The sequence below is a fragment of the Rhopilema esculentum genome, chromosome 20 (assembly GCF_057945365.1).
Source record: "Rhopilema esculentum isolate cy_ngs chromosome 20, ASM5794536v1, whole genome shotgun sequence".
Lineage (NCBI taxonomy): Eukaryota > Metazoa > Cnidaria > Scyphozoa > Rhizostomeae > Rhizostomatidae > Rhopilema > Rhopilema esculentum.
In genome coordinates this window covers 2,051,202-2,339,559 of record NC_142834.1, presented here as the reverse complement: position 1 = coordinate 2,339,559, position 288,358 = coordinate 2,051,202, and the positions used below count along the sequence as shown (strand labels likewise).

Below are 288,358 nucleotides of genomic sequence, written 5' to 3'. Positions count from 1 at the left end.
GTGATACTTCTTGCTCTTTAAATTGCATGCATTTGTTTATCTTTTACATTCGATGCCAAAATGTCAATACCTCGGATGATGTGGGCAGCACCCTTTTGTGGTACTTCTTGCTCTTTAAATTGCATGCATTTGTTTATCTTTTACATTCGATGCCAAAATGTTAATACCTCGGATGATGTGGGCAGCACCCTTTTGTGGTACTTCTTGCTCTTTAAATTGCATGCATTTGTTTATCTTTTACATTCGATGCCAAAATGTTAATACCTCGGATGATGTGGGCAGCACCCTTTTGTGATACTTCTTGCTCTTTAAATTGCATGCATTTGTTTATCTTTTACATTCGATACCAAAATGTTAATACCTCGGATGATGTGGGCAGCACCCTTTTGTGATACTTCTTGCTCTTTAAATTGCATGCATTTGTTTATCTTTTACATTCGATACCAAAATGTCAATACCTCGGATGATGTGGGCAGCACCCTTTTGTGATACTTCTTGCTCTTTAAATTGCATGCATTTGTTTATCTTTTACATTCGATGCCAAAATGTTAATACCTCGGATGATGTGGGCAGCACCCTTTTGTGGTATTTCTTGCTCTTTAAATTGCATGCATTTGTTTATCTTTTACATTCGATGCCAAAATGTTAATACCTCGGATGATGTGGGCAGCACCCTTTTGTGATACTTCTTGCTCTTTAAATTGCATGCATTTGTTTATCTTTTACATTCGATGCCAAAATGTTAATACCTCGGATGATGTGGGCAGCACCCTTTTGTGATACTTCTTGCTCTTTAAATTGCATGCATTTGTTTATCTTTTACATTCGATGCCAAAATGTTAATACCTCGGATGATGTGGGCAGCACCCTTTTGTGGTATTTCTTGCTCTTTAAATTGCATGCATTTGTTTATCTTTTACATTCGATACCAAAATGTTAATACCTCGGATGATGTGGGCAGCACCCTTTTGTGATACTTCTTGCTCTTTAAATTGCATGCATTTGTTTATCTTTTACATTCGATGCCAAAATGTTAATACCTCGGATGATGTGGGCAGCACCCTTTTGTGGTATTTCTTGCTCTTTAAATTGCATGCATTTGTTTATCTTTTACATTCGATACCAAAATGTTAATACCTCGGATGATGTGGGCAGCACCCTTTTGTGATACTTCTTGCTCTTTAAATTGCATGCATTTGTTTATCTTTTACATTCGATGCCAAAATGTTAATACCTCGGATGATGTGGGCAGCACCCTTTTGTGGTATTTCTTGCTCTTTAAATTGCATGCATTTGTTTATCTTTTACATTCGATGCCAAAATGTTAATACCTCGGATGATGTGGGCAGCACCCTTTTGTGATACTTCTTGCTCTTTAAATTGCATGCATTTGTTTATCTTTTACATTCGATACCAAAATGTTAATACCTCGGATGATGTGGGCAGCACCCTTTTGTGATACTTCTTGCTCTTTAAATTGCATGCATTTGTTTATCTTTTACATTCGATACCAAAATGTCAATACCTCGGATGATGTGGGCAGCACCCTTTTGTGATACTTCTTGCTCTTTAAATTGCATGCATTTGTTTATCTTTTACATTCGATGCCAAAATGTTAATACCTCGGATGATGTGGGCAGCACCCTTTTGTGGTATTTCTTGCTCTTTAAATTGCATGCATTTGTTTATCTTTTACATTCGATGCCAAAATGTTAATACCTCGGATGATGTGGGCAGCACCCTTTTGTGATACTTCTTGCTCTTTAAATTGCATGCATTTGTTTATCTTTTACATTCGATGCCAAAATGTTAATACCTCGGATGATGTGGGCAGCACCCTTTTGTGGTACTTCTTGCTCTTTAAATTGCATGCATTTGTTTATCTTTTACATTCGATGCCAAAATGTTAATACCTCGGATGATGTGGGCAGCACCCTTTTGTGATACTTCTTGCTCTTTAAATTGCATGCATTTGTTTATCTTTTACATTCGATGCCAAAATGTTAATACCTCGGATGATGTGGGCAGCACCCTTTTGTGGTATTTCTTGCTCTTTAAATTGCATGCATTTGTTTATCTTTTACATTCGATGCCAAAATGTTAATACCTCGGATGATGTGGGCAGCACCCTTTTGTGATACTTCTTGCTCTTTAAATTGCATGCATTTGTTTATCTTTTACATTCGATACCAAAATGTTAATACCTCGGATGATGTGGGCAGCACCCTTTTGTGATACTTCTTGCTCTTTAAATTGCATGCATTTGTTTATCTTTTACATTCGATACCAAAATGTTAATACCTCGGATGATGTGGGCAGCACCCTTTTGTGATACTTCTTGCTCTTTAAATTGCATGCATTTGTTTATCTTTTACATTCGATGCCAAAATGTTAATACCTCGGATGATGTGGGCAGCACCCTTTTGTGATACTTCTTGCTCTTTAAATTGCATGCATTTGTTTATCTTTTACATTCGATACCAAAATGTTAATACCTCGGATGATGTGGGCAGCACCCTTTTGTGATACTTCTTGCTCTTTAAATTGCATGCATTTGTTTATCTTTTACATTCGATACCAAAATGTTAATACCTCGGATGATGTGGGCAGCACCCTTTTGTGATACTTCTTGCTCTTTAAATTGCATGCATTTGTTTATCTTTTACATTCGATGCCAAAATGTTAATACCTCGGATGATGTGGGCAGCACCCTTTTGTGGTACTTCTTGCTCTTTAAATTGCATGCATTTGTTTATCTTTTACATTCGATGCCAAAATGTTAATACCTCGGATGATGTGGGCAGCACCCTTTTGTGATACTTCTTGCTCTTTAAATTGCATGCATTTGTTTATCTTTTACATTCGATACCAAAATGTTAATACCTCGGATGATGTGGGCAGCACCCTTTTGTGATACTTCTTGCTCTTTAAATTGCATGCATTTGTTTATCTTTTACATTCGATGCCAAAATGTTAATACCTCGGATGATGTGGGCAGCACCCTTTTGTGATACTTCTTGCTCTTTAAATTGCATGCATTTGTTTATCTTTTACATTCGATGCCAAAATGTTAATACCTCGGATGATGTGGGCAGCACCCTTTTGTGATACTTCTTGCTCTTTAAATTGCATGCATTTGTTTATCTTTTACATTCGATGCCAAAATGTTAATACCTCGGATGATGTGGGCAGCACCCTTTTGTGGTACTTCTTGCTCTTTAAATTGCATGCATTTGTTTATCTTTTACATTCGATGCCAAAATGTTAATACCTCGGATGATGTGGGCAGCACCCTTTTGTGATACTTCTTGCTCTTTAAATTGCATGCATTTGTTTATCTTTTACATTCGATACCAAAATGTTAATACCTCGGATGATGTGGGCAGCACCCTTTTGTGATACTTCTTGCTCTTTAAATTGCATGCATTTGTTTATCTTTTACATTCGATGCCAAAATGTTAATACCTCGGATGATGTGGGCAGCACCCTTTTGTGATACTTCTTGCTCTTTAAATTGCATGCATTTGTTTATCTTTTACATTCGATGCCAAAATGTTAATACCTCGGATGATGTGGGCAGCACCCTTTTGTGATACTTCTTGCTCTTTAAATTGCATGCATTTGTTTATCTTTTACATTCGATGCCAAAATGTTAATACCTCGGATGATGTGGGCAGCACCCTTTTGTGATACTTCTTGCTCTTTAAATTGCATGCATTTGTTTATCTTTTACATTCGATGCCAAAATGTTAATACCTCGGATGATGTGGGCAGCACCCTTTTGTGGTACTTCTTGCTCTTTAAATTGCATGCATTTGTTTATCTTTGACATTCGATACCAAAATGTTAATACCTCGGATGATGTGGGCAGCACCCTTTTGTGATACTTCTTGCTCTTTAAATTGCATGCATTTGTTTATCTTTTACATTCGATACCAAAATGTTAATACCTCGGATGATGTGGGCAGCACCCTTTTGTGATACTTCTTGCTCTTTAAATTGCATGCATTTGTTTATCTTTTACATTCGATGCCAAAATGTCAATACCTCGGATGATGTGGGCAGCACCCTTTTGTGATACTTCTTGCTCTTTAAATTGCATGCATTTGTTTATCTTTTACATTCGATGCCAAAATGTCAATACCTCGGATGATGTGGGCAGCACCCTTTTGTGATACTTCTTGCTCTTTAAATTGCATGCATTTGTTTATCTTTTACATTCGATACCAAAATGTTAATACCTCGGATGATGTGGGCAGCACCCTTTTGTGATACTTCTTGCTCTTTAAATTGCATGCATTTGTTTATCTTTTACATTCGATGCCAAAATGTCAATACCTCGGATGATGTGGGCAGCACCCTTTTGTGATACTTCTTGCTCTTTAAATTGCATGCATTTGTTTATCTTTTACATTCGATGCCAAAATGTTAATACCTCGGATGATGTGGGCAGCACCCTTTTGTGATACTTCTTGCTCTTTAAATTGCATGCATTTGTTTATCTTTTACATTCGATACCAAAATGTTAATACCTCGGATGATGTGGGCAGCACCCTTTTGTGATACTTCTTGCTCTTTAAATTGCATGCATTTGTTTATCTTTTACATTCGATGCCAAAATGTCAATACCTCGGATGATGTGGGCAGCACCCTTTTGTGATACTTCTTGCTCTTTAAATTGCATGCATTTGTTTATCTTTTACATTCGATACCAAAATGTTAATACCTCGGATGATGTGGGCAGCACCCTTTTGTGATACTTCTTGCTCTTTAAATTGCATGCATTTGTTTATCTTTTACATTCGATGCCAAAATGTTAATACCTCGGATGATGTGGGTAGCACCCTTTTGTGGTACTTCTTGCTCTTTAAATTGCATGCATTTGTTTATCTTTTACATTCGATGCCAAAATGTTAATACCTCGGATGATGTGGGCAGCACCCTTTTGTGGTACTTCTTGCTCTTTAAATTGCATGCATTTGTTTATCTTTTACATTCGATGCCAAAATGTCAATACCTCGGATGATGTGGGCAGCACCCTTTTGTGGTATTTCTTGCTCTTTAAATTGCATGCATTTGTTTATCTTTTACATTCGATGCCAAAATGTTAATACCTCGGATGATGTGGGCAGCACCCTTTTGTGGTATTTCTTGCTCTTTAAATTGCATGCATTTGTTTATCTTTTACATTCGATACCAAAATGTTAATACCTCGGATGATGTGGGCAGCACCCTTTTGTGATACTTCTTGCTCTTTAAATTGCATGCATTTGTTTATCTTTTACATTCGATGCCAAAATGTTAATACCTCGGATGATGTGGGCAGCACCCTTTTGTGGTATTTCTTGCTCTTTAAATTGCATGCATTTGTTTATCTTTTACATTCGATACCAAAATGTTAATACCTCGGATGATGTGGGCAGCACCCTTTTGTGATACTTCTTGCTCTTTAAATTGCATGCATTTGTTTATCTTTTACATTCGATGCCAAAATGTCAATACCTCGGATGATGTGGGCAGCACCCTTTTGTGGTATTTCTTGCTCTTTAAATTGCATGCATTTGTTTATCTTTTACATTCGATGCCAAAATGTTAATACCTCGGATGATGTGGGCAGCACCCTTTTGTGGTATTTCTTGCTCTTTAAATTGCATGCATTTGTTTATCTTTTACATTCGATGCCAAAATGTTAATACCTCGGATGATGTGGGCAGCACCCTTTTGTGATACTTCTTGCTCTTTAAATTGCATGCATTTGTTTATCTTTTACATTCGATGCCAAAATGTTAATACCTCGGATGATGTGGGCAGCACCCTTTTGTGGTACTTCTTGCTCTTTAAATTGCATGCATTTGTTTATCTTTTACATTCGATACCAAAATGTTAATACCTCGGATGATGTGGGTAGCACCCTTTTGTGGTACTTCTTGCTCTTTAAATTGCATGCATTTGTTTATCTTTTACATTCGATGCCAAAATGTTAATACCTCGGATGATGTGGGCAGCACCCTTTTGTGGTACTTCTTGCTCTTTAAATTGCATGCATTTGTTTATCTTTTACATTCGATGCCAAAATGTTAATACCTCGGATGATGTGGGCAGCACCCTTTTGTGGTACTTCTTGCTCTTTAAATTGCATGCATTTGTTTATCTTTTACATTCGATGCCAAAATGTTAATACCTCGGATGATGTGGGCAGCACCCTTTTGTGATACTTCTTGCTCTTTAAATTGCATGCATTTGTTTATCTTTTACATTCGATACCAAAATGTTAATACCTCGGATGATGTGGGCAGCACCCTTTTGTGGTACTTCTTGCTCTTTAAATTGCATGCATTTGTTTATCTTTTACATTCGATACCAAAATGTTAATACCTCGGATGATGTGGGCAGCACCCTTTTGTGGTACTTCTTGCTCTTTAAATTGCATGCATTTGTTTATCTTTTACATTCGATGCCAAAATGTTAATACCTCGGATGATGTGGGCAGCACCCTTTTGTGGTACTTCTTGCTCTTTAAATTGCATGCATTTGTTTATCTTTTACATTCGATGCCAAAATGTTAATACCTCGGATGATGTGGGCAGCACCCTTTTGTGGTACTTCTTGCTCTTTAAATTGCATGCATTTGTTTATCTTTTACATTCGATGCCAAAATGTTAATACCTCGGATGATGTGGGCAGCACCCTTTTGTGGTACTTCTTGCTCTTTAAATTGCATGCATTTGTTTATCTTTTACATTCGATGCCAAAATGTTAATACCTCGGATGATGTGGGCAGCACCCTTTTGTGGTACTTCTTGCTCTTTAAATTGCATGCATTTGTTTATCTTTTACATTCGATGCCAAAATGTTAATACCTCGGATGATGTGGGCAGCACCCTTTTGTGGTACTTCTTGCTCTTTAAATTGCATGCATTTGTTTATCTTTTACATTCGATGCCAAAATGTTAATACCTCGGATGATGTGGGCAGCACCCTTTTGTGGTATTTCTTGCTCTTTAAATTGCATGCATTTGTTTATCTTTTACATTCGATACCAAAATGTTAATACCTCGGATGATGTGGGCAGCACCCTTTTGTGATACTTCTTGCTCTTTAAATTGCATGCATTTGTTTATCTTTTACATTCGATACCAAAATGTTAATACCTCGGATGATGTGGGCAGCACCCTTTTGTGGTACTTCTTGCTCTTTAAATTGCATGCATTTGTTTATCTTTTACATTCGATACCAAAATGTTAATACCTCGGATGATGTGGGCAGCACCCTTTTGTGGTACTTCTTGCTCTTTAAATTGCATGCATTTGTTTATCTTTTACATTCGATGCCAAAATGTCAATACCTCGGATGATGTGGGCAGCACCCTTTTGTGGTATTTCTTGCTCTTTAAATTGCATGCATTTGTTTATCTTTTACATTCGATGCCAAAATGTTAATACCTCGGATGATGTGGGCAGCACCCTTTTGTGGTACTTCTTGCTCTTTAAATTGCATGCATTTGTTTATCTTTAACATTCGATGCCAAAATGTTAATACCTCGGATGATGTGGGCAGCACCCTTTTGTGGTACTTCTTGCTCTTTAAATTGCATGCATTTGTTTATCTTTTACATTCGATGCCAAAATGTTAATACCTCGGATGATGTGGGCAGCACCCTTTTGTGGTACTTCTTGCTCTTTAAATTGCATGCATTTGTTTATCTTTTACATTCGATGCCAAAATGTTAATACCTCGGATGATGTGGGCAGCACCCTTTTGTGGTATTTCTTGCTCTTTAAATTGCATGCATTTGTTTATCTTTTACATTCGATACCAAAATGTTAATACCTCGGATGATGTGGGCAGCACCCTTTTGTGGTACTTCTTGCTCTTTAAATTGCATGCATTTGTTTATCTTTAACATTCGATGCCAAAATGTTAATACCTCGGATGATGTGGGCAGCACCCTTTTGTGGTACTTCTTGCTCTTTAAATTGCATGCATTTGTTTATCTTTTACATTCGATGCCAAAATGTTAATACCTCGGATGATGTGGGCAGCACCCTTTTGTGGTACTTCTTGCTCTTTAAATTGCATGCATTTGTTTATCTTTTACATTCGATGCCAAAATGTTAATACCTCGGATGATGTGGGCAGCACCCTTTTGTGGTACTTCTTGCTCTTTAAATTGCATGCATTTGTTTATCTTTTACATTCGATGCCAAAATGTTAATACCTCGGATGATGTGGGCAGCACCCTTTTGTGGTACTTCTTGCTCTTTAAATTGCATGCATTTGTTTATCTTTTACATTCGATGCCAAAATGTTAATACCTCGGATGATGTGGGCAGCACCCTTTTGTGGTACTTCTTGCTCTTTAAATTGCATGCATTTGTTTATCTTTTACATTCGATGCCAAAATGTTAATACCTCGGATGATGTGGGCAGCACCCTTTTGTGGTACTTCTTGCTCTTTAAATTGCATGCATTTGTTTATCTTTTACATTCGATGCCAAAATGTTAATACCTCGGATGATGTGGGCAGCACCCTTTTGTGGTACTTCTTGCTCTTTAAATTGCATGCATTTGTTTATCTTTTACATTCGATGCCAAAATGTCAATACCTCGGATGATGTGGGCAGCACCCTTTTGTGGTACCTCTTGCTCTTTAAATTGCATGCATTTGTTTATCTTTTACATTCGATGCCAAAATGTCAATACCTCGGATGATGTGGGCAGCACCCTTTTGTGGTACCTCTTGCTCTTTAAATTGCATGCATTTGTTTATCTTTTACATTCGATGCCAAAATGTCAATACCTCGGATGATGTGGGCAGCACCCTTTTGTGGTACCTCTTGCTCTTTAAATTGCATGCATTTGTTTATCTTTTACATTCGATGCCAAAATGTCAATACCTCGGATGATGTGGGCAGCACCCTTTTGTGGTACCTCTTGCTCTTTAAATTGCATGCATTTGTTTATCTTTTACATTCGATGCCAAAATGTTAATACCTCGGATGATGTGGGCAGCACCCTTTTGTGATACTTCTTGCTCTTTAAATTGCATGCATTTGTTTATCTTTTACATTCGATGCCAAAATGTTAATACCTCGGATGATGTGGGCAGCACCCTTTTGTGATACTTCTTGCTCTTTAAATTGCATGCATTTGTTTATCTTTTACATTCGATGCCAAAATGTCAATACCTCGGATGATGTGGGCAGCACCCTTTTGTGATACTTCTTGCTCTTTAAATTGCATGCATTTGTTTATCTTTTACATTCGATGCCAAAATGTCAATACCTCGGATGATGTGGGCAGCACCCTTTTGTGGTACTTCTTGCTCTTTAAATTGCATGCATTTGTTTATCTTTAACATTCGATGCCAAAATGTAATGCTTTTTAATTGTTGCCTTATGAATTGGTTGTTTAAACTTTTCTCAAGACGGCTGTGGACATGAGCCCTAAGGACAGTGGCAGATTGTCTGCAAGATAGGATAAGATTTGCACACGTTGTCTAGGCCATTTCCTCGTTTCCTTGTTATTTTATTTGTCAAAGAAACACATCGTTCTATTCCTCAAATATCGGCGAGCATCTTCGTAACAATTGTTTATTGTTTTGACCATGTTTGCTGTGTCTATGGCCCTTCGGAAAGCTGGCAATTTCGGACCCTCTATTGGCAGATCCCAGCGCAAAGTGACGATTCTGAATGCGCAGATGGACGCACATTTTTATTTTGGGCGCAAGTTCCTGGATGCTCCTTCGGCGTGCATACGGTCATTCAATAGTTTCTTATTCAATCTTGCTGTCTGTTAAGCACTTGTGGCGCTAACTGGCAGCTTCGTTTATATCTCAGTTTCACACAATAACTTCTGATTTCAACTCTTTTATAGCTGTTTTGAATTCATGTAAAAGCATGGGGGTGTCAAAATAATCCCCCAAGCTGGAACTAGAAATGACCGTGATGTTGGTTTCATCTGCCCCTCACTCTATTAATTTTGGTCAAAATTTACTTGGGTACCCTTGTACATGCCAGTAAATTTTGCACATCAACTTTTTTCGTGTTAAAGGTGCACTGTCCCTCAGTTTATTGGTCTACCAAAACAATAGTATACAGTTCTCAAGTATGACATCACAAAAAACTGTTTTCAGAATTTTAGTGTTTTAACCACATAACCTACAATAAAACCAAAAAATACTTCTTAATATGCAAATTAGTTAAATTTATCGAAAATTGGGTGATATGTGGCCAATGAAAGATTTGAAGTTTGCTAATGGGTTGCTGTTGTCAAGGCTCTGTCCATTATGAACAGGGTTCAAATTTCAAGAGGTTTGATGGTGATGACAAAGAGCCTGTGGTCATGTGACCATATCTCAGCCAATCTGTCGCACATTCAACTGATTTTGCCTATCTAGGTTTTGGTATTATATGATGCTCTTTCAGGTTATGAGATAAAAATTCAAAAATTATAAAATAGATTTTGTGACGTCATCACTTTATAACTCTATTGGTCAAATGCGGAACGCTTCCTGCACATCAATGACCAATGAGGATCGCGACAGTATGCCTTTAAGATTTGTTTAATTGTATCGCAATAAATAGTCGTAATGTTGAAAAATAACTGTTTGGCACAATTGTTAACCCAACATAACCTTCATGTTTTTTTCGGGACAAAAAATCAGTTTGGCTGTTAACCATAATCTGTGTTTTAAAGGTTGTTTTTTAGTGAAACATTTCCTTCACCGATGGCAAAGGTGTTTGAATTTAGGTGAGTGAATTTACTGGAGAATAAAAGACCTTTTGTCATCCTTTTTTGGAATGAATTTTGGCCCACTTGCATAGATATCTGCTACTTTGTTGTTTTCTGTGAAAGAAATTTATCAAAAAGATACTGGAGGACTTGTAAAGTTGAATCTTCATTTCTCTGATTTTTTTTCTCTTTAGCAAGAAGTAACAAACCTTTTTCTCTCCGTAGTGTTTTCGCTTTTGGGCTTTTTGATATATTGATTCTTGTTAATTGAGGAGTGAGGCCGTCCTATGTGTTTGTATTTCTGGTTTTCATTGACGTTTGACTGATCAAGGAAGAAAAACAGGATTTAAATTTACTCAAGTCGTAATGATTATTTACCTTGGTATATATCAGAAAATGATAAAGAAAACCTGGTGCTTTGGATTTTGGTTTATATCTTTAATATCTGCATACCGAGCTGGTCATAATTTCAATCCACTGAGGAGTGTCTCTCTTGCATAGACAACTTACGCATGCATTTTAGCCCAGCTTAATATCATAACCTTAGGAACAAAATTATTATCAACAAAAATTTGTCTTCAATGGCAGAAATTACTAGAATTTGCAAATTTAAGCTTACACCTTGTATTTTAAGTCCATATGAAATTGCGAAGCATTCAATCGCTACCCCCATGTTGCCCCACGTATCCCCATCTCCTCAGGACCTGTTGTCATCACTTGAATCACCTTCCCTTCATGGATACGTTTTCTGTAGCTGCAATTGTTCTTGCTGCCCTTTTTATAATCATTTGTAAACATATTTGATACATTAGTATCAAACATCATACGGATATAGTGAGTGGTAATTAATCAATATCTTGTTTTCATTTTCAAGTCGTTTGTCCCGCCGTGAATGATAACATTTTTAAAGAATGCTTCGATGAAATTTTTCCGCTCTCAGTATCACCCTATTTTGTCAAGGAGAAGAAAAATTTTGTACAAAGAGATTTGGCAAAAGGTGTCTGCTTCATATGAAAAGAGCAGGAATGTAGTGCTTGGGGTTCAGAGGGCTAAGTCCCCCTTGTTGATGCCGAAATTTGGCAAATGTCTTTTTTTGCTATTGTTTTTGCAACACTTTGTGCAAAAGCCCCCCTTGAATTCTGCGGGGCATTACGCAGGAGTAATTAGAGAAGAAGACAAACAAGAGGCTTTCACCTTCATTCTGTTGTGTCTTGTAATACGATGCTTTTCTCAATATCTATGTAGACAATGCCTGCCAAAAATCCTTGAAACAACCGGCGATCGAGTCGATTGTCATGTCTTTGCCAATACAATGGCATTGCAGTTCCTTCTCCAAAAAGGTGCTTTAAAAGTTGAGAGAATTCGTTATAAGCCAAATATGAAATAATCTTTCTTAACATTTTCTCTCCTTTATAGAAAACCTTGCGACTTACGGGGATAGAACGGAATAATCAAACTTATTATTAGCAGATGACGTAAGCGTTCAATACGTCTGGAACAGTGGTCTGGCACAGCAAATGTTTCAACAATAACAGCCATACCTATCTTAGTGGTTTCCTGGTGCAGTGCAGGTCGGAAGCTGTTAGTTATTGACCAACACAGCAGAATATCAAGCGAAGAGGAAGAGAAATTTCGATTTTTACTTTCCAGGGAACGTCCACCAGAGTCATTTTACAAGGAAGTGAGTTTTGGTTTTTTCCTTGCGAATCAAGAAATTTGCAAGCGATGCGCACAACAGGCTGAGAATTCACTGAGAAGCTTCCAAGTGTTTTCATTCTCCGAAAAGTGTATCTTGTACAAGAAAAGTGACAAAGGTAACAAAACCTACCTGTCTTAGATAATATAGCTCGATTGATTCATACTCCTGATTGGGGTTCACCCAACCTCGAGGTTCTTATTTTCTTGATAATTCGACTGTTCAGAATGTTGTTCTCATTTTAGTATTGACATTTCTATAATTACATGTGCCATAAGTCGTTTCTAAGACCATTAAATAACAGTTTTGTATGACACTTAGTTGCAAAGCTGATCAAAAATATGTTTTGTTTGTCAACACGAGAAAAAATTTCGAAAACGAATTTCCATTTCCACTATATTTTGATCTGAGGCTGGATACGTTCTCAAGGTGTTCTTATTTTTCTGGAAAAACCGAGACTTCATTGAAAAAGAGAAAAAGTTGTATACAACAAATTTAATTGGGACCGCCATGAGATAGATATGCACCAGATATTCCGTCTTTAGGAGCAGGGGCGAAGCCAAAAAAAAATTTTTGAGGGTTAAAGGAGTAATTTTTGCCGATAAATGGGCGTGTCTCACTCTTCAAGGGTGTGGTTAAAAGGTAAATACCATGCTGCTTTTATGCGTCTCTGTTTCAAAGTTCATACTTTAGTGCCATACTTTTAAAGTTCAGCTACTACAGAAATGTTGATACGATACAATTGTTGCAAAATAGTTCCAGGGTGAGTACAAAAGTCGCTTTTTTTGCCCGGCAAAAATCCAAAATATGCCGACGGACAAAGTGTTTGGGAGGGGGGATGCCGCACCCCTTGTACTCCCCCTTTGGCGATGTCACTGTGTACGAATGTATGACCATTTCTTGCATGGGAATCAGGTTACAATTGTTGTAAAATAGTTCCAGGGTGAATACAAAAGTCGCTTTTGCCCGGCAAAAATCCAAAATATGCCGACGGACAAAGTGTTGGGGAGGGGGGATGCCGTACCCCTTGTACTCCCCCTTTGGCGACGTCCCTGTATACGAGTGTATGACCATTTCTTGCATGGGAATCAGGGTATCTAAAAGGATGTTATACAGTTAAACTAATACAATAACGATATGCAATTAGATTGATACTTCTATGCTTCTCTTTGTTCCTTTGATTTGAGCTTTCTATCACAGAAAAGTCTAAGAGCATACGCCCTTTTCTTATGTATCTTACACCCTCCCTCCTATGCAATCGTACGTCGTCGTGTAACCAAACCACCCTACCCCCTCCATTTCTTAATGTACCTCATTTATTGACGCCTTTTTACCATAGTTTTCATAGTAACTAACAAAAGTTTACAGGACCCATTGCGGAAATGCCAGGGGGAATGTTGGGCAAGACAGCATAGAGGTGACGTGGCTTAACAGTTGTTTTGACAACTTTTAGTGCTTTGCTTCACTGCAAGATTCTGTCTGAAAACATGGGTGGTGCTCTCCCCCGCCCTTTCATAATGGCGCATTTCGTTGCTTTTTAAGGTGAATTCACCTTTGCTTTTTGCGATTGGTTCTTTTCAAAATGTCTAAAGCCATGAAAATTCAGAACTAGTAGTGCGTGTTAACAAACCCCTTTTTTATCTAGTCTTTCACCCGATCAGCAAAATCTTTTGTGATTTTCAACAGTCTTGAGTAACCCCATACCCCTATCCAAGTTTCAGAAATGCTCTGCTGTCTCGAAACATGAAGTTATCGACATGAAGATCCATTCCATGTCTTAGTGGTGATACATCACCCCGTTTTTCACTAAGTCACTTCTAGGTTTAAACTGTCAGTGAAAATGTATTAGATTTTTTCTAACATAGCCTACGGAATTTAAGAGAGGAGGTGGAGGGGGGATGGGCGAAAAGTCTTTTCTTCCATTTTCTTTGATATGCTTGCTTGCCTTGTTCTAGTAGCCAGATTGTTTATGACAATGATAAGGACAAACGAAGAATTGAACTCAATGCGAACTCCATTGTTGCACGATGATGCATTGGCAAGTGAAGGTTAGTACCATTGATTACACGTTGTAACGACACGCATACGCAAATACACGCATAATCGGGAACACGCGCACGGATCGATACATTTACACACGAGAAAGCACGCGTACACTTAAATACACGCATACAGGTAAATGAATATACGCAAGAGAGTAACCAAATACGCAGGCAAGAATGCACACGTAAATGCATGCGATTGCGCAGATCAATATGGACACGGAGCCACATGCAACAAAAGATGCACATTTTTATAGGAATGCACGTTGACGCCAAGGAACGAATGCATGCACATTGAAACACACGCAAATACCAGCCGATCATATTCATATGATACAGTGTACAAGCAAATGAGAAGACAGATATACTCGGGCATTAACGCAAGGAGACCCAAGGAAAACCTTGTGAATTAAGACCCAGCTTTATTCAGGGCCCTACAGAATACATCATTGTCAATGTTGAAACCAATACTTTTCACTAATTACTTAAAAGAAAAAATACACTTTTCATATCTCTTAGATTTCTTCCACTTAAGCAAAAGGCACCTCTGTTACTTGTGTGCCATTATAAGTAAAAAGCCATGCTTTAATATCCTTATCTTCTACAGATGATCGCACCAATTAATTCGATTTATCTTATTTCATCCGAATCAGAACAGTCACTTGACCCAGTATATGATGCAGCTTTGGACGTGGAGACATTTACGATGCACTACATACAGTTCAAGAGGAACGTATTAAAATCACAAGTAGGTACCATTAGGCTATCGTACAAGAAAAAGTATTCATGTTAGGCTGTTGTTGTAAACAACAAAGGGATTGCTGGGAAGATTAGCGACCGAAAATCTTTAAATGAGTGAGGCAACCCCCGTCCTGAAGTCATAGAGCATGCGTAATGATAACTTCGTTCCGTACGCATGCTCTGTCACTCCATAAGGGGGAGTTGCCTCATTCATTATTAGACTCTCTCTTGCCCGTTTCCCAAAATGGGAAGATCGGAACACTTGAGTATTTATCCAGGTTTTCAAATCTGCCAAATTTATGTTGATGCTTGAACACAAATAAAGTTAGCATGGGTATTAGAAAGGGACTTTTTGATTTTCGGAATTTCAAAAGGGGTTTAGAGATTTCGAGATGATTTAACATAGGATGGGACTAGTATGACAGAACTTTGAGGGGTTCGGCACATGGGGCTCGGACTGGGTTGTGGGCTGATAAGAGATTGAATTGAAGACAATAAATTCGAAGCCAGAACGAAACATTGTTTGTTTTTTTCTGCAACCTTACTCTGTGCTTTCCCTTCCCTTTTATTTGACATTGCATCGTGGTGGTCTTGGGCATTGTTCATCTCTTTTCGTTGCTTTTTTCCTAAACTTTTCGAATACCCTCCTGCAGGAGCGATTTAGGGGGTGCGGAGCCCGGGGTCGAAACATCAGCGGATGCCCTTTTTCTTAACAACTTTTCATCTTTTTTCTTACGTTCCGGGCAAACTTCAGGCTACCATGGGCGTGGGGTCTGGAGCTATGGCCCTCTGGACCCCCCTAAAAAAGCGATTGTTCTCCTGAAGACAAAACAGGTGGGGTCTAGGCGTGGTTTTTTGGTTCATTTGGTTTAATTTGATTTAGAATATTCAAGGAGGGTTGCCTTTCAGCGTTGCTGTTTGTCAAGGGGCCCTCCAAAACAATTTGTGTTTTTCATTAGATTTCCTCAGTATCTTAAGGCCGACCTCTACCTCCAACTTTTTGTACGCACCCACGTGACCTTGCGTATGTATGCGTATTTTGATATCACGTTGGCCGCAGAGAATAAAGTTCGCCCCCCCCCTTCCCCCCGGTAGTAGGCTTTGATCCTACACCTAAAGTTTCATTAGCGTGAACAAGCTACGAGGAGGCAATCAGATCAGGAGATTCGCGCGTGCAATAGACGGAACTGGACGTCTGCTCTCATTTTTTCTGGGCTCTATCGATATGTTTCATAAGCATCTCTTGTGGGCGTTGTATCTCGTTCTTACTGATTCTATTTTTCTATTGAATATGATTCTGTTCAAATAATCCAATCAGAATCTTCTAATTCTACCCTCTTTTATCAAGCAAAGGGCGGATGGCCAATCAATGCAGAGAATTCGGAAGCAGGACTCCACAGTCGTTATAGAAATAGCAATGCTTACACTGTCACAGGTTGCTGACATAAAAGTGTATGTAAAACGAATCAAAGAGATAGTAAACCCGCCAATTGGTTCTGTTGAGCTTGAAGTTGAGAAGAAGCACCCGACATGCGACAAGGTACTGAACTTCTATCTTTTGAGGTGTTTATGAACTGAAATTTTATTCTTTTTTTAACATTCAATATTTTTAACATGTTAAGCAAATACATTAAATAATTGAAAATTTTCAAACTAGCTAGGTGTAGGATTAACCTAGCAAATGAATTACAGCAAAAGCCGAAAGCATTTACCATTTTCTTGTAGTTTTTATTAACCAACTCACAAATTTTGCTAATCATGAGGATTTGAGTTTATTTTCCACATTTTATCTTTCTTCGTTGTTCTTCAGATCCCTAACTTAAACGTTTAAGGGTCTGGAATACAGGCTAACCTGCCCTTGCTAGCCAGGTGATAAGATCACATTTTCTCGACAATTTTTTGCATTGAATATTTTAGCATGAGTATCTCAAATAAAAAGTAAATTTCACGCTACGTGTGTATGTGACACAAGTTCTGAGTCCAATATGTGCTCATAAAAGGGGGGCTGGTCCCTAAAATGTCTTCGAGAATTTGAAAGGAAGCTATGCCCTCCCTGAGTTTTCCTGGAATGGCACCCTGGGTAGATTGAGGTTTAATAAGAAATCTAATGTTTTGCAGTATGAGCTGACAATCAATTTGGACTCAGTATTCTCGAAGGACGGTCGGCCGGTGTATGCTTTAGCAAAGAGCAACACTGAGGAACGGAATCTGTTTTTTCTGCGGGTTGAAGTTATCTTCATCGATGGCTCAAAAAGTTCACAGAATACAGAGCCATTTAAAATCGTTGGGAAAATGAAAGAAGTGTCATGTCAAAAGGAACCAGACGAAGGAGATCATCTCGAGCAAGTTGCTTACCAACCTCTAGCTATTTCAAACGCCGATGGTAATATAACGTTTGTTTATGGCTTAACTGATTAAAATGCAATGGCTTGACCGGATGTTAAGTAGTAAGACAGTTTCTTTAAAAGCCGTACACATGTTATGTTCTGTAAACTTTTCAAGAGGTGAATGCTTATGGATTTGTAAAGGACGCTGAAATGATTTTGAAAGCAAGCTAGCTATGGTTTTCAAGAGTTGCAGGCTTATTTTGGTGATTCTATCATTTTGCAAATGACTTGTGTATATTATTTCTGTGCAAGGTATGCCGCTGGCACTATTAAGACACAATCTATACTGGCAAAAGTGCTTGCAACTTGTCTTGTCATACTAGTTGATGGAACGCTCTTTATTTTGTGCCAGTTGAGATGGCAATGATAGTATATGAATTATTTCATGGCTCTGCATTTTAGGCCATGGTAAAAAGAGAAAATCAAATTCAATTGAAACTGTGCCACATGCAGGTTAGCTTATCGAAATTCAATTGTGGTAGACGCCTTTTTCATATCATATCAGATTTTAAATAAAGATAAGAAAATATTAAGTCTGAAAATGAAAGTTTTCTTTAGAATATTGAGGCTGGAAAAATTTAAGGTATTTTTGTTAAAAAAGTGTTTTGGTTGCAGTTATATATGCAGAATAGGACTGAGGCGATGTTTCATCAGTTTTTGCCGCGAAGGCAAGGAGCGGAACGGTATTCATGAAATGATTTTCTGCTAACGTTCATACAACTTAAAAATCCAACATTTGTTTAGCCTTGGCCAAACGCTCTCGACATTTCAAACACCCGTTCGGTATAAATAGTTATTTGTTTAATCAGCAACCAATTCAGCAAACTCCAATGTTTTGTGATGATATGCAAACCCTCTTGTATCTTTAGGGCTGTAACAATGTACCTTATTATGATGATGATGACAAACTTTGATACACATTACAAAGGTATTGGTTGTGCTATTCGAATCTGTATTCATAATCCCCTATGTTAACTTTCATCTTTGTTAATCAAAGTGGTTTTTATGCATTAGATTCACTGGAAAGAATTCTACAGTTCCTTAAAGAAGGCGAACCTTTGTCTGCTGGGCCGAGGACTTCCCTTTGTAGAGGTAACAGATGCTGGCATTTTCCAGTTTGATGCTCTTAATTTTGTTTTCAATGGTATTATATATTGTAAGATATTCGTATAAAACGGTGAATGACAGTTTTTCATAGCCTGTTTTGAGTGGCTTGAACTTCAAACATTTTTTGTTTAGGAAAGAAGATCAGTGCCTTTTCGTAAACAAAGAAATACTCTGCAGTGGGAGCAGGTCAAGGGGTCAGGAGGCCAAGGGGTCAGGAGGCCAAGGGGTTAGGAGGCCAAGGGATCAGGAGGCCAAGGGGTCAGGAGGCCAAGGGGTTAGGATCGTTCAGCCAAACGTTCGACAATCGTTCGTACAGGACATTGATTCAGCCATTCTTTTGTCCATTTTTTTCGTTTTCGCCTCTTATTTCTTCGTTTTTTTAATACCAGTGCAATATCTCTGGCAGCTGAAGCAACCAACTCCATTTCATAAACAGAATTGAGGCATTTGAATCTTATCTTATTCGACAAAGTCTGATCGTGTAAAAAGGGGCATTCGATTCGACAAATCTGAAGCAAAACTAGATTCGACATAATCGAATTCGACAAAAACTGACCGTGTAAGAGCGGCTTTAGTCTCAGGCCATAGATCAATAAGTCATTTTTCCTTTATTTTTGCAGAGAAACTCATCGAAGCTTCAAAAATTGTCAGTGAAGAAATCAGATCAAAGACAGCGTTTATCGAACAGCTGTATGGAGTGCAACAAATAAATACCCCACGAGGGGACATAGCGTATCATTTTGTTATCAGAAATCCTAGCGATTGCCCTTTTTTTAAGGAAGGTGAAATTGTTGGCATTTTCGAAGGGATAAATAAGGAAGCAGTGTTGGACAAACTGTCCAGCAGAAATGCACAAAAGTCGATCACACGAGGTGTGATAACACGGTCGCACTATATTGCAGCAAAGACCAAAGCCAGTGGTAAGATATGTAGTGGAATCCCGATATAACGAACTCTGAAGGGAACATGAAAATAGTTTGTTACATCGGGAGTTCGCTAAACCGAGAGAAAACGGTTTTTAGGTCTTTTCGCAGTACAAACCTAAAAAACCTTGGGGGGGGGGCATGTTTAGCCCCAGCATCTGTGTACATTGAACTCCAAAAAACCAAGCTGTTAAGACACGCTTTTGTCGGCATATTTGCTTGTTTTTGTGGTCATTGCGCTCCCAGCTGAAGAACGAATTTCCGCCACTGCTTTGCAGCATAGTTTCCTTCAAGTGCTTCGAGTAAACGACCTTTTTACAGCTGGGGTATTAAACTGGACTTTTAGGACCTATGCCTAGTTAGAGGGGTAGGGATCGCAGAAGCGGTGTGGCTGAGAAGGCTTTAGACTCCCCCAGTATTTCCAAAATATAATTTAAACCTAACAAAAATTACCTTGCTCTATGTTTTAAGCATATTTAGCCCTCTCAATCTGTAATCTGCTATACGGTCTTTGGAGAGGGGTGCCTAACTTCTCTGCTTGCGAATTGGCTCAGATCGATTTAATGTTTGATTTGCCTGTAAAACTGATTAGCTGGCGACCCAGTTTATCAAGAGATGCTTCTAACAATAGCTAATATTTAAAAAGATTGCCTTGTTCGTCTGTATCGAAATGGAGAAGAGAATGAGTTTTAATTGCTACTCCGCCTCCCCCAAGCCACTCCCCCAAGCCACTCCCCCAAGCCACTCCCCCAAGCCACTCCCCCAAGCCACTCCCCCAAGCCACTCCCCCAAGCCACTCCCCCAAGCCCCTCCCCCAAGCCACTCTTCCCAAGCCACTCCCCTCCTCCCCCCCCCATTTGGCCACACACAGCTCTGTTGGTAACAGAAAAGGTTGGTGACTTTGTGAAGCTGTCGATGTACTTTCATCTTTGCAATTAGATCTGAAAGTAAGTTTTGAAAAGGTTGGCTTTAAGATGTAGCTATGGTCCTTCTGGTCAACTTGTCTTCTTTCGACCCTGCATTGAAGCCACAAGTTGCAGCTAGTTTTCATTTCCAGTTGATTCCTCCCCCTCCCCTCTAAACCCAACAAATTACCTGTCGGCCCTGTAAAGTTATATTTTTTTCCAATCGTATTACTCAATGTATATCAAATGTTACATTGTTTGCAGGCATTACAGAAACAATTTGCATGTTTGGGGTGGTTCCCGTGCGTGTTAAAGGTTCTGTTGCGAGCGGAGAAGCTCTTTATTGCTCCGAAATTGAACCTGGCGTGGCTGTTAGTGGCAGGCAGCTGAAAAATTCACAAACCATACCCAATGCATTGATTGGAATTGCGCTGGAAACCTCTGGAGGCTTTTACGATGAGGTTTCCTTACATTTCGACATTTTGATCACAAACTTGGAAATCTCACTATATTAGCAAATTTAGTAAAGGTTTTTCGGATTTTCGACTTTTCAAGATAGAATCTGCAAATGTGTTATAACACAGAGAAAAGCACAGATAAATAAGTTTTATTTTAGTTCGAAATCACGTTTGGCGACAGAAGATAATAACCATTTCAAGATTGTTCGAGTATTTTATTTTATCTTTTATCACAGCAAAATATCAAATTTTCACTTCATATTAACCAATACGAATGCGAATAGAAACCTAGGTGCAGGTATCAGTTATCATTGCAGTATCAAAGTTGCATGTACTTTCTCACTATAGATTCATTTGGTTGAGAGTTTGGTTTCATTAACCATGGAAGTTTTTGGAAACTTAATGGACAGGAACATGAAACAAATAAACCGAAATATTGACAGCAAAGTGGACAGCATTAAGAAGTCAAGAAAAAGGCTACATAAAAGTAAGTAACAACAGATGTCTCCTTAATATCATGCATGGCACCTTAAGGTCTTCTAACCATGATTTCTTGTACCTGACACTGAGGAGAGACGAGTTTCTTTAATGAGACGCATTTATTCTGAAGAGAGACGCCGGAAAGAAGACACGGAAAGTAAACACCCCCCTCACATTTTGATAGAGAAGCAAAGGGGGCCATTGTGTCCTTTACATGCCCCTGAAACTGTCATTCTGTATTTGTTAAATTATCGTGACTGTGCATGTTCTTTTCAATAGAGTATCAATCATATTTTCTAAATTGCGACGTTAGATTCGAGTAAGCATGTCAATTTGCCAGTAGTTAGCCCAGATCCTTAATGCCCGCAGCAGATCGAAAGAAAATAGCTGATAAGAAAGAATTAGTAGAAGTTTGAAATAATTCTTCATATATCTTTTCCCTCAAGACATTGCCTTTTTCCATAGGTAGTTTCGGCATATTTTTTCTAATGAATAGAGGAAAAAAGGAATTGAACGAGAATGTAAACGCCGATGTTATTTTATTGATACCTACCTATTTCTATTGACAGGATTGCGTCTTTGCTTTGGCATTTCTTTCGTCTTCTGTTCTTTGCTTGCGATTCTTTTTTGGCAGCTTTTCGTGCCATGCTCTGCTTTCAAGTACTGGCAATGCAGACAGGGGATGATTGCTAAGCAACAAGCCTCGTTTTCGTACAGAGAATTGAGCACAGCATACAAGGTAATAGCACAGCATACATGGCCTGTGCATTAGGGGAGCCAGGGTGGCCATGTCCCACTCTTTTTGCTAAATAAAAGATTACCTCAAGTTTTCAGATGAATAAACCTGTAGGTAGATTATAGCAAAGAAGTCTGACCAAAGCTCATAAGCGAAACATCATCAAACATTTTTGCCATGAGGGAAGATACGGGGTAAGAGGGTTATTTCTTTCAATGGATCCCCCAGTTTAAAGTGGGTGGCACAAGCCCTGTTTTTCCCTACTGTTATGGCTCTGGCATTCAGAAATAATTAAAACAAGTTTTTTAATTGGAAACTCTCTTTTTAATGCCTAACAAAGTTATCACAGTGTCTTTTAGAAATTGAAGAAAAAAACTGAGTAATTTGGACAACCTTCTATTTCTTATTGCAAATTATTCAGAACAGGTATTTCTCAAGCTATGAGATATATAATTCATCATTTCTAGTCATCAGACATTTTTGTCTTCCAGTCATGAAATTTCTTCTTTGCACTTGTAGGAAACCAAAATTTCTGGAATCGAATTTACTTGGGAAAAGCTTATAAAGAAAACTGACCTTGGGGGCGCAAAGGCAATTAACAATACAGGTAAATCTAATTCTCAAGTTGAATGGAAGGGGGCAGATGTGCAGTCCAATGTGTACAGGGGTGCTGTCCTATGAAGTTAGGAGGGGGCTGTGATGTAGGCAAGGTCTAGAAGCCATACCGTTTACCACACTCATTATAACACCCATGAATACACCGAACATATTTGAATTAGTGTCAAAGATTCTTTCTGCACAGAAACCATTCAAACCATTCATCGACTAAGAAATTTCTCATTCACGGAAAAATCTATAGCATATTCGAAGGTTGCCAGACAGAATTCTTTCAACCAAAGACTTGCTTAAGGGGAACTGAGCTGAGCACAATCGAAACCCTTGGTTGTATAGCAAGCTGCCTGCACTCTGTTGCAGACTGACCCCGTTTTCTGCCAAACTTTCTTCTTCAATCCGCCACTGCCCTCGACCAATCACTTTTTCTGACACTGTTAAAGTCAGTTAGGATCTATGTACCTTATCTTCTTTAAAATTAAGCAATTTTTAAACAGTTTATTTCAAGAATATTCAAGACCCGTTATACATTGTAATTTGAAAGCTACAAAAACATGGTATGGCTTCCAGCCACCCACCATCTCACGCTCTACAACCAGCCACCCACCATCTTTAGGCTACCACTTTATGAGCCCCTTCATCCAGTGGCATAGTCTTAATGCGCAGGTCTGCAGTCAGTTGAGCAGAGGGGGCTACAGCCTCCCCTAAAGAGCCAAATTTGTCCAAACATTTTGGAAATTTGCCACTTAGTCAGAACGTTTAAATCATCAAAAAGAAAGATTTTCTGTCACAGGTGGAATGGATCACAATTATTGAATATCAGCAGTAGATTTGCTAATATAGGCCTAAGAAATGCCCCCAATCTTTGTATGGAAAGCTAATCTGAATAGAAAAGCATTATCAATTGTTTTAAAAGGCGGGGTCGTTAAGAATTCCCCACCTTTACTTCTATTTACATATTTCACCCCTCCAATGCTATGGACCTTGTTACTCCGTTGCCCGTATTTTGACAAATATGGCAATTTGTCCCCGTAAGGTACAACTTTGCTAGTAGTTTGAAATGATGACTTTGCTAACTTACAAAATATTACTAAATTTTCAGGATTCCACTACTATTTGAACCTCAAGGTTTGCGCTTGTGGTGACAAAGCTGCTGGGCCCAGCGCGTTTGCTGCCGATGTTTCCTGCACTCATCTGTACTTCTACTCAAGCTCCTGTATGAAGTGGTGCAGATACTATAGTGCTAAGAATATTATTTGTCACCCTTTTTACCCCTGGGGCTCGATGAGTACCCTATTAAAGGAAAAGCTGTGCTGGATCACAGCAACTCTCAAGTGGTATTGCCTTGTCTAATGTAATTAGTAAAAGTGCCACAGTGTAACATAGCCTATTCTGTGGCTAGTGATTGATATAAGCTTGAGTGTATCGTTTTTAAAAATGGTTGCACGTGTATATTTATTTATTTCTTTGTCTTAAAATGCAATTTTGTTTAAAATAATTCAATATATGGGATTCGAGACCAGCTTAGATACACTGAAATGATTTTTGGAATCACTAAGCTCTAGAAAATGTTTGCAATCAAAGAAAGGCCCCTAGAGAAAGAGTGGAACAAGCCCTTGTCACCATGAGTAGCAAATGTTTAAGATCGTTGCATTCAATCGACATTTTCTTCATCTTGAGACACTCTCAGTGAGCAAGTGGATCCTTCTGATGTCATACGATTTCTCAGCTGTAGTTAAACAGCAACGACTTATTTGATAATGACTCAATGACTAGTGACCCAAGGCCATTTATGCTGCAAGCAAATCTCAGCTGCGCAAAGATTAACGAAATAGGGGTGTCTTGGGGAGTCCCCTAGTTTTTGAAAAAGATGTACAAGGAAGGTGCAGAAAACTTGATGAAATCACTTTAAAGAAGAACTTTAGATTTAGCTTTAGATGCAACAAGTCTGTTTTGATTAAGGTCTTTCAAATTGTCCCTCCTCGAAAAATTCTTCGATAAATTTTGAATCCATCGATGACACAAACGCATTTCCAATGATATCCATATTTTATTCATGAATTCTCTTCTGTTACCATTTAGTACAAGGAAGATTTTGAGACGAGCTTAGCATGGACCAAACAAAATTTCACACGCTTTCTGCATAGCTAGCAATAGTTACGACGATCAAAATATTTTAAAACAGTTTCTCTAATTCCCTCACACTGGGAAAGAGCGAGAATACAAAATGCATCTTTTATAGCTATATATGTATATATGTATTTATATTCTCATAAAGTTTTAAAAAACAGACAAACTACAAGACGATGCCACAGGGAGCATGGAAATACATAGCAACCCTGTGACCATTACATTAAACAAATTTTTTTACATTAAACAATTTTACAGATTACTAATAATTAATAACAACTACAATTTTCAAGTTAAACAAAAAAATTCATTGATAAAAACAAAAAAAAATAATGAAAGACAAAGAAGATTTCTAAAACTACTTAACAAAACCTTTCAGAGTTCTGGATATATTTTAATGTTGCCTTTAATTACATCTTTTGTTCATCTGCTAGAAAAAAAATTGATGCTTGTGTCACAAGAATGTTTATTCGATCTAATGATGATAACATTTCTCTTATATCCTCCAATGTACAAACGATCCTTAAATTTTTATTATTTTGATACAGTGGTTGACAACAGCAGTAATTTATGGCAATTGACGAATGTGGATTGTTTTTTAGTGGAAATATTTAGCAGATGCTCTAGATGGGAAAAGAGAAGAAGGTGGCCAAGTTCAAAATAAAACTGTACTGTGTTTCCTTTAAAACAATGTACTGAATAGGAAACAATACAATAGATAACCCCCCACCCCCCCCCATATGAATTTCGTTCTGACGGCTCTGCTATTTAAATGCTGAAAAATACTCTTTTCACAGATTTAGCCTCCCCACCCTTACTGCTAAAAAGTATTTACCCCCCGAGGAGACTGTCATATATAGTAAACGATTTAAAAGGGATTGCACAGATTCGATCAAGCCCTGTTTAATCCAAAGACAGATTAAAACATTGGCCATTACAAGACTTAACATAAAACTCTTGGATTGAAGAAATAAAAGATTCTAAACCCTTGATAAAGAAAATGTGCAAGAGCTCAAGGCAACTCGAAGTAAAATTTTAGATGTATAATCATGTTAATCTCAGTTTTTAAATCAGACGGGGGCTAGCTATCCTCAACAGGGGTTTTTTAGCCTCCAAATATTGTGGATTAGGACGTGTTAAGCGTGCTCAATATGATAAGGAGTAAGGGGATAATAACTACACTTTTTAAAAGAACGAGCGATTTGAAGTTCAGGCTGACTGCTTTTAATTTTTTTAAAAATCTGAGGCTGGATTGTTCTTAACTTGCTCTTAAATTATGAACGTGTAAGCAGTGCAATAGCTCAAGGCAACTCGAAGTGAGTGAGCCAACAAAGTGAGTGAGACATCCTAATATTTGGCGACAAGGTTGAAAATTGGCTGGAGAAAACCCCTAGATGGCAAAAAAACTTCTCAAATTTTGAGATGAAACACTGCTCAAACTTCACATTACACTAGCTTAGCCTCAGCTTGCTCTTAATTCGTTCTCAACTTTAAACCATTTTTAGCTTTGGGTTTATATAGAAATTGCCTCTAAAGTAGTGCTAGCCGTACAATTTAGAATTTTTTGTGCTTTCCCCGAGTTTTTTAATGGTTAGATTAAATTAGAAATGACGATGACATAAGGAAAAATCAGGACATCCCAGATAAGAAAATTCGTGTTCCCTGATCCTAGTTCATCATTTTTGATGGATTTGCGTCTTATCGGTGATGCGAAAAAACTTGTGTCGGAGCGTGTAATTATGTATTTAGATACCCATTGGATAAAATGATGGAGTGCTAGGAATTAAATGCCTCCGAATCCAACATGATTCGGAAATTTTTTTTTGAAAATCAGTTTTTTGGCAAATGAAGTAGAAGAGAATCAGAATGGCTGACCAATCAAGAAGATTCACTTGCTCATTAAGAATTTTGTAGCAGGATGTTGACAAACAAAGAACATTTCAGGAAATTGTAGAACAGATTGTGAAAAAGGCAGTAGAATTTAGTCAAATGCAGAACACATTTTTGTGAGTAATTGAATCGAGTAATAACCATCTAAGTTAGAAACACGAATCAGCATATAGAATTACGTAATATTGGTACAAAAAGCAACCATAAATAGCTTATTTTCCGCAAATGGATATATTGTAAGCTGTTCATTCATTCGTCAGTCCAAGCACAAAAATTACATTCCATGGTTCTGCTTGGCAAGTCAAAATCCCATTTGGATCTACGAAGACAATATCCTCTTTCCCCCTCAAAGGGTGTCTTTTCTTCCATCGGGGATCGTATATATGAAACTAAGCATGCCGGCTCTTTTAATGCTTTATGCATTTAGATAAAAACTAGCAAAGATTTTATTTTGCTAATACTTCAGAGTCTACTGATCTTTAAGGGGTCACCCCATTCATTGGACTTTCTCGTTTACCTGGAATTGTTTCTATGGCCTTGCCTTATTTGGAAACCTTTAGATCACCATCTAATTTTGCCCCATTTTCGAATAGTTTATATCCGAACTATATATGACGCCCATTCTAATGTGGATAAAGATGAGACCAAGTCGTCTCCGAAGTTTTATGTAACTAAAATATTCTATAGCCAATTCCTTGTCAAAATATTGCTTAAAAATTTATCGTTGAAATGATAATTACTTCACTGAAATTGTCTATTGCAATGAATCTCGTTTTAATATTTATATTAGGATTTATATACCTTAACGTAGGTCTTGCTTTTGAGGCTTGCGTTGTTTTTCAACAGACGTGTTCAGTAAATATACCAGCGTATTTCTAAGTTATTACAAATAATATGTCAATTCTCTTTTGCCTGGTTTCGATATAGCCGTAAGAGACCGTAAGGTTGCCGCAGCCATTGCTGGAGACATTTTCCCCGGCATGCCGCAGCCATTTTCCCCGGAATGCCGCAGCCATTTTCCCCGGCATGCCGCAGCCATTTTCCCCGGCATGCCGCAGCCATTTTCCCCGGCATGCCGCAGCCATTTTCCCCGGCATACCGCAGCCATTTTCCCCGGCATGCCGCAGCCATTTTCCCCGGCATGCCGCAGCCATTTCCCCCAGCATGCCGCAGCCATTTTCCCCGGCATGCCGCAGCCATTTTCCCCGGCATGCCGCAGCCATTTTCCCCGGCATGCCGCAGCCATTTTCCCCGGCATGCCGCAGCCATTTTCCCCGGCATACCGCAGCCATTTTTCTCGGCATGCCGCAGCCATTTTCCCCGGCATACCGCAGCCATTTTCCCCGGCATGCCGCAGCCATTTTCCCCGGCATGCCGCAGCCATTCCCCCCAGCATGCCGCAGCCACCTCTCCCGGGACCGCCGGAAGCCGCAACCTTTACGGTTGCGGTACCGTAACGACTTGTAAAATGTTGGATCGTTTCAACTCTTCTGGAGACGACCGGTTCAGTAAGCGGTATCTTGCGACACTTCAGGCACGATTGTTGCGGCACAAGATTCAGATGTTTCCATTTGAATCGATGACTGCGATAGCGGGGCATGGCAGATAGAAAATAACAGAAAACTGGCCCCGGCATCCTTACGGCTTTATAGAAACCAGGCTTTATAGCTGCAATACAAGAAAAACTCTCCGAATAAGATCCTAGAATTATTGGTGTCACTCCAGCCTCACATTTACGTCCACTTCTTTTTCTTAGTCTTGAAATCATCAAATTCAACTAGAAAATATGCGAGTAACTAAAGATGCTGCTTCCAAATGTTCTAAGGGAATGCTCGAGTAAGAAAGGCGTTCGTGTTGTTTACATTCGATTCAACATTTGAGAAAAGTACATGTCATGTTGTTCCTTGGGTAGAGTATTTCCACTTTTAGAGGTTTTGTTTTTAATTGGTCGTCTCAGAAATAAAAAGATTTACGGCCTTTGTTGTTTTTCCTGAGAAGTGGCTGAGTCATACTGAGGTTTGGATCGAAAGCAAAATTAGAGGAAGAATGATGTATTTGATTGGTTCCTTGTTTTGACCAATCAGCGACTGCTGACCCCTCGCGTGGCTGAAGAGTCACTAAAGAAAGATGTTTTTCTTGAAAATGGACACAGATTAAAGGATAACCTTGCTGAAACAATGATTTTAAAGTAGTTTCAATTTCTTATTTTCTGGGAAAAGGTAATTTCCCGCGCCAACACTTTAGTCACTGTCATTTTCTAATTCCATCAAGAGAGAAACAGGCCATATTGCCTTGCGGATTCTTAATTGAAACTCTGGATTTGATCAACAGTTTGCTGGTTAATTAACAGGTTGGTTCAAGCAACGGAAAATTAGAAACAAGGTCAACAAAAGTGTATGAGGAACATTCGAACTTAAGGATGTCTGATGCGTGTAATCTGAGCTGATGAATGGAAAGCGAAACTTTTAAATCATTCTTGCGTTTGGATTTTGAAAATATCATTTGGCATAAATTCTCGACCAATACCAAAACGTAGTTGACGAACTGAACAACGTAAGTATTTTGTTACACTAATTATAATTTTTGTTAAGTTTGCTAATTTTTGTCTCCCATAGTTTACTGTGAATTGTCCTTATTCAAGAGCAATAAGCCAGTGTGCATTCCTTGTAGCAAATCCCGAAGATCTATTTGTGGAGTTGTGTTGTTTTGGCGTGGCGTCGGCGTGAGATAAGCATCTGCTGGCGTGAGGCGCACACTGAATTTTTGTGAAGTGGCGTAGCGGCGTGGCGCAAAGCTCTTTCAGTTTTTTGCCTATGAACTTTCACTGTCGTAGCAAAACCAAGTCATAGAAATATATAAATAATCAAAACAAATTAACTCATAAATGAACAGTGCCAACCACGTGAAGCTTACAGCACAGAAAACGTCGTTGGGAACCAAGAATTTTGAGACACTTTGAGAGCACACAGAAAACTGGCATGTTGCATGTAGAATGCAATTTGTGTCTTACCCTTGATAAAAGCAAGGGCTTGCCCCCAGCTTATTTCACTACGAAACAGCTACGTCAGTGAGTTCATTAGGGGTCCGATATACCGTGCCTTTTTTGCTCCGATATTCGTTGACTTTGGTATTTTTGACAATATCTATAAGGTGTAAGCGTCAAATTGCACTCGAATTTAATCTGGGTAATCGCTAAACTATAATGAACCCCAGTGCCGTCGGAACGAAATTCACATTGGGGAGGGGGGGCTGCCCATTGTTTTCCTTCTCATTCAGTACACTGTTATAAAGGAAACATACTACAGTCTGACAATTATTGGGGGGGGGGGGGGGGCTGAACCCGAAGTCGAGACTTATTTGACAGGGACTAAATTTTCTGGCACGAAGAGACAGGAAGGCCAGAAGAATGGTAAAGATTACGTCATTCGTGTCGATTGTCCATCATGTTGCGAACAAGGAAGTAGATAGCCAATACGAACCAACAATTACTTTGGATACGTATGTCAACAGGCAAAACCGCAGAGAGAAGCCCAAAAGAGATGCATGCAGTGAGCACAAGTGTGTGTAAGGAACCATTGAAGATGAAACTGCATCCTTCTGTTGGTCTTTAAACCTTTTTAATCGTTTAATCATTGTCATTACGTCATCGAGACATTTGAACAGTGTATTCTGTGGTACCACCGCGAAGGTGCAATACTGAGCTTCCAGTCTAGTTGGCCTCAAGACAAAGTTGAGAGAATTTTTTATGTATTGACTGCCAGCGAAGTGGAAAGGATATTCAACGTTTTTGTTAAGGTAGAACGTATACTTTTCTTCTATTTTTCGTATTTTTGTTGCTGTTTAGGTCAAACATGGAGGCTATGTCGTAATATTTTGCCCTGTCCGTACAATGGCCGGAATTTACTTCTCGAACTTCCTATTTCCTTGGCCAGTCAATAATACCTGTTACTTTTGCGACCTGTAGTATATTCCCATTAATATATTACTTTTTTGACAATGATTTATTCATTCTATGTGTGAACCAAATCTACTCAGTTTTGATTGTAAATAAACAGATTATGAAAATTGACGTTACAGAAAATTATGACGAATGTCATTTGTCAAATGGCACTTACTTGAACACTTATGATATCACGCATCTTTCTAAAGAAATAACTTAAAAGTTAACAAATAGCAGATATTTTATTTTGTCAGAGCCTTTGTCGTCAAATTGCAACTATAAACTGCGGATTGTGTCAAAATTTTACAAATTTTAGGGTCAAAATTGAAATAAATGGTTTAGAATTTAGTTAATGACACTAAAAATCCCCGTGTATACTTGGTAGTGTTATGATGCATATGGAATCATCCCTTCAATTGCAATAATTCTTTCTAGATGTGTATTTTTCTACTATTGGGTGACCCATTATTTACAAACAGTCATTTTAGAATGATGAGGATCAATTTACCTTTTTTAAGACAACTTTAAAATTAACCTTTCTAAGAATATTTTTCAGTTCAGTTCAGTCATCAATCTGGTTACAGTCAGTATCAAAACAGGTGAAAGTCTTGCCTATAGGCACAGAAACATTTCAAAAGTGGGAGGGTGGGGGTACATTAGGGCATAGCAGAGGTACCCCAAGAGCTGCAAATTAATAGACACTTAACTTCGGTTTATGAAAAGTTTGGAGGGCATTTACCCACTGTGCCCCCTGAATGAATATGAAAATTTGTTTTCATGCTCACTATTAAGGCATTATGGAAACAAAATGCCAATTAAAAGATTTCAAAATTTAAAGAGCTCTTTTGAATGCAAATAGATCAAACAATAATGAAAAATTGTGTTTTAACAAAGATACCTAACCACAAAAACAGTGTGGTTTTGTTTTACTAGATTAAATAGGTCTTCACTAGATTGAAAGCTCTACTTATATACTCCCAAGATGCAAGTAAAAAACTTTGCATACCTGCTTCAGCTCCATCACTATTTCAACTGTTATGTGTGCTGGTGACCCTTTTGAGTAATGCCCCCGCCCCCTCCCCCAGTGTGGAATCCATGTAGCTTACGCCAGAAATATCCGACGTAGACTACCGATTTCCCATTGTCTTTCTATTGTTTATTGGCGTATGTCCGGCGTGAGCTTCACATTGATTCCACCCTGACCCCTCCATATCTCTGTAAGACCAATTGGAATTTTGGCTGCCTATTTTGATATGATTTATGTTCGCAAGTGTTCAGTTACCATTGACTAATTTGCAATTTCGTTATAGATTTGGGGTAATGCTTGGCTTTGTTAAAAAGGAAGAAGTCTCATCCATGACAGAACCACTGATATCTACACACAATGGTAAGCTCCTCTTTCCCTGTAACTTTGAAGTTGCACAAGTTTTTTATTTGAACTGTGCCAAGAATAGTACAAGAGCTCCTTACATGCTTTGCTAGAATACTCGGTTTTTGGAACTACCAAGAGTAGAGTTTTTAGTGACACCTGGTGGGTAAAATTTAGAATTATTTGTTTTCTTTAGGTCCCTTCCTGTGATAATTAGTGAAGAAATTTTAAGAGCATAACTCAAAACTCTAAAATGTACCTGATAATATGATATTTAATTTTCATCTAAATAGGGAGTTGCATGGGTTATAAAATAAGGTTATTTTGAACTACAATAATTTAAGGATCAAGCCAAATTATTTCTTTAGTTCTAAATAAACAGCAAGATCCTTTAACTGTATCACAACTAGTTATGAGCTACCCATAAGCCCAGGCAGCTGCTGTTGAGGTTTTGCATCTACCTCATCCAGTTCAATCAGGATCTCTGCCAGGAATGCTGGAATGACAAAGGGGCAAGGGGGGGGGGGGGGTTTGAGTTAAAGCACATTTGAAAGATAACTCCCAGCTTCTACTAATTCTTTCCACGAACTGCCATTTTATTTCGATCTTCTGTAGATATCTTGAAAATTGGCTAACTTTTGGCATAAGAAATTATTGTACAAGTTTTAAGAAATGTCGTCATGATTCAAGCACTACAATTAGAATTTCATACAAATCTCTCTGATTATTACAATTGGCCGGCATCAAGGGCACTTTAATAAAAAGGGCACTCTGGCCCCTCTTGCCCCTCCTATCAAAAGGCAACAGGGGTGGTTGACCCCCCCACGCCCCCTTCTCTGGTGTCCCTGATCTCTGCACTATGAAAATGCAGATGCACTCAGTTTTGAACAGAATGGGCAGGGATAGATCTTGGACTTTGTAACACCATATCTGGCAACTGACTTGGCTAACTGTTTAAAAAATGTGCATCTTATACACACATACAAGACTTAACCATTGGTCAAGGACCTGTCACAAATGCCCTGATAAACAGGCCAACGCTGTGCCTTTAACAATAAACAGAAAAATTGTATTAATACAAAGATGCTGTGCTCCAAGTATAGTGGAAGAACAATCAATGTATCTGGCTCACATTCTGAACTTTATTTGTTTCACTGTCTCCCTTTGTTTGCTTATTTGCTTGCTTGCTAAAAGGGCTGGAAGACAGTTTGTTTCTCAAAAGCATAATAAACAAGGGAAACTTCCTCATGGTCAATTATTGGTAGTTTCTAAGATTCAAATGTTGAAGGAAACCTGAGGAGTTGGAGATATTCAATTTTGCAGAAAAATTTCTAGGTTCTACAGATTATTTTTAAATAACACAGCATTGAATGGTAAGTTAACTCCATATTGATCTAACTTTTGTCAACATCAATCTTGTTTAGAAACATTTCAAATATCCTTTCTTCATGCATATTCTGATACTTAGTAACCCTGATTAAATGGACCTTTCATGCTTACTCACAAAAAAGCATTGATGATTCTTTTTATTTCTCAAGGTGACATCAACATCTCTTACGAAGATGATGAGCTAGTGAAAGAGATCATCAGCTCCATCTCGGGGCCCTCACACAGCAGTACATGTACAGATTTTATAAGCAATGGTCTGTTTGGACAGCAGAATGGAAGCATTTACTTCAACAGCTCACAGGATGTCTACTGTAATGGAAATGTGCTTGGAGTTGAAAATGCTGATTTCATTGGCGATGAAGTAGACACATCAGCTATCAGCGAAAACAGGAATTTTGAAATCAACTACATCAAGTTTCCAAAGTCAATCATCAAATCCCAGGTACTGTTTTTCATCATCATTGCCATGTGAATGATTATTTTAAATGATTTTAAATGAGAAATATAACAACAATGCTTTTGCATCTTTAGATTTAGGGTAGAGCAACCGCATACAGAGTGGCTCATCGTGTGCTCGAGTCCTGCCGTGGCTGTGTCACTTCCTTTTCTCTTAATATATTGTCCTGAATCCAGTTATCCTATCGCATCTTTCTAGAATTGTATTGTATTATGTCTACGCTAACATACAACTCCTTCTATATGCAGAGAAGAAGCGGTGGAGTTTCACAACAGAGGCTTAGCATTGAGGATTCAAGGATCGTTTTAGGAATAACACTTCTTGGCGTTGCTCAGGTGCTCACAATCCGGTGTTTTGTGGCAAGAGTTGTTGATCCGTCTTTTCAAAGATCTGACGTGGTTAATGAACCAGTCGAGCTGGAAGTAAAAGCATTGCAAGGAAAAGTCGGAGAGGTATAATTCAGTTCTTCTTTCAGATGGAAAAGCATTAACATTTTTGCAAAAATAGCATCCTAAAATTCCCTTAAAGGCAAAAATAAAGCTGAACTAAAACTAAAGCTAAACGATTGCTCAGTTACTGAATCCAGTTATGCCACGTCCATTAACTTTTAGGACAACTGCTTACATGAAGTTGTATTTTCTCAAAAAATCGTACTCAATTTTTGTTTGCCTTCTGTAAGGAAGATTTGAAACGTGCCCGCTTTTAGAAATCTCTTCGAAAAATCCCTCTTGATGAAAACCCTTTCGATAAAAACCCTTTTCATGTTTTCGGTCACTGGCATTTTAGGCCAAGGATTTTAAGAAATCCCGTGTGTTGTATGACAAATTATACTTAGGCAACTCGGTTTTTATAAACCGTTATTAAAAAACACACACACGATCGCGAAAATTCTAAGAAAAAAAATTTCTGATCGTGTATGTGTGTTTTTTAATTATGGTTTATAAATGTACCTAGTTACCTAAGTATAAAATGTAATTTCTTTTTCGCTTTTGTGTTTTCCGTCCAACTGTGATGCGTCTGTTTACCTTATCAATTTTTCTCACATACTGCTCTTTTTAAATTACGTTTTAAGTCAATTGATCATTTTGAAATTGAAGAAGCTTTTTCGACATTTTTATTCGTCGAGAGCCTGTTTTGGTCGTGATAGCCGATTAGTACCTACAATGCCTGCCAAAAGTCTTGGAACACTGACATCAATTTCCAAGGTCAAAATCAATCACCCCCCTCTCCTCTACAGAACAATGTTGGTGTACTATCAAACGGGTTAGGATTTTAAGAAGGCACTTTCTTTTGCGCTTCTTTTATGATATTTCTCTAAATCATCAACATTGTTTTCGGGGGAAGGGGGCGGAAGTAGCAATTTTTTTCATGAAAGGAATGAAAGATATCAAATGCAGCGTAAATTGCTGGGTGTTCCAAGTACTTTTGGCAGGCATTGTACATCTGAGTGCATTCATTAACGAGGTAGCTACGACCAACCTCCAGCATAAATTTACACACGAGCGATACTGCCGCAGTGAAAGTCGGCTTTAATACGTAAAAAGTCACTTATTGTACGGGCAGTTGTCATTATGTAATAGACAATTTGACATTATTTTGAACAACGTTTCAGTATATACTCAATATCAACCTCGACTCAGTCTATGATGTGAATGGAAAATTGGTCTACGGCCTGGCCAAAAACAAAATCGAAGATTTAAACAAATTCTACTTAAAAATCCTGGTCACCTTTGTCGATCACTCATGGAATTTTGCTGATACAAAATGTTTTCAAGTCGTTGGCAGAGCCAAAGATGCGGACAAGAAAGAGCCAGTCACAGGTACCAAGCTTCAAGCTCTATCCCTCTGGTGAATTGTTTTTAGCCAGAATGCAAATTAGATCTTTAGAATGCTGAATGAGTTCTAATTAAGGAAAATTGTTTTGGAACCAGCCTTATGTCTTGTTGTCTTATTTTTGGTATTTCAGTCAAAAAAGATTACTGTAATTTCCTCTTGTTACCATAATTATGATGTGATGTATGAAGCCATGAGGATCTAGAGAAGGTTAACAAGGGCCATTACAGCTAGTGATTGTTCATAGGCCTACGTTCCTTAGCATAACCTTCTCGAGTCTTCGACACTTGTGTTGAAAGAGTGGGAATTTTTACATCTGAAGTTTAAAAGACTCTTAAAAACCTTTATCAAATTATTACGAGGGCATATTTTGTACCAAAAGCAATAAAATGCAACTTAGCCAAATAATGGCATGAGATTTCCACTTCTAAGCATCCGAGAAACTTGATTACACCAGTTGCAATACGATTTTATTGTGTTCTTTAATTAATAAATTGCAAAACAAGAGTTCTGATAAAATTCGAAGAAAAGCCAGCCTTAAGCTACTAATATTGATGCTAATTGCACACTTAAACCGGGTTCGCATATCCTCCTTTGGGGCTTGGTTTAAGAGATTTTTTTGGTTCCTGATTTGACTAGAAAATTGAACTTCTTGATTCTAGAAGCAAATCAACTGCCACCAGCCCCGAGACCGGGTGCTAAACGAGCAAGAACCGGCACCGACGAATCAACACAATCTAATGGTATTTGATTAATTGACTTTTCTGTTTGTTATCGGTTAATGTTTTTTAAAATATCACTCTCAATGCCATTTTATGTACTGTAGAACCTCAATTTGATGAACGCATGTAGGATTTGAGACACAGTTTTTAGGGAGCTGTTCAGCGTCTAGTAATTATTTCCAAGATACTTTGACAAAATAAAGGAATTATAGGCCGACATTTTCTTTGTTTGGGTCTGTCCGCGATATGGAGGTTTCTTTTTAAAGAAATCGCAGAGTATCAATACAAAGCTGTTGTCGATTCGATGTTCACCAGCACAATGTCGTGCTTTTAAAGACCGCAAAGGGATTTTAGAATCCTGTTCTCTCCCTGCTCAAGTTCTGGTATAAGATATCTTCTGCTTATCATGTTTACATTATGTAAAAGTTCAAATTTCTATGAACGAACCTATTAGATATTTTAGATTTTCTACAGGTTTTTGGTTTTATATTATATTGTCGTCTTATATTGCAAAAATTTGAAGTTAATACTCATAAGCTTTTGCGGCGACCTCTATTCTTCCCATGAAATGCTTTGAAATTTTGATTATGCCGCTGATGAAGTTGTTTTCTTTTGCATTCTGAAACCTTTGCCACTTATATCACGTCATTTTAATTTTTTTCTTGTGTTTTGAACTAAATCTGATTTTATGGACACGCTTGATCAAATGGATATGCAAATTTTTTAGGTTCGTTATCGATTGGTGATATGCCTAAAAGTAATGTAAGCACGAGCAGTGGATACAGCAGCGGCACGTCACATACAGGTTAGCATTTTTAGGCACTGTTCACCCCTCACCCGATTCATTACATATCGGTCCTGTTCACCCCTCGCCGGATTCACTACATATCAATACTGTTCACACCTCTCCGGACTCATTACATATCGGTCCTGTTCACTTCTCTCCGGACTCTTTACGTATCGGACCTGTTCTAATCTCACCGGATTCATTACATATCGGTACTGTTCACACCTCGCCGGATTCATTACATATCGGTCCTGTTCACTTCTCTCCGGACTCTTTACGTATCGGACCTGTTCTAATCTCACCGGATTCATTACATATCGGTACTGTTCACACCTCGCCGGATTCATTACATATCGGTCCTGTTCACTCCTTACCGAATTCATTACAGATCAGTCCTGTTCACTCCTCTCCGGACTCATTAAATTTCAGACTCGTCCACTCCTCACCCGATTCATTACATATCGGACCTGTTCTAATCTCACCGAATTCATTACAGATCAGTCCTGTTCACTCCTCTCCGGACTCCCTGGACTCATCAAATTTCAGACCTGTTCACTACTAACCGGACTCATTACATTACAGACTTGCTCTTACCTCACTGGATGCGTTACTAATCGGACCTATTCACTCCGCACCGGATTTATTACATATTAGACCTGCTTATATCTAACCGGAATCACTACATACACGATTTGTTTAGATCCGACATGTAATTTGATGACGTGAAGGCATGATTCAGTTTCAGCTCTGTTCACAAGACAGTGCCTCAGTTTTGAGGATAGTTAGCAGGACACATTCGTAAAAAAGACACCTGGCGTTCTTATGAATCCGATACCAGCTTCAGTGCTGTTTGTTTTCCCTTCACACATCAATCCAAAACCTTGTGAACCCGAACTTAAACTCTTGCGAACATCACTTTCAACTATTTCCATATGTTAGAGCCTTCGAGACATCGTTATCGTTTATGGCATAACGGATTTCTGGTGCCTTGATAAACAAGCCGGATTCCTATTTATCTATTCCTTTGGATATCGTTATTGCTATGGGGATACCGTAAATCCTCGAATTGCCTCCCACCTCGAAAAAAGCCCCCCCCCCCGAATAAGCCCTCACCCTAGAACTACAAATTGTTAATAAAATAAGCCCCCCCTCGAATAAGCCCCCACTGCTACCGTAAATTCCCGAATTGGATCCCTCCATTAGATTATTTTTGCCATCTGAGGTTGCCTTTGGCGTTTTATTGAATTGCCACAACAAATTTATACTTCTGGTATTATTTAATTAAATGCTCATAAAGAAATTCCTACTAAAATAAACGAGGTCTTTTAATAATGGCTTCTTAATGCCTACAATAATTTTATAAGTCCCCCCTCGTAAAAGCACCTCTCGAATAGGCCCCCATCCAAAAATATCAAAATTAAATAAGCCCCCAGGGGGCTAATTCGAGGATTTACGATATGCCAAAACTGATTTCGCTTCCCCTTTTTTCAAACATTTTTGTCTGCAATGCTATCATTGAAAACCCGTTGGGTTTGCAGATTGATGCTTAATTCTCTGGTAGGTGTTAGTTAGGAGACTTTCTCGATCATAATGTTAAAATAATAAATATATTTTGCAGATGGCATGCTGATAACAGCATCGAAAGTCGCAGCCGACTTCTTGGACGCAAAACGTGCCGAAATCGGATCCCTGGTTGTGGCAGAGCCGATCAAGACATCCCGAGGCGACATTGCCTATCATTTCACGTTGCAGAACCCAGACGCTCACCCTGCATTCTCAGAAGGTGAAATCGTTGGCCTGTTTGAACGCAAGGATGGCGAATGTGTGCTTGATAAGCTCACGCAAAAGAACTCAATAGACGCTGTATTGAAAGGTGTTATCAGCCGATCACAGTATTTGGAGGCCAAGGTGAAACCAGGAGGTATAAAATTTTTATTGCTTTCGAAAAGTTGCTAGTTTCCAACAAGGTTAAGCGCAATTGCTGTTATTTGAAGGAATCTTTCACATTAAGTAGGATAGAAATTAGGAGAGCCTCCTCGGCTTTGTTTTTGTAGCCCACGAATGGTCCCTGGAGACCCATCTACCCTAAGGATTGAGGGTAACTGGCCCCCTCTCAGTCAATTGCTACCCCTTTGTTATCCATAGTTACGCCCCTGTTGTGTTTAGTAGTCACCTCCATATCTGAATTGTTTTCTATTTTTTTTATATGCATCAGCAAACAGAGCCCCCGTATCGCGATTGGGGTTATTTCCGTCAACTATTTCTCCCCATCCAACCTCTCTCCTTGAGAGATCCCTTTTGTACCTTCAGCAAGTGCACAGGAGCTTTTATGTGATTGGAATTTCCTTTAATTTTGCAGTTCGAACTGAAACTGTATGTATGTTTGGCATCGTCCCCGTCAAAGTGAGAGGGCCAGTTACACGTGGCGATATTGTGTACGCATCGCCATCCCATCCCGGCGTCGCCGTTAGTTCCAGCACTCTTGGTAGCAAGCCACTGTTGATTAACGATTCGTCCGCCTTGGGAATGGCCTGGCAAACGATCTATGCAGACGAGGACGAGGTAAGATAGTTCAAGAAACAAGTACAATATTGTCACAACCGTAGCAGGCATTGTAACATTTTCAGGGATGACAGAGAGGGGCGAGAGAGAAAGGGGGGCAAATGTGCCTTTTTCGGAAAATTTTACTTGATATTGGCTTTGTAGCAAAATTTATTTTACATCCGTACCACATACCCTTTAGATAAATTTTCATGTTGGTTTGATGACAATTCTACTAAAAATTTCTTTACATATGCTGGAGTTAGGCCCATGTTAAAGATGCATAGCGGGTCAAAACGAAAATCCAAGTTACGAAAGAATAGAAATCATTATTTAAATCTTCTTGTCTTTAAGCATAGTGCCTTGTCTCTGGTTCTTCTCAGCGTCGCTGCATTTCTTTGTATTCAGTGATTTCTAACAGATCGGTAAAAATAAACAATTTTTTATGAAACTCAATCTCTCCTGCAGCTGAATCTTGTCTACTGCCTTGCATCCATTACCATGGAAATTTTCCAAGGAATGATTGAAAAGCGATTTCGCACACTGAAGAGACGAGTCAATGCTAGAATCGATGATATCCAGAAATCAAGGAAGCGCTCAAAGAGAAGTAAGGACTCTTTATATTCTGATTTTTCTTACCTTTAACCAGCCCCAGAGGGAAAGGGGGGGTTGGGGGTTTTGGGGGGGGGGGGGTTTGAGCTGCTTGACTTTGGTTATGTGGACTTCCCACACCACAAAATTTAGTCATGCCCATCGTTAATGATTTCTTTTTTTTTGCAGGAAACATTATTTGCGCTTCGATTCTGACGACATTTTTACTACTTCTCTCGATCTTGCTGTGGCAAATTTTCATGCCCGGGTCGGCCTTGCGTCGAATGGTATGCGAGAAAGGAAGCATTAAGAATCATTTTGCCAGCTTCAAATACAGGCCGTTGAAAGATATATTCACAGTAAGTAGAACTGTTTTGCAGTTATGCCAAAAGATTTTAGCGTTTCTGTTATTTATAAGCTTAGAAGGGGATGTGTAAAAGTTTTTCAACTTTTTCGATTCTTTCGTTTTTAGGATACAGAGGTATTTAGGCCAGTGATAATCTCGTTTTATCTTTATGTTGAAATGAGAAAACAAAGAACCGGATTTTGATTCACCGCCTTGAGAGAAGATACAGCCCCCTAGATAAAATCCTTTTTGTTGCGAAAGTCTCAAAAGGCCATATTTAAAGCCTTCTGAGAGTCTCAAAAGGTAATATTTAAAGCCTTTTGAGAGTCAAAAGGCCATATTTAAAGCCTTTTGAGAGTCAAAAGGCAATATTGAAAGCCTTCTGAGAGTCTCAAAAGGCCATATTTAAAGCCTTTTGAGACTTTCGCAACAAAATTTTATTAAAAGCAATAGCACACGGGTGGCTGGAAGCATCTTTGAAGATACACTCAAATTTGGCAAGTCATCGAACCAACTTTGGAAAGTTGCTATAAAAACATAATTTTTTAAAGAGCTTGAAAATCAAATTGTCTCCAGTTAACTTTTAAGGGTTTATCCATAAAATTTTCAAAAGAAATGTTTATTTAACAATTATGATGTTTACTCCAAAAATTGCTTCCATTCTGTGCTTGCCTGAATTTCTGCAGTTAGTCTTTCTTCTTTCTTCATGTTCCTTGATCGCTTTTTTGTTCTGCTCAAACCATGTTTTTTTTTGTCTTCCTATTTAAACCAGTAGCGGAAATTTAACCCTTTGAATTATTTTCTTGTTAAGACTCATTTGAGTAATAAACGGAAATTTTTCTTAGTGAAGTTGCATTGCGATAAGATGGTTGCCCATATAGCCAAATCATCCGCTAATTATTTGCTTCAACTTTATTTCTACATATCCTCTATATAAGCCACTTCCGCTTCAAAAGCCATTTTGTTTCATATTGCTTATCCATTTGTCCTTGCAGTTCTACAATGTGGATGGAAAAGAGTTTGATTTCGAAACATTGAAGAAGAAGTCGCAAGAACTAAGAGAACCGATTCCTGGTTCAGGTGAGCAGATTTTAATATAATTGGCTAGGCCTTAACATTGTCATCGACTTTGTTTAAACTACTTGGAGCACAGGGAGCCAGTGTTCAGATTAGTTTGGGTTACACGGTTGGCAACCGTTGGGAAACCAATTGAAGACGAAATTTGTTATGTCCAGACCACAACCAGTGGCGCCATATATTTTTTTGGGGAATGGGGGGGGGGGGGGTAGGCCTATTGTTTTGATAAGATGACGTCAAATTTGTCTATTTTTTTAGAACAAAAGACCATTGTCTTCCTTTTGTGCAACCTCCCTAATAGGGGGGAGGGGGCAACCTTCTCTCTTTGTTCTCCAGGTGTCTGTTTCCGCTAAAGAATAAAATTCGCTGTTTATGTTACTGTCAATAAGCTGATAGTTTGGAATGGTATGATAGAATTGCGAATATCGGAGGGCAGAGCAAATTTATGTTGTTAACGTGTCAGGTTTAACCAGATCATGTATTGAGCTCTCAAAGATGTAGATAAGTGATTCCTTCTTGAAATGAACTTCTCTTGCGAGTGTACGACATCTCTTGCGAGTGTACGACATCTCTTGCTGAGAAATACCAGTCTAGCGAAAACGCCGTTGTAAGCCAAGTTTCAGACGCGTGGAAAATTTGGCCTATGATCTGCTGGAAATTCAGATGCATACTTTTCTTAGTATCGTCTCTAATTTATAACGCACTGACAACTTTAAATTAAACTTTTGTTTTGATCAATTTAAAGCTAGGAATAAGAGGAGCGTATATTATAAGGTAAGCGCGGTTCAATAGAAGACATCGATGTTTTCCCATAACGAGGTTCCCAGCCTTGCCTCTAAAATCCGTACGAGGTCTCGCTGTGTTTTCATTTGATGACCTGTTGGCTACTTGGCGAATTTCTTCTAGCTATTGATGTGGCAATTTATGGTTGGTATGTAATTTACAGCCTACCGTTTGATAAAAGAGGTGTTTTGCTTATAGGGTTCCACTATTACTACAACATCCCTTTATGTGCTTACGGTGGTTCAGCAAAGTCAGAGGACACCTTGTTGAAAAGGAAACGAATTGGAGGACCCCGCGTTTTTGCGGTCGATGAGCAGTGCAAACACGCCTTTTATTATTATGGTGCGCTCAATAAATGGTGTAGATACAAGTCAGCCCTCGATTTGAAGTGCGTTCCGGCTTTTCATACCGATCACGGAAAGAAAACGAACCAGACGATGCCTGAGTTCTGTACTTGAATTACCACTGGTTTGTCAGTAATGCTAGTTTTGAATAGCTGTTCTTAGTAGCTGACGTGGAGCTCCGGGCTGCGTGGGACAGGAGCTGTGCGTGAGGTCTGTGGCACAAATGATTCCTTAACGATTCGTATTTGTTTAAGGTCTATTTGGGATAGCCCAGTACACACTGTTTCACTGCCAAGCCCTCCGATTTCGGGCCCTAATCTAAATTTTCTATCCGTATTTGACCTGGCAGCGTTTTTTCTTTTCCATCCTACTTCAACCCTTTTTCCAAGCCCTCCTTGGCATCACAAGAATACAAATTGCTTCAATACGAAATCTGCAAAGTGGGTTTTGTTTGGTTATTGTGAAATCTAGACGTAGGTTTGGAGTTTCTGCTAATAATTTGGAGTTTCAATATTTATGCCTTTTTGCTGGAAGATTAAACAAGCTTCAAGATCCGATCCCAATATCTGTCTCCATCCCGTTGTGACTAGCTTTTCTCCAAGTCATGATGTCCTTCAGTAAGTTTTTGCATCAACTAACTGTCAATTACACCTCTAGAAACACAAACGATTTCTCTGTATTTAATAAAGTCGGTAATGTACAGGAATATCAAGGCTATTTTTTAGGCTTCCATTCCAGAAAGGTTTTTGTACTATCATATTTGTAACACGTATAATCATTTATTGGCATATTTTAACCATCCGTTATCACCCGTTTCCTAGGAATATAGAATCATTTCTTTCGCGATGATTTTTATTTTTAGTGCTTTTAACTGCTTCAAGCGACATTTATTGTAAATATGTGTAGTTTATAGTAGCCTCTACGTTGTTTATGTCCAGTTGTACCTTCGTGTATTAGCTTTTTAATATCGTTTTTGTCAATTAATCAATATTTGTAGCATTTGGATGTGCATTCACAGATTTTTCTATCAAAACACGTGTAGCAGATAGATAGGCCTAGCCCTACTTTTGCATGATGCAGTAGAGAATTGGCAGCGTAGGGGCTGATGACGCGAAATTACCCCTTTGCAGCCCTGTACCCATAACCCCGAACAAATATTTAAATCTTAAGCCGAAAACTCACTCTGGAAAATGATCCGCGGATCGGATCAGATCGTGTTGTTCTGATCAGTTCCGTTTAATCAAATATTTAAATCTTAAGCCGAAAACCCACTTTGGAAAATGATCCGCAGATCGTTTCAAATTCGAATGCACGTTGACATTTATATCTCCACGGGATCCTTGCCTCATGATGCAAGTGCTCTATTCTTTAAAAAGTTCTAATTCGATTTTCATCAAAATAAAACTATTGTACCGTACCGGAACGGTTCAAAAAAAAGTTGAAATTATTTTAACTTTTTTCGATCCATTTCGATCCGTCGCGGATCAGTCATATGACCATTTTTGCATCCAAAGCGCTTGCGCAACACAAAATCTGAGCCGATCCGCGGATCATTTTCCGGAGTGGGTTTTCGGCTTTAGAGACATTTTTATATATTGAGTTATCATTTTTCTCTGACAGATTTATTTTATTGCATAAAGCAGCGTGTACTTAAAGCAATCTAAAGATACTGAAGTGACATTTATCAATAGGCTATTGGCCAATCAGCAACCGTCTGAGAGCTGCCACTTAAGTGCCTGTCGATTGGCTTTCAGCATTGTTTATCAAACGGGAACATTGAATGTTTTTATTTTTATTTTTTTCAAAATAACTTTATATTCGCTGTGCGAAGATTAAACTTTACTTAATAATTTTATGTTTGGGTAATCGTACATTGTTCTATATAAAATGTAGTGAGAACTTTGGCGTCTATTTTGCTAGCCAATTTTGCAGATATTTTTGATGGATTCTTTGTTTGGGAGTTTTTTATTTGGTGGTAAATTAGAAATAGGTTTGGAAATGCAAACATTTTACAACATACTAAAGCTTTTTGTCTGACATTCTTCAGTGTATCAAACATCAGAACATAGATCAAAAACTCTAAGCTAGGAAATAAATATACCCAGTTGTGGATCGAAATAGGCCAATCAGAAACGCAGGCACATGTCTGTTGAAGTTGCCCAATGTGTGCTGCTTTCTCATTAAAAGTTATTGAATCCAAGGATGAAAACGAACTTCTGGTCTACACAACCGTGGTTTCGGATGTTTCAGATCATTGGCAGAGCTTGCTCGTCGTTCCATCTAGCAGTTCTCGAATCAATCTTCAAAAAAATAAAAAAGCTTTTGCGTAGAAAAAAGGATGATTCTACCTATAATATAGTCATAAAAAATATGAAAATCTTCAAGCAACATTATAATCTGAACTAAGCTTGAATTGTAGTCTTTGTAGAACCTCATCCACCTGTACATAAATTCTGTGTGCGCTGTAAATCTTTCTTGACTTGAAACTTTCAACAACATCTTTTCCTCTCCGACTACAGAATCATTAGCTAAGATTCTACAAAAACTTCTCTAGATAAAGACTTTTGCCATACATATTTTACGTAAATGCTTTAGCATTGAACATGAAGTTCAGCAAGCAAAAGAATGTGTTACCATTCGCTTCATTTTTATTCTTTCATCATCTTTTGTTTCTTCTTCACTTTCAGCCTCTTCCACTTCTTTTCTTCGTCTTTTCATCTTTTTTCGTCTTCTAACTCTTCTTCTTCTTCCTCTTTTTCATTTTCCCCTCTTCTTCTTTTTCTTCTTCTTCCTCTTCTTCTGCTTCCTCTACTTCTTCTTTTTCCTCTGCCCCCTCCGCACCTTTGTCTTCTTTCTCTTTTATTCATCTTCTTCTTCCTTATCAATTTCTTCTACTTCTTTTTCTTCTTTTCCTTCATTTCTTCTTCCTGGTATTCTCTTTCTTTGTTTTCGTCTACTTCTCTTTCATCTTCATCTTCCTCTTCCTACTCTACTTCTATATTATCGTTTTATTCTCCCTCTTCTTCTTTTTTTTCTTCTGCTCCCTCTACATCTTTGTCGTCATCTTCTTTCTCTTTTCTTCATCTTCATCTTCCTCTTACTTCTATTCTATCGTTTTCTTCTTTCTCTTTCTTCATCCTCTACTTCCCGATCACTTTCTACCTTCTATTTCTTTTTTCTCTACTTCTCAAACTTCCTCTTTTTTCTCATTAAACTCTTCTTCTTTCTTATCTTTCCCTTCTTTCTAATCAGGTTTTTTTCTTCGACTTCTTCTACTTCTTTATGTCAATCCCTCAAGAATCAATGTTGATCAAATGAAATTTTATTAGAGTTAATTTCGCTAGGGATGTTCTAGAATTTTATTTCACAAAGGGTTTCTCATTTTACTTGAATTGTATTATTCACATTATTTTCTAATCAGGTATATTCTAGTTATTAAAATTTTCAAGTTTGCAAAAATGTGTGAAATTTGCCTACCATAACTAGAAATATTTTAACACTAATAACTTTAATCTTTCTATCACTACCGGAAGTGGCTATCACTGCACCATAAAATGACAACCTGGCACACTTCAATTCCAACATATTCATTTGAAGGCATAACTTAAGACAATTTCAAAATACATTAACTCTGATCTGACAGACTTTCAAGCGATAAAGATATTGGCCTATTCATTTAATTATATGGATTCTGGTCTTAATTTTAATTTAGTTTGACCATATTAGTTTTATTATTTAATCTTGGTTCAATGGAGATAGTAATTTTTTATAATCAAATATAAAATAATATTCTTTCAAAACTTTTGTGAGATGGCAATCAGGAAAACATAATATTTTAAAGATGATTTAAAGAGTCTTTTTAGGTCGGTCTGTAGGGCCGGTTATTGTTTTCCAATTGTCAGTTTCAAAAGTGTTCTCAATTACCGAAAAAGCCCTTTAAAGCCCCTGAGGGGGGGGGGGGGGGGGGGCTATTCATTTTTTTATGTGCTTGAGGGGCTGACTAGAAAGGAGACTTATTAATAATTCAATGTAAAAATTTTTATAAAAATGTCTTTATGCATTTTTGGTAATAGAAGTGTCATACAAATGTCCCCAAAAGCTTTGCTAGCAGATTTTTTTACTTAAATTAGCCGACTGTAATGTCCTTATCTTCATTAGAGTCAACAGGATTAATTGATATTCCCTTGGACATCTTCTAAACAAATTTTGACTGACACATCTATGGCGCACAAGTAGATCTTTACACAAATCTTATTGTATCAGCATATTTTATCATCATCACACCCGTCAAGTGGCCCACACAATGCTCATGTTTTCTGTGTTTGACCTCAGGGGCTTAAAGGGAGGGGGGCTTATTTTAAAATTTTGCTTAATAAGGGGGGCTTAATAGAGAGGGAGGCTTAAATGAGAGGGAAGGCTTCACGTTATATGTATCTACTGAATATATAGACTTGGATTTTGTTTTCCTATGACTCAATCACTAAGATCAGTGGGCTCAAACGAAACTACGCAGGAGCTCTTTACCCAGCATGCTTTGTCAGGAACCACGAGTTTAACAAGATGGCGTCTGGAAGTGGGAAAAACAAACTTGGCAGGACAAAACTAAATAAAATGTTTGTTTTCAGGGACTTTACCAAATAGTTTAAAGATCCATGAAGCAAAAGTAAATGCTAGAGGTACATTTTCCTAGTTTATTTTTTTCATGAAGTATTAACAAAAATGGTAGATTATCTAGATAACAATTTCAGAAGTTTGCGATGATTTGATTGAGTTCAATTGCAATAAGTTGAAAAGCTTGTTAAAAATATATTAAGGTTTTGATGTCATTTCTTTGATTTAAATAATGATTTAAATACACCTTACGACGTACAGCATTTTGAAAAATCTTCAAATTCTTTTGTACAAAATCTTTGACCTCAGATTCGGATTGGCACATTGAAATTTTGCTGTGCATACCTGAGATCTTGTTGGAAATTGCCATACTCTGCAGTCTTGGTTGATACCGATATAGATCATTAATTACTATGTTATAATAATTCATTTTGTTTCCAAAAAGAGGACACATGACCTTCATATTTATGTGAGTCCTTATCTAATAATGAATTTCAATTAGTATATATTTTAGAGCTAGAAATTGCAATTAATTTTTTAGTTGATAAAGAAAATTGACATTGTGAGAAGAAAATTGATCAACATAAAATGTAAAATTTCTTGATAAAATGTTCAATAATTTTTTTAAAAATATAATTTTATATTCTTTGGCCAAGTTTATATTAAATCCTAGCTCCCTGATAATTCATACAATGGTCTCTGCAGCACAATTAAATGGCTTGCTCTAGGCTTAGCATATTGAGCCCCCTGAAATTTGCTAATCCTGCATTTTGTTTTATGTCAATCTTTTTCTTTTACAAATCTTTTCTTATTTCTTCCTATTTTGTAAATGAGTTATACCATACTATGTTTGTTAGCTTAACTTTTGCTCCCTAGCCTACCAAATCTCTGCCATGCGGTGTAGTATTGACTTGGCTGTTTCCAAATCCTTGTCAAAGTTATGTTTTTCAAGCATTGAGGGGTCAAAGTACTTCAGTAGTCAATTTATGGTAATGCCCGGACTGAAGACATGTGGGAAAAGGAATACATTTATTCTTACAGTGTTCACAGGTGGCCAAGGGTTAATGGAAGATGTGAAGAAATAATTGTCTTGCAGAGTTTTGAACATAGTTCCATTATTTTAAGGGAAATTCTGACTGGGAACACAAAACCTTATAAAACCACATGACCTTCTTTCCAAAAAGGCTCTTAGAAGAAATTTGCAAAGAATGTATGAAACCACAGTCAAGTACTGTCTTGTGACCTGGACTTCTTTTCAATGCTGTTATTGTAAAACTGATCAAAGTCTTAAATAAATGTGCTGGTTCACTCTTAATAGATTGTACAGCAGGCCTGGACCTTTGAGGAGAGCCATAGGGCTTGCTCCCCTCTAGGCTCCCCTCAAATGCCAGAGGGGAGCTACAGATTGCTCTCCTAAATTGTTCTAAAAAGCAAATTTGCTTTCCTTGAAGTCAATTTTTGCTTTGTTTCTACTCTTAGAGCTCACCTGAAAACTACTATGGAGAGCTATTACTGCTCCTCTGGTAAAAGTTTTATGTCCAGGCCTGGGTAGCAGTGGCGGACACCTGGGGTGGCGAGGGGGGCGATCGCCCCCAATATGTTAGAGGACAATGGTCTTTTGTTCTGAAACAATGGGAAATGTGATGTCATCTTACTAAAATAATAGGTTTGCCCCCCCCCAATATTTGACCAAATGTCCGCCCCTGCTGGGAAGGCTTGGGTCATGAGGTGATATTTCAGTTTGAATTTTGTGGCTTCTGATCAACATGCCAATCTATCCCTTGGTATAAAAAAAAAATCAAACATTTTATAACATATGCCGAAAAGTATTTCGTCTGACATTCTTCAGAGCATAAAACGTCAGATTGAGGGTCCATAAGAACACAATGAAAAATATATACCCAGTTGTGGATCTAAACAGGCCAATCAGAAAAACGCAAGCACAAGACCAGTATAGTTGTCCAATCAGTGCCGTGAGCCTAAAGAAAAATACCGTTGGAGTCAAAGAGAGAAAACGAACCCCTTCTGTCTACACAACGGCTTTTTCGATTGTATGTAGATCGATTCTAAAACTGCTGGATGGAAGGACAACCGGGCTCTGTCAATTATTTTAAGCATGTCGTCAGATTGTGTCCTTTCGGACCCTCATTCTGACGTTTTATGCTCTGAGTGAGAAGTGTCAGATGAAAAAGCTTTTAGCCAATAAGTTATAAAATGTTTACTTTTTTTCAAAGCCATTTTCAAGTTCTGTACCGCCGAAAACTGTTCTTATAATCATAATTAACATTATATGATACATTCGTATGTTTATGAAAACAGTTTTTTGATAAGCTTATGAATATATTTTTATTTGAGGGTAAGTTGATATGTGCTTTTATGCGCACAATTCAATTGGAATTGTCAGATCTATAAGAAGCCATTCTAAAGACCAGACTGCTTTTCATGTTAAACAGTTTCGTGTTTTAGTTTTTTAAAAAAAATGGGGGGATACCTCTTCATGTAACTTGTTATGGTCACTTGTTTAAGAGAAATCTACCACAGACATATGAAGCATCCCTCCAGTAACCTGTTTTAGCCAGGAAATAACCCGGCGATAAAATCCGTTTTATCTTTCTGCTCCATTTTTCTTGGTGTTTTTGTTCTCCGACGACCTGAAGGACTACAGTGGCAAATAGAGGAGAAAAGTCTCGTTGTGTGTTGTAGAATACATTTCTACTAAAAAGCCCCAGTCCATATACCAGAGCCCTTTCAGTTAAATAGAAGTCTTAAAATGTTCATTTTGTTACAGGTCAAAAATTAACAGTCCTTACAGAAGAACCTCGACCTGATTCAAAAACATGAACTTGATTGGTTAAGGGACACAATAGGGAAATATGGCGCACAAAAGAAGCCCTTTGGTTTAACATCGGAATGGTGAGTGTTGTTTTGTTCTTTTCAAAAACTAAGTAGAAAAATCACAGGAATTGATGCCTACAAACATAAAATGGCTTTGCAAATATCTTAAGGTTCCTTTCAAGATTCTCTCGCATTATTTGTGAAACTTTAAATATTGAATTAATTTCGACGTGAACGGGGCAGCTCCTGGTTCCCCTTGCACACGTGGAAAATCCGACGATTTGATTTGCTGATAGCAAGCAATGCAATTCAACGCTAAAACCTACTTGCAATGCGCAGTATTGACACAGTTGTTGGTTGTCTGGAATTCTTTTGTTTCCAGATAAAGAATTTAGATTTTGGTGCCTCGACAATATCGAAATTTTTGCTAGGGGGCCCCATTACTTAAAGGTAGGATTCTTCAGGTACTTTATTATAGTTAAATACATTTATTTAAGTTTATTTTTGCTTTTGATAAAAAAGATTTTGCTTTTCCAAGCTTTCCCTCAAAGGTTTAAAGAAAAACATCTTGGATTTTTCCCCCTTCTCCTTCCTTTGAATAAATCCTTGATATATTCGCCATAAAATTCTACTTTTGATCGAAATAGATTTTGCTTTTCTATAAAGACCTTAGACCCAAAAAGATCTGAATATTGTGAACTGTTCCCTCTTTTCCTTGCTTTAATTTAACGTTTCATTTATTCCCCATGAACTTGTGCTATTTTTCTTGCTTCAGTTCTATCTATGATTTATTCGACATAAACATTTACTTTTTATTGAGATAGAATGTGCTTCTTTGAGGTGCCTCTCTGAAGTTTAACAGCAGAATCTTTTTTACCCTTCCCTTTTTTCTTGCTTCAATTCTATCCATGATTTATTCGACATAAACTTTTACTTTTTATTGAGATAGAATGTGCTTCTCTAAGGTGCCTTTCTTAAGTTTAACAGCAGAATCTTTTTTACCCTTTTCCTTTTTCTTCCTTCAATTTTATCTTTGATTTATTCGACATGAACTTTTATCTTTTATTGAGATAGAATGTGCTTCTTTAAGGTGCCTCTCTCAAGTTTAACAGCAGAATCTTTTTTACCCTTCCCTTTTTTCTTGCTTCAATTCTATCCATGATTTATTCGACATAAACATTTACTTTTTATTGAGATAGAATGTGCTTCTTTGAGGTGCCTCTCTGAAGTTAAACAGCAGAATCTTTTTTACCCTTCCCTTTTTTCTTGCTTCAATTCTATCCATGATTTATTCGACATAAACTTTTACTTTTTATTGAGATAGAATGTGCTTCTTTAAGGTGCCTCTCTGAAGTTTAACAGCAGAATCTTTTTTACCCTTCCCTTTTTTCTTGCTTCAATTCTATCCATGATTTATTCGACATAAACATTTACTTTTTATTGAGATAGAATGTGCTTCTTTAAGGTGCCTCTCTGAAGTTTAACAGCAGAATCTTTTTTACCCTTCCCTTTTTTCTTGCTTCAATTCTATCCATGATTTATTCGACATAAACTTTTACTTTTTATTGAGATAGAATGTGCTTCTTTAAGGTGCCTCTCTGAAGTTTAACAGCAGAATCTTTTTTACCCTTCCCTTTTTTCTTGCTTCAATTCTATCAATGATTTATTCGACATAAACATTTACTTTTTATTGAGATAGAATGTGCTTCTTTAAGGTGCCTCTCTGAAGTTTAACAGCAGAATCTTTTTTACCCTTCCCTTTTTCTTGCTTCAATTTTATCTTTGATTTATTCGCCTTGAACTTTTATCTTTTATTGAAATTCAATGTGCTTCTCTAAGGTCTCTTTCTGAAGTTTAACAGCAGAATCTTTTTACGCTTTCCCTTTTTCTTGGTTCAATTTTATCTTTGATTTATTCGACATGAACCTTTTCCTTTTATTTCTGTAGAATGTGCTTCTCTAAGGTGTCTCTCTGGAGTTTAACAGCAGAATCTATTTTACCCTTCCCTTTTTCTTGCTTCAATTTTATCTTTGATTTATTCGACTTGAACTTTTATCTTTTATTGAAATTTAATGTGCTTCTCTAAGGTGCCTTTCTTAAGTTTAACAGCAGAATCTTTTTCACCCTTCTCTTTTTCTTGCTTCAATTTTATCTTTGATTTATTCGACATGAACTTTTATCTTTTATTGAAATTCAATGTGCTTCTCTAAGGTGCCTTTCTTAAGTTGAACAGCAGAATCTTTTTTACCCTTCCCTTTTTTCTTGCTTCAATTCTATCCATGATTTATTCGACATAAACATTTACTTTTTATTGAGATAGAATGTGCTTCTTTAAGGTGCCTCTCTGAAGTTTAACAGCAGAATCTTTTTTACCCTTCCCTTTTTTCTTGCTTCAATTCTAACCATGATTTATTCGACATAAACTTCTACTTTTTATTGAGATAGAATGTGCTTCTCTAAGGTGCCTTTCTTAAGTTTAACAGCAGAATCTTTTTTACCCTTTTCCTTTTTCTTGCTTCAATTTTATCTTTGATTTATTCGACATGAACTTTTATCTTTTATTGAAATTCAATGTGCTTCTCTAAGGTGCCTTTCTGAAGTTTAACAGCAGAATCTTTTTTACCCTTCCCTTTTTCTTGTTTCAATTTTATCTTTGATTTATTCGACATGAACTTTTATCTTTTATTGAAATTCAATGTGCTTCTCTAAGGTGCCTTTCTTAAGTTTAACAGCAGAATCTTTTTTACCCTTCCCTTTTTTCTTGCTTCAATTCTATCCATGATTTATTCGACATAAACATTTACTTTTTATTGAGATAGAATGTGCTTCTTTAAGGTGCCTCTCTGAAGTTTAACAGCAGAATCTTTTTTACCCTTCCCTTTTTTCTTGCTTCAATTCTATCCATGATTTATTCGACATAAACATTTACTTTTTATTGAGATAGAATGTGCTTCTTTAAGGTGCCTCTCTGAAGTTTAACAGCAGAATCTTTTTTACCCTTCCCTTTTTTCTTGCTTCAATTCTATCCATGATTTATTCGACATAAACTTTTACTTTTTATTGAGATAGAATGTGCTTCTTTAAGGTGCCTCTCTGAAGTTTAACAGCAGAATCTTTTTTACCCTTCCCTTTTTTCTTGCTTCAATTCTATCAATGATTTATTCGACATAAACATTTACTTTTTATTGAGATAGAATGTGCTTCTTTAAGGTGCCTCTCTGAAGTTTAACAGCAGAATCTTTTTTACCCTTCCCTTTTTCTTGCTTCAATTTTATCTTTGATTTATTCGCCTTGAACTTTTATCTTTTATTGAAATTCAATGTGCTTCTCTAAGGTCTCTTTCTGAAGTTTAACAGCAGAATCTTTTTACGCTTTCCCTTTTTCTTGGTTCAATTTTATCTTTGATTTATTCGACATGAACCTTTTCCTTTTATTTCTGTAGAATGTGCTTCTCTAAGGTGTCTCTCTGGAGTTTAACAGCAGAATCTATTTTACCCTTCCCTTTTTCTTGCTTCAATTTTATCTTTGATTTATTCGACTTGAACTTTTATCTTTTATTGAAATTTAATGTGCTTCTCTAAGGTGCCTTTCTTAAGTTTAACAGCAGAATCTTTTTCACCCTTCTCTTTTTCTTGCTTCAATTTTATCTTTGATTTATTCGACATGAACTTTTATCTTTTATTGAAATTCAATGTGCTTCTCTAAGGTGCCTTTCTTAAGTTGAACAGCAGAATCTTTTTTACCCTTCCCTTTTTTCTTGCTTCAATTCTATCCATGATTTATTCGACATAAACATTTACTTTTTATTGAGATAGAATGTGCTTCTTTAAGGTGCCTCTCTGAAGTTTAACAGCAGAATCTTTTTTACCCTTCCCTTTTTTCTTGCTTCAATTCTAACCATGATTTATTCGACATAAACTTCTACTTTTTATTGAGATAGAATGTGCTTCTCTAAGGTGCCTTTCTTAAGTTTAACAGCAGAATCTTTTTTACCCTTTTCCTTTTTCTTGCTTCAATTTTATCTTTGATTTATTCGACATGAACTTTTATCTTTTATTGAAATTCAATGTGCTTCTCTAAGGTGCCTTTCTGAAGTTTAACAGCAGAATCTTTTTTACCCTTCCCTTTTTCTTGCTTCAATTTTATCTTTGATTTATTCGACATGAACTTTTATCTTTTATTGAAATTCAATGTGCTTCTCTAAGGTGCCTTTCTTAAGTTTAACAGCAGAATCTTTTTTACCCTTCCCTTTTTCTTGCTTCAATTTTATCTTTGATTTATTCGCCTTGAACTTTTATCTTTTATTGAAATTCAATGTGCTTCTCTAAGGTCTCTTTCTGAAGTTTAACAGCAGAATCTTTTTACGCTTTCCCTTTTTCTTGCTTCAATTTTATCTTTGATTTATTCGACATGAACCTTTTCCTTTTATTTCTGTAGAATGTGCTTCTCTAAGGTGTCTCTCTGGAGTTTAACAGCAGAATCTATTTTACCCTTCCCTTTTTCTTGCTTCAATTTTATCTTTGATTTATTCGAGTTGAACTTTTACCTTTTATTGAAATTCAATGTGCTTCTCTAAGGTGTCTCTCTGGAGTTTAACAGCAGAATCTTTTTTACCCTTCCCTTTTTCTTGCTTCAATTTTATCTTTGATTTATTCGACTTGAACTTTTATCTTTTATTGAAATCCAATGTGCTTCTCTAAGGTGCCTTTCTTAAGTTTAACAGCAGAATCTTTTTTACCCTTCCCTTTTTCTTGCTTCAATTTTATCTTTGATTTATTCGACATGAACTTTTATCTTTTATTGAAATTCAATGTGTTTCTCTAAGGTGCCTTTCTTAAGTTTAACAGCAGAATCTTTTTACCCTTTCCTTTTTTCTTGCTTCAATTTTATCTTTGATTTATTCGACTTGAACTTTTATCTTTTTTTGAAATTCAATGTGCTTCTCTAAGGTGCCTTTTTGAAGTTTAACAGCAGAATCTTTTTACCCTTCCCTTTTTCTTGCTTCAATTTTATCTTTGTTTATTCGACATGAACTTTTTCCTTCTATTGAAATTCAATGTGCTTCTCTAAGGTGCCTTTCTGAAGTTTAACTGCAGAATCTTTTTACCCTTTCCCTTTTTCTTGCTTCAATTTTATCTTTGTTTATTCGACTTGAACTTTTTCCTTTTATTGAAATTCAATGTGCTTCTCTAAGGTCTCTTTCTGAAGTTTAACAGCAGAATCTTTTTACCCTTTCCTTTTTTCTTGCTTCAATTTTATCTTTGATTTATTCGACTTGAAAATTTTCCTTTTATTGAAATTCAATGTGCTTCTCTAAGGTCTCTTTCTGAAGTTTAGCTACAGAATCTTTTTACCCTTTCCCTTTTTTCTTGCTTCAATTTTATCTTTGTTTATTCGACTTGAACTTTCATCTTTTTTTGAAATTCAATGTGCTTCTCTAAGGTGCCTTTTTGAAGTTTAACAGCAGAATCTTTTTTACCCTTCCCTTTTTCTTGCTTCAATTTTATCTTTGATTTATTCGACTTGAACTTTTATCTTTTATTGAAATTCAATGTGCTTCTCTAAGGTGCCTTTCTTAAGTTTAACAGCAGAATCTTTTTTACCCTTCCCTTTTTCTTGCTTCAATTTTATCTTTGATTTATTCGCCTTGAACTTTTATCTTTTATTGAAATTCAATGTGCTTCTCTAAGGTCTCTTTCTGAAGTTTAACAGCAGAATCTTTTTACCCTTTCCTTTTTTCTTGCTTCAATTTTATCTTTGATTTATTCGACTTGAACTTTTATCTTTTATTGAAATTTAATGTGCTTCTCTAAGGTGCCTTTCTTAAGTTTAACAGCAGAATCTTTTTTACCCTTTTCCTTTTTCTTCCTTCAATTTTATCTTTGATTTATTCGACATGAACTTTTATCTTTTATTGAGATAGAATGTGCTTCTTTAAGGTGCCTCTCTCAAGTTTAACAGCAGAATCTTTTTTACCCTTCCCTTTTTTCTTGCTTCAATTCTATCCATGATTTATTCGACATAAACATTTACTTTTTATTGAGATAGAATGTGCTTCTTTGAGGTGCCTCTCTGAAGTTAAACAGCAGAATCTTTTTTACCCTTCCCTTTTTTCTTGCTTCAATTCTATCCATGATTTATTCGACATAAACTTTTACTTTTTATTGAGATAGAATGTGCTTCTTTAAGGTGCCTCTCTGAAGTTTAACAGCAGAATCTTTTTTACCCTTCCCTTTTTTCTTGCTTCAATTCTATCCATGATTTATTCGACATAAACATTTACTTTTTATTGAGATAGAATGTGCTTCTTTAAGGTGCCTCTCTGAAGTTTAACAGCAGAATCTTTTTTACCCTTCCCTTTTTTCTTGCTTCAATTCTATCCATGATTTATTCGACATAAACTTTTACTTTTTATTGAGATAGAATGTGCTTCTTTAAGGTGCCTCTCTGAAGTTTAACAGCAGAATCTTTTTTACCCTTCCCTTTTTTCTTGCTTCAATTCTATCCATGATTTATTCGACATAAACATTTACTTTTTATTGAGATAGAATGTGCTTCTTTAAGGTGCCTCTCTGAAGTTTAACAGCAGAATCTTTTTTACCCTTCCCTTTTTCTTGCTTCAATTTTATCTTTGATTTATTCGCCTTGAACTTTTATCTTTTATTGAAATTCAATGTGCTTCTCTAAGGTCTCTTTCTGAAGTTTAACAGCAGAATCTTTTTACGCTTTCCCTTTTTCTTGGTTCAATTTTATCTTTGATTTATTCGACATGAACCTTTTCCTTTTATTTCTGTAGAATGTGCTTCTCTAAGGTGTCTCTCTGGAGTTTAACAGCAGAATCTATTTTACCCTTCCCTTTTTCTTGCTTCAATTTTATCTTTGATTTATTCGACTTGAACTTTTATCTTTTATTGAAATTTAATGTGCTTCTCTAAGGTGCCTTTCTTAAGTTTAACAGCAGAATCTTTTTCACCCTTCTCTTTTTCCTGCTTCAATTTTATCTTTGATTTATTCGACATGAACTTTTATCTTTTATTGAAATTCAATGTGCTTCTCTAAGGTGCCTTTCTTAAGTTGAACAGCAGAATCTTTTTTACCCTTCCCTTTTTTCTTGCTTCAATTCTATCCATGATTTATTCGACATAAACATTTACTTTTTATTGAGATAGAATGTGCTTCTTTAAGGTGCCTCTCTGAAGTTTAACAGCAGAATCTTTTTTACCCTTTCCCTTTTTTCTTGCTTCAATTTTATCTTTGATTTATTCGACTTGAACTTTTATCTTTTATTGAAATTCAATGTGCTTCTCTAAGGTCTCTTTCTGAAGTTTAACAGCAGAATCTTTTTACCCTTTCCTTTTTTCTTGCTTCAATTTTATCTTTGATTTATTCGACTTGAACATTTTCCTTTTATTGAAATTCAATGTGCTTCTCTAAGGTCTCTTTCTGAAGTTTAACTGCAGAATCTTTTTACCCTTTCTCTTTTTCCTTGCATCAATTTTATCTTTGTTTATTCGACATGAATTTTTATCTTTTATTGAAATTCAATGTGCTTCTCTAAGGTCTTTTTCTGAAGTTTAACAGCAGAATCTTTTTACCCTTTCCCTTTTTCTTGCTTCAATTTTATCTTTGATTTATTCGACATGAACTTTTTCCTTTTATTTAGGTAGAGTTTGCTTCTTTAAGGTGCCTTTCTTAAGTTTAACAGCAGAATCTTTTTACCCTTTCCTTTTTTCTTGCTTCAATTTTATCTTTGATTTATTCGACTTGAACTTTTATCTTTTATTGAAATTCAATGTGCTTCCCTAAGGTGCCTCTCTGAAGTTTAACAGCAGAATCTTTTTTAGCCTTCCCTTTTTCCTTGCTTCAATTCTATCTTTGATTTATTCGACATGAACTTTTTCCTTTTATTTAGGTAGAATTTGCTTCTTTAAGGTGCCTTTCTGAAGTTTAACAGTAGAATCTTTTTACCCTTTCCCTTTTTTCTTGCTTCAATTTTATCTTTGATTTATTCGACTTGAACTTTTATCTTTTATTGAAATTCAATGTGCTTCTCTAAGGTGCCTTTCTGAAGTTTAACAGCAGAATCTTTTTTACCCTTTCCCTTTTTCTTGCTTCAATTTTATCTTTGATTTATTCGACTTGAACTTTTATCTTTTTTTGAAATTCAATGTGCTTCTCTAAGGTGCCTTTTTGAAGTTTAACAGCAGAATCTTTTTTACCCTTCCCTTTTTCTTGCTTCAATTTTATCTTTGATTTATTCGACTTGAACTTTTATCTTTTATTGAAATTCAATGTGCTTCTCTAAGGTGCCTTTCTTAAGTTTAACAGCAGAATCTTTTTTACCCTTCCCTTTTTCTTGCTTCAATTTTATCTTTGATTTATTCGCCTTGAACTTTTATCTTTTATTGAAATTCAATGTGCTTCTCTAAGGTCTCTTTCTGAAGTTTAACAGCAGAATCTTTTTACGCTTTCCCTTTTTCTTGCTTCAATTTTATCTTTGATTTATTCGACATGAACCTTTTCCTTTTATTTCTGTAGAATGTGCTTCTCTAAGGTGTCTCTCTGGAGTTTAACAGCAGAATCTATTTTACCCTTCCCTTTTTCTTGCTTCAATTTTATCTTTGATTTATTCGAGTTGAACTTTTACCTTTTATTGAAATTCAATGTGCTTCTCTAAGGTGTCTCTCTGGAGTTTAACAGCAGAATCTTTTTTACCCTTCCCTTTTTCTTGCTTCAATTTTATCTTTGTTTATTCGACATGAACTTTTTCCTTCTATTGAAATTCAATGTGCTTCTCTAAGGTGCCTTTCTGAAGTTTAACTGCAGAATCTTTTTACCCTTTCCCTTTTTCTTGCTTCAATTTTATCTTTGTTTATTCGACTTGAACTTTTTCCTTTTATTGAAATTCAATGTGCTTCTCTAAGGTCTCTTTCTGAAGTTTAACAGCAGAATCTTTTTACCCTTTCCTTTTTTCTTGCTTCAATTTTATCTTTGATTTATTCGACTTGAACATTTTCCTTTTATTGAAATTCAATGTGCTTCTCTAAGGTCTCTTTCTGAAGTTTAGCTGCAGAATCTTTTTACCCTTTCCCTTTTTTCTTGCTTCAATTTTATCTTTGTTTATTCGACTTGAACTTTCATCTTTTTTTGAAATTCAATGTGCTTCTCTAAGGTGCCTTTTTGAAGTTTAACAGCAGAATCTTTTTTACCCTTCCCTTTTTCTTGCTTCAATTTTATCTTTGATTTATTCGACTTGAACTTTTATCTTTTATTGAAATTCAATGTGCTTCTCTAAGGTGCCTTTCTTAAGTTTAACAGCAGAATCTTTTTTACCCTTCCCTTTTTCTTGCTTCAATTTTATCTTTGATTTATTCGCCTTGAACTTTTATCTTTTATTGAAATTCAATGTGCTTCTCTAAGGTCTCTTTCTGAAGTTTAACAGCAGAACCTTTTTACCCTTTCCCTTTTTTCTTGCTTCAATTTTATCTTTGATTTATTCGACTTGAACTTTTTCCTTTTATTGAAATTCAATGTGCTTCTCTAAGGTCTCTTTCTGAAGTTTAGCTGCAGAATCTTTTTACCCTTTCCCTTTTTTCTTGCTTCAATTTTATCTTTGTTTATTCGACTTGAACTTTTACCTTTTATTGAAATTTAATGTGCTTCTCTAAGGTCTCTTTCTGTTGTTTAACTGCAGAATCTTTTTACCCTTTCCCTTTTTCCTTGCTTCAATTTTATCTTTGTTTATTCGACATGAATTTTTATCTTTTATTGAAATTCAATGTGCTTCTCTAAGATCTCTTTCTGAAGTTTAACAGCAGAATCTTTTTACCCTTTCCCTTTTTCTTGCTTCAATTTTATCTTTGATTTATTCGACATGAACTTTTTCCTTTTATTTAGGTAGAATTTGCTTCTTTAAGGTGCCTTTCTTAAGTTTAACAGCAGAATCTTTTTACCCTTTCCTTTTTTCTTGCTTCAATTTTATCTTTGATTTATTCGCCTTGAACTTTTATCTTTTTTTGAAATTCAATGTGCTTCTCTAAGGTGCCTTTTTGAAGTTTAACAGCAGAATCTTTTTTACCCTTCCCTTTTTCTTGCTTCAATTTTATCTTTGATTTATTCGACATGAACTTTTTCCTTTTATTTAGGTAGAATTTGCTTCTTTAAGGTGCCTTTTTGAAGTTTAACAGCAGAATCTTTTTTACCCTTCCCTTTTTCTTGCTTCAATTTTATCTTTGATTTATTCGCCTTGAACTTTTATCTTTTTTTGAAATTCAATGTGCTTCTCTAAGGTGCCTTTTTGAAGTTTAACAGCAGAATCTTTTTTACCCTTCCCTTTTTCTTGCTTCAATTTTATCTTTGATTTATTCGACATGAACTTTTTCCTTTTATTTAGGTAGAATTTGCTTCTTTAAGGTGCCTTTCTTAAGTTTAACAGCAGAATCTTTTTACCCTTTCCCTTTTTTCTTGCTTCAATTTTATCTTTGATTTATTCGACTTGAACTTTTATCTTTTATTGAAATTCAATGTGCTTCCCTAAGGTGCCTCTCTGAAGTTTAACAGCAGAATCTTTTTTAGCCTTCCCTTTTTCCTTGCTTCAATTCTATCTTTGATTTATTCGACATGAACTTTTTCCTTTTATTTAGGTAGAATTTGCTTCTTTAAGGTGCCTTTCTGAAGTTTAACAGTAGAATCTTTTTACCCTTTCCCTTTTTTCTTGCTTCAATTTTATCTTTGATTTATTCGATTTGAACTTTTATCTTTTATTGAAATTCAATGTGTTTCTCTAAGGTGCCTTTCTTAAGTTTAACAGCAGAATCTTTTTACCCTTTCCTTTTTTCTTGCTTCAATTTTATCTTTGATTTATTCGACTTGAACTTTTATCTTTTATTGAAATTCAATGTGCTTCCCTAAGGTGCCTCTCTGAAGTTTAACAGCAGAATCTTTTTTAGCCTTCCCTTTTTCCTTGCTTCAATTCTATCTTTGATTTATTCGACATGAACTTTTTCCTTTTATTTAGGTAGAATTTGCTTCTTTAAGGTGCCTTTCTGAAGTTTAACAGTAGAATCTTTTTACCCTTTCCCTTTTTTCTTGCTTCAATTTTATCTTTGATTTATTCGATTTGAACTTTTATCTTTTATTGAAATTCAATGTGTTTCTCTAAGGTGCCTTTCTGAAGTTTAACAGCAGAATCTTTTTTACCCTTCCCTTTTTCTTGCTTCAATTTTATCTTTGATTTATTCGACTTGAACTTTCATCTTTTTTTGAAATTCAATGTGCTTCTCTAAGGTGCCTTTTTGAAGTTTAACAGCAGAATCTTTTTTACCCTTCCCTTTTTCTTGCTTCAATTTTATCTTTGATTTATTCGACTTGAACTTTTATCTTTTATTGAAATTCAATGTGCTTCTCTAAGGTGCCTTTCTTAAGTTTAACAGCAGAATCTTTTTTACCCTTCCCTTTTTCTTGCTTCAATTTTATCTTTGATTTATTCGCCTTGAACTTTTATCTTTTATTGAAATTCAATGTGCTTCTCTAAGGTCTCTTTCTGAAGTTTAACAGCAGAATCTTTTTACCCTTTCCTTTTTTCTTGCTTCAATTTTATCTTTGATTTATTCGACTTGAACTTTTATCTTTTTTTGAAATTCAATGTGCTTCTCTAAGGTGCCTTTTTGAAGTTTAACAGCAGAATCTTTTTACCCTTCCCTTTTTCTTGCTTCAATTTTATCTTTGTTTATTCGACATGAACTTTTTCCTTCTATTGAAATTCAATGTGCTTCTCTAAGGTGCCTTTCTGAAGTTTAACTGCAGAATCTTTTTACCCTTTCCCTTTTTCTTGCTTCAATTTTATCTTTGTTTATTCGACTTGAACTTTTTCCTTTTATTGAAATTCAATGTGCTTCTCTAAGGTCTCTTTCTGAAGTTTAACAGCAGAATCTTTTTACCCTTTCCTTTTTTCTTGCTTCAATTTTATCTTTGATTTATTCGACTTGAACATTTTCCTTTTATTGAAATTCAATGTGCTTCTCTAAGGTCTCTTTCTGAAGTTTAGCTGCAGAATCTTTTTACCCTTTCCCTTTTTTCTTGCTTCAATTTTATCTTTGTTTATTCGACTTGAACTTTCATCTTTTTTTGAAATTCAATGTGCTTCTCTAAGGTGCCTTTTTGAAGTTTAACAGCAGAATCTTTTTTACCCTTCCCTTTTTCTTGCTTCAATTTTATCTTTGATTTATTCGACTTGAACTTTTATCTTTTATTGAAATTCAATGTGCTTCTCTAAGGTGCCTTTCTTAAGTTTAACAGCAGAATCTTTTTTACCCTTCCCTTTTTCTTGCTTCAATTTTATCTTTGATTTATTCGCCTTGAACTTTTATCTTTTATTGAAATTCAATGTGCTTCTCTAAGGTCTCTTTCTGAAGTTTAACAGCAGAATCTTTTTACCCTTTCCTTTTTTCTTGCTTCAATTTTATCTTTGATTTATTCGACTTGAACTTTTATCTTTTATTGAAATTTAATGTGCTTCTCTAAGGTGCCTTTCTTAAGTTTAACAGCAGAATCTTTTTTACCCTTTTCCTTTTTCTTCCTTCAATTTTATCTTTGATTTATTCGACATGAACTTTTATCTTTTATTGAGATAGAATGTGCTTCTTTAAGGTGCCTCTCTCAAGTTTAACAGCAGAATCTTTTTTACCCTTCCCTTTTTTCTTGCTTCAATTCTATCCATGATTTATTCGACATAAACATTTACTTTTTATTGAGATAGAATGTGCTTCTTTGAGGTGCCTCTCTGAAGTTAAACAGCAGAATCTTTTTTACCCTTCCCTTTTTTCTTGCTTCAATTCTATCCATGATTTATTCGACATAAACTTTTACTTTTTATTGAGATAGAATGTGCTTCTTTAAGGTGCCTCTCTGAAGTTTAACAGCAGAATCTTTTTTACCCTTCCCTTTTTTCTTGCTTCAATTCTATCCATGATTTATTCGACATAAACATTTACTTTTTATTGAGATAGAATGTGCTTCTTTAAGGTGCCTCTCTGAAGTTTAACAGCAGAATCTTTTTTACCCTTCCCTTTTTTCTTGCTTCAATTCTATCCATGATTTATTCGACATAAACTTTTACTTTTTATTGAGATAGAATGTGCTTCTTTAAGGTGCCTCTCTGAAGTTTAACAGCAGAATCTTTTTTACCCTTCCCTTTTTTCTTGCTTCAATTCTATCCATGATTTATTCGACATAAACATTTACTTTTTTTTGAGATAGAATGTGCTTCTTTAAGGTGCCTCTCTGAAGTTTAACAGCAGAATCTTTTTTACCCTTCCCTTTTTCTTGCTTCAATTTTATCTTTGATTTATTCGCCTTGAACTTTTATCTTTTATTGAAATTCAATGTGCTTCTCTAAGGTCTCTTTCTGAAGTTTAACAGCAGAATCTTTTTACGCTTTCCCTTTTTCTTGGTTCAATTTTATCTTTGATTTATTCGACATGAACCTTTTCCTTTTATTTCTGTAGAATGTGCTTCTCTAAGGTGTCTCTCTGGAGTTTAACAGCAGAATCTATTTTACCCTTCCCTTTTTCTTGCTTCAATTTTATCTTTGATTTATTCGACTTGAACTTTTATCTTTTATTGAAATTTAATGTGCTTCTCTAAGGTGCCTTTCTTAAGTTTAACAGCAGAATCTTTTTCACCCTTCTCTTTTTCTTGCTTCAATTTTATCTTTGATTTATTCGACATGAACTTTTATCTTTTATTGAAATTCAATGTGCTTCTCTAAGGTGCCTTTCTTAAGTTGAACAGCAGAATCTTTTTTACCCTTCCCTTTTTTCTTGCTTCAATTCTATCCATGATTTATTCGACATAAACATTTACTTTTTATTGAGATAGAATGTGCTTCTTTAAGGTGCCTCTCTGAAGTTTAACAGCAGAATCTTTTTTACCCTTCCCTTTTTTCTTGCTTCAATTCTAACCATGATTTATTCGACATAAACTTCTACTTTTTATTGAGATAGAATGTGCTTCTCTAAGGTGCCTTTCTTAAGTTTAACAGCAGAATCTTTTTTACCCTTTTCCTTTTTCTTGCTTCAATTTTATCTTTGATTTATTCGACATGAACTTTTATCTTTTATTGAAATTCAATGTGCTTCTCTAAGGTGCCTTTCTGAAGTTTAACAGCAGAATCTTTTTTACCCTTCCCTTTTTCTTGCTTCAATTTTATCTTTGATTTATTCGACATGAACTTTTATCTTTTATTGAAATTCAATGTGCTTCTCTAAGGTGCCTTTCTTAAGTTTAACAGCAGAATCTTTTTTACCCTTCCCTTTTTCTTGCTTCAATTTTATCTTTGATTTATTCGCCTTGAACTTTTATCTTTTATTGAAATTCAATGTGCTTCTCTAAGGTCTCTTTCTGAAGTTTAACAGCAGAATCTTTTTACGCTTTCCCTTTTTCTTGCTTCAATTTTATCTTTGATTTATTCGACATGAACCTTTTCCTTTTATTTCTGTAGAATGTGCTTCTCTAAGGTGTCTCTCTGGAGTTTAACAGCAGAATCTATTTTACCCTTCCCTTTTTCTTGCTTCAATTTTATCTTTGATTTATTCGAGTTGAACTTTTACCTTTTATTGAAATTCAATGTGCTTCTCTAAGGTGTCTCTCTGGAGTTTAACAGCAGAATCTTTTTTACCCTTCCCTTTTTCTTGCTTCAATTTTATCTTTGTTTATTCGACATGAACTTTTTCCTTCTATTGAAATTCAATGTGCTTCTCTAAGGTGCCTTTCTGAAGTTTAACTGCAGAATCTTTTTACCCTTTCCCTTTTTCTTGCTTCAATTTTATCTTTGTTTATTCGACTTGAACTTTTTCCTTTTATTGAAATTCAATGTGCTTCTCTAAGGTCTCTTTCTGAAGTTTAACAGCAGAATCTTTTTACCCTTTCCTTTTTTCTTGCTTCAATTTTATCTTTGATTTATTCGACTTGAACATTTTCCTTTTATTGAAATTCAATGTGCTTCTCTAAGGTCTCTTTCTGAAGTTTAGCTGCAGAATCTTTTTACCCTTTCCCTTTTTTCTTGCTTCAATTTTATCTTTGTTTATTCGACTTGAACTTTCATCTTTTTTTGAAATTCAATGTGCTTCTCTAAGGTGCCTTTTTGAAGTTTAACAGCAGAATCTTTTATACCCTTCCCTTTTTCTTGCTTCAATTTTATCTTTGATTTATTCGACTTGAACTTTTATCTTTTATTGTAATTCAATGTGCTTCTCTAAGGTGCCTTTCTTAAGTTTAACAGCAGAATCTTTTTTACCCTTCCCTTTTTCTTGCTTCAATTTTATCTTTGATTTATTCGCCTTGAACTTTTATCTTTTATTGAAATTCAATGTGCTTCTCTAAGGTCTCTTTCTGAAGTTTAACAGCAGAATCTTTTTACCCTTTCCCTTTTTTCTTGCTTCAATTTTATCTTTGATTTATTCGACTTGAACTTTTTCCTTTTATTGAAATTCAATGTGCTTCTCTAAGGTGCCTTTCTTAAGTTTAACAGCAGAATCTTTTTACCCTTCCCTTTTTCTTGCTTCAATTTTATCTTTGTTTATTCGACATGAACTTTTTCCTTCTATTGAAATTCAATGTGCTTCTCTAAGGTGCCTTTCTGAAGTTTAACTGCAGAATCTTTTTACCCTTTCCCTTTTTCTTGCTTCAATTTTATCTTTGTTTATTCGACTTGAACTTTTTCCTTTTATTGAAATTCAATGTGCTTCTCTAAGGTCTCTTTCTGAAGTTTAACAGCAGAATCTTTTTACCCTTTCCTTTTTTCTTGCTTCAATTTTATCTTTGATTTATTCGACTTGAACATTTTCCTTTTATTGAAATTCAATGTGCTTCTCTAAGGTCTCTTTCTGAAGTTTAGCTGCAGAATCTTTTTACCCTTTCCCTTTTTTCTTGCTTCAATTTTATCTTTGTTTATTCGACTTGAACTTTTACCTTTTATTGAAATTTAATGTGCTTCTCTAAGGTCTCTTTCTGTTGTTTAACTGCAGAATCTTTTTACCCTTTCCCTTTTTCCTTGCTTCAATTTTATCTTTGTTTATTCGACATGAATTTTTATCTTTTATTGAAATTCAATGTGCTTCTCTAAGATCTCTTTCTGAAGTTTAACAGCAGAATCTTTTTACCCTTTCCCTTTTTCTTGCTTCAATTTTATCTTTGATTTATTCGACATGAACTTTTTCCTTTTATTTAGGTAGAATTTGCTTCTTTAAGGTGCCTTTCTTAAGTTTAACAGCAGAATCTTTTTACCCTTTCCTTTTTTCTTGCTTCAATTTTATCTTTGATTTATTCGACTTGAACTTTTATCTTTTATTGAAATTCAATGTGCTTCCCTAAGGTGCCTCTCTGAAGTTTAACAGCAGAATCTTTTTTAGCCTTCCCTTTTTCCTTGCTTCAATTCTATCTTTGATTTATTCGACATGAACTTTTTCCTTTTATTTAGGTAGAATTTGCTTCTTTAAGGTGCCTTTCTGAAGTTTAACAGTAGAATCTTTTTACCCTTTCCCTTTTTTCTTGCTTCAATTTTATCTTTGATTTATTCGATTTGAACTTTTATCTTTTATTGAAATTCAATGTGTTTCTCTAAGGTGCCTTTCTTAAGTTTAACAGCAGAATCTTTTTACCCTTTCCTTTTTTCTTGCTTCAATTTTATCTTTGATTTATTCGACTTGAACTTTTATCTTTTATTGAAATTCAATGTGCTTCCCTAAGGTGCCTCTCTGAAGTTTAACAGCAGAATCTTTTTTAGCCTTCCCTTTTTCCTTGCTTCAATTCTATCTTTGATTTATTCGACATGAACTTTTTCCTTTTATTTAGGTAGAATTTGCTTCTTTAAGGTGCCTTTCTGAAGTTTAACAGTAGAATCTTTTTACCCTTTCCCTCTTTTCTTGCTTCAATTTTATCTTTGATTTATTCGATTTGAACTTTTATCTTTTATTGAAATTCAATGTGTTTCTCTAAGGTGCCTTTCTGAAGTTTAACAGCAGAATCTTTTTTACCCTTCCCTTTTTCTTGCTTCAATTTTATCTTTGATTTATTCGACTTGAACTTTCATCTTTTTTTGAAATTCAATGTGCTTCTCTAAGGTGCCTTTTTGAAGTTTAACAGCAGAATCTTTTTTACCCTTCCCTTTTTCTTGCTTCAATTTTATCTTTGATTTATTCGACTTGAACTTTTATCTTTTATTGAAATTCAATGTGCTTCTCTAAGGTGCCTTTCTTAAGTTTAACAGCAGAATCTTTTTTACCCTTCCCTTTTTCTTGCTTCAATTTTATCTTTGATTTATTCGCCTTGAACTTTTATCTTTTATTGAAATTCAATGTGCTTCTCTAAGGTCTCTTTCTGAAGTTTAACAGCAGAATCTTTTTACCCTTTCCCTTTTTCCTTGCTTCAATATTATCTTTGATTTATTCGACTTGAACTTTTTCCTTTTATTGAAATTCAATGTGCTTCTCTAAGGTGCCTTTCTTAAGTTTAACAGCAGAATCTTTTTACCCTTCCCTTTTTCTTGCTTCAATTTTATCTTTGTTTATTCGACATGAACTTTTTCCTTCTATTGAAATTCAATGTGCTTCTCTAAGGTGCCTTTCTGAAGTTTAACTGCAGAATCTTTTTACCCTTTCCCTTTTTCTTGCTTCAATTTTATCTTTGTTTATTCGACTTGAACTTTTTCCTTTTATTGAAATTCAATGTGCTTCTCTAAGGTCTCTTTCTGAAGTTTAACAGCAGAATCTTTTTACCCTTTCCTTTTTTCTTGCTTCAATTTTATCTTTGATTTATTCGACTTGAACTTTTATCTTTTATTGAAATTCAATGTGCTTCCCTAAGGTGCCTCTCTGAAGTTTAACAGCAGAATCTTTTTTAGCCTTCCCTTTTTCCTTGCTTCAATTCTATCTTTGATTTATTCGACATGAACTTTTTCCTTTTATTTAGGTAGAATTTGCTTCTTTAAGGTGCCTTTCTGAAGTTTAACAGTAGAATCTTTTTACCCTTTCCCTTTTTTCTTGCTTCAATTTTATCTTTGATTTATTCGACTTGAACTTTTATCTTTTATTGAAATTCAATGTGCTTCTCTAAGGTGCCTTTCTGAAGTTTAACAGCAGAATCTTTTTTACCCTTTCCCTTTTTCTTGCTTCAATTTTATCTTTGATTTATTCGACTTGAACTTTTATCTTTTTTTGAAATTCAATGTGCTTCTCTAAGGTGCCTTTTTGAAGTTTAACAGCAGAATCTTTTTTACCCTTCCCTTTTTCTTGCTTCAATTTTATCTTTGATTTATTCGACTTGAACTTTTATCTTTTTTTGAAATTCAATGTGCTTCTCTAAGGTGCCTTTTTGAAGTTTAACAGCAGAATCTTTTTTACCCTTCCCTTTTTTCTTGCTTCAATTTTATCTTTGATTTATTCGACTTGAACTTTTATCTTTTATTGAAATTCAATGTGCTTCTCTAAGGTGCCTTTTTGAAGTTTAACAGCAGAATCTTTTTTACCCTTCCCTTTTTCTTGCTTCAATTTTATCTTTGATTTATTCGACTTGAACTTTTATCTTTTTTTGAAATTCAATGTGCTTCTCTAAGGTGCCTTTTTGAAGTTTAACAGCAGAATCTTTTTTACCCTTCCCTTTTTTCTTGCTTCAATTTTATCTTTGATTTATTCGACTTGAACTTTTATCTTTTATTGAAATTCAATGTGCTTCTCTAAGGTGCCTTTTTGAAGTTTAACAGCAGAATCTTTTTTACCCTTCCCTTTTTCTTGCTTCAATTTTATCTTTGATTTATTCGACTTGAACTTTTATCTTTTTTTTAAATTCAATGTGCTTCTCTAAGGTGCCTTTTTGAAGTTTAACAGCAGAATCTTTTTTACCCTTCCCTTTTTCTTGCTTCAATTTTATCTTTGATTTATTCGACTTGAACTTTTATCTTTTATTGAAATTCAATGTGCTTCTCTAAGGTGCCTTTCTTAAGTTTAACAGCAGAATCTTTTTTACCCTTCCCTTTTTCTTGCTTCAATTTTATCTTTGATTTATTCGCCTTGAACTTTTATCTTTTATTGAAATTCAATGTGCTTCTCTAAGGTCTCTTTCTGAAGTTTAACAGCAGAATCTTTTTACGCTTTCCCTTTTTCTTGCTTCAATTTTATCTTTGATTTATTCGACATGAACCTTTTCCTTTTATTTCTGTAGAATGTGCTTCTCTAAGGTGTCTCTCTGGAGTTTAACAGCAGAATCTATTTTACCCTTCCCTTTTTCTTGCTTCAATTTTATCTTTGATTTATTCGACTTGAACTTTTACCTTTTATTGAAATTCAATGTGCTTCTCTAAGGTGTCTCTCTGGAGTTTAACAGCAGAATCTTTTTTACCCTTCCCTTTTTCTTGCTTCAATTTTATCTTTGATTTATTCGACTTGAACTTTTACCTTTTATTGAAATTCAATGTGCTTCTCTAAGGTGTCTCTCTGGAGTTTAACAGCAGAATCTTTTTTACCCTTCTCTTTTTCTTGCTTCAATTTTATCTTTGATTTATTCGACTTGAACTTTTATCTTTTATTGAAATTCAATGTGCGTCTCTAAGGTGCCTTTCTTAAGTTTAACAGCAGAATCTTTTTTACCCTTCCCTTTTTCTTGCTTCAATTTTATCTTTGATTTATTCGACATGAACTTTTATCTTTTATTGAAATTCAATGTGTTTCTCTAAGGTGCCTTTCTTAAGTTTAACAGCAGAATCTTTTTACCCTTTCCTTTTTTCTTGCTTCAATTTTATCTTTGATTTATTCGACTTGAACTTTTATCTTTTATTGAAATTCAATGTGCTTCCCTAAGGTGCCTCTCTGAAGTTTAACAGCAGAATCTTTTTTAGCCTTCCCTTTTTCCTTGCTTCAATTCTATCTTTGATTTATTCGACATGAACTTTTTCCTTTTATTTAGGTAGAATTTGCTTCTTTAAGGTGCCTTTCTGAAGTTTAACAGTAGAATCTTTTTACCCTTTCCCTTTTTTCTTGCTTCAATTTTATCTTTGATTTATTCGACTTGAACTTTTATCTTTTATTGAAATTCAATGTGCTTCTCTAAGGTCTCTTTCTGAAGTTTAACAGCAGAATCTTTTTACCCTTTCCTTTTTTCTTGCTTCAATTTTATCTTTGATTTATTCGACTTGAACATTTTCCTTTTATTGAAATTCAATGTGCTTCTCTAAGGTCTCTTTCTGAAGTTTAACTGCAGAATCTTTTTACCCTTTCCCTTTTTCCTTGCATCAATTTTATCTTTGTTTATTCGACATGAATTTTTATCTTTTATTGAAATTCAATGTGCTTCTCTAAGGTCTTTTTCTGAAGTTTAACAGCAGAATCTTTTTACCCTTTCCCTTTTACTTGCTTCAATTTTATCTTTGATTTATTCGACATGAAGTTTTTCCTTTTATTTAGGTAGAATTTGCTTCTTTAAGGTGCCTTTCTTAAGTTTAACAGCAGAATCTTTTTACCCTTTCCTTTTTTCTTGCTTCAATTTTATCTTTGATTTATTCGACTTGAACTTTTATCTTTTATTGAAATTCAATGTGCTTCCCTAAGGTGCCTCTCTGAAGTTTAACAGCAGAATCTTTTTTAGCCTTCCCTTTTTCCTTGCTTCAATTCTATCTTTGATTTATTCGACATGAACTTTTTCCTTTTATTTAGGTAGAATTTGCTTCTTTAAGGTGCCTTTCTGAAGTTTAACAGTAGAATCTTTTTACCCTTTCCCTTTTTTCTTGCTTCAATTTTATCTTTGATTTATTCGACTTGAACTTTTATCTTTTATTGAAATTCAATGTGCTTCTCTAAGGTGCCTTTCTGAAGTTTAACAGCAGAATCTTTTTTACCCTTTCCCTTTTTCTTGCTTCAATTTTATCTTTGATTTATTCGACTTGAACTTTTATCTTTTTTTGAAATTCAATGTGCTTCTCTAAGGTGCCTTTTTGAAGTTTAACAGCAGAATCTTTTTTACCCTTCCCTTTTTCTTGCTTCAATTTTATCTTTGATTTATTCGACTTGAACTTTTATCTTTTATTGAAATTCAATGTGCTTCTCTAAGGTGCCTTTCTTAAGTTTAACAGCAGAATCTTTTTTACCCTTCCCTTTTTCTTGCTTCAATTTTATCTTTGATTTATTCGCCTTGAACTTTTATCTTTTATTGAAATTCAATGTGCTTCTCTAAGGTCTCTTTCTGAAGTTTAACAGCAGAATCTTTTTACGCTTTCCCTTTTTCTTGCTTCAATTTTATCTTTGATTTATTCGACATGAACCTTTTCCTTTTATTTCTGTAGAATGTGCTTCTCTAAGGTGTCTCTCTGGAGTTTAACAGCAGAATCTATTTTACCCTTCCCTTTTTCTTGCTTCAATTTTATCTTTGATTTATTCGACTTGAACTTTTATCTTTTATTGAAATTCAATGTGCTTCTCTAAGGTCTCTTTCTGAAGTTTAACAGCAGAATCTTTTTTACCCTTTCCCTTTTTCTTGCTTCAATTTTATCTTTGATTTATTCGACTTGAACTTTCATCTTTTTTTGAAATTCAATGTGCTTCTCTAAGGTGCCTTTTTGAAGTTTAACAGCAGAATCTTTTTTACCCTTCCCTTTTTCTTGCTTCAATTTTATCTTTGATTTATTCGACTTGAACTTTTATCTTTTATTGAAATTCAATGTGCTTCTCTAAGGTGCCTTTCTTAAGTTTAACAGCAGAATCTTTTTTACCCTTCCCTTTTTCTTGCTTCAATTTTATCTTTGATTTATTCGCCTTGAACTTTTATCTTTTATTGAAATTCAATGTGCTTCTCTAAGGTCTCTTTCTGAAGTTTAACAGCAGAATCTTTTTACCCTTTCCCTTTTTCCTTGCTTCAATTTTATCTTTGATTTATTCGACTTGAACTTTTTCCTTTTATTGAAATTCAATGTGCTTCTCTAAGGTGCCTTTCTTAAGTTTAACAGCAGAATCTTTTTACCCTTCCCTTTTTCTTGCTTCAATTTTATCTTTGTTTATTCGACATGAACTTTTTCCTTCTATTGAAATTCAATGTGCTTCTCTAAGGTGCCTTTCTGAAGTTTAACTGCAGAATCTTTTTACCCTTTCCCTTTTTCTTGCTTCAATTTTATCTTTGTTTATTCGACTTGAACTTTTTCCTTTTATTGAAATTCAATGTGCTTCTCTAAGGTCTCTTTCTGAAGTTTAACAGCAGAATCTTTTTACCCTTTCCTTTTTTCTTGCTTCAATTTTATCTTTGATTTATTCGACTTGAACATTTTCCTTTTATTGAAATTCAATGTGTTTCTCTAAGGTCTCTTTCTGAAGTTTAGCTGCAGAATCTTTTTACCCTTTCCCTTTTTTCTTGCTTCAATTTTATCTTTGTTTATTCGACTTGAACTTTTACCTTTTATTGAAATTTAATGTGCTTCTCTAAGGTCTCTTTCTGAAGTTTAACTGCAGAATCTTTTTACCCTTTCCCTTTTTCCTTGCTTCAATTTTATCTTTGTTTATTCGACATGAATTTTTATCTTTTATTGAAATTCAATGTGCTTCTCTAAGGTCTCTTTCTGAAGTTTAACAGCAGAATCTTTTTACCCTTTCCCTTTTTCTTGCTTCAATTTTATCTTTGATTTATTCGACATGAACTTTTTCCTTTTATTTAGGTAGAATTTGCTTCTTTAAGGTGCCTTTCTTAAGTTTAACAGCAGAATCTTTTTACCCTTTCCTTTTTTCTTGCTTCAATTTTATCTTTGATTTATTCGACTTGAACTTTTATCTTTTATTGAAATTCAATGTGCTTCCCTAAGGTGCCTCTCTGAAGTTTAACAGCAGAATCTTTTTTAGCCTTCCCTTTTTCCTTGCTTCAATTCTATCTTTGATTTATTCGACATGAACTTTTTCCTTTTATTTAGGTAGAATTTGCTTCTTTAAGGTGCCTTTCTGAAGTTTAACAGTAGAATCTTTTTACCCTTTCCCTTTTTTCTTGCTTCAATTTTATCTTTGATTTATTCGACTTGAACTTTTATCTTTTATTGAAATTCAATGTGCTTCTCTAAGGTGCCTTTCTGAAGTTTAACAGCAGAATCTTTTTTACCCTTTCCCTTTTTCTTGCTTCAATTTTATCTTTGATTTATTCGACTTGAACTTTTATCTTTTTTTGAAATTCAATGTGCTTCTCTAAGGTGCCTTTCTGAAGTTTAACTGCAGAATCTTTTTACCCTTTCCCTTTTTCTTGCTTCAATTTTATCTTTGTTTATTCGACTTGAACTTTTTCCTTTTATTGAAATTCAATGTGCTTCTCTAAGGTCTCTTTCTGAAGTTTAACAGCAGAATCTTTTTACCCTTTCCTTTTTTCTTGCTTCAATTTTATCTTTGATTTATTCGACTTGAACATTTTCCATTTATTGAAATTCAATGTGTTTCTCTAAGGTCTCTTTCTGAAGTTTAGCTGCAGAATCTTTTTACCCTTTCCCTTTTTTCTTGCTTCAATTTTATCTTTGTTTATTCGACTTGAACTTTTACCTTTTATTGAAATTTAATGTGCTTCTCTAAGGTCTCTTTCTGAAGTTTAACTGCAGAATCTTTTTACCCTTTCCCTTTTTCCTTGCTTCAATTTTATCTTTGTTTATTCGACATGAATTTTTATCTTTTATTGAAATTCAATGTGCTTCTCTAAGGTCTCTTTCTGAAGTTTAACAGCAGAATCTTTTTACCCTTTCCCTTTTTCTTGCTTCAATTTTATCTTTGATTTATTCGACATGAACTTTTTCCTTTTATTTAGGTAGAATTTGCTTCTTTAAGGTGCCTTTCTTAAGTTTAACAGCAGAATCTTTTTACCCTTTCCTTTTTTCTTGCTTCAATTTTATCTTTGATTTATTCGACTTGAACTTTTATCTTTTATTGAAATTCAATGTGCTTCCCTAAGGTGCCTCTCTGAAGTTTAACAGCAGAATCTTTTTTAGCCTTCCCTTTTTCCTTGCTTCAATTCTATCTTTGATTTATTCGACATGAACTTTTTCCTTTTATTTAGGTAGAATTTGCTTCTTTAAGGTGCCTTTCTGAAGTTTAACAGTAGAATCTTTTTACCCTTTCCCTTTTTTCTTGCTTCAATTTTATCTTTGATTTATTCGACTTGAACTTTTATCTTTTATTGAAATTCAATGTGCTTCTCTAAGGTGCCTTTCTGAAGTTTAACAGCAGAATCTTTTTTACCCTTTCCCTTTTTCTTGCTTCAATTTTATCTTTGATTTATTCGACTTGAACTTTTATCTTTTTTTGAAATTCAATGTGCTTCTCTAAGGTGCCTTTTTGAAGTTTAACAGCAGAATCTTTTTTACCCTTTCCCTTTTTCTTGCTTCAATTTTATCTTTGATTTATTCGACTTGAACTTTTATCTTTTATTGAAATTCAATGTGCGTCTCTAAGGTGCCTTTCTTAAGTTTAACAGCAGAATCTTTTTTACCCTTCCCTTTTTCTTGCTTCAATTTTATCTTTGATTTATTCGACATGAACTTTTATCTTTTATTGAAATTCAATGTGTTTCTCTAAGGTGCCTTTCTTAAGTTTAACAGCAGAATCTTTTTACCCTTTCCTTTTTTCTTGCTTCAATTTTATCTTTGATTTATTCGACTTGAACTTTTATCTTTTATTGAAATTCAATGTGCTTCCCTAAGGTGCCTCTCTGAAGTTTAACAGCAGAATCTTTTTTAGCCTTCCCTTTTTCCTTGCTTCAATTCTATCTTTGATTTATTCGACATGAACTTTTTCCTTTTATTTAGGTAGAATTTGCTTCTTTAAGGTGCCTTTCTGAAGTTTAACAGTAGAATCTTTTTACCCTTTCCCTTTTTTCTTGCTTCAATTTTATCTTTGATTTATTCGACTTGAACTTTTATCTTTTATTGAAATTCAATGTGCTTCTCTAAGGTCTCTTTCTGAAGTTTAACAGCAGAATCTTTTTACCCTTTCCTTTTTTCTTGCTTCAATTTTATCTTTGATTTATTCGACTTGAACATTTTCCTTTTATTGAAATTCAATGTGCTTCTCTAAGGTCTCTTTCTGAAGTTTAACTGCAGAATCTTTTTACCCTTTCTCTTTTTCCTTGCATCAATTTTATCTTTGTTTATTCGACATGAATTTTTATCTTTTATTGAAATTCAATGTGCTTCTCTAAGGTCTTTTTCTGAAGTTTAACAGCAGAATCTTTTTACCCTTTCCCTTTTTCTTGCTTCAATTTTATCTTTGATTTATTCGACATGAACTTTTTCCTTTTATTTAGGTAGAGTTTGCTTCTTTAAGGTGCCTTTCTTAAGTTTAACAGCAGAATCTTTTTACCCTTTCCTTTTTTCTTGCTTCAATTTTATCTTTGATTTATTCGACTTGAACTTTTATCTTTTATTGAAATTCAATGTGCTTCCCTAAGGTGCCTCTCTGAAGTTTAACAGCAGAATCTTTTTTAGCCTTCCCTTTTTCCTTGCTTCAATTCTATCTTTGATTTATTCGACATGAACTTTTTCCTTTTATTTAGGTAGAATTTGCTTCTTTAAGGTGCCTTTCTGAAGTTTAACAGTAGAATCTTTTTACCCTTTCCCTTTTTTCTTGCTTCAATTTTATCTTTGATTTATTCGACTTGAACTTTTATCTTTTATTGAAATTCAATGTGCTTCTCTAAGGTGCCTTTCTGAAGTTTAACAGCAGAATCTTTTTTACCCTTTCCCTTTTTCTTGCTTCAATTTTATCTTTGATTTATTCGACTTGAACTTTTATCTTTTTTTGAAATTCAATGTGCTTCTCTAAGGTGCCTTTTTGAAGTTTAACAGCAGAATCTTTTTTACCCTTCCCTTTTTCTTGCTTCAATTTTATCTTTGATTTATTCGACTTGAACTTTTATCTTTTATTGAAATTCAATGTGCTTCTCTAAGGTGCCTTTCTTAAGTTTAACAGCAGAATCTTTTTTACCCTTCCCTTTTTCTTGCTTCAATTTTATCTTTGATTTATTCGCCTTGAACTTTTATCTTTTATTGAAATTCAATGTGCTTCTCTAAGGTCTCTTTCTGAAGTTTAACAGCAGAATCTTTTTACGCTTTCCCTTTTTCTTGCTTCAATTTTATCTTTGATTTATTCGACATGAACCTTTTCCTTTTATTTCTGTAGAATGTGCTTCTCTAAGGTGTCTCTCTGGAGTTTAACAGCAGAATCTATTTTACCCTTCCCTTTTTCTTGCTTCAATTTTATCTTTGATTTATTCGACTTGAACTTTTATCTTTTATTGAAATTCAATGTGCTTCTCTAAGGTCTCTTTCTGAAGTTTAACAGCAGAATCTTTTTTACCCTTTCCCTTTTTCTTGCTTCAATTTTATCTTTGATTTATTCGACTTGAACTTTCATCTTTTTTTGAAATTCAATGTGCTTCTCTAAGGTGCCTTTTTGAAGTTTAACAGCAGAATCTTTTTTACCCTTCCCTTTTTCTTGCTTCAATTTTATCTTTGATTTATTCGACTTGAACTTTTATGTTTTATTGAAATTCAATGTGCTTCTCTAAGGTGCCTTTCTTAAGTTTAACAGCAGAATCTTTTTTACCCTTCCCTTTTTCTTGCTTCAATTTTATCTTTGATTTATTCGCCTTGAACTTTTATCTTTTATTGAAATTCAATGTGCTTCTCTAAGGTCTCTTTCTGAAGTTTAACAGCAGAATCTTTTTACCCTTTCCCTTTTTCCTTGCTTCAATTTTATCTTTGATTTATTCGACTTGAACTTTTTCCTTTTATTGAAATTCAATGTGCTTCTCTAAGGTGCCTTTCTTAAGTTTAACAGCAGAATCTTTTTACCCTTCCCTTTTTCTTGCTTCAATTTTATCTTTGTTTATTCGACATGAACTTTTTCCTTCTATTGAAATTCAATGTGCTTCTCTAAGGTGCCTTTCTGAAGTTTAACTGCAGAATCTTTTTACCCTTTCCCTTTTTCTTGCTTCAATTTTATCTTTGTTTATTCGACTTGAACTTTTTCCTTTTATTGAAATTCAATGTGCTTCTCTAAGGTCTCTTTCTGAAGTTTAACAGCAGAATCTTTTTACCCTTTCCTTTTTTCTTGCTTCAATTTTATCTTTGATTTATTCGACTTGAACATTTTCCTTTTATTGAAATTCAATGTGTTTCTCTAAGGTCTCTTTCTGAAGTTTAGCTGCAGAATCTTTTTACCCTTTCCCTTTTTTCTTGCTTCAATTTTATCTTTGTTTATTCGACTTGAACTTTTACCTTTTATTGAAATTTAATGTGCTTCTCTAAGGTCTCTTTCTGAAGGTTAACTGCAGAATCTTTTTACCCTTTCCCTTTTTCCTTGCTTCAATTTTATCTTTGTTTATTCGACATGAATTTTTATCTTTTATTGAAATTCAATGTGCTTCTCTAAGGTCTCTTTCTGAAGTTTAACAGCAGAATCTTTTTACCCTTTCCCTTTTTCTTGCTTCAATTTTATCTTTGATTTATTCGACATGAACTTTTTCCTTTTATTTAGGTAGAATTTGCTTCTTTAAGGTGCCTTTCTTAAGTTTAACAGCAGAATCTTTTTACCCTTTCCTTTTTTCTTGCTTCAATTTTATCTTTGATTTATTCGACTTGAACTTTTATCTTTTATTGAAATTCAATGTTCTTCCCTAAGGTGCCTCTCTGAAGTTTAACAGCAGAATCTTTTTTAGCCTTCCCTTTTTCCTTGCTTCAATTCTATCTTTGATTTATTCGACATGAACTTTTTCCTTTTATTTAGGTAGAATTTGCTTCTTTAAGGTGCCTTTCTGAAGTTTAACAGTAGAATCTTTTTACCCTTTCCCTTTTTTCTTGCTTCAATTTTATCTTTGATTTATTCGACTTGAACTTTTATCTTTTATTGAAATTCAATGTGCTTCTCTAAGGTGCCTTTCTGAAGTTTAACAGCAGAATCTTTTTTACCCTTCCCTTTTTCTTGCTTCAATTTTATCTTTGATTTATTCGACTTGAACTTTTATCTTTTTTTGAAATTCAATGTGCTTCTCTAAGGTGCCTTTTTGAAGTTTAACAGCAGAATCTTTTTTACCCTTCCCTTTTTCCTTGCTTCAATTCTATCTTTGATTTATTCGACATGAACTTTTTCCTTTTATTTAGGTAGAATTTGCTTCTTTAAGGTGCCTTTCTGAAGTTTAACAGTAGAATCTTTTTACCCTTTCCCTTTTTTCTTGCTTCAATTTTATCTTTGATTTATTCGACTTGAACTTTTATCTTTTATTGAAATTCAATGTGCTTCTCTAAGGTGCCTTTCTGAAGTTTAACAGCAGAATCTTTTTTACCCTTCCCTTTTTCTTGCTTCAATTTTATCTTTGATTTATTCGACTTGAACTTTTATCTTTTTTTGAAATTCAATGTGCTTCTCTAAGGTGCCTTTTTGAAGTTTAACAGCAGAATCTTTTTTACCCTTCCCTTTTTCTTGCTTCAATTTTATCTTTGATTTATTCGACTTGAACTTTTATCTTTTATTGAAATTCAATGTGCTTCTCTAAGTTGCCTTTCTTAAGTTTAACAGCAGAATCTTTTTTACCCTTCCCTTTTTCTTGCTTCAATTTTATCTTTGATTTATTCGCCTTGAACTTTTATCTTTTATTGAAATTCAATGTGCTTCTCTAAGGTCTCTTTCTGAAGTTTAACAGCAGAATCTTTTTACCCTTTCCCTTTTTCCTTGCTTCAATTTTATCTTTGATTTATTCGACTTGAACTTTTTCCTTTTATTGAAATTCAATGTGCTTCTCTAAGCTGCCTTTCTTAAGTTTAACAGCAGAATCTTTTTACCCTTCCCTTTTTCTTGCTTCAATTTTATCTTTGTTTATTCGACATGAACTTTTTCCTTCTATTGAAATTCAATGTGCTTCTCTAAGGTGCCTTTCTGAAGTTTAACTGCAGAATCTTTTTACCCTTTCCCTTTTTCTTGCTTCAATTTTATCTTTGTTTATTCGACTTGAACTTTTTCCTTTTATTTAGGTAGAATTTGCTTCTTTAAGGTGCCTTTCTTAAGTTTAACAGCAGAATCTTTTTACCCTTTCCTTTTTTCTTGCTTCAATTTTATCTTTGATTTATTCGACTTGAACTTTTATCTTTTATTGAAATTCAATGTGCTTCCCTAAGGTGCCTCTCTGAAGTTTAACAGCAGAATCTTTTTTAGCCTTCCCTTTTTCCTTGCTTCAATTCTATCTTTGATTTATTCGACATGACCTTTTTCCTTTTATTTAGGTAGAATTTGCTTCTTTAAGGTGCCTTTCTGAAGTTTAACAGTAGAATCTTTTTACCCTTTCCCTTTTTTCTTGCTTCAATTTTATCTTTGATTTATTCGACTTGAACTTTTATCTTTTATTGAAATTCAATGTGCTTCTCTAAGGTGCCTTTCTGAAGTTTAACAGCAGAATCTTTTTTACCCTTTCCCTTTTTCTTGCTTCAATTTTATCTTTGATTTATTCGACTTGAACTTTTATCTTTTTTTGAAATTCAATGTGCTTATCTAAGGTGCCTTTTTGAAGTTTAACAGCAGAATCTTTTTTACCCTTTCCCTTTTTCTTGCTTCAATTTTATCTTTGATTTATTCGACTTGAACTTTTATCTTTTATTGAAATTCAATGTGCTTCTCTAAGGTGCCTTTCTTAAGTTTAACAGCAGAATCTTTTTTACCCTTCCCTTTTTCTTGCTTCAATTTTATCTTTGATTTATTCGCCTTGAACTTTTATCTTTTATTGAAATTCAATGTGCTTCTCTAAGGTCTCTTTCTGAAGTTTAACAGCAGAATCTTTTTACGCTTTCCCTTTTTCTTGCTTCAATTTTATCTTTGATTTATTCGACATGAACCTTTTCCTTTTATTTCTGTAGAATGTGCTTCTCTAAGGTGTCTCTCTGGAGTTTAACAGCAGAATCTATTTTACCCTTCCCTTTTTCTTGCTTCAATTTTATCTTTGATTTATTCGACTTGAACTTTTACCTTTTATTGAAATTCAATGTGCTTCTCTAAGGTGTCTCTCTGGAGTTTAACAGCAGAATCTTTTTTACCCTTCTCTTTTTCTTGCTTCAATTTTATCTTTGATTTATTCGACTTGAACTTTTATCTTTTATTGAAATTCAATGTGCGTCTCTAAGGTGCCTTTCTCAAGTTTAACAGCAGAATCTTTTTTACCCTTCCCTTTTTCTTGCTTCAATTTTATCTTTGATTTATTCGACATGAACTTTTATCTTTTATTGAAATTCAATGTGTTTCTCTAAGGTGCCTTTCTTAAGTTTAACAGCAGAATCTTTTTACCCTTTCCTTTTTTCTTGCTTCAATTTTATCTTTGATTTATTCGACTTGAACTTTTATCTTTTATTGAAATTCAATGTGCTTCCCTAAGGTGCCTCTCTGAAGTTTAACAGCAGAATCTTTTTTAGCCTTCCCTTTTTCCTTGCTTCAATTTTATCTTTCATTTATTCGACTTGAACATTTTCCTTTTATTGAAATTCAATGTGCTACTCTAAGGTCTCTTTCTGAAGTTTAGCTGCAGAATCTTTTTACCCTTTCCCTTTTTTCTTGCTTCAATTTTATCTTTGTTTATTCGACTTGAACTTTTACCTTTTATTGAAATTTAATGTGCTTCTCTAAGGTCTCTTTCTGAAGTTTAACTGCAGAATCTTTTTACCCTTTCCCTTTTTCCTTGCTTCAATTTTATCTTTGTTTATTCGACATGAATTTTTATCTTTTATTGAAATTCAATGTGCTTCTCTAAGGTCTCTTTCTGAAGTTTAACAGCAGAATCTTTTTATCCTTTCCCTTTTTCTTGCTTCAATTTTATCTTTGATTTATTCGACATGAACTTTTTCCTTTTATTTAGGTAGAATTTGCTTCTTTAAGGTGCCTTTCTTAAGTTTAACAGCAGAATCTTTTTACCCTTTCCTTTTTTCTTGCTTCAATTTTATCTTTGATTTATTCGACTTGAACTTTTATCTTTTATTGAAATTCAATGTGCTTCCCTAAGGTGCCTCTCTGAAGTTTAACAGCAGAATCTTTTTTAGCCTTCCCTTTTTCCTTGCTTCAATTCTATCTTTGATTTATTCGACATGAACTTTTTCCTTTTATTTAGGTAGAATTTGCTTCTTTAAGGTGCCTTTCTGAAGTTTAACAGTAGAATCTTTTTACCCTTTCCCTTTTTTCTTGCTTCAATTTTATCTTTGATTTATTCGACTTGAACTTTTATCTTTTATTGAAATTCAATGTGCTTCTCTAAGGTGCCTTTCTGAAGTTTAACAGCAGAATCTTTTTTACCCTTTCCCTTTTTCTTGCTTCAATTTTATCTTTGATTTATTCGACTTGAACTTTTATCTTTTTTTGAAATTCAATGTGCTTATCTAAGGTGCCTTTTTGAAGTTTAACAGCAGAATCTTTTTTACCCTTCCCTTTTTCTTGCTTCAATTTTATCTTTGATTTATTCGACATGAACTTTTATCTTTTATTGAAATTCAATGTGTTTCTCTAAGGTGCCTTTCTTAAGTTTAACAGCAGAATCTTTTTACCCTTTCCTTTTTTCTTGCTTCAATTTTATCTTTGATTTATTCGACTTGAACTTTTATCTTTTATTGAAATTCAATGTGCTTCCCTAAGGTGCCTCTCTGAAGTTTAACAGCAGAATCTTTTTTAGCCTTCCCTTTTTCCTTGCTTCAATTCTATCTTTGATTTATTCGACATGAACTTTTTCCTTTTATTTAGGTAGAATTTGCTTCTTTAAGGTGCCTTTCTGAAGTTTAACAGTAGAATCTTTTTACCCTTTCCCTTTTTTCTTGCTTCAATTTTATCTTTGATTTATTCGACTTGAACTTTTATCTTTTATTGAAATTCAATGTGCTTCTCTAAGGTCTCTTTCTGAAGTTTAACAGCAGAATCTTTTTACCCTTTCCTTTTTTCTTGCTTCAATTTTATCTTTGATTTATTCGACTTGAACATTTTCCTTTTATTGAAATTCAATGTGCTTCTCTAAGGTCTCTTTCTGAAGTTTAACTGCAGAATCTTTTTACCCTTTCTCTTTTTCCTTGCATCAATTTTATCTTTGTTTATTCGACATGAATTTTTATCTTTTATTGAAATTCAATGTGCTTCTCTAAGGTCTTTTTCTGAAGTTTAACAGCAGAATCTTTTTACCCTTTCCCTTTTTCTTGCTTCAATTTTATCTTTGATTTATTCGACATGAACTTTTTCCTTTTATTTAGGTAGAGTTTGCTTCTTTAAGGTGCCTTTCTTAAGTTTAACAGCAGAATCTTTTTACCCTTTCCTTTTTTCTTGCTTCAATTTTATCTTTGATTTATTCGACTTGAACTTTTATCTTTTATTGAAATTCAATGTGCTTCCCTAAGGTGCCTCTCTGAAGTTTAACAGCAGAATCTTTTTTAGCCTTCCCTTTTTCCTTGCTTCAATTCTATCTTTGATTTATTCGACATGAACTTTTTCCTTTTATTTAGGTAGAATTTGCTTCTTTAAGGTGCCTTTCTGAAGTTTAACAGTAGAATCTTTTTACCCTTTCCCTTTTTTCTTGCTTCAATTTTATCTTTGATTTATTCGACTTGAACTTTTATCTTTTATTGAAATTCAATGTGCTTCTCTAAGGTGCCTTTCTGAAGTTTAACAGCAGAATCTTTTTTACCCTTTCCCTTTTTCTTGCTTCAATTTTATCTTTGATTTATTCGACTTGAACTTTTATCTTTTTTTGAAATTCAATGTGCTTCTCTAAGGTGCCTTTTTGAAGTTTAACAGCAGAATCTTTTTTACCCTTCCCTTTTTCTTGCTTCAATTTTATCTTTGATTTATTCGACTTGAACTTTTATCTTTTATTGAAATTCAATGTGCTTCTCTAAGGTGCCTTTCTTAAGTTTAACAGCAGAATCTTTTTTACCCTTCCCTTTTTCTTGCTTCAATTTTATCTTTGATTTATTCGCCTTGAACTTTTATCTTTTATTGAAATTCAATGTGCTTCTCTAAGGTCTCTTTCTGAAGTTTAACAGCAGAATCTTTTTACGCTTTCCCTTTTTCTTGCTTCAATTTTATCTTTGATTTATTCGACATGAACCTTTTCCTTTTATTTCTGTAGAATGTGCTTCTCTAAGGTGTCTCTCTGGAGTTTAACAGCAGAATCTATTTTACCCTTTCCCTTTTTCTTGCTTCAATTTTATCTTTGATTTATTCGACTTGAACTTTTATCTTTTTTTGAAATTCAATGTGCTTCTCTAAGGTGCCTTTTTGAAGTTTAACAGCAGAATCTTTTTTACCCTTCCCTTTTTCTTGCTTCAATTTTATCTTTGATTTATTCGCCTTGAACTTTTATCTTTTATTGAAATTCAATGTGCTTCTCTAAGGTCTCTTTCTGAAGTTTAACAGCAGAATCTTTTTTACCCTTTCCCTTTTTCTTGCTTCAATTTTATCTTTGATTTATTCGACTTGAACTTTTATCTTTTTTTGAAATTCAATGTGCTTCTCTAAGGTGCCTTTTTGAAGTTTAACAGCAGAATCTTTTTTACCCTTCCCTTTTTCTTGCTTCAATTTTATCTTTGATTTATTCGCCTTGAACTTTTATCTTTTATTGAAATTCAATGTGCTTCTCTAAGGTCTCTTTCTGAAGTTTAACAGCAGAATCTTTTTACCCTTTCCCTTTTTCTTGCTTCAATTTTATCTTTGATTTATTCGACTTGAACTTTTATCTTTTATTGAAATTCAATGTGCTTCTCTAAGGTCTCTTTCTGAAGTTTAACAGCAGAATCTTTTTTACCCTTTCCCTTTTTCTTGCTTCAATTTTATCTTTGATTTATTCGACTTGAACTTTCATCTTTTTTTGAAATTCAATGTGCTTCTCTAAGGTGCCTTTTTGAAGTTTAACAGCAGAATCTTTTTTACCCTTCCCTTTTTCTTGCTTCAATTTTATCTTTGATTTATTCGACTTGAACTTTTATGTTTTATTGAAATTCAATGTGCTTCTCTAAGGTGCCTTTCTTAAGTTTAACAGCAGAATCTTTTTTACCCTTCCCTTTTTCTTGCTTCAATTTTATCTTTGATTTATTCGCCTTGAACTTTTATCTTTTATTGAAATTCAATGTGCTTCTCTAAGGTCTCTTTCTGAAGTTTAACAGCAGAATCTTTTTACCCTTTCCCTTTTTCCTTGCTTCAATTTTATCTTTGATTTATTCGACTTGAACTTTTTCCTTTTATTGAAATTCAATGTGCTTCTCTAAGGTGCCTTTCTTAAGTTTAACAGCAGAATCTTTTTACCCTTCCCTTTTTCTTGCTTCAATTTTATCTTTGTTTATTCGACATGAACTTTTTCCTTCTATTGAAATTCAATGTGCTTCTCTAAGGTGCCTTTCTGAAGTTTAACTGCAGAATCTTTTTACCCTTTCCCTTTTTCTTGCTTCAATTTTATCTTTGTTTATTCGACTTGAACTTTTTCCTTTTATTGAAATTCAATGTGCTTCTCTAAGGTCTCTTTCTGAAGTTTAACAGCAGAATCTTTTTACCCTTTCCTTTTTTCTTGCTTCAATTTTATCTTTGATTTATTCGACTTGAACATTTTCCTTTTATTGAAATTCAATGTGTTTCTCTAAGGTCTCTTTCTGAAGTTTAGCTGCAGAATCTTTTTACCCTTTCCCTTTTTTCTTGCTTCAATTTTATCTTTGTTTATTCGACTTGAACTTTTACCTTTTATTGAAATTTAATGTGCTTCTCTAAGGTCTCTTTCTGAAGGTTAACTGCAGAATCTTTTTACCCTTTCCCTTTTTCCTTGCTTCAATTTTATCTTTGTTTATTCGACATGAATTTTTATCTTTTATTGAAATTCAATGTGCTTCTCTAAGGTCTCTTTCTGAAGTTTAACAGCAGAATCTTTTTACCCTTTCCCTTTTTCTTGCTTCAATTTTATCTTTGATTTATTCGACATGAACTTTTTCCTTTTATTTAGGTAGAATTTGCTTCTTTAAGGTGCCTTTCTTAAGTTTAACAGCAGAATCTTTTTACCCTTTCCTTTTTTCTTGCTTCAATTTTATCTTTGATTTATTCGACTTGAACTTTTATCTTTTATTGAAATTCAATGTTCTTCCCTAAGGTGCCTCTCTGAAGTTTAACAGCAGAATCTTTTTTAGCCTTCCCTTTTTCCTTGCTTCAATTCTATCTTTGATTTATTCGACATGAACTTTTTCCTTTTATTTAGGTAGAATTTGCTTCTTTAAGGTGCCTTTCTGAAGTTTAACAGTAGAATCTTTTTACCCTTTCCCTTTTTTCTTGCTTCAATTTTATCTTTGATTTATTCGACTTGAACTTTTATCTTTTATTGAAATTCAATGTGCTTCTCTAAGGTGCCTTTCTGAAGTTTAACAGCAGAATCTTTTTTACCCTTTCCCTTTTTCTTGCTTCAATTTTATCTTTGATTTATTCGACTTGAACTTTTATCTTTTTTTGAAATTCAATGTGCTTCTCTAAGGTGCCTTTTTGAAGTTTAACAGCAGAATCTTTTTTACCCTTCCCTTTTTCTTGCTTCAATTTTATCTTTGATTTATTCGACTTGAACTTTTATCTTTTATTGAAATTCAATGTGCTTCTCTAAGTTGCCTTTCTTAAGTTTAACAGCAGAATCTTTTTTACCCTTCCCTTTTTCTTGCTTCAATTTTATCTTTGATTTATTCGCCTTGAACTTTTATCTTTTATTGAAATTCAATGTGCTTCTCTAAGGTCTCTTTCTGAAGTTTAACAGCAGAATCTTTTTACCCTTTCCCTTTTTCCTTGCTTCAATTTTATCTTTGATTTATTCGACTTGAACTTTTTCCTTTTATTGAAATTCAATGTGCTTCTCTAAGGTGCCTTTCTTAAGTTTAACAGCAGAATCTTTTTACCCTTCCCTTTTTCTTGCTTCAATTTTATCTTTGTTTATTCGACATGAACTTTTTCCTTCTATTGAAATTCAATGTGCTTCTCTAAGGTGCCTTTCTGAAGTTTAACTGCAGAATCTTTTTACCCTTTCCCTTTTTCTTGCTTCAATTTTATCTTTGTTTATTCGACTTGAACTTTTTCCTTTTATTTAGGTAGAATTTGCTTCTTTAAGGTGCCTTTCTTAAGTTTAACAGCAGAATCTTTTTACCCTTTCCTTTTTTCTTGCTTCAATTTTATCTTTGATTTATTCGACTTGAACTTTTATCTTTTATTGAAATTCAATGTGCTTCCCTAAGGTGCCTCTCTGAAGTTTAACAGCAGAATCTTTTTTAGCCTTCCCTTTTTCCTTGCTTCAATTCTATCTTTGATTTATTCGACATGACCTTTTTCCTTTTATTTAGGTAGAATTTGCTTCTTTAAGGTGCCTTTCTGAAGTTTAACAGTAGAATCTTTTTACCCTTTCCCTTTTTTCTTGCTTCAATTTTATCTTTGATTTATTCGACTTGAACTTTTATCTTTTATTGAAATTCAATGTGCTTCTCTAAGGTGCCTTTCTGAAGTTTAACAGCAGAATCTTTTTTACCCTTTCCCTTTTTCTTGCTTCAATTTTATCTTTGATTTATTCGACTTGAACTTTTATCTTTTTTTGAAATTCAATGTGCTTATCTAAGGTGCCTTTTTGAAGTTTAACAGCAGAATCTTTTTTACCCTTTCCCTTTTTCTTGCTTCAATTTTATCTTTGATTTATTCGACTTGAACTTTTATCTTTTATTGAAATTCAATGTGCTTCTCTAAGGTGCCTTTCTTAAGCTTAACAGCAGAATCTTTTTTACCCTTCCCTTTTTCTTGCTTCAATTTTATCTTTGATTTATTCGCCTTGAACTTTTATCTTTTATTGAAATTCAATGTGCTTCTCTAAGGTCTCTTTCTGAAGTTTAACAGCAGAATCTTTTTACGCTTTCCCTTTTTCTTGCTTCAATTTTATCTTTGATTTATTCGACATGAACCTTTTCCTTTTATTTCTGTAGAATGTGCTTCTCTAAGGTGTCTCTCTGGAGTTTAACAGCAGAATCTATTTTACCCTTCCCTTTTTCTTGCTTCAATTTTATCTTTGATTTATTCGACTTGAACTTTTACCTTTTATTGAAATTCAATGTGCTTCTCTAAGGTGTCTCTCTGGAGTTTAACAGCAGAATCTTTTTTACCCTTCTCTTTTTCTTGCTTCAATTTTATCTTTGATTTATTCGACTTGAACTTTTATCTTTTATTGAAATTCAATGTGCGTCTCTAAGGTGCCTTTCTTAAGTTTAACAGCAGAATCTTTTTTACCCTTCCCTTTTTCTTGCTTCAATTTTATCTTTGATTTATTCGACATGAACTTTTATCTTTTATTGAAATTCAATGTGTTTCTCTAAGGTGCCTTTCTTAAGTTTAACAGCAGAATCTTTTTACCCTTTCCTTTTTTCTTGCTTCAATTTTATCTTTGATTTATTCGACTTGAACTTTTATCTTTTATTGAAATTCAATGTGCTTCCCTAAGGTGCCTCTCTGAAGTTTAACAGCAGAATCTTTTTTAGCCTTCCCTTTTTCCTTGCTTCAATTTTATCTTTCATTTATTCGACTTGAACATTTTCCTTTTATTGAAATTCAATGTGCTACTCTAAGGTCTCTTTCTGAAGTTTAGCTGCAGAATCTTTTTACCCTTTCCCTTTTTTCTTGCTTCAATTTTATCTTTGTTTATTCGACTTGAACTTTTACCTTTTATTGAAATTTAATGTGCTTCTCTAAGGTCTCTTTCTGAAGTTTAACTGCAGAATCTTTTTACCCTTTCCCTTTTTCCTTGCTTCAATTTTATCTTTGTTTATTCGACATGAATTTTTATCTTTTATTGAAATTCAATGTGCTTCTCTAAGGTCTCTTTCTGAAGTTTAACAGCAGAATCTTTTTATCCTTTCCCTTTTTCTTGCTTCAATTTTATCTTTGATTTATTCGACATGAACTTTTTCCTTTTATTTAGGTAGAATTTGCTTCTTTAAGGTGCCTTTCTTAAGTTTAACAGCAGAATCTTTTTACCCTTTCCTTTTTTCTTGCTTCAATTTTATCTTTGATTTATTCGACTTGAACTTTTATCTTTTATTGAAATTCAATGTGCTTCCCTAAGGTGCCTCTCTGAAGTTTAACAGCAGAATCTTTTTTAGCCTTCCCTTTTTCCTTGCTTCAATTCTATCTTTGATTTATTCGACATGAACTTTTTCCTTTTATTTAGGTAGAATTTGCTTCTTTAAGGTGCCTTTCTGAAGTTTAACAGTAGAATCTTTTTACCCTTTCCCTTTTTTCTTGCTTCAATTTTATCTTTGATTTATTCGACTTGAACTTTTATCTTTTATTGAAATTCAATGTGCTTCTCTAAGGTGCCTTTCTGAAGTTTAACAGCAGAATCTTTTTTACCCTTTCCCTTTTTCTTGCTTCAATTTTATCTTTGATTTATTCGACTTGAACTTTTATCTTTTTTTGAAATTCAATGTGCTTATCTAAGGTGCCTTTTTGAAGTTTAACAGCAGAATCTTTTTTACCCTTTCCCTTTTTCTTGCTTCAATTTTATCTTTGATTTATTCGACTTGAACTTTTATCTTTTATTGAAATTCAATGTGCTTCTCTAAGGTGCCTTTTTGAAGTTTAACAGCAGAATCTTTTTACCCTTTCCCTTTTTCTTGCTTCAATTTTATCTTTGATTTATTCGACTTGAACTTTTATCTTTTTTTGAAATTCAATGTGCTTATCTAAGGTGCCTTTTTGAAGTTTAACAGCAGAATCTTTTTTACCCTTTCCCTTTTTCTTGCTTCAATTTTATCTTTGATTTATTCGACTTGAACTTTTATCTTTTATTGAAATTCAATGTGCTTCTCTAAGGTGCCTTTCTTAAGTTTAACAGCAGAATCTTTTTTACCCTTCCCTTTTTCTTGCTTCAATTTTATCTTTGATTTATTCGCCTTGAACTTTTATCTTTTATTGAAATTCAATGTGCTTCTCTAAGGTCTCTTTCTGAAGTTTAACAGCAGAATCTTTTTACGCTTTCCCTTTTTCTTGCTTCAATTTTATCTTTGATTTATTCGACATGAACCTTTTCCTTTTATTTCTGTAGAATGTGCTTCTCTATGGTGTCTCTCTGGAGTTTAACAGCAGAATCTATTTTACCCTTCCCTTTTTCTTGCTTCAATTTTATCTTTGATTTATTCGACTTGAACTTTTACCTTTTATTGAAATTCAATGTGCTTCTCTAAGGTGCCTTTCTGAAGTTTAACAGCAGAATCTTTTTACCCTTTCCCTTTTTCCTTGCTTCAATTTTATCTTTGATTTATTCGACTTGAACTTTTTTCTTTTATTGAAATTCAATGTGCTTCTCTAAGGTATCTTTCTGAAGTTTAACAGCAGAATCTTTTTACCCTTTCCCTTTTTCTTGCTTCAATTTTATCTTTGATTTATTCGACATGAACTTTTTCCTTTTATTTAGGTAGAATTTGCTTCTTTAAGGTGTCTCTCTGGAGTTTAACAGTAGAATCTTTTTTACCCTTTCCCTTTTTTCTTGCTTCAATTTTATCTTTGATTTATTCGACTTGAACTTTTATCTTTTATTGAAATTCAATGTGCTTCTCTAAGGTGCCTTTCTTAAGTTTAACAGCAGATTCTTTTTTACCCTTCCCTTTTTCTTGCTTCAACTTTATCTTTGATTTATTCGACATGAACTTTCATCTTTTTTTGAAATTCAATGTGCTTCTCTAAGGTGCCTTTCTTAAGTTTAACAGCAGAATCTTTTTACCCTTTCCTTTTTTCTTGCTTCAATTTTGTCTTTGATTTATTCGACTTGAACTTTTATCTTTTATTGAAATTCAATGTGCTTCCCTAAGGTGCCTCTCTGAAGTTTAGCAGCAGAATCTTTTTTAGCCTTCCCTTTTTCCTTGCTTCAATTCTATCTTTGATTTATTCGACATGAACTTTTTCCTTTTATTTAGGTAGAATTTGCTTCTTTAAGGTGCCTTTCTGAAGTTTAACAGTAGAATCTTTTTACCCTTTCCCTTTTTTCTTGCTTCAATTTTATCTTTGATTTATTCGACTTGAACTTTTATCTTTTATTGAAATTCAATGTGCTTCTCTAAGGTCTCTTTCTGAAGTTTAACAGCAGAATCTTTTTTACCCTTTCCCTTTTTCTTGCTTCAATTTTATCTTTGATTTATTCGACTTGAACTTTCATCTTTTTTTGAAATTCAATGTGCTTCTCTAAGGTGCCTTTTTGAAGTTTAACAGCAGAATCTTTTTTACCCTTCCCTTTTTCTTGCTTCAATTTTATCTTTGATTTATTCGACTTGAACTTTTATCTTTTATTGAAATTCAATGTGCTTCTCTAAGGTGCCTTTCTTAAGTTTAACAGCAGAATCTTTTTTACCCTTCCCTTTTTCTTGCTTCAATTTTATCTTTGATTTATTCGCCTTGAACTTTTATCTTTTATTGAAATTCAATGTGCTTCTCTAAGGTCTCTTTCTGAAGTTTAACAGCAGAATCTTTTTACCCTTTCCCTTTTTCCTTGCTTCAATTTTATCTTTGATTTATTCGACTTGAACTTTTTCCTTTTATTGAAATTCAATGTGCTTCTCCAAGGTGCCTTTCTCAAGTTTAACAGCAGAATCTTTTTACCCTTCCCTTTTTCTTGCTTCAATTTTATCTTTGTTTATTCGACATGAACTTTTTCCTTCTATTGAAATTCAATGTGCTTCTCTAAGGTGCCTTTCTGAAGTTTAACTGCAGAATCTTTTTACCCTTTCCCTTTTTCTTGCTTCAATTTTATCTATGTTTATTCGACTTGAACTTTTTCCTTTTATTGAAATTTAATGTGCTTCTCTAAGGTCTCTTTCTGAAGTTTAACAGCAGAATCTTTTTACCCTTTCCTTTTTTCTTGCTTCAATTTTATCTTTGATTTATTCGACTTGAACATTTGCCTTTTATTGAAATTCAATGTGCTTCTCTAAGGTCTCTTTCTGAAGTTTAACAGCAGAATCTTTTTTACCCTTCCCTTTTTCTTGCTTCAATTTTATCTTTGATTTATTCGACTTGAACATTTTCCTTTTATTGAAATTCAATGTGTTTCTCTAAGGTCTCTTTCTGAAGTTTAGCTGCAGAATCTTTTTACCCTTTCCCTTTTTTCTTGCTTCAATTTTATCTTTGTTTATTCGACTTGAACTTTTACCTTTTATTGAAATTTAATGTGCTTCTCTAAGGTCTCTTTCTGAAGTTTAACTGCAGAATCTTTTTACCCTTTCCCTTTTTCCTTGCTTCAATTTTATCTTTGTTTATTCGACATGAATTTTTATCTTTTATTGAAATTCAATGTGCTTCTCTAAGGTCTCTTTCTGAAGTTTAACAGCAGAATCTTTTTACCCTTTCCCTTTTTCTTGCTTCAATTTTATCTTTGATTTATTCGACATGAACTTTTTCCTTTTATTTAGGTAGAATTTGCTTCTTTAAGGTGCCTTTCTTAAGTTTAACAGCAGAATCTTTTTACCCTTTCCTTTTTTCTTGCTTCAATTTTATCTTTGATTTATTCGACTTGAACTTTTATCTTTTATTGAAATTCAATGTGCTTCCCTAAGGTGCCTCTCTGAAGTTTAACAGCAGAATCTTTTTTAGCCTTCCCTTTTTCCTTGCTTCAATTCTATCTTTGATTTATTCGACATGAACTTTTTCCTTTTATTTAGGTAGAATTTGCTTCTTTAAGGTGCCTTTCTGAAGTTTAACAGTAGAATCTTTTTACCCTTTCCCTTTTTTCTTGCTTCAATTTTATCTTTGATTTATTCGACTTGAACTTTTATCTTTTATTGAAATTCAATGTGCTTCTCTAAGGTGCCTTTCTGAAGTTTAACAGCAGAATCTTTTTTACCCTTCCCTTTTTCTTGCTTCAATTTTATCTTTGATTTATTCGCCTTGAACTTTTATCTTTTATTGAAATTCAATGTGCTTCTCTAAGGTCTCTTTCTGAAGTTTAACAGCAGAATCTTTTTACCCTTTCCCTTTTTCCTTGCTTCAATTTTATCTTTGATTTATTCGACTTGAACTTTTTCCTTTTATTGAAATTCAATGTGCTTCTCTAAGGTCTCTTTCTGAAGTTTAGCTGCAGAATCTTTTTACCCTTTCCCTTTTTTCTTGCTTCAATTTTATCTTTGTTTATTCGACTTGAACTTTTACCTTTTATTGAAATTTAATGTGCTTCTCTAAGGTCTCTTTCTGAAGTTTAACTGCAGAATCTTTTTACCCTTTCCCTTTTTCCTTGCTTCAATTTTATCTTTGTTTATTCGACATGAATTTTTATCTTTTATTGAAATTCAATGTGCTTCTCTAAGGTCTCTTTCTGAAGTTTAACAGCAGAATCTTTTTACCCTTTCCCTTTTTCTTGCTTCAATTTTATCTTTGATTTATTCGACATGAACTTTTTCCTTTTATTTAGGTAGAATTTGCTTCTTTAAGGTGCCTTTCTTAAGTTTAACAGCAGAATCTTTTTACCCTTTCCTTTTTTCTTGCTTCAATTTTATCTTTGATTTATTCGACTTGAACTTTTATCTTTTATTGAAATTCAATGTGCTTCCCTAAGGTGCCTCTCTGAAGTTTAACAGCAGAATCTTTTTTAGCCTTCCCTTTTTCCTTGCTTCAATTCTATCTTTGATTTATTCGACATGAACTTTTTCCTTTTATTTAGGTAGAATTTGCTTCTTTAAGGTGCCTTTCTGAAGTTTAACAGTAGAATCTTTTTACCCTTTCCCTTTTTTCTTGCTTCAATTTTATCTTTGATTTATTCGACTTGAACTTTTATCTTTTATTGAAATTCAATGTGCTTCTCTAAGGTGCCTTTCTGAAGTTTAACAGCAGAATCTTTTTTACCCTTCCCTTTTTCTTGCTTCAATTTTATCTTTGATTTATTCGCCTTGAACTTTTATCTTTTATTGAAATTCAATGTGCTTCTCTAAGGTCTCTTTCTGAAGTTTAACAGCAGAATCTTTTTACCCTTTCCCTTTTTCCTTGCTTCAATTTTATCTTTGATTTATTCGACTTGAACTTTTTCCTTTTATTGAAATTCAATGTGCTTCTCTAAGGTCTCTTTCTGAAGTTTAGCTGCAGAATCTTTTTACCCTTTCCCTTTTTTCTTGCTTCAATTTTATCTTTGTTTATTCGACTTGAACTTTTACCTTTTATTGAAATTTAATGTGCTTCTCTAAGGTCTCTTTCTGAAGTTTAACTGCAGAATCTTTTTACCCTTTCCCTTTTTCCTTGCTTCAATTTTATCTTTGTTTATTCGACATGAATTTTTATCTTTTATTGAAATTCAATGTGCTTCTCTAAGGTCTCTTTCTGAAGTTTAACAGCAGAATCTTTTTACCCTTTCCCTTTTTCTTGCTTCAATTTTATCTTTGATTTATTCGACATGAACTTTTTCCTTTTATTTAGGTAGAATTTGCTTCTTTAAGGTGCCTTTCTTAAGTTTAACAGCAGAATCTTTTTACCCTTTCCTTTTTTCTTGCTTCAATTTTATCTTTGATTTATTCGACTTGAACTTTTATCTTTTATTGAAATTCAATGTGCTTCCCTAAGGTGCCTCTCTGAAGTTTAACAGCAGAATCTTTTTTAGCCTTCCCTTTTTCCTTGCTTCAATTCTATCTTTGATTTATTCGACATGAACTTTTTCCTTTTATTTAGGTAGAATTTGCTTCTTTAAGGTGCCTTTCTGAAGTTTAACAGTAGAATCTTTTTACCCTTTCCCTTTTTTCTTGCTTCAATTTTATCTTTGATTTATTCGACTTGAACTTTTATCTTTTATTGAAATTCAATGTGCTTCTCTAAGGTGCCTTTCTGAAGTTTAACAGCAGAATCTTTTTTACCCTTTCCCTTTTTCTTGCTTCAATTTTATCTTTGATTTATTCGACTTGAACTTTTATCTTTTTTTGAAATTCAATGTGCTTCTCTAAGGTGCCTTTTTGAAGTTTAACAGCAGAATCTTTTTTACCCTTCCCTTTTTCTTGCTTCAATTTTATCTTTGATTTATTCGACTTGAACTTTTATCTTTTATTGAAATTCAATGTGCTTCTCTAAGGTGCCTTTCTTAAGTTTAACAGCAGAATCTTTTTTACCCTTCCCTTTTTCTTGCTTCAATTTTATCTTTGATTTATTCGCCTTGAACTTTTATCTTTTATTGAAATTCAATGTGCTTCTCTAAGGTCTCTTTCTGAAGTTTAACAGCAGAATCTTTTTACCCTTTCCCTTTTTCCTTGCTTCAATTTTATCTTTGATTTATTCGACTTGAACTTTTTCCTTTTATTGAAATTCAATGTGCTTCTCTTAGGTATCTTTCTGAAGTTTAACTGCAGAATCTTTTTACCCTTTCCCTTTTTCCTTGCTTCAATTTTATCTTTGTTTATTCGACATGAATTTTTATCTTTTATTGAAATTCAATGTGCTTCTCTAAGGTCTCTTTCTGAAGTTTAACAGTAGAATCTTTTTACCCTTTCCCTTTTTTCTTGCTTCAATTTTATCTTTGATTTATTCGACTTGAACTTTTATCTTTTATTGAAATTCAATGTGCTTCTCTAAGGTGCCTTTCTGAAGTTTAACAGCAGAATCTTTTTTACCCTTTCCCTTTTTCTTGCTTCAATTTTATCTTTGATTTATTCGACTTGAACTTTTATCTTTTTTTGAAATTCAATGTGCTTCTCTAAGGTGCCTTTTTGAAGTTTAACAGCAGAATCTTTTTTACCCTTCCCTTTTTCTTGCTTCAATTTTATCTTTGATTTATTCGACTTGAACTTTTATCTTTTATTGAAATTCAATGTGCTTCTCTAAGGTGCCTTTCTTAAGTTTAACAGCAGAATCTTTTTTACCCTTCCCTTTTTCTTGCTTCAATTTTATCTTTGATTTATTCGCCTTGAACTTTTATCTTTTATTGAAATTCAATGTGCTTCTCTAAGGTCTCTTTCTGAAGTTTAACAGCAGAATCTTTTTACCCTTTCCCTTTTTCCTTGCTTCAATTTTATCTTTGATTTATTCGACTTGAACTTTTTCCTTTTATTGAAATTCAATGTGCTTCTCTTAGGTATCTTTCTGAAGTTTAACTGCAGAATCTTTTTACCCTTTCCCTTTTTCCTTGCTTCAATTTTATCTTTGTTTATTCGACATGAATTTTTATCTTTTATTGAAATTCAATGTGCTTCTCTAAGGTCTCTTTCTGAAGTTTAACAGCAGAATCTTTTTACCCTTTCCCTTTTTCTTGCTTGAATTTTATCTTTGATTTATTCGACATGAACTTTTTCCTTTTATTTAGGTAGAATTTGCTTCTTTAAGGTGCCTTTCTGAAGTTTAACAGTGAATCTTTTTACCCTTTCCCTTTTTCTTTCTTCAATTTTATCTTTGATTTATTCGACTTGAACTTTTATCTTTTATTGAAATTCAATGTGCTTCTCTAAGGTGCCTTTCTGAAGTTTAACAGCAGAATCTTTTTTACCCTTTCCCTTTTTCTTGCTTCAATTTTATCTTTGATTTATTCGACTTGAACTTTTATCTTTTTTTGAAATTCAATGTGCTTCTCTAAGGTGCCTTTTTGAAGTTTAACAGCAGAATCTTTTTTACCCTTCCCTTTTTCTTGCTTCAATTTTATCTTTGATTTATTCGACATGAACTTTTTCCTTTTATTTAGGTAGAATTTGCTTCTTTAAGGTGCCTTTCTGAAGTTTAACAGTAGAATCTTTTTACCCTTTCCCTTTTTCTTGCTTCAATTTTATCTTTGATTTATTCGACTTGAACTTTTATCTTTTATTGAAATTCAATGTGCTTCTCTAAGGTGCCTTTCTGAAGTTTAACAGCAGAATCTTTTTTACCCTTTCCTTTTTTCTTGCTTCAATTTTATCTTTGATTTATTCGACTTCAACTTTTATCTTTTTTTGAAATTCAATGTGCTTCTCTAAGGTGCCTTTTTGAAGTTTAACAGTAGAATCTTTTTTACCCTTCCCTTTTTCTTGCTTCAATTTTATCTTTGATTTATTCGACTTGAACTTTTATCTTTTATTGAAATTCAATGTGCTTCTCTAAGGTGCCTTTCTTAAGTTTAACAGCAGAATCTTTTTTACCGTTCCCTTTTTCTTGCTTCAATTTTATCTTTGATTTATTCGCCTTGAACTTTTATCTTTTATTGAAATTCAATGTGCTTCTCTAAGGTCTCTTTCTGAAGTTTAACAGCAGAATCTTTTTACCCTTTCCCTTTTTCTTGCTTCAATTTTATCTTTGATTTATTCGACATGAACCTTTTCCTTTTATTTCTGTAGAATGTGCTTCTCTAAGGTGCCTCTCTGGAGTTTAACAGCAGAATCTTTTTTACCCTTCCCTTTTTCTTGCTTCAATTTTATCTTTGATTTATTCGACTTGAACTTTTACCTTTTATTGAAATTCAATGTGCTTCTCTAAGGTGCCTTTCTTAAGTTTAACAGCAGAATCTTTTTTACCCTTTTCCTTTTTCTTGCTTCAATTTTATCTTTGATTTATTCGACATGAACTTTTATCTTTTATTGAAATTCAATGTGCTTCTCTAAGGTGCCTTTCTGGAGTTTAACAGCAGAATCTTTTTTACCCTTCCCTTTTTCTTGCTTCAATTTTATCTTTGATTTATTCGACATGAACTTTTTGCTTTTATTGAAATTCAATGTGCTTCTCTAAGGTGCCTTTCTTAAGTTTAACAGCAGAATCTTTTTTACCCTTCCCTTTTTCTTGCTTCAATTTTATCTTTGATTTATTCGACTTGTACTTTTATCTTTTATTGAAATTCAATGTGCTTCTCTAAGGTGCCTTTCTTAAGTTTAACAGCAGAATCTTTTTTACCCTTTTCCTTTTTCTTGCTTCAATTTTATCTTTGATTTATTCGACTTGTACTTTTATCTTTTATTGAAATTCAATGTGCTTCTTTAAGGTGCCTTTCTTAAGTTTAACAGCAGAATCTTTTTTACCCTTTTCCTTTTTCTTGCTTCAATTTTATCTTTGATTTATTCGACATGAACTTTTATCTTTTATTGAAATTCAATGTGCTTCTCTAAGGTGCCTTTCTTAAGTTTAACAGCAGAATCTTTTTTACCCTTTTCCTTTTTCTTGCTTCAATTTTATCTTTGATTTATTCGACATGAACTTTTATCTTTTATTGAAATTCAATGTGCTTCTCTAAGGTGCCTTTCTTAAGTTTAACAGCAGAATCTTTTTTACCCTTTTCCTTTTTCTTGCTTCAATTTTATCTTTGATTTATTCGACTTGAATTTTTATCTTTTATTGAAATTCAATGTGCTTCCCTAAGGTGCCTCTCTGAAGTTTAACAGCAGAATCTTTTTTACCCTTCCCTTTTTCTTGCTTCAATTTTATCTTTGATTTATTCGACTTGAACTTTTATCTTTTATTGAAATTCAATGTGCTTCCCTAAGGTGCCTCTCTGAAGTTTAACAGCAGAATCTTTTTTAGCCTTCCCTTTTTCCTTGCTTCAATTCTATCTTTGATTTATTCGACATGAACTTTTTCCTTTTATTTAGGTAGAATTTGCTTCTTTAAGGTGCCTTTCTGAAGTTTAACAGTAGAATCTTTTTACCCTTTCCCTTTTTCTTGCTTCAATTTTATCTTTGATTTATTCGACTTGAACTTTTATCTTTTATTGAAATTTAATGTGCTTCTCTAAGGTGCCTTTCTTAAGTTTAACAGCAGAATCTTTTTTACCCTTCCCTTTTTCTTGCTTCAATTTTATCTTTGATTTATTCGACTTGAACTTTTATCTTTTATTGAAATTCAATGTCCTTCTCTAAAGTGCCTTTCTGGAGTTTAACAGCAGAATCTTTTTACGCTTTCCCTTTTTCTTGCTTCAATTTTATCTTTGATTTATTCGACTTGAACTTTTTCCTTTTATTGAAATTCAATGTGCTTCTCTAAGGTGCCTTTCTTAAGTTTAACTGCAGAATCTTTTTACCCTTTCCTTTTTTCTTGCTTCAATTTTATCTTTGATTTATTCGACTTGAACATTTTCCTTTTATTGAAATTCAATGTGCTTCTCTAAGGTGCCTTTCTTAAGTTTAACAGCAGAATCTTTTTACGCTTTCCCTTTTTCTTGCTTCAATTTTATCTTTGATTTATTCGACTTGAACTTTTTCCTTTTATTGAAATTCAATGTGTTTCTCTAAGGTCTCTTTCTGAAGTTTAGCTGCAGAATCTTTTTACCCTTTCCCTTTTTTCTTGCTTCAATTTTATCTTTGTTTATTCGACATGAACTTTTTCCTTCTATTGAAATTCAATGTGCTTCTCTAAGGTGCCTTTCTGAAGTTTAACTGCAGAATCTTTTTACCCTTTCCCTTTTTCTTGCTTCAATTTTATCTTTGATTTATTCGCCTTGAACTTTTATCTTTTATTGAAATTCAATGTGCTTCTCTAAGGTGCCTCTCTGGAGTTTAACAGCAGAATCTTTTTTACCCTTTTCCTTTTTCTTGCTTCAATTTTATCTTTGATTTATTCGACATGAACTTTTATCTTTTATTGAAATTCAATGTGCTTCTCTAAGGTGCCTTTCTTAAGTTTAACAGCAGAATCTTTTTTACCCTTTTCCTTTTTCTTGCTTCAATTTTATCTTTGATTTATTCGACTTGAATTTTTATCTTTTATTGAAATTCAATGTGCTTCCCTAAGGTGCCTCTCTGAAGTTTAACAGCAGAATCTTTTTTACCCTTCCCTTTTTCTTGCTTCAATTTTATCTTTGATTTATTCGACTTGAACTTTTATCTTTTATTGAAATTCAATGTGCTTCCCTAAGGTGCCTCTCTGAAGTTTAACAGCAGAATCTTTTTTAGCCTTCCCTTTTTCCTTGCTTCAATTCTATCTTTGATTTATTCGACATGAACTTTTTCCTTTTATTTAGGTAGAATTTGCTTCTTTAAGGTGCCTTTCTGAAGTTTAACAGTAGAATCTTTTTACCCTTTCCCTTTTTCTTGCTTCAATTTTATCTTTGATTTATTCGACTTGAACTTTTATCTTTTATTGAAATTTAATGTGCTTCTCTAAGGTGCCTTTCTTAAGTTTAACAGCAGAATCTTTTTTACCCTTCCCTTTTTCTTGCTTCAATTTTATCTTTGATTTATTCGACTTGAACTTTTATCTTTTATTGAAATTCAATGTCCTTCTCTAAAGTGCCTTTCTGGAGTTTAACAGCAGAATCTTTTTACCCTTTCCCTTTTTCTTGCTTCAATTTTATCTTTGATTTATTCGCCTTGAACTTTTATCTTTTATTGAAATTCAATGTGCTTCTCTAAGGTGCCTCTCTGGAGTTTAACAGCAGAATCTTTTTTACCCTTTCCCTTTTTCTTGCTTCAATTTTATCTATGATTTGTTCGACATGAACTTTTATCTTTTATTGAAATTCAATGTGCTTCTCTAAGTTGCCTTTCTGAAGTTTAACAGCAGAATCTTTTTACCCTTTCCTTTTTTCTTGCTTCAATTTTATCTTTGATTTATTCGCCTTGAACTTTTATCTTTTATTGAAATTCAATGTGCTTCTCTAAGGTGCCTCTCTGGAGTTTAACAGCAGAATCTTTTTTACCCTTTCCCTTTTTCTTGCTTCAATTTTATCTATGATTTGTTCGACATGAACTTTTATCTTTTATTGAAATTCAATGTGCTTCTCTAAGTTGCCTTTCTGAAGTTTAACAGCAGAATCTTTTTACCCTTTCCTTTTTTCTTGCTTCAATTTTATCTTTGATTTATTCGCCTTGAACTTTTATCTTTTATTGAAATTCAATGTGCTTCTCTAAGGTGCCTCTCTGGAGTTTAACAGCAGAATCTTTTTTACCCTTTCCCTTTTTCTTGCTTCAATTTTATCTATGATTTGTTCGACATGAACTTTTATCTTTTATTGAAATTCAATGTGCTTCTCTAAGGTGCCTTTCTGAAGTTTTACAGCAGAATCGTTTTTACCTTTTCCCTTTTTCTTTTCTTCAATTTTAACTTTGATTTATTCGACTTGAACTTTTATCTTTTATTGAAATTCAATGTGCTTCCCTAAGGTGCCTCTCTGAAGTTTAACAGCAGAATCTTTTTTACCCTTCCCTTTTTCTTGCTTCAATTTTATCTTTGATTTATTCGCCTTGAACTTTTATCTTTTATTGAAATTCAATGTGCTTCTCTAAGGTCTCTTTCTGAAGTTTAACTGCAGAATCTTTTTACCCTTTCCCTTTTTCTTGCTTCAATTTTATCTTTGATTTATTCGACATGAACTTTTTCCTTTTATTTCTGTAGAATGTGCTTCTCTAAGGTGCCTCTCTGGAGTTTAACAGCAGAATCTTTTTTACCCTTCCCTTTTTCTTGCTTCAATTTTATCTTTGATTTATTCGACCTGAACCTTTTCCTTTTATTTCTGTAGAATGTGCTTCTCTAAGGTGCCTCTCTGGAGTTTAACAGCAGAATCTTTTTTACCCTTCCCTTTTTCTTGCTTCAATTTTATCTTTGATTTATTCGACTTGAACTTTTATCTTTTATTGAAATTCAATGTGCTTCCCTAAGGTGTCTCTCTGGAGTTTAACAGCAGAATCTTTTTTACCCTTCCCTTTTTCTTGCTTCAATTTTATCTTTGATTTATTCGACTTGAACTTTTATCTTTTATTGAAATTCAATGTGCTTCTCTAAGGTCTCTTTCTGAAGTTTAACAGCAGAATCTTTTTTACCCTTCCCTTTTTCTTGCTTCAATTTTATCTTTGATTTATTCGACATGAACCTTTTCCTTTTATTTCTGTAGAATTTGCTTCTCTAAGGTGCCTCTCTGGAGTTTAACAGCAGAATCTTTTTTACCCTTTCCTTTTTTCCTGCTTCAATTTTATCTTAGATTTATTCGACTTGAACTTTTACCTTCTATTTAAATTCAATGTGCTTCTCTAAGGTGCCTTTCTGAAGTTTAACTGCAGAATCTTTTTACCCTTTCCCTTTTTCTTGCTTCAATTTTATCTTTGATTTATTCGACATGAACTTTTTCCTTTTATTTCTGTAGAATGTGCTTCTCTAAGGTGCCTCTCTGGAGTTTAACAGCAGAATCTTTTTTACCCTTCCCTTTTTCTTGCTTCAATTTTATCTTTGATTTATTCGACCTGAACCTTTTCCTTTTATTTCTGTAGAATGTGCTTCTCTAAGGTGCCTCTCTGGAGTTTAACAGCAGAATCTTTTTTACCCTTCCCTTTTTCTTGCTTCAATTTTATCTTTGATTTATTCGACTTGAACTTTTATCTTTTATTGAAATTCAATGTGCTTCCCTAAGGTGTCTCTCTGGAGTTTAACAGCAGAATCTTTTTTACCCTTCCCTTTTTCTTGCTTCAATTTTATCTTTGATTTATTCGACTTGAACTTTTATCTTTTATTGAAATTCAATGTGCTTCTCTAAGGTCTCTTTCTGAAGTTTAACAGCAGAATCTTTTTTACCCTTCCCTTTTTCTTGCTTCAATTTTATCTTTGATTTATTCGACATGAACCTTTTCCTTTTATTTCTGTAGAATTTGCTTCTCTAAGGTGCCTCTCTGGAGTTTAACAGCAGAATCTTTTTTACCCTTTCCTTTTTTCCTGCTTCAATTTTATCTTAGATTTATTCGACTTGAACTTTTACCTTCTATTTAAATTCAATGTGCTTCTCTAAGGTGCCTTTCTGAAGTTTAACAGCAGATTCTTTTTTACCCTTTTCCCTTTTTCTTGCTTGATTTTTATCTTTGATTTATTTGCTATAGATTTCTACCTTTTATCGAAATAGATTATGCTCTCTGAAGCTTTAGAGAAGAGGTTCTTTGATCGTCTTCTTTTTTCTTGTTTAATTCACTATCTGAGTATAAAGCTGTTGATTTGCATGTTAGATCGGGTTAGAAAATTATTCTCTAAGTTCTCCTATTGACGTTTTAAGCACAGTTTTTCCGATCCGTTCGTTTTTATGTCAATTTTATCCTTGATTTAGCGATAAATTTCTATTCCTGACCAAATTTGATCATTATTTTCTGTTGCAATTCTTGTTTAAATACGGCCTAAAATATTTAACAATGTATTGTTACAATAAATAAAAATTTGGATTTTTTTATTTCGGTCTCATATTAATGATTATTTGTGAATAATTAATGATAGGGGCCCTTGTTCCACCTGGTTCCTGTAATATCACCCCTGAAAAGACGTCCGCTTGTATTGTCCATCAGATGATTAAGTGCTTACACCTTACTTTTTTTGAAAGTTTCAGTTGCTGATTTCAGTGCATTTGTAATACCAAATATTTTTTTAGGTAGAAGAATGACAGCAGTTAGAGGACGATGAATAACAGATGTACGTTGGCTAATTTGGACAGTTGAATAATTTAAGTATCCATTTTTGAATTTTGTTAGTTATTTTTTTTTCGGGGGGGGGGGGGGGGGGGGGTGGGAGAGTAGAGTGATGAAATATCTGCAGTGATGTCCATCATTAATAATCAATTATATCAACGGGGCCTCCATGCAATTTATTTAAATATTTGTTTCTTGAAAACAAATGATTGCAACACTTTTCTAGAAATATTCAAGTTGTATATATCTGTAAGTCCTTTTCTTAATTCATTACATTTTTGGCAAATGGTATTAATAGCTATTGCCCCCACCCCCTTCCCCTGTTTCTTGATGCCTAGTTTTTCTCCATATTTGAAAACCCCTTATTATGAAGATCATTAATGTTTGTTTGTTCAAATGATTTCAGAAGTTTTAGTCTAAGTTTCCATGGGGGCCCTTGAGTTTTATTGTTTGGAAGTGCAAAATGCAAACCCCTTCTGAGGAATTTTGGGAGTCACCGTTTCCCCGTCCTCAGTGGTAATAAGTTAATAAGTTTTTAAGTTTATTGTAGTATTACAATTCTGTGATTTTCCAAGTTTCAGTCCAATCGTTTTCCAGCGGATTGTTTAGGAATTCAGATGTATATGGTTGTTGTATGTGATTGCTATATTGTTTATACTCATTGGAATGAAACATTTTTTGTCTCCAGAATTCTGCCTTGTAGGTTGTTTTTTATTCAAGCTTGTCTATTTTAAATAGAGTTGCTAGTAAAAAGGTTTCTATACATTGACTCGCGATAAATGTTCCAGTGTTGCATGGCGCTGTGGTCGAGTGGACTGCGCGGTGACCTCTAGAGGTGAAAGGTCACGGGATCGAATAACTTTTCATTTTACTCGAAAAAAATTTTTTTTTCTTTCTTCAACTATTTGATTTTCAGCTAATTTTTAAACATTTTAAAGTCTATTGGAGCCAAAAAGACTTATTAATGTTAACAACTTTTTTATCCCGAAGCGCTTCAACCCACTTTGTTACTTGTGTAGCAAAGTACTATACCCGATTTGTTTTCCCCGATATGTTAAGTTTAAAAGATGTGAAAATTCGAAAAATCTTCAAAAATACTAGTTTTATACAAGAAACAATCAAAAAAACAGTTATTTGCTTCTTTTTAAACCAGATAACATATTTACGAAGTTTGTCTATGTTGCATTACAGCAATGATTGCCTTACAGCTATCTCTGGAAAAGTAAAATATACTAGCAGTTGTTACCCTCGTTGACCAAGCGACCCTGTGGTCCAGTGGTATTAGTGGGTGACTGCTAATGTCAAAGGTCATGAGGTCGCGGGTTCGAATCCCGGCTCAAGCGCTGTTTTTCCTCCAAAAATTCAAGCGGCATTCACGTGGACAGTTGGACAATGGAACAATGGAAGGACAATGGAACAATGGGAAACAATAGGAATTTCCAAAACAATGGGGCATTCAAAATGGGAACAAAGAGCTGGGATTCGAACAGGCGCATGCGCTTCTCGGTGGGCGGTAGTCCCCGGCTCCGGACGTCCGGAGCCGGGGAAGACCGCTTACCGGGGGTTACCTACGGAGTCAGCAGGCTGGCCTCCGACTGAAAAGTCAGGGGGACATGCTCGTCTCCGAGATGAAAAGTAGGGGGACAGTCTGCACTCCAAGAGAAAATACAGGGGGAAGGTTCAAATTTTTTTTTCAAAAAAAAATTTACAAGTGTAAAGGGTCCCCCACTCCGCCCCGCCATGCTGGGCCTCTCCCACGGAGTGCCCCAACGTCCCACCTGCACTGCAAGATCCTGGTGAGCCCCAACCAGTCATTCTTCGCTCCATCTATCTTACCATCACTGCAGGTTGCCCTTTATCCCTAAGGTAAGAGGATTCATTTTCTCCTGCACCATCTCTTCGACTGCCCGTCATTTTAACAAGTATATTGTACAACAAAGAACCAGTATCAAAACTCATCTCCTAAGGCCTAACCTAGCCTATTTCTGAGGGGTAAATCATATTGCACCATTTCTCCCCGTTGCTGCAAGACACCATTGGCTTACTGGGGGCACTGCCCTGCAAACCTAAAACAGACAACCTAACCGGCCGAAAGATCACACTGCTTTTAGGGGGGAAAATTGAGAATTTTTGTAAACAGTGCTAAAATGCGCACTCCTTGCAGGTTGATCGGTGTGAGATGTGAGAGGTGTTGCAGACCCGTTGACCAAGACTACCAAAGCCTACCTACCAGCAACTTTGATAACTTGACTAGTAAGGCCACTGTTCACAACGTCTACGCGCCACCCAGCATTTCTCGTCATTGCCCGGTACGTGCCAAGCACACAGAGAAATTGTCCTGTTGCAGTGTTATGGACGAGGGGAAATTTGGCAGCGAATGGTCGAAAAGAGCCTAAGCGTCGGCAGTTCATCACGCAATATACTAACCATAGAAAAATAAAATAGTTACTTAAAACACTGAGAGAAATATAACTCAGTAAAAATATATCGGTAAAATAAGTTACAAACAATAAACTCAGAAGTTATCACTAACATAGATTAATCAAAAAGTTTTAAGAAGAAAAGACAGCAGAGGGTGGTGAAAAAACAGGCCAATTTTAAACTATGCCCTGAAAAGAAGGTTTGGAACCTTTCACGGACGTGAAAATCGCTGTTGAAAAAGCCGAAAGGCAGTGAAAGAATTTTTTAAACCCCCGAAAAATACGAAAACCCTATAGGTAAAGAGGGGACAAAGTGAATTGCGAAAAGTATTTAGATTAATCAGAAAACGAGGACAGTTTTGGATAAAGAGAAATGAAACCAACACATTATTAAAATCCGCGAAATATTTTAAAATAAAAAAGGGGCCAAAGGAACTTTCCTATCTTGACGAACTCTTAAACCATTGACCGAAAAGTTGTCGATCCTGAAAACAGTCTGAATAAAACACTTTTCAAAAGGGGTTTGTACTTTGGACGGCTTTCACGCAAAGAGTTTTCCGTAAAATTAACGAAAAGGATTGAAGGTTTTCAAACTTGATGCCGAAAAATTAACGAAAAAGGATTGAAGGTTTTTAAAGTTGATGCCGAAATAAGCGCTAAAAATTAGAAGAGAATTTTTCAAACCCCCGAAAAATATGAAAACCCTATAGGTATAGAGGGGACAAACTGAATTGCGAAAAATATTCAGATTTATCAGAAAACGAGGAAAAATGGGAAAAGCACACTTTGGTTTTAAAACTGTTGGGGAAAAGAGAGGGTAGAAGATTAGAAAGAAATTAATACAGTAGAAATAAAAATATTATTAAAAGAGCTATCTAAAACAAATTGCTATATTATACAAACAAATATAATTATATGCCTACTTAGAGAATTTATAGTAAATTAATTTAAATATATGTTGTGTAATGTTTAGAAATATTATCTTGTGCTAAATTATTATCTTTTAAAATATATGGGGATCTAAGGACTATCTTGCAATTAAACCTTCGGTTCTGAAAAATTTCAAAAATCGATCTAACAACACAGTACGCGGCTAGGTAATATTGAATAAATAATTAGATAGGCATAAATTAATCTTGTAGCTTTTAATTTATCTTGAGGTTATTAATTGCGAAAATTGATAAAGAAAAATATCCTAATTCATTTAGAAATAACTAGATGTTTAGTTAAGATGTTAACAAGGTCTATTCATAACCTTGAGACTTACACAATAATAATAATCATAATCATATTTTCGATTACAATTACAGAACATTATCAAATTATCAATAATATTATCAATTGCTTAGATCTATACATCAATTTTACGGTAAGTAAAAGAGATACATTAGGGAAATTCCCGCCCAGTAATTGTATTACGTATCAAATTACTTTCAATACTTTATGTAACTTTATAATTCGCTCTTATTTTATGTTATTATTACTGATATCGAACTAAAAGTTAGTTTCATTTTACGCGATTAATCTAAATAATAGTTGAATGATAGCTGAAAATTAGTTATTATTGTAACTTTAAATAATTGCTTATAAAGAATTACTTAATTATTTAATCCTACAAAATTAAAAAAAATCTTACACTAATAAATGATAAAAGGCGCACATAAACGTAATGAACTGCAAGGTTACCTATTCAACAGAACGTTTCGCCGTACCCTTGACCGATAGGGTAAATTAAATAATAATAAAAAGAATTAAGTATACCAAAAACCCTCGCACCCGACTAGAGAGCCAGGACGGATCAGAAATTGCTATCCTTACAACACAACCCCGATCATCACTTTTAGTTGCTAGATTGCAGCCTTTCGTTTCCATTGCGGCACTCCCATTCACCAAGACATCGTTGCAGCAAAGAGAATACTCTAATACAATATGATTCACTCGCCGTTAAAGCTACCTATCATTGGAACAGCCACCGAAAACATTGCCCCCACCCGGTGTTTGAAGGTAAACAAAGCTACTTATTTAATGTTCCCATGATGAGTTTGGATCCTGATTAAATGTGTACAATATACAAGCAAAGATGACAAGCAATCGAAGAGATAGTGGAAGAGAGGTAATAAATCCTCTTACCTTGGAGATGAAGGACAAACTTGCAGAGACGGCAAGACAGGATGAAGCGAAGAATGACCAGCTGGAGCCCACCAGAATCTTGCAGCGCAGGCAGGACGTCGGAGCACTCCGCGGGAAGAGGCCCAGCACGGCGGGGCGGAGTGGGGGTGTGTCCGCACAAACATTCACTGTTCCCAATCCCTAATACAAGAAGCCGTAAAGAGAATGTGCAGACACGATGCAGGTGCAAAAACGAATGAAAGAGCTTTCTGGCTTTGACGATTTTTCAAAAACTAGAACCCTGGAAGAAGTCTGAAACCGAATTATTAATGCTTGGAAACGGAGCAAAATCCAGAAAATATGGGCAATTTTTTATTCAAAAAACAAGAAAGGACCTTAAAACAGTTTTACCGATAAAAAATCTTGCCGCAAAACATTTGGAATGCGTAAAGCAATTTTTTTGTAAAAATAGAGCTGCTTTCCTACGACAAAAAATTTTGCATTCTGAGTGCAAGAAAAAATTTTGAACAAAAAAGACACCCAAATACGACCTTACTGAAAGAAAATGAAAATTCATTCCTCTACGGGGGAAATTTTTACTTGAAAACATTAAAAACCCAACCCTTATCCTGATTTTTTCTGGGAATATTTTGGATCGTCAAAAAGTCTGTAATCTTGAAAACGGAAGTAGAAACATCTAAAATTTTCCGAGAAAAAAGTCCGGCGATTGTGAAATGGTTTTTGAAAACGGAAGTGGTAACCTAAAAATCCAAAATGTTCGGAGAAGAAAGCTCGGCGATTGTGAAATGAGTCCTGCTTGTAACTGACCATTAACGGAAGGGCCACCCTTGCCATTGGCTCTATCATGTCGATTTGCACCTGCATTTGATTAAGTCTAATTACAAACACAACATTTTACAAAGTCTTTCTAGAATGAACCTCCTTCCATCAGCTGAAGATTTAAAGCAAACTATCCCCAAATTTTTATCGCTTCAAGCAATAATATAAAACGCGCGAGATGAAAAGTTTTGGGACAAATGTGACGCATGGCCCAAGCAACAGACATGATCTCCTGACAATTGCGAGCAGCATCTCCTTTGGTGAAGTTCATCCTTGTTTCCTTCTGTCCTCATCTTTGTCGTTTGGCGACTTGATGAAAGTCACAGGTGAAAAGGGTAGAGAAAGAAAATAGGTGAGAAAGTAATGGAAGTATGGAAAATGTAAGCTTTTAATAAATAAAATATTTTAGGAAATATTTCTAAACAAGGGAAAATAAAGGAAAGTTCTTCTCCATTTAGTGGCAAGGATAATTAATCAACGAGGAAACGGCTAGCAGAAAGGGACTTGGCTTTAGAAACAACCTCAAAGAAGAATTTTTCTATCCACCTTTTACATTCAAAGCACAACTTAGTTTATTTTATCTATATGCTTGGGGAATTTGGTAAACGCATATTGCATGTGGCCAAAATAGAATAGTGAAAAACCTAAAGAAGACTGTAAAAATCTTTTTACCTAAATATCAGGGTTTAGTTTTCAAGAACAGTGTAGATAGAATGTTGAAAAGAAAAAAAGTTGAAAAGAATCATAGAAAAATATCTGAAAGATAAGGAGAGAGGAAGACATGAATGTGTAAACGATCCTCTCGAAAGTCTGTTCCATGTTGGCACTGTTGTTTCCAGTTTGCCTGATGTTTCACACTTTGTCCAAGCTGCAACACTTTTCGAATGATGCTGATCCTGGTGCTGATTCTCGACTTTGATTGGTGTTGATTTTCTGATTGGCAATGAATTCCCTCAAGCTTGGCCACCTTTTAAATGACGTTGATCGAATCTCATATCCTTTCTCGTTTATCTGGTCTCCTCTGGATAGCAGCGCAGGGTAGGCTTGTATGACTATTCTTCAATCCAACATGAGCAAGCCAACATCTTAAGTAGCGGCACCAAACGACCACCCTATCACGTCAACGCTGTTTTGGTTTATAGTCAAAAAGCGCCCCCCCCTTTGAAAATTACCCCCCTTTAAAATGATATTCAGCTGATTGGCTGGAAGTTCAGAATTGGTCATTCAAGCAGCTTTCTCTTTCCTATTACCTAACTTTTGTTTACATTTTTCCCTTTGGGATATGCACCTATCAAGATTTATCTCCCAAGTTTACTTCATTCAGCCGAAAAAAAATCAGTCTTAAAAACAAACTTCTTGGTGAATAGAAGTTATTTTTGTAAACCAAGTATTACCTAGAAGAAATACACCTATGACACGATTCCCTGGGTACCTCAAAGATATCAGCAATTTGATAAGCCGAAAACTTGGTTTAAACTTTTATTAGAGGAGAAAAAACAGTAGCATAGTTGAATTAGAGATGCTTTTGGGTAAAACTTAGGGAACGCAAAATTTGTAAAGCAATGGACGAAAAATTCTGGCGGAAATCTGAACAAAAACGAAAACATCTGACGGAAACACTGGTAAAGAAACTTTTGGGCAAATGTTAGGGCTTGAAACACTTTATGAAGCATGCAAGGGAACCTATTATAAATTCTAGCTAAACAAACTTTGACTTGAAAACACAGGGCCTTGTTTGATTGAAAAAGCTGCTCAAATGACCTTTTCCCTTATGGTGAATTAAAAATGCAATCAATGCTGGCAAGCAACTTGTTAAACAAAAAATTGAATTTCACCCTTGAAAAACTAAGAGTCAGTGCATGCACAAACATGCACACAAAAGCAAAAACAGTGCAAGCTCCCCTTGGATCAGTTCCCGCTTTTTCTGCTCGCTTCTCCCTGAGCAAACCCTCGTGAAATACTTTCCCTGCTCGCTTCTCCCTGAGCATACCCAAGCAAACAACTGGGATGGAATCGTAAATTTTACCCAATAACAGTTTCGAAGTAAGTTACTTGCCAGCAAACACCGCACTTCTAACCCATTCACAATCAGAATTATTTACATGAATGCATTCTGTATCATCTGTCCATCTTCTCAACAGTTCTTCATTTGATCTTCTTTGCTTCATCTTCTTGTGAACATCCTTTTGTGCATCTTCTTCTTCTGCAACGTCTTCTTCTGCCTCTTCTTCTTGTGCATCTTCCCAAGTGACGTCATTCCTCAGAACGACTGACCTTTAAAAACAACAAAAAAAAGGTTTCAAAATATGTCTAGCAAATTCAAAATAATCCAACAAAACTCTGATTAAAAAACCATCAAAGAAGAAGAAAACATTTTGAATCAAGAATAAAAACTAATGCAAAATAAATCGATTTATGCTACTAAATAAACCTTTAAAGCTTATTACAACGAAACAAGTTTTTGACAAAAATTTATATTTACCATTTTACTTCAAGTCTTCGTGATCTCTGTTTAACTCCATTACTTTCTGAAAATAATTAGTCCTGTATTTCATCAAATTAATTTCCATCATCTAAAAGCAGTCACAAGCTTTTCATCTCAGTGTTATGACGGCTTGACACTTTCAAGAAGAATTCCAAACATAACTCGAAGGTCCTGGAAAGGAAGCAAAAAGTAAAAAGCTTTGATCCTTCAAATACTGTTTTTTAAAGTAAAAATATTTTATCAAAAAAAACAAATCTTGTACAAATCTTGAAAGGTAGAAGCACCTTTTCCATCTAGAGTATTTTTAATCATTACAAACTTACATCAACAAAACAAATTCATAAAAAAAGGAAACGAACTAGTCTTAGAAGAAAATCATATGAAAAAATATGGCGTAACCTTCCATAGTAACTTGAATTCAAAATAATCGAACAAAAATCTAATAAAAAAAACTTTTAAGGTTAAAGGAGAAAAATCTCAAAGTGATGGATTAACAATCATCCGTAAAAACTCCAATTATTCAAACTTGACGTACCCTTTAAAGCTTATCACAACAACAAAAATCACAGAGAAACAAATCAATAAAGACTATTTACCATTTTATTTCCAGCTGACATCTGACAGGAATAGACTCAGAGATTAAATTCTTCGTGCTCTCATTTTGGTTCCATTTGAATTCGTTTCTCAAAAGAATTGGTCCTCCATTCCATGAAAATTAATCTTGATCATCGAAAGCCAGACACTGACATTTCGTCTCAATGTCATGTTGGCTTGATCCAAGATCTAAAAATCAGGGAATTCTCACATAATGAAGAAGAATTTCAAACATAACTCGAAGCCTTTGAAAGAAAAAGCGAAAAGTAAAAAGCTTTGATCCTTCAAAAACTCTTTTTTAAAGTAAAAAATATTTTATCAAAGAAAATAAATCTTGTACAAATCTTGAAGGGTGGAAGCCCCTTTTCCATCTAAAGTATTTTTAATCATTACAAACTAACATCAACAAAACAAATTCATAAAAAAAGGAAACGAACTAGTCTTAGAAGAAAATCATATGAAAAATATGGCGTAACCTTCCATAGTAACTTGAATTCAAAATAATCGAACAAAAATCTAATAAAAAAAACTTTTAACATTAAAGGAGAAAAATCTCCAAGTCATGGATTAACAATCATCCGTAAAAACTCAAATTATTCAAACTTGACGTACCCTTAAAGCTTATCAAAACAACAAAAATCACAGAGAAACAACTCAAAAAAGACTATTTACCACTTTGTTTCTAGCTGACATCTGACAGGAATAGGTTCAGAGATTAAATTCTTCGTGATCTCTTTTTGGTTCAATTTTACAAAAGAATTGGTCCTCCATTCCATGAAAATTAATTTTGATCATCCAAAAACAGTCACTGGCTTTTTGTCTCAATGTCATGTTGGTTTGATCCAAGATCTAAAAATCAGGGAATTCTCACATAATGAAGAAGAGTTTCAAACATAACTTGAAGCCTTTAAAAATGAATCAATTGTCAAAAACTTTTATCTTAAAAATACACTTTTTTAAGTAAAAAACATCTTAACAAAAAAGTTCAATAATTCTTAAAGGTAGAAGCCCCTATTCCATCCAAAGTAAAAAAATCATATAACAAAATATGGTGCAATTTTTCTGGTAACTAAAATTTGAAATAATCTAATAAAGCTATGATAGAACACCTTGAAAGAAGAAAAAGAACAATTTCTGCAAGTTTTTGATAAAATCGTTGATATCAATTTGATTTATCAAACGTAAAGCTAATGAAAACAACAAAATAAGTTGCTGAGAAACATTTCAACAAAGAGTACCTACCATTTTATTGCCAGCTGACACTTGACAGGAAAAGGTTGAGAGATTAAGTTCTTCATGATATTCGTTGTAATCAATGTGAATTTCTTCAAAGAATCAGTTTTCTATTCCAGCAAATTTATTCTCCATCATCTAAAGGCAGTCACTAGCTTCTCATTGCAATGTTATGATGGTTTGATCCAGGATAAAAAACTGAGGGAATTCTGGCATTTTGAAGGAGAACTGCAAACATGTCTTCAAGATCCTGGAAGGAATAAGATACAAAATAGCATTTATCCTTAATAAACAATCTTACCCTTGAAAGCTTATCAAAACAACAAAAATTACAGAGAATCAACTCAAAAAAGACTATTTACCATTTTATTTCCAGATGACATCTGACAGGAAAAGGTGGAGAGATTAAATTCTTCGTGATCTCTTTTTGGTTCAATCTCACAAAAGAATTGGTCCTCCATTCCATGAAAGTTAATCTTGATCATCCAAAGAAAGTCACTGGCATTTTGTCTCAATGTCATGTTGGCTTGATCCAAGATCTAAAAATCAGGGAATTCTCACATAATGAAGAGGAATTTCAAACATAACTCGAAGCCTTTGAAAATGAACCAATTATCGAAAAGCATTTGTCCTGAAAATACATATTTTTAAAGTAAAAAACATCGAATCAAAAAACAAATTTTCAATAAATCCTAAAGACAGAAGTCCCTATCGTCATTTTAAGAACTACTAACTTAAATCTACAAAACAATTTCATAAAAAACAAACAAACTAGTCTCACAAAAAATCATGTGACAAAATATGGTTAACATGGCTCACTGTTTGCAGCAATATTCAAACATGCCCTGTTTATATTCAACCAAATCTCTTTTCATTCCAAAACTCGATTTTTTGGCTTCATTTCACACTTTCATAGATGATGTATTTCATTTTAAGTTCAATACAGCAAGTTTATAACAATTTATTTTATTCAATCCTTGAACTTACATTCAATCTTTGACTTTTTTATTCAATCCTTTAATTTCATGTTCAATGCTTTAAATTTTAATTCAATCCTTGAATTTTTATCTTCAGTTCCAAATTTACTTTTAATCTTACTGGAAACGAGCGCGTTTATTGAAGTCGAGGCCGTCATGTTTACGAGGGAAAATAAATAAATAAACAGCTGTCTTACGCCATATTACTATCAGATTGTTACAAGTACTACTTCCAGCCACTTTTATGGAATAAATGCACATAAGTTTATATCTGAGAAAAGCGATGTCTCTGGGTTCATGAACACAATGTTTAGGCACAATCTTTGCACATAATTTTTCAAGATTGTACCACAAAAGGGCGTCTCCCTAAATTTCCGGGAAACTGAAGGGCAATGCCACAGAAACAAGTTTTAGAAGTCACTCTTTGGCCCGAGCTAGTTCTCCACGGCCCTGCCGAAATCGCATTGTATGTTATGATCAGGCGTTTTACGCACAATAACAAGCGATTTAACATCAACTTATCCATAACATAGCGGCGATTACAACCTGAACGAAAACCAAGACAAAGAATCATGTTACAGCTCACAGCATTATGAAAGCGTGCAATAAAAACGGAAGTAAACGTTACTTTCCGTGACAAAACAATAGCTCTATTCTTTGTATACTGCGTGAAGAATTCAAATGAAGCAAAATAAAAAGATTATTGCACTAAATAAAAGTGCTATTTCAGCAAATTCTACCACGTAGAAATCCAGTAAATAAAACTTGAAGATTGCACGGAAAACCAGAAGCATAGCATACCAAAGCACTTTTGGTAGGACGCTCTTCAGAGGATAAACTTTGATTAAGCCCCCCCCCCCCTAATCGATTAAGCCCCTAATCTAGGAGAATTTTTGGGAAATAAGCCCCCCTCCCCTCGAATAAGGCCCCATGGGCTGAAGTATTGCCGTGACAGTGATAAATTGATGTTTGAGGACATACAAGGTCTTATTTCTTTCCCGCCAAAACACGACAGCCTCGACTTCAAATTAACGCCCCCGTTCCCAGTAAGATTGAATATAAAAATTTGAGGATTTAATATAAATTAAGATTAAATACGAAATTCAAGGATTGAAAAAAACTAAATGAATATAAACTTGACGTATTGAATTGAAAATGAAGCAAATCATCCACGGAAGAGTAATTTGGAGCCAAAAAATGAGTTGGGAATGAAAAAGATATGATTGAACATGACAAGTGCATGTTTGAATATTGCTACGAACAGCCCGCCATAGCGCAACCTCCCTAGTAACTGGAATTCAAAATAATCGAACAAAAATCTAACTAAAAAAACTTTTAAGGTTAAAGGAGAAAAATCTCCAAGTCATGGATTAACAATCATCCGTAAAAACTCAAATTATTCAAACTTGACGTAACTTGAAAGCTTATCAAAACAACAAAAATCACAGAGAAACAAATCAATAAAGACAATTTACCATTTTATTTCCAGCTGACATCTGACAGGAATAGGTGGAGAGATTAAATTCTTCGTGCTCTCATTTTGGTTTCATTTGAATTTGTTTCTCAAAAGAATTGGTCCTCCATTCCATGAAAATTAATCTTGATCATCCAAAAACAGTCACTGGCATTTTGTCTCAATGTCATGTTGGCTTGATCCAAGATCTAAAAATCAGGAATTCTGATATAATGAAGAGGAATTTCAAACATAACTCGAAGTCCTTGGAAAGGAAGCAAAAAGTAAAAAGCTTTGATCCTTCAAAAACTCTTTTTTAAAGTAAAAAATATTTTATCAAAGAAAATAAATCTTGTACAAATCTTGAAGGGTGGAAGCCCCTTTTCCATCTAAAGTATTTTTAATCATTACAAACTAACATCAACAAAACAAATTCATAAAAAAAGGAAACGAACTAGTCTTAGAAGAAAATCATATGAAAAATATGGCGTAACCTTCCATAGTAACTTGAATTCAAAATAATCGAACAAAAATCTAATAAAAAAAACTTTTAACATTAAAGGAGAAAAATCTCCAAGTCATGGATTAACAATCATCCGTAAAAACTCAAATTATTCAAACTTGACGTACCCTTTAAAGCTTATCACAACAACAAAAATCACAGAGAAACAAATCAATAAAGACTATTTACCATTTTATTTCCAGCTGACATCTGACAGGAATAGACTCAGAGATTAAATTCTTCGTGCTCTCATTTTGGTTCCATTTGAATTCGTTTCTCAAAAGAATTGGTCCTCCATTCCATGAAAATTAATCTTGATCATCGAAAGCCAGACACTGACATTTCGTCTCAATGTCATGTTGGCTTGATCCAAGATCTAAAAATCAGGAATTCTGATATAATGAAGAGGAATTTCAAACATAACTCGAAGCCTTTGAAAATGAACCAATTATTAAAACTTTTAACAAAAAAAGATCACTAACATCTTAACAAAAAACTTCAATAATTCTTAAAGGTAGAAGCCCCTATTCCATCCAAAGTAAAAAAATCAAATAACAAAATATGGCGCAATTTTTCTGGCAATTTAATGGCTTGATCCAAGATCTAAAAATCAGGGAATTCTGACATTATGAAGAGGAATTTTAAACATAACTTTAAGCCTTTAAAAATGAATCAATTATCAAAAACTTTTATCTTTAAAATACACTTTTTTAAGTAAAAAACATCTTAACAAAAAACTTCAATAATTCTTAAAGGTAGAAGCCCCTATTCCATCCAAAGTAAAAAAATCAAATAACAAAATATGGTCAATTTTTCTGGCAATTTAATGGCTTGATCCAAGATCTAAAAATCAGGGAATTCTGACATTATGAAGAGGAATTTTAAACATAACTTTAAGCCTTTAAAAATGAATCAATTATCAAAAACTTTTATCTTTAAAATACACTTTTTTAAGTAAAAAACATCTTAACAAAATACTTCAATAATTCTTAAAGGTAGAAGCCCCTATTCCATCCAAAGTAAAAAAATCAAATAACAAAATATGGCGCAATTTTTCTGGCAATTTAATGGCTTGATCCAAGATCTAAACATCAGGGAATTCTGACATTATGAAGAGGAATTTTAAACATAACTTTAAGCCTTTAAAAATGAATCAATTATCAAAAACTTTTATCTTTAAAATACACTTTTTTAAGTAAAAAACATCTTAACAAAAAACTTCAATAATTCTTAAAGGTAGAAGCCCCTATTCCATCCAAAGTAAAAAAATCAAATAACAAAATATGGTCAATTTTTCTGGCAATTTAATGGCTTGATCCAAGATCTAAAAATCAGGGAATTCTGACATTATGAAGAGGAATTTTAAACATAACTTTAAGCCTTTAAAAATGAATCAATTATCAAAAACTTTTATCTTTAAAATACACTTTTTTAAGTAAAAAACATCTTAACAAAAAACTTCAATAATTCTTAAAGGTAGAAGCCCCTATTCCATCCAAAGTAAAAAAATCAAATAACAAAATATGGTCAATTTTTCTGGCAATTTAATGGCTTGATCCAAGATCTAAAAATCAGGGAATTCTGACATTATGAAGAGGAATTTCAAACATAACTTTAAGCCTTTAAAAATGAATCAATTATCAAAAACTTTTATCTTTAAAATACACTTTTTTAAGTAAAAAACATCTTAACAAAAAACTTCAATAATTCTTAAAGGTAGAAGCCCCTATTCCATCCAAAGTAAAAAAATCAAATAACAAAATATGGTCAATTTTTCTGGCAATTTAATGGCTTGATCCAAGATCTAAAAATCAGGGAATTCTGACATTATGAAGAGGAATTTCAAACATAACTTTAAGCCTTTAAAAATGAATCAATTATCAAAAATTTTTAAAATACACTTTTTTAACTAAAATTCGAAATAATCTAACAAAGATCTTATAGGAAACCTTCAAAGAAAAAAAGAAAAATTTCTTCAAGGTTCTGATAAAATTGTCAATCAAACTTTTGGTGGTACAAAACTTGAAAATGGCTTTGAAAGAAGCAAACATTTGAGTAAACTAAAGCTTTTCGTCTGACACTCTTCAGAATTTAAAACATCAGAACATAGATCGAAAACTCTTTTCGTGCTTATGTAGATAGATTCCAAAACTGTTTTGGAATCTATCTACATAAGCACGAAAAAACCGCTACTATGTAGACAAAAGGAGTTCGTTTTCACCTTAGGACTCCATTGGTAACATTCTCAATAGGCAAGCGGCACTGATTGGTCAACCTATACAGTCATGTGCTCGTGTTTCTGATTGGCCTATTTCGATCCACAATTGGGTATATATATTTCTTAGCGTAGAGTCTTCGATCTATGTTCTGACGTTTCAAACTCTGAAGAGTGTCAGACGAAAAGCTTTAGTTTACTAAATATTTGCTTTTTTCAAAGCCATTTAAAATCGTCAATATTAATTCAATTTATCAAATGCAAGGTAACATAAAAGCTAATGAAAACAACAAAACAAGTTACTGAGAAAAATCTAAATAAGGACTACTTACCATTTTATTTACAGCTGACACTTGACAGGAAAAGGTTCAGAGATTAAATTCTTTGTGATCTTCGTTGGATTCAATGTGAATTTTTATTCTGATAAAATCAGTTTTCTATTCCAGCAAAATTATTCTTCATCATCTAAAGGCAGACACTAGCTTCTCATTGCAATGTTATGATGGTTTGATCCAGGATCACAAACTGAGGAAATTCTGGCATTTTGAAGGTGAACTGCAAACATGTCTTCAAGGTCCTGGAAGGAATGAGATACCAAATAACATTTATCCTTAATAAAAAACCTTTTGCAAAAAATTTTTTATCAAAGAAATCAAAACTTTGATAATTCCTTAACGTAACAGCCCCTATGTCACCTACCAGCCTTCTAAAGTTTTAGCAACTAATGTCGAATGAACAATTTCATAAATTAGAGAGAAAGAAAATTACATGCTAAGTTATGTTGTAACTTTCCTAAAAAATGGAATTTAGAACAATCCAGCAGAACTGGAATGGAATGACCTCTCAGAAAAAAGAGAAAAGTCTAAAAGGTCATGAATCAACAGTCAATCATAAAAGATTGATTTATGAAACTCCATGTACCTTAATACCTTATAAAAACTGAATAAGTTACTGGGAAAGAGCTTAGAAAAGATTATATACCATTTTAGTTCCAGCTTAAACTAGAAGGGAATCAGTAGAGAATTGAATTTCTTTGAGACCTTTTTCTAATGCCATGGGAGGAATTTTCTTTCAATGATTAGTCTTCCAATCTTTGAAAAGTACCCTCCATCGTTAAAGAGCAGTCACTAGCTTATCATTGCAATCTTATGATGGCTTGATCCAAGATCACTTTTAGAAAAAAAATTTCTTATCAATGAAACCAAATCTTTGTTAAATCCTTAACGTAGAAGCCCCTATTTTTTCTACAGTCCTTGTCAGGTAATAGGGAATTAAATCAGATAAATAATTTCATAAAATAAGGTGAATGAAAATCATGTGACAACATATTGTGTAGCTTCCCTAGTAACTAAAATTCAAAATAATCAAACAAAACTCTAATGGAACACACTTATAGAAAAAAGAAAAAAAACTAAAACTCCTGAAACAATAGACAACCGTACTAAACTGTTTTATCAAACTTGGGGTTACTCAAAGGCCTATGACAACAAAATAAGTAACTGAACTCAATAAAAGGTTACTTACCATTTTAATCCCAGCTGACAGTCGATGGGAATAAGTAGAGTGATTAAATTTTTGTGGTCTCTTTTTGGTTCAATGGAAACATATTTCTGGTAAGAATCAGTCTTCCACTACATCAAAATTTTTCTCATCCTCTGAAGGCAGTCACTGGCTTCTCATGTTGATATCTTTATGTCTTGATCTAACATCACAAACTGAGGAATTCTCACATACTGAAGAGGAATTCTAGACATAACTGGAAGCCCCTGGAAAGGAAGGAAAAACTTGTTAAAAAAATAACAAACTTTTTAAAACGTTGAAAGTAAAAAAATATACAAACAGATCTGTCTGATAGAAAGAACAAATTACAAAAGATGGTGCAAGTTTCTTAAGCTTGGTTTCCTATGATGGTTTCCTTAATTAAAAATTGAAAATGAGTAAAATTGAAAATTACCTCACAGTCTAAATCCAAGTTAACTTGAAATAGCATAAGATAATGTGAGCTAACTCAAAATTAACCCAAGTACCGATTCGGTTTCCACTGGAGATACTATTGGATTAAATGAATGGTGGATTAAAAATGCAGTCAATGCTGGCAAGCAACTTGTTAAACAAACAAGTGAATTTCACCCTTGAAAAACTAAGAGTCAGTGCATGCACACAAAAGCAAAAACAGTGCAAGCTCCCCTTGAATCAGTTCCCGCGTTTTCTGCTCGCTTCTCCCTAAGCGAACCCTCGTGAAATACTTTCCCTGCTCACTTCTCCCTGAGCATACCCAAGCAAACAACTGGGATGGAATCGTAAATTTTACCCAATGACCGTTTCGAAGTAAGTTACTTGCCAGCAAACACCGCACTTCTAACCCATTCACAATCAGAATTATTTACATGAATGCATTCAGTATCTTCTGTCCATCTTCTCAATAGTTCTTCATTTGATCTTCTTTGCTTCATCTTCTTGTGAACATCCTTTTGTGCATCTTCTTCTTCTGCAACGTCTTCTTCTGCCTCTTCTTCTTGTGCATCTTCCCAAGTGACGTCATTCCTCAGAACGACTAACCTTTAAAAACAACAAAAATGAAGGTTTCAAAATATGTCTAGCAAATTCAAAATAATCCAACAAAACTCTGATTGAATAACCATTAAAAAAGAAGAAAACATCTTTGAATCAAGAATAAAAACTAATGCACAATAAATCGATTTATGCAACCAAATAAACCTTTAAAGCTTATTACAACGAAACAAGTTTTTGACAAAAATTTCTATTTACCATTTTACTTCAAGTCTTCGTGATCTCTTTTAACTCCATTACTTTCTGAAAAGAATTAGTCCTGTATTTTATCAAATTGGTCTCCACCATCTTAAAGCAGTCACTAGCTTTTCATCTCAGTGTTATGACGGCTTGACACTTTCAAGAAGAATTTCAAACATAACTCGAAGCCCCTGGAAAGGACGCAAAAAGTAAAAAGCTTTGATCCTTCAAAAACTCTTTTTCAAAGTAAAAAATATTTTATCAAAGAAAATCAAATCTTGTACAAATCTTGAAAGGTAGAAGCCCCTTTTCCATCTAAAGTATTTTTAATCATTACAAACTTACATCAACAAAACAAATTCATAAGAAAGAAACAAACTAGTCTTATAAGAAATCATATAAAAAAATATGGCGTAACCTTCCATAGTAACTCGAATTCAAAATAATCGAACAAAAATCTGATAGAAAAAACTTTTAAGGTTAAAGGAGAAAAATCTCCAAGTCATGGATTAACAATCATCTGTAAAAACTCCAATTATTCAAACTTGACGTACCCTTTAAAGCTTATCAAAACAACAAAAATTACAGAGAATCAACTCAATAAAGACTATTTACCATTTTATTTCCAGCTGACATCTGACAGGAAAAGGTGGAGAGGTTAAATTCTTCGTGATCTCATTTTGGTTTCATCTGAATTTGTTTCTCAAAAGAATTGGTCCTCCATTCCATGAAAGTTAATCTTGATCATCCAAAAACAGTCACTGGCATTTTGTCTCAATGTCATGTTGGCTTGATCCAAGATCTAAAAATCAGGAATTCTGATATAATGAAGAGGAATTTCAAACATAACTCGAAGTCCTTGGAAAGGAAGCAAAAAGTAAAAAGCTTTGATCCTTCAAAAACTCTTTTTTAAAGTAAAAAATATTTTATCAAAGAAAACAAATCTTGTACAAATCTTGAAAGGTAGAAGCCCCTTTTCTATCTAAAGTATTTTTAAGCATTACAAACTTACATCAACAAAACAAATTCATAAGAAAGAAACGAACTAGTCTTATAAGAAATCATATAAAAAAATATGGCGTAACCTTCCATAGTAACTCGAATTCAAAATAATCGAACAAAAATCTGATAAAAAAAACTTTTAAGGTTAAAGGAGAAAAATCTCCAAGTCATGGATTAACAATCATCTGTAAAAACTCCAATTATTCAAACTTGACGTAACTTGAAAGCTAATAAAAACAACAAAAATTACAGAGAATCAACTCAATAAAGACTATTTACCATTTCATTTCCAGGTGACATCTGACAGGAATAGGTGGAGAGATTAAATTCTTCGTGATCTCTTTTTGGTTCAATCTTACAAAAGAATTGGTCCTCCATTCCATGAAAGTTAATCTTGATCATCCAAAGAAAGTCACTGGCTTTTTGTCTCAATGTCATGTTGGCTTGATCCAAGATCTAAAAATCAGGGAATTCTGACATTATGAAGAGGAATTTCAAACATAACTTTAAGCCATTAAAAATGAATCAATTGTCAAAAACTTTTATCTTAAAAATACACTTTTTTAAGTAAAAAACATCTTAACAAAAAACTTCAATAATTCTTAAAGGTAGAAGCCCCTATTCCATCCAAAGTAAAAAAATCAAATTACAAAATATGGCGCAATTTTTCTGGTAACTAAAATTCGAAATAATCTAACAAATCTCTCATAGAAACCGTCAAAGAAAAAAGATCAATCTCTTCAAGGTTCTGATAAAATCGTCAATCAATTTTTTTGTGGTACAAAACTTGTAAATGGCTTTGAAAAAAGCAAAAATTTGAGTAAACTAAAGCTTTTCGTCTGACACTCTTCAGATTTCAAAACGTCAGAACATAGATCGAAAACTCTTTTCGTGCTTATGTAGATAGATTCCAAAACTGTTTTGGAATCTATCTACATAAGCACGAAAAAACCGCTACTGTGTAGACAAAAGGAGTTCGTTTTCACCTTAGGACTCCATTGGTAACATTCTAATAGGCAAGCGGCACTGATTGGTCAACCTTTACAGTCATGTGCTCGTGTTTCTGATTGGCCTATTTCGATCCACAATTGGGTATATATATTTCCTAGCGTAGAGTCTTCGATCTATGTTCTGACGTTTCAAACTCTGAAGAGTGTCAGACGAAAAGCTTTAGTTTACTCAAATGTTTGCTTTTTTCAAAGCCATTTAAAATCGTCAATATTAATTCAATTTATCAAATGCAAGGTAACATAAAAGCTAATGAAAACAACAAAACAAGTTACTGAGAAAAATCTAAATAAGGACTACTTACCATTTTATTTACAGCTGACACTTGACAGGAAAAGGTTCAGAGATTAAATTCTTTGTGATCTTCGTTGGATTCAATGTGAATTTTTATTCTGATAAAATCAGTTTTCTATTCCAGCAAAATTATTCTTCATCATCTAAAGGCAGTCAATAGCTTCTCATTGCAATGTTATGATGGTTTGATCCAGGATCACAAACTGAGGGAATTCTGGCATTTTAAAGGAGATTTTGAAGGAGAACTGCAAACATGTCTTCAAGATCCTAGAAGTAATGAGATATCATATAACATTTATCCTTAATAAACAAACTTCTGAAAAAATTCTTTTATCAAAGAGATCAAAACTTTGATAATTCCTGAACGTAACAGCCCCTATTTTTTCTAAAGTCCTTGTCAAGTACTAGGAAAATAAATCAGATAAATAATTTCATAAAATAAGGAGAAAGAAAATCATATGACAACATATTGTGTAGCTTTCCTAGTAACTACAATTCAAAATAATCAAACAAAACTCTAAAGGAACACACTTAAAAGCGAAAAAATCCAAAACTCCTGAATCAATAGTCATTCATCCTAGACTGATTTATCAAACTTGTGGTTACTTAAAAGCCTTTGACAACAAAATATGTTACTCGGACATAGTCAATAAAACTATTTACCGTTTTAATCCCAGCTGACAGACAATGGGAATGAGTAGAGCGATTCTTCATGATCTCTTTTTTGGTTCAATGGGAGAATATATTCCTCATTAGAATAAGTCTTCCACTCCAGCAAAATTTTTCTCATCCTCTGAAAGAAGTCACTGGCTTCTCATGTTGTTATCTTTATGTCTTAATCTAACATCACAAACTCACATACTGAAGAGGAATTCTAGACATAACCTGAAGACCCTGGAAAGGAAGAAAATACTTGTTAAAAAGATAACAAACTTTTTAAAACTTTGAAAGTAAAAAAATATACGAATAGATCTGTCTAATAAAAAGAACAAATTACAAAAGATGGTGTAAGTTTCTTAAGCTTGGTTTCCACTATGAGTTACTGTCAGATAATTCTGAGTTAAATTGAAAATTAGTTCACAATCTAGATTCAAGTTAACTTGAGATAGTGTGAAATATTATGAGATAACGTGAGTCATTCAATCTCAGCAAAAAGAGCTCAAACAAAGGATATTAGAACTGATAAAAATGGAGTAATGGAAACACCCATGTTGTCGTTTTGGTGTGGGACAGGGCAAATATGAAAAAATGAAAATAACAAGAAATGAAAGAAACATAAGAAAAGAATAATGGTAAGTCAAAGCATGGAACTGCGCATCCAATAAAAAGCATGCCTTGGCAGTTTTAGGCACGTGTGGAGGCATGCCCGTGCAATCGCAGACCAAATATTACCAGGATTGAGTGAAAACTATTGACCAATTGATTTTCAGCTAATACATTTAATAATGATGTTGATTTTGATGAAATTCTTTAAAAAATTTGATAAATCAATTCTGATTTTCACCAAACTTTTTCTCAGGAAGCAATTAATAGTTCTTTGCGTTTCATTCAATGACTTATAATTGTTTGGTAAAGATAACCAACAAAAAGTATATAATATGTTGTGAACAATTTTTTTGCGGTACGATAATATGTTGTCTGGAAGCAGAATCTAAAACCCCACTCGAAACACATCCAGTGAATTAAATTTTAATCACTTTGTATCGTTTATGTATACAGAGGCAGTTTTTTATCAATAAAAACAAGATCTTCTGAAAGCCTCAATGCCAAAACTTTGTTTTCCTAAATTTCTATCTCTCTATTTCAAAATGAAATATTTAATAAATTTTGGGCTGGGATTAAGATTGGGTTTTCATATGTAACCATTTTCTTTTATTTATCATATCAGTTGACATCAAATCAAAACATTTCACATATGATCTTTACAAATTAGGACCTGATTTCAGAATTCAGGCTGCATGGGTTTATATAAAAAGGGGCATAATTTTCTATTGTCAGCTGTAGCCAGGCTGCAGAGTGTGGCAAGTGCAAGCCCAAGATATTTTTTTTCAAAAGACCCTGCACACCAGGTAAAGGGATTGTTATACTGAGATCTGAGCATGACAATTGTGTTCTATAGCTTTGGGGAAATGAAGAATTAAGTTTCCACATAACTGCCATAATCTTGCATTGGTTTGATAACAAAACAACTATCAATCATGTACATGTTCTTATCTTTGTTCACATTGGCTTCTTAATCAATATCCTTGGATTCTAGCATAGTTGGGTAAACTAGTATGCACAATTGAAGTGCACCAGTGGCGGACATCAAGGGATGCTACAAGGGGGAGGACAATGGTCTTTTGAACTAAAACTATGGAAAATGTGACATCATCTTATTAAAACAATAGGCCCGCAATATCTGACCACCAAAATATCTGCCTCTGAGGTGCACCCTTACCAGGTGGGATAGGTGCCCTGAGGTGCACGCAAAGTTTAGGTATGTGCAGGGAATGCATTCTATGAGTCTCTGCACATGCAAATTAAGTCCCACAATCCTACACACAGCCTTATCACAAGGCTTACAGATGCTATCTAAACATATAATCCCGTAGCTTTACACCTGCTATTTTGAAACATGATTTGTTCCCTTACATATATAAGTGACAGAAAATAATTCTGTGCACAAAAGAAAGATACTTTGCACTCTGGCACCCTTAAAACAAAGTACATTCTTGCACACAATAAAAGCATTTGCTCTGCACATCTGGGATCTTGTTTAAACTGCCGTACTATGCAATAAGGGCCTTTATCCCGTTTTAGATTTCACTGCAATTTTCAATGAGATCTTGGGACCTTCTTTTTTAGTTTTCCCTAGGGCCACATTGACCCCATTTACACTGTTCTGAGCAAGTTTAGAACTGTGACAAAACTGTAGTGGTTTGCCCTCCAAATTAACACTAGCACAGTGGAACCTAGAGGATTTTGCTATGCCATCTGTTACAGTTTTGACCCTGCTATGAATCCGACAAATTTTGTACCGTCACGTTTTCATTTTTTAATCGGACAGTGAGAACAGGTCTGAAACTTTTTGGCAGCCCATATCTCAAAAGGAATCGAACACTTTCCCAATCAAAGTTGAGAACAAATGAAGAATTAAAGTCATTTTGCCATATTTGAAAAAAACTTTTTATTTTGAGCCATACCCAGAACCACGCCCAAACAACGCCCATATCCGGGTGTCCAAGAGTCACTTATAATTTTACAAAAAATTTTCGGGACTGCAGCCACCATGGAATCCATACTGACCTTTTTATAAACTAGGCTCCTTTATGCAAATGTTTACTGTACTGTTCATAAAATTCACATTCCTTTATGAAAAAAATACTGTCAAATTTTTGTCTTGACTTTATGAAACTGAAACATATTCACTCGATAATTCCATGCCTATAGTTCGTCAAACGAAATTAATTTTCTGATACAAACAAAAGCGCGGGGCAGTGCTCTGCCAACCCTTTTGGTGTTCCTCTCCTTGACGAAGAAAAATTCCTTCTCGTGAAACTATAAACGGGAAAAAATATGTTAAAAGAATCATATTGAATATTGAATCTAAAGTAATGTCTTTATCATACCACCAGTGTTGGAAGGACTTTTGACAATTCGTCGCCATTTTCTTCAAGCCAGGCCATGCTTGATTTTCGCAGTGGTTACCGGGATATCCTCCTCCTCAGCTCAGCTCGCTCAATTTATTCTTTTCATATCCATTTGTCATTTACTATGGATTTAGTCAGGGCTGTAAGAACCAAAATATTGGTGAATCGTTTAAATTATGATAGAAAAACAAAACTAGGTCGCAGTGGTAGTTTTTGGGGGTCCAGGAGGGTCATGGTCCAAGGCACCGCACTTATGGTAACCAGAAGGGGCAACAAACCTAAGAAAAATGAATAAAAGTTGCAAAGAACAAGGGGCCCCTCAATCTTTTCGGCCCCTAACCACTGCTTGTTAGAGATTCAAAGGTTGAAAAACCGAAAAAGATAGAAAGTGCTATCAGAAAAACAGTGCTGTGAATGGTATGTAAGTCCATACAAAAAAGTAATAGACGGGGACTATGCCAGGGACAAAGCAACATGATTACGAGAATCAAATGTAGTGAAATTGAATTTTAAATAAATGAAATTGAAGAAATACTTCTATTTCGACTCGGTATACAGGACTTCATCAGAGTGAGGCAAGCACATGTGATAAAAGACAGGCACGTAAATAATAGGGGGCGTGGGGGCGTGACGCCCCCCCAAAGTTTGGAAAATCCAGTTACAGTTGGAAAACATAACGGTTGACTTGGAATTTTTTCTTAGGACCAAACTTGTGAATTTTATATTTTAAGAAGCTTTTTTATTTTAAATGTAAAAATTCTAAACATTAAAATTCACAGGCTGAAGCTGACCCGTCTCCACTGGATCCAAATTGCACAATTGCCCTTTTTGCTTTCTTTCTGACGGGAGTTGAATCAAATTACGAACAGGCAAGGTGAATTTTCCGGATAAGAAACTTGAAACTTTACAGTTTGGAATAATAATTCCCGTATTGATCAGAAAGTATTAGAGTGGGAGTTTTTTAAGAAACTACGAGTAGTTAATTCAATAAAAGATTAATAATCTTTCAGTACTAAAAATTCTCAACGCTTCTTATAAAAACGAGTTTATGCTAAACTCCCCCTGTTCTTTGTTAACGCCCTTGACTCCTTATCATAAATTCCTATGACAAAACTGCTGTGAAGCAAGAACACATTGCAAAATTGCAGTAGAAGTATTTGATCAAAGAAGAGTGTTTCATCTTTCGGATCAGGCATATGCACAAGTTTGTTCTCAAATCATCATTTCAATTGTAATGAATGAAAACTTGAAAAGGCATTTGGCCCTCTGAAAATTGTTAGTAGTTTTCTTCGATCAAGAACAAAAATTAAAGGCTCAAATTCTTGGTGCTTCTATATCGTGAAAAAATGTATTTTAGATAAGATTGATCTGCGCCAATTGATTAATTGATCTAAAAGAATACTTCTAATCATTAAGTATATCTAATACTGGTTTTGCTTAAATGTTGCTTTACTTCTTACTGTAAGTTAAAATGTCTGTTTCATGTTGATCAAAATTTAGAGATTTAGGCTTTTATGCTTTAGGCTAATTATTGAGTAAAGTTTTGGTAATTATAAAGAAAATAGAACTATGGTGTTCGGGCTATTTACAAATATCAATTTAGTAGGTACAGTAGATTTACTGGTCAAATGAAAAATTTTTTACTTAGATTGGAATTTTCATCCTTCCACGCCCCCCCCCCCCAAAATTAGCAACTTGTTTTCGTCCCTGATAAAAGAACTAAGAAAAGACGGTGTAATACCAGCATCAGGCTAATTGCACCGAGTGTTGTCACACAATCTTGTGTCACACAATTCAGTTTTGCTTGAGTGGTGTGCCTAAAGAAATGGGTTGTTTGTTTGCATATGTATGCTATACTGTTTATATTTCAAAACGTGCATATGTAGAAAAATGTTAAAAAAAGACAACGAGAAAAAAAATTGATTACTTTCATTCTTTCAACGAGGAATTAACAGTCTATATTCAAGTTGTTTTTGGAAATTTTATAAGAAACTAGTACTAGAATAGCTAAAATTAAGAACCTTTAAGCTGAATTCACACTGGACGCGTCACGGCGCGGCGCGTCACTGAGCGTCATCGAGTGTCGCGTCATGTACTTCTTCATGCTATTCACACACGATGCGTCATCGAGCGGCGTGTTTTTTGTTTTCCAATGCTGTTCACAGCAAACTTGCAAAATTCTTGACAAGTTGTACTGTATTCCTTGCATTGCAAAGTCAAGCTGGACATTTAAGTTTGCTACAGAAACGGATGAAACGGTAATCTGAAGCTAATATATCAAAAACAGCATCTTGGCCAAAAAATGAGGTATTCTAAGTCTCGTGCGGTTTCTTTAACATTTCGGTTCGAGAGGTTGGCCAATGTTTTGACAGGAAGACGATTCTCTTCAAGCATTCATTATAGAACCGAAATTTTTATTGATATTAAAGATTTGGAAGGTCTACTACAATTAGCAAAATGTTTGGCTTTACAGATTCATGGGGTTTCCCTTCCTGCCAAAATTCGAGGGAAAATTAAACAGCTTATTTTTATCAACACTCCCCAAAATTTCCATGAATTAAAATCCTCGGAAATACACCTTTGGGAGGTATTGAAAGCTAAACGGAGAGTGATTGAAATATTTTTTTACCAAAACGGAACATACAATGACTCAACATCATTGTTGAATTGAACATCAACGAGGCAACTTTATAGACAAAGACACTAAACACGAATAATACTGTTACTTATCACAAACTAATAAATGTGATTTGGTTTTGTTACTTTCAGAATTTAGCCCCCCCCCCCCCCCCGATGCTTTAATCAGAGAGACTCATCAAAATATACTTCACAGAACAAGCAATACAGTTTTATAATGGCCTATTTCAGAAGCTCCTTGTTTACGTTTCTGGCTGTCATGTCGTCTGGCTCCTTGTTTATTCTCTAGGTTTTATATTGTTCTGAAGCGTCACCGAGCGTCAAAGTTAAATTTATTTAACTTTGACGCTCGGTGACGCGTGGCTGAAAAAACGCGCTGCGTGCGCATAGCTGCCGAAAATGCTAACCATATTTGGTCAGCGTCATGACGCGCCGCGCCGTGACGCGTCCAGTGTGAATTCAGCTTTAGTGCTATGCTGAAAAAAGTGAAGAAATTTTCAAATGTCCATTGTTGAAAAGCACAGTGTCTATTTAGAGATAGCTCCAAGGACTATATATCTTTTAGTGATATATTTTTTGTATTCCAATTAAAAACTAACTAAATATATTTAATAAAATGTGCCATTCATAGCCAAAAAAGCCACAGGGTCACCGAGTTCTGGCTATGTATGGAACTTACAATATACAACATTCAATTATACTTACTAACAAGAGAAGTGAACACAACAATTTTAGAAAGATTTAAACGTACCAAAGGTGTGTCTTAATTTTATTGATGATGTAAATCGTGACGTTTTTACTATGTTGATTTTTCATTGAAAAAGATAGAATACTTTGGATTTTGATCTGCGTGGGTTTCTTCCTGAAAATCAGCGCTTATATTTTACATCTTATAATATTCTTTAAAGAACCTTCTGGAACTATGAACACTTCAATATATGATGACGACGCACCCCATTCAGCAAAAAGTAAAGTAGTAAGATTCTATCAGATGTTCATAAACGGTGCAAAACATACTATTGCTTTTAAACCGAAAATCAGTATATAGAAATGTAGACAGCTAGTAAACATGTCAAAAAAATAGCTTTTATGCTAGAAAGAAATCCAAGAACATTTTATCTTTTTTGTTCTGGATCAGCTGCAGAAAAGACAGAAGCCCTCAACTACTCCATACGTCTAACTAATGCAAGAATAAAATACAAGAAAGCTGAATTGAAAGAAGGAATACTCAAAAATACATTGATTCCATTACTGATAGAACAGCGGATGTATTTTAATTTCCTGCCAACTCTCTTCAAACTCATACTTTAATTCCAACAACTCAAAGAACAGAACAAACAATAGTGACAGACGCAATTCCCAATTTGATCGTAGCAACTATCATTAACCAAAAACAGCCAAAACTGGAGCAATCGGTGTAAATCCGTCAACTGGTAAAGATTTACCGTCGACTGGTACAGATTTTGAACTACAATTTTTAGCTAGAGCTTCTTCGTTTAGATACAAACCAATGAAAGATCATAGAGACAGTGGCGGCGCCAAGTGGTGGTATGGGGGGTCATCAGCCTTCACTTTTGTCGAAACATGGTTCGAAACATCGAAACGTTGATTTTTCTTTGGAAAAGATAGAATACGTTGGATTTTGATCTGCGTGTGTGTTTTCCTGACGACCAGCGCTTATATTTTTGCAAAAATGTTCAACTTCAAAACAATGATCCAACTTTAGGTCCCGAAATAAAAAATAAAAAATAAACTTTAAGTACTAATATGGCAAAATTTGAATGCCAAATCAAGAAACGTTTAGTACTCAGTGATGATCCAAGTTTCTTATAAAAAACGTATAGAGCAGTTCGGGGCCTGTAATCGACATGTAGCGATGTATAAAATATGTACGTGTTTAAGGTTTTATTGATATTTTATAGACGTAAAGATGCATATTATTTTTATGAAAATAATAAACAAATTCAATATTGATACATATTATATAGCTTTGATTTGGATGATCAAGAAGGAGTCTAAAACAAGTGTTATCTGATTTTTCTTCAGAAACATTAAATCTTGCCTAATCTTGCAATATGAAAGTTGCCTATCATGACTAGAATCATTTTATAACATTATACACTTTTCATGCTAATCACTGCAAAAAGTGGTTATCACTGCACCGTAAAATGACAATCTGGAACACTGCAATTCCAATATATTTAGTTAAGGGCATAAATTTAAAGATACAGTGGGTCTGTGATCTCAAATGTGCCAAATTTTCAAGTGATAAAAATATTGGCCAATTCAATTCAATTCAATTATTTCTGTATGGGTTCTCATTAGACTGAAACATATGTATGAATATCACCGGAAGGGGGGGGGGGGTGGGAAAACACATGATTAATTACAAAATGTTTTTTAGGAAGAGGCCTTGCCCCGCCCCCTTCACTCCATTGTCGCATACAAAATGGACCGACTCTTCAAAACCAAAATAAAAATGTATAAAGAGGGGATAAATAGTAAGTTTGAGGAAATGACAAGAGACCTCGCACTGTAGTAACATGGGTGATTCGTTTTCTTGGCATTTAGGTAAAATGGAGAACTGTTGTAGGCATTTAGTACTTTGAAGGGGTAGGAGGGGGGGCTAAGGACACTGGATGAAGTATGGACCTTTGTGTAAGCTATCGTAAACTTCTTCCAGGGCCATGCCCCCCCCCCCTTTTCTGCAGAGCTAAAGAAAAATTTTAGGCAAAAGTGAAAACGAATGCAGTGTTTGATTCTGTAAGTAACTTTGCCTATATTCTCTTAAATATATCCTTAGCTTTACTTTGGTTGCTATGTCTTCACCATAGAAGACATACATAAAATTGAATATAGGAATTAGATCGAAGAAATCGGTCATTGTCTAAGTTTTATAACGAATAACAGCTTGGCTTAGCAAATAGATCGAGAAATCTTGACCTGAAAAACTTGGTGCCAGCACAAATTCTTCGTTTTTTCCATTGCCTAAACTTGGCACACAAGGTCTATTTGTTAGCAAAAACTTTCTCAGAAACATTAAAAAAGAGAAAAATCAGCTGTTGAAGGAAAAGAAACAGCTGGAAAGAACTTTTTTGAGGATATGAGAAATAAAGTATAGGCAGATTTGTTCTTAAAAAGTATCATCAACTTCAGAGTTTGATCGTTTGGAAATCCATTCCTACTAAGAAAAAGAATATATCGACACAATTATAAATTATATTTAAACTCATTTTGACAAGCCCAGTTTGAAGGTTTTTCAAATTTTTGTTAAAGCACTTAATTTCCGAAAAAGTGAAGATCAGATGTTACAAAGTTATATCTTAGCTGTACAAAACTGCTTAACTTTTTATTTTTAGTTGATAGTTTTTCTGTTGACATTTCAACGTTAATGTTTTTAATTAATCCGTGTTCCATTTATTTTTCCCCTCATCTTATTTCGGGTAATTTTAAAATCTAAAAAAAGGTTTCATTACGAGCTATATTTTAATGGTTATTCTATCTTTGCAAAACTTTTCTATTTCAAGTCAACATCACAATAGACGCGACTATGCGACACCTTCAGTCAAAATTCATTTAGATACAGTTTCTGGCCATCCCTAAGCACCATAATTCTGAAATTCTTCTTGCCACCAACCATGGTGGCGGCCTTTCCTAAGCCCTTTCAAGACTTTGATATTTTGGCCCCTTCACTTTCAAATACGTTTCGCCGGCCCTGTCTTCCTTTTTGAAAACATGTACGTAACAATAGTATAAGTCGTTTGTGTAAAGGTTAGTCAATAGACCAATAATCTCTCTTGCCATAATTTTCCTACCCAGTCCCAGAGCCGTAGAAAAGGCCTACTTTTCACAGTTATTTTGTCTGGGACCGACTGGCTGGACATATTGGGGGTGTCACACCCCCATACCCCACACCCCTCTAATTTGCACCTCTGGCGCACTACCCACAGGAGCGCCTGCACAAGATTAAGGCAGGAGGGGCAGTGTTGGTGCTGAGGGCAAAAAGTAGAACTTTTTCACTACCATAATCGATTACTTGTTAGGGCGAGTGGTACTAAGGATGGCACACAGGGTCTATTTGTTAGCAAAAACTTTCTCAGAAACATTAAAAAGGAGAAAAATCAGCTGTTGAAGGAAAAGAAACAGCTGGAAAGAACTTTTTTGAGGATATGAGAAATAAAGTATAGGCAGATTTGTTCTTTAAAAAGTATCATAAAGAAAACTTCAGAGTTTGATCGTTTGGAAATCCATTTCTACTAAGAAAGAGAAAATATCGACACAACTCATTTTGACAAGCCCAGTTTGAAGGTTTTTCTAATTTTTGTTAAAGCATTTAATCTCCGAAAAGTTAAGATCAGATGTTACAAAGTTATGTCTTAGCTGTACAAAACTGCTTAACTTTTTATTTTTAGTTGATAGTTCTTCTGTTGATATTTCGACGTTAATGTTTTTAATTAATCCGTGTTCCATTTATTTTTTCCCCTCATCTTATTTCGGGTAATTTTAAAATCTAAAAAAAGGTTTCATTACGAGCTATATGATAGTGGTTATTCTAAAACTTTGCAAAACTTTTCTATTTCAAGTCAACATCACAATAGACGCGACTATGCGACACCTTCAGTCAAAATTCATTTAGATACAGTTTCTGGCCATCCCTAATACACCATAATTCTAAAATTTTCCTTGCCGCTAACCATGGTGTGGTGGCGGCCTTTCATATGCCCCTTCAAGACTTTGATATTTTGGCCCCTCCACTTTCAAATACGTTTCGCCGGCCCTGTCTTCCTTTTTGAAAACATGTACGTAACAACAGTATAAGTCGTTTGTGTGAAGGTTAGTCAATAGACCAATAATCTATCTTGCCATAATGTCCCTACCCAGTCCCAGAGCCGTAGAAAAGACATACTTTTCACAGTTATTTTGTCTGGGACCGACTGCCTGGACAAATTGGGGGTGTCACACCCCCAATACCCCACACCCTTCTAATTTGCACCTCTGGCGCACTACCCACAGGAGCGCCTGCACAAGATTAAGGCAGGGATGGCAGTGTTGGTGCTAAGGGCAAAAAGTAGAATCTTTTCACTACCGTAATAGAGTACTTGTGAGGGCGAGTGGTACAAAATAACATATTTGCATGCATCTGCGCCACCCATACAATTGGGTTTTTTGCAATCAGAGCCTCTACGCATAGGCATATCCATGCAGTTGGGTATTAAATGGCCTTATCATTATTCGAAATGTTTGGTTTTACTCAAGTCATGGCAATTATAAATTGGCTGGTTCCAAAACTTGATTGTCCGCTTATACTCTATGATTGCAGAATCATTAAGAATGTAAAACAAAAAAAATTATAATCGCAACGTATTTAAGGGCACTGCTTGCCCCCTTTGCCCCTCCTTGAAGAGGCAGGAGGGGCAACTGCTGCCCCTGCAGCCCCTCCAGGGTAGGCGCCCCCTGACTATCCAGTAAAATATAAACGTCAGAGAAATAAACCCACAGGCTGAAATCAATGGTTTTTAGCTGGAGGATATTTGAGATAAAAAACAATCGTTAGCATTGATTTGTTTGCGCTTGTTTAGTATACGTTTTTGTTCATATGTTGTGCAAAAGAATTCGATGTCGGACAATAAAGTGACAATTCATCATGCCTTTATATGTCATATTACTCACGATGAAACTAACCATTTCCGAGTCTGATTAATTTCAATTTTACCAGGCAAGCTATTTAAACTTAAATTAAATTATATCCCAGTGTTTATCCATGGAGTCAAAGCTGCTCAAATACAAAATGCAATAAAAATAATCTCGTTAAAAAATTGCTAATAATAATTGGACAAGGAAGCATCAACAACACTACATGCTTGAAGTGTATGACACATTTCTTGACATTTCGGTTCTGAGTTGGCGGAACGAATTCACGTATAGCAGAAACTCTGTTATCAAGTGGCATAAAAATTGTCAATCATGTCTTTTGCAGGACTTAAAAAGCAATTCAATAAAGCAAACCAGGTATGAAAGGATATTCTTTAAACTTTTTGTTTCTGAAATAGAGCGTGATCCAAAGCATGCGATTAAATTCGACATGCTCTTACATGCTCATACTGTGTAAATGCTGCAATATGGCCTACTAAATGCCTCCTGCACAACTTCTTGCACGAAACATAAATCTTGTGTTTATATTTCAATATAAGATGTAACACCACTGTTGTTTAGATTTAGATTTCGGACAACTTATGCAAAATCGAAAAGCCTTGTTTCGGGACATGCTACTACCATCCCACTCGTCTTTACTACCATTTAATTAATCAGTCGGTAAGAACTCGCTGGATAATCTTATTTGCAATGAGTTGACATAGCAAATTGTAAACTTAAATTCATTATAGCAAGGTATCAAAGCCATTTAATCAATTTCTGAAGAGTGTGTAGAGTTTTTGTTTGCCCAACTCAAATACTTGTCAAAACGATTGAATTACGCTTTTGAATTTGTTTTGAGCATTCATTTTTCCCCAAATATATTGTTTGCACAAAAATTTCTTATCTTGGTTCTTCAATTCTAATTTTGGTGTCTTCTTATCAGACCCTAAAATTGGAAATAATTCCGATAGATTAGCTAAATCAATCCCTGACGTTGTTTATAAACGATAGCCTGATATAATAACTTTGTCAAACGGGTACCCCACTTCCTGAATTCCGAAAGCAATGAGTAACTTCCTAAATTTACGAAAAATTGGGCTTTGGATAGAACTAAACGGAAACTTGAAATTGTGGTCGCATGGCTCCTGCTGACTCCAATTAAAGATGGCTGCTTGCCAATGATGTCATTTTAATACTGCAAGGTTGCCAAAAGCAACTTACGAGTGGTTTTAGTTTTACCCTTTTTGTTGGAGCCTTCTTTCATTCTGTTTTCCTTCCCCCTCTGCCAATCTGTTAATTTGTTTCTTATAGTATGAGCAGGTTTTAATTTGTGATAATAACACTTTGCAACAGCTATGTTTTCTTGCTAAAAACCAATGTTCTCTATGTTCTCAACCTATCTTTAAAAGTCTCGAGCGTCTTGCAATAAGGGGACATTTTGTAGGCCTTAAAATTACCTTTTTCCATTATTAAACATTGTATCATGCCAGAAACACTATAAATAACCAAATAAGCAACCTTTTTGGTTAGTTTCCCTCAGTCTGACTAGAATTCACTGCAAAGTAAATTGATAAGAATCCCCTTTAATCAAACCATTTGTCTGTCTTATTATTTCTCTAAAGCTCTATTATCTGTCCAAATAGCTATTCAATAAACCACCAGGTTTTCTCTTTGACAAAGCTTTAATGGATTCAGGTAAACCAGATGCCCAACACACACCCTACTGGTTTATTTTCCAAAGGATAAAAATCTAATTTTATTGTTTAATTTAGTGCTTTCACTGTGATATTAGGCAGTCCTTGGTGTTTTAATCCCACTGTGATGAATTAAAAATAGAAACCAGAACTGCAGAAACACAACCAAATCCACAGTAAAATTACACAATTCTTTCTTAAATTCTGGTTATCTATCAGTTTGTTTCTAATATCAAACTCTTGCTTTTTGCTTGAGATTCTGATTGCCTAGTTAGATTTGTCAATGCAGATAATAAAATCACAAATTTATATACAGTAACAGCTTGTCTAATCCTTAGTTCATCCTTTGGTATGGTTTTTGATGTGAGGGTTTTTTGCTTCCATGACAATTTTCAATCATTTTGCAGTTTGCTGTATTGAATACTAAAGTTGTCCCAAATGCCAAGTTACCATTGATCTAAAGTTATTGTGAGATCAGAAAAATTATAAGCATTAAAATTTTCATTAAAACCATTTCTGTTTACTTTAAATCTAACTTTCTTTTCAGTATATGAGTGAGAAATTAGGTAGTGGCAAAGGATCACAATTAGAAGAAGATTTTATCGAATTAGAAAGGGTAGGTCTTTTTTTATTTTTTATTTTAATTTGTTTTTGATGTTGAGAATGTATTTCCGAGTATATACGATGCCATACAAAGGCCAAAATATTGCATACATGTGGGCATTTCTCAAGTATAAAATTTTGGTAACTCGAAAACAATTTAAGGATCTACAAGGATTTTCAACGAGACCATCATAGGCCTTACTTTTTCAAAAAAACTTTCCTCACCATGTGAGGATGTTTTGATAAATTTTTAAAAGATAATATGTCATTTTGCAACACGTTTTTTCATGCTTAAATGTGTTAGCCCCCTGCCCCCCCAAACATCTTTCTCGTCAGAAAATTTGGGTTTTTTTTGGATAAGTGAAAAAAATTTAATTTGCTGAAAGCTCATCTAAAATTTTGTCTTGTTAGAAAATTGTGCCCAGCCCAAATGAAAGCTTGAATTTTTCCACTGCTGGTGAATGTTTTGACAAAACAGATCTTTAATATATTACTTGTATTGCATCAAATAGTTTTTCCATGAAGTTGATAATACTTTAAAAGTTGATAATTTTGAAGTTAATAATTTTCACATTAATGTTTTTTGCAGAAAACAGATGTATACAATCACTTTGTTGATCAGCTACAACATAAAACCAAGGAATTTTTACAACCAAATCCAGGTTAAATCTTTGATACATGAGATTAAAAAAGCAAAGTGTGATTTTAGTATAAGCTAGAAATTGATATCCCCCAACCTATTTGCCATTTAGCCACAGCGTCTTATACTAATCCCGCTTTGTATTCAGCACAGATAGCTGATTAGAAATTCTTAGCCAATATTTCAAGATGTTCAGTCCACTTGGCTCTCTGTTATGAAATGCAACTTACTATTTACTTTTTGTCACAGTAACTTGGTGTTATAAAGGTGGTGCATTTTAAGGAGGTACCAACGACAAATGAGCACTGATAATTTTAAGAAAGTTGGCAATAAAACAATGCTCTCAAGTTTTCAAGTCGTTTTTAAAGCATTTTGCTGGTCACCCACACTTTATAAAACTTCTAATGGTTTATGTAACTTTAAATGCTCAAATGTTAAGCATGAAAAAGAAATTTAAAATAGGCTTTGAAAAAAAAAATTTTGAATCATAATTATATTTTTCCTCTGACACACTTCTGAATATAAAACATCAAAATATAGATTATATAAAATTTCTGTATGACCATTTTTAAATTTTGTACTACGAAAAGATTGTTTTTAAAAAGAAAATATAGGAATGGAAAACAATAAAGACATGTTAATAAATTATGTCTCCATGTTGCATTTGGTTTTAATGGCATTCTTGATTGAACAAAAATGATTAATCTTGAAATTCTTTCTAGCTGCAAGAACAAAACTAAATTTCCAGACTGCAGTACTTAAGGCTCGGGGACAAGCAAGAGGAGAGAATGTAAAATATACCCAACCTGAAAACATTTTATCTGATGTGTTAACAAAAGCAGGGACGGACATTGGAGAAGACTCACCTTTTGGTAAGACATTCGAAATATGTTCTAATATATGAAGATATGTAATCAAGATTTGAATCTTCTGTGCACAATTACAAAGTTGTTGTTTCAAAGTTTTGCTTGACATATGAGAGAAAGTTTCTTGTGGTTGTTTTTAAATTTAATGGAAACTGCTTATCGCCAAATGAACAATTTAGCATGAACCTCAAAAATTACAATGTACAACTGCCTGGTTCTAACACAGGCAGTTATAAGTTGTAACTTTTTATGAAATCATGTGTTTGATTCATATAGTGTTTGAAAAACAGCAAAGTGAAGCCTCCACTTTGACTTTGTCATATTCAAATGTAAATCATTACATACTGTTTCAAATGTCATTCAACTTCTAACTTGATTAGATGTCTAGATCCACAAACATGTATATACATCATTAGTTTTGTTATTCTAAAAGTTGAGTTTTCCCATAGCTACAGCTGCATTAAGAATGGGTGAGGCTTTCTCAAACATGGCTGAAATAAAAGATTCTTTGGTGAGTACCTTTACAAAAAGTACCCTCCTTTCTACTTTGATCAGTGTCTTCTCAATAAACAATGTCACGTTCATGTTCCCATTACCAAGCAATGCATATCTAACTTCATAAGGCAATGGAAAGCTACCACAGTGGCTTTAGTGATCTGACCAAGCAACCATTGACCAATCAATAAAGACATATGTGAGTGGTTACACTTTTTGATTGGTCAATTTTGATTGACAAACAAACTACTTTACAATCTGTAGGTAGTTTTCAATGCTCAATATTTATGTAATCTAAATAGTTTACTTCAAAAGCTTTTGAAGATAATTGCTTGTTATGGCTAAAAAATGTTTAGGAAAAAAAGATTATATATACATGTTTGGTCATTACTCAATTAATTATTTTTAAATTTACATGATTTTTGCTTTTGCATTCACATCTCTTTATTTGTACTATTTGACAGGAAATGAATGTGAAACAGAACTTTCTGGATCCTTTAGAACAACTGCAGAACAAAGATCTTAAAGAAATCATGGTAATATTTGCTTATTGATATAATGAGTTTTAATTGTCTCTCATTAGGCTTCTTTGATTTTAGAAGGACAAGCTTATTTTATTGGGAAGTTTATGATCCATTTAATTTATTAGCTAATCGACTGTGTCTCTGATTATGATTCCTGAATTGTAGAAAGTTGAACTTTTGAGGCTTGTCATTTCATTTTGTCATTTCATTTTCCAATCATGCATTTCGTTGAGCACCATGACTGCACTATAAAAATTACACTCAGGCATGTTTGCTTCAAAGTATACTAACGAAGAATGGAAGAATTCAAAGTTTATTTTGGCAGGCTAAGAGGAGCCTAAACTAATGAAAGAAGCAAATCAGAGAGACCTTAGATCTTTCTTTTGCCCAGAACTTATTGGTAGTAATGGGTGCTTGCTTGAAGCAATGTTAATTGTGTTTGTGATTCTGCGATTGACAAAACAATCACTCAATTCGTATAGCATCACAGGAAGAAACTCTCTGGTCGACGACTTGACTATGATTACAAGAAAAAGAAAGGAGACAAGGGTATGTGGTCTTAACAAATCTCGAAAGCTCCTCTTAACTAAACCCCCAGTCTGGAAGGAGAATTGTTAATAAACTACCCTGGGGGCTTAATCAAGATACAGCAGAATGCTGTAGGGTGGCAACACGGTAATGGTTTATGAAACTCCCTTGCATTACCCCTTTGTATAAACCCCCTCTCTAAAAAGTGCCTAAATTAATTAGCCCCTAGGAAGCTTATTCGAGGATTTAAGATACCTGAAGATTTATGGCCACAACAGTTATTCTGTTCCAGGATTATCTTCATCCATCTTTAACCAAGGAGCTCTGCTTTGGCAGTGCTTGATACTGAAATATCAAATTTTATGTGTACACAAAAACCAATAGATGAAAACCAACGTTTCGACGTCATATTTCATTCCTCATTAGTCTTTTGTGAGTTGAATTTTGATGTAAAGCAACATTCAGCAATCGTATCGCATTGTTTTATGCTGATAGACAAATGCTATTGTTTTTGTAGAGCAATTCTATTGGTTTGGTAGATAATTATCATTGTTTCGATAGACCAATAAACAGCATGATGGTGTGCCTTTAATGGAGACTTTAATCATTATTTCAGTAACAAAAGAAGAACTGAGAATAGCAGAAGAGAAATTCGAAGAATCAAAAGAATTGTGTTACAGTAGCATGATGAATCTTATGGACAGTGACGTAAGAAAAAACCCTCTTCATATCACACGATTTTCTCCTGCTTTCCTTGCTCATCAAAGGCATTTACCATAATGCCTCGAATAGGCCCCCGGGCGCCTATTTAATTTTTGAGGCTCCAGGATGGACGCTTATTCGAAGGAGGCGCTTAATCGACGGGGGCGCTTATTCAAAAAGTAGATTTGGGTACAAATTGTGTTCTTCATTAATCTTTCGTGTTGAATTGCTTTCCAATTATGTTTTCGTTGGAAATTCGAATAAGCGCCCATTTCTGTAGGTTGAAGGATGGGCGCTTATTCAAAGGGGCTCTTATTTGAGAAGGGCGCTTGTTCGAGGCATTTCGGTAATCTCTTTTTCACACCTTAAAAGGATGTGTGATCTTCGGATGAAATACTGTTTTAGCACAATCATGTTTAAAATCAGCATTTTCTACACATATCTGGTAGTTGAGTGAACATTACCAAATCTTGGAAAATATTTAATCGAGCAGTAGTGTGATTTAAAAGACCATTGATTGGTGAAGTCACAATCAAGTTTATCTTTTCCAATGTCGTCCGTAATATGTTAGCTTTGATTGACATCATACGTGTAGATTGCTTAGAAGGGTGTCAACAATCTTATCATTGCAATAATAGGAGGCAACCAGTGGCGGATTTAAGGGGGGCAGCTAGGGGCCGTTGCTCCTCCCTCGACGAGTTGAAGCAAGTCTGGCACCCCCTTCTTTTTAAATTGTGCGCCCCTTTCGAAGAATGGGAATCAGGTGAAAAGGTTTTTGAGACCGATAGGTTAATTTGATTCAAGGATTACCTCAAAGTTATTCTGTTTATTCTGAAAATGGATCTGAAATTGTTGTATACAGCGTACTCTTGTCATCAATTTTTGAAAATTCTCAGCGACATCACCCCCCCCCCCATTACCAACTGCCCCTCCTTCAAATTTGCTCTGGATCCGCCCCTGTAGGCAATCCGTGTTTGATTTAACCTTTGTTATTAGCATTATTGCCATCAATCATTAATATATTTACATCTGTCTTTTAGGTAGAACACATTGGGGAAGTACATGCCTTCGCGGATGCAATGAGGGATTACTACAAGCAATGCTTTGAAGTCTGTGACGACCTGGTTTCGCAGCTCAGTGACCAGTAAGTTGGATCATTTTTAAGAAGAACCAAGAAACGTTTTGTTTATACATAATATTATCTTTTACAGATGTTTGTAGTCTAACTACCATATGGGGTAAAACAGTCTGAATGTATCTTGTTTGTGTATCTTGGTTTCCCACAATAGTTCGTGCATTTTTCCCGCTACCTGCTAATTTTGATAGGGTAGCATTGAGTGGAAACTGAAAAAATGAAAAAGTGGAAACTGAAAAGTGATTTGGGGTGCTCAACACCACCCTCTAACAAGGGTATCTTTGGTGGGGCAAATCCTTTGCCTAGCAAACCTCTTTTTAAACGAGCCCCCCTGCTATGGCTGTAGATTTTCCTTTGATAGTAAAATTAATCTACGTTTCGTTTTGTATTTTGTGCGAGATGTTTTTCAGCAAAACAGTACTGCCTATCCGCTCTTAGCTTTAGTGCTGCACTTTTTAAATCCGGTCAATGAAGTTTGTCCGATTGAAGGACCGACTTAACGGGACCCAACTATACTATAAAGCAGCGAAAAACAGTTTGAGATTCAATCGAGGAAGAATTGTGTGAATTGATTTGAGATATACAAATTGCCTTGATCCTTGTTCCTGAGATTCTTTGCTAAAATAGACAGTTGTTGCTTGGCTGGTTAACGGTCATAAGAGGTTATTGTTGCTGCTAGCTTTAAAATCATTATTTTGTCAACATTTTAAACCTGCTGAATTTGGCAAACTGTGTCTTTTTTTCTAGAATGACCATCGCCGCCAGTCGGCCGAAAGCTGAGCGCAAAACCTTCAGCAAATCAAGCTACGATGACGGTAGCAGCGATTCAAGCAGTGATCAAGTCAATTTCAGCACGCCGATTAGCATTTCGCCGCCAGTGTCAAGACCGCCGGCGAACCCGCCTTCGCAGAAGCCCCAAGCAAGAGCTTTGTACGACTTCGACAAGGGTTGGTTTCTCATACATTTCTTTGCGTAGTTACACTCGAAAATAGCTCTTTATTCCGAGTTGCCGTATCACTATTAGCAAAAATCGCCATTTTTGGTAGCATGCCTACTTGCAAAGTTGTGGTAATGAATATAATTGGCCGAAATAAAACTGTCAGTCAACAGCAGTCATTCAATCTTGTTTTGGCCTAGTCGATTCTTTAATCGACATCTAGGTCGAGCCACTCGTAAGTAAAGCGGCGCCTCCCCCTGATGTAATAGCGGTTATCTGCGGCATAAAACAAAGCTACTTTGGTTGATGGTTTTAAATCATTTGTGCAGAACAGGATATGACAAAATATATTGCGAGAGAACGTGTGGGCGAGTCACACGACCAAGGTAAGACTCGAACCCGCGTCCAGTAAACATGAACGTCGTTGCTCCACCGACGTTGCCTGCCTGGTGATCGCATTAAGCGTAAAACTCAGATTAGCAACTTAGGACCGTCCTGTTTGATACACCAGAAGAGTGTACAGCTCTGCCTATACGTTATCAAGCAATTTATGACAGAGTGGTAAACTGTAATTTTCATTACTCCTACTTTCAGAAAATGTTTATTATTCAATTATTTTTTGCAGAAAACGAAGGAGAATTGAGCTTCAGAGAGGGTGATATGATCATGCTAACTGGCCAAATTGACGAGAACTGGTACGAAGGCACTGTGAATGGAGAGAGCGGCTTTTTCCCTGTCAATTATGTGGATGTCGTGGTTCCTTTGAAATAATAATGATTAAACACAATCTCAGCATACAAATATGTAGAAATGCGCTCGAAGAAGTTTGTTTCTCGCTAGTGTTAATTGATAATAAATATTTTTGATTTAGTAGCTTATATAACCAACCTAATGAACAAGCAAGTTAATCGGCTTAGTTAATTTAGCATCAATTAAAAAGATTAGTCATATCGCGAAAGCCCGTCACATTGTATTCGGTAATGCAAGTTTGTAGATAATATTACGTTCCAGTTTTTTATAAATACCAGCAAGATAATTCAACAGGCCCTCCAGTATTCGAATTTTAAGAGAAATTGAAGTACTACTTTAATTATATTATAAGCCGAAAGAAGAATTCAGCAGTAAAGTTGTAATCGATTTTGGAACGACAACAATATCAATGTAAACAGAAGATGTTAAAGGCACTTCGCATCGAATGAAAGCTTAAGACTTCAATTTCTGTCAATGGTTATGACTGATTGTTTAATGAAAGAAAATTCTTAGGAAACTCTACTTAGAGAAGTTAAAGTAAATGTGTTTTATTTTGGGTTGAATAAAGAGGTTTTAACTGTGCATGAAAGAATATGGAAGTTGTAACATCTTTGACGAACGTAGTTCGAATTCTGGAGAGTCTAGAACTTTTAATCTTCTAGAATTCTATGTTATTGTGCATGCCTTAAGATAATGCCTATTTCCCAGGACAATTCTGCTAGAATTTTATATTGTTTCCATATTCCCTTTGGATTTCTAGAATCAGCTTTTAAGTGCAATTTTTTTCCCGTGTGAATTCAAATTACACTGTAATCTTATTCTGTGTAGTTTGTTTTCTAAATAAGCATTTATAAGAAATCGTCAATGAAGAATTTTAAATCTTCTAGAAGGAAGAGGACAAGCCTTGACTAGCTGCAATCATTTCAGAATTTAGGGGCAAAATTAATATGGTGTTGGTATATTATTTTCTATTCTGTTTAACATTACTGTTAAGGTTTCTACCCGCCGGCTTAGTATTTTCTGTTTAAATACACTTAACAAACAAACAGCTTTTATTCTAGTTGCTTGACCGTCCAGTTTGTGATCACATATTAAACGTATTTTGTATTTTGTCATCGTAAACATTATATTTTAAAGTAAGTTAATTTGCAGATGATTATCAGGCAATTGCCGGATTTATTTTGTCCTGTCTTGTATTCTGGAAGTTCTTTGGCGGCTGGGCGGTAAAATCATGCAAAATTTGTTTATGAAGGAAAATCAAATGGTCAAGGAATGTTAAGAAAGCAATATGGATATTTGTTAGTTTACTTTAAATCATTAATTACTTTTCTATCTATGATTTGTGTACATGTGTTTGTTAACATTTGTTAGCAGTTGTCGCGTGGCTACAGGCTGGTAATAATTGTACTGCTCAACTAACTTTTTCATTGATTTGAAGGTACAACCAGATTCTGATATTTTGAGAAATTGAATATTTAAGATTTGTCTTCATTTCTGTCGTTTAGGGTAACGAAAGTTAACCCTGCTCGTTGTGTAGCAAACTGGGATCCCATCATTCAATTGGTATCCCAAAGAAATAAGGCCATTTTTAAAACTTGATGGATATGGTCACAGTATGGGTAAGTGATATGGAAAACACAGAGAGTTGCTTGAGATACACAAAAACTTTCTTCATTTTCATTACTAGCTGCAGATTTTGTGGTAAGTAAAAAGTGTCAGTTGTTAATTGGAACGTCACGGGGAACTAGCAGGCTTGTGAACTGGACAAAGGGAAACGAGGGAATTATTGTACCTTCTGTGCCGCTTGCTAATGTTTTGTTTTAAATTTTTTGTCTTAATGTTTTATCAAAAATTGTCTCAATAATTGTATTCGTTGCTGCTTTAAAACTTTTTACATTTTCTTTTGTCGTGGCTGATGCTTGTCAGCTAATGTATTTTTATTTTTTGCAATTTTATTGTTGCCGCTGTAGCTTGCAAAATAATGGGTTTTCTGCTGTTGTTGCTGTTGCTTGTAAGCTAATTGATTTTTACTTTTTGTATTGTTGCTGTTGTTGTTGATCCTTGATTGTAAGCGATTGGTTTCTATATTTTTTACATTTTATGTTGCTGTTGCTGGTAAGCTTTGATACTGAAGTAAAATAAAGTAAAAGAGACATTTGTATTAGCGCGCAATATCATTAAATATTAACACATCCCTGTAAATAACAGAGCTTTTAGAGTGAAAGGTATTCTTTACCTAATATTAATATTATTTTCAATAAATTTAAAAGTTTCATGAATCAATTAAGGAAATCTTGTTTAATAACATTTCAACTTTTTAAACCAAGCCAAACGAGCAAGTTTCTCGAATGTCGAGCCTCGTAGGCTTGTCATCTCATTTTCCCATCTTGCATTTGGTTGAGCGCCACAACTGCATAATGAACGTGACAGTGTCACTCGCGCATATTTGCTTCAAAGGATATTAGAGTAGAATAGCAAATATTTAAACAGGCTGAGAGAGGCCTAAGCTACGAGTAAATCTTTCAACTACCAGTTTCCTGTTGGGGTAGTTGGGGATGCTTTTCTGAAGCACTTATTGAATCTTTGATCAGAGACAAGGAAAATTCAAATGCATTGTTTTGTTCCTTTTTAACAACAACTACCTTTAGGATTGCTGTAAATTTTAAACTATTCAAGATATAAAGCTGAAATTCTGCAGTTTTTGTAATCTCGTTAGCAGCTTTGATTGTGCAAAATATAATCAAAATCCAAGACATGATGGTCACAACCTCCGGAAGATTTGACATGGAATGACCCCTAAGTAAATTTAATATACCTACCTTTTCATTAATCAAAAGTATAATGAACATGTAAAATAAACGAAAATTGGACGTGGAAATGAGCAAGAGCTATGGCGAAACCAGACCATCTGTAATCTTATTGCAAATGTCATTTTGCCTAATCTCACGAGAAGAAACGATTTCAACGTTGCAACGAAATCTTCGAAGACAATGAACTATTGAAAATTATAACCAGGTCTGCTATCTATGATTATGAAGACTTAAAACTCAAACAAGAAATTTCAGATGGAGGCGCAGGGCGATACTCAAAGTTCCTACAAATTGGAGAAGAAGACAAGAATGATTTCGTTCGTTTTGTGTATTTTTGAACGCAATATTCACCTACTACAACCAAAATACTCAAATGGACATTACCAGAGTGTTTCATAAAAACAAATTTTTTCTTATGAAATCTAGAAAAACCTACCCTCCTTTCGTCTGCTCCTAATAACCATTGGCGACCAAAATGGCTGACTAGCAAATTTTCGCCAACATAATTCAAGGAAAGTAAAACAAATATTTTTGATTAATTGAACACAAACCTGCAAGTTTCTGGAGCTGGCTCCTTTCAGCAAGATTATCTTGCAGTGTTTCCATTAACTGGAAATACCTAAGTAAAAATAGCAATTATTCTGAGTGCAGTATTGAAAATTACTAAAACAGAAATCCATAAAAACTTTTATATACAGTAAAACGAAATATCATAACAAAACAAATAATAATAATAGAAGAAATACTGAGAGCTGAATAAGGCGAATTCAGTGAGACACACGAGGCTGTTTCCCATTAAATGTAATCTGCGAAATATTTCGATGATAAAATTTGAGATAAAGTTTCGATTGAAATAAATTGAACATTGTTTGAACTGTCAATTTTTAAATTGAGGCAATAACAAGAAATGGTTAGTTAAAAACATTTTAGCAGTAGCTCGTTGAAATTTTAACAAAATATCTTAGCTAAGCTTAGATTAATGTAATTAGACTAAGGTGGAATAGATTAATGTCTATTAAGCACGTGATACACTTTCCAGTTTGGAAATCAAATTTCCACACATCCATGCCATATAAACATAAAGAATTCTAGATGAACTTTTCTCTTCAGAAGTTCATATCATGGTTAGGCCAAAACTCGGGTGTTTTTGAAGCTTTGGTTACGCTTGCGACAATTTAAGTATCCAAATGTATAAATTAAGTTGCCAAATGATTGATGACAAACGATTTGTTCACGAAATCATAACCTTAATCTATCTCGTTTGCCACGATGTCAAGTGACCTTTTTTGACATCTGCTTTTGAAATTCTTCTAGTAAACACGACAGATAAGTTTACTGAAAGCTGCTTTTACGTCCTTCTCAGGCGTGCTGTGGCACTTATAGGGAGAAATTTTTTCAGTTTGCAACTGAGCTTTATATTAAACAAATCCACAAAATCAGAGACTTTTAAGAGGGTATTTGACGTTCTACTGTTAAGCGCCTTTCCATGTAATAAATGGGCTCTTTTTTCGATGTTTGGAGACACCTTTTCAAGAAGATCTTGTAGTGTACCGGCAGCCTTATTAAAGTATCAAAAAATATCAGTTAGCATTATATCCAAAATAAAAATCCTGTTTGATTATCAACTGAAAAGGCAGCTTATTACAAGGTCCACGCCACGAATTTGAAAGTTGGGGGCCAAGGCTCCTTTCCCCTTTTACTGCAGCTTTAAAACTACTTGTTTCGCAAAAAAGTGGGGGGGGGGGGCACGGCCACACCACTCCCTCTCGCCAGTGGCGTGGGCCCTGAATTAGGAAACAGATTTCGGCATTACCATGAGGGAGAAAAACGATGAAATTCAACTCGTAAAATGCAAACTGTTTTCTCCTTCAACTTCACAACTTCTCCTTACTTTTTGCGAACTTCATAGACACGAGGGTTTACTCACCGAAATAGAGAATCTCTAGGCCACAATACCTCACTTGTGCTGTTCTTAAGATTCTGTAGGTTGGCAGTGATAGTGTTATTCCAAACTAAAAAGAAATGCGAATCTAAAAATGCTACTGTTTCCTAAGATGATACGCTTTGGAATCTGAAACAAGGGTTTGCTTTAACATGTTCTTGTTTATTGGCCATCGCATTACATCGTTACATAACACTACAAATGACCATTATAAACGAAATGCGAAATCAGTTTTATAAATTGATGTTCAAGTATGATGCAATGGCTTTCGATTTTGAGGATATCAAAATTATCAGTTTCAAAATCGGGCACTTCAGGTTACCAAACATATTTAATCAAAGAAAAAGTGAATCCAATTTTACTGACTTTTCAATTAGTCAATTTTTTATTCAGGAAAGTCATAAATATAAGAAATTGTTACACATGGGTTTACGTTGGGATGTTCAGAACACAAACTAAAACGTTTTCCCAAGACTATGAAATATTTATGAAAATATCGGACCCTTATTCTGACGTTTTATGCTCTGAGGAGTGTCAGACGAAACAGCTTTAGCCAATATGTTATAAAATGTTTGCTTTTTTCATAGGTAAATTGTCACTGATAATGTCACTATTATAAATTACGCTGATAACCAGGGTGCTAGATCTACTGTAAGCAAGTCATTGGCAAATGAATACAGTCTCCCATCCCACAATTCCACTCCATAACCTCAATCCAATTGCTGGAACAAATAGAAGAGGATAATGCGTTTGAGCGTTTTCGTCTAATCTTAGCATACTCTTACATGCCGATGCCTTGTACTCCCTTGTTATGCCATCTGCATCCAAATGTGACGTCATGACTTCGTCATTGGGTTGATCGAGGTTTCCTTCAGAGCTGTGAATTGATTTGCAACATATAAACAAATTAAAGCATATGTTAGAAGTTTTCAATCTAGTTAATAAGGAGGCAAACAACTTGGGGACTGAGAGAACTTTTAGAATGATTGGTAAGTAAAATTTAAATTTATATCGAGTTATGAATCAAAAGTTTAACAAGATATTTTGTAGGCAGCCAACAATTGTTGACAACACTATACACCCGTGGTGTAGTGCTAGGGGGCCAGGGGGCTGAGCACCCCTTGTTGATGTTGTAAATTGGCAAATTTTATACTTTTGCAATTTTTTTCGCAACATTTTGTGCTAGAGCCACCCTTGTTATTTTGATAGCACTACACCAATGGGTACATCAGTCCACTAAAGAAAATCAAACTTTTTGCCGAAAAATCAGATGTATAACTTAGATGAAAGAACAATCTTGGACTTAAAAAAATAAATAAAACTCAAATAAATATTTGTTTGTCGATACAATTGCCTAGATAGCCAATTCATTCAATATGAAAGCCTGACAAGAAAATAATCATCGTGCGCTCTGAAGCTAGCAAAACTATGGAGGCAGGAGCGGGTGCACATTACTCGTATTCAAAACCTTTTTCGTTTTTTACACACATTAAACCATTTGATTCCAAGAACTTTTAAAGGCTTCCTCGTTTCAAAAGACGTTGATATATTCATATTTCCTAAAAGCTTTCATATATCTTTTTGCATCCACAATCCCTACCAAAATTCCTTTGAACGTTCAGTTACTCAAGCATTGTTTGAAAAAGAAAAAAATTTTAGTAAAAAAGACCGACACAACCCCTCCTATCTCCCCAAACAATGTTAGTTGTAGAGTTAAATATAATAGTTATCAAAAATGAATCCATTTGACCACACCGAATCTTTCACTTCGCATAAAACAACATTTCTCGGAGGGGGTAATAGGAATGCAGTAAAAAATAATCAAAATTTTACAGCAGTGCACTAAGACTGTTGGCAGGCATTTTATATTTAAAGCTTTGATTCTCTCATACCCTCAAATAACTTTGCTAAAATAATACCTACAATTACTGCCAAATGTCTTGGAACACTAACGTAGGTTTTCAGAGGCAAATTCAGCCACCCCCTCTCCCCCCTAAGAAGAAAGTTGATTTTTTATAGAAACAAGAAAGGGGTGATGGAGCACGCTTTTTCTTGTGGCATGTATTATATTTTTCTAATACTTTCAACAATGTCTTTTTGGGGGGGAGGGGGGTGAAAGTAGTAGTATTCGGGAAAACAATTGAAAAATAGAAAAGTAGAGCGCAAAGTGTTGGATATTCCAAGTGATTATGGCAGTGATTGTGTGTTAATTCTAGGCTGCCCTTTGAGACAGCGATAAGTTTGGGGGGGGGGTTGGGTTCAGGCAGGGGGCCCAAGTACTATTTTAAACTATCCTGGAAATGTTTTACAGGGTATCGATAAAGACACCTGCCTGGCATTAGCTGTATCCTCCTGAGCAGAGGCAGCGGTTGCCTCTCCATGATCAGCAACGTGTTTGCGGAGCTGCTCTTGCAGAGTTACCAGTCTTTGCTTGCTGGAAACAATAAAGAAACGAAAGAATCAATTTAGCTTCGTTTCTCGAATAGCCATTAAAAACTACAAATATTAAACATTAGGCTCGGAAAGAAAAGCAAAGGAAGGTGACATTGTTTCAATGGAAGTTAAAACGCGGCTGCTTCTTTCAAAACAATAAGAACTTTTAAAAGTAGTCAAATTTGCTTAACCAAGAAATTTATCAATTAAATGACGCATTATTTAAAAATGAATAAATTGGATAATAATTAATAGTTTTGAGCTTTGCCTTAAGTAGTAAACATATATTTTGTTAATATAATCAGCTTTTTATTGTCGACATAGCAAATACCCGTGAAAATCTTGAAATTCCAAAAACAAAAACCGGATAAGAAAATCCTACAGATATTCATTAATTATAAAAACACAATTCAGTGAAACTTCAAATTGGATTTTGCCCGTGAGCTTTGAAATTCATAGCGGAAAATATCAATAAGTTGAAACTCACGTACATTTGCTCCTGCCTTGCGGCATCGTCCAATCCGTCTTCCTTCTTCGGAACACTGATCGACGCATGCCTGGAAGGGCCTTGATCAATCGGTTTTGCGCTAGCAAAGGAAGGAGGAATTCTGTAATTAGGTTGGATAAAGGCTGATTTCCATGTGATCAGAGTAGCTGTTAAAGTGCTTATGAGGAGGCTTCATCAATTCCGCAAACAAGTAGAATCTAGTGTAAACACGTTTTTGGATAAAGACTGAGACCGACTGGGGATTGCACGAGAATGCGACTGACTGCGACCATAGTCAATGCTACGACCAAATTGAGCTGGCCGCGACCAACAGCGACCGAAGTGAAATAAAATAAAATGAAATATAGAAAAATAAAAAAATTAATAAAAAAACGAAATAATAAAATGAAATAAAAAGAATAAAATAAAATAAAATAAAATAAAATAAAATAAAATAAAATAAAATAAAATAAAATAAAATAAAATAAAATAAAATAAAATAAAATAAAATAAAATAAAATAAAATGAAATGAAATAAAATGAAATAAAAAGAATAAAATAAAATAAAATAAAATAAAAAGAATAAAATGAAATGAAATAAAATAAAATAAAATGAAATAAAATATAATAATATAAGATAAATAAAATATAATTAATTAAGATTTTCTTCTTTTTCAATATATTGTAAATCACTTTTGTATTTTACTGTTTCTAATGTAAAAACCGTAACTTTTATGGAGGGTCCCTTGTAAACCAGCATTTAATACCCTTGAATTATTTAAAAATGAAAAACAATGCAATGAAACGAATACGACTGACTCCTGCTACCAGTGACTCACTTACTAGGCTCGCTCTTTCGCTTCTAGGGAAATCGATGTATCATAGAAAAATCATTATGAACAATAGCATAACAGCAACATTCAAGCGTACTTAAAGCATCAAGAGATCTGGTTCATACCTAGCATCGCTTCCTCCAGCTTCATTAGGTCTGCCTTCCTCCTCCTCATCCTCAGATATTTCAGGCAACGAATTGCTTACTGCACTGCTGGTCGTGAATATACCAAATCCAGCGCTGGACTTTCGTCTATAAAATGGAATAAGAGTGAAAAAGGAGCACTATCCTGGAATTTAAATATACGAAAAAGCACGATGCCCTTTTCAACTCAATGATTAGGGTCGTGGACAAAATACCAAAGGACCTGGGGTTCCGTAATTTCAGACGAAGGAATCATGAGGTGTGGTCACATCGAGAGGAAGGACCAGGACACTGTTACATTTACACTATGTTACATTTATGGTCATTTGGCAGCGATCATTTTTTGTTGGGGTATAAATCGAGGCAACACATGATCTGGCATCTCGAGCGACTGAACGATTCAGTTATTTTCTTTGAACACTTGAGTCAGAGTTTCAAAGCTGTATAAAAATCGGCAACATTTTCACTGCACCTGGTATTTGTATTTGTATTTTTATTTGTTTCAAACCTAGCATCCAAAGGTAGTTTTAGGACACTGAGAAGCTATGCTTATCGAGCAGTGTCCTGGTCCTTCCTCTTGATGTGACCACACCTCGTGATTCCTATGCCTGAAATTACAGAGGGCTTGCGACTCTCCGCACTCTGGGTGAAAGTTTGGTCATGCCAGAGACTCGAGCCACGGACCCTTGGGTCTGTAGTCAGCGCCTCTGAAAACTGAGCCATCCTGGTAATCAGCAACTCGTAAGAGAATGGAAGTTAGGTAATTACTAAAGGTAAATTAGAGTTTAAATCGAGGTGCAGGTAGAAAAAAACATGAAATGAAAAGTGGTGCGTTTGATTGGCTCGTTTTATGGCCAATCGGCGGTGACGCATAGTTGATATCCTGGGTACCAGGGCGTCATAAATCCGGGGATAAATTATTGCAGAGAGCTGCGGTGGCAAGGAATGAGTGGATGCGGAGGAAGGGAAGGCTTGCTTAAAATATTTTTCTGTGTCTAGTTTCTAACTATATTTCTGAGAAAAAATAATGGCACACCCCCTCAGGGTACGAAGTGAATTTTATTTTGTTCACACAAATCTTTATTGTCAAGCGAGGACTTTAAAATATGTTGTGAAATGCTCCCAGTTTTTGCGCAGTTTTGAAATCTGGCAATATAAAGAGCAGCAATACACTGCTATTTAAGAAAACCATGTTGGTTTACCAAAAGCCCGAACGCCAGTACCTTGCTGAAACACTGTGAGATCTGTACTGCCTCGCCAGTTCTTCTTCCAATTTGGTTCTCCGCTCAACCTCCTTGATCGCCTGTTCGTGCTCTTTGCATTGCATCACAAACTCGTTCCGGATGTTTTGAAAATTCATCACTGTAGTAATAAAAGAATGATATAGAGGAACAGCTATATGGAAAAACCATTCTTTAAATTGTCTTTGCATGTTTTAATGTTGATATTACAAAGAGAACTGATCCAGATAAAATCTTTTGCATCATAATTTTGTTTTACAATTAAAGAACCCTATAAAAAACTCGAATGCATGTTTTTGTGCACAAAATAAAAAACATTTTCACTAACAGCAAATATAATATAAACTAAGTTCGAATAAAAACATTTATACTAGGCAGAAAGTGATCTATTGATCCAATCATGGACCACCGTAAACATCTTGCTTATACAAAAACAGTCAAGTGGCCTAGATTACAAGGGAATACCTACCAAAGCCCTTGTATATATGATTCAGCTCAAGTTGTGAGTAGCTTTCATTTTTCGTTTAAATTTGTGTATTTGAAAATAAGAATTTGGTCGGATGAAGAAAAAAAAGTTTGATCCCTTTAGATAAAGTATATAAACAGAAAAAGCGATCTATAATCAAATCACCGTACAAGCACCGCAGAGAAGGGGAGACTAGGGTGTGGGGGTGGGGGGGGGGAGCGCCGGCTATAGCTCCCATTTTTGCCAAAAGTGCAAAACATTTACCAATAAATCACCAGACAAAACTACATTTTATTCGGTTTTAGCACCCCCTAACTTTTATAAGACCCCCCACTTTTCTCAACGCTCCTCGCTGCCTCCCGTATATGAAATTTACCAGCATATGGCGAAAATGTAGCATACATGCACTTTAGATTTTATTGTTTGAATAAAAAGTGACGAATCCTCACCCATGATTCCAGTGAAGACATTCTTGAAGATAAAAGCTCCGACGCAGATCCACAGCAAAATATAGGCCTTGCTGAAAAAATCGTTGGATGTCTTGCCAAGGTCGATTAGGATCTCGAACCAATGGTCCAGAGTGAAAAGTTGGAACAGCGTGAGCAGTGACTTCACCAGATTGCTAAGGGTGAATTTCACTCAATAAGGACGGAGGAAAACAGATATAACAAAGAGGTTGTGTTTGGAAAGAGACTTTATAATAAACTTGGGGCGGGGTGTGTGACTAGACAATGTGGCTAATTGTGGGGGGAAGGGGAAGGGTAGGGAGGCAATTCTAACCTATCGACGGCATTAATGGCCCAGAGGCACAAAATTGTAAGGCACAAAATTTGACAATGCAGTAAAGAGCTTAAAGTTATTTTTCCCGTATGTGGCGTCAGCACGACATTTAAACTAGCACGACATTTGAGTAGCAAAAAGCAAAAATGCATTAGAAAAAATCAGTTTATATATGCACAAAGGCTCTTCTCGTTAAAAAGATGCTTTGACTAAAATACTAATTCTTTGTGGCAAACTACAAACTAAACTAATCCATTACATAAGGTAATATATGTGTTGTCTCGAAAAAAATAAATCTATATAGATTTACTGTTGAACTGTCTTCATGGTTGATAGTGATGAAACGATTGTGCAAATAGCACGTACTACAAAACTATGATGAACTAGCCTTTGCTCCAGGCCCCTAACTCAGGCTATCATGAACGTAAATAACTGGCAGAGTTAGAAGGTATTTTGTACGAAAGACAGAAATGCTAGAAGACATCAACCCAGGGAAGAAGCAGGGAAAGGATTTCAGGGCAACATCTACATCGAGAGAGTATGCCAGCCTCCTCCCAAAGATGACATCATCAACTCTTCTGATTATCATTGCTAACGATTGTCAGTTCAATATACTTAAGAACTAAAAGCAGTAAAAGAGAGTCTACAAGTATGACGAAGAAACTCTGCTAATTACAAGAAAATTTTGTTTCAATTCTAACTTGAATGACCGACCTGCTGATATTAGTTCTTTGCAAGAGATAAATGAAATACAGTCATTGGCGGCTTTTGGAAACCTCGCGTTACAAAACTTTAGTTTATATATTTGTCGTTTGGCTTTCCTTTCTGGCCTGTTTAGCTTTTCTACTATCTACAACTTACACTTATTTTTAATGAATGAACTGTAATCATTCTGAAAGTTCTATGAAAAGCTATTATAGATAGATCGAAATTCTACTCTCCGAGTTTGGAGCAGGCAGTTGATTTCCCCCAGGGTTCCACGTACAGTTATTAGGGATGTGTGAAGGTTTGCAGCCGATTGGATCCAGTTATGCTTGATATCACTTAACAGCCGGATGGAAAAGTTGGACACACTTCTACAGGAAGAGTAGGTCTTACTGAATAAGAGCTAGTACAGATACTGTAAATCCTCGAATAAGCCCCTTGAGGGAATATTTATTTTTGATATTTTTGGATGGGGCCTTATACGAGGGGGGGGGGGGGGGCTTATAAAATTAGTGTAGACATTAAGAAGACAATATTAAAAGACATTGTTTATTTTGGTAGAAATTCATTCATGAGAATTTAATTAATTAATACCAAAAGTATGAATTTGTTGTGGCAATTCAATAAAACGCCATAGGCAACGTTAGATGGTAAATATTATCAAATTGAGGGGTCCAATTCTAGAATTTACGGTAGCAGTTGGGGGTCATTCGAGGGGGCCTATTGACAATTTGTATTTCTAGGGTGGGGGCTTATTCGGGGGGGGGGGGGTGTTTTTCGAAGGGGGCCAATTCGAGGATTTACGGTAATGAAATCAGGGAACGCAAAAAACGGGTTAGCCACTGGGGCTTTAGTCCCCTCCCTCCCCCAAATAATTTCCAAAATGTACTTAAAACTATAAAAAACGTCCTGCTCTTGGCTTTAAGCATGTTTAGCCACCCCCCCAAAAAGTTTTAGCCCCTTAAATCTGTAATATGCTCCGCAGTCCTTTAAGTAAATATCTTTCTACTTTCATTCAAATATTCCTTGCATCATTCCTGTTTCAAGCTACTAAACTGAGAATAACAACTTTTACGATCATCGGAGGCTACTACAAACTACACTAACCTGAAACTGTACTTGTACAGAATGTCGCCTCTCGTTGACTTGTGATGAGAAGTGAACATAACAGTTCCAGTCACGGCAAAGATGTACATGAAAGTGGCTAGCAGCATTAGTATAAATGCCATGGACTAGAGGGAGAAATTATAACTGCCAATGGCTTCACACACCACACGTTTGTACACAAAGGTGGCTAGTAGCATTAGTATAGATGCCATGGACTAGAGGGAGAAATTTCTAACTGCAAATGTCTTCTCTCGCCTTTTATAGACACAAAAAGGTCTAGCGAAGTGACTAAGAGCTAGCGAAGTGAAAATGTTCTGTCATCTCTACAAATGCTGTCTATATAAGTATGTTGTATTAAATAAAAACTGTCTGCTACTAATATCAGAACAGAAAAACAGCTAACAAGCAGCTAAGGGAAAGAACAGTAAATCCACTTTTCGGTAAAACTACAGCGCTCTAATAATAAGTGATTAGGTAAAAGGTTTTGACTAATTGAAGCCCTCTAAGGGCCCTAGATTGTCCAAAATAGGGCGTTAAGAAGGGGGCGTTTATAAGATAGCTAAGCCAAATTCAACGGGATACATAAATTAGAGGGCAGTGTTAAAAAGGTCATGGCGTTAATTACACAAAATACAGTTTATGTTTGATTAGAATAGAGTCACGAAGCGTGACGTCATCCAAACTCTTTTCTCAACATTGACCACATAATCTGAAAAAGCATAAACTATCACTTAAAATGCAAAATCAATTGAAATTGCTCAAAATTGGGTAGTATATGCCCAATGGAAGATTCCAGTTTGCTAACAGATTACTGTAATTCTGGTCTAGTTTATGTAGTTATGAACAAAGACCAGATTACAGAGGTTAGATGGGAGAAGATCCTGTGCTCCTGTGGCAATATCTCAGCCAATTCGTAATAATTCAACTGATTTTGCACATTTAGACGTTTTTCATGGTGGTTTTTGGATAATATGGTCAAAATTTAGAAATTTTTAAATTTTTTTGTTACGTCATCACTTCGAACTTTACAATCAGAGCTGGGAGTTTAGAACTATAATGTTGGACAGTACAGAAACGAATACGATGAGCACAACTGGTAACAAACTTTGTATGGAGAAACAGGAATGCTTATGATGTGAGTAAGAAAGAAGTGCAGATCTTTTTATCAAATTGCAGTTTATTCTTAATTACAGTGCAGAAACATATTGAAAAGGGTATAATTAATATTTAAGGGTATAATTAATATTGGTTACAAGAAAATCGTACCTTCAAAGCCTTTAACATCGTCAGTACAATGATTCTCAACTGGGCAAAACGTGACACCTGGGACAAACACTGAAATTTAACATTTTCTCAAGGAATCAATGGCTAACGAGGTTAAGAACATTGTGTTATATAAGTCTCTTTTAATAAACAAGTTGAAATCCCCCTGACAAAATTCACTGAAACACTCGTAACCGGAAAATTAGTTTCACTTTGGGTAACAGGAAACACCTTTCCCTTAAGACGATTTGAAATGGCAGTATCATACTAAATACTATCAAACTTACTCAACCAACAAAGGTACATGGCTCAACACCAAAGATCTAGAAATCACCTCAAAAACATTGTTTAAAAAGAGAAAAGATTTTAAGGGAAAGAAGGAGATGTCGAGGAATTTGCAAAAGTTACAAGTATTGTACATGGGTAGAATCTTATGGAGACCTCCGAGGATACATATTCTTTACAATACCGATTTCCTATATCAAAGGTGAGGGGGGGGGGGGGAATTTTTGAGGCTTAAATAAATTGGTCTAAATTAATCAAATGGATTTTCATAAGACATTTCCTGAAGTTTGAGTAAAAAATCATCGCTTTACTGCCGCGCAGTTCAGATATAAGCAGTTTTCAGTGCCCATTAAAAGAGGTATCTTTTGAAAAAACACCAGGAATAGCAACAGCAAATCAAAACGTACCAACAAGGAAATTTATCAAACTCGATCAATGATAGAATTAGAGCAGACACAAACCATTTTTAGGGATCTCAAGATCCGAAATGTACGTAGATTATCAGCGACGATCTTCAGGCTTTTGTTTGCGTCTTGCGGAGAAGCCACTTTTATCAGTTCGGGGACAAATGACTAAAAAGAGACAAAAGATTGCCACGAAAAACGTTTTGTGCCAAGGGTTGGTTTAGTGTTCGCTAAAGAAATCGGAGGTGAGTATCTTGTGTGACAAGGCAAATCAATTTTCTTAAGCAGTATAAATAAAAATGGATTTCTTTGAATTAAAGTGAGCAGAGCTGTCGCTAGCTATGGTGCTTAAGGGTGCTCCGATCCCATTTGCCGACAAAGTTGGTGAACTTGCTGACGTTCAGAAAAATTGCTAACGAAGTACTCCTTGATGGTAAAAACTCCCCATTTTTTCAAGGGGGTTTCACACAAACCCCCCAAAACCCCGGTTGAGTAGCAAGATCATCAACAGTAGACCTTTTTGCATATAGGCTCTTCAGTTTTATCAAAAAAGAAACTCAATAGAGGGCTTGCATTCTACGGCTAGAAACAGCAGAATACCGAGCATTGAATAAGGCACACAAAAACACTTTCTTTTTCCTTTCAACTAGCATTTGCACTCTCTAATTCTGTCCTACCAATGCTGCTGGTCAATAGCCAATTTTCATATAAAATCTCTAGAGCACAAGAGATTCTAGTATATCTTAAGAAAATGTTCTTTGCATTCTCGTTAAACTCATCGTAACCTCTAAATCAGATGCGTAGCCTGACATGTTTTATAAATGCAGAGGGAATTTAGATTCAGCTGTAAAAGTCAATACTCAATCTATAAACTCAATATTGTTGATCTCAACACAAGAAAATACCTTACAAAAATTATAAAGAAGTGATTTGTAAAATTATCAGCAATATTTTTAAGCTTTGAAAATAGTTTAGAGCATACCATGACAGTGACAAAAAAATCGAACACATTCCAACCATTCTTCCAAAAGTCAAAGAAGCCATCGATCCATTTCAGCAGGATTTCCAAGATGAAGACCATGAGAGAAAGATAGTCGAAAATGTTCAAAAAAACTTTGAGTTCCTTGTATGATGAGCTGTCAGTGTTAGAAATCTCTACAAACAACAGAGAATAATGACTTATTATCATTTGTTTAGAAACAGGAGCAAGTTAAGGTTGCTTTATATAAAGTGAAAAATGCTAAACAAAATGTCATTCTTGTCAAGTTGCTCAGCACTTAAAAACTTTCTGCAGAAACTGCATTGTGCGAGATTTTTCATAAAAATATGACTTAAACTATTTGTATAAAAAGGGAACTAGTTAATTACAAATGAATTCCTATTTAAGTACAAACATCTTGTTCAAAAGTTTGTTGCTCTAGCCTTTATCATGATAGTCTAAAGCCCTGACCATTCAGATTAAATACAGTTAACAGACCTTTATTAAAAACTATCAGACATAATAAGTGGAGTGTTTTTTAAAGTACATACCTGCTTGTATTCCAAGCACAATTGAATTTGAAATTATGAGGATGAGCAGAAAGTTTTGAACTCTGTTATCTTGACTTGTCAAGGAAAGCAAGCAGAAAAAGCATGCAATTTTTAATGGAATATAAAAACAAATGAAAAATAATCAAATGGATTTAAGTGCCTTAATAAACAACAACAAGGTTAGTAGATTAGCCGAATGTGTAAATGTATAGCTAGAAAATGAATCAAATCAAAGTATGGTGACAAAAAAGTAAACAAACAAACCAGCAAATAAACAAACAAACAAAAAGCTGGGTGAAAGTTTTGTAATGTTTAGGACTCATACCCAAGACTCTCGGATCTGTAGTCTGCAAACCTGACCACTGAGCCATCTTTGCACCTTAGCCTTACCACTGTGCTATTCATCAAAGTACATACCAACAAGTAACTAAAGAACAATGGATGAATAGAGTCCTGGACAACATAGACTAATGAAGATAAAACACGAAAAATGTCAGATGAAAAGCTTAAAGGCATTGAGTTGTGGCAAATAGGCCTTCTCTATAGGGGTTCATTTGGTTTTGGCATGATCGTTGCTGTTCTGCGTGATATTGTCATCTGTTGTTGACAACTTGCGATTGATGGAAACTGCTTTGTTAATCAGTACAAGTCGAGTTCATGTGACCAGTTGAAGGTCAGCCAATAGCATGACAGTTATGAAAATCGTGACTCAGCCAATTTTGGCATTTTGGGTTAACCTAATCCATTTTATCATGACTCAATGCCTTTAAGTTTTGTTTCAAAATGTTTGCTTTTAAATTCTGTACCACAAAAAAGTGTTTGAAAACTCTATACATCAATACAACTCAATTGTGGCCATAGATGGAGTTCTCAAGACTGAAGGATACTCTCAACGATCATCTTTGCCCATGGACCCAGTGGTATTGTGTTCTTTGTCTTGATGCGGTTGAGTCTTTTGTCAGCATATGTTGCATCATTCTCTTTGTTGTAAACTTGGAATTTCACCAGGGCATTTGGGCATGATCTCATCATATCTTTCATACCTGAGTTGTCTATGATTTGAATCATATAGTTAATCATTAAGACAGGGCTGGTCATTTGAGGAGAGCCATAGCTCTTGCTCCCCTCCAGGCTCTCCTCAAATACTGGAGGGGAGCTAGAGATTGCTCTCCTAGATTGTTCTAAAAAGCAAATTTGCTCTCCTTGAAATCAATTTTTCCTTTGTTTCTATTCTAATAGCTCACCTGAATACTTCTAGAAGAGCTGTTTACTGCTCCCCTGTTAAAAGTCTTATGGCCAGGCCTTTTAAGATATCAAATACATGGGTAGATGGGAATAATTTTTTATTCATATTACCAAAACATGAAACCCAGAATAGAACTGTTCTTGATACAAAAGTGTACACAGCTTTGTATATACAGCATCACATACTATTTTCAGGGTCCTTATTACAAATTTGCTTAAAATAATACCAGTTTGAATATACTTGAAACCTAGTTGGTTTTTTTTTTGGTTGGCAATTCTTACTTTTAATAAAATCGTGAATAATTTGCTAATATGCACACCATCCTCTATGGCTTTTCATGGCTGCTTAAAATGTTACAAATGGTTGAAAAATAAACCCCAATTCTAGGTAAAACAGTTTTAGGTTTTCAAAATAATTATCTTTAATGATAGGAAATAGACATACCAAATTGAACTTTCTTGTGAACTAAACATTAATGAGAAACTTGAATATGGACATGTTCACGGACATTAAAACCTTACTGTAGGACATAACCCTGACAGGGCCATAGCGTTTAGTGGTGTAAGGGCTTGTGGGCATAGTTTTATCAAAGTGAAATGGGATAACACTCTTTTTATAAGAACCAATAGATTGAAGTTCAGGCTGACTGCTCTTAGTTTTTTTTTGAAAATCTGAGGCTGGATTGTTCTTAGTTTGTTCTTTAACTGATATGATGTAAGCAGTTCAATTACTAGCTTTTTCGCCCTAGTGAGGTGTTCACGCCTAATTTGCCAACAAAGTGAGCGTGACAATCTTCATTTGCCAACGAGTTTGAATATTGACCAAAAAAGCACCCACACATGGCTAAAAATCCTCGTTCTTTTGAGATAAAATGTTGTTCAAAATTGCATTTTACAGTAGCTCAGCTTCTTCTTAATTTGTTCTTGACTTTTGACCAATTCTGAGTCTCCTATTCTTATAAAATTGTTCTTATACAAGAAGAGTTGTATCTTAGTCAAGAAAGGCAAGCCTTTTTGCACATGGACAAACAGCCAGGGCCTTTCTGCTGTCATTAGGCAAAAGTTGACAACTTCAGCAAGAACAAATTTTGCTTGGTGCACTAGAAATATTTCATAGCAGATCAGCACTTATTATGCCAATATTTTTTGCCATGATTTTGCCATGATTCTGACATGTTTAAATGCTAGAGCACCTGGGCCCTAAGAGCATCAACTTATTGTAGGTCAAATGGTAAAGGGGCTTAGTTTTCTTTTTGCCTGATTATTGTTTCTTCCTTGAGACAAAATTGTGCTTCCTCTTGATGTTAACCACTGGAAAGGGAGAGGGTTATCGAAAGAGTTATGCTTTATAATATGTGAACAAATACGGGAATCTTTTCAGAACTATCTGTGCATCTGTGTGAGTTCTGTACAAAAGCCGGGTGGCCTAGCTTACCCACAAAATGCGGGAATCTTGGTAGGTCTATTAATGGGGACGTGAGTATGTAGATTGATAAATATTTCCTATTCAAACCTAGAATCTACAAAAATAAAGCCACGGCTTTCATTGACCTACTTTTCACTTCATCTGAATAATATTTTGGAATTTCTTCTGAGCTTGCATCGGTCAAAGTATCTAACAGCTGGAAGTGTTCTATAAGCTTTGAGCGAAAAATTTCTGCCCTAAGAAGCAGTTGCTCTTCTACCTCTTCCGCCATTTTTACGCGCCAGTGTACGATTGGCATGGCAACGAGGTTGAGAGGAAAGAAACCACTGATCAAAACAAAAGAGACTTCTTCTGTTCAAAATGGTACACTAGCATATTCAAAATGGTACAGTTTTTCTAGACTAATTTTTACAAGTATGCTTTGAGGTGAACAGCCTCTGTCTACGAACAGAAACCTGTTCAAAAAGTAGCGCATGAGCAAACACGGATAAGAAAATCACGACAACTTTTTAATATATGTGCATCAAAGATAAAATCGATACAATAAAATTATTTATCAAACATGATCTTGCATGGAGTTATGAAGATATTCTGAGCTTCAGTTGTCCACAACTAATTCTTTGGTTGTTGCTTGCATCCCTTGCATCAAAAGTTACTTTGTAATCTCCCTGCAAGAAATTCAAACTTCATTAAATATTTTGTCAACTTTGGTGTTTTTGACAGGTTTTATCTGATGTTTCTTCATGCTTTATGTTTCAGAACAGCTTGAACTTGTAAGCCGGGGCTGCAATTTCATCAAAATTACATTTAACGATCCATTGCGGGTCGATACAAATGTCTACGCATCTATCGTTTGCTGATTCACCTTCTGATAGATGATTTTACCGACAAACTAAGGATTTTGCAGACAAAATGAAGATTTACCTTACGAATCTACACTGCATGGTTTAATTTACAAAACTTACATTGGTCAGAAATGAAGGGATACTGATTGGTGGCACAGTTACGCTCTGGTCCACTGGGTGTGTTCCAGCTGGAACTGGGCATCTGCAGGTGGGGCATTGTCCCAACAATGTGGAGCAATCAAGAATGTATTCGCTGTAACAAGACACAAATTAACAATAAAACAGGAAAGAAAAGCAGTTTTACTGAAAAGTAATGTTTTTTACATTAATCAAATGAATGGAGCTCATATCATTTTCCAAATGGTTTCTTTCTTTCATTGCTTCAATTCCCATTAGATTTTCCTGCCATTTTAAAGCAAGAAGTCGCCACTGGGACAAATCGCTAAATCAGACTTTTTCTTTCCCGACTTGAAGGTCTAAGTTACTGATTCATCTGTATGTAAATATCTGATGCTCAGAAATGCAATTTTGAAGGCAATTTTGCAATTTTGAAGGCTTTAGCCATCTTTGGCAGTAGCAGAACTCATCTTTCAAACAGTTTATATTGTATGTTTGAGACATGGTTTGAAGTAAAGCAATTCTGATTTTGTCTCACAAAAAAGGACTCGAGAAAACGGATTGTGGAATAGCAATTAAAACAGTCTAGAAAGAAAAGGTTACTAAAGGACAGGGACCTGTAGCCATTGAACATTCTCAAAGAGCCACTTGAATTTAGAGGAAAAAGGAAACGATTTATTCTGCACATAGGCGTAGGAGACGAGGGGGTTAGGGGCTGCTAAATCTATCTCATTTAAGGCTCCTTTCGGGCAAACGGGATAGTTATCATGCTAACTAGGGGGCAATCTATTTTCCTTTCGAAAAGGCTATGGGCAGTTATATCTCAATGAAGCAATTAAATCCGAACAAAACTCGTTATAAGACCCCCTAAAAGTTTAGCATCCACCACGCCCTTGCTTTTGTAGTATCCTTGAGGCAGCTGTAAATCTTTGAAAAGCCACGCCTGGTAAAACACTTTAAACTAATTCCAGCAAAGTATAAGCACATGTATTTGTTTTTTGTCCAAGTTTGTTTTAACTTCTGATACCTCTTACAATGTATAATTTAACTTCTGTTTATTTGATATTTATGTTCAAAATAACAACCAAAGGTGATATAGGTCAGTTTATGATTTGCTTACAAGGATAGGAGCTATTGAAAGTGTCACGTCATATAAACCAATTTTCAGAATTTTGACTTTTGACTTGAATACATCATGAATTCTTCCTAAAGACAATAATATAAAAGGGAATCTTTTGAAGATTGGATGAGAAATAGTTGGAGAAAAAAGTGAATTATGTAACAGAGCTATCATTTTTTGGCCAGGTCCAATTTATGTAATGGTTTATTGGAGGAGGAGGAAGCTGTGCTCACATTTACCCATTGTCATTTCTCAACTAATTTGCAATACATTAAACCAAATTTGCACATTTAGAGGTATTTCATAATGGTTTTTATAGGCTATCTGGTATAAAATAAGAAGTTCAAAAAAATTCATTTGTGTGACGTCCCCCCTCATAAATCTGTATCGCCAGCCTGCGTGCAACGCAATCGCCTCGCGAAGGAGAGATTTTGAGTCTGTACGCAAACTGCTTATCGTTTGAACTCACCAGCTTCCGACGTTTGAGATGCAGGGCAGACTGATGTAACCCCACAAGATTTTCTTTTCGACCTTCACTTTGAGCTTGAGTTTAGTGGGCAGAAGCTTTTTGACAAGAAGTGTGCCACTGAGTGGGATTTTGCCACCAGAGACAAGTCGTACAGGGTCTGGAAGGCTTTTTAGCATGATCTGTACTGGAGCACTGCTATCTGAAAGAACGAATTGGGGGATAAGCCAGCTTCAAGCTGTTGAGCGGAGCATTTGTGCTTTGATAGGAGCGTTACATACACGAAAGACTCAACAGAGGAAGAAAAGTTGTTGACTCGAAATTAAAATGAAAACAGTCAAACAATTAAAGTTGCGATGGATATATTTTAACAACAGTTCTGATTCTGTCCAAGGAAACTGAAAACATGACCGATTCGTCTTCTCTCCTTAAAGCGGTTGAAAACTCGTTTGAATGGAATGAGTGAACTTCGCAAAAAACAGGAAAAAAAACTGAGATTTGTATTTTTCACAATTCTACAAAGAAATAAGGTTCCCAAAATATTATGCATAACATAGATAAATTTTGGCCTTATCTATCTGAAGATGAATTTTGTTGTAGTTCTATTACAGGAATTTGTTACTACTACACTGTAAAGGTGCTTTTCTGTATTTAAGACTGTTTAAAGTTATATAATTTATAAATCTTTTGAAAATTGCATTAGAAGAAAACTGCTAGAAATTTTTAAGAAAAAATAATCGTTTGTATCGTTTCTTTGTTTACTTTGGAGAGTTTGCAAAAAATATCAGCTTGAGAAAAATGAAAATTTATGAAAATAGATAAAAATTTACGCTTACTTGCATTATGTGAAATGTTACATTACAAAAACGTTCTAAAATGATCTTTTAATATTAAGAACAGAAAATACTTATGAAGGAGAAATAACTCACAAGAATAACGTCGAAGGTCTTGCTGCAAAGAGCAAACCTGCTTTTACTTCAAAATATACGAACAACTTTGTCTTCGACTTAGGCAAAGCTCTCTAGATTCAATGAATTTCAAGTGCTTTGAAATCTGAATGAATCTGACGCTCTTTCCAACCCTATCTGTCTTCAGTCATTATCTGGGAAGGTGTCAGAAAGGATGTTTACATCTAACTACATCGCTAGAATTTCGACATATGCTATATGGTTTATCTTGTGCAGAATAAAGAGACCTTAGAGAAGAAACTGGCTTGCTATGTAGCTTAAGATGTAAAAATATAAATAACGGGACAGGAGATGCATTCTATTTAGTTAAGCACAACTCGACTTAGAGCTCGGACTGACGAGAAGAGACTTTACTTAAACAAGAATGTCATTCTACGTGGATGACTTTAGATTCTTCTTAAGCAAACAATCTGCAATACCGATATAAATAATTGAGATAGACCTACCGCAGTTGGAGAATGATGCAGCACTAGCCATGGCTATGAGTGCCGTGAAACACAGAAGCTTGAACATCTTTGCTGAATTATCACTGAAAGCAACAGGCAAGACGCAATGAAGAGGCGAGTCGGTCTGAGGAACTTCGAAAATCTGAGGTATTTTATATATTCGCATATACAAACTGCAAATACCAGCTCTGTACAGTTTTTGAAAGCTGTACAATCAAATAGGTTAATCCCGCTCAAGAAAAATTGCCCTAGTATTTGTTGACAAATAGACTTACTTTATTACGTGAGCAAATACGACGTGAGAAATCCAAGAAACAAGGAAGAAACACTCGAGATTTGGTAATAAAATAGATTTTTACGAGGCAGCTGTTGTTTAATTGATACAACTAGTCAAATAAAGTGAAATAGTAATGTATTTTGAAGCAGGTGTCGAAATAATGGCGAAAGTCATTCATTGAACGGCAATGGTGTGTTTTAGTGTTTTCAACAAATTAATTGTATGACACTTAGATGATACATGCTAATAACAAGTAACAAGGGTTTGATTCAATTAATCAGAATGGGATTCTAGGAGTGGATAGGCGGGGATTGAACGCATTGTGAGGCAAAGCGAATTGGTGCTTTAAAGCTGCTAAAGTCTCTTTTTATAAGAACAAGTAAATTGAGGTTCTGGCTGACTGTTCTTGTATTGTTTTTAAGCACAAAAGGTGCAAGCAGGGTCATTTGAGGGTATAAGCGGGGTCACATAAGGGTATTCAGACCAAATTCGTCGGCAATGTGGGGTATTCATCCTTAGCAAGCCTGAGGTCTGGACCACTGGCTATCCTTAACTTGTTAAAAAGTTTGAATTTCGCCAACACCCTTAAGTAGCAAAATTGAAAATTTTTGAAACGGTTCTTTAAAGGGGTGTCACAACCACCATGCCAAAATTGAAAAAGTAAGTGAACAAAGTTTGTTCATAATTGCATCTTACGATACCTCAGCATCAGCGTGGCATATTTTTGGGGCTCGTGTTCGTATGAAATTGTTCTATTAAAAAAGTGCACTATCAATTGATGGTAGATAAAAAAATTACAAAATCCAAAATTGATATCCAATTGAAAAGAAATACCTATCAGTTTATTTATTAGTCAACCTCAATTGCCTTTTTAACAATGCTTCTGGAGTAAAGATCAGACGTTCCTAAATTGGTACTCACTCTAAATGCAACCATCGGGCAAATGTTCCTTATGTCGTATCAAACATGAAACTCATAGTAGCAGCTGTTGATGGGTGTGGCTTCTAGATGTCGCCTAAAGCACAGCCTCCCCCCTTCTCTTAGGACGGCAGCCTTGTCTGAACAGCTAGGCAAATTTGCTTTAAGCTTAGCGATATTATGGATTCATTCATTTTCATGTCCCTTACATACTCAATATTTTCAATTTCCCTATAAACCCGTTTGCTTTAGTATGCTCTCACTATTTTCTTTTTCATAATTTTCCTTCCAGGAAAGATAAATGTTGCCCAAGTTTATAAAAACTTCTGAAGAAGCTACTGCAAAGAGGCCATGGGAAGAAAAGGTCGATTTTTTCCAGGGTGTTAGAACCCATTGAAAAAGTGAATCATTTCTTTCCTGGGCCACCTTGAACTAATTTTCATCAACGTATTTTTGTCCAGCTACTGAGGAGAAAAAGGACTTCAATGAATTAAGGTATTCATAACAAGAAGAAGGAAGACAATTCAAGTGAGAAGAATCTTTGATTCCGATTTACAATATTCAATATTATTTCAATCAATATTTTACCCGATGCGCCTTTGATTCCAAGCTGACTTAAGATGATCACAAACTAGCTCAAAGAGACATTTTTGCCATGTCAACAACCACATTCCGTTTGGTGTGAACATAGAAGGCTGTATCTTAATACCTGTACAATAAACTAATTATTACGTAATAGGAAAATCAAGGTGCCATGGGAATTCTAACGAATGATACATTTGTCATGGGAGTAGGTACTGTTTGTTAACAATATGGCAAGGGAAAAGAATGCAATAGAAATGTATTGCGACCCATTTTATGGTAACAAGGGGATTAAAAGAATCATTCATGTATCATGGGAGTAAAAATTTCTTTTGAAACAACATACAACGGGAAAACAAAGTAAGTAAACTGCAAATCCCGAATTTGGATGTGTTAACGGTAGAAGGAGATCTTTAAAAGAAATGATTGATCTATCATGGGTGACAGCCGGGAATGTATTAACCGGGTCTGCAAGAGGGTATAGAGGAAAATGAAACAAAGATTCAAGCGTTTTAAACAGACTGATACTTGGGTTAAAAATAGGCAACAACTTGTAAGGCGCAGTCTTCTACTATTTTAGTCTTGTACCGGATTAATTAAACCGGATTAGTTATACCGGACTCACTTGGTATCGGGTCACTTTTCATATAGGATGGGTGCTCTGCTAACATGATAACGCTTGGATCCGATACGCTCTGTTTTGTTTTTGCAGAGTCAATGTGGTATGGGATATCGGATCACTTTTGCGCCTGTTTGACCGCATGAATCCGGTAAGATATTGTTCCGGAACCTCTGTCTGTAGGTTCCTTAACTTCTGTCAGCTTCGTTTCCAAAGCAGTTTGATGCACTTCTTAATCCCCACAAAGACATGAATATATCGGAGCAATGTAAACAGAAGTACATCCGATACAAAATGAATCCGGTTTGTGTGAACAGCCGTAATAGCCGTTTCGGATAAGGTCTATGAATCTGACACGAAATGAATACGGTCTGGTGTTAACAGGGCCTAAGTCCATTGGATTTTGGCCTGACGCGACGTTAATGCACAGTTTAATGCACTTTAGAATACCACGAGCCAATAGCAACAAAACTTCACTGTTAAAAACATTAACAAGAGGAATTGGACAGAAGTTTTATTCTAACTGGAGCGAACGAAGGTTTTGGCATTCAGCATACCTGAGTGCCTTAAGCATTTTAGTTGGTAATACATATGATGTCATAATGCTACCACTATACAATATTTATCGAATCATTAACGATTGAGCAATCATACAAAAACTGCGAGTAGTTAAATGTACATTAATTAAATTTGTGATAAATTTCTGAGGTTATATAAATTTACAAGTCGCCATCGCCAATGTTCACATCGTCGTTTTCCTTCACCTTTTTTACTTTCGAAGTTGGACGCGACGAAATTGCTGATGACGTGATATCTGCGACCTGAAAATGACGTAGGTGTGACGTCATATTGGAGATTTTTACAATTAAAAATCAGGAAAATGGTCAGTTGTAATAAATGGAATGTAATAAATAATAATAAATGTAATAAATAGATGTAATAAGACGGGGAACAAATATCCAAGCTTGGAACAGTTTAATGAAAAAGAGACGATGTTTTGGTGAAAGTGACATGTTTTGACGATGAGCTGTTGAAAATGTGTAAACGAAATTGTATTTCGCAAATGTTGCAAAAACATCCAAGACAAGGATAAGAAGAAGATATTTCAAAATATCAATAAAATATAGTACTTCCGTTATGAATGCCCAAAATCCCGTTTCGTTTCTCTCATAATTCCCGATTCCCGATCATCTTTTCCCGAATCCCCGTGTTACAGATTCCCAAATCCTGCTCTCAAAAATTTGCCAATTCCCCATTTCTGAATCCCAAAACCCATATTGGGAAACCCGAATTAAATTAAGGGCAACTAATCTTAAAAGCATTTTCAATACAGAACATCAACTTCGAAATTTGTACTTGTTTTATTGCATTTAAAAATCAATCGAAATTTTACTATACGTTAATGATTATTGTAAATTACCTACCTGACCAAGACATGGTTCAAAATTTCATTAATTTTAATCGACACATTAATATTTCATTATTATCAAAATAGATTTACTGGCAGGTTTCGTGGCAAAATTGAATAAAATCCGCTAAAACTGTTTGAATTAACATAAGGAGCTGTAACTATTGCTAACAAGCAATAACTGTTGAAATATTTAATTCCGTTTGAAGGAACATAGCGACGTTGTGCGAGAAAAACCAGCGAGACGCGCAGCAGTTTGTTTAGCAAAATTTCTTAGGTGAAAACGTTTAGACTTTTACAATAGAGTACCAAAGTGATGACGTCATTAGAATTTTTTATTAGAATTTTTGAATTTTGTTCGCAGAACCTAAACGAGCATCGTGAAATACCTCTAAATATGCAAAATCTGTCAAAGGCATTACGATTTAGCTGAGATATGGCCACTTGAGCACATGCTCTTGCCCCATCAAACCTCTGTAATTTGGTCTTGGTTCATAACTTTATGAACCTGGCCAGAATAACAGCAATCGGTTAGGAAACCTGAAATCTTTCATTGGTCATATCTCACCCAATTTGGAACATATCTAGCTAATTTTGCATGTTAAGAGGTATTTCATGCCGTTCTTTCAGATTATGTGGTCAAATTTAACAAATTCTAAAAATAGATTTTTGATGACGTCACACTTCGGTAGTCTATTTGAGTGGACATGGTCTTAACTTTGACATACCTTGCCTACGGTGGGGCCAACGTTTGAAGGAAGTATCAGGTTGTTGGTTCCATCCTGAAATGTAACAACTAATTTGATGAGGGAAGGTAGAAAGGTTAGTGAGGAATAAAACAATGGAGGCATTCAAGTCAAGCTTTGTTGTCGATTACCGTGCAGAAAAAAATGCATCCGCTGTTAAAAGTTTGATCAATAAAAAAACATAAGATAGTTATTTGTGGTAAAACGAACTTTTGACGGTAAACTTTTACAGCTAATATTGTCAGATATGGCTAAACAAAATAAAATAGCAGACGGTACAGTAGATTGGTTACCCCTAAATGCCTTCCTGCAAACATGATGTGGAAGAAGTAACAGGCAAAGTTGAAGAAATAAAATAAATTTTTGGGGTACAGTTTACAGACCCGTAGATGAGCGTTTCATCTAAAGACGGGGTGGATACTTGGTCAAATACTGGAAGGGGGGGCAAGCCTATTGTTTCAAAAAGATGACGTCACATTTCCCATTGTTTGAGAACAAAAGACCATTGTCCTCTGAAGTATTGGGGGGTCAACCCCCCCTCCAAGGTGCCCGCCACTGATCTAAAGCTTCGTCATGGAGTTGCAATTGCCTTACAAAAGGGGTGTTCAAAAGGACACAAAATAGAAAAACGATGTGCATTGTCAATTGTAATGGCATTTAATTGAAAATTTACATAATTTTTACCTTGGTGAACCAGCCAATTTCTGTTTTTATTCGATCGATGCATTCTTGCATATAAACATACTGAAAGGGAAGATCCACAGCCAAGTGAAAGAAAGGCAACAAAATTGAAAGTTATATGTTGATGTGTTTAATGTAAAATAGAAAGTCTTTTTTAGCTTTTTGCAAGTCTTTGTAATATTTGACTGGTTTCTTGAGAATATATTTTTTGTCGTAAATAATGTTTTAATATACCCAGTTGTGAATCGAAATAGACCACGTGAGCACATGACTGGAATAATTGTCCAAACAGTACTGCGTGCAAAATCTGAATAGATCTACATTAAAACGAAAAAGCGGCCATTGTGTTGGTTTTTTCTCTTGGACTCCAGGTTGTGATTTTGCTATAGGCACGCGGTATTAATGGACAACTATGCCGGTCACGTGCTCATTTTTCTGATAGGCCTATTTTTGTTTTTCTGATAGGCCAATTTCGATCCATAATGTTTTTAGTGATGTATGTACAAAACCTAAAAATTAATTTCAGAAGAAACGAGGGACACATAATTCAACTAAGCAAGTAATGTTAGATTTTACACTAAGATGGTCACAAGTGCAACTTTGGCAGATTTTGGCGAATCCAAAACAAAAATTAATGGATGTCATATTCTCGGTAGAGCTGACCCAGACCCTAGACTATTGATGATTCGCTACCTCTTATCCACTAGATCCTTGGTAAGTATGACATTTAGTTAATCAGAGTGACCGCCTATCAAAATTTGCTATCCAAACCTCCATTGAAGGTAAAAACAACTTACATAGGGCGACCGAACACGAACTTGACGAGGCTTTTTCCCAGCACGCTGATATTCAAACATGAAATTCATGGCCTCTTCATCCGCTTCCCAACTCGTTATTTCTTCCCATGTGAATGTATGCTCTTGTTCCTTGGATTAAAAACAGGAAACTTAAATTCTGAGCTAATTGGATAAAAAACATCAAGGCTATATAATTTTATTAAGAGATTATCAAAACGCTTTTTGCGCTAAAAATATGATAACTATTGTCAATTTTTGGCAAATTGAAATAATCGCAGATTTTTGGAAATTTCAACTAACATATTTTTTGCCTGCGTGTTACAAAAAAATACATTGTTTATTAGCCCTTAAAGATATAACCACTTTGAGTTTCTTACTCCGCACTGATGATATCTCCTTACCCACCAATATCAGAATCAAATTTCTAATTAAAAGTTCTTTTGATTCGCCTTCATCGTGCCTTGCATTAAGCTATCATATCTTTGAATATTTGAACACACTAGGAAGTTCCTTCCCGTACAATTAAGAGACAAAATATTTCATATCTGACAGTCGCATTAATTTTTAAGAGATACAAGCTCTTAGAATATCTACCTAATACATTTCTATGTTCATTTCACGCTTGGGGAATACTTACCAAAGGCGTACCGTCCTCTTGGCAGGCCTTCAGCTGCAAATTTTTAAGTGAAATCGACAATATGATTGGTCCGTCCTTTCTGGCATCACACAGGCAATGCGGAAATTGAATGCTGCCATATCCATCAAAACTTCGAACTACATCAAGCAGCTGTCAGGAAAAAAATAGAAAAGGATATTTAAAAATTAAACTGTGTAAAAGGGGAAATTGAATATTTTATGATGGAGCACAAAAGAGAAGAAATAACGAATATGAAATATTAAACTGATATTAACTCACATTTATTTTGTTTTTAGTCTGCTGTAGTTCTTTGACATGGGAGATTTGGTCATCTGGAATTTTTATTCGATTTTTTCTAATATCTTCGATTGCCTGCATAACAAAATATTCAGTTAAAATCGCATTGTTGTGCTTAACGATAAACATTCAAACTGCACAAAATATTTTACAAATCAAATCGGGTTTATTTATTGAAAAAATTTTGAGAGATAATAAGAAAATAAAATAAAATATGGCTGGATGATGCATAAATCTCACTTTTGAAAATCTCAAAAAAATATTTTCTAAATATTTCTTAGTAAGTATTTCTTTAATATATAATTTGAAAACACAGATAACAGCCGAGAAACGCACTTAAATTTACAATATAGCTTCATTAGCTTTGGGTTTTGTGAAGACAGAAGTTTTTAATACGCCCTCTTTCCTGTTTTTAATCGATAAAAATAAGGCATTGTACTTCATAAATAAACTATTTTTATGCACATGCGACATTTTATGCATTCGCCTAATTTTTCCAGCTGAATTCATCAAAATTATCTCACGGAAATGTAAAGCTTGCGATTCGACACATTTTTATTCTTACAAAACCTTTCTTACCAAAACAGATTTTTTTGAAAGATCATTACGATGAAAATAGAACACGAATCATTTTTGTAAAATAGCCACGATTTCTGGCTATAACTTCTAAAATACAGCAAAGGAGATGATCTCATCAAGAAACACAACGATTCCGTCACATACCTGCCAGAACAGTATATTAACAGCAACTTCATCTTCGTTCATTTCCACCTCCTAGAAAAGATTATCAACTCTCTTGAAAATGCAAGCAAAAGATCTAAATTCTAGCAAATTCAACTGGCTCATATAGAAAACTCTGTCTAATTTAAACTTGTATAATTCGAGTTTTTTCTAACTCGACCAAAATTCTCAGGTCTCTTGAAGATCTCCTAATAAACCTTTGCAAAATCCTCGAATTTTATGACTCAAGCTTTTCGTAATTCGACTAAATTTGTCTGTCCCCTGCGGAAAACAACCTTCAAATTCGAAGTTTTTGCGAATTTCACGAAAAAAAGATGGCGATAAAAGTACTTCATTTCATTCATGGATGCTTTTGCAATTTTTAGATGCTATTTAAATCATTTCCGTCAAAATATGCTTGGGAAATGAGGCAACTAAGTTCGAGAAGTCATGGCCTGCCCTCGTTGGCGTGTTTACAAAGTTACGATTGTATGGACAAAGGTTATACAACAAAGGTTTAATGATAACTGAAACAAATTCCTGGATTTTTTTAAAAACTGGTGTATTTTTGAACTTTTTAATGATCCACCAGAGAGTTCATATTTCACAAACGTGACTGTACTTTGAATCTTAAAGCGCAAGAAGGGGTACAAGAATTGGGTTTAAACGGCCTACCTTGGTAAGGGTGAAGATCCACTTTTTAAAGATAAGTTTGCTTTCTGATTGCTTGTATGTTTTAACATAGATACTGTGAGGAAACTCTGTATCTTCAAGCTTTCGATCTAAAGTGGGGAATTTAGATACGTGAATTTTGACAATGAAAGGCAAACGTTTACCAGGCAAAAACATAAAAATTTGTTGAATCACGAGACAGGAAAATGCTTTAAAAATTGCAATAATGATTTATCAATGAGAATGAGAAACAAGAAAATATATTTTTTCTTGCAATTGAATTAAGGTCCAGATAAAAATTTTACGACACAATCTTATGATATGAGATCTGGTGCTAATCAAGGACTTTGAGAGTCTCTTTAAAAGAAGATGGTCCAGCAGGGATGAATTTTGTCTCGAGTTTGGTACGGTGAATATTGAATTTTAGTTTTTCTTCACAAGACTTTTCAAGTCAAAGTTGAAATGGGCTTTTGAATGTGAAATGGTTTTGCTGTAGGCAGAAGCTTTCACAGATGGATGGTTTCAACTAGAAAACAGATTTTCTCGTCGCTGGGTTGAAACTCACCCCAAGTTGACATTTCTCAGATACAGTTTGCTTTAAGGAAGAAAGAAAGATAATTCTGATACTATGGCAAATATCAGTTAGAAATGAACTCACCAAAGCCGTTTTCCTTTACTTCGAATAACGCAAAGAAAGTTGCACTGAAATCTGACAAGCCGATCTTTCTCACAACCGCCTGAAAAAAAGTAAACATAAATTTTAAAACCCACGTCTCTTCACGAAAGAAATGGCTTCTAGGCACACGCGTTTGAAATCTTGAGTGTGTTTTACATCTCGCTTGTAAAAGAAACACTTCACATTATTTACAACTAAATGTTATTGACAATTAAGCCAATGTTAAAACTGCAAGGAACTAGAACGATTTTCTAATATACGTCAACATGGCATCTTAAATACATAACAAACATATTTTAAAAGCAACTTCATTTAGGCATTTTTACAAAAAGAGCAGTTCATTTTACAAAAAACAGCAAGATATCATGTTAAAAATTAAGCCAGAAAAGGAGAATTCACTTTCCGTCTTTGTAACACATGTTTAAGCAAAGGATGTATAAACAACAACACACCTCGTAGACTTTCTGCGTTTTAAAGCTTCTTTGCACGTTGACTAAGACCATGCTCCTGTCAGGCAGGATTATGCGCAGTTCTGTGTTGACGTCACCAGTGAGTTGTTTCGGCTGAAAAGAACACCAGGGTTATGAAGCATGAAGGATATTTGAAAAAGAGGGAGTTTCATGATGGCTTATAACGAAGAGCCCCCATATTGCGGAGACCACATTGGAAAAAAATAACAATCTACCATCCATCCACAATTATATTGGTAATCAATTTTCACGTGAAACCGCAGAATTGTTCGTTATTTTCGTCAAAGAATCACACATTAATTTCTTGAAAGTTAATTTAACATTATTTAAAAATGTCCTCACTGTCATTCCTGAAAATACAAATTTGCCTCAACTGTCAGTTGAGTGGTCACACACAGTGGCCAGCCGTGAACAAAAGCTTCTTACCTCTGGTTTTTCAGACTTGAGAAAGTCCTGAACAATATCACTTTCTGACATCACACGAACACTGACAGCTGCAACAGGATGATATGCAAATTTCTTAATGGTACCTTAATGTATATACACACACAGATATGTAGCCCAAATTTCTTTTACCGGGGAAAGGAGAGGACTTTATTCTCAGCAAAGACACAAAACTTAAAAACTCTTGTATAAAACAACAGCTAAATCAATTAAAATTTCTAACACTGCAGGCGATGTTTATTCAAGGATTTCAGTCGCAAGAAACAGGGGGCAAGAAACAGGGGAAGACACTTGCTCAAATATTGGGGGGGGGGCAAGCCTACTATTTTAATAAGATGACGTCAAATTTCCCATTGTTTTAGAACAGAAGACCATTGTCCTCTAAAGTATTTGGGGGAGGCAGTCGCCTCCCCCTCGCTCCCCCCAAGTGTCTGCCACTGGCAAGAAAGAGAATGTGTCTCAGACCATTGTGAAAAAATTTAGAAACCCTAGTACAGTATAAGGCATTTGAAGGCATAAACCTTATACAGTACCTGCCCCTGCTCAGGAGCTATAATAGGTCCTTGATCTTACCACATATTAAGTGTTCCTTACAAAGAACCCCCTTTTTCATTGATAAAGCAGTCAGGACTATGGTAAAAAGTCTTGAACACAAATTTATAAATTTGTGAAATAGCTGCAAAATCACCTTCCTCCAGAAACGTTTCTAAGCCACGCCGTCTTGTGTCTAGTTGCTGATCAGACAGCTGAAAAGGCCATTTACCAGGAAACTTTGGGAATGAAAAATCCCTGAATCTCTTTTTAAGCTGCAATATGGAATGAAAGTGAATTATTTCTTTGCGCAGGTTTTAAATATTTATTGCACTGCAAAAAGCTGAGTTTTTGTGTAGTTTAGGTACAGTGTTTACAGCAAGTGAGATTCATTGTTTTCCTGACTCAACCCTGTAGACAGGCTATTTCGAGTGGCAAATCTGTTTATTATATTGAAGTAACTAATGAAATATTTGCTGGCCTCGATATATCAATCTCTTGATCTTCAATCCCTATTAAAAGTTTCTTGACTTCATAAAATGGCTAATGGAGTTTCTTTGCCAGTTTCTTGTAAAATAAATTAAGAATAATCAAACTATTGTCTTCTACTTATGAGATAATTACCAAAATCAAAAAATTCTTATTGGCTTCACCCTATTTAACAAACAAATATTTTGGGGTATGGGCTTAACAAAGGGAGGGGCTTGTTTGAAGGTGTTGTTGTTGCAACAGGTGAAAATATTACAAAGGCAAATTTTCTTCAACTATTTAAGAACAGACAGTGTGCTTTAAAACACAGATATGTATGTTGGGATAAATCTATTGCTGGCAAGGCAATGTACTTCAGCCCATGGAGGCTTAATCAAGGGTAGGGGGTTACTTCACAAAAATTACTTTAAGGGGGGGGGGGCTTATTTGAAGGGGGGCTTATTCAGAGGTGGGGGCCTATTTGATACTTACAGTAAGAAGAGCAACAAACAACGTAAAATTGTGAAAATTACTTTATACACAGCTGATTCCATTATACACAGCTGATTTATCTCACAATATGTGACCCATACTACTCACTTCAGAACAGAGAATAGCAAATTCCCTGTATCGCCTTGCACAAACATATTTCCCTGATACATAGATATTATACACCTGAAAAATAAAAAGAAAGTTGAGAAAGATTTGGTCGAGATTGTTGTACTGAAAGGAAAGAGGCTAAACTTGTGGTACTAGGTTAGTGAGCCTGTCTGGGGGCAAGCTAAAACAGAAAAAATACTGAAAAATTAAGAAAAGGAAAAAGGAAATGAGGAGGGAGACAACCAGGAAACAGAAAGAAGAAGATTACAAGGAAAGAGATGAACCATTTCTGCTGGTATAAAAATTATTTAAAGCTTTACAAAACTGAATTAAATTGAACTAAAGCCCAGGTTTTGTGCCAACACTATAATGGTGACATGTTTCAAGTGATTGGTAGAGCCCAGTCACTATTTCATCTAGCAGTTTTAGAATTCATCAACAGAAAAATGAAACAAATGCTATTCTATAAACAGAAGGAGTCTATTTTCACTCTTGTACTCCCTTGGTAATATATTCTTCAGGCAAGCAGCACTGATTGGACAAACTATATGGTCATGTGCTTCTTTTTCTGGCTGGCCTATTTTGATCAACAAATTAGTATACATATTTCTTAGCTTAGAGTTATTGATCAATGTTCTGACGTCTTATACCTTTAAGAGTATCAGATGGAAAGCTAAGGTATGTTTCAAAACGAAGAAAATAAAAAAGAAAATAAAGAGGAAAAAAAAGTGAAAAGGATGAGAAAAATATTTATATCAGCAAAGGTAACAAATTTTAATGAGTCATGTATTTCCAACGCTTTTAATAGAGACAGAAACTGGGTTTAATGTGCAGAAATAAGCAAAACCAAATCACATACCACATACTTCTGACCATGAGCTTCTTCTGTTCTTGTATCAGGTATTGTTATTGGAATGCCTCTTCTTTCAGAGTAATCATATGGATCAACTGGTCCTGCTGCATCAGCTGGTCCATCCAGTTTTCTAGCTTCACTTGGTGTCACTGATATAACAACCATTTCCAAGGTATCTTTACCTTGGCGAATGAGTTCAACTACCCTCTTGTGATCTGCACCCTCGACTGAGATCTTGTTTCTGTAAAGAGGTTAGTAAAGTAATTCCAGCATACAATTTGAAAGAAAGGAGCCAGAAAATTGCTGTCAACACAGCATAAGAACCGTGGAAGACAATGGGGTCATGTGTCCCAATTTTGCAGAAACAGACATAAAGTGCCTATTAGCAGTTCAAGAGGGTGCTCCTTTTTGCCTTGATGTGTCCTAATAGGCTAGGCTTTTGCCTTCATATATCAGACTAGGCTTTCATTGGAGAAATAACCAATATAACAGGGATTTCCCCCTAGCACAATTTTACTTATCAGCTGGCAGCAATGACCAGTGCAAGAAAGTCTACGGGTTCACAAAATAAATTAGCCTTCTTGTAAACTACACAATAACAAAAAAAACATTCACCAAGAGTGAAATGAAAGGCATTATACTGTTAGCAATTTAGGATGCCTAGTAAAATTCATCTTTGTCTCGTCTGTGCCGAAGTGGAAAAACATTATTTCAATTTCAATGCATATTTATCCGTAGTTGTTTATGTGTGTCATATTTATGCGTCTCTTGTTCAGCTTGTATTTAAACCTCTTTTTGATTTACCTTCATTGCTGAAGATGGGAGGAGTTTTGTCTCAAAATCTATAAATGGCCTAGAATAATCTTTGTTATTCTTTAACAGATTGTAATTATTCCTGGATGAGTCAAATTATGACTACCAATACTGATGGAGTGTTTCTTGAATAAAACCTGATGTTCATCATGGCCATTGTGTTAAAAGTTATTCCAACTCTTCCTTAATTGTCAAATTTTACATTTAAGTAAATCCTTTGTAAACTTTGATATGAGTAAATATCAAATCATTAAATGGAGTCATGTCTAGATGAACACAATCTGTTGCTCAGTTTGCAGCTGATATGGTCAAGGTACAGCTGCTACAACTAAAGTCTTTCAATAGTCTGGCGTCTTCTATTAAAAGACTTTGCTACAACTAAATTGTCACAGCTAGAATTTACTTCACCTCTAACTGTAAAATTTGCAGAGTAAACAACTTTCTAAGCTTGCAGGTCACAGCTGAAAAGTTATTGTTACTTGAAGCTTAGCATGTGTAGAATACGAAAAGATTTTTACCAGAGGAACATGCTTTGTTGTGCAAGAAGGATTCAAAATTATATGGTATTTCCTTAGGACTGAGACATAATATGAAGGGTGTGCTTCCAATTCGTATAGAACAGGGATTATTGAATGTATTGTTTGCACTAAGAACATTGACAAAAATCGCATTTTCAGTAACAGCATGATCTAAGATCACAGCACAAAATATTTTCGGTGAGTGTGTTATGCAAAAAAACATTTTTATCCAAAGTTGGTCCATCAATAAACAAAACGATTTTACCAAGAAACGTAAAATAAGGCTGCTATCAAAATTAACGCCATTATTTTGTTGATCTCTAGCAATTAGCTTGGAAAGTTTTGCTCTACATATACATCTGCAACCTGGTTGCCAAACTCATTTGCGTTGAGCTAGAAGGAGTTGCGAACGTATTGTCTGCGAGCAACAGCTGAAGCAGATGAAAAAACTACAGCTGCAATACTTACACTTCCAGTATTCTATCGCCAATCATAATGCCAGCTTCCTCGGCAGGTCCACCCTCAAGTACAGCACTGATCATTTGCAATGGTGGGTAGAGCACCCCGTTTATTGACTTCAACTGCCCTCCTTCAGAAACCTGTCCTCGCACATTAAAGCCAAAACCACGATCTCCTTTCTTGAGAACAACATTTCTTGGCTCATACGGGTTGTTTTGCGAGGCACCCGCATCGCTTTCGTGGTCGCCAATGGAGTCACGATCCGATCCACTGTCCGCCATTTTGCAGCCTTTTCCAAAGAAGAGGAAGCTCGTGATGCTCCTTCGTACTTACCAGACAACAGGTTGGTCACCGATACCGGGTCTCCAATTTCCCTACACTTTTCCGCCTAAAGTTGTTTTACAACATTTCCAACCCCTTTCCCCGCCGAGAAAAATCACTCGAAATTTTTATACAAGGGACTAAAATATTTCGATAAGACCCAAAAAAAATCAACATAACACTAGTCACAGTAATTAAGAATGTTTCCTAAAACAATTAGTTGAACACATCTGTTCTTTTATTCATGTTTCCGATATCGTTATGCGTTAGTTGGACTCATTAAGTTTCAAAAAAGCGTATTGTAAAATCAGGTTTCCAAAGTATAAAATCGCAAAGAAAATTCAAACCCAAAATTATCGGATAGACTATAACAATTTCAAGTGACCCCCTTCGGGCTTCTTCGCTTGCTAGTTTTCCAAGTTCAAAATTTACAATTAGTAAATTCAATGTCATTTACGTGAGAAATTTCAATGCTTTTCCTGTGATGTACGATCTTTTACTAAAGACACAATTCCATGTTTCTCTTTAGGGTTTTCTAGCCTGCACTAATTAAAGCCTACTTGCTTACTAGAATTTGAACCACTCCGCTAACTCTAATCATCTTTAAAAACCCGAGAGTAGACCTCATCACAAGCTCTGAAACGACATTTTCAAAATGAGGTGAACTTGAGTGAAGTTTTTAAAATCATGGTTAAAAAATACTTCTGGGGCCCCTTTCAGCTGGGGGGCCTTTAAATAACGAGCTAAGGTACCCTAAAGTGCGTTACACCACTGTTCTAAGGTCATCAAAAGGGAATGTTTTTGTGGACAATTTACCCCTTGACCCCAATCTTATCACCCCACAAGTTTGTTCTCACTATGGCCCTGGAAAATACTCCCTTGTTATCTTACATTGATTTCTCTATGAAATCGCATCAAACGTTGAAGGTCTCTTTCAGTGGCGGAAATTCATTTTTCAAGTTGGGGGGGGGGGGCAATGCCTACAAAAGCAAGCAAATTTGCCGACAAATAACATAATGTTGCCGACAAAATCGACAATTTGGCAAAACATTGGAGGCGGTTGCCCCCCACACCCCCGCAATTTCCGCCACTGGTCTCTTTTAACATAATTCGTACACAATTCTTCCTGTTCAACAGCAAAATCTTCTCGTTTACTAGCTTAATTATTTAGGACGCGAAAAAAAGCAAAAAGAACAATTTTTCCAGCCAAAAATATATCAATAAATCACAAACAAGGCCTTGCGAACCAGTATTAACGATCATTCCAAAAGATTTAACGATTATAAGATTGGTGTGAAAATACAATTCTGCTTTCTTTCTTATGTCGATCTCACAAACTGTAAAAATTATGGAGTTTGAACCGAAAATATTATAACACCAACTACATCGACAAGTGACGACTCTGTATTCAAAAAATTATTCGAGTTCTTATATTTTGCTCGAAATATTTCAAAATGTCAATATAGGGGTGTTGGAGTTGCAAACATATCCACAATGATTACATGAATTACAAGAGACAAATGGTAGGTTATTATACTTTAAAGGGAATCACATACTCTGGGAGCTGGTAAGGACGGTCATAGCTCTCGCTTATAAATTGAGACATATGCTTGATGCACGGGGTATGTTTCTCAAGAGCTCACTGGTGCACGGCTGAAACTAATACATTTCAGCCAGTGGTGTAGTGCTATCAAAATAGCAAGAGGGTGGGGGGGAGAGGGGGGGGGGGGCTCTTGCACAAAATGTTTGGAAAAACAATAGCAAAAGTAGAAATTTGCCAATTTTCGGTAGCAACACCTTCCTTTAAGCTCCGTGTACATTTTGTTGGAAACTGTGACAGATTATGTTCCAAGACAATAATTTAGGTTGATGACAAATTAAAAAATTAGGGAAAAATAGCACTAATGGGATAAATGTTGCTAATACATAACAGAAATTTAGTAACTAACAAGTGAGAAAGAAAAAAATCCGATGAAAGATATCAGTGAAATATTGCGACGATATACGAGAAGGGAATAACTGTTCGTTGTTTGCAGGTTTTCTTTGTTTGGACTTTAATTTATAATTCAAATCATAGTTTTATCAAAAGAAAGACATTTGAGGGAAGATTATTTGTCCGTAGTTTGAAAGTAACGTAATCCTGATTGGAAGATGTTTACAATATACTGGTGTCACTAACTGTGGGCAACAAACTGTCTACAACTCTATACGAGCGGCAGCTCATTCTTACAAACAGCGTACGAGATTTACACCAAAACAAATGGATTCCCAGTAATTTCAGATAAAACAATAAAATTTCCACAACGGTTTACTAAATTTTTATAGAGTGATTTGCCCCTCGACTCTGTATTAGTGGAGCTAATTGGGCGATGAAAATTTTACAAGGAAGATGCCATCTTGAGTAAGGGAGAGTTTGTGTAAACTGATGCACAATTTTAGATTAAAGACCAGGGTTAAAATCGTATAGCTAGATATCGAAAATCGTTGTTGAATATTGTATAAAGCGGGAAGAATTGGCAAATGGATAATAAAGGGTATTGGGAAAGGGCAAAAATTCTGTAGAAAGGAAAAGTCGTTACTGTGAAATTATGAGTATACTAGAGAATTTGATACAAATCTAGTCGGAACAAGAGACAAAATGACTCAAGGGGCGACATACTACATCCAAATAAAAACGAAATAAATAACCTTTAGATTTTTAATGTAGACAAATTTCAGTCAGAATCTTCATCTTCGCCGTAGTCATTTGCTGTAGCCGCTAAAAATATTGAAAAGTGACATTAATAACCACTTGTACCAGCAAGAGAAGCGAGACATGGGACATAACTCAAAATTGTTAATAAAACTGGCAATGTTTTGCTTAAATTGTTAAAAAAACTCATCAGCAAAAGATTTAATTTTTTCATTTCATTTCTAAGATATTACTAATGCAACTCTCCCCCCCCCCCCTCTAGAAAAATGTTGATAGCAAATATCATACAAGCCCATAGAAACTTCATTAATTCCCACGAAAGTTTGTAGCCAGCCAACTTTGTTTTCATAAGGAGAGGGAGACAGCTGAATTCGAGCTTAAAAACTGACATTATTGTTCCAGGGCTTTTGGCAGTGATATAAGGTTGATTCGGTCAAAGGAAAATCTAAAAAATGTCCCTTTAAGGCACACTTCCACTATTAAATATATATCGATGCTCTAACTTATGAACTTAACTTATGAACTTAACTTATGTTAATTTATGAACTTGATAAAAAACCAAATAGGTTTTCCTTGTTTTTTTCCCGTTTTTGCTAAGATTTAATTTGCTCCCAAGAAAATCCACACCTATCTCAAAACAATGATATGGTATTAGGCAATTTAAAGGTTATCGAAAGACAAGTGACTGACAGTAACCACCTATCAATCAGTACAACTTTAGTATCTGTTGATTGCCTTTAAAAGTCACAGAATATCAGAAAAGGAAGGATGGCAAAAAGTTGCTGTTAACGACAAACTGCAAACCAAAAATGAAATAAAAAGATTATTTTACAATTGATAAAAGCAAAAGTTCAAAAAAAGAGAGGTGTTTTATTGGCAGAATTCCTTGTTTATATCGGAAGTAACATGAAATTCATTCGATTTTGTGACACTACATCGTTGAAGTTTCTTACCCACTTTATCCTTTAGCAGCATTGCAACTTGTGGATTCCTCGCTAGATCGTATGGTTTTTTCTTTTCGTTGTTTTGAATGTTTTTATTTGCACCTTAAAAAGAGCATAAATTGTTCTCAACACATTGGGTTCCATGCTGAAGAATGGCAATTGTCAGCTTTTGAAAATAGTTGGCAAAGGCGTTATGTTGAGACAAATAGGGAGACTTTTAGGCCATTCTGTGCTGTTCATGCGAGGCTGTAAGCTAATTTCAAATACCTTACAAAGTCGAGGCAGGGACATGGTTTTAAAAAGAACAATTTCTGCTTCTGAGTTTTGGCACAAAAAATGCCTGACCGGAGCCAATAAGGAAGGTCTTGTAGGAACCAAAGTTTGATTGGGTCGGCCATTAGAAGCATTTCACTTCAAAACAATGAGACAGCCTCATATGTTATTGTAAATGGAGCATACACTCATTTTTTATAACAAACAAAGATCGATGTTGAGTACCCCATTTCCTTACGCTTTAAGAAATTCTAATACTCAATATTTCGTTAACTTTAGCATTTAGGGTCCATACTTAACTTTTCATGCTATGAAATTTTCCAACAGAAACTTCTAGGGGAGGGTTTTCGCAGCTGCGACGTTTCTACTGTTTTCAAATGCTCAATGCATTGCTGCCAAGAGATTCGCTTCCGTTCTAGTGCTGTTTTATGTGGGAAAAATGCATTTTCTTTCTCTGTGTGTAAGTTTTTAACCATCAAATCAATTATATATATTGGTAAATCTTTACAAAAATACTGCGTTCTTGAAATTTTTCGAAATTGAATATTTTTTTGCTTCGCATACTGAAGTTTCTGATTTTTTCCCGACTGCTCTGTACTCGTCTTTTATAATCAGTTTTATATATAAAAATGGTTGATTCATGACCTGATCTTTGTGTTAAAAAACATAATCAGGCGGATCTATGTACCACAAAACCCGCTGAAAGTATGCTTGAATTGACATTTTAAAAGCCACGAAACCCTTCTATTAAGGACTGGAAAAACTTGTTCCAACAGGAAACAGAAACAGGAGACAACGTACCTCGGTCCAGAAGAATCTCGACCACACTTGCATGACCCTTCCATGATGCATTGTGAAGTGCTGTGTCGCCAAGTTTATTCTGGAAGTAATTTACCATACTGTTAAAAAGATATAATTCTTTCAAAAGTATAGGGTTAACATTTGTATACAGAGTGGGTATTTCCCAAATAGGGGGGGGGGGGGTTGTTGTTTTAGGAAGTCCTAAGCGAATATTTAGAGACCCTAATTTTATGATTTAATGAGCCTTGGGGTTAGGGTCAGTTTCTCGAAGGAATGCGAAGGGTTACCATATATTATATACAGGACGGTAGCCTGAGCCCTAGACTTCTGGTTCTACTTTGGGGTCTGGAACTCAGGCTACAGGACGGTGGCTCCTGTTGTTCTGGGGGAGAGGAGGGGTAAGTCCCTAAAATTAGAAAAACCTTTGTTTCTAACAAACAATACATTTTGTTCCTATTGTTAGGGAACAAAAGAGACCAAAATAATTTTATCCTTCCTAGGAAACTGTGATAAATCGCATATTCTTTGGTGGATATAAGTTCAAAATACCGTGTAATTAAGTCAGCCACAAATCATGCGCTGACTCAGAATATAAGCTTAAATATTTATTTTCCCACGGGATTTCAGGAATAAGCAATATGGTGCAAGGTAATCCCACGGGAACAGAAATTATTTGTTGAATTATTCAGTTTACTCAAAGTATGTTTGAATAAAAGAGAATTCAATTAATTGAAATATAAAATCACAGTCAACGTATGATATCAAGAAAAGCGATATTATAATACTAATTGTCAAATATAGAAGGTTTGAGTTTGCATCGGTTATAAGTGGGGAAAAGAGGCTTTTCCTGTCCATTCCCACCCAATTATCAATCCGATTTGAGGGTTATTGTGTATCCTTAATGTTAGGCAGGCGAATTATCTTTCCTTTGTTGTCATTTAAATATCAACAATAAATACTATTAGAAAAATATGTTTCTCAATGACAGCTGCTTCAGTCTCAAGGATATTTGACAAATATAACGAGGCAAATGTAAGTAAATTTATCAAAATACCTGCACGTTTACATCGACGTGAGGGAGATTTAAGAGTTGAGCCGCGCAATCTACGAAAAAAGTAATCAGGATTAAATATGAAGGCAAATTTATAGAATGCCTATCTGAATCGGCTGAACAATATTTTTGACGGTCATAGAAAATTGGGTCCTCTACTAGATTGAAAATACTTCATGAAATAATATTGAAAAAAAAGGTAAAAAATATTGTCAGCAGAGAAAAAGTACATGGGTATTGAAATAATACACGGTCAGTATGAAACTGCTTTTTTACTCAAATCTTATACGTTACAATCCTCTAATTCTTCATGAGTATTTTGTCTTTCAAAGTTACGCTGGACCGTTATCAATTCGATCAAAATTTACTTCTTTGACTAAATGTATTGCATCGTGAAATGGTGAGCTGAAAAGAACGATTTCTCCAGATTTCGTTCTACTTCTTTTCATTTCATAAATCAGCTTTAAAAATTAACAAATTCCGACGGTGCATATAAATCATGAGCAAAAGGAAAATTGGTAATAAAGACGAAGGCTGGCAGTGCCGTAGAAAGGAAAATTCATAAGAGGCGATAAATTTAGATTTCCCGACCGAAATCTATAAGCCAGTTTATTTTTGTCATAAGTTTGGACATAATATAACTACATTAGAACAGAAAAGCAGAAGATAAACAGAAGGTAAAGGCAAGTGTCACAAATTGTACTATTTGATGATATTATGGTCTCCTCCTCTAAAAGGCGTCTTAAGTAGGCCTACTATACCTAATTGAATGAGATTGCCCATCTGATTCAGAGCATCGAAGAAATTGTTATATTAACTTTAAAAGTCTTTCCTCTTTAAACGTAACATTTAAACAAAAAAATTGACAACCATGTTATTATTCCATGAGGATCACAAGTTTTCCGATAAAATAGCAGTTTAGCCTAACAGGTGTGTCTTTCGCCCCCTGACTCCCTCTATCTACGGCACTGAAGGCAAATATATTTACCAAAATGGCCTCCTGATGCAGCCCAGTGGAGTGCTGTTGAACCAGACTTATCAAGGCTATTTGGTGACACCTAGACGAAACAATAAACCTTCAGAGAATTAAGGCCATTTGTCCTATTTTTAAAATTCAAATTTGATGAACATGTTTTGATGTAGCACAATGCAGTGTTTTTGTCTATAAAAACAACGGGATAACAATAAAGGATAAAACAAACCACAAAACATACCTTTTATGCTAATATAATTTAAAACATTATTTCAAACAACTTTTGAGGCCTGCACTAAAATATCTTGTATATATTAAATAAAAATTATGGCAGACTTTGCCAAAAGAAATTAAAAAGTCCCGATCACTAGAAATATTTAAAAGAAATATTAAGTCCATCAAAACTTTGGACTGCAGCTGCAAATTGTGCAAAGATATGTTCCAAATCTAGGTTTTTGTAATTAATATATTTGTAAATTGTAATTAGTAAATTTTGTATAGTTGGCCTTAATTAGCTAAACGCTATTTTCTCCGCCAACTCTAAATAAATTGTTTAATATTATTATTATGATTATGATTGTTATTATTATTATTAATAATTATCATTACTTGAGAAACTTATATTGTTAATTTATCTGATAAAATTAAAGCGAAGATAAAAAGTAGATCCGAAATGTGCACAAGGGATTCTCTTACTCCGGGAGTTTTCTTCCCCTTCTATTTCCTCCTTTATGTATTATTGGTATGAATTGTGTCGTTTTCAATTTTCGCTAGATGGTTGAGTTAATTATAGAGGAAAGTTTAAGCTGGGCTTTCTTAGGCAAATGCAAAGCTAGAGTCAGCTGGCATTGTGTAAACTGGTTCGTGCTAGAACCAAATGCTTAAATCTACATGTTGGCATAAATTGGTTATGTTTCAAAGCTGAGCAAAGAAGTCCTAATCTATGGTAGGGAAGGATTTTAAAAATAGAATCAAATATGAAAGTATTTGGTCCTAGCAACTTTGTTTTACTTATATTAAGAGAAAACATGGATCAAGATTTGATCTTAACAAGTAAATAAAGAGCAAAAAAGCTTTTACGATCAATAATATCTATTGGACATACCTTGTTTAGGATGCATTCTTTCAAAAATCCCAAATTACCTGGATGTAGAAATTGTTTGATTCTAACATCGATTAAATGAAACGTAGTCAGTGTGGTGTATGCATCAAGTTCAAGGGGCTATTTTTGTGTAATAGGACTGGACGCTAGTCTACATTACTCTATGATAATTTATGTTACTTGTGTATAGTATGTATTGTTGTAATTATGTTATGCTCATTAGTCAGTTTCGAGTCTCAACACGAGTTGCACGCTATCGTTATCGCTTCTTACCGTTTACGACTATTCATAAATAACAGCTACAATGCCTGCCAAAAGTACTTGGAATACCCAGCAATTTACGCTGCATTTGATATCTTTCATTCCCTCCATGAAAAAAATTTGCTACTTCCGCCCCCTTCCCCCTAAAACAATGTTGATGATTTAGAGAAATATCATAAAAGAAGCGCAAAAGAAAGTGCTTCCTGAAATCCTAACCCGTTTGATAGTAAACCAACATTGTTCTGTAAGGGATGATTGATTTTGACCTTGGAAATTGATGTCAGTGTTCCAAGACTTTCGGCAGGCATTGTAGCCTTAACCTATAACCTGTAAATTTTTGCATGCAAAGATTTAAACAGTAATTTATGCTCATAAGGTTAGGGGCTCACGGTACCCGAAAATATCTTTCGTTGTTCTGTACTCGATATGGAAGTTAAGTTTCGAGACTTTGAAAATTGGGATATACATTTTTGATATCCCACTTCTTTTTTGGTCTGCTGCGTGGAAACAAAAGATGACGTCATTTGGCAGTTCTCGGTTGGAGCTTGTTGTCCCAGCTGGTTTAATCAATGGCCGTCGTTTCTTTTCTTTCGCTTGTAAAGGTAGATGGAGGACGCGATGGACCGTTGTAGTGGAGGTGGAAGTAAAAGAAATGGCCTCGGTGTTTGTCATCGGTATAAACGAGCAAATCTTGTTTCTGTGTTACGAGACGCTTGCACACTAGCACCATTTCTCGCACCATGACTTTCACCGAAATCATACCCTCATATTTCTCCCCCTCTCTCGTTTGAAACAAAAATTTTGTTTCCACAAAGTAGATAATCTTTACATAGACCGACCCCCATGCATTTGAGGAATTACTGAATTATCACAATTTTTGTGCCTCTTTGAGGATCTCATGGGTTGTTGGTTTGGCCAATTTTGGTTCGGGTTCTTTCTTGAAGGTTATTTTTGACAGCCTAACGATCGAAATTTATCGTTGAGTCATTAATAACGCTTTTTGTATCTAAAGCCCTGGCCAAACGAGCCAACATTTCGCCCAACATTTCGCCCAACATCTTTCCCAACAATGTTGGGAGTTGTTAGGAACGCTGGCCAAACGATCCAACAATTCACCCAACATTTAGCACAACCATTTTTGGGATACTTTTTGGGATTGAGTCCAAGACAACCTAAGCCTGCCATCCCTGATCTTGAAAGCAACGCTTTTCTTTTCCCCAAAACTCTATTCATCTCCTTTACGGCTTCGTCGTACTAATCTTTACTCACTAAATCTCTTTCTTCGTACTCTTCCATTCAGGGGCGAAACTACCGGGGGGGTGTGGGGGGGTGTGACACCCCCCCCAATCCAAAAAATAGTTGATTTCGCAGGGCAATCGAAGATTTCGCAGGGCGCCAAGAAGAGCTTTATTGCCACGCAGAAATGCCACCTCTGAAGTTCTTAAAGAGCCGTTTAGGAATTTTGAAATGGAAATATCGTATTTGTTATGAACCTCCCTTCCTGACATTGCATTTTAGAGAACGGAACAGGTATGTAAGGAAAAGCTCCGTTATTTGCAAAGCGAAAGCATTTCTTACCGAAAGTCATAGCCAATGGATGCAATGATTGATGCATATGTTTATGAGGGCAAGGTTGAGTCATGCAAATTAATTTAAGTTGTAAATTATTTTCATGACATGCACGGCGTCACTGGGGGGGGGGGGGAATAAGGGGCTGAAGTCCCTCACTTTGGTCAAGATAGGAATTTTTTTATCATTTTTTCTATTACTTTTTAACCGTGCATGAACTAAAAAACATAATAAATCGTTAAGATACCGATTTTGTTTCAACTAATTGCTAATTTTTCACGTATATTTTTATTATTTTTCTTTTATTTGCATTAATTCAGTAAATCATTTAATGTATCATTGCAATGTTTTAATTTTGGATGTGTAAACATGGCCTTCTTGATACAAGAAACTGCACATTTCTGTTCAGGAAAAAAAATTCTCCCAATCAAAACAACATCTTTCTCTGTCATTCACAACTACGTGCAATCTGAAACGAAAGGTTGCCGTTTCTTTCCTTCCCCAACGTCTAACACTAGAGTTTTAGCATGACATCCCCCTCCCTATTTTTCCCAATAAACAATAATATTTTCAATAAACAATCAGTTCTTTTAGCACTATAGTATTTTGCTGAATTTTTGTCTGAAAGATGCTTTTTAGCCCTTTTTACAAGGTATAATTTCAAAAAATTTCTTCACGTCGGACCCAACCATGGTGGGTCCTCCTACCTCACTAAACTCGACTCTTAGCCCCACTGGGTTAAATTTCGTTGCGCTGTCTACATCATGTCCCCCCCCCCAATTAGCTGTTTATTAGCTTAATTTTGCAAACCAACATTAAATGAAGTGAATATAAAAAAACAATTTACGCTCACGTAGAGAAATAGAAATTTCATAGGCAATGAAGTTTCAAGTTTGTTTTTATTGCTTAGAAGTTTGTCCTTGGTAAAGACCAGTGTACACTGGTAAAGCTTTCACTAGTAACCTATAGACAAACCGTTGCTACGAGGTCTGCAGGGCACCACTCAGTTTTGCAGGGCAGAAACCCTTTTCACCCCCCCAAAACTATTGGCCAAGTTACGCCCCTGCTTCCATTATCCAATATTCTTCAGTCGTCCAAATCTATTCTACGCTCTTCATCTTAAAATTTTGATCTCTGCTTCACGAACTCGAGCTTGGCGCGCAGCGCTATTCACTTTTAAAAATTGTTTACAGCGCTTGCGTGAAGCCAACAAATGTTGGGCAACCCGGCCAAACGAGCCAACAACGCAAAACAGCACCTTGAACAATAGGGATTATTTTAATTACCATCCAACAGCCGCCAACATTTTTGACCAGTTTCAAATCGATCCAACAATTCAGCCAACATCTTTCCCAACAATGTTGGGTGACCCAACATGGTGGCCAAACGACCCAACATTTGAGCCAACATGCGAAAAAAGCGTGTTGGCTGAAATGTTGGGTGAAATGTTGGCTCGTTTGGCCGGGGCTTAACGTCACTCCTATATAGTGACAACACGTTGCTGGACTGACGCCTGCTGTTGGTTGCTTCGCTTCGTTCGATTGTAAAATAGAAAAGTTGTTATTATTGGAAATTCGCTGAATCTCGAGTTTCAATCACTGAACTCTGAATACAAGGCAGGGCCAACTGGCCCCAGCTCGAGGGGCAATTCACTCTTGCAAATAGCGTACGAGATTTTGCCTAAAACAAAAGGATTTCCTGGGATTTTCAGGTAAAACAATAAGATTTTCACAAAAGGTGTACGAGATTTTTTTAGAGTGATTTGCCCCTCGCCCCAGCTTACAACTTGAATATTGGATTTTCCAAATTTCAAAAAGTTTCCAAAATAAACATGTTTCATTAAAATCAGAATAGTAGTCAAATCATACTAAATTCCAAAAATGTTTTCCCAAAGAGGAAAAATATGGGGGAATTATCCTAAGTCTGCAGCCCCTATACCTTAGCTATGCCACCACAGAAACATAAAAATAATTTTTGCACCTCTTTTTGCTGCTTCATGCATTGGGTGATCAACAGATTCTGTGCTTTCTTCAACTACAAGGGAGAACATTATATTTTTTAGAATTGAAAATGGAACTTATAGTCAAAAGAGTTTTCAATGTCATGGCAATTCAGGCACCGCGGAGCGTTGAGAAAAGTGGGGGGGGGCTAAAACCGTATAAAAAGAGGCTTTCTGGTAGTTTGATACTTAATATTTGGCATTTTTGCAAAAAGTGGGGGGGGGGGGCTAAAGTCCCCCAGCCCCCTGCTCCGCGGTGCCTGCAAATCCAGGAAAAGGAATAAACAGGTGAGGTCACGTTTGAGGAGCTGTTTTGTTTTACTGATTGAAAACATTAAGAGTTATAATAATAATGATTAAATTGTTTACCGTAATTTGATGGTATCATTCCCTCTTTACTGCCCACCTTTGCCCTCCACCAGCCACTAGGATTATTCTATAAGAGTTCAGAACAAAATTATGTATAAAAAAAAGGTCAGAAAATTTAAGGAGGAAGGAAAACTCAAAGTCTGGGCAACTGGAGAGATTGAGCTGAAATGTGGTAGAAGTATAAGAAGAGGTAGGCTTATAATTTCAATGCCTGATAATTCAGAGAGATATTCCCTCATTCAAGAAAAGAAATTCCCATTCATTATCATATCTGTATGGGACAATGAATTGAGCTTTTGAAACATTGAAGAAATTTTTGTTTCCTTTTAAACAGGGCCCACACCACAAGTCTGAAAGTGGGGGGAGGGGGGGCAATTCTAGGAAAAGTAGGGGACCAAGGCTTTTTCCCCTTTCACAGTAGTATTAAAATTATTCCCTTCACAACAAAGTGGGGGGGGGGCATTGCCCCCCTGGCCCCCCAGTAGCATGGGCCCTATAAAGTTTGATTTGATATCAGACTTTGACTGTATGCATAATAAAAACAAGGATTCTTCAATTAGCTTGTATTGCTGATCCTAACCAAGAAGCTTTCAGGTTTCAAGCAGAGTTAGTTTCCTTGTTAATCAGTAGTCAAATTATTGCTTCAAAAATACTTTTGATTTGATGACATCAGTGTGTAAGGTCTGCACTTGAGCAAACTATAAAGTAAGGAAGATTGCTTCTACTGCTCTTCTATGTATTACTTGATGCCTTTTAGACAGAACTGTCCATGCAGTGGTTTGCAAAACAGGGCAATACTAAGTTGCAAACTTTCAGTTTAAAAGAATAAATGAACTTTTTTGATGGTTCATTCATGTAAAGAAACATATTCTGCATGAAATAGCATGCAAATCAGTATACAGGTTGGTATATTATACACTTAGTGAGCAAAAAGTATTTCACAGGCTGAAAAAGAAATGGCGGCAATGCAGCAAAATGTAAGTTATAAGATGAATTTTTAACTATGTTGGACAATTTATCAAAGTTTGATGCTGGAAATAGTAAATGCAAGAAAATTCTTGACTTTTATCTATTTCTATACAAAATCAACATGTCGCAAAAACACAAAGATTGAGCCACGATAATTGAAGTACCCAAGTACCCATTTGTAATAAAAAAGTTCATCTATGCACCAATTTGTGATATCTTATAACAATGATCTTGGGTATTTGCTTTAGTCTTGGGTGTCTAGAACTGCTCGTTCTTCTCACTTTTGTTGGAGAAAAAGCTTAAGATTTTGGTCGGAAATTTTTAGATCTGCAATGGGCCTAATGGCATTGGCCGCTTCATGATATGTTGCAGTACAATTTAATCAATAAAATATCGTCCACTCTTTCTTTTCCACCCGATTGCAATGTTGTAATTTGGAACAAATAATGCTGCAAATTGTGCAAAATAAATTGCGTCCTGTCATTAATTGAAAATACCAAAATTCGCGCAATAAACAGGTTCCCTCATTCCCCAATAAACAGATCAGACATAATAAAATGTCTTAAAATAAGCCATTTTCCATCAAATACACGGCCATCAATGATCAACTTGGTACTTTAACACCAAAATGTGATCTTGCAAATGTTTTTCTGAACTTATCATGTCGCCATTAACAAAACATGTTTCAAAACTTTTTGACAAATTTTTAGCAAGTCTCACAAAGGTTTCTAAGCTGCGAGACTTTCCGATAAAAAGTTCCTTGTTTTCCTTTTTCAAAAGTGACTTTTTATAATCTTTAAATCAAAAATTGTTGCCAGCAGATTGAAGATTGGTTTGATTGGTTATTATCTATAAAAAGACACCTAATGGCTTCACAAAAGTGGTTTTATTTTTTATCATCATGTTGTTTACACGGTGGTCGCCATTACTCATTTATCAAACCTGTGCAATAATTTTGCTCACTAAGTGTATATGGTTTGAAGGTAAAACCTTAAAGATAATGGCCTAGAAATGTATGTCTGACAAATCTTGGTCTAACAAAACCAATTCTGCATTCTATGGGACCTTGGCAAATTTCAGCTCAAACCAAACTTTCATTAAGATGATATTCTACATAACATGTCTCTGTTGCTTCCTTTTGCCATCTTCAGTTGGTTTTGCGTGATTTCAGATAAATGTAGGATCCTTGGCTTTGGCAAAATTAGGAAAATGTTTTAAGAAATCAGGAGTAGCTTTAAGTGAGCATGGCCTTCTCCATATTTGAGGTTGACCAATATTTCAGATTGGAAAAAAAGAACATTAACATGATTACCTTGTCAATAATATACAATATATCTCCTTCTTGGAAACTTAGTTCATCTTCCTACAAAAAGCATACATGCCAATAAATTGAACTTCAAATAAAACATTTTACACTTTTGTTAATGTTTAATCTTTCATCTCCATCAATCAACTACATACATACGGAAATTAACATGCAAGAAAATAATAAACTATAAATTCAATTAATTTGATTTGGAATTTTTCCTGCGAATCTAATGACTTTATTGAAAATCTGGCACACTTAAAACAAAACTTGCATGAAATGCTTTGTTTAAATTTTATCTGAATTTTATAATTGAATAATTTTATTAAATTAAATTTTACAAACCTGTTGTGCATTGTAGTTGTACAAAGCCCTGACAACCTGAACATGACCTGAAAATGTTTAAATGCATTTCATGAAGTGAAAAACAATGAATTTAAGAAGGAAAAAAACGAGCCTATAAAGAAAAACTTCAGGTTTTAATTTTATAGATATTCTATACAAGGATGTAAAAAAGTTGAAAACATTTTTGACGGCCTGCTAATTTAGAGCATGATAGTATTAAAACATACTGAACAGGAATGATTTTGATGCCCTTTAAACAATAAGAGGTCTTTGTGTAATTCTTAATTAATACATTTACTCTTAAAATTATGTTTGACTGTTATCTTCATGATCAAAATCTACTACCATATAGCAATTCTGCTTCAATACAATCTACTAATCAGCTTTGATTATACACGTATGGGATAAATTGGTAATATAAGGGGAATGTAGATGTATGTTAAAAAATGGCCTCCTGAAGAAGCACAGTGGAGTGTTCAACTAGGCTCACCAAGGCTTCTTGGTGACACAACAAAAATACACCTTTTCTACCTTTCGTGGCAATAATTTTCAACCCTCCAACAGAAAACTTGTATTGTCTGCTCATCTCTTTGTGGAAATTTGAGCCACATACAAAATGGTTTTGAGGTCATTACAGACCTGATAATACAGCAAGTTCCTGTAAACAAAAAATTTTGAGGACCCTAAGGGCCCTGATGCTCAAGGGAGTGTCCTCTCCAAGTGATTAGCTTAGCTACTAAAATTTCTCCTTAATTTTTCCACTTCATACAAATCAATCTTTTTTACTCTACTTTAAGTGTATTATTGTCTCTTTAGTGGAATGGTATGTCTGTAGCAGAATTTAAAAATAATGAACTGAAGTGCTCGGATGGTTGGAGAAGATGCAAAGCGAAAAATGACTTTAGTTTGTAAAAGCTCTACAAACGACATTTCTTTGTTAAATTCTGACCAAATTATTGGTGCACAAATACAAAAAACTGACAAGAAGTATGATTTATATAAACGGCAATCTCTTTCTAGTGACAACCAAGCAATATTTTCTGTGGGAAGGGCATTCTTATTCCTAGTTTTCGTCAAAAATCATCTTCCTAAATGAATTGAAACTTGGTCTCGCCACTCTAATTTAACTTAACTTAAAATAACTTAAAATGACTCTTGTAATGTCTGCAATGGCTTTAATACCATCAACATAGCTCTGTATATGAATATTTGAGCAAAGTTGAATGGTAGAAACATGGGCCTAACAGAACAGACTCACTGAGGCTGACTTACCTGGCCTAGAGGGCGGAGGTGGAGCTGGTCTTGACGGCCGCGACATACTTCTAACACAAAGAAACAAAGAAAGCTTTAAAATTAACAATATTTTTTATCTTTTTATTCAGCTTTTTGTGCAGATGAATGCTGTTTAAGAGTTGAGAAATGCTCAAAGAATTTGCTGCTGCATCGTGAAATGGCGAAGCGGAAAGCGGACCCGGAAGAACAACAAGCGTAGCCTCGGATGTGCTTTGAAAACTAATGTGCTCATAAAGAGGTCCATAGAGTTCTTAAGTTATGACGTCACAACATACAATTTTACAATTGTTGAACCGAATTTTACAAAGAGTAAAACGCAGTTAAACGTGTTACAAATTTGACAAGATATGGTCACATGAGCACAATTCACCATCAATTAATTGCTTTTTGTCTCTGTTTTAATGAACCAAGCCAGCAAAAATAGATTTTTTCTTTGATTTCATTGACATTACCTCACCAAATCTTAAAATATATTTCCCTGATTTTCTAAAGTTTCAGAGCAGTTTAGAGGTTCCTTTTCAGATAAATTTTCATTTTAGTCAATATATCTGAAATAAACTGTTCTGCCAAGAACAAAAGTACTTCAAAGAGTTTTGTTCATCTCTTGTCCTTTATTGGGTGTCTGGTGTGATATTGGCTACGTATGACGCACAACCCAAAGATTGGGGATAGGATAAAACAACATGTTCCTTCCAACATAAGAAAAAAACTGTCCTTCAAAGAGAACAGTCTCCTCGATCTTGTAGGTCTAAAAACACGGTTAAAACAAGTGATTCTGCAATCGGTCAACAACTTTCAGATAACCCAGATTGTGCAAAACTCTACAATGACAAAATGTTTCAGATAATTGGCAGAGCCCGGTCGTCTTTCCATGTAGCAGTTTTGCAATCGGTCTACATACAAACGAAAAAGCGGCCATTGTGTAGACAGAAGGAGTTCGTTTTCACTCTTGGACTCCAGCGATAATTTTTCTTTAGGCACCCGGCACTGGTTGGACCACTATACTGGTCTTGTGCTTCCGTTTTTCTGACTGGTCCATTTCGATCCACAACTGGGTATATTGTTTATATCATGTTCTTTCTGACCTTTATGCTGACGTTTTATGCTCTGTGGAGTGTCAGACGAAAAAGCTTTTAGCCAATGTGTTATAAAATGTTTGCTTTTTTCAAAGCCATTTAAAAAGTAAAGTCACTTAATTATGACCCGTTTCTGCCTTTCGTGCTATCTTGCCTTACCTGTGGTGGTTATAAGGGGTCAAAAGAGGGCTACAGCCCCGGGCCCCATGCTAATGGCATCCAGAACGGGCCCCACACCCAAGGAAAAATAACAATTATAAAGATCACGTGCTCCCCCGCAATCCCCAAATCCATTGCTTTGCTTCAACTGAAGCATATCTAAATATTAGTAAGTAATCAATAATTTATAATGGCTTTCAATCGACTGAAAAATGGCTTGATTTTGGCTTGCTGGTATTTCAGGATTGATAAGATTGTTTAAGAAAATCTCAACCAGGAAACGTGAGAGACGTGCTCAAAACTTTTTAGCATAACTTGTTTTGATCTGATTTTTAGGCGAAGCACAAATGAGCCAAAAAAGAGAGCACACGTTTTTTGAAACGCCATTAAAATGTTTTGAATTTTTAAAAAAGCTGTAATACATTGTTTAAAATAGCATGGATTTTGCACTTGCATAACCGCTCGCCTTTCAAGAACGAACCTATAATTCTTTCAATGAGTTTTTTTGCTAATATGTGTCTACTAGAAAGCAAGGCCGTAGTATCCAAGTGGGGGGGGGGGGGGCAGGAGGCCATGACCCCCAATAATTTCTAAATGAAAATTAAAAGCAACGTTTGTAATTGAGTTTCACATAGCATTTTTAAGTTTTCCCTTCCCCTCCTTCACAATAATTTTAACAGTGCTACGGCCCTGGATAAGTACGAAATGCTAAAACTACAAGCAGATAAATGTCAACATTAGATAGAAATAGGCACATTTATTATCAAAGGCAAAATCGATACGTTTAGTCATATAAATTATGATACATTCTCTAGCACAATCTTCACAATCTTCACAATCTTCAATCGTTAACTCCTAAAGGCTATACAACCAATCTGGAGCACACTAAAAGGTATATATGTTAAAACATTATTAGTGTCCAGTGGTGGAAATTATAGGGGAGGGGGGGGGGGGGGGGGGAGACACTAGGCTCGGCTCCGCCACAAAGAGAGTTCTCGTTGGAAAATTCGGACTTTCGTAAGGTAATTGACACGAGATTAACGAGCCGAAAGCCCATTCAAGATGTTATCTAATTGATAATTATGCTACTGATTCCCTTTATTATTTGCTGGAAAACACTATTTTCGTTTCAATTCAAGAAAAGCGCATGGTGCAGTGGTATTTCTCATCAAACACTTTTTTCTAAAAAAAGACTAGGAATTATTGCAGAACTGATTACAACGATTCGGGGAGTAGGGTTACAAACTTTAGAATGACAGACAAAACAAAATTCAAAGGTTGTTGTCTTTTCTTTTGTAAACAATTATCAAGGAGAAAGTTTTAAATACTCATTTCGAAATTCAAATTGTATCGGATAAAGTTCATTTGCTTTTTACCTAAATATGTTTACAATTTCAATTGCAGTTGTTCAAGTCCAGCAAAAAATCCTTAGTATCGCCTTAAACCAGCTCTTCCACTTTCTTCGAAAACATCTAAATTCGAAATAATTCAGCAAGCCTATTTTCATTGAACTGATCTAATACGTGGCGTATACGACGTAACGATTCTGAGAAGCAAGTGGTCTGTTCTAAGGAGTATGTTTCGGTTTGCACATAAAATTCCTGACCATTTTTCTGATATCCTTTCGATTAAGAAGATATAGAATGGGAGTAAGGATCTGGTGCAAAGTTGCCAGTGTCATCGCAGTCCTTAAGGCCCATGACACTTGCACGTTTCGTCCGAAAAACGAGCTTATTCGGTAAACAGTTAGCGGCAACCAGTTGATAACATAGACGATCACGATAATTATACAAATTCGGCCATTCTTTAAATGCTGCTTTGCTTTAACTCTAGGCTGCGTTTGCCCTTCTGGGCCGATATTAGTCTCGAACTGCGAAACAGCAATCGAGGGCCTGTTTGCTTCTCTGTATTGCTCTTGACTGATGCTCGACAAGGGTTGCAGCTGTCGCCTTTGATTTTGAATAGCTACATAAAGTCTGTGATTAGATATTGTCAACACCAGTAGCCCGACTGCAAAGTATACCGTGACAAAGACAGAACGCGAGTGCAACTCAACTTCTCCGTTGCAAATCCAGTAAATACTGACTTGAATTAGAATAAAGGCAATTGATAGTGAAAGTGTGAAGGCAGAAGCAATATTGACACGCCTATCTGTGACAAGCGATGCGTGTCGCAATGGGTATTCAATAGCAACTAACTGGTTGAACGTCAAGATGCAGAGAATATTCACCGATGCTAGTGCACTTGCGAACATCGGGATCATACCGACAGTCTTGTAAATATCCACATCGACAGTTGGCACAAGTACCCAGTTTACGGTACCAGTGACACCGAACAAAAACTCAGCAATGGACAATGCCAACAATATTTTGTTGCAAGGATTTTGCGAAAGTTTTTGTCGGTTGATCAGGAACGTGACTAGAATCAACAAGTTCATTATGGCAGAGAAAAAGCACATCACTGCAAGTGTTGTGTAGTAGGCGAACGCTCCAGCGTCCATTTTTCTTCTTCAATTTTCAATAAAACCTGCAAGATGAAATTCAAGGCGATTAAATACTGTTTTAAAAATGTTTAGATACTGTATGCAGAGGATAAAAAATACAGACTATAAAATGTAATATAACTTGTGATATAAAATGTCGAAATTTCCAAAATGTAGAGTAAACCTTATTTGTGTCATGTAGATACCTTGCCTTCACCTCAACCTTGCACGTTATAAAAACTTAATATAAACATTAACTGAATCAAAAAACTATTAGTTATAATGCAGTTTTCAAGCCTGTTTTGCGTCGGGCGGAATCTCGGTCGTTGATTGGCTGAACGAGCTGTCAATCAACTTGTGGCATTGCTCAATGCAGATGAAAGACAAAACAAACAAGTTGGTTTCTAGATACTGAATCTGATAAAATTTTAGAGAGATTCATAGATCATTGTCATGGTAACAGTTATGTTCTCGTTCTTATTTTTAATATAGAAATCTCTTTTATAAGTTTTATATGTCTACTGGTAGTTGCTGCAATTTTACTTTTTTCTAACAAATCTCTTCTTTTAGTTTTATCACTGCAGAAGATTTGAGTTTATCACTGCATCATTGCGATTTATCACTGCACGTTAAAACTAACTCTCGTTCTATGCAATACACATTGGAAACTGGAATTTTTTGACAGTCCAGACGTGTAATGACGAACAAAGATAAAGCTGATCAGAAATTATGAAGTTTAATGAATACATTATTAAAAAAAACCAGAGTTCATTTGTTCTACTGTGAAGGCAGTTTGAAGAAAAAACTATTAATTGAAGGAGGGGTTTGTCGCATGTATAAGCGTATAATTTGTTCAATTGGCTTACACGAGCACGAGCTGGTGCAAAATTAAAGATATGATGTTATTTTGCACGTTTTATTTTGACTTGGGATTTAAATTCATGATAATTGGATCGAAGCTCTGAATGAAAATCAAATTTAAAGAGTGCTGTTTTTGGAATTATTCTATTTCATATTGTGCTATTCCACGACCCAGCTGTATACTGGAATTTTTCAAGCATTTGCTAGTATGGACGGTTGCCTTTGATCTCATTATGAAGCCGAGGGTCAATTACGTAATTTGAATTCAGTATCGGCCTATCATCCCTCTGGTCAGCTACCCTGGGTTCCAGAATCTTTATGAATTAGTCACAGAAATATAGTTTGAATCAATCTAGCTACAGATATTTCTTTTGAGCGAGGATCGGAAATATAAATCTCCTTTCTCTCCTCCACATTCACTAATTCTTTACCACTCATTCATTGAATTGAGACTGTGTATGGTCACCTTCAAGAATCAAGAAGAGAGGACCCAGATGCCACAGTCTCAATTAATTTCAACAATGATAGCCATACACCAGCCAACATTAAAATTACTGGACTTTGCTACGTACCTCATAACAACATTAGACGCAAAACCCTCGAAAAACGTATTATCTTTAAATTTGGTACTTTTATTCCTAATGGCCTTAATAAACAATTTTCGTTTCTTTCCTAATCCAGCTATTATTAATTTTTACCTTATCTTATCTATACGCTTTCCACTCCCCTCATATTATTCTCAAATGTATTTAAAGCTAATCTCAAGGGCATCGTCGCAAAAAATTTTCCTCAATGTTCCTTAGGAGAGCCTCAATGTTCAGTAATTTCCCCTGGTTTTGGGGCTTGTGTAGAAAAGTCTTTCACGTTCTTGAGACATTCCTGATAAAATAGAAACTAAAGTGCTAAAGCAGTCCAATCTTTAAAGAAAATTGGATTCTGAAATGCTTGTCGTGGACTTTTCTCCGAGGAAAACGGATTTGGTTTAAAATTTTTGAATACTGTTATTAATCTTAGGAAATTTAGATTTTTTACACGTGGTGCTTCCTCGTCTTACATAATTCAGGATATAAACGTTAGTGGAATTGTGAAGGAAATAGACAGTTGTAGAATATGGTCAGCCACTTAATGACGTTGAATAAAGGGAAATTGCCACGTAAAAATGCCATGGCTTTCTCAAACGCATTCACAAAATGGGTGTTTCCCAAATCGTGAAGAGGTGTGATCAGCAAAAATATCTTCCTCTTTGGCCTTCCAGTCTTTCAAAGCTAGCTACGCCACAGTTAAAAGCCAAAATTTAAAAATGGGCGTTTCCATCATTTACCAGTGACCTGAAGGGTGTGACACCAAAATTAGTGTCTAACACCCCTCAACCCCCCAATCCGCCCCTGTGCAATATAAACTCGTGCAACTTTGTTGGAAAGGATTGACCTAAGTTTTTTTACACCTAACTGCAAGGCAATTCAATACATAATTTATCTGATTTTTTGTTATAATTGCCCCCAGCCCCCTCTCTTTCCCTTAACCCCCCTCAATGCTACGGACAAGCAAAATTAGATTAGGCATATTGAAAGTATCAATTGTTCTCAGTCTTAAGTGTTGGACATTGACCAAAAACGTTTTGAAAGGAAATTAATTTCCGGTAGCGGATAGCCGCATTCTTATTAGTTAAAATCGTTTGTTTCAAAATCGTCAAAACATTGTAGGCTGTAAGATAAGATAATTATTCATGTTCTAGATTTATATTTTACGCCTTGAAATGTTTTCTTCAAAATAGTTACAAAGTTTTAAGATAAAATCAACAAATGCAAATTTGTTCAAAGTCTCAAGTGGAAGCCACAAAAACGGAATTTCCTTTTTCACTAAAGTTTTTCATTTGGAACAGAATAGGATATTGCCATGACAGTCGAAAGCAGTCATAGAATGTCCTAACATATGCACTAAAAAGACGCAATTTCTTTATACTCCATCGCCAGGATGGTTTTTTAACCTTTTTTCTTCTAGAAACTTTCTGGTTGAAATAGAAGCAATGTGTAACAAGTAATTATTTGTTATTTGACATCAGGTTGTCACTATTCGTTGCTATTCAAGTAATAAGGCGTCCAAAAAATGTTTATCTGGATCCGCACAGCCATTTATGCAATGGTGTTCATTTTGTTCCTGCAAAGACAAGTTTCAAACTCTTTGGGAAAATGCAAATGTTAAACTGATAAATACTTGCATTGGACAGTAATGTGTCAAGTAGGAAAGTATAGTCTCATGGAAGTATTAGGTTGGACCCAAATAAGTTTGAAAGACAAAACCTGAATTTCAACAGAAGTCGTATTGTATTACATGAATAACAAACAGGAAAATTAACCTTCTATTTGCACAAGATTTGCCAATAGACTCAGGGATTTTTGTGTTCTTTAGCAAGTATTGATACAGCTATGATAATTTGTCTGCCGCAAGCGGGTTGCAACAATTTATTTCCGCAGCTAAGAAAAGATACCAACCGGTGTAATACTTTTTTTTGCGTGGTTACCAGAATCTGCGTGGGCTACTGCATCAGGGCAAGATGCATTATGCCAAACGCTGCGTCACATGACGACAACATCAAATCATTCTCACAACTACTTTTAAGATGTATAAAACTTTGAGGAGGAAAATCTGGGATTATACCCACGCATGCGCAAATATAAAAGTAACATGAAATGTTTCAGGTAGTCTACAATCTTTTTGTGTTCCTCTTCCGTTCAGTCGTTCCTCTTCCGTTTTTATTGAAGGAAACCACTTTATTTTGGACAAGAATCGAAAATAATGAGCCTACGCAGAAAAATTGGAAATGTTAAGTTTCAATTTATCTGCGTGGCCTACCTTACCTGCCCCCTGTCTAAGTCTACAAGTTGCCACTGTTCTTAATGCTTCAAATCGATGAGAACTATCCTATTATCGATGTTTTTGATAAAAAGTTGCTATATTTTAGACAAGGAATCGAGAATAATGAGCCCACGCAGAAAAATTGGAAATGTGAAGTTTCAATTTATCTGCGTGGCCTACCTTATCTGCCCCCTGTCTAAGTCTACAACTTGTCACTGTTCTTAATGCTTCAAATCGATGAGAACTATCGTATTATGAACGTTTTTGATAAAAAGTTGCTATATTTTGGACAAGAATCGAAAATAATGAGCCCACGCAGAAAAATTGGAAATGTGAAGTTTCAATTTATCTGCGTGGCCTACCTGATCTGCCCCCCTGTCTAAGTCTACAACTTGTCACTGTTTTTAATGCTTCAAATCGATGAGAACTATCATATTATCAACGTTTTTGATAAAAAGTTGCTATATTTTGGACAAGAATCGAAAATAATGAGCCCACGCAGAAAAATTGAAAATGTGAAGTTTCAATTTATCTGCGTGGCCTACCTGATCTGCCCCCTGTCTAAGTCTACAACTTGTCACTGTTCTTAATGCTTCAAATCGATGAGAACTATCATATTATCAACGTTTTTGGTAAAAAATTGCTATATTTTGGACAAGAATCGAAAATAATGAGCCCACGCAGAAAAATTGGAAATGTGAAGTTTCAATTTATCTGCGTGGCCTACCTTATCTGCCCCCTGTCTAAATCTACAACTTGTCACTGTTCTTAATGCTTCAAATCGATGAGAACTATTGTATTATGAACGTTTTTGATAAAAAGTTGCTATATTTTGGACAAGAATCGAAAATAATGAGCCCACGCAGAAAAATTGGAAATGTGAAGTTTCAATTTATCTGCGTGGCCTACCTGATCTGCCCCCCTGTCTAAGTCTACAACTTGTCACTGTTTTTAATGCTTCAAATCGATGAGAACTATCCTATTATCGATGTTTTTGATAAAAAGTTGCTATATTTTAGACAAGGAATCGAGAATAATGAGCCCACGCAGAAAAATTGGAAATGTGAAGTTTCAATTTATCTGCGTGGCCTACCTTATCTGCCCCCTGTCTAAGTCTACAACTTGTCACTGTTCTTAATGCTTCAAATCGATGAGAACTATCGTATTATTAACGTTTTTGATAAAAAGTTGCTATATTTTGGACAAGAATCGAAAATAATGAGCCCACGCAGAAAAATTGGAAATGTGAAGTTTCAATTTATCTGCGTGGCCTACCTTATCTGCCCCCTGTCTAAGTCTACAACTTGTCACTGTTCTTAATGCTTCAAATCGATGAGAACTATCATATTATCAACGTTTTTGGTAAAAAGTTGCTACATTTTGGACAAGAATCGAAAATAATGAGCCCACGCAGAAAAATTGGAAATGTGAAGTTTCAATTTATCTGCGTGGCCTACCTTATCTGCCCCTGTCTAAGTCTACAACTTGTCACTGTTCTTAATGCTTCAAATCGATGAGAACTATCCTATTATCGATGTTTTTGATAAAAAGTTGCTATATTTTAGACAAGGAATCGAGAATAATGAGCCCACGCAGAAAAATTGGAAATGTGAAGTTTCAATTTATCTGCGTGGCCTACCTTATCTGCCCCCCTGTCTAAGTGTGCAAGTTGTCACTGTTCCTATTGCTTCAAATCGATGAGAACTATCGTATTATCAACGTTTTTGGTAAAAAGTTGCTACATTTTGGACAAGAATCGAAAATAATGAGCCCACGCAGAAAAATTGGAAATGTGAAGTTTCAATTTATCTGCGTGGCCTACCTTATCTGCCCCCTGTCTAAGTCTACAACTTGTCACTGTTCTTAATGCTTCAAATCGATGAGAACTATCATATTATCAACGTTTTTGATAAAAAGTTGCTATATTTTGGACAAGAATCGAAAATAATGAGCCCACGCAGAAAAATTGGAAATGTGAAGTTTCAATTTATCTGCGTGGCCTACCTTATCTGCCCCCTGTCTAAGTCTACAACTTGTCACTGTTCTTAATGCTTCAAATCGATGAGAACTATCATATTATCAACGTTTTTGGTAAAAAATTGCTATATTTTGGACAAGAATCGAAAATAATGAACCCACGCAGAAAAATTGGAAATGTGAAGTTTCAATTTATCTGCGTGGCCTACCTTATCTGCCCCTGTCTAAGTCTACAACTTGTCACTGTTCTTAATGCTTCAAATCGATGAGAACTATCATATTATCAACGTTTTTGGTAAAAAATTGCTATATTTTGGACAAGAATCGAAAATAATGAGCCCACGCAGAAAAATTGGAAATGTGAAGTTTCAATTTATCTGCGTGGCCTACCTTATCTGCCCCCTGTCTAAGTCTACAACTTGTCACTGTTCTTAATGCTTCAAATCGATGAGAACTATTGTATTATGAACGTTTTTGATAAAAAGTTGCTATATTTTGGACAAGAATCGAAAATAATGAGCCCACGCAGAAAAATTGGAAATGTGAAGTTTCAATTTATCTGCGTGGCCTACCTGATCTGCCCCCCTGTCTAAGTCTACAACTTGTCACTGTTTTTAATGCTTCAAATCGATGAGAACTATCATATTATCAACGTTTTTGATAAAAAGTTGCTATATTTTGGACAAGAATCGAAAATAATGAGCCCACGCAGAAAAATTGAAAATGTGAAGTTTCAATTTATCTGCGTGGCCTACCTGATCTGCCCCCCTGTCTAAGTCTACAACTTGTCACTGTTTTTAATGCTTCAAATCGATGAGAACTATCATATTATCAACGTTTTTGATAAAAAGTTGCTATATTTTGGACAAGAATCGAAAATAATGAGCCCACGCAGAAAAATTGGAAATGTGAAGTTTCAATTTATCTGCGTGGCCTACCTTATCTGCCCCTGTCTAAGTCTACAACTTGTCACTGTTCTTAATGCTTCAAATCGATGAGAACTATCATATTATCAACGTTTTTGGTAAAAAATTGCTATATTTTGGACAAGAATCGAAAATAATGAGCCCACGCAGAAAAATTGGAAATGTGAAGTTTCAATTTATCTGCGTGGCCTACCTTATCTGCCCCCTGTCTAAGTCTACAACTTGTCACTGTTCTTAATGCTTCAAATCGATGAGAACTATTGTATTATGAACGTTTTTGATAAAAAGTTGCTATATTTTGGACAAGAATCGAAAATAATGAGCCCACGCAGAAAAATTGGAAATGTGAAGTTTCAATTTATCTGCGTGGCCTACCTGATCTGCCCCCCTGTCTAAGTCTACAACTTGTCACTGTTTTTAATGCTTCAAATCGATGAGAACTATCATATTATCAACGTTTTTGATAAAAAGTTGCTATATTTTGGACAAGAATCGAAAATAATGAGCCCACGCAGAAAAATTGAAAATGTGAAGTTTCAATTTATCTGCGTGGCCTACCTGATCTGCCCCCCTGTCTAAGTCTACAACTTGTCACTGTTTTTAATGCTTCAAATCGATGAGAACTATCATATTATCAACGTTTTTGATAAAAAGTTGCTATATTTTGGACAAGAATCGAAAATAATGAGCCCACGCAGAAAAATTGGAAATGTGAAGTTTCAATTTATCTGCGTGGCCTACCTTATCTGCCCCCTGTCTAAGTCTACAACTTGTCACTGTTCTTAATGCTTCAAATCGATGAGAACTATCATATTATCAACGTTTTTGGTAAAAAGTTGCTACATTTTGGACAAGAATCGAAAATAATGAGCCCACGCAGAAAAATTGGAAATGTGAAGTTTCAATTTATCTGCGTGGCCTACCTTATCTGCCCCTGTCTAAGTCTACAACTTGTCACTGTTCTTAATGCTTCAAATCGATGAGAACTATCCTATTATCGATGTTTTTGATAAAAAGTTGCTATATTTTAGACAAGGAATCGAGAATAATGAGCCCACGCAGAAAAATTGGAAATGTGAAGTTTCAATTTATCTGCGTGGCCTACCTTATCTGCCCCCCTGTCTAAGTGTGCAAGTTGTCACTGTTCCTATTGCTTCAAATCGATGAGAACTATCGTATTATCAACGTTTTTGGTAAAAAGTTGCTACATTTTGGACAAGAATCGAAAATAATGAGCCCACGCAGAAAAATTGGAAATGTGAAGTTTCAATTTATCTGCGTGGCCTACCTTATCTGCCCCCTGTCTAAGTCTACAACTTGTCACTGTTCTTAATGCTTCAAATCGATGAGAACTATCCTATTATCGATGTTGTTGATAAAAAGTTGCTACATTTTGGACAAGAATCGAAAATAATGAGCCCACGCAGAAAAATTGGAAATGTGAAGTTTCAATTTATCTGCGTGGCCTATCTTATCTGTAGTGATTGGGGCTCTTTAATTTCAGTAGGCAGCTTTTGCCATATTTATTGGTCAATAAATCTAATGGTCTCAGTACCATGTGTTGTTGCCCTTCTCTGTACCTCTCTGTACCAGTGCTGTTCTTCCACTGGGAAAAATAACGTTGCTGTTTGCTCGAAATTCATATTTTAGGTTTCTAGTAACAAAGACATCCACCATAAATGCCGGATTCAGGTTATTGACAGTTTTATGTATCCCTTCCAAGAATAGCTGTAAATCTATCTGGTGAAGAGACACTGATTCTGTTTTATTAAATAAGGGACTCTTTCTGTTATGGTAAGTATTTGATCAAAATTGGAAGTGCTATTTTTGCATATGATTCGAAGAGCACATTCATGAATCTTGTTTACCGTAAAAGCTCTATTAAGTCCCCTCTCTATTTAGCCCCCCTTTCTAATAAACCAATCTTTTAGGCAGAAATTTGAAATAAGCCCCCACTCTCTATTTTTATACAAGAAAGACTACAGAGTAAAGTGCAATGATTTAGTGATAGCTTATGATGTATTTCGTCGTAATATTGCCAATTTTTTAATTTTTATGTGTTTGAGAGTGATATTGATTCTTTTAAAGCAATACCAGATGATGATGTTTTGCAGGAAGATATTGCTGATTTGATTATTTATTCAGACGAAGATGAGAAAAGACTCAAAATTTCATTGAATTCCATGATTTAACGATTAGATTTCTGCCACTGTTCTGTTATACATTTTCGTTTTTAGACATAAACCAGAAAGCTACAGAAAAATAAAAATCATTATTGTATCCTTGATCTTGTTTTTTATATTAGCCCCCCTCCCTCTCCAATAAGCCCCACTCTCTATTAAGCCCCCCTCTAGGACCCCGAAAATTAAATAAGCCCCCGGGGGCTTAATAGAGCTTTTACGGTATTTCATTATTTGAATTACTACCAGAGAACATCCACAGAAGTAGGCAATAACTAAAATTAGACATGATGAGGGAGTTCATTGCTAGAACTAGTTGAGGTGCAGCCATTAATGTTGATATGCGATTTACAGCAAGAAGTTTTTGACTGGCCTTTTTGCAGAGGTTTGCAGGGATTGGAAGCTTAACATTTTGTCGAAGGTTATTCTAAGAAGTGTCTCTTTGGTACTCTCTTTTATCAGATTTATACAGAGACCCCTTTATCTTTTTTCCGAATATTAGAAGATGTCATTTTTCTTCGTTCATTTTCATGTAACTATCCTGAAACCATTGTGATAACAAGCAAGCGTTTCTTTCTAGTGATTCTAATATTACGTGCAGATCGGATCCACAAAGAAAGATAGTAGTATCATCCACATAATTACATAGAAAGTAGAAAGTAGGACAAAGAACTACAAAGTATATGGTTGCAAATCCCTATTCTAAGCGTAGAAAGGTGTAAAGGTTTTCGAGATTGGGATTGGTTAACTCACATTGTATTCTTTGTTGTACCTTTTAGTGCAAACCGTCTCCATTCCACACCCTTACTATACATCATGGGCACATGCTCTGCACTTTGTTTCCCCATTTTTGCTGCTATATGCATAACCAAAAATTACACTTGAAATGCTTAGGTGCCTTACGAACTGAGCAAAGAGAGCAGGGAATGACTTTTTGAAGCCATGTTCTAAAATTTCTCCATGCAATCTGCTTTTAGAAACATCAAAACAACCAACTCGCAACCAGGGCCACCAAGTAGGGAAACAGGGGAAATCGCCTTTGAGGGTTTCGGGGGCCTCAAAAAGTAAAACATTTCATTTCCAAAATGCAATAAATCAAATACTAATTACAAAAGAAGCGATAAAAAAAGGTACGCCAAAAAAGAACAACGTTCTAAACGATGGCAAGAAAATGACTGCAATAAATGTTCGGAAATGTATTTTAAGACAATCGAAAGCGCGTGGTAGCAAAAATTTAGCAAAAATCTTTCCCTCTATCCCCAGGGCCTCTAGCTCCTTTCCACGGCACAGCTCACAACAATTCCAAAACATATCTATGAAATTATTGCTCTATATCAGGGCTTGTAAAAACAATCTTTTCAATATCTTTGGCATTTTATAGAAACTTTGCTAGGATGCCCCTTAATGCAGGCGTCCACCACTCTAGTGATGGTTTCTTCGTCCTTGTATGCACAAAAAGATATGAAACAATACACTTTTATAAGAATACCTAATTTTTTGATGAGCTTCAATTTTCTTTAATTTTTTTATTATGAGCCTAAGATTATTCTTAAATTAATTTTAAGCGAAATAAGGTATAACCGGATTGCATTATAGTTTTAAGGACTTCAAGACCAGATACGTCTTTTCAAGACATAAATACGTCTATTTCAAGACAGCGTGAAACACAGACTTGTTTTGCTTTCCAAAAGACTCAAAAAAACAAAAAATTTAATTTTTGGTGAAGTTTGAGCCTTGTGCTCTTCTTAGATTATTCTTAAATTTCAGAGATTTTTAGCCTCAATGTTCTTATAGACTTTATTCTTATAACAAAAAGTGTATACACCATATCTGTACTGAGACCTGTTCCTGCTCTTTTGACGCATTACTATAATGACAAACATGATCCAAGCTGTATCACTGCGTAAGACTGTGTGGTGGTGCCAAGTGCAATAAGGCTGCGTTTGACATTACGCTGATGTAAAGTGGCCCACTAAGACTAAAAACAGTTTTAATCATTGCACAAAACCGTCTCAATGCTGCTACCCTGGGTACCAAAGCCACAAAATTTGAGCGCTTAACTAGAGACCCATTTTAAGGAACGTCCTCCGCTTATACACTCGTATCTTCTAATTTCCGCGCTCGAATTTATGTTGCTCTGGTACCAGTGTATAATACTGCACAAAGTGGTAATTACTACACCTTAATATTACCATTTTTTAATGATAGTTGGAAGGTAATTTTTTTGAGCAACTTCTACCTAGTAGTATTTTTTTAGTTTTATCATGTAAATCTTTAAATTGGCCCCTCCCTCTTTTGGTAGTTTGTTAATTATAGTAAGAGCAAATTGAAGAGAAGGGCTTAAACAAGGGTGGGAAAAAAAAGAATCATCTGAAAATTGAAATAAATTAGCCCATTATCAAAGGCTCTTTTAGTTTTTCAATTCACTATGAGAATTGAACATTTCTAAAAAATCGATGTTTACATCAATGTTAAAAGCATTTTGGAATTTCTTTTTATTTATTTACCTTCATTTCTCCAAATATGTTCAATTTATCATGGATAAGAATCCGCATAATACGATTAGGGGCTTATTCAATGGCAGGGGCCATCGCGACCACGCCTTTAAGCTTAGCTTGCATTTATTTATTTATTTTAAACCTTTTACATTTTCAGGCGTAATTTTGTTTCTTTTAACAAATCCTGATTAAATTGAAATTTATCACTTAATAAGACACCAGTCTTTAGTTTAGCTTAGGATACATTTCAGAATTTTTCTTACAGTAATTTTCTTGCAATTGTTTAAAAAATTTACCTTTGCATTTGTTATGTTTGCTGATTCCTTTCTTAAAAAAGAATTACATTATGAAACATTACAAACAGGGACGCCGGAGAATGGGGCGTGAGGGTCAACCGCCCCTGTTGCCTTTTGATAGGAGGGGCAAGAGGGGCCAGCGTGCCCATTTGATTAAAGTACCCTTGAAACCGCCCCATTGTAAAAATCAGAGAGATTCCGTTGAAATTCTGATTGCAGTGCTCAATTCATGACGACATTTCTCAAAACTTGTAAAATAAATCCTTATGCCAAAGTTAGCCAAATTTCAAGATACGAACAGAAGATTGAAATAAAATGTCAGTTAGTAGTTAGTAGGAGGAATGAGTAGAAGCTGAAAATTATTTTCAAAGGCCCTTTACTCAAGCTTGTCCCCTTGCTCTTAAGTCGTTCCACTTCCAGTGTCCATGATAACAGACCTTGAGAACCTGGGACAAAACTGCTCCTGCTCCCCCTTGCAGCCATTTTAGAAGTCGGAATCAAATTTGAGGACCTTAGAGATGCCTTTTATAAATTTCTTGAAATAAAATTATAATTTAGAAAAAGTGTATATCAGCATTTTTCTCCGTGAGGTCTTATACTTAATTACTCTCCCTAAGAAATCAAATCAAATCATAGTATTTACAACGCACAAAGAGATGTTATTTTCCAAAATATTGATTTCCAAAATTATTTTATCTCGTTAGCTTATTTTACTAATTTGTGGCCGAATGTATGTGCTATCAATCTTGGACTAAAATGTTGTATCTATCTTTTCTTTCTCGATTAAAAACCTTTGGGGGATTGAAAAAAAATTTAATCCAGGGCGAGAGCTTTTTTGAAGAGAACCTCTGTTGTAAGATTTTATGACATTATGCAAGGTACAGGCGCCAAAATAGCTTTCGCATGGGCTGCATGCAGAGCGGCCTCTGTTATGCAAATTAGATGATCCAGACGCAAAAAAAGATTTGGAGTGGGCCCACGCAGATTTGGTTGCCACGCAAATTCTAGTATCACACCGGTATGCCCAGACTTGTTTCCAGCTGTTAGCATCAATGCACAAAATACCAGACAAACGACTGCTTCTCTCATATGCTTGGATTCCAATTGCTAAATGCTTTGATCTTCTTTGTTATTCTCCAATATACCAGAAGATGTATTGAATGCTGTTCAAACAGTCAAGCAAGCATCTAAGCTTTGATCCATCAGCCTGCGGGGAGTTTTTTGCTTAAACTCCCTTGAGACGATATACTAAAGTCCTGCCATGCAGATTTCACTCCCACGCTGCAAGGAAATAAATTCCATTCTTGTCCCCGATGACAAGCATCGGCAAAATTAAAATGTACAGATACCTCTGGGTCTCCGTTTGCCACCTGTATCAATAACATTTCCTGAATTATTCTGTTATCAGGAGACGTTCCTGAATTATTTATTGACAGGTGGTGGTTGTCGTAATCAACAACAATCATTTGACCAAATAGGGCGCAATAATACAAAAAATATCTGTTGATTTTAGCTTATTGATTCGAAAGACATGTGCAACCGCACCTTATTTCTCTGTACTACGTTGCTCCAACCACAACCCTGAATTCTGGAATTTATTTTACAATATAACTATTCATTATTCTTACACAGTTAAGAGTAGAGAGAAAAATACTGGAATCTGACTTTGTCAAAGCATGATCTGTCTCATTAGTTTAGCATCGCAACATACTTTTTTTATAGAAAACAAAATGTTGAAAAGCAACGTGGAAATAATTTTTGCAACCTACAGTTGGTCTTTCAACGGTTTTAATTTTCAACAATTGAAATGGGTAGCATAAAATGGGTGGGGAAATTACGCACAATTCTGATTGGTACTGAATGTTCATCAAAAATCGAAAAATGAGCAATTCTTTAACGAGCATTTTAAATGATAGCTACAGACACTCCGAGCCAACGAGAGTAAAAGAGAGCCAGCCAGAGCAAACGAGAGCCAAGGAGAGCCAAGGAGAGCCAAGGAGAGCCAAGGAGAGCCAAGGAGAGCCAAGGAGAGCCAAGGAGAGCCAAGGAGAGCCAAGGAGAGCCACGGAGAGCCAATGAGAGCCAAGGAGAGCCAAGGAGAGCCAAGGAGAGCCAAGGAGAGCCAAGGAGAGCCAAGGAGAGCCAAGGAGAGCCAAGGAGAGCCAAGGAGAGCCAAGGAGAGCCAAGGAGAGCCAAGGAGAGCCAAGGAGAGCCAAGGAGAGCCAAGGAGAGCCAAGGAGAGCCAAGGAGAGCCAAGGAGAGCCAAGGAGAGCCAAGGAGAGCCAAGGAGAGCCAAGGAGAGCCAAGGAGAGCCAAGGAGAGCCAAGGAGAGCCAAGGAGAGCCAAGGAGAGCCAAGGAGAGCCAAGGAGAGCCAAGGAGAGCCAAGGAGAGCCAAGGAGAGCCAAGGAGAGCCAAGGAGAGCCAAGGAGAGCCAAGGAGAGCCAAGGAGAGCCAAGGAGAGCCAAGGAGAGCCAACAAGAGCCAAGGAGAGCCAACAAGAACCACGAGAGCTCGCAAGAGCCAGCGTTGGCGTTGGGATAAAACTTGAGATGGTTGCCAGATATGAATCATCCAGATATCAGAAAAGAAGCAGATTTTAAAGGCAAGGATTTAAGAGGGGTTGTTAGATGATGAATAGATTTTGGTGCCACACCCTAAAGGTGTCTTGAAAATAAAGAAGATGAAAGTAAAGAAAAAAAGAAAATAAAAACGCTTGGATTAGTAGTCTTTTAGAGTCGATGAATTGTTTGAATGATTTCAAGTACACAACAGAGAATCTTTAACACAAATGCAAGTTTTAGGGTGTGACTTTAGGCGTGGCCTTGGGTGTGGCTTCCTACAGCACACCCCTTTTTTTCAAAGTTTTTAGGGCGACACCCCAGAAAGTGCCGAATCACAAGTAACAACGCAGTATTCACATTTTTTTATAAAAATACATGGCTCCAGTTTCAGCCTGGCCTTTTTTGTTGGTTTATCGTCAGCTTCACGTGTTCTATTTTGCCTCTGATTTTTGTAATTGACTTTCCTGTGCATAGAAGTGTTCGGACAAAATATGTGTTTGATAAAGTAATTAATGCTATTTTGCTTATCTCTTTCTGTTTCCTGTGACTATTCTTTAATTTTTCATTTTTGCTGATATTTCATTCTTTGAGTTTTTGAATTTCAGCCTGCCTTGTTTCTTATGTTGATCTCATATTTTGAGCAAATATCAGGCTGAAGTTTCTTTTAAGAGCTGTTCTTATAAAAAAGTGTGTAGTCAAAAAAAGATTGGACATGATTTAGGGAGTCACCAAGCAGATACTTAGAAAAGTGCTTAATCATCCCAATAGTACTGTTGCTTTTGTAAGAGTAGCCTTTATTATGTTTTGTAAGAGTAGCCAAAATTTAAATCTTTACTTGACAAAAAGGAGTCCAAGAATGAGTCAGTTCATCCAAAAAAATATCAAGGCTTAATCTTAAATAATCTTACTAGGAATAAAATTTGAACATACTTTCAAGATTTTATGGGTTAGAGAACATAGGCAGCTGCTGATGTCACAGGCTAGAAAGTGGATTAGCTAAGGGCTTAAAGGTGATTTTCCGTGCATTTTTCATTATCGAGGAAGAAGAAACACACAATCTGACTTTATGTTCACAATAATTTCATACTTTATTTTGCTGTAAACGCAATTATCTAATGCAACAAATCTTATGCATGAAACCAATAATATAACAAACTAATCTCAAAATTTGTAAAGCACTTCCTTATTTTCCAAGGGGGGGGGGGGGGGGGCTCATCCCTCCTTCTTTTTCGTCAGGAGGGGCTGGAGCCCCCAGAGCCTCCCCCTGAGTTTACGCCTATGTTAGAGAATGTGTATTGGGATGGAGGGAGCGTGTTGATAGAAGTGCTTTTGCCAGGCAAACTGCATCAAACACTCGCGTATGGCATGGACGTTTGCCTTCTCGCAATCCAAAACTTTTCTTGTATCAGCTATACTGTTAATTGAGATAACGTGTGACTGTTTAGTGACTTTGGGGCAGGAGGTATGTAGTATTAGAATATCTTTAATGATTAAATCATTTTCGCTTCATGAATTTCAAAATTATCATTTATCTGGTATATGCAAAGGCCAGTAAATTTGAAAAACGTCATTGATAAACTAAAATTTCCAAACACCGGGGAACGTTGAAGGGGAAATCACGCCATAAAAAATCTCGTACCTCTTTGGTGGAAATCCTGTTTTTGGCATTGTTTTGAATTAGCATTTTTCTGTTGGATGTAATTCGATATAATTTTTGCTTGAAAAGTATTTGCAAAACCAGCTTTGTTTTTTTAATAGGGCTATTTTTAAAAGCCCTATTAAAGGCAAGCGAAAAAAGTTTCTGATACACCTGAAGCTTTGCGATTTAACTATAAAAACAAGGATCTGCTAGATGGAGTGGATAAAATTATAAACTTTTGGCAAAAATCGAACGCATAAAAATATCGAATTAAAGGGTACATGCAACATCATCGACATCGTTTTCAGCATGGCCACATTCTTTGTCATACCACTGAGAAAAATGCGGCTCTTCACCGGAGCTTGAAAAGAAGTACTTATTGTAAGGGACATTTCGCTCGTTGAAACACCTGACTACTTTGTGTGTCTGCAATGTATGTGGAATGGACTCGACATTATTCTTTTGCTCTGGCTTTTGCATCCCCCCACGCAATCCATAGGACCTCTCCCATGATGAGCTTCATTGTAATGCCATTCTAAGTTGAACCACAGAATAGGAAATAGTTTCTATTCTGTGGTTGAACTCGGGTTTTCACAATTGTTAGCAGCGTGAACACATCACGGGAACGAAATTGTCCCATCACTTATTAGAATAACTTTATCAATATTGTTGTTAATCTTGGCTAAAGGGTGGTTGATGACCATGTTAAAGCCTGGTCCCCTTTTGGTCGTTTGGGTCGTTGGAGTCGTCAGAGTCGTTCCTGAAAGACACGAACGACCCAAAAAACACATTGGTTTCCACTTGGTCGTTTGAGTCTTTCGAGTCGTTTATTGTTGATGCTGTTCTTGTTCATTGCTTGCACCATGCATCGCTCATTTAATTTGGCGGCATGCATGGAAGGAACGATGATAGCATTCGATAAACAACAACTGATGTTGCAAAGTCAACTATTTCTACCTCTGGTGACTTTGTACAGACAACGATGTTAGATCACTAAATTTCAGTGCAATAGCTTGCCATGATTTGATATTTTTGTATTTTTTTTAAACTATTTCCAATAATTGTTATAATGGCACTCGTATTTTTGAACTTCTTCCATAAAGCTTGCTGTGAAATATTCAGCTATCTTGTTCTTGTTCTAGTCAAACACGCGGTTACAAGAAAATCTCCTATTCTTGAAGAAAAAGTTATTAAAGCGTGGGTCGTTTGAGTCGTTTGAGTCGTTTGTCGACTTCCACTTGCAAAAATCATTCATGCGTGGGTATTTTGGGTCGCGGAGATAGAATTTTTTCCATATTATTCTATTTATTTTTCTATTATTTCTATATAGAATAGAATTGAGTCTAAAAATAGCACTTGGGGGCACTTTTCAGCTTGTGTCTGTTCAGCATCATTATCAAGGTGTCAAATTGCACCAGTTTACCCATTTTCATGCTGGTACTACAATTTGCACAATTCGTGTCAAATACTGTGCTTAGAGCCTAGACTATGAAGGTAAAACCCAAATTCGAGAACTGGGTTCCAGTACCCCATTCTAAAATTAGCATCAAGGGGTAAGGTTGTCAATTACATCTTTACGTATGACTTTTCAGTTTGTTGAAAGTATGGAGAAAGCTACATTTCATATTCATATAAAAGAGAGTAATTATTTAGAGAAGAATGCCTAAATAGAGACATGGGTACCAATTTCATATTCTAAAAATAGCATAAAGGGGCAACTTTTCATTTCCTTTTCTCTTAATATATTTCAATATATGATAATGCACCTAAATCTTTCCTTTCCCACTTTTTTCATAAATCAGTAATGACATATGGAAATTGGCCCAATTCGAGGACTGGGGCCAAGTACCCCAGTCTAAAAATAGCACTTGGGGGAATTTTTCGGCTTGTATCTGTTCGGCATCGTCATCAGCATGTGAAATTACCCATTTTCATGCTGGTATCACAATTTGCACGATTCATGTTCTAACAGCCCAGACTAGAAGGAGAATGGAAGAGGAAAGGGGAGAGACGTCACTTCGATTAAAAATCACTAGTTATTAATTTGTGATTAAATCAATCTTGTGCGTGATTAATTTGATTTTTAGTAATAAAAGTGATAAAAGTGGATTTTTTATTTATTTTTGATTATTTAGAAACTGAATCATAGATTAAAAAGTGCTCTCAAATAATTCCATGCTCAATAAACATCATCAACAATTTTGCAACATACTTTATGAAATTGAAGAAAAAAATTAGCACAAGGGTGGATCCAGAAAGATAATTTGACCGTTGCAGATTTGCAAACAAAGAACGTGCAAAATTTTAATAACATTAACAATTAAAAGCAGATATATCTTTTCTGAACTGCAGCATAAGCAAAATTTTGAATCAGCATGGTAGGTTGGTGACAGTAGCGTGGAGTGAAAAACAGTGAAAAGTTGTTGATCACTTTAAATGAGACATTAAGACAAATGCATGTTTTCTGCTCTGTGGGCTGCTATTTTTGTCATAAGAATTTGAATATACATAAAAAAGCTATCTTTCCTGAACATGAATCCATTAGCAACATGGATGCAAACAGCCTGGAATGAAAAAAAAACAGTGAACAGTTGTTGAACACCTTGTGAAAGACATTAAGACAAATGCATGTGCTCTGTTCTCTGCCCCCGCAAGTAGACAGGGAATTTCGCATAACCATCTAGCAACCTGCCTAAGCCAAATTTTTAAAGTTTAAACCATAACGGTAAAGGCCACTGATTGTTTTAAGCCACTGATCATTCCGGCAAATGACCGGAAATTGCGTTTCCGGAAGCATGAAAAATGCACGGTCAGCAAAAATTTTGAATTTTTCAAATCTCATTATGTGATCAGAAAGAGCTTGCAAAACTGAGCGAGAGACATAAAAAGAACAATGTGATCTGACCTACTGATCTGATCGATACTTTCTTCGTTCGGCCTTTTCCATCCAACAAATAAAAAACAAAATCGTCTTTACATCCGAAATAATCCGAAATAAAACAAAATATAATTTTCCAACTTGCGGAATTGGATTTCTTTTGACTCTTGATCTATTTCCTACTCGAATTTTACTCTTTTTTATTACAACATTAATTACTACATTACTACAATTAAGTTTATTATGATGCTTAGATGTTAACCTAATTAAAAACAACACCTTTGTTTGAAAATCCTCGAAAAGTCTTCTGTTTTAGAGTAAATCTGGGTCACTATGTGCAAGAGTGTATTACATCTTTTAAAAAGTCTTGTTTTTCATGTGGAATTATGAATTTCGGCATATACATGTATTGTGTATTTCGTTTATAATTTTGCATGTGAGGATAATTTGTTATGGAATGGATGAACACTCAGCGACAGATGAAGCATCAAGAATTTTGAAAGGGGGGGAGGAGGGGGGAGGGGGGTGCTAGATAATGAATGAATTTTGATGCCGCATCCTTCAGGTGACAGGAAAATGATGAAAACGCCCATTTTCGAAATTTGTTTTTAGTTTTAAGATTAAGACAATGATTAGATAAATAAACTAAATTGTGCATCATTGTTACTACTGAATGTGTACCAGAAAGTACTTTTTACCGAATCGAAGCAAAATTTACTGAAGACCAATGCCTCCCCCCCTCCCCCCGTTAAATCAGACCCATTGAAAACTTGTTTTTATGGTTTGAGAGAAAACTTCCATTCAAATGGATACATTATTCTGAATATTATTAATATTTGCATTCGCTATTGCACGATTGAGTGGGACAAAATAAGAAACATGCTATTCTGAAATAACAGCAATGTCAACGCAAGCCGCTCCTCGCGTGCTTCGCGCAGTCATTTGCAACGATTCAAGCATTTCACGCGATACTGTTTTTTTCACAATTGTTGCAGTTTATTATTTTAAGTGTTTTGAAATGATTCCTCAATGAGTCGTGAGAAATTCACAAATGCTGATAGCTTGATTTTCGTGCAGCGAGCAATAAAAACAAGAATTTAGCCCTTCAGATGCTGTGTGAGACAAATTAGCGAAGTTATTGCGATACCGAAGAATAAACTGTGTGGCTCTTGGCTTTAGGAAGACCGAGCTTTTGGATTTAGTTTTTTTTATAATGAGGCTTGTAGGCCGAAAAGGCCCATCGCCAACACAATTACCATACTTAAAAGTTAACATATTTACAAATTAGCAATAAATCTCAGAACATACTTACAAATCAACAATGAATCTCAGAAAACAGCAAACAGCTAATACAAAGATTAACAGATGAAAAAATGATTATAAGCTCGAAAGTTTACGTTACGAGGATATGCACATAGAGGACTTCTCAAAAGATTCCCGTGATTCAAAAGCCAGCGATATAAAATTGGCTATCGATATCAGACAATCCGTATCTTCTTGACTCATCAACCAAATAAACTTATCACAAAGGTCAAGGGATGATATTCTGGGGAATTAAGAATAAATCATAGATAACATAGAATTACTAGCAGTCTCGTAAAGGGGACAAACTAATAAAAAATGAATTTTCCTCCTCCACAGCAGTTTTATTTAAAAATTGACAATACGGACATTTTCTATCAATCCTAGGTATAGGATTCTTCCCGTATCTACCTGTTTCAATCCTGAGGCTGTGAGCACTGAGACGTAGTTTTGCAAAGTTGGATCTTTTCTTTTTGCTAGGTATCAAGTCTAAGTAATGCTCAAACTTATAAACACTTTTGAAAGATGCGTATGTACAAAGCTTTTTATTTAGAATAATTTGTTCTTTTTAATTTTCCATAACTTTAGATCTAAAATTGGAAGAAAAGACTTGGAAAAGGTGACCATGTTTCTGGGGACCTGGGATCTCCTTGGATCATATCTGTGTTCTCCTGAGAGCAATTGCCGTGGTAAAATCTAATAATAATAATAATAATAATGGAAACATTTCATTTTCAATTCAACTTAAACTACAACTACAAATCTCACTATTACAAGGTAATTTGCAATTGGCTAGCCTGGTTTTACAAGAAAAAACTATAACAATCGTAAGGTAAAAGGAAAAACTGAGAAAAATAAAATAAAATAAAACAACTAAAGTTAAAAAGGATGTAATTCCGGATTTGTCCATGGCTTATTTTTGCAACAAAATATGTAGTACGTAGTACGGATGGCAATGTTGGAAAGTTTAGAAATGAGATACTGTTTTTGTTGCTGATCGATGGAGAGAGAGTCACACATTTTGAAGAATGAATTGCAGGAATTGCCGAAGATGCCAAGAGAGCTCATAGAAAGATTAACAAAGGAGACACATTTGAACTGCCGCTGTAAACCAGATAAGAGAGGAGCATACTTGCTGTGTTTTCTTGTAGCATTTGTCTCAAGATTGGATTCGAAGCCAACAGTTAGCTCTAAAATGTAGAGGTAATTGTTGTTAGTCCTCAAGAGAAGATCAGGGCGAAGGTTTTCTCCAGTTATGATTGATGGTGAAAGAAAGCCAGGTATATCAGCGTAGATGGTAGATTCATTGACAGCTTTATAATAATAATAATAATAATAATAGTAATAATAATAATAATAATAATAAGACCATATTTATACAAGTAAATTTGTTCAGCAAAAATGAGATTGCTGCTATCAATCAAGGACCTGCGAAACTAATGTACCTACGATATAAATGTTACAACAATATAGTTTAAAAAGTTTTTACATTAATTAAATCTAGAGAAAAAGTTAAAAATCAAAGTCGATATCCTTGCAGCAACTCTTGAACTTCAGTATAGATGTTTCACTTTGTAGTTTGCTGGGGACTTTATTAAAAATTTTTACACCCTGGAATGCAAACGTTTTCCGTCCTGCTTCAGATCAGCAACACTGCGCCGATTGGAAAGAGGCTGAAGAGACTTTGTGAGGTTGAAGTTGCTAATAAGGCGAATGGCTTTGGATTGGATTTGCCAACGAAACGCACTGAAGATTCAGGAGCACCACCCCAAATATGGAAGCCGTACTCCAAGGAAGGAAGATTCGGGACCCATTAAGAGTTGTCATGATGAAAGGAATCTATCTGCTTTAGAGAGAAGCCCGATTTTTTTGAGAGAAATGTTTTGCAAAAAAGGAAATCCTAAATTTCTAATTAAAGTTCTTTGTGTCATCAACACTTATATCTGTGGTCACTGTGTTGTGAAAGTTTTCTATCACGACCGAACGTGCCAGCCTAGAATGTTACATTATTCATGATGGCGAAATAACATGCATTCACGTCAATTATTCTCGTCCAGCGATCAGGATAAGGACAAAATTGTTAAAGCACAATGCAAGAATGGTCCAATGGCCAAGGTTTGAGCATCTCCATAGAACTATGACGAGATCTTGGCAGATATAGCTAATCTTTAAGTTATTTTGTTTAAATTTACTGCAGAAAAACAGATCTTTATCGAAGGCATTGAAGCTGCAGGTATGAGCACTTAACGAATCAAAGATTAATGCTAGTGCTAAACAAAACAAGTAAACAAGGTACACAACGTCTTTCAATAGTAAAAAGGTTAACATGGATTCTTGTGGGATCGTATTAAAGATTTATGAATTCGTCGCTTGTTTGTCGGCACCTTATCGTTAGGCAGCACATAAGAGCATACGTAGTTTGTTTCAATGCGCGTGCATTGCCAGCCTTTTATCTTTATCTGAAAAAACTCAAAATTACTAATTGTGCATGCTATGAGGATTTATGGAACGCATGACTATTTTTTTGCCAACTCAGCTAAAGACGGAGCTGAAATTTGAATTTGCTGAAGAGGCCCTAACCTTAAAGACTCATTGCTAACAATGGGCCTTTGCGAGCGTGGCGACGATCCAAACAATGGCAGTAAACTGTCTTCAATGACAGTAAATTGATTTCAGACTGTCTAAAAATGCATTATGGGATGCTTGCGTAGCGCAATGGCTCATTGTTAGCAATGAGTCTTTAAGCAACGAACTTTAAAATCATTTTAATATGATATTCTCACGTTAGGAACACAAACAATGAAAATTCATGAAACCTTCCTTTTTTTCGCAAAAATTAGCCATATAACAAACGTATCAAGTTGCACATTTTTGAAAATAAATAGAAGGTATTGGCATGATGAATGTTGTAGACAAATAAATATCACAGAAATTCCTGGATCACAAGATCACAATTGCTTCAGTCACTTATTGCAGATATATAGTAAAAAACTTCTTATATTTATTTGCAAATTTCCGAAATGCAGTTCATCATTCCTGATAAATTTTATGAATTTCTGATGTTTTTGATAGGAATGGCGTGCCATAGCGAGGTTGGACTGTCTACGTAACGGGCTTTTATTTGCCTAGCCGGAGACGATAACTCAAAGTGAGATTCTATTCATGTAAACCGCAATTCATGACTTTACGACTGCAGGACTCCGACTAAGTACAAATCTGCTAATCATATGTTTTATACAGGTTACATTTGACCGATTATGATTGATATGTGATTGGCAGTTTGATTAAATTTATCAGCGAAACGAGGTTAACGAAAACGAGGCTAATCCTGTTACATTTAGACTGGGGGGATGGCAATCAAAAGCATAATCTACTGACAAAGAAAATGAAGATGAAGATGAAGAAATTTTAGGTGCTCTTTCACCTACCGGTAGACGATTTTACCGACCAACTAAGGATTTTGTGGACCAACTTAAGCTTAACCGATTTACACATAATAATTGGCTAGTTACGCCACTTGTTGCAATGGAGCATCAAGTAGCTAAACGCAAATAAATTGCTTTAAATCCAGTTAAGGCAATGCCAGTATCCTTAGTTAGATAAAAGATAAATAACATTTAGCAGTAAAGGAATATATTCTATGCATTCTACTGAAAACTTTAAACAATGCAAACTACTCTAAGAACCTTAATAGAAGGGAGGGGGCGCTTATTAATTTTTCGATTTCTTTCCGACCCCACCGGAGCTTATTTGGACCCCCCCCGCTTATTGATTTTTATATGCAATCATTCATATCCCTTATTTCATTTGTCCCTTGATCTTTTAGGTGTGAAATTTCTGTAAAGTTTCTCTCAAATGAAGAGGTTGCATTGTACAAATGTTTTAACATTGAAAAGTAGTATAACATCCGAAAAATTCACATAGGCCAGGCTGATGTATACAATGATAATTAGTCTGTTCATTTTAGAAATACAACAATACATTATTACATGGTGATAATTGTCATTTTGCTATCGATTGTATTCAGAAGAAAATCTCATTTGATCCCAAAAAAGAATCATCACGTGATTTTTCAGAATTTTCACATTTCCGACCCCCCCCCCACTCACTAGGACCCCCCCTCGCAAAACTACCTACCTAGTAACCCCGGCCGTAAAGTGCTTATCTTTCGTGGCATATCGATATTTTTGGATCTACCCGCCTAAATTAGCCATGTTGACATTTGTGAAGCTCTTTAATGTACATTTTTAAGCAGCTTTTTACAGTAGCTGTTGCAACAACTAATTTCCTTGGCTTTTTCCCAGGAAAATCTTTGATACCCTCGACAAAATCTTCACCCAACCTCGAAGTTTCAAGGGTTGGATTTCAGTTTTAGAGTTAGTTAATCCCTTTGGTTTTGGCTGCATAACAACGTTTTTCAATTCCATGTGGTAAAAGTCGTTGAAGTTTGCTGTTTCTATAATTTAATCATCGGATAAGTTAAAAATATTCGGACCTTGTTTTTGAAGTTACTTCTTATTTCCAGGTTCAAATACATGATGGGAGGACCCGTTTTGCGTCAATTTGAAATAGAATGTAGGATTATAGAGGATTTAAATATATAAGCAGACGAGAGCCTGGCAGAATGGCAGAAAAGAAAAACATAAGGGCGCTGTCAAATTCTGCGGTCAGGTGAACTTTTTGAAACCTGCACTGAAGTATTTTGCCTAAATCATAATTTCTTTCAAACAGCCTTTTTCCTTTGAAGTTGTCATATTGAAAAAAACCCACAATTTTCGTGGTTTTCTCAGTCTAAAATTTGAGCAAGCGGAAATTATGACATTTCCCATGCTGATGCAGTGCTAACGAAGAAAGGGTGCTGTGGAGATCGGAATATTTTATATCTGAGCTCATGTATTGACAAATTGACAAAAAATTCAAGTGAGAAATTATAATGTAAAAAGGAATATATATATATATTTGAGCACATTTTACACGTTTATGTTTCTGTGGGTAATGATAAAAACGTCCAAAACCGGCCTAATTCTAGCTGCGAGACACGTTTGTTGTCATTTTCTTGAATTCTGTTTGGCTAATGGGGTATGGAGAATTTAGGTCGCTTAGCCAATCAAAGATTTGAAACCTAGGCTTACTAAACGATAACATCGCGAATATGTTTTCGATATTTTATTATTCTTCTCAATCTTAAGGAAATTTTTGATACATTCAACCACGATAAATTTACAAGAACTACATTTTTTAAGTAAGAGGCAAAGCAGGACTTTCTTTAATCTCACTTCAAGAACTGAATCAGTTCTGTTTCTAAATTTGCACCAAACAAACGCCAGAGACCTAGCTTTTGGTGTTCACCCAGGTTCTTTTTTAAGCCCTCTTCTTTTTTACTTACTTGAATGACTTAGAAAAGGGTCTTAAATTCTACAAGGCCGACATCTATGCAGGTGGCATAAATATAATGATTACATTGAACAATGCATCGAAACAACTGTGGATGAGAATGAATAAACTAAATCCCGGTAGATGAAAGAACCAAGTCCCGGTTAAGGCTGGCAAGTTTAATACACATCCATAAGCCGGTATCTTTGAAAGAATCGGTATTTCAATCCCTTGACATTAACATGCATTTTATGGCTTATTTAACTTTTTGATGCGGCATAGGTCCCTAAGGGCGAGATTATCATCAATTTCAGCCAAGTGCATCTGCGTCACTTCTCCTCTAAATTTGTTTGGCTCTGCAATGACATAAAAAGCACATAGCTCGGAAAAATTTCGATAAGACAAAATTGTTCAGAAAAATAGTTGATGGCAAACTAATTTGAAATGAACATCTCATGAATATCAAAGGATTAATGAATTGAGGTCCTGCAGCTGTAAAAAAATTGAAAAACATCATCGAAAAGCCTATTAACTGTGAATATTGTTTGTTGATATAAAGAGCCACCTGTGTTATGTTGAAACTTTCTGAGGCAGTCCTCTTATTTGAATATATTTTTGTAGGAAAAAGAACAACGAAATCAATTGGTTACACGAGAGAGCTCTTAGAATAGCCTATCATGATACCAATCAAAATTTGAACAACAACTGGTAAACAAGTTAAAAAAAAACTACCTCTCAACTAAAAAATCTGCGATATTTTGCTATTTAAATGTACAAAACATTAAATTGCTTGAATCAACTCTTGATGAAGCTTGAGCCTCGTGTTATGCTTAAATTATTCTTAAATTTCAGCGATTTGGAGCCTTAATGCACTTATAGGCTATAATTTTATAAGAAAAAATTGTGTTCCAAATTGCTCAATCTTTGTTAATTTTCAAAAGTAAAATAAAATATGCTCCTTAGGCATGGAAACATTCACCTGCCAAAGTTTGTGTGCTGCCAACAGCAGATGGGCTTTTAGAAAGAGCTTAAAAATCACCTTTAGAATCAGAATCACAAACTCAACTACCTGAAATTTTGGCATTGATAAGGTTGAATTGGCTATATTTTTTCATTCCTTACACATTTCAAATAGTTACTTTAAACTTCATCTGCTGAAGCGGTTGATTACGTATAAAGAACTTTGAGACGAAGAAATAAAAGCATGCTTTTTAGGCCCAATGAAGCCTCCTCCCTTTTTGAATAAGCGCTACTGTCAAAATAAAGGCCTTTAGAAGGTGCCCTGGGAATTTAATTGTGGACTTACGCTAATGAACAAGACATTCAAGAAGCAAGTACAAGGAATCCCAAACAAGAAGCAGAGGTTTCAGTCCTGCAAAAATAGCAGCGGTTTTCGAGACAAGAAGAAAAATGAGCAGATTTAAAAATGAAAGCTAAAGCAAAAATAGCAGCGGTTTTCGAGACTTAGCTTTCGAGGTTAGCTTTCGAGTATATTAAGGTCGTATGAACAAAACTTTGTTCGTTCAGGACGATTGTATTATGATGGCAGTATTTGTTGCTCTGGAGTATTTTGGCAAAAAGAATATTTCTATTTGTGTTGAGCTTCTCTGTTCTTAAAGATTTTCCATTAGGACATCTTTCCATCTTAGCGTTTTCGCAAGTGACATAATTAGTAAATTATCCAAGGGAAATGAAAATTGGAGGGAAGTTTCAAGAGGATTGCAAAGTATCTTTTAGCTGCTGTTGTCCTGTCAATTTATATATTAATGATTTTGATCAATTTTGAGTCTAAATTTACTCTTTTGTAGTATTTGTCATATGTTTCTTGCAAATTTTTTGCGGTTTTGTACTTCAATAACCTTATAAAATGCAACGTTATAATAAATTAAGTGTTTCAGTCTTTCATACTTGGCTGGTTTCGAAAACCTGTAGCTGCTACATAGAAAACATTTATATTAAAAACAATTGTGTAATACTCTGGGAAAAAATTAAGGCTGGCATACTGCACTCTCTCAGTGATTGTCGGACATTTAATACATACCTATAAGCCGGTATCTTTGAAATCATTCTTATTATAATCCCTTGACACTAAAATTCATTTTATGGCTTATTTAACATTTTGGTGCAGCATGGGTCCCTACGGGCGAGATTATCGTCAATTTCAAGCAAGTGCATCTGCGTCACTTCTCCTCTAAATTAATTCGGCTTTGCAATGACGTAAAAAGCACACACATACCGTTTTGTATTCAAATTAAGTTTTAACAGAGGTAATTTCGAGATAAATGTTACAAAATTTGATTTCACTAGGGGTTCTTATCTAGGGGAATTTTATAAGATCACGAATCTATTCTTGTAGAAGGTCTTTGTGTTTTGCTTTTGATGCATTTAGGGATTTTTTGAGAAGTAGCAGTTCTGAAGTTTGGGTTTTTGCAAGAAGGTTTGTCCCTGGCTCAGGTTAGTACCATCAAATGCTTTGAGCAGGTGTTCTCATGCCTTTTCGGAATGCTTTTTACACGCTGTTCTCTTCCCCCGTCCCTTCTTCAACTTTTGGTTTAAAACACAGCAAATATTTTTCAATCTTTCTTAACTTTATTGATCTCTAAGGGGTTAAGGCTTGGTCACATCGCATGATTCTTTCACGGTTCTTTAGGCATTTGTTGAGGATTACCCTGGGTATCAGAGCCACATAAATTCGAGCACGGAAAACCAGGATAGAAGATAGAAATGGAACCCCTTTTCTCCGAATGGATTTCTACTTCCGCACTCGAAACATTTTGCCTCTGGTACCATCTCTATGTCTGGTGCCCAGGGTAATTTTGGATCGATTCGGCAATTTAAGTAAGCTATTTTGCTCTTCCCCTCCCATGCTTTTGGTATTCAGGGTAGGGCAGATCCATCAGATTTTAAACCATTTGAAAAAAGCTAACATTTTGCAAACTGAGCTTAACGAGTAATGGGATAAGGGCAGTATTGGTTACTTGTTTGAGCGGAATTTCCTCTTCTCTTTACTTGTGAAAGGATACTTTTTTTCAGGCCTAGCTTAGAAGTTTCATTTTTTTGCCATGGCGAATTATATGCAGTTGAATTTGACTAGAATGCGGCAAAACACGGCAACGGGTGAAAAGTCAAGTTGAATTACGTCGCGTTAAATTGGAAAAAAGACTAAATAGCCCCACGCATGCGGTTAAGTGTGAACTGAAATGCAAAATAAAATTGACTTCAAATGAAGGCTTACTGAACATGAAACCTGGGAAATTATCAGTTTTTCAATATTGCAGATCGTCTTCAAGTTATTGAGCGTCATATCTAGCCACCGAAACTTGTCGTGACATTACAAACACCGTGTTCAAATCGATTGATTGACAAATCCATTAAAAAACAAATACACGATGTTAGTTTACATGGACGTTCCGACTCCGTCCAGAGTCATCTTCAGTATATATTAATGGGCGAAAAAACAACTATAAACACGTCGATTAAACAAAGGGGATCTTAAACCACGTGATAAAGCAGTACGTTAAAGGAGCAATCAGGATGCGCGAGATGTCACAAGAAATGATAAACAACCTAAAGAGATAAACAAGGAATAAAGGCACACCAAACAGTGCTGGAAAAGGAAGTTTGAACAAAATCATAGGAATAAAGGACTGTTGGGAATAAAGCGAAATCCTTTGACGGTGTATGAGAAGGCTTTCATGAATAAGTAGCTCAAAGGAGTTCTTTGTTTTGGAGTGAATAGAAAAATCTTCAACAACTGATTTTTAACAAGAAGTTGTCGATTGTTTTAGCAATATGCAATTTTTATTCGTCGTAGTTCTTATTATCAAGTTGCCTTTTCTCTGATTGACTTCTGTAATCAATGGAAAGTGAACTAAAACTAGCATAGAAGTATATATATATTGAATTTGTGTCTTCCAGCATTTTCAGAGACTACACATGTGCTTAAAGACGTTATTGCTCGGCTCATTAGGCACCGGTTGAGAAGTCATTTTTTTCTGTTGACATAATTTCAGCTTCAATTAACTTGCGATGTATTCAACTTTTTCAATTTGTCGGCATTGCTCATCCTCAGTTTTTTGCAGTTCATACTCAGATTCGCATCTTCTACCGTCAATTAAAGTTTTCTTTCAAACCATGGATCGTGTTTGCATCATCTTCTATTCAAACTACTTATGTCATCTGCACAATTTTAGTCATGTCAATGTTGCTATATTGATGATCTTCCTTGTTCGAGTGATGTGTAATGTTGCGTGGAGAGCCTCTGCTGAATTAATCACAAATATTATTGGTCTTATGATGTCTCCTTGTGGGACTCCCATTCATTTTCCGTGACTTCTCATTTTCTCCTTTCCTGTATAACATTCCCAGAAGTTAGTAGGTAAAGCATCTGATACTATTCGAACTAAGTTGCTTGCAGTTGCCAAGCAACTGTATGATGAAAAGACTTTTGAATAAAAGGCTTTGGAAAAGCAAAAGGTTTGAATGTAATATTTTTAACAAGAAGGACGGATTTTCCTAATATTAATGCTGAAAAGTAATCATTTTCAAGTTATTCAGACTTTAATAATTTTTGCTCGACCTGCTGTTAAAAATGACAAAAAATGCAACGAAGGTGAACATCAGTCAATTTTTTTTCTCAAATCCCATTAATATTTCAAGACATCATGTTGAAAAGGCAACGACACAGCAAACTCCGGCAAAGAGCATCAGCTCTGATGACGGTATCATGTGGTCCTCAAAGGTGAGCATATTTGTAAAGTTTCCTACGACTTTAATGCATTTTTGTACATCACAGTAAATAAATTACTAAACGAAGTATTTACTTTCAAAGCTGACACTTTAAGACATAGATAGGTAAATGCAGAAAGGAAAGCGTATTCCAAGCGTTAAATTTTTTGATATATTCAATTTGCAAGTTCATTAATCGTTATTAATGATAATTTTCAGGTTTACATTTGTACTTTAAAAAATGACTTTAATTATGATTTAATCCAGTTTAATGATGATCAGAGTAAATTTCACGATGAATATTTATTCTTTGATTAATTCATCCCACGTTTTCATTGCTTTCTGTTCACCATGGTCTTATGTGAATTGCGTCTTCACGCCTAACTTGCCCCCATTATATCTAAAAGAATACGCGCAATGCTGTAGGGTCTTTTGTCTTCCTGTTTCTGTTTGTTGAGAACACTAGGGTAATGTTTCATAGCATTTCTTTTCTCTCGGTTGAGCTAGGGCTACGCACGGACTCGACACAGCGTGGGTCTCTCTTTGCTCGTTGTACTGCCCGTCGTTTCACCCACCCGACTCAATTTTTTCTTTTTTTTTAATTTTGGTTTTTTCAATATAATTCTGACATTTCCAATTTCTTTTTTGGCACCGTAAAAGATTTTCAAGCTCTTGCGCATTTTTGTTTATTTGTCATTTCATTCTTTTACGTAAAATCGCTGCATCGGTTTACGATAAGAAAAAGTGAATTTTCCGGTTCGTTTCCTGACTAAAAATCAATGGTATTCTAAAAATCGATGGTGAGGGATTGTCGCCTCACGAGTGACATGTGGATGTCTATGACATGTCTTCCTGAGGGAGCCAACTGCAAGTTTTTTGTAACTTTTCCGAGTTAGAAAACTAATTTGTTGACTGTTGAAGCAACCTGGACAGAAGACCAAATCATGAATGTAGCTAATTTTTAAGCGAATAATTGACACTTCATATACTGGGATCAGAGACCTAAATTTGAAAGATATTTTTGGAAAGGGAAAGAGTAAGAAATTGTTATTTTCTGACAACGAGCCAATTGTAATTTTTCGCTAAATCTTTACCAAGCCTTTACTAACAGAACGTTGGGAATATTACGCTTCTATCAAGAGGCTCGTGTACAAGGAACGATTTAAATTTATCAACGGCTCATTTTGGCCGCTCTTAGGAGGGTTTAGGCAGAATTATAACACACAGCATGTCTTACCCAATTGTTGTATTTGTATTTGTTTCTACCTAGCACCCGAAGGTAGTTTTAGGACACTGAGAAGCTATGCTTATCGAGCAGTGTCCTGGGCCTTCCTCTCGATGTGACCACACCATTCCTATGCCTGGAATTACAGAGAGCTGGCGACTCTACCCACTCTGGGTAAAAGTTTGGTCATGCCAGGGACTCGAGCCACGGGCCCTTGAGTCTGTAGTCAGCGCATCTAACAACTGAGCCATCCTCGCATCATGCTGAGCCATAATCAACTTTCTGTCAGAATAGCATTGACAAAGGAGGCTGTGCAGGGGCCATATTTATGGACCTGAAAAAAGCTTTTGACGGCATAAAATATGCATGCATATGGAACTAATCTAAATTCCCTGCAGCTCATCCAGAGCTATCTGTTAAACAGCAAACAAAGAGCAAAAATAAACAATTACAGGAGAGAAATTGATATTGGCGTCCCTCAAGGACCAGTATTAGGGCCTCTGCTGTTCAATGTATTTGTAAATTACATTTATTTTGCTGAAACTACTAAACACTAAAATTTGCAATTTTACTGATGATACCACTATCTATGCGCGCAATTCTAGTGATAAAGTTAACGAAGAAGTCAGATGTTCTGACCAATGACAATACTGCATCAGAATCGTAAAAATTGCCTAAAGTAACAGTGTAATTATTATAATAGAAGCATTTAGAAAATAAAGTAGACACGAGAAAGTCACAAATCACTATTATGGCTTACTAATTGCACTAATCTGATATGCTAAATCGTCTACGCAGATGAACATTTACGTGACAAGCCGAACAGATGTAGCAAAGTACAATACAAAGGAAAAATATGTCATACTCGTTTATTTTTATTAAAACAGCCCCAATAAGGAACATTGGGATGAGATTTGCTCAAAAAATATGAATAATTTAAGAAAAAAGGCGGGCTGAAATTCAACAAAACTCAAAAGATTTAAGAAAAAAGGCGGGCTGAAATTCAACAAAACTCGAAAATTAAATTACGAGGTCAATGATTACGGGCTAAGCTCGAAAAGCCGTCAATTGATTATATTTATTCCTAGTACAATTTACTTAAATTCATAGTTATTTTCTATTAAGTTGTACAACACGCAATCTTGTATATTAGTTCCATAAGGACAGATAATTTTTTATTTTACACCGTTGATTATAATGTGCTTTTGAAAGGTTTTTTTTGGGGGTGGGGGGGGGGGGGGGGTTGATGGCACAGCAACTTTTAAGAATCCAATCAATGTTTTGTTGGGCGAATTTTCTACGTGAGATAACCCCCTATTATGAGCATTTCCCATTAGCGATTAGATTCAGAGAGTATTTTGAATGATTTCACATACAGAATTGAGAATATTGAAACACAAATGCAAGTGTATAGGGTGTGACCACAGGTGGAGCCTAGACATTCTAGCTTTTTCAGGACAACATATTTACTGTGCACTGTACTGTAAACTACAATAGTACGTCCATCCCGACCACCAGGTGAAGTACGCCCGTTCCAACCAGTGTCTCTAAAAAATGTCTAAAATATATTGACAGTCGAAAAGCAATTATTTGAACTTATTGATCAGAATTTAGAGAAAGCATCAAAGAAGCTGCAAGGTATCTTCTCACCAAAGCAGTGATTCTAGATTTTGTTAAGGAAATCATTCGCCTGATAACCAGCCTGTCATTCTAAAGAACAACACCCACACCACGCCTCAGACAGAGAGCTCAATCACTGCCCCTGCCAATGCCTCCTGCTTCCTGCTCCTTTATCCCCGCTTCATGCCCCCTTCCGCTATCCACTGCTCCCTACCACCTGCTCCCTGCTCCATGTATTCTTCTCCAGTACCAATCCATTTTTCCCGTACCCAACGCTCCCTGTCCTGTTACTATGATGCCACCATTCCAACTTAAACTGGTCTGTAATATTCGTCAAATACTACATTGCCTTCAAACAAAGACCTCATTCGCCTCCAGGAATTCTACGTACGCGGATAAAGTGCAGGAAGCTAGTACAAAAGTAGCAGAGACCAGTACAAAATAAAAATCAAACGGACATCGAATCATTGTTTATGTATTTTTGCTTAATTTTGTTGATTTGGTGTTTGATTTTCATGTTTGTTTTCGTTTAGACTCCAATTTGGCACAACAATATGACAACGAACAGGAATATGACCGTAACCGAAGATGGAGATTGGAGTTTCCAATGCCGTGATATTTTCACCCATCACAACAGGACGTATACCTACCCCCTGACCAACGCGTTTGTGCAGTTCTCGTACGCCATTGGCATCATCAACTGTTCTGCTGTCCCTTTTACGATCGTCTGCAACCTCATTCTCATAGTGGCCATTTGCATGAACAAGAGGCTTCAAACGAAAACAAACTTTGTCATACTCAGTCTCCTTGTCTCAAATCTACTTGTTGGCTTGTTCTCCCTCCCATCACACGGTGCATTCGTACTACTGGTGGCGATGCGAATTTCCAATTGCGCTATAAGAGCCTTTACATCAATCTTCAGCTCAACTGTTGCCGTGACATCAATTCTTTTGACAATACTCTTGTCCTATGAAAGATATACTGCATTGAAGAAACCCTTTTTGTATGCTTCAAAGTTTACCAACAAAAAGGTAAATATTTCAAATTATCAAAATATCGAAAAATTATCGACAAAGTAACTCATTTAACAATAAAGTCATCTACATACATGCATCATTGGTAGATCGGCTACCCTTCTGGATTATTTTATTTATGATCTCATAGATAGAAAAAGTAGTTTTGATGGCACATATAATTTTGAAACTCTAAACTCAGCATTTTTGTCAACACAGTTGATGGTTCAATGGTAAGCTAGTTTCAGGCATGCAAGCATCATTTTGGTAACATTAAACCTTTTCTTTTGACAGTAGTTTCAGTTTATTTCAAACGATAAAATGGATTTTTGGAACTGATAAGATATAGCCTGTTGTCATTTAAGTATATAATTGTATGACTTTCCAGGCATACAGTTGTTTGACATTTCTTTGAGTTGAGTTGCAAAAAACTGTGCTATGATATGGCTTGACCCCTTTATATGCTAGTTTTGTACTACAATTATTGTTCCAGGAAGCCACAGGTTCCAAACGTTCAACAACCCCAGACAATACCATTAACAGATTTGTGATGCAAATTTTGAAATCTGTTTGAAAATTTTATTTTCAGACACTCTGCAAACATTTGGCAACGAATGGCTTTTTCTTTAACTTTTTTTGGCCCAAGAATACTGTACTGGAAAACCTAAAAGTTTACTTTAAGCAGTAGAGATCTTGGCCTTACCCAAACGTAGCCTTTCCTAAACGAGAAACGACTTTGTTATGACTGAAAGCTATCTAGAACGAGTAACAGCTGAAGATAGCATAGAAGATTGGACGCGTAATTTTCCTCTGATTCTCAAAAAAGCATAACCTTCGAATAACGACTGAAAGAATGACGAAGTTTATATCAAGCAGTAGAATAAAAGTAGCCCAAAAGGAGAGTGAGTTTTCAGCTTTCAAGAAAACAAGATCTTCTTTCTCTAAATGCAGCGTATATTAAACAAGAAGTTTAAATTTACAAAATTTACAAACTATTATAACAGGCTTGTACACTTGGTGAGCAAATGTATTGCACAGGCTGAAGCAGAAATGGCGGCACTGCAGCAAGAATTTCCAGCGAACGAGAGTTCAAATGGCCATAGCAAGTTTCATAAAAGTTATAAGATGAATTTTTAACTGGAATATGTTAGAAAATTTATCGAAGGTTTGATTCTGAAAATAGTAAATGCAAGAATAGTCTTGACGTTTATCTATTTCAATACAATATGGACAGGTCGCAAAAACACAAAAATTGAGCCACGATTATTGAAGTACCCGTGTACTCATTTGTAATAAAAAAGTTCATCTTTGCACCAATTTGTGAAATCTTATTACAATGAACTTGGGGATACTTGCTTTATGCTTGGGTTTCTAGAACTGCTCGTTCTTCTCACTTTTGTTAGAGAATATTCTTAAGGTTTCGGTGGGAAAAATTTGGAGCTGTAATCGGTCTAATAGCAGCGGCCGCTTCGAGCTTATTGCAACAGAAGTCGACCAATAGAATGTATCACAAGTCGTCCGCTCTTTCTTTTCCAACCGATTGCGATGTTGTAATGGGAACAAATAATGCTGCAAATTGCGTAAAATAAAAATTCCGTATTCTCATTAATTGAAAATACCAAAATTCCCGCGATAAACAGGTTCACTCAAGTGCCTCAATAGCTGTAATAGAGTAGGCTTAATAAAATGGCTTAAATATGCCACTTTCCACCAAATACAAGGCCATTAATGATCAACTTGGTACTCCAACATTTAAATGTGATTTTGCAAATGTTTTTCTGAACTTGTCATATCGCGATTACCTGTTACAGAGCCTTTACAAAACCTTTGACAAACTTTTGTATGTCTCACAAAGGTTTCAAAGCTGCCCGACTGTCCAATAAAAGTTAAAATTTTTTACTTTTGAAAATGTAACTTTTTAAAATTTTGAATCAGAAGTGTTGCCAATGGTTTGAAGTTTGGTTTGATTGGTTTTTATCTATAAAAAGACGCCTAATGGCTTCACAAATCTGGTTTGAGTTTCGATCGCTTTGTCGTTCACAGCACGGCCGCCATTACTGATTTGTCAAACTTGTGCAATACTAAGCAAGAATGCTCTTTATAGATCATCTGAATGATTTCTTTACCAGAACTAGTTTAAAAGTTACTTTCTTTTTAGGATACAATGATTGCATGATTTTCAAGCTCTGTTTTTGTTTCACAGTTCCTTTTCAATAGAAAAACAGAATAATTGAAAGTAAATATCTCTAACTGCCTTGTTTATATTTTAGATCTTTTTCTTCGCCATATCTTCTTGGCTTTTGGCATTTGCAATCATACTTGGTGCGGAAACGAGGCCTACAGCAATGTATGCAAGCATTATAATGAGTTTAGTCATGCTAATCGGCTATGTATACAATATTTTCGTTCATATAAGCCTGCGTAAAGCGGTTAGGAGAATACGGAGGAATCAGGTTACCATCAAAGTAACAAATGAGGAAGTGAATTTGGCTGCTGAGCAGGAGAAGGCAAGAAAAGAAAGCCGCACCAATAGGTTCACAGCCTATGTAATCGGCTTACAGCTGATTTTCAACCTGCCGGCGATTATCGTATACTCCTCCCTGAGCTATTCCGGCCAGGGTCCGGTCCCATTTTACATTGTGGACACGATTATGTGTTTGCACGCCACAGTAAGCCCGGCTTTGTACCTCTGGCAGTCACCAGGCTTGTTTAAAGCAGTTCAACATCTGTTCAACCCTTCTGTCTCTGTCCAGGAATGACCAACTAGCTGGGACACTTACTTTTTTTTTCTTTTTTTTTTTGGGACACTAACCTGGGACACTTACTTTTTGGCTGCATTCATAAAAAAGTCTGCTTGAAACTTCTCTTAATTTGAAATAATACATCTTTAAAGGTGAAATAACAAAGGAATTTTTTCATTTTCGATGAAGTGTACTCATTGGCAACGCCAGTTACTGGAGTTTTCAGTAAGACCACGCCCATTTTGCCTCGTTTCGTACCAGCTAAATTTTCCTTAGACAAAAACATGATCTACCCTCACTTAACGGCCTTTTATCAAATTTCTGTAATATATTTTGACGAAAGTAATTAACCCCTATCCTTGACGCCACATGTCGGTGTACAATTCATAGTTGTGGCAGTGTATGTTATGGATAGCTTCTGTCTTTACAAAGCAGGAAAATGAAGTAGGGTTCGCAGATTCTTTTTTGCTGCCCAATTTATACCACTGGTTAACAATTTGCTGCATGGGGAGTGGTTTTCCTTTACGTGTGCAGCAACAAGAGCTAGGATCAGTTAAGATATTGAGCCGAGTATCCTTGATAAAATATGGGCAGAAATACATACTCGATGTACAAAAGATTTCTAGGTTTTGTCTAATCTTGGGACTTATCATGTTTGTATAGTTGCTAATTTAATAATTATTTTAAGACAATAAACACGGGGTCGGTATTTCAATAAACATGGGGTCAGTGCTAGAAACAAAAGCCACCACCCCAATCCTTAGTGATTTCAGCTAAAAGGGGTGCTGTTTGCAAGCAGAAAATAATCCTGTAGATTTATTTGATCCACAAACATTAAGACGGAAAATGAAGGAGGCGAGTTATCCCTTAGAAGTAAGCCTTCTCCTTTGGTGGTATGTGTATCATTGCTTCCTTGCGGTTGATAAATTTTTTCGTGCAAACTGGCAGTATAAACCGTTTTCGTTACAATAATTGTTTTGTAAGAAACAAAGTTGTGTACTTCAGTTTCTTAACACTGTAGAAAGTTTCTAAAGAACTTCTTACGTATGAAGTCATCAATTTTAACGTTAGGTTCGTACTTTTTTCGCACTAAGGGCCAGTTCATACGCCGCATTTCCGCCGCAGCGAATTAAAGTGCAATTAGATGCGACAGTATTTTCCTGAAGTTTTTGTTTTGTTTCAGACGCCGAATTTAATCAAGCCCTGTCAAATTTAATGTGGTTCAAAATCCTGCGCAGCGCTACCGATGTGATTCTCTTTTCTAGTTTCTCCATGACAACATGGTGCCAACAAATCAGTTTTTGGCCATTCTGATTACGTTGATGAATAAAAATAACATGCTTGTGAATAATCAAAGAAGACGAGCTAGTCAGAAAAAATTGAGACATCTTCTTCTGACCACTTTGTAAAGAAGGCAATCAAAATTGTCGATTTGGTATCAAATTATATTGTTGATGACAAGCAGTCAGAATCTGTAGACTAGATTTTTCCACTTTCGGTTTTCTCGCAAAAACGATTGACGTTTCGATCGAAAGGCAGCCATTTTAACCAAAGACTATGAGATTCATAAATTTTGGCCAACACAGCACAACTATACGCATGCGTATTGCCATTTAATCACTCTTCGATCAATCAAAATCAATATCAATCACAATTTTCATTGAATTCGCTGCGGCAGAAAAACGGCGTCTGAAATCAAGCCGCATTTCTGCTGAAACTATTATTTAAATGCGGCCGCTTTTCTACCGCATTGAATTGATAAATTCTTATTCGGTTTCAGACGCCGTATTTTGCCGCATTCAAATGACACTGAAACTTTTTCAGATTTGTCAATTTAATTCGCTGCGGCAGAAATGCGGCGTATGAACTGGGCCTAAGAAACTTCCCAATAGAAACCTATTTGAAAGATCTTTGTTGCGGCAAGCGCCAATTTTTAAGTAACTGGCTTTATTCTACAGTATAATCCGATGTACTTTAAGGGACCAGTATATTACGTACGTTATATACAAAGTACGTTGTAACGAGGGTAAATAAAAGTTGACTAAAACCAAGCACAACTTTTGCTGGGACCAAGCACACCAGTACGTTATATCCGAAAGTACGTAATAACCGAGTACGTTATAACGGGATTCTATTGTATTGTTTTCTAATACTTGTGATATTTCTGTCAGGAGATTCGCTTCTGTCTCAATAAATGCAGCGTTGGAATGTATTTTCAGACTCCGAGTATCTTCAGTTTTATGTAAACCAGCCAATCATGATGACAAAAGTTCACAAAATCACTGAGTTCTAGAAGCTTTCAAAATTTTGTTTGTTTCTTTTTTTCTTTAACTGAGTATTAAAGTTTCTTAATTTTCAAGATGGCCTTATGATCGTTTTTGGTAGCGAGTTTCTTGATGAGTGTATCCGCATAGGTGAGCGGAACCTTGTGACATACCGATCCCAATTGGTTTCCATAGCAAGAAAGAAACATCTTTAGACAAGAAAACGGAATTTATATTGACTCTTTTAATAACTTGTAAGTTAAACTTTTTTGCTTATGGTGTATCATAATTTCTGGTTTCATAATTTCATGTATCATAATTTCTAACGGTAGGTAGTTTTAATTTACGTTGTATTTGAAAAGCAAAGAACCCTTGTTGTCTAAGTCTATGTCATTCAATCTCTCCTAGCCCGTTTGAAATCTTGTTATTGCTAAAGCGGCCTCTTAACCTTTTGTGAATTCTACTGAAAATTTTTATACCGCGATTAACAGAAAACTTAAGATTAAGATTCATTGCTGACGGTTTGATAAGCTGGCCAGCATCGTTTTTCCAAAAAAACTTTCATCAATGTTTTTCGCAGTTTACGCGCAAAATCATTTCCCAAAAAACACAGGAGAACAGGTTGCAAATCCAAGCCCGCTTTTTAAAAGCACGTTGAAATGTTAATCCTACCTCTCAGATAATCCCACTCTCTGATAATCCCACTCTCTGATGATCCCACTCTCTGATAATCCCACTCTCTGATAATCGTGCCTTCAACATAATTATACCCAGGGCAGAGGGAGAGGATTTATTGGCCCCGTGTCAAATCGAAAGAAAGATAAAAAGGCACTTCGAAGGCAGGCTCATCTAGGGAGTCTGACGAAAATTTTTGAGAGGATGGTTGCTAAAATTACTTTGATGGTCATGAAAAAATCTTTAAAAGTGAAATATGTTCGATTTCTAAATTCAAGCAAATCTTTCTCATAAGCTTCTAATTGAGTTATTATTCAAAATTGCCCTGTCTATTCTAATTGAGTTATTATTTCAGGGCCCTTAATGACCCCCCCTGGTCCCCCTCCTCTCCTCAGGACTATTTATGCCTCTGCTAACCAAATTTCTTCATTCTCAGTAGACAGAATATAACTCAAAAGAATGGCGTTAATTACAAGAATCCTCAATTTTTATCGCAAAGAATAAAAAGAAACAGGATTAAACGCTATGGAAACATTAAACTGCCTTTACGCGATTAATTGCAATAAAAGCGAGAGGTTACACCAGATGTACAAAAAGTATGCAAATTTGTAAAATTCTCTGCATAAAAAGGAGTTTATCAAAATTGAAGTTTTCATGCAATCTCAAGCTTTAAACTCGTATGTGTATATATAATGCCATTATGGCAATACCTAGTGGCAAATGTAATATTGTGTCAACAGAAGTTTTGAAAGGCCCAATGAATTCGATAATGCAAGCTTGGCATCGTATAGCAGCACTGTCTTACCTATCCACAATGAGGTATCAAACGTTGGTTTGGTGATATCAACAGCGACGTACTGTTCATGGATAGCTTTATTTTCGAGAGGGAAAACTAAGCATCTAACTAGGGTTTTTGCATGCAATCAGTTCTCGTATTCAGGCTGCAAATTTTACGGATTTCAGTGAAGCCTCTATCCCGAGCTTGAAATCTGAGTTCCTTTATGATACATAGATGATTCCGTGCTCATAGTTGCCTTAGCTGATATCGAATTATTGATGCATTAAGAAATACAAAGACTCGTTTATTAAACAACTTGAAATCTGAGTAAAAGCTACCCTGTTTGTAGAAACCGTGCTTTCTAGCACAGTGTTTTACTACAAATTATCTTTGGATCTCTTCAAGATATTGAAACTAGTCCAGAACAAATGCTAAATAATGTTAGCTATTGCTGAATTTAGCCAAGTTTTCGGGGTTTCATAATTCTTGGGGGCCTTAGTGCACTCGAAAAGCCAAGTAAGTCTAGCTTTCCTGTTCCTGTTCCTGTTGGATCTTCCTTTTTGATTTGTTCAAGAGTGGAAGCGTAACATTCTGCCGGAATTGCATCTGAAAAACAAGAAATGGTAACAATGAAAGTTAGGAACGGAAATAATAAAATCTAGCACGCAATTATTGCATAAGTTTCAAGAGAACTTTTTAAAAATACAAGAGAGGAAAAAATAATTTAATTCAATCTCGAAAATATAGAGATAAAATTCACCTTCAAAGTTAATGTTATTTTTTACAAGTATCATTTTTTACAGTTTACAAGTAAATTTTTATCCGTATTTAAACATAGTTCTGTCAGTTATGATCAATATAAATTAAGTTACATACCTACTTCTGATGTATTTTTTAGTTTAATTCATCGAGCTATTTGGTAGTTCATTATTAAATCGGCAAAAACTGTTTATTTTGATATTGAAAGATGAGTTGGAAAATTGCAAATAATTTCAACTTGACAAAAATGCAATGTGCTTTATTTCGCAAAAGTCAAAGCTTTGTCGATAATTCGATCCAAATGAATTACGTTGTTTTTGATTAAAAAATATAAATTTAAATCTATTTATTTTCCTTGAAACAGATTAAACAGGACTATTTTTATCAATTTAGGCATGTAGCGATATTTTTAGTTTACGGCTGAGCTTCCCTATTACTTTTTGTCGCGTTCATCAAAAAGTAAAAAGTACAAAAAAGTAGGTTGAAGTCAATTCAGGATTAACACAACAGTGCATTGACAGGTTCTACGCAAATTCACGATAAATAGTTAAATACACAACATCGAATTAATCTTGGATCCAGCCTTTAGCATAATTAGCTACATACGTCAATGTAATACAAGTATAACGGAAACTTAAACTTGGTTCACGCACCTTCACATTTCACAGCGATGTCTGACCAGATGACACTCTTCTGTGAGAATACAAACAATCCAACTCGCCCACCTTTGATGCTCTTGTCAAACAGGCAGCCTGTGTCGAAGTATTTATCCTTTCCGTCGTAAACTTGAAGCCTAAATTTTTTGAAATAAACGACCATTCAATATTTCATTACTAAAACAAACAATTTGCAGTCCTACAGATCTCCTGGTATTTATTTCTCACAAACCTTCGTTGTTTCCTAAATCAAAACTTTAATAGGTTATTGAGGCATAGTTTTGTAGGAAGGACGACTTGATAAGGGTCTTGATAAGGATTTTCTTATGAACAGTATTTCTCGGCGTATAAGTCGACCCGGCGTATAATTTGACCCGGCGTATAAGTCGACCCGGAGTATAAGTCGACCCGGAGTATAAGTCGACCCGGCGTATAAGTCGACCCGAAGTATAATTCGACCCGGTGTATAAGTCGACCCGGCGTATAAGTCGACACTTCATTTTTGGCTGAAAATACATGACTTTTAGCAATACCCTGCACATAGCAATTTTTTCTCAATTGTGAACGCTCAATATTTTATTAAGAAAATATTAATGCAAGTTTTTGCTCGTCCAAGTATAAACATCATTCGAGTTTCACACTCTTCTACCAAAAGGTTATCTTTTTCAAAAAGACTTTTAGCATAAACCTCCTTTAAGGTACAAATTTCCCGAATACAAAGCAAAATTTTTCGAGAACATATCAGTGTCGTATAAATCAAGGTCGAATTTCCACTTCTGTTTTTCGGATCTAGTAACTCGACTTATACGCCAAAAATGCGGTAAATTTTTTCAAAAATATTTAACTTCAGTAATAGTTGATGATTCTACAGAAAAAATATTGCAAAATTTTCATCAATATATTTAGAGCAATTAAAAAGAATTGAAAATATGAGTCAGACCTGATTAATCCGACCCGTGGTCTGTGCGAAAGGTAGAATCTGTATGCTCTTCGATCCTTCCATCCACGCCTTAGAGGATCTTGCCAGATTAATCGTGCCTGGTGAAATTTGCGCAAGATTATTCAAATTGCAATAAAACGTGTAGGGTCTATAGTCGAAAGAATTGGTTGCTAACCGACGGAATTACACTGCTGTATTAACAAACTAATGGTAATAAGCAAAGCTAGCAAGGAAATAAAGTCAGCTCAATGTATCGAGCAATATTGAAGTTAATTATTCTAAGGATTGCATTATTCAAAACGTTATGTTCCCATTAGAACTACATACCTGGCCTGCTGTGTCTCCGGCATGCCAAAGTGCGTTTCTCAAAGCAACTCCGATACCAGTTTTCGATTTTACTGCCTGTAAAAGAAATAAATTTAATGAATCTAGGCCTTTTCATTATTATAAACAAATTTTTAATTTGGACATACGACTTTCAGTGTTTAAATTTAACGCTTTTGTTCTATTTAACAATGCTATTTCCAGTATATGACATGAAAAACTTCATGATTTTTATACTGATCTTTTTAAGTCCCAGTTTTAAGTCCCACAAAGCGGATTTTAAGTCCCAGTATTAAAAGACATTTGCATACCTTAATTTGCATTCCAGTGGTACCTTCTGCAAGTGTAGGGTCTCTGTGCCAATATGTCTGATTTTTTTGTTTCCACTGTACAGTGTAGAATGTCGACGAGTCTTGGTAGCCGAAGATGAACCCAATATAATCGTCGTCCGCGTGAGTGTTTACGAAAATCGTACCACTGAATTCAATTGAGCTCAGAGACATAGGTGCTAGAAAACAGGGTATCTAAATGTTAATAGCGCTGAATACTTAAAAAAATAAAAATAATAATAATGTTATTTGTTATCACAAGTTTTAAATCTGTAACACAAACTTCATCGCAGTTGTCGTGTTCATTAAAGAAAGATGCATATAGGAAACACGTGACTAGGACTTGTTTGAATATTTTGGAAATTTCACGAAAACATTGGCTGACTGAAATGGATTAGTTATGATAGAAAATCAAAGGCCATAGGGAATAGAAATTGACATTTTGCAAATACTGCAGCATTATGTCAAGCTCTCTTTTTGCCAAATAAGATTATTAACACACAGGATTAATCTTCAGCGATAAATACCAAGCAAACTGAAAGTACTTGTTAAAAAATAGGCGAAAATAAGTTTTTAAACAGCAAAAAGAATGAGTACAAAGGGCTAAACTCGATTTTGAAATTTCTTGCAATTCAATTTGCGTCTTTCAGGAAAAAGTTCTCTGTTGGTATTGATAAAAAACAACAACTCAAAACTTTATTAGGTTTTGATTTTTTGTAATTCCTGTCACACCATGGCAGATTAATCTTGTGTGTTATTTAAGTTTATACAGTCGATTTTTACTCTCTAGGGAATTGTAAGAATTCTCAAATTACAAAATGCTCGATTTATATTTACAAAGACTCGAAATATAGAGGCTTATTTTCAAGGGACCTAAGAATTTTGTTCGAGTTAGTAATTACACGAATTAAACGTGTTAGGAATCGACGACAGGGTCGATTGTATTTATATACTCAAGGAAAACTCTTCCATTGGCAATAAATGATGCATGCGCTATATTAATTTACATAAAGATGTGTCAAAATACAAAAATGAAAGGATGTCTTCATACCGACAGCGATACCAGGGTCAGAGTTTAGCAGCTGCTCAATTTCTTTTCCCTTGAGAGGCAAACATTTATTTGCATTAAGTATAAGTATGATTGGTCGGATAAGTCTTGATAAAAGTCAAGTAGGATTGGATAATCACTAAAAGTTGCTTCGCAAATGGAACACAATTTGCGTTGTTTGCTCTTGTGATGTAGAGTCGACAATCGTTGTAGATTTACGAATGCAATAAAATTCAAGAACAAATGAAGTAAAACAGTAGGTATTAAGTGTGAAGCATGAAAATTTTGCTGATAAAAATATGTTACTTTATTAACCTATCTAAGTCGATTCAGTCTTTGGACTCGAATTGTGATTGAGTCTAACTGAATTGCAATTTCGTCTTGCAATGATGCTGAGTGCAGTTTTTTACTTTTTTACTGAATTTTTTACTGACTTTTTTACTGAATTTCAAACATCACATTTTTTACTGCAAGAAACAGAACTTGAAACTTGACATAAACTCCTTGTTGGGGAATTTTTAGAATTTCACAAATCTATCGTTACCTTGTTTCTGATTGTCCATTTAGGGTCCTTTTGAGAAGAACCAATTGGATCCAACGGAATCAAAATAAGAGACCTGAAGTCTAACACTGTCAAGTTTCTGTTAGCTGGACAATCGTCTAGATAATCTTTGATTGTGTCACCGTCAAAGTCTTCAGCACAAAGATCGCCTCTTCCGTCACCTAAAAATACAAAAATCTTAAATATTATTCAAGTTCTTTTGGACTAACCAACAATAGATAAAATATGACTTTGTTCTAGAACTACTGTTATCTAAAAACCTTGAGTTCAAATATTCCAATGTGCAGCATTGCAAAATTCCAAGCCCTCCGACTGCTGCAGCTAAAATTGCTAGACGTAAAATTTAGAATGCTAAATGTTTAGGCTTCACTTTACTTAAGAAGTGCATATCCCGATAATTTATCTTTGCAATTTCTGAATTCTTTTACAATTGCAATATAATTGACATTAAAACTTGAATAGCATAGATTTGCTATCAGAGCTTTAACCAATTGATAACTTGGCTTTCAGCCGATTCAACCAATCGTGCTTCAAAAGAGCACTTACCATCAGTGTCAAGTTGTGCTGGGTTGAAAATCAACGGACAATTATCATATGAGTCTTCAATTCCATCATTGTCACTGTCGTTGTCACATGCATCACCTACAAAGTGAGTCAAGAATGAAAAACAACATGCTACGATGCCTCTGATTTTCTACATTGTTGTACCAAAACCTAAAACTTAACAAAAGTGTCTTGAAAGAGGAAAATTGTGTTTTCGTCCAATTTATACACGTATCATTCTATATTGGAAGCTTTGCACCCAAGTATAGGAAGCGCAAATTTGCTAAAGGTCTGCCAACGAAATTATTTGGTCATTCTATTGTGCTATGTGAACATTACAGACATTCCAAAGAAGGCTCAAAGTTGTCACAAGTACAGAAAAGTGGTCGAATGTTGCGACAAATGCTAGATTATCAAAGATTCAATCGTGCCAGTAGTTGCTCTTGCTCGTTTCTCGCAACGTGTACGGGATTCTAAGCATGCAATTATGCATTTTTTGGCAGAACTTTTGTTCCCTCATCATTAGGCCGAAGACTTGTTGCGATCTGCATGGGTTGACATTTGCATTGATATTTGTTTAAAAACAGAAAAATGCTTCTTAGGAACAAAAGTTCTGAGGTATAATTCAATGAATATTGTTATAACCTATGAAAAAAATATCTTACTGAAAAATAAAGGGTGCAGCCAAAGGCCCTAACACACAACCCCTGTGAATGTAATCTTATTTTGGTGAACATATTATGATAGTTTAAACATAGTCTCGAATAGCAGGAAAGAATTTTAAAGAGCAAGATGTTTTGACCTACCGATTTTGTCGTTGTCGCTGTCGAGTTGGTCAGCATTATCAAGGAATTTGCAGTTGTCTTCTATGTCAGGGACGCCATCTTTATCACTGCAGGAAATGTAATTAGACCAAGTTTAGAAACTGGTTTTTGAGGCGACGTAACATTAATTCAATCTCAAAGCTTGCGATGTGGATATCAAGAAAATAAGCTGCTTGCATATAGTATCAAGAAGATATTGCAATTTCAAAGAGAATACGAAAGTCAGGCACAAGAATTAGTAAACAAATCGATCGATTCACATATTATGATAAAAATAGTCACATGTTAAATAAATAACGACATTCGTTAAATAAATAAATAAATTTTACAAATAGAATAAAGAGAGAAACAGTCAGTAGAAACGTCAAACGTCAAATACCAAAATTAAAACTTTGTTATTAAAGTAATTGACAATAATCATTCTGCAATCGAACAAATTTTTGAGATATTTGGCGATGTCATTTTATTCGCTAGAATTTTCCACCACGAGATTTCTGTAGGTTACGAGGTAGCCATAATAATATTCTGGCAATGCTACAGCTTTTAAGAAGTTAGAAAGTTGTGTGTATTTTGTCCTTGCAGAATTTTAAATTATATAATTAATTTGCAAAGAGCTACTTCAACAAAATTATCGAATATGTATTCTGGTCAACTTCAATTTAATTTTATGTATAGGAAGTTCAGTAACAAAGAGGAGTTCCATTATACTTGGTTGTCACTACAATTGCTTTTCTGCAACTTTGTCAGTTTGAAGAAGGTAGTTAGGATAAGTAAGGCATTTTATTACTGTTAACAAAGAAAGGTGTAATTTTGAAGTTGTAGAAACTTTTTGTTAAAACTCACGTATCAATATTGCTGTCACATGAATCTCCACGCCCATCGGAATCTGCATCTTTCTGTGAGAATGAATGAAAATACCATTTGACTAATCTTGTCTGCTAATCTTTGAGATTTTTTGATGTAATAAATGAAACACCAGGTTTTACTGTTTTTGGTATCATGTAGTTCTTTGAAAGTCACACTTGAGTTTGAAGGTCAAAAACTAAACCTTGACGTCGAATAACTAAGATATGTCAATTAAGCATTAATTTTTGTTTTTTTATTCTTCTAAATACAGTCAAAATTTGTTCTTATTAAAAATTTTGGTTTACATTTGTTCAACTCTATTGTGTTTTCAGATAAATTCAGGTCGGAAAGTTTTCATATGTTATTTTTTGCCAAAGTATAAAATCATGCCGCCAACAAGAAGAACAAGTTTGTTAAATTTCTCGCTATGCAACTTCAGATTCTGTTTTGCTGAGAATTGCAAACAGAAACCTAACCTCGTTATGTATTCATGCAATAACTTTTGTACAAGGAGCACAAAATATATATAATGATATATAGCCGTCTCTCTACTTCCTCCTTACCAATATCTCCTAATCATGACAATGTATGTATGCAAAGGATGTGAATTGAGGCAGATCTGATGAAGCCCTGCATGCCGGGGCGAAATATTAGTATTTGTTTAATTTAATTTATTTTGGAAAATTTATCTCACAACTTTGGATTCTCGTCGCTGTTTTGCTTTGTTTCTGAATTTTATCCTCGTACTTGTATTATACTCATTGCAAGATTCACAGAATCCGGCGCACAGCCTATCCTGCGGCTATTCCTTCCCACACAATATAATTAAGGCTTACTATCTCAAGGCAAACTAGAATCAACACCGAACGCGCGCAAGGAAAACATATAAATCAATTACAAAATCATAAATAAGTCATTGAAATTGAGTTTAAACACCGAGGGCCGGACGGAGAACTGCAAATCAGGGCGAGGTTTAATTTCTTAGCAAAATTGTTCTTGTCGTTTTTGTTTACTCTCCGTTTGTTGCGGAGGTCCTTTATCACTTTCGCTTAATTTGTGACATCTCGAGTCTCCTTTCGTAGCCTGTAGAACAGTTTTGCTACAGTGGTCTTAGAACGGTATGGATAGCAAAAAGGTTTACCTGGTCTTCATTTGGCGTGTCCACGCAGTTGTCACATGCATCGCCATAATTATCTTTGTCTGTGTCTTTCTGATCATAATTTGGAACAAGTGGGCAGTTGTCTAAAATATTCTGAATTCCTGTATAAAAAAGAAAACAGTTTATTTTTTATTGAAGGCCTCAAGGAATAAACAGTTGAAGACTGTGACAAACAAATAGGCTGGGACATCCTATCAAAGACCATAGGATGTCTCTAGCTAGCCAAACATTATTTTTGATCTCCGCGTTTAATTTGATTTCTATGTAGCTTATTTTTTTATCCATTTGACTTCTTTATATCTCAGAAGCCTTAATCTACTGAGATAGGCCTTAACAGGGGCGGATACAGAATAAAAGTTGACGGTCGCACATTGACACTGCCCAGCAGGCGGTCTAGGGGGCCTCCCTCATGATCAAGGGCAGAGCCCCCCCCCCCCCCCCCCAGAACCATAGCACTTAGGACTGGGCCCTGAAACCTTCAAATTGTTCAGTCAAACATTTTTCCCTCTAAAAGGTTTTCCAAATTTTCCAGCAAATCCAACACGCAGTTGAAACAAAATATCTTAAGATTCAGAAGTGTTCACTTCCTGTGCACCTCTTCCGTACAGATAAAGAAAATTGGGACTCTTCCCTTTCACAACTTACAACCTCATCCACTTTCTTCCCTTGCCAGCAGTTGTGCGGCACAGTAATCTAACATAGTGTTTACAGACTTTTCGTGCCGCACAAATATGTGAAAACTTGAAATTTGATTGGTGAGATTTGGTAAAACATTTGCATAACAAAGAGCCCTGCATATTTGTGCGGCACGGGCGACATGCTTAAAAATCATACTGTTTACGGTCTAGGATGGTATTGGAATATTTTCTTTATTGAATTAAATCGTAGCTTTGTGTGTGAGATCGACCAAGTTCGGTTCTGTGTTTATTGTGTAAAGAGAGCAAAATGTATTATCTTTAAGGAGGAAAATAAAAGATTGTGGTAAACATGATTGCCTTATTTCAATGACTGAAGACTAAAATAAATTCTGAAAATCTGACGGTCATCCGTGCGACCTGTGCGACACCCTGAATCCGCCCCTAGGCCTTAACATGGCAAACGTTTTGCTTCTCTTTGAAACAGATCTAGCCTCAACAGAATACTGAAGTTAATAGCTGTTTAAGAAAATTAAAACCAAAGGAGATTCTCATCATCGAACTGTCTTTGAAATCAAAATGTCAAAAGAGACAAGGGCAATTGATCATTAGTCAACTAGGGTCACAAATGAGATTCTTTCAAATTCCGTGTCTAGGACAATTGACGACGTTGCACTGGCCAGACATTCAGGTAAATTTCAAGGATTGTTTATACTCTTCATTTGAAAATGGCTCATAGCTTCCTCAAGTTTTATTACCACTACAGGATTTGCCTATATTCAACTTCACCAGTCATTGATGAGAAAATCTCATTATTCGATTTGCACCAAATGTGTCTCCGATACGACAGTGTTCCAACATCTCAAGAGAGAATAGCTCTGCAAAGATGTTATTTACATTCCGGAAGAATATTTGGCAGAAATAGTCAAACATACCGTCATTGTCAGCATCAGAATCGCAAAGATCTCCAGTGCCATCTAGATCAGCATCGAGCTGATGCTTGTTGAAGATAAGTGGACAATTATCACAGCTATCGCCATACCCATCACCATCTTGATCGAGTTGCCGGGGATTTTGCGTTAACGGGCAGTTATCCTTTCGATTAAGGAGTCGTATTAATACAAATCATTAATCATGAAATTAATAAACTAAGATAAAACTTTAAAAAATATGAAATAAAGATTTTGAAGTACAGTGAAGTACAGTACAGATGTATTTTGGTGAAATGCGCGAGGAATTTTTGCTACATGTGACTGTGCACTTAGAAAATGGGTAAAATCCACGATAAGTCATTTTACACACAATGGGTAAAGGAAGAATGAAAATGCACGCTAGTTCTATTTGATGGAAAAACCATTCACGCAAAAATCAACATTAGAGCTTATAAAAACAATTTTATAAACTTTGTTGAAAACATCGTTTAGTTTCTAGCATACGAAGGCCTTGTTAGCAAATGGTTTGTATATTGAATGAAGCAAAAACTGAGAATTCGTACGAGAATATTCTTGCAAACTTTATGTTCTATTAGTTTCATTTCAACAATATATCAGATGAAGATCACACTGAATCGCAAACTTATGTTTAAACACTGATTAAAGTTTGCTAGCTTTGGTTAATCACGACAAAATGAGTCATACCAGCTCGTCATTCACCCCATCACCATCAGCATCACGATCACACAGATCTCCTTGTCCATCTTTGTCATAATCCTTCTGGGCACCATTTGGAACGTATGGGCAGTTATCCTATTTAACAAAAACGAAAAGATCAGATTAACATATTTTCATATTCGTCATTCAAATCCAGTCGAAATTAATTTCTTTCAAACATTCCTTTATAGACACCAAAAGTTGTCCATGATATCTGGATTTGTGACAAAACAGATCTTGACTTGTCAAAAACATTTCATTGAATGGTATAAGCGTTCTAACTCGAAAATAATAGCTTTTATAGACAAAAGAAAATCAAACGTAGATTTGCAAAGTATCGTTGAAGACATAAACGAGACAGTCTGTTACGAAAATTACTGAACTATTACATCTCTTGAAACCCGTCATTTGATTGCCAATGTGAGGTAGATTTGTCAGATAGCTCTATAAAAGTCTTTAGGAGCCAAAAATGTTCACCAGGAGCTAACAAGGGTCTGATTAAACTGTAAACTGGAGCCGTAATGGCTTAGTAGGAACTATAAGGAGCTTTAATGAAGCAAAATGTAGAACTATTGATCTAATAGATTCTCTGTGATGTAAATTGATGCCGTATTTGGTTTCACGGCCTCTTATCAAAACCAGTTGACTCCGAGGCTACTTGACTGATTGATGTTGTCGAACGACCTGTAAGACATATGGTCATGAAGAAACGCAAATTTTTTCTTTGAAGAATAATGCGATTTGATGTTTTCTTGTTAGAACCAAAGCTGTACTCTTTACTAACCGCTTTGCACTCCATTCCTCCGCAAGGCAATGCTTTGTCGGGTATGCCATCTGAATCAGAATCGTCTCCGCAATGGAAGCCATTACCAGCAAATCCTGGTTTGCACTGTCGAAAAGTGGAACAAATTGTATGTCACAATTAAAAGAGCAATATTACTTAAAATACTAAGAAATAATGCGTTTTCTAAAGGTCTTGCCAAAGGAATCAGACATCCGTAAAACATCACGCAACTTCGGAGTACCAACATTGTTCAAATGTGTCCTTTCTTTAAATCATCCTTCAAGATTTACATCTTAATCCTATTTTGATATTATAATGGTGATCTGAATACACATAAAGATATGCAATCAATTAGTCGAATCTATATATTGTTTTTGAGTTACTAAGGGACAAATAAGGAATCTTCTTGATTAAAAAGTTTATGTATCTAGAATAGCATTAATGAAGAGCTGGAAAATATTCTGAGCATTTTCAACCATAGCAAAACACGCCTAAAAAATTTATCAATTCTGAAAATATCCTTTACCTGACAGTCATAATTCTTGTCTTTGCTTCGCGAAATGCATTCGGCATTCGGGCCGCATAATGTCTCGCCTTTCTTCTTTTTCTCTTCGCAAACACCGACAAATCGACACTTTCCGACTTCTGGCCCTCTGTACCCGAATGGGCAAGAACATTTGTAAGATCCCTAGAGAGCAATTTTTGAGAACTAACAATTGACATAATGATACAATAATGCTTTAGGAATACCAGAGGAGCATTTTAAAAGTGTCCATAAAAAAATCGCTGCAAGTGAGATCTAAAATTAATGTTTTTGTTAAATTAGTACACAAGTTTAAGTTTCTGGGCAGTCAATTGGCGAATGGAAATATGTCTTGTTCTACATATTAATATTTCAAGCTGAGTACTTATATGCTACCGTAAGCAGATATTTGTTGTAGCAAATCTTACATGCTATTTTTATAACGAAAGGTGGTAAAAATGCCTAATTTTCGGCTATGGCCTAGGTTCGTTTACACTTTCCGGGGCTGTGATTGGTTCAGCCGCGAGAGAGACCACATGATCTAGCGCAAGCTGTCAGCCAATCAGGATTTGAGCCCTATACTACCAAAATCGAATATCTAACGTAAGAAGGCCAAAAATTTGAAAAGAGAAGCAGACACGTATAAAATTAGATTCACGAAGCAATTGTTGGCAACCAATGCCTAAGAACAATTGTTTACCAAAGGATTTTGAATCTTCAATAAGGTATTGCAACTATCAAACTAGGACTCCTTTCATTCTTTATGTAAAATACGATTTGCGACTGAAAGAAAGCCATTCTAAGTTAGCTGCTTGAAATATGGGAAGATTTTGCGAAGGCTTCCACTAATTATTCTAACAATCTTTTGGTGGTACAAAACTTGTAAATGGCTTTGAAAAAAACAAACATTTAGTAAACTAAAGCTTTTCGTCTGACACTCTTCAGAGTTTAAAACGTCAGAACATAGATCGAAAACTTTACACTAAGAAATAAATATACCCAGATGTGAATCGAAATAGGCCAATCAGAAACACGAGCACATGACTGTAAAGGTTGACCAATCAGACCACTGGTAACATTCCAATAGGCAAGCGGCACTGATTGGTCAACCTTTACAGTCATGTGCTCGTGTTTCTGATTGGCCTATTTCGATCCACAACTGAGTATATATATTTCCTAGCGTAGAGTTTTCGATCTATGTTCTGACGTTTTAAACTCTGAAGAGTGTCAGACGAAAAGCTTTAGTTTACTAAATGTTTGCTTTTTTCAAAGCCATTTACTAATTAATCTATAAATTTAACTAGTACAACATGGTAACCCTGTAGGGTTCAGATCGGAAATGGTACTTTCCTATCATTTTGCTTGTATGGTATTAATCAACTCACCACAGTATTGATGCAAGCTGAGCCAGGCGGGCATTTGAAGTTGCCAGTTGTGCACTCATCAATGTCACTGCAGCTGCTGAAATCTTCACCTGCATACCCTTCAGGACAGCCACACTTATAACTACCCTACGGGCGGAAAAACAAAAATAGTCATTCAGGTGACATTTATGACAGAAAATGACATATTGAAATGCCCATGATGATGCTATTCTTTAAATAAAAACTGGAATGAATGGAATGAAAGAAATTCACATTCACAAACCTATCTGCCTTATACAGCCAGGCAAAAATATTGAGAGCATAACTATCAGAGGGAATACAGGTATTGATACTCTTATGTTTTGGATGCTGTGCGAACGATGTTTCGAGTAGGGCAATGGTCTAAATTTCCTAGCAAAACGCTTAAATATAATAAAGAGTTCTATATGAAGTCAAAGTCCTTATAAACTCTTTGATTCCCTGACAACAGGCAAGTTTCTGGTCTCTCGCCAACCCTTTTCCTGTTCGTATTTTCAGATAGAACAAAAATGGAACAAAGTAGTTTGAAATAAATACTTCTTTGATAGGAGAGTTCAATTTTCTTAATTTTACTGGCTAGAAATTGTGATTTTAAAAGAACAGTAACAAGCAAAGAATAGAAACAGTGCAGAACACATATATTATCTCTGTGCTTAAAGAAACTTATGTGTCAATGCGACTTTATAAAAACACCATGTTCCAAATCATTGCGAACTTGTTTGAATCTCACCTCTTTATTTGTAATTCGACATCTCTGTTTGGTTAATAGAAATGATTATATGACTTAGCTTATTTAAGCTTGCAGCTACAAAGGTGAACAAATTTGAAATCTCACCGGAGTGTTTCTGCAGACACTGCCAGGAGGACAGAGTGTGATGTTGGCATTGCATTCATCTCTGTCTACGCATTGCCCAAATTCATCTTCTTTATAGCCATTCTGGCAAGAGCACTGGAAACTTCCCTGAAACAAGAAGTGAAAGATAAATCCCAAATGCACAGCTGTAAATTCAACTCTTACAAATTTGTCTGCCTAGTTAATCTTTAAATGGCTCTGATAAAAGCAAACATTTTGCAAAATGATATTTCTATAGGCACGCAGCACTGATTGGGTAACTGTGCCGGTCATGTGTTTGCGTTTATCTGATTGCAACAATTTCAGTCAATCTATTTCATTCTTTGGAACACTTATTTTGAAGTTTTATACTCTGAGCTCTAAGGAGTGTCGGACGAAAAAGCTTTAAGCAGTATGTTGTGAAATGTTTGCTTTTTCTAAAATCCATTTTCAAGTTTTCATCGCCAAATTGTTCAAAATCAACTTCATAGTACAAATCTCATTTTTAAGATAGTGTTTAAAAGAAAAAAATGATCACAAGTAAGGTTGTACAATGCTTTAGCCAGTTGAGAACTTTATTTTGTTTTCAATTCATTATGTAGTAGCAAAAAATTAGCAGAAAAACAATACAAACCAGAGTATTGATACATCTTGTTCCCTTTGGACAAAAATATTTTCCAGTTTTACATTCATCTTCATCGGTGCAATCTCCCTTGTCGTCGTTCTTGAACCCTTTAGCACAGTCACATCTAAAGCTTCCCTGGATAAAAGCAGAATTTCACTTCAGTCAGATCAAAAGTCAGAAAACTGTGTGGAAATGTCAAAAACTACGATTTTATTATATGAAATCCCATGTAAAGAAAATATACTAGAAAATGGTTATATAGATGAACGGAATTTTATCTATTTAATGTAGGCTTAAATAACGAGAACATTGAAGAGGAAATTTTTCCATCTAAAATCACTGAAAATTAATCTTTTTTCTATAATTGATAAGCCAAGGAAAAAAATAGTCCTTAGCAATGTTAAGTTCTAGCCACGTCATAGCAGATCTGTAGCAAAAATTTCAATTTGAAATTGCACATTTAGTTTTATTCGACGAGTGGTGTCATCATTTCAGTACTTTATTGCAGGTCTCTAAGGAAACAGCAGAGGCAAAAAAGTCAACGTGCCATTTTGATGAATTCCGAATAAAATCTTTGATCGTAAGCCAGTTACTGAGACTTCGAGAGGCAAAAGATCTTTGCACGAGACAGACATAAATGTTTGGAAGGAAACCAAACCCACAACTGAGAATTATCTCAAGTGTGATATCTAGTTTTTCAAAATGGATGTTATCATTTTCTGGTTGATAATACAGGTGAGATACCACTGCGGTTAGTTAAGGTTGCATTTATCATACCTCTGTGTTAACGCAACGACCACCATGAGGACATTCAAATGCCTGATTCTCACATTCATCTATGTCAGTACAATTCCCAAGCTCAGCTCCTTTGAATCCCTCGGGACATGAGCACGTATAATTCGCCTGTTTTGTAGAGAGTACATTTCAGCATCGGCAATCAAGCATTTAAAAGATTCAAATCTCAGCGGGAAATGTAGAATCTCTTGAGATATCTTCCTAGATTTTGACTTGATACACATTAAGAAAGTCTGTAGTGAAGTTTTTTCTTAAGACCTCTTTGGCTTTTGTTAGCAACAAATAAGTCCTAAAGGTATTTTCAAAATATCAAAGGGTTTCAGAATCTAATAACTTTCTTTCAAAGGCAAAGATGGATTGTTATTAATTTTCACAAACATATTCCAGTTTTCATTAACATGACATAACATGCTTAGCAAATGACAATCTAGCTAATGCCAATTGAACTTACCACTGTGTTGATGCATTTTGTTCCGGCAGGACATTTGTGTTTCCCGGCCCGACACTCGTCTACATCATTGCAATGGCCTGTCTTGTTTTTATGAAATCCTTTTAGGCACGTGCAATTGAAACCTCCCTGAAAGGAAGAGACAGACATAGTTTAACGAACATGTTGATAACGTATTTTCACGTATTTTGAAAGTTCTCCAGATACACTGAAATTGGACGAAATTGTTGATTTTGATTCTTTTTATTATGATGCAACAATGATGCAAGTCTAAGAATCCTAATTTGAACCAAGATTTCGAAAATTTTGCAAAAGACTGGTATACTTCAAAGAGAGCTTGAAACAAGAAGGTTTTGTTCTCCAAATTGAGTAGCGTCTCACAAATGATTAAAAAAACAATGAAAATTCTAAAAACTGAACATTTATCGTGAGTTCCGAAAGCATGATGAGAGTAGCTAAAATAACTTAATTTTTGAGACATCGACAACCTTGGTTTCATTTTATCTTCCAAGAAGTTTGATTACATTTCAAAGATCGCAGCGGCGAGACACATTTTTTGTTTTTTCTTTATTTGGAGGTGACTACGACTTTACTTTTGAACCTGCCTTGGGCTGGAAACGTAAATCTACTCATTTTCATAGTCTCAAGGGTAGAAAATTATATTAAATAAGTCATTTAATTAGCCGAATAGCTGTCGATACATTTCTCAAACCACATATCATAAACAGTCTTGATAACAACACTCTTGAGAAGATCCATGTCTCACGAGAATTGCAAGACAGTTTAAAACAATTGGATAAATGTCAAAAGAAAAATTCAGCTTAATCTCCTGAGATTTTAAGCTGAAAATCGCACCATCATTTAAAGCTTAATGTCATCATAAAATCAAATTATTGTGCTAAGGTCAACAGGTTTTACAGAAAAGTTAATTGGCAATAGATTATTTTCTCAAATAAACAGTTTTTTGCTAAAAAAGAAAGTTCGGGAAAGAAAAAATGATCAGAGATTCAAGATTAGATTTAATTCACTGCTAAGATGTCTTGAAATCAAATGATTTCGTTTCAGATCTATAGCATCGCGAAGATAAAATATAGCGCTCAACTTTTTAGAGATAATAAGGAATATAATAGAGTTTCCAAATAAACCTTTCACACCACAAAAATGTAAGGATAACACGAAAAAATAGGATAATTGAAGACGGCAAGATACATGTTTCCGCTTTACTGTGTTATCGGTAAATAATGGAATTTATTACATCTGTTGTGTGCATTGGTGAAACTAAGATGGCAAAACTGTTGATGCCCTTATTATAAATTGATATTTAGAGAAGCAAAGCTGTTCCTGTTTCTTAAAGAATTGAAAAGCGTTTATGCAGTACAAAGTTTACTAAACAAAGGAAATGTCGATCGTTGGTTAAAGAAAAGGCTGACCTGACATCTTAGCTCAAGGATTAACTGCAAGTCTTGAAGAGAAAGTGCAACTTAATGAAATTTTTTTGTAATTTGAACGTCTCTAAAAGATAACTGTCTCTCGCAAATCACTACAATTGAATCACTTTAGTGTCTGGGTGACATCTTTGAGCTTGTTAAACTGTTAATACAGCAAAATGCTCTGATAATGTGACAAAAAGAAGTACTTATATTTGGCAACAGAGATGAACTTGAAGGCAATTATAACTTTCGCATGTTTCATAACATCTAAGACAAGGAGAACATGGTTGAAATCATTGTTCAATGGAATTAGGGAGAAAAATTTTTGTGGCTATAGCTAAGACTTTGCTACTATTATGTAAGGTAAACTTAGAATAGTAGGCCGTTTTCAGTAAAACTAGCTGTTTACGAAAAGGCTGGGATTCAACTTTTTTTTCAGTTTTGATTGCATTATGCTTTTGCTGGCATATGGAGGAATGAGCAAAAATTACAAAAACAAGCAACAAAAAGGTACCAAGTAGTTGTGTCTGAGAGCTTTTGTGCACTGTTTGTTAAAATTATGCTTTGTCTTTGCAACGTTTGGTTTCATCCTGCGCTGGCCTAAGTGGCCTAAAGGTATTTGAAGCAACTGCCATTTGAGGATCAAATATTCGAAATCATTGAATTGGAAACTTTACCGGCTGCCTCCAATGTCAAACTGCCAGTTACGTGCAGGGCTTGGTATACCAAAGTAATCACCGTTTTAACAGCTGGTTCGAACGGAGCAGAAAGGAAAATACTTGTAGTTAAATAATTAACTTACGACTGTATTGACGCAGAATGTGGTCGGATTACAGGGGTCATCCCGCTCGCTGCACTCATCAATATCGACGCAGCCTATCTCTGGGTCCTCTTTGAATCCCTCATTGCAGCCACATTTGTACCCTCCCTGTGAATTACAAGTTGGTATACAGAAAAATGAACAATTGTATCTAAATGGTCCTAAACTCCAAAATTTCTTCTATCATTGATCAAAGGCTTAATAATATTCATTGAAGAGAGCACAAAATACAGTTAACTCTCTCACAGGAATTTCTAAGAAGCACCCTTCATTCTCTCGAGATTTCAATATAGATTGTGTTACACAGTTTATGCAATGCAATGTGTCATGCCAATTTTCATATGCGGATAAGAAATTGACAAGATTCAAAGTAGCATCAATCACATGGGAGTTATTTGCCAAGAAAGATGGTATCGACAAGTATTCTGAAATAGAATTAAACGCACGGCAGTAGAGAAGAAGTAAGAATCATCATTTCTATACTAATTGAATAATGAAATTGTTTTTGATAAACTCAAAAGTAAAACATTGCAAATTGTCATTTTACTTTTTTTAATCCTAATTCATTGGTGACCTGACCGACTGAGCAAGCTTTCAAATTTAATGACTTTAAAATGGATTTTACTGAATTCTATTCCAATTGGTCTGTCCTGGTTCCAAAGCATCAGCTCACTAACTCCTCTTTAAGGTTATCGACTTTTCCGTAATATTTATTAGCTCCTGGCCTACACTTCATATTAAACTGGCTTTTCTGATTCAGATAACAAGTCGAATGAACGGAAACATATTCACAGAAAGAGAAAGGCTTACCAACTCGTTAATACAGATTTTGTTGCCGGGACAAACAGCCTTCCCTGTCTCACATTCATTGATGTCGACACAGTCGTCTTTCATCTTTTTGAAGCCGCTCTTACACTCGCACGTGAAACCACCCTATAATGATACGAGTTTTGTCTTTTATTTGTTTTGTCCCTGAGATAAAAAAACTTCATTTGAAAAAACGTATTCGAAATATATCTACAAAAATTAATTTTTTATGCAAACAGGTCACATTTGCATGAGTAGGAAAAAACAAAGTAGAGTAGCGTCTCTCGAGAAATACTCTCATCCTCTTGAGAATTGAAAACAGCATAATCATTAAAGTTGAACTGTACTGACTTGCTAAATCGGTGAATCGCAGAAGAGAGTATTGAAAGGAACAATGATTACAAATGGAGATAATATTAAAATAGTATTACTATGAAATGGCTCTGAAATATACAAGAATAATACAATGGCAGTGACTGCTCCACATGGAGAGAATACAAGGGTCAAACTTCAGGACAACACAAATGTCAGTGTGTTTTTTTTCACATATTGAAGAGATTTAGAGATAGTTGAAGGCCTTTGTGCAACCGACATGCTTGTGCAAGCGGTTGCTTACGCAAAAAATGTGCTGTTTTTGTATTTTCATGTCGTACGATAAAAGGCCGGTTTTGACAATATTGTCGCAAAGTATGCCGGACGTGCAAGAGCCTTTAAAGCTTCCAAGTTTTGAAAGAAATGATTTTGGATACTTTACCTTTCGATTAACACAAACAGTATCTTTAGGGCAGCTTACTTCAGCACTTTTGCATTCATCGAAGTCTTTGCATACCTGCAAAACAAACGATTTATTCACGTAGATGTAGTAAAAGTTTTGTTTAACCATTCTACCGGATTGCAATGTGAAGTATGAAGCTGTAAGAAATCACGCGATGCCAAGTTATTTAGACCAGAAATTGGTGAATTCAAAAGCCAAAACTTTGCTAAAGTTAGGACACAGTGTAGCATCAGTACACAGAATGCAATGTTTATTTTAAAGGCTTGAGTTGACGTCATTACGCTACTAAATGCAAAGTTATTTTAATAGTACAAAAACAATCTGGCCAAATTTGTGATATTAATGTTATCTTTCAAAGACTTGTGCACGGTAAGACATGCAATGTAAATGACTAGAGAGCAAATATCTCATAAAAGCAAGAAGGCTTCTTTAAAGAAGTATTCATACTTGTCGATGCGTGGCAGCATGAACAATGCCAACGCCCCGCAGCGTCTTTCCATCGAATCCCTCGGGACAAGGACTGCATTCGTAGCCAGGTTGAAGATTGATGCATTTTGTTAGTGGCGAGCAAGGAGCCAGTTGACACTGAAAATGAGGTCAGCAGCGAAATCAGTGCATATAGATAAAAGAAGGGTGTTGGACAAGTTATTTTTCATTATTAAATAGATTGAATGATGAAATGTCATCGATCGTTTTTGTCATACTCCACTCGTTTGCGTTTTCTCTCTCTAAGAGCAAATCACATTGAATCTCGACATACCTCATCAATGTCTTCACAATGAAGGCCGTCGCCCTTGTACCCTGCTGGGCAGTTCCCGCACTCAAAGCCTCTTTCTTTCTCAAGAGCAGGGGTGCATGTCACGTTTTTTGCACATGGGCTGGAGGCACATGGATCCGGGAATGCCGCTTGGCCTAAAAATTTGATCACATACTTTATGAATAAACCAATTTATAAATGTTTCCATCTCCAAATACAGTGAAAGACCGCTTACACAACAAGTTGTTATGGGGACCTTGTTGCCTGGTTTAAAAAGGAGGGGAAAAAACAAAAAAAATTTTTCCAGAAAATTTATTTGATAGCCTTGCTTTGCCGAGTAAGCTTGCATCAAAAAAACCGTTGACATAAACTAAAACAACTATTTAACTTAATTGTCATTATAAATTCAATCCAGGAAAGAGTATCAAATCACAGTGGGTATTATTTGGAAGGGATGCAGCATAAATATTGATGACTATAGCAACTGACTTCTTTGGGTAAGATTCATCACTAGAGAATTAAGGTTTATTTGCTTAAACTTTTGTCACAGAAGAATTTTGTTCACCAGAATATATATCATGGAATAATAATTTTGGTGATATAAAAAGTAAAGAAATATGTACAGGCAGATGACTGTTTTACATTAATCTACATCCATGATTAGTAAAATACGAATTTTGTCTGTATGCTAAGCTAAAGATAGCAAACAGGAAGGAGAACAGTTCACCGCGCTGATTCAGTTACCATGTGCAACGTCAAGGCTTTCAGGAAGAGACTGGGTTCTAATGATATTTAGATTAACGTCATACAAGATAAGTACTTACACACAGGACATTGCTCAAATATCTTTCTTATGGCTCTGATGTCATTTTTCTACAATAAACAATGCATTTTGACTTAGTTAATCTGCTTGAAATTATAAGCATTACATCGGAAACTTTAAAGATTTTTCGGCAATAAATATTATAACATAAAAAGTCTTTAGTATACTCTTTCTATATAGAATATGTCTTTCAGGTATAACAGAACAATGGACGTTTGCAATATGTAATTTTAAACATTTTAATTAATACTCCTCTGAGGTAATAGAAATTAATCTTTACCAGTTTGTCCTAAAGTGCTTCATGCCGTGTAGGCAGAGCTGTACACGCTATTTGGTGTAAAAACAGGACGGTTCTGCCTGCTATTCCGAGTGATACGATGGTCAGGCAAATGTTCTGATTATTACTAATGATGTTGCCCCCTGGGGGGGGGGGTACTTGGATACCAAAACGACGGGGGTGTGGACTCCTAAGATCTTTTTGGTGAACCGGCTTTAGAAAAAAAGCTAAAAATGACACCCGGCTTTAGAATTTCTGGAAAAAAAGAACAAAGGAAAACCAAAGTTTTGGTGCCAGTTGCCATGGTTGCCAGAACACCACAAAAACAATGGGCGGGCAGCCGCTTTGCTGTCATTTTTGAATAGAAAAAAAACGAAAATCAGGCAACCGGCTTTACAATATATCCTTTGAACAGATACCCGGCCTTAGAATAAAATGCTGAAAACGATACCCGGAAAGACGTGCACATCCTGTCAGTAAATATACTAAGTACCAACCCCCCCCCCCCCCGGGATGTTGTCGTAATAGTAGCTTAGAGAGTTTCCCGATGGTTACACTAAGCGTGACTCTCGGAGTAGCAACTTTGAACGGTCCTGTTTTATGCACCAAAAGCAATTGTGAGGTATACGCTGGCCTGCCTTAGGCGATTGATTCATTCTAAATTCCTTATTGCTTATTAACGAAAGCTAATTAAAACAAGAAGAATCTAAGCTGCTAAAGACTGCAATGAAATTTTGCATTTAAATAAACTATAAGTCTGAGATGCGCTTTTAAAGATTAGTGTCGCTTGATACAATTAGAATTTGCAAAATGTATCAATGACAATGGTTAGCTAACTAATTATGAAACGATATTGCTAATCCTCTTAAAGATATTACATTGAGGTAAGAGGATCGTGGCAATTTTGAAATCGCATCAAGAAAGGTATCTGAAAAATCCGGAATTAACCAGAAAAACTACGTTGAAAATGTCTTTTTCAAGAGCTCCATTGATACGCTTACGACACGACAAATTATAATTTCGTTTAAAGAAAACAATGCCTGTGAATGTGGACAACCCTGCCTTTACATGTTTTGAATAAAATCGATATATCGAGAAGATTCGTGCGGAATTAACCAATCGAAAAGTAGATGATATACCGCACTTGATTGGTCAATTCTCTCTTTGTCTGGGGATACCGTGAGCTAGCCCAGAAAGCACAGGAAACGGTCTCTAAAACGTGTTTTGGTCTCATTATGAAAAGAAACACGGGCTGTGGATGCAAACAAACTAAAGATTGGGAAAGTAGGGGCAGCCACAAAAGGAGTAAAAGCTATTTCTTTATCTCTCAGAAACAGTATTTGAAAGTTTAGATCAACGCACAGAGATACGATGTAATTTCACTAGTCGGACAGAAACTTCTCAGTTGAGAAGTTAACGTTAAAAGAATGATTTTGTTGTAGAGAACAGGACGGTTCAAAGTTGCTATTCTGAGTTCAACGCGTTAACCGATCGTCAAGCAGCATTTATCAGAAACTTGAGTAAAAATAAGGTTAAAAATATGTACGCTTGGTACTAGAATAAAAATGACAAAAATTGGCCTATTCTGTCAAAATGCGTAGAGTATTCATAAAATTGACCTACGACAATAAATTTATAGCGATCAGCTCCTTTCGCCGTCATATCAGTTTCAAATCAAAGCCTTTTGGTCCGTGGCTACTTGTGAATTTACGATATGCTGACAGGGCGTAATTATGAAAGAATTTTGAACTGTCCTGGTTTGCAAAACCGAAAGTCTGAGTTATTGCAAGTGGTTAGATTGGTCGTGAATCAAATTTGAACCACATTAAAAAGGCCACAATGTCTGCGTTCATTGGAATTGAGAGATGTTGGATCACTGAAGGAGCGTTAAGTTGTCTAGGGAGATGTTTCAAACCAACGTTCTAAGCACTTACGACCTTATAGAGCATCATTTGCATAGCAGGTCTAACGTCTACAGCATTATATAGTTCGGTATACAAAAAGTGTGACGTTGGATGTAATTTTAGCTTGGCGAATATATGTATTTGAACGTACTCATAAATAAAAGCAGAAACAAGCTGTATTCGAATATTTTAATGATAATGTGCTGATTTGGCTTTCACTCAATTGGTACGTTTTACCTAGGGTACTACAGCTGTGAAAATTTTATACACATAAAGGTGATAGGACTATCATGAACAACACTACCAATAATTGGGCCTCTTTTAGCATTAACAAAGGAGGCTGATACCAACTTGCTCTCTAATTTACACCACCAACTAGATCTGAAACGTAAGTAAATGAAGCTAGCCAAGACAATACATACTCCCTAGGGTCAGAAAATGTTAAAACACGCTAGCAAATTGCGTCCTCATAACATAATTCGGTGTCTTTGATGTTTTCGCTAATGAAATAGTTGATTCACCATTGATATGGTTCAGTATTTTGGCCTTGGATATCTGGTCGCGCAATCTTTGCGGTCATTTTACAGGCAGGACAAAGGGGCCGTGAAATCTACTTTAAACCCCAGGTAATGAAATTATGGATAGAAGATGGCTTAGAAAGTACCGAGCGAAACTCTCGAGGAACCATACTCTGACCATGGCTATTTGAGCTTAGCAACGTCTGTGCGTAAATCGTTACACGTGTTTGGACATGTAACAAATGAACAGAGAAATGCACCTAAGCCCGATGATGAAGTAAAAAGTTATTTTTCTATCTGTTTAAAAGAATTCGAGGGTTTCGAGTAGCTTGAAAGCTTCTAGACTGAATAAAATCACAACTCTTTGGATAGACAAGAGACAGAAACTAAACGGGGTAAACAATATATAGAATGTATGGAAAAACAATTAGGTTCATTCAGTTAAGCCCTTTATCAATTACATAACACAACGAGCATTGAGATGCGATCTCGTGACCTTTAATATCAATTGAAAACAACGTTACGTCACATTTTAGGGTGGGGCGTTGATGGTGAAATTGTTAAAATTACTAGTCAAATTGATCAAACCTGGTATTTTAGTTCATCTTTGATGTCTTGTATGATGCTTATAATGGCCTTTAGAGTTTGGTCATCCATGTGAAATGCATCTAGAAGAACGATGCTATTGTAAAAGCATTTAATCTATAGCAATTTATTCAAATCATTAACAGCAAGGCTCATGTAATCAGTAAAAGAACCAAATCATACGTCAGTAATCTACTCAATTATGTTAAAAGGTATTGAGAAAGTCTAAAAGCCTCTAATTTATGGAAAACCAAAAAATGGTCTTGTATTAAAATATGTAACCATCCAACTTCTATTTCGAATTCGATGGGTATTACAAAATGGCTTTGAAAAAAGCAAACTTTTTACGACATACTAAAAAGCTTTTTCGTCTGACACTCCTCAGAGCATAAAACGTCAGAATAAGGTTCCGTAAGAACACGATGGAAAATATATACCCAGTTGTGGATCAAAATAGGCCAATCAGAAAAACGCAAGCACAAGACCGGTATAGCTGACCAATCAGTGCCGCGAGCCTAAAGAAAAATTTCTACTGGAGTTCAAGAGAGAAAACGAACTCCGAACTGTTCTATAAACCCTATTGTTGCTGTACCCCACTTTAATTACACCTTTCTCTCACAACAGAGCGAGGAACGTAGATTTCTGAAACCATGAATTTCACAGTTGATCACCAGAAGCTCTCTCTGTGGCATTTTAAGAATTAACAATTTCAACATGGTTATCCCACCTCAAAAGTGCAACCAAGTGTGGTTTTGAAAACAGCTGCGACGCTTCATATCAAAATATATCCTTGATTTGAAAACTCTGTTTTGCATTGACAAAAAAGCAATATTTTCGTTTACAGATTAAGGGTGTGGTATCGAGTTGGTAGATACTCACTTGCGGCCAGTGCCGCGCATGCCTCGTTTCCGGTAGCTTGATGTGCCTTGATGCCCAGAGCGAGGAACGAAATCCACATGATGACGCCATTTATTAAAGTGGCGGCCCTTGAGGTAACCCGTACCATGTCGACAGGCTTTCAAAGAGTCCCTATAGAAGAAAAACCAACAATTGACAATAAACTAACAACAACACAATCAATAATTATTATGCTGATGAAATAAGTATATCTGCTACGTGCTTAATCAACCAAATTAAAACTGACTTCAAATCCTTAATTGCTGTAGCTCCATAAGTCAAGAAGCTGTTTCAGAGAGAGCCATGTCAAACTTTAAACAGAATAAAAACAACATTGGAATTGATTAGAGACTGTAATTATGTTACTGGAGAAAAGAAATCGCCTCTGTTCAAAAACGAATTGAAGGAGCTAGATTGACATCCAAAGAATAAGCTCACAGCTGCCAGTGCCCGTCCTTGGATAAAAGACATGGGCAATAGAACTTCACAAATTTATGTTTTAATCTCAGGCAAAGTTCTTGTCGAAAAACAGACTGACGAATCGCAGTTATGGAAATGTGGCTCTTAAATGCCCACCCGGCAGCACAACGTCTTTCACCACATGTAATTTTGCTTACCTGATCCCAAGGGAAGTTATTATGGTATCGAATACCTAAATATTTTATATTTTCAACGATGTTAATTTTACTGTCATCAATTGCAAATAACAAAGATACAGTCAAACCTTCCAAAATGGTCAAACAATCAAATAACCTTCACAAAGCCCGAATTTTTTAAGGCCAATTTAAACTAGAATAGAATCTCTTGAGAGTACTTAGTTTTATCTTTGCTGTATGATGTCACAAGATTACATTTTAAGTTAAGGATAAGACATATCACCTAACCCTATTATTTACAAACATTTATTATCCAGCACGTATTTTCCTCTCAATATTGAATTCTTTGTTGATCATATCAATAAAAGTTTATTATCTTTTTTTGAGAATTTTGCTAACAAGCTTCGGAGATATGATTCTGTTAAAATGAATAAGCCAAAACTTTTAAATTGAAATAGATAAAAACATAGAACAAATCTTCAGAATCTTTAGAATAAATATTATGATATGCTGAAAAAGCGCGATAAAAAAATTCCTGGAACATGTAATTTACATCTTGTACTTTCACATAATGTGGTTATAATTTACTATGTTGTAGGTGGACTTTGAGTGATTTTCTTCGCAATAACGTTCTCGTACATTCACCTACTTTGCACGAGTGAATCATGCGAACTTAGCTTTCTATGACGCGAGAGCATACTTAGTTTCCTGTCGTTGAAATATCTATCTAGACCAATTTTACTTTTACACTTTTGAAAGTAAGTCTTTAATTCCCTCGATGAAATATTTTACCTAGCAAGTAATTTGAGATAGATAAAGGACTTAAGTCATCAATTCTTTGTCAATCAACGCCCTAAGACAAATCGTGTTTGAAATATTGTTACAATGACTTCTGTTGTTCAAGTTTCTTGTGTTTGTATTTTCAGTTTGATTTTCCTGTAATGGATCGAAAACATAAGCAGCCAAACTTAAGATACGTAAATATGGAAGAACTGCAAAAGCCGACAGCGTTCCTTCACCATTCCAGTTAAAGTGGAAACGTTTCACCCTCATAAACTTTGTCATTAACTCTAGTACTGTTTCAAAATTTAGACTTTTGCATTAACGGCATCAAAATTTGACGAAAAATTGTTATCTTAGTAAAGAAATTTAATTTCGCTAGAAGATAGGCAATCTGTTGCAGAAGCCTAGAGAGGTAGTTGAACACATTGATGAATCAAACAAAGGAATTGAATTCGTAGACAAAGGAATGGTTTCTACTACTGCATAGTAAACAAGTTTCTTAAGGAAAATGATTATTGTAGAAAACTGTTTAGTGGGAAACGAACAAAGCTTTTCAGTGAAAGATACATCTGACAAGAGATGCATTGCATCAGTTATTGCTTTCATAAAATGACCCTAAAGATTCACAAACGCGTGGTTTTGAAAAAGCAGATTTTTGGATGTATTGCTAGACAAATTTTTCACGATTCTGTTACTTTGATGTTCTCTTTATCATGTTTTTTACTTCGAAACGATGGCTAACAGCTTTGAAATCGATCCCTAGGGGGTTGAAATATCGAAGCCCTTGAACTTAGCATCGTCCCTAGAGACCACATTTCAGCGAATCAAATCCATTTTTTGCAGTATTTAATAAAATCTGCACAATAAACAAAACCATTGGTACTGGTTCAGCATCACAACAAATATTGAGCAAAGACAATGAGCTGAAAAACTCACCTTGACGTAATTGAATCAAATCAGAAATTTGATAGTATGTTCTGATGTTGCCTATAGTTGATGTTGGTTGTAAGTATTTTTAATTGTGTATTATGTAACACAGCCTGTTTTAGGTGTGTACTCTCTCGCTCCAAAAACGTTCTTGTCACCTTACACCGTCAGCTTGGCTTGTGAATCGCGAAATACTCACAGCCACCGCTAGCAATGCGATTTTGTTCGGGAGCGAACACTTAAACCAAAGCTAACAGCAAAACCCGGACTGTCGTAATCGGATTAGGGCCGTTCAGCCAATTTTTCATTGGAGCAAAGTTGCTAAATTGCAGACAATCAACGTAAGCTCCATTTCTAATCGCATCAAAATAATTTCAAATGAAACAATTTGAAGGCCGATTTGATACAACCACCTAGTTTGGATTTGTGATTGTAACAATTAAGCAGAGCGAACCCACACATTGTTGTCATGCATGTCATGCTGGCCCTGTCAATGTGACCCACTAGCTGACCAATGCATAGAGAAAAGTGGAATATTTTCATTCTGCCAAAATTTTAACCAATTTTCAGGTTATAAATTAAATCAAGGCTTTATCTTTGTGTCTGTGCATGACTTCGGGACACAAGAAAGGATTCCTGGGCAAATTAGGTTTGGTAGATATGGTACTTGTTCATACCACAGGAATGGTTTATCAAGAGCACCCGTGTTAAAATCTCTTTTGGTTTCTACCTTGTTACTGGATTCCCAAATCAAACATACATTAAATACATGCTAGAAACTATTACCAGGACTCTTATACTGGTTTCGAAATCTAAATATCCCTACAGCGAACACCCATTGGACCAGAGATACTTCCCGTTAAAGGATGTGTCCGTTGTCTCGTTGTGGCTTCTTCGTATCTTTGAATGCAAGAATGAGAACATGGGAAGATATCGTTACCTTTAAAATATCTGCTGTCGATTTAAGTTATACGCCTCTCCCTGCATATGCTGGTAATAACGCATTACAAAAGGCTAAAAACAGGGTCTTGGCACGGCATGGTATGAAATATCAGTGTATGGCAAAACATGGTATCACAAAGCATGGTACGGTATCTGATGGCATAGTATAAGCAAGAGTATGGTATGATATTGTATGACATGAAAAGGCATGGCACTGTATGACATGAAAAGGCATGGCACTGTATGACAGGACATGGTATGTGATGCCCGATTTCTAGCCAAGATCAATTAGTTTTGACAAATGAAATGCACCAAAGAATAAAAGGTTGAGCAAAGTGAATTGGCAGAATATTGTTTACAAAACGAGAAAACGTTGCTTACTAAACAACGAGGATACATGAAAACTATTGAATTCGTTGCTCACAATTTGCTTTGATGCAGTAATGCATCAAGTTTGTAAGCAAAATTCATAAACAACTTATAGATACAGTATTGTATTAGATTTCGGTGTATGTCGACCGCTAAAGTTGCACGAGATTGGTTTTATTCAAGCAAAATAGGTTTGTTTTTGAGTTGGATCTCTTGCAGCAAAGAATCTTTCGTAAATCGAACATCGCCGACATGTACATAAGGACGGAGGACTAGCTCATTGAAATTTGAGTGGGTGAAGGGGATGGGCGCAAAATGTAGACCTATCTGATCTTTGTCAAATTTGTATTTTCACCGAAAAGTCATGTTTGTCGATACTGCATTTCTAAATAAAAGAACCTGTTCGCAATTATATCAGAATTTTGATGTTCTCATTAAAAGATCCTATTCTTTTGTCAACAGCCACAACTTCGCGTCTTTGTCAGGCTTGACCTTTGCACAGCGTTGATATCTTAAGCTCAGTTTACACCAAGAGCTATAACCAGGGCTGGACCCGTGCTAAAGCAACCCTTACCATTTTTCTGTTGTGTAACTTGAATAAGTCGTATTACCTAAGACGAGGCTTAAGTATGTTAGATTAACTCGCGATAACTGATAATTTAAGTGTTATCGCAGGGTGGGGCAAAAAGGGGCTGGTCCTGCATTTGCAGTGCTACTCTAAGCTAAAATTGGCTGCTACACAAGCACTTTAATCTGCTTCGATGCGTTTTACAACACAAACAGGGTGGGCAAAATTAACTATGTGCTGCGACTAGGTGAAGGCTCGGGATAACGAGAAAAGCTGTTCTCCTTATTGATGTTTATGAGAATTAACAAAATGAAATAAATGGGACAATTATAAACGTGCATATTATAAGCCGATGATTTAAAAATGACAAGTGTTTGACCGGGTAAGGATAGATACGCATCAGTAAACATGCATAGAAACGTTATAAATAAAAGAAAGAATAAATGACAAAAAATATAAGTTCATTAAAATTATTTTTTAACTACTCTCCTGGGAGAGCAAAACAAATCGTTCAAAACAAAATCAAACCGTTTTCATAAGAGAAAAGTGTTCACTATGAGCTTAAGCCACTCAAAATGTCAATTTCAGTGAATTACACTCTCCTGTGGTCAAGTGGGGTTAGCAATAATTTGCGAAATTAAAAATTACTTGTCATATTGTGTGCTATTTTAAGAAATTTAAATTGTTTGTTAAAAACACATGTCTGAGGTTGAAGCGTTGGCTATGCCTGTCAAAGTTTTATGAGCCTTAGAAGTCCGATTGGTATTCAACCTATTAAAAATACCTCATTGCGGTGTTTTGGGTATGGGCAACCATTTATCAAGTTTTAGATTGTCTTTATTTTATCAATCTGGATACAACAACACAGAAAAGGCACGCGATATATGTAAAAGACAATCTGTATCGACGCAATTTTTCTTATTTCTTGGTTCAAAAAGAATTTTTTTGGATATCGATAATCTTAAAACCTCGCATTACACTCTAATTTGTCATATTTCATCTAAGTTTGCACAATCATTTTCTGGATGAATTACGATGAAATACACATTTCTTAAATAAGAATACCTAATTTTTGCCGAGCCTCAATATTCTTAAAATTTTTCGATTTTGAGCCTAAGATTATTCCTAAATTACTTTTGCCCAACACAAAATGTGAATTCGCCTAAAGATCAAAGGAAAATATTGAATCTTTTTTGATGTGTTGCTTCATCATAAATTTTAACAAAAACAAACAAAACAACAAATGTGATATTAAAATGCAAAATCTAATTATACAAATACGATCCTATTCCAAAAGCATTATTTAAATCCCGTTCTCAAACGGAAATTACTCACAGAGCAGCTGAGCGTATTTAAAACATATATATGAATATATATTTATAGCGTCAAAGTGACACTTGTTTTGCATTGGGAGAAAATTCAGATTAAGAAAAAATTTTAGTCTTGATGAAGGTTGGGCCTGGCATCAATTTTTAAATTTTAGCAATTTTGAGCCTCAATACTACTGTAGACTTTATTTTTATAAAAAAGTATGTGCCACACAAATTTATAATATAGTTTTGCTGAAAATCTTAGCTTGCTTGCTAGAATCAGTTTTTGAAAAACGTTAATAGCAATTACAAGGTTTTTCATGACTTTATAACCAGCCTTTAAAGTTTAATGTCTCACTGCAAATTTTAAAACTTTAAACTTCAATGCTCTTTAAAAGGTTCATTTTTAATGCTCTTTAAAAGTGCTTAGTGCTCTCAATTTCGTTATAATTTGCTAAAAAAGTTGAGTGAATATGCTTAATACGTTTATATTGTGTTTTCATAACTGCTTGATCAATTTTTCAAATAAGATTGCGACAATTAAACGGGTTTCACGTTAAAAATTGTTCCTTTAAAATTGGTTGCTCTAAGTATCGCAAAAGAATTTTGCCTTTGGTAAAGTTTGACAGAATAACGAAGAAGAACCGCATCCTAAGGCGATATCAGTGGATGAAAAGAATTAATCTTGGGCGGAGGGGTTTAAGCAACGAAAGTATAAACAAGGAAACCAACTATAGGAAATCGCGTCATAGTCGAATCGTGTTAATATTAACAGCTATGAAGAATTTGCTCTTTATTAACCAATGAATTCAGTACAAAATCTTTCAACACAAAGCGAAGAAAGAAGTTGATATTAGGGAACAATGGGCTGCGAACCAAACCTGTTTTCGTTGATGAGCATCACGCAAAACTGCTTTCTTTCAAACGACAAGAACGATAGTTTTCATTAACTAACTGTAGTTGACCAACTTTTATTAAGTTTGTAAACAACGAGCAAATCTGCTTCTCTTGTTAGTAAGAAAGCTAATATCGGCAGTTCAAGGCTCGAGGTGAATTTTATGAAGCAGTGTGATAAGGTGAACGGCTTAGTTTTAGATACAGCTTAGTTTCAGGTTGCAAGCACAACAATTAAACAGGGAGTATTCCACTATCGATCGACTGTGTTCACATGTAGGCCATATTTATCTGTTAAAGAATCTGTTTTTGAGCACGGATTCCTGCCAAATTAAATAATGTTGTCTTGAATTTCCTTATTTTTGGACCTCTTTAGCTCGAACTGTTGTACTAAAAGGTCCTCCATAGTTCGTTAATTTGACTGCACATTTGGTGCCATGAAAATTGCACATAATGCATTGAAATTCTGTCGCTAGTGTCGCTAGACTCTTAAATGTAGAAGATAATAAAGACATGTTCGAAACTGAAAAGTTCTTTAAGGAATTTTTCTTTTTTACAAACGAATCTTTCATTTTTTCTGCTTCTTAATGCAGGTTTCTTAAAAAGTCTCTTTATAAAAAGGCCTGTAATTCAAAAAGAGGTTTATAAAATGGGAATGACAGACTCTAAGAAAAAGCCATTATACTTCAAGCTTCCACTGGGTAGCATGGGCGTATGTGAGTGTCCCTCAAAGAAGCTAAGCCATATCGTATTTTTAAAATAGCAACTTGATCATTCTTTAAAAAGGTCGTAAAGAAAGGTTAATTTGCTCCTTGTAGCTCTCGGGAGCTAAAATGAATTATTGTTTTTCTCATGCAATTTAATTAGATGGAAATGTTTTTGATTAGAAATAAACATGTCTTGAAAACAGTATCGCATATTGTACTCTGTGGCAGGAGCATTCTGTGGATCCAGTTTTGGATCAAAACGAAAAACATATTAAGTAAAGAGTGTCATGGGAAGAATGAAAACAAATCTTGGTTCATCTGATGCGACTTATGAGCATGAGCATATAATGCACTTTTCTGATTGGTTCGATCAAACTATTAGAACAATGGCCTTAAAATGAGAATCTCGACTCGTCTCTTCAGATAACTCCTTGAAAATAGTTCAAACAAACCCTTTCTAAATTTAGAATAACCTTTTGTCAAGGATGTTGCCGAAAGGCAAGCTCAAAATGAAAAATGATGCGTCAAGGATACTGCTTGAGTCTGCCGATCAATTTATCTTATCCAAACTGTATGTTGCACGTTTGAAGATGATAGCGGAATTTTTCTCAGATCATAATAAGACCTTTGTTACCATAGCCTTTCCAGCTGACTTGAAGAGTCGGAAAATTCATAAAGAAAGCTTTGAATTCTTTTGATAATCATCGAGAAAAGAAATTTGGCATTCTTGCTGACAACATGGAAAGTTAAAAAGCTAAGTACATATGTATGGTCAAAGTGGACTTTCAAATCATTATTCGAAAAGCAATGAAAATTGTTGGCCATCTTGGTGTGATAGCTGAAATTTTTCTATGAGCAACAGCTATTTTCCGTCTCCTTTAAAATATAAATTATTTCTATCAGGTATAGTCCAATTGCAAAAAAGAAAATCACCATAAAATCTCTTCATAGTCTGGCCAGTAGACTGGTAAAATAATCCACAGGAAAAACAGAAAATCAATTGTTTTTTTCGATGAAAATAATGACAGTTACAAAATGTCCGAAGTTCGAAGGCAATTGTTCATGCCACAGAGTTGTTACTTGAGTTTTATCGATTATATTGGTAAAATCAATGAAAATAGGCCTATTGAAATTAAGCCATACTGCTTTCGCAAAACGATGCTACATCGAATGTAAAAGGAAGATATGAGGAAAGAAAGAAGAACAGGAATTGAATAAGTTTGAGAATGTTTCTTTCGTATAATCTGCAAAGAGTGCCTTAGAAAAACTTCAGGAAGAAATGTAAGTTACGAGAATAAGAGGAATTTAATCAGCAAATGGCATTAAGAAGTCGTATGGTTCATTGTGACAAGGCCCATTTCAAAAGAGATGGAACGCGAAAAAAGCTTTCAGTAGAGATGGAACGCAAAATCATCTTTTTAATATGCTTAGGAAGGAGATTTCTCAAGGGACAGACGGCTTTGACTATAGTTACTGGATTGCGGTCTGTCGCATTTGATTGATTCGATCATTACAGTAGGTCTCTTTCTATCCATTTATTTTGCTTAAACAAGTAGGAAAGGCATTTGAGCAAACTATCATAAACAGAAAAGAACCTTAATGCCTAAGGACTAGAAAGGGACCTTTTAACTAAGCTGCAAGGCCACCTAAAGAATGATGAAAGAAGAAGGCCAGCAGAAAAGGCCATAAAATGTTGAAAACAAGTCAGAAGGAAAGTACTTGGAACTGCAGTCTGAAACATGAACTAGCACAGCATCAAGGGCAAAGTTGGTAATTTGTGGTTGAAAATGGGTAATTGCGATATATGTATACATAAATGGCTTAGTTAAAAAATAAAGACGGAGTTGTTCACAATCATTTTTTCTTATTACTGGAATATTGTTCGTAGGAATTCAGGCTCAGGGTCATCAAGACTTCAATAATGTTATAAGAATATTGCTCCGTCCCAGATTGCATTTTTGTGTCTCGTTTTTCAACCATTGCCTGCTTTGCGATGTTCATAACAGGGATTTGTAAAACTGAAAATTTTTTCTCTCTAAATCCAAGGATTTATTCAAAGACAAGCGATGCTTCCCTAAATCCATATCCAGTTGGAATAAAATAGGAATTCTTTAAGAACATTTTAAGGCTCATAATGAAAATTTCTTAAGAATATGTTGCTGGAGAAATTTTATAGTATTCTTATAAAAAATTTTTTTACTTCCATATATTTATAATTCCTGAAAAAACGAAACACTGTTCTCAAACTACTGTAGAATTCTGTTTCCATTTGGCCTTTGTAGAGAAACGAATTACCTATTAAAAACAGTTGGAAACCGAAGTGATGTTCTTTATACTTCCACTTGACTGATCATCTTTATCCTAATAGGGCTACTTATATGTAAAATCTTAAATCTCTCACCATTCAATATTTCAAGCATTAAATGAAGTGAGAAGATTTCCTGTTTTGCAACTAACAGCTTTTGTCATGAAAAAAAAGAAGATCAACGATGCTCATTTGCTTTTATTGATAAATCGTTAGTCTTGAGTAAGCTATGCTGACGAGTAAATTTAAATGTCAGTGTAAAAATATTGTCACAAATTTTGTAATTAAAATATCATTTATGTTAAGATGTAACTTTTAAAGCATACATCTGGTTGGTCTCAAAGTATCGTTGTGCGTAAAAAGATCAAGAAATTGAGAATTGATAAAATGAATATTTGTTCAAGATAGATGTAAAGTAAGATAATGTCATAGTTTATTGTTAAAAGAAAGCTTTTTTGTAAATAAGAGAACTCGAATGCCCATGTGTTGAAAGAATTGTGTCAGACTACACGAATGGGTTATCCTTTTTAATAGGAATTTATTTACGTGAAAAACATTTGCATATGTTTTAATGGTTGCTGGAATAATTTGGTGGAAAGAGTGTGCAATTCATGACAAAATTATCTTACTAATCGTGAGTAATATCAAGATGGCAATGGTTCGAAAGGTATTTAACTTCTCTATCAGAATTTGCTTACTGTCTAAAAACGGTTCTGCACTATTGATTTCAATCACCAGATAATTATGGCTAAACTTGTAGTATTTACACCTCTTTGTAAATTACTGAGTCGCTATGTGTGATGATCGCATTATAGATTAACTTTGAAATGCATTATGTAAAGTTGTTACTGGCATAGCCAACTCTGTACATTTAGTAACTTAATGATGATTGCATTGTGCCTTTGAATCTTCGAGAAAATAATTCTAAAAGTCACTCTCGCCTAGGTGATCAGGTTCAAGCAAATAAAGCTCAGCTTTGATTATCAATTCGAGAAGATTCTGAAATTGTACTGCTAGGTGACAAGACTTCAAACATAACTGCGTCACTGGCCAAAACCAGTTTTGCGAAGCCAGTATGGCGGATAACAGTTTTTCAGCGCAGTTTTTATGTGGTTATTAAACGTTATGAATCCTTTATATGAAATTTCATTAACTGATTCGGTTTGGAGAAATTTCCTGATTCATTGAATCGAAAACAATGGAAGATCTTAATCTACCAGCTGAATGTGGCGTTAACAACATTACGGTGTGACTGAAAAAAGCATCTAACCTCATTAGCTCCTGTAACTATCTGCAAGATTCGTTACAATAAAAAAGATAGAAAATTTCTGGTTATCAAACAAATATAATTTACTGTGTGACGCTGGGATGCCATGCTCTCAAAAGAGCGTAGATTGGATCGCAATGTTGTATGATTTGTTTGTCTCAAAGTAACTTCGACTTAAAATTTGTGTGGATTTGATATTTCATTTTAACTACATTACAAATAAATTCTCTGAAATAAAGCAGAAAATTTGGAATATATATGTGTATGGAAATTTAATGAAATAGTGCACCAACCTTGAGAGGCAAAATTAAGTATCATGTATTACTGTGTTAAATTAGTATTGTAAAAGGGAACTCTGTGTATCGCAATATCTGAAGTCAACAGAATGTGATTGCATTATAAAGCATTTTAAAAAAACTCACAGTTTTTAGCAATGGATGAGAGACTTGGAGCCTTGAATGAATCTTTGGTATGTTGCGTTTGAACTAGCAAATAAAGATCTAGTCAATGCACCTTTCATTCGCGATCGTTTTCCCGGACCTCAAAGTTCGAAATTCTGGCCACAGTTTTTTTAAGGGAAGGATAAAACGCTTTGTCTTGCCGACACGGTTGCAGAAAGGAGCCAATTTTGGGAAACAGGCTTATATGTAAAAAAATTCAGTTTTCTAGAAAAACGCATAAAAAATTGTACTAGGGTGTCAGATCATGGACAGATAATATAATATGAAAGATTTCAAATTGATAATTCAGAAATGCCTAAAATATATACATAATATAAGTAAGAGCATTGAAATTATAGGGGTATCAATATAACCCTTGTGATTAATGAACATTACACAAGTAGCAAGAGCCTTTTCTAACGTTCACAACTTTGTAAAGATGTGTACTATACCTCCGTTTGAGTGAAAAAGCCAAATGTAACAGATTTGCAAGAGTTAATAGGTTTCTTAAACTTAGTGATAAAATTATACAGGTGTTGTCCAAAAGTATAGAAAATCTGTGATGTTGGAGCAATATGATCTGTCATCGAGAGGCATTGAATGTTGAAATAACACGTTGAGAAGTTCTTTTTAAGAGCTGGAAACATGGTAAAGAGCAACTTGTGTTTTCTTCTCTTGGGAGAAAAAATGATCACAATGCTCTCAAGAGAGTAGTTGTGAATTAGCTCGAAGAGAGCAATCAATCTCTTAAGACTTAAATTACTTGTCTCTAGGTGATTCTAAAAGAGCTCAGAAGACTTGCTTAAAATTCACTGGAACATTTCAAATTGTATCCTGTGATAAGTCCCATATCTCAAGACAAGTTGTGTCTATTGGGTAAGAACATAGACCCTTTGGTTAGCGCATGACGACGTGTGGCCTCGGGATAAATGGATTAATGTGGCATTAATAAGGCCGCATATTAATATTGTCAGCTGCTGGCTACACTTGAGTCCGTTTCAGTTTGGAAGACAGCGATTTAAAAAAGAGAGATAAAATCTACGAGTTTCGTCGTCAGAGGGACAGGCATGAAACGATTAATCGATATATTGAATAACTTGAGTGGCATTGCATATCAACCCAATCTTTTGTTGTCATTTAATTTGTCACGTTTTTCATGTTATTCGAAAGCTATTGATACTAAAGGAACTCTTTTCCTTCAACTATCGGATGAACAGGTAGTGGCTTGAATTGCTAATAGATTTCTTCAAACTGTAAATTTTTTTTCAGAATCCTTACCATGACAAGGACTTCGATTAGCTTATATTGCCACGATTTTGTACCACAAATTTGACATAAAGAAATAAGTTCTTGAATGTGATTCAAAAATTACAAAGAATGAGTACACTGTGTTTTATCATAAATGAATATACGGTTACTCCAAGGACTCCCTTATCTGTTTACAGTACTCCCACGGGGATAAAAGAAATTGGCAAAAACTGAATTTCCTGTATTTGGTTCATTTTTGCATTTCATCAAAAGATTGTACACAAGAACTGAGTCAAGTAACGACAATCTAGTCAACTTTTGAAAAACACCAGTAATTAACATAAATGAAATCGTGGTATAAGCATTATTAAAGATGAACAAAATGTGCATTGCAATTCAATTGAAAAAAAAATTATGTTGTTTTGCATATATTTTGGCAGTGATTGACATATAATTATGACTTTTGAGTGACCCTTAAAAACTGAATTTCTGAAAAAATTTTTACCAATTTTTGTTTCCTAGTTGTCAAAGTTTCTCTTGTGTTTGTAAAAGCGAATCAAGTTTGCAAAAATCAAGGCTTCAAGTTTGAAAATATAAAAGTGTATTGAATCAATCGAACAAATAGGAAAAAAGATGCTGTATTACTTTAAGAAACGTGCTCCTTAGATTTATCACGATTTTAAGAAGTTGTCTATGGTGTGTATACTGAAGTGAACGTAACGAAGCATCAGAAAAAACAGGGCTGAACTGTAAAAACAGCGAAGCTAGTATACTATCTGCTAAATAAGAATAAACAAACCTGATAGAGATGGGTCTCTTTCTCTTCACTGGCGCTTTTTAGGTGATCTGAGAGCCCCTAGCAGCGCGGTTTGCTCTGGAGCAGCAACAAACGATAACTTGTGGATATGTGGCTGTACGCAAAGTGAGTGCAAATATATGGATTGGAGCAACTATGTCACGGTCAATGAAAACAGCCAGACGGTTAATCCAGCCCTGACCGCATTTGCAACACTAGTCACTCGTGTGAAATCGTCGTCATCGCAGATAAACAAGGCCCGGGTTCATTTCCGAGGGATCAATATGATTCGGTGAAAGTCGTTATAGAGACGATGTTTAAGACTTCCGTCAAGAAGAATAGAATAAAAAAAGAGGTTCATCGGGATGACCTCTGGGCATTGAGGAAATGAATCGTGTCTAAGAGAGGCTATGAAAATAATTACAGTAAACAAGTTTTAATATTCAAAGGGCAGAAATGCTCCAAGTCTCCTTTAGGAAATTGGAAGTAATGAAAATTGAAATTGAAAATTTACTAGAACATTCACAAATTTACAAATTTATTGAAAATTCACAAATTTACCCGAAAACGACCCCTACACACAATTCTCTTTGAATCACATGGTATTGTAAAAATACTACTCGAAAGTTGTTAATGGTTAAGGCCGAATAGCGAAACTAATCGCTCAATTTCTCTACCACATTATCAATCACAAACTCAAGGCTCATATTGTAACTTACAGAGAGAGAAGCATGCAAAATTATATTGCAACATCCCTCTACCTCCAAAGATTTGCAGGCCCGTTATAAGGGTACTTTGAATAAGGTTGATAAAGAATCACAAACAATTTTAGTTATGCAAGCATGTTTAATAGTGTTACAGTGTCAATTCATTATCAAAAGCATCTGCTTTTGCAAGTATTGAAACTGACAAATGGTCACAAATTGGCACAAATTGTCACAAATTGGGGTACTTGTGACAATAACCGAACAACTCATTACTGGGGTACTTGATGCGTTTACGTATCAATATAAATTGAATTAAGGTGCAGTTTTCGCTATAAAAAACTAGTTATCATATACCATGTCATATTTTCATGCATCTTACTGATATAAAGTTGATGCAAATTCAATGCAATGAAACTCCTTAATAGTTGAAACCATTGAAACCATAGTTATTGTCCGGTAATCGGTAATGCTCCTTGCAGTGGCAGTTTTAGGCACTGCGGGGCTCGGGGCCAAAAACATCTGCAGGGCCCTTGGTCTTTACGATTTCTCACTTTTTTCTTAGACGTGCGGCCCCTCTTGGCTACCATAAGCGCGGGGCCATGGTTCCCCTGGAGCCCCCTTGAAACCGCCACTGGCTCCATGTCCAGTACTAGTCTAGACGTCTTTTCTCCATTGCAGCAGGGACACTAGACCGCAATATTTTATTTAGCTATTTATCAATTGGTTACTACAATTTGTCTTAAACTGGGACATGTGCATTAATGTAGGCTTTCATTGGCATAGCGGATGTCAGACGTAGTCCGGGGGTAGGGGGCGGTGGGAGGTGGGTTTAGTTAGAGGGGTCGCCAGAGTAATACTGTTTTATAGAGATAGCATTGCCTGAACGGAGCCTGAAATACGGGAAGCTGTTCCTATTTAGGGGGCTGCAGTTCTCCCAGCCTGTATTTCTGATATGCCTATGTAGGATGTAGTGAGGGAGGGTATTTCTCGTTTATATTTCGATTTAACCAAGGTATTCTAGTGAAAACATACCTTGCATAAATAAAGCTTAAAATTGCTTGTCTGGGAGATTTAAAGAGTCAATTGGATCTGCAAATGATGTAAGGCCCAAGATGTGTTTGAATATGGCTTCATTTCTATCAAAATATCAGCCCAAGTGATTAACAAATTAACCTATTTCAATAAAAGAGAGACAGTTATTGGTGATCACTAGATTAGAATACACTTTCATTGGCTTTGTGGGTAATATTTTCTGTCAAAGAGAGAGTGATCTCTAATTCTTTGAACTATTGAATATTTGAACTATTTCTAAAATTGAACGTAAAGTGGTATCACATGATGGCAGGTGTAATGTAGTGAACATGTGAATTATATAATAGCGAGGCATGTGTCAGGATTTTTATGATAGAGCTGGGTGTGTGAGGAGGAAAGATTTGTAGAGCACGGGAACAACAATATTACAGTGATTAGAGATTTCCATCGGTGTGTTTATTTCATGGGTATATCTAATAATCTATTGGTTGAATTTTGAAGGAGTTTATAAACAGTAATGTGCGCAAAGCGGAGTCTTGCATAACAAGGCATATAAACTGTAAGGAAAATACAAAACAGCAGAATATCATTTCCTCGAAAATTAAAGTGTTAAGATCGATAGAGACACAAACTGTTTGATGGGTTTGTTCCCAGATTATCTTTAAGGTAATTTATGGTTGACATTCAATAATTTAATAGTTATTATGTGATATAATTGTTACGTATATTTGCAGTTTAAATCATCTGGATTAGAAACCAGTTGTATTGCCCAAATTTCTTATTAAGTTAGGTTTGTACATTGGAAGCAAAATCTGGCTATTTTGGCAAATCGATGTGACCTGAGTTTACTTATTTAAAAATAATTGTAATTGAAAGTTGAATTTGAATAACAAACAACCAGAATAATGATACAAGAATGATTTATTCGTCACATCAAACTTTCACACTATATCGTTGTCTAACAAGCCCGAATACAACGTAAATAGATTTTGTTTGCATCCTTTTCAAAGAAGTAAAATGTATACAGCCCTAGCTTGTTTTGAAAAGTCAAAAAGCCATGAGGTATCTTACAAAAAGTTGCTTCTTACAAGCTGAAATTCTTTACCTAAAGCATTAATGATGCATAAAATTCTATTTTGATTACTGAAATTCAAAATTTCACATGAAACTGACATGCCATCAAGAAGATAAAAAATTTGTAGAAACTAGACAACAGTGTTTTCACGGGGAATGGTCCAGAAGATAAAATAAACTGTTGTGCAGAACATTAAAGGGTGAATAAATCTTAAATGCCACATAGGAACAAAAAGCATTAGAGTAAATATGTAGCAGTGGTTTAAAGGAAGATAAAGCATTGATATAGAGGGATGAAAGAAATGTGGAGGACTTAGTGCAAGCAAGGCTATGGCAAAACAAATATGGCCGCACAAACTGGCAAATAGAATAATTAATGTTAGACAGAATATAGGAAAGAACATATACGCGTCTAAGGCTTAACATTTCAAAAGGTATCATTTTTGACTCTGAGAAAACAAAAAATATCGCTGATTATGAATTATAATAAAATATTGTTTTAACTTTCATGGAAGTTTCAACTTGGAAACCGCTTTCTGTATTTTTCTCTGCAGTGTCTTCAACCTCATCGGGTTCTTACTCGTAGAAAGCTTACGGAAGGGGTTCTGAAAAATTCTCTCTACCATTTTGGCTAAAATCGCATCCCCAATACACGTTTAATCTTCTTGGAATGTGTGTTGGCAAAAGTACTAACATTAAATGCAATTGGCCAATTGCTATTACAAAAAGCCAAAATTCAAAATTCCGGTGGCGAAGGGAGCGATTCACTTTTCCAAGCCCATCTCCCCCCCCCCCCCCCCGATAAATTCTAGCAACGCTTTATTCAAACTTTGCTTTTTTTAATTTGGTTATATTTTCAGTCAGCCAAAAACTAATCGCTGTCATTTCATAATTTTTGCATGATTTGTTCAGATTTGTAAAAGTAATTCAATAGTTTGTACTCTTCTGTCAGTAAATAGTGCGATCAGGCATGCACTCGTGTAACTCGCTGATGTGAGGCACGGATGTGGCAAGCCATAGTTCATTAATGCGTTCTAGGTGTTTCTTGTGGCACGTTCTGCAAACCTTTTCGTTTAGTAGTGAAATCAACAGCAACCAGAAGTGGTATTCATATAACAATGCATTCTTGCTGCATCCGACACCAAGTCGGCACCAGCATTCTTAGGAGTGGTATTATAACAGATTGCAAACAGGGTATTTATTCGCGTTAGCAATCGGCCAGCTAACAAATCATACTGGCAAGAGATACCAAGGTACGTTAATAAGGAGATGAGACCCAGTGTGTATTTATCACAAGATTTATCAAGGCCCTGTCCATGTTAGAAATATCTCCTTATTGAAGAATGGCAATAGTGTCAAAAGTTTGTTCTTTGCAGTGTAAGGGATTTTTCAGCATCTTGGGGGTTTTAAGGAAAAAATTTAGTAGATACTTATCAATACACCAATGAACAAGTTGTTTCTTTTTGCATTCCATTTTTCTGGATTGGGAAGGGAACAGTCGTTAATGTTTACATCAAATCATTGAAAAATATTTGACCTTAAAGTTTAAGATTATGCTTTCTTTATTTCGGAGATTCAATTCTCGAGCCAAGATACCAACAAGGAACTTGCATGAACTCAACAAAATTTGACAATGCGTCATTTTGGCATCAATCTGAGAACTTTTCTAAAAATCATAGCAAATTATGGCAGACTGTTTTATACAACACAACGAAGTTGGTGTACTGGTTTTGCTATTTTCGCACAATCTATTGGCGAAAAAGCATTCAATTGTAAATTAAACTAAGACTCGGATACTTTCAATGCTAAACATATCTTGGAGATTCAAGCAACGAGAATTAAAAAGAAGGAATTTTCTCTCTTGAAAATAGTATCAATTCCTATTTCTAGCTGGCCTGGATATATCAATACATGTGTTTGTGCTAGCATAAAGTCTTAATCCCCGATGCAACTGCTGTTCGAGAAGGGGAAAGTCATGTCTTCATTCTGTAGGTGGCATCTTTGATTTTCATCTCCAAAATCATCTATGTAGCCCATTTTTGCCCTGCCCGATTTTCTCAAAATTGGAAACGCTTAATTAGCTCGCAAGACTGAGGCCTTCCGTTGGAAATAGGTGCAAAGCTTTTTGAATCGATGATTGATGTTCTTTCGAAAACGTTAGTATTCAAAAATGAGCCTATAACAGGCTGTAATGAGCTACTCATCTTCTGTACAACCCGTAAGGCGTGTTCCATTTGCAAAATAGCCTTAGACAAATCTTGCTATAAATATGTGATTTATTACCAGTTTGAAATTCTCCATAATGATATCCGGCTAACCCTTGCAGAAGTATCTGTTGCTCTGGTTTCTCCTTTTACGCATGAAAACCTGTAACATGTATGCATGTCCCTAGAAAGTGATTTGCTGATAATTAAATCACTCAAGGACACGTTTGGCTTGAAGTCAGAAGAGAATCACAATGACGTGTGACAATCAGTTCGATTTCACAACAACTTTGCATGGGTTTCTCTGACGCAGTTTGTCAAAATACATCTGGTGTAAAAAAGTTGTGATTTTCCGTGACATTAACTCACAACCATAATCAAGTTTTGCCTCCAAGGATCGTGACATTACTGACAAATGCGCCATATTTCGATGTGTTGGCGACAATCATATTTTGGACCATCGACTCTCAGACACATTTCTCGTTATAGTTTTAGCAGCAAATCTCATTCAATATTCTGTCATCGAAATTTGCTGGAAATCACCTTCCAGTATCCATTTCTGTCTAGAGTTCCTCATATTTTTGAGTGAATCAAAGAATAAAAAGCAATTTAATAAGTGCTTCTCATTGATATGTGATTTACAAGGTAAGCGTTACAGCCTAGGTTTAAGAGAATCGTTTTCAAATACTTTTCTTCTCAGTGCTGAAAAGCTGCTGTAAAGTAACTGAAAAACAAGAAATTTTTTGACGTAGAACGGCGAAATAAACTGGGGAAGTTCATTTTAGCAATTATATTTTCCTATTGGAAATCTCTTTGAAAATAAAAGATCTGTACTGTCATATCCTATTATTCTAAGTAACATAATTTACTAGACCCAGTTCCCCACATACGGGACTTTTGTAGTTTGTGAGTGATTAAAAGATGGCCTACATACACGTGAATTACTAGTTGTTACTACAGGTCATCACATGTACTGGTTGTTACTAGTTTTTACTACAGGTCATAACGAGCAACAACAACAACAAAACAACAACAGGAACAGCGACAACAACAACAACAACAACAACAAGTAGAACTTCAGCTATTTCATTGACAAGCTATAGGAGTATCGTGAATTATTCAATGGACGGAATACTGACGCATGTTTTGAATACATCTTAGTTCAAAGGGCAATTTATAAGGTTCATGTTGCTTAACATGAAAGAAAAATCCGTGAGTGACCTCCCACCTGAAATCTTAGGGACAATTTGGTCAAGATCGTCAGATGTTCATACCTGGGTTGTTTCACAAGATGCAAAGTTTGAACTTATTACACGAAAAGTGAAAGCAATTTACAGCAAAATTTATTTGTGCTTTGTGAAGCCGACACATGGGATAAACTCGATAATCCTACAAATCCAATCATTCAAGAAATTATTCAATTCGCTAAAACAGACATTCGGCGTATGAACTAAGCTTTATCGACTTGTCAGAGGATTTTGAGGATTTGAAGAAAATAATTGTAATTAAAATGTGGTGACGTAATGTTTTGAAAACCGACGATTAGATATTGCATGCTAACAACCATTTCCTTACAACTTGGCTATCTTTCACGCTTCTGTACCGTTTTGAATGTCGCAAAACGTGCGAAAAGGGGCTCTTTTAGAGCCGAAGTGCATATTCTGCAAACTGGTCACAACTCTACATCTCTGAGCCAACCCAAGGTTGACCTTTGCTTGTCCAATTAAAAAGTTCTCTGTTGTTAGCCAGAAACTGTTCAAACTTCCATGTCGAAGAAGCCTGCCGGCAATGACACTCTTTCAATGGTAAAAGACACACCCAAAATTAAGAGACTTTGTCCTACGTTATAATCCTGCATTGTGTCCGCATTAATACTAAGGTGTCTCTCTAATTCGCTAATTGTTTCAGGAACTACATCGTCAAAATGACATCCGCAGGAATTAAAGACTTGTCTGGCTATTTCAACTGACAAGGTTCTCATTAGAACTGGCCAGAAAAGAGTGGCTGCAAAAAGATCTAGAAAATGATATTAAAAATACACAGGCAGAAAGAAAATACCGAGTTTTACGATAGAATATTGCTAATTAATGGAAGCTAAGCTGTAAGGGGCTTTGATAAGCTTTAACATTGATGTTATGTTACATCGATTCCTATAGGCTCCCATTGTATAGTGAAAATAGGAAAAGATTTGATAAACCCAGTTTATTAAGCGACTGTCTTCTAACTAGACTTAATACTTTCATATGCTCGACAGAGTCAACACACCAGTCGCTTAGTTCATCTATAGTACTTTTTTAAGGTTATGTTATCATCAAATTTGGCTTTTCTGAATCATGCATTGATTATAATGTTAACTTACGCTAGAGGGCTGACAACGCCAGCTTTGGTGCTTGAAAATGTGTATAACAGCTGATCTTGGCTGCCGTTGGACCGCAAATAAGGGAAATAGCTAGCCGTGAATATGGCGAAGTGGGTGCTAGAAGTGATAAAGGGAGCCTGACAATGAAGCAGACGGATATTTGAAAAGCTGACAATTGCCAGTTAATATTGAATCAACGATTGTTCAGCAGTTTATGACGTTAGTTTTGGTTTAGTTTTACACTCCATTCAATTCAACAACAAGGTGCTAAGTTCAATCCAGGAAAAGGAGATCAGACAGCCTCTTGCAGATGACATGTAGGCTATTTTTCATGGTGATTAGTAAAACATAAAAATTGGCAAAAACTGTTTCCCTAGACTGTTTTACAACCCGCAATGTCGCAAATTGCTCATAAAGTCATAGTTAGCGCCAACCTATTATATGAAAGAGGCTCAACTATACAAATAGGTTTTTCACTTCAAAATCGATATTTTTTTGAAAAGCCAGCAAAAATTACCAGTCTCCTGTATAGTCCTCTATACCGAAAATATTGAGCTGTTCAGGTCTGATAAGTTGAAGGTTTTATGTTGTTGTTCCGAAAGTATGTATCCTTAGCACTATGCTATTTATTTGTGTATTATATAAGCATATTGGCAAATGGTCTGTTGTATTGTTTTTGATACTTTCAAACAGACCTGCAAACACTTTGGTGGATCGAGCAGAGCAGCTCTGTGATGTTTCATATCAACATGGGCGGTCTGACCCGGGTGGCAAAGTGGTGATCGCCACCCGGGCCCTGCGTACAAAACATTTACGGGCCCTGCCACATTATAGACAATTTTTTAACTTGATGTCAAAAATTTAATGCATTAGACTGATCATAGTGCGATTAAAGTCCCAATACATGCACTTCAGACCACCCAAACCCGGTTTCCGTTATTTCAGTGTTCAATCTTACGTGTACCCTGGGTACCAGAGCCACAAAATTTCAAACGCGTAAACAGAATAACAAGCAGAGAAGCGGAGGAGCGTACGCTTATCTTCTATTTCCTGACAGCGAGCCTGAACCAAAATGTACTGGTTCTTATAAAAAAATTAGTGAATACAACATGCACCTAGCATCACACCTTTCCCTCTACAAAGCGTGTAAATGCTCGATGACACTAACTGCACCCAAGTTTCCTGTGAAAGATTATTCAGAGCTATTGATAATTCCAAACGAAGGGAAAACTTTCCACTTGTTTTCGAGCAAGTCATTGACCAATTTGCTGATTCAACAGTGACGTAGCTAGCGGTCATGCTTGTTATGCCGGCATATTTATTTTCGTAAGAATTATGTCCTTTCTCCTGATGTAATAGCTATTCGCCTTTGGAGCCCTATGGTTCCACGCAAGAATATGGAGAGCTCCGAAGGCGCTCTTCTATTGTTGGGCATGACTAAAACAGAGGGTTTCCAATTTAGTCATGCCCAA

The 288,358-nt window shown here is 35.2% G+C and overlaps 11 protein-coding genes and 1 long non-coding RNA gene across 18 annotated transcripts; 5 read left to right on the top strand and 7 right to left on the bottom strand.

The window, feature by feature from the left end:
* The first annotated feature begins 11,922 nt into the window (after positions 1–11,922).
* Positions 11,923–24,275, top strand: LOC135687800 (uncharacterized). Its single transcript, XM_065204467.2, has 13 exons — positions 11,923–12,548; positions 14,386–14,478; positions 15,126–15,220; positions 16,562–16,753; positions 17,332–17,596; positions 18,003–18,053; positions 18,615–18,692; positions 19,328–19,627; positions 20,800–20,996; positions 21,342–21,480; positions 22,043–22,212; positions 22,729–22,816; positions 23,924–24,275. The coding sequence occupies exons 2-13, from the start codon at positions 14,400–14,402 to the stop codon at positions 24,172–24,174; spliced, it is 1,905 nt and encodes a 634-aa protein (XP_065060539.2). The 5' UTR covers positions 11,923–12,548; positions 14,386–14,399; the 3' UTR covers positions 24,175–24,275.
* Positions 24,276–29,335: 5,060 nt separating this feature from the next.
* Positions 29,336–45,035, top strand: LOC135687799 (uncharacterized). 2 transcript variants are annotated; one of them, XM_089114249.1, is made up of 13 exons: positions 29,336–29,394; positions 32,092–32,168; positions 33,689–33,981; positions 34,245–34,448; positions 35,609–35,816; positions 36,492–36,572; positions 37,279–37,356; positions 38,957–39,259; positions 39,698–39,900; positions 40,348–40,486; positions 40,660–40,829; positions 41,812–41,896; positions 42,875–45,035. In XM_089114249.1, exons 2-13 carry the CDS (start codon positions 32,102–32,104, stop codon positions 43,132–43,134), a joined length of 2,091 nt encoding a protein of 696 aa, XP_088970375.1. In that variant the 5' UTR covers positions 29,336–29,394; positions 32,092–32,101; the 3' UTR covers positions 43,135–45,035. The 2 variants fall into 2 exon arrangements, with proteins under 2 accessions (XP_088970375.1, XP_065060538.2); XM_065204466.2 differs by lacking the exon at positions 29,336–29,394 and adding an exon at positions 30,322–30,636.
* A 2,506-nt stretch (positions 45,036–47,541) lies between these two features.
* On the top strand, positions 47,542–102,890 carry LOC148957809 (uncharacterized). Its single transcript, XR_016145130.1, has 3 exons — positions 47,542–47,696; positions 50,420–50,544; positions 102,760–102,890. It is a non-coding gene; the product is annotated as an uncharacterized LOC148957809 (long non-coding RNA).
* A 1,605-nt stretch (positions 102,891–104,495) lies between these two features.
* LOC148957808 (uncharacterized) lies at positions 104,496–126,896 on the bottom strand. 3 transcript variants are annotated; one of them, XM_089114710.1, is made up of 17 exons: positions 126,291–126,623; positions 123,343–123,573; positions 122,690–122,946; positions 121,657–121,833; positions 120,991–121,177; positions 120,394–120,566; positions 120,012–120,183; positions 119,149–119,390; positions 117,957–118,201; positions 115,599–115,785; positions 114,930–115,116; positions 112,840–113,016; positions 112,487–112,727; positions 111,917–112,093; positions 111,247–111,433; positions 110,648–110,821; positions 104,496–110,439 (listed from the first exon to the last, which is right to left on the bottom strand). In XM_089114710.1, the coding sequence occupies exons 11-13, from the start codon at positions 114,948–114,950 to the stop codon at positions 112,629–112,631; spliced, it is 297 nt and encodes a 98-aa protein (XP_088970836.1). In that variant the 5' UTR covers positions 114,951–115,116; positions 115,599–115,785; positions 117,957–118,201; positions 119,149–119,390; positions 120,012–120,183; positions 120,394–120,566; positions 120,991–121,177; positions 121,657–121,833; positions 122,690–122,946; positions 123,343–123,573; positions 126,291–126,623; the 3' UTR covers positions 104,496–110,439; positions 110,648–110,821; positions 111,247–111,433; positions 111,917–112,093; positions 112,487–112,628. The 3 variants fall into 3 exon arrangements, with proteins under 3 accessions (XP_088970836.1, XP_088970835.1, XP_088970837.1); XM_089114709.1 differs by lacking the exon at positions 112,487–112,727 and having other exon boundaries at positions 126,291–126,896; XM_089114711.1 differs by lacking the exons at positions 111,247–111,433; positions 111,917–112,093; positions 112,487–112,727 and having other exon boundaries at positions 126,291–126,883.
* A 7,900-nt stretch (positions 126,897–134,796) lies between these two features.
* Positions 134,797–144,631, top strand: LOC135687794 (endophilin-A3). Its single transcript, XM_065204462.2, has 11 exons — positions 134,797–134,957; positions 136,824–136,892; positions 137,469–137,541; positions 138,242–138,391; positions 138,835–138,896; positions 139,345–139,416; positions 139,887–139,953; positions 140,549–140,640; positions 141,675–141,778; positions 142,517–142,716; positions 143,332–144,631. Exons 1-11 carry the CDS (start codon positions 134,913–134,915, stop codon positions 143,475–143,477), a joined length of 1,080 nt encoding a protein of 359 aa, XP_065060534.1. The 5' UTR covers positions 134,797–134,912; the 3' UTR covers positions 143,478–144,631.
* A 163-nt stretch (positions 144,632–144,794) lies between these two features.
* LOC135687793 (cation channel sperm-associated protein 2) lies at positions 144,795–162,916 on the bottom strand. 2 transcript variants are annotated; one of them, XM_065204456.2, is made up of 16 exons: positions 162,686–162,916; positions 160,773–160,937; positions 159,886–159,954; positions 159,338–159,510; positions 158,413–158,523; positions 157,670–157,726; positions 156,404–156,528; positions 154,261–154,433; positions 153,328–153,466; positions 152,087–152,212; positions 151,133–151,228; positions 150,541–150,642; positions 148,994–149,085; positions 148,194–148,278; positions 146,818–146,885; positions 144,795–145,866 (listed from the first exon to the last, which is right to left on the bottom strand). In XM_065204456.2, exons 1-16 carry the CDS (start codon positions 162,852–162,854, stop codon positions 145,826–145,828), a joined length of 1,791 nt encoding a protein of 596 aa, XP_065060528.2. In that variant the 5' UTR covers positions 162,855–162,916; the 3' UTR covers positions 144,795–145,825. The 2 variants fall into 2 exon arrangements, with proteins under 2 accessions (XP_065060528.2, XP_088970831.1); XM_089114705.1 differs by lacking the exon at positions 144,795–145,866 and having other exon boundaries at positions 145,952–146,885.
* Positions 162,917–163,062: 146 nt separating this feature from the next.
* LOC135687690 (ganglioside GM2 activator) lies at positions 163,063–166,678 on the bottom strand. Its single transcript, XM_065204324.2, has 4 exons — positions 166,519–166,678; positions 165,108–165,306; positions 163,522–163,654; positions 163,063–163,224 (listed from the first exon to the last, which is right to left on the bottom strand). Exons 1-4 carry the CDS (start codon positions 166,583–166,585, stop codon positions 163,135–163,137), a joined length of 489 nt encoding a protein of 162 aa, XP_065060396.2. The 5' UTR covers positions 166,586–166,678; the 3' UTR covers positions 163,063–163,134.
* A 1,558-nt stretch (positions 166,679–168,236) lies between these two features.
* LOC148957807 (sorting nexin-27-like) lies at positions 168,237–181,026 on the bottom strand. The gene is made up of 15 exons (XM_065204461.2): positions 180,714–181,026; positions 178,921–179,155; positions 178,062–178,136; positions 177,151–177,268; positions 176,445–176,512; positions 176,001–176,111; positions 175,531–175,609; positions 174,876–174,982; positions 174,204–174,254; positions 173,463–173,555; positions 173,184–173,333; positions 172,547–172,675; positions 171,753–171,812; positions 171,051–171,104; positions 168,237–169,735 (listed from the first exon to the last, which is right to left on the bottom strand). The coding sequence occupies exons 1-15, from the start codon at positions 180,983–180,985 to the stop codon at positions 169,634–169,636; spliced, it is 1,704 nt and encodes a 567-aa protein (XP_065060533.2). The 5' UTR covers positions 180,986–181,026; the 3' UTR covers positions 168,237–169,633.
* Positions 181,027–182,945: 1,919 nt separating this feature from the next.
* On the bottom strand, positions 182,946–197,175 carry LOC135687795 (osteoclast-stimulating factor 1). Its single transcript, XM_065204464.2, has 11 exons — positions 196,952–197,175; positions 195,680–195,726; positions 195,341–195,391; positions 193,060–193,126; positions 192,672–192,725; positions 188,865–188,902; positions 187,775–187,844; positions 186,790–186,839; positions 185,736–185,814; positions 184,671–184,763; positions 182,946–183,783 (listed from the first exon to the last, which is right to left on the bottom strand). The coding sequence occupies exons 1-11, from the start codon at positions 196,995–196,997 to the stop codon at positions 183,740–183,742; spliced, it is 639 nt and encodes a 212-aa protein (XP_065060536.1). The 5' UTR covers positions 196,998–197,175; the 3' UTR covers positions 182,946–183,739.
* Positions 197,176–197,393: 218 nt separating this feature from the next.
* LOC135687520 (uncharacterized) lies at positions 197,394–213,821 on the bottom strand. 2 transcript variants are annotated; one of them, XM_089114706.1, is made up of 2 exons: positions 213,300–213,821; positions 197,394–200,733 (listed from the first exon to the last, which is right to left on the bottom strand). In XM_089114706.1, exon 2 carries the CDS (start codon positions 200,705–200,707, stop codon positions 199,775–199,777), a length of 933 nt encoding a protein of 310 aa, XP_088970832.1. In that variant the 5' UTR covers positions 200,708–200,733; positions 213,300–213,821; the 3' UTR covers positions 197,394–199,774. The 2 variants fall into 2 exon arrangements, with proteins under 2 accessions (XP_088970832.1, XP_088970833.1); XM_089114707.1 differs by lacking the exon at positions 213,300–213,821 and adding an exon at positions 203,907–204,040.
* Positions 213,822–230,628: 16,807 nt separating this feature from the next.
* LOC135687174 (uncharacterized) lies at positions 230,629–239,978 on the top strand. Its single transcript, XM_089114285.1, has 3 exons — positions 230,629–230,778; positions 234,144–234,641; positions 236,894–239,978. Exons 1-3 carry the CDS (start codon positions 230,629–230,631, stop codon positions 237,380–237,382), a joined length of 1,137 nt encoding a protein of 378 aa, XP_088970411.1. The 3' UTR covers positions 237,383–239,978.
* A 794-nt stretch (positions 239,979–240,772) lies between these two features.
* LOC135687688 (uncharacterized) lies at positions 240,773–279,676 on the bottom strand. 2 transcript variants are annotated; one of them, XM_089114312.1, is made up of 29 exons: positions 279,514–279,676; positions 266,341–266,490; positions 265,465–265,544; positions 262,179–262,227; positions 261,358–261,509; positions 261,045–261,182; positions 260,577–260,651; positions 259,826–259,948; positions 258,998–259,123; positions 256,769–256,894; positions 256,300–256,425; positions 255,532–255,657; positions 254,901–255,026; positions 254,048–254,173; positions 252,666–252,827; positions 252,140–252,244; positions 251,344–251,451; positions 250,642–250,801; positions 249,054–249,172; positions 247,910–247,962; positions 247,049–247,134; positions 246,246–246,341; positions 245,682–245,860; positions 245,141–245,189; positions 244,072–244,268; positions 243,764–243,838; positions 243,437–243,534; positions 242,494–242,633; positions 240,773–241,687 (listed from the first exon to the last, which is right to left on the bottom strand). In XM_089114312.1, the coding sequence occupies exons 2-29, from the start codon at positions 266,465–266,467 to the stop codon at positions 241,539–241,541; spliced, it is 3,276 nt and encodes a 1,091-aa protein (XP_088970438.1). In that variant the 5' UTR covers positions 266,468–266,490; positions 279,514–279,676; the 3' UTR covers positions 240,773–241,538. The 2 variants fall into 2 exon arrangements, with proteins under 2 accessions (XP_088970438.1, XP_088970440.1); XM_089114314.1 differs by lacking the exon at positions 279,514–279,676 and adding an exon at positions 268,674–268,873.
* Between the last annotated feature and the right edge of the window lie 8,682 nt (positions 279,677–288,358).

Bases quoted from the DNA above. Each gene is read 5' to 3' on its own strand.
- LOC135687800 (XM_065204467.2), top strand. From the start codon at position 14,400: ATGACAATGATAAGGACAAACGAAGAATTGAACTCAATGCGAACTCCA. The intron at 15,221-16,561 runs GTAGGTACCATT...TCTTTTATCAAG, and splicing joins GGAACGTATTAAAATCACAA to CAAAGGGCGGATGGCCAATC. The intron at 19,628-20,799 runs GTAAGATATGTA...CATTGTTTGCAG, and splicing joins AGCAAAGACCAAAGCCAGTG to GCATTACAGAAACAATTTGC.
- LOC135687799 (XM_089114249.1), top strand. From the start codon at position 32,102: ATGCTTGGCTTTGTTAAAAAGGAAGAAGTCTCATCCATGACAGAACCA. The intron at 39,901-40,347 runs GTAAGATAGTTC...TCTCTCCTGCAG, and splicing joins TCTATGCAGACGAGGACGAG to CTGAATCTTGTCTACTGCCT. The intron at 40,830-41,811 runs GTAAGTAGAACT...TTGTCCTTGCAG, and splicing joins CGTTGAAAGATATATTCACA to TTCTACAATGTGGATGGAAA.
- LOC148957808 (XM_089114709.1), bottom strand. From the start codon at position 114,950: ATGTCAGCTGGAAATAAAATG. The intron at 113,017-114,929 runs GTAAATTGTCTT...CCTGATTTTTAG, and splicing joins TGTCAGCTGGAAATAAAATG to ATCTTGGATCAAGCCAACAT. The intron at 112,094-112,839 runs GTAAATAGTCTT...CCTGATTTTTAG, and splicing joins TGTCATCTGGAAATAAAATG to ATCTTGGATCAAACCAACAT.
- LOC135687794 (XM_065204462.2), top strand. From the start codon at position 134,913: ATGTCTTTTGCAGGACTTAAAAAGCAATTCAATAAAGCAAACCAG. The intron at 138,897-139,344 runs GTGAGTACCTTT...ACTATTTGACAG, and splicing joins CTGAAATAAAAGATTCTTTG to GAAATGAATGTGAAACAGAA. The intron at 142,717-143,331 runs GTTGGTTTCTCA...TATTTTTTGCAG, and splicing joins TTTGTACGACTTCGACAAGG to AAAACGAAGGAGAATTGAGC.
- LOC135687793 (XM_089114705.1), bottom strand. From the start codon at position 162,854: ATGCCAATCGTACACTGGCGCGTAAAAATGGCGGAAGAGGTAGAAGAG. The intron at 159,511-159,885 runs GTATGTACTTTA...TGTTGTTTGTAG, and splicing joins TGTGCTTGGAATACAAGCAG to AGATTTCTAACACTGACAGC. The intron at 150,643-151,132 runs GTACGTGAGTTT...TATTGTTTCCAG, and splicing joins GCCGCAAGGCAGGAGCAAAT to CAAGCAAAGACTGGTAACTC.
- LOC135687690 (XM_065204324.2), bottom strand. From the start codon at position 166,585: ATGTTCAAGCTTCTGTGTTTCACGGCACTCATAGCCATGGCTAGTGCT. The intron at 165,307-166,518 runs GTAGGTCTATCT...TCGTTCTTTCAG, and splicing joins TGCATCATTCTCCAACTGCG to ATAGCAGTGCTCCAGTACAG. The intron at 163,655-165,107 runs GTGAGTTCAAAC...GTCTTGTTACAG, and splicing joins ATCTCAAACGTCGGAAGCTG to CGAATACATTCTTGATTGCT.
- LOC148957807 (XM_065204461.2), bottom strand. From the start codon at position 180,985: ATGGCGGACAGTGGATCGGATCGTGACTCCATTGGCGACCACGAAAGC. The intron at 179,156-180,713 runs GTAAGTATTGCA...ACCTCTTTACAG, and splicing joins GGCGATAGAATACTGGAAGT to AAACAAGATCTCAGTCGAGG. The intron at 176,112-176,444 runs GTAAGAAGCTTT...TGTTCTTTTCAG, and splicing joins TCAAGTCTGAAAAACCAGAG to CCGAAACAACTCACTGGTGA.
- LOC135687795 (XM_065204464.2), bottom strand. From the start codon at position 196,997: ATGTCGCGGCCGTCAAGACCAGCTCCACCTCCGCCCTCTAGGCCAG. The intron at 184,764-185,735 runs GTACGTTGTCTC...GCTCTTTTTAAG, and splicing joins CGAGATTCTTCTGGACCGAG to GTGCAAATAAAAACATTCAA. The intron at 183,784-184,670 runs GTAAGAAACTTC...CAATATTTTTAG, and splicing joins GCTGCTAAAGGATAAAGTGG to CGGCTACAGCAAATGACTAC.
- LOC135687520 (XM_089114706.1), bottom strand. From the start codon at position 200,707: ATGGACGCTGGAGCGTTCGCCTACTACACAACACTTGCAGTGATGTGC.
- LOC135687174 (XM_089114285.1), top strand. From the start codon at position 230,629: ATGACAAAAAATGCAACGAAGGTGAACATCAGTCAATTTTTTTTCTCA. The intron at 230,779-234,143 runs GTGAGCATATTT...GTTTTCGTTTAG, and splicing joins GTATCATGTGGTCCTCAAAG to ACTCCAATTTGGCACAACAA. The intron at 234,642-236,893 runs GTAAATATTTCA...TTTATATTTTAG, and splicing joins CAAAGTTTACCAACAAAAAG to ATCTTTTTCTTCGCCATATC.
- LOC135687688 (XM_089114312.1), bottom strand. From the start codon at position 266,467: ATGGTACGGGTTACCTCAAGGGCCGCCACTTTAATAAATGGCGTCATC. The intron at 252,245-252,665 runs GTAAAGGATATT...ACTTTTCGACAG, and splicing joins ACAAGAATTATGACTGTCAG to TGCAAACCAGGATTTGCTGG. The intron at 247,963-249,053 runs GTAAACCTTTTT...TCATTCTCACAG, and splicing joins ACACGCCAAATGAAGACCAG to AAAGATGCAGATTCCGATGG.